The sequence below is a fragment of the Eretmochelys imbricata genome, chromosome 7 (genome assembly GCF_965152235.1).
Source record: "Eretmochelys imbricata isolate rEreImb1 chromosome 7, rEreImb1.hap1, whole genome shotgun sequence".
Classification (NCBI taxonomy): Eukaryota; Metazoa; Chordata; order Testudines; family Cheloniidae; genus Eretmochelys; species Eretmochelys imbricata.
In genome coordinates, this window is record NC_135578.1 from 34,323,346 (window position 1) to 34,611,703 (window position 288,358).

At 42.1% G+C, this 288,358-nt stretch overlaps 1 protein-coding gene across 1 annotated transcript; it reads left to right on the plus strand.

Moving 5' to 3' along the window:
• The first annotated feature begins 32,068 nt into the window (after positions 1-32,068).
• On the plus strand, positions 32,069-175,580 carry PHF2 (PHD finger protein 2). The gene is made up of 22 exons (XM_077821126.1): positions 32,069-32,555; positions 106,406-106,491; positions 111,440-111,554; positions 118,635-118,795; positions 123,132-123,273; positions 130,675-130,861; positions 131,470-131,632; positions 135,405-135,492; positions 136,664-136,770; positions 138,109-138,200; positions 141,476-141,565; positions 143,291-143,644; positions 144,152-144,271; positions 146,263-146,381; positions 148,010-148,188; positions 148,428-148,501; positions 150,980-151,137; positions 161,148-161,422; positions 166,614-166,709; positions 167,802-167,911; positions 170,093-170,354; positions 174,189-175,580. Exons 1-22 carry the CDS (start codon positions 32,458-32,460, stop codon positions 174,275-174,277), a joined length of 3,165 nt encoding a protein of 1,054 aa, XP_077677252.1. The 5' UTR covers positions 32,069-32,457; the 3' UTR covers positions 174,278-175,580.
• The last annotated feature ends 112,778 nt before the right edge of the window (positions 175,581-288,358 follow it).

Genomic DNA, 288,358 nt, shown 5'->3' on the forward strand with positions numbered 1-288,358 from the left:
AGTTGCAAGTGTTCAACTTAACTTTTGAGGGCTGCTACAAAATATAATTGGTCTGAAATTTGAGTGGGGGAAGGTATATTTTTTCTGAAATATGACATAAGTTAGTCACCAAAGCCTCCAATTCAAGGCCCTGCTGGCAGAGAGAATTAAAAATGCAGTAAATAGCAAATTGAGAAGCAAAATAATTATTGTTGTGGTTACTTCAGAAACTACCGTATTTTTGTATTAGCAAAAATGGATGAAACACTGAAAAGCAGAATTTCAGAAGCTAAGATGCTAGAATCTTCCTAAGGAGAAGCTTTTATTCCCAAAAGAAATGGTACCCTGTGCCCTGTTCTGGTTCTCTGCAAATTGAACAAATAACCAAGGAAAAACAAATTAATGTGGCTTCTCTGGCACACATAATCCCTTCTCTCAGTCCTCAGAACAGATTCTGGGTTTCTTGACCTTTAGGATGCCTCACTAGCTGTGGTTTTTGCCTTATGGAGAGGCTCACGATGAGCAGCAGCCACTGCCAAGCCAATGTTAGGGTGAAAGCACTACCCTGGATATTCGCCAAGTGCTTGTTAGGGCTTGCCTACACAGGAAATGTTTCCAGTTACGTGGTATAGTTATACCACTATAACTCCCTGTGCAGGTACTTATATTCCAGAATGAGAGGCTCTTCTTGGTTTAGCTTAACCCCCTGACTAAGCAACATAAACTAACCCAAAAAAGGCACCCTAATTCTGGAATAAGAACATCTACATGGGCTTACACTGGTATAACCATAAACTGACGCCTTAACTTATACCACGAAAATTTTCCAGCATAGACAAACCCTTAGTGGCTGCTGCTTTTGTCCAAAACATATCTATTGTTTTATTGTCTTATATGAGCGCTTAGAGGCCCTGATAGAGCTCCATACACATTGTAGGTGACAGGCCCTGCCTTGAGTTCACAGTCTGAATAGACAACACTTTTATGCAGGGTGAGAGAAGGGAAGTATTCCCCCAGGTTTAGAGGTGACCATGCCTAGCTTACACACACATAGGTGTTAAATCCAGTCTTAAAACTAAGGCTATGTCTACACTACGGACCTTGTAGCGGCACAGCTGTACTGCTGCAGCTGCACCGCTGTAAGGTCTCCCGTGTAGCCGCTCTCCTGGCCGGAGAGCTCTCTTCTGCCAGGCATAATTCAACCATCCCCAATGAGCGGCGGTAGCGATGTCGACAGGAGAGCATCTCCCGCCAACATAGGGCTGTCCACACCGGTGCTTCTGTCAATGAAACATGTTGGTTGGCGGTGTGGGTTTTTTTCACACCCCCGACAGACAAATTTTGCCAGCAGAAGTGCTCATGTAGACAAAGCCTAAGTGATGTTTTTAAACTATGTTAATTAAAGCACTTAGCTAACAGTTTTAAAATGTCAGCCATTTTCCTAGCCTAGACAGGGTCTATATCAGACCTGGAACTGTATCATAGGCATGTTGTGCCGTATCCGTACTACCGCAAACAACTCTTCCCAGCAGCTCTGCTCTGAGCTCAAGTACTGACTGTTGGATTTTATTGGCAATCCTCCCTTCTCCATTGTCCTGTCCCTCCTTATTTCTCTCTGCTGGCAATCTGTACTGCAACCAGAATACTGCACCCTGGGTAAAGGTGCGCTATCTTAGCCAAAAATATAGGCCACCCTGTGTCTCAGAGTAAAGGGGCTGAAGCCAGCTCCTTGCCATGTGTGGCTGTCATTGGTGAGTAACCAGTCAAGTCCCAGCAGAGAGCAGAAAAAAAACAATGGGAATGTGTCCATGGACAATGGAAGGGCTTGTGGGGTGTGTGGTCAGGCTGGAGATTTTCTTTCTTCTCCATGGTGAGTGGTGAGATTAGGAAGATGAAGGCTGTCCCTGTCCAAAAGCAGGAATAGATGTTGTTCTTTAGTGTGTGTGTGTGCTCTGTCTGTGTAACCCATCTTGTTTTTATGGGCAAAATTAAGACATTATCCCCCTTCAGAATGGGAGTCAAAGTGAGAGAGTTCTAGGCTGTGTCTTTCCTGCACAACAGTGTGATTTATACACAGAGATTTATACACAGAGATAACTGTCCTGAGTTAGCTCTCCCAATGCACAATCCTAGTGGAGACAAGGCACACGTAGCTTCTACCTTGAAAGAGCTGGTTGAGGTGAACCCCCTGTAATTCCTGCCTGGGGTTGACTTCAACGGCAAAGTTGAGGAAGAAACTACAGATTATACGCTCATGTAGCTAACTCCATTTTTAAAACACACCTTTGATTTTATTCTTTCAGTAAGGTCAGAGCCCTAACGACTCTACTTTTCAAGCAACTAACGTAAAATGAGACAAGGTGGGTGAGGTAATACCTGTTATTAGAACAACTGTGGGTGAAAGAGACAAGCTTTGGAGCTAGAGAGAGCTCTTCTTCAGGTCACTTTGTCTTGTTCAACAGAAGTTGGTCCTAATATCCTGGGATCACCATGGCTGCAACAACACTACTGCTAGCATGTAAAATGTTTCTTTTGGAAGTGTTAAGCTGTAGCAAGTGATGGAGCCTGTCTATAAGAAGCAATAAAGCAACAGGGGTCCTTAAATGACTGGAATGAACTTTGTTGCCTTAGCTGCCCCTCTGTCTGTCTGTTCTTTATTTGTAGAATTAGTTGCTAATCATTTTAACTGTGATGTTAATTTTCTAATAATGATCTGTCCAGGTTCCGGTTAATGCATTGTTTTATCCAATGTTTCATGAGCCACGTGGATAATTACTGACAATCGGGCAGATTTAAGGCCTTCTGTAAACTGCGTTGTGTACTGAAGGGCTCAGAGGCTTAAATGGGTGAGTTTGCGGGAGTCACAAATTTGTAGAGAGAGCTGATTCAGGAAGGATAATACTGATACCTACCACTTGTATATCATGGCAGTTTTCATCCATAGAGCTCGTACAGTACAAGGTAAGCTTTATTATTTCCATTTTACAGATGGCAAAACTCAGGAACAGAGAGGCTAAGTGACTTGGCACGTGATGCAGAGAGTGAGTGGCAGAGCTGTGAGTAGTCTCTACCCCATCTGACTCCCAGTCTAATGCACTAGGGTATTCAGGAAAATCCTCTCTTTTCTCCCACTGCTCATAGTTGTGTTTTAAATTACATCATTTGATTAGATTATGAAGATATTAGCTTGTCTCAGCCTTAGCTATATTGTACTACTGCCCCTGCCCCCTTATAATAAAAGTGGATTTCTGTAATGGTTTGCAATACATTATAGGGTCGTTGTAGTGCTAATGCAGAGATCGGCTTGGGGGATGCTTCCGTTATCAGTTCATCAGATAACACTCTGCAACTGTTCCTAGAATTCTGTCGGCAGAGAGCCCTTGGCTGTAGAACATACTTTCCCTGGTGGGCAGGGTTTGTTCGCTCTCCAAGGTCGTAGTAAAGAGTCTCATGGGTGTATTTTAGTTTCATTTAATATGTGCGATGTGGGTGATAAACTTTTTGGAGAAGCAGGGAAGTCTTGCTGCTGTAGTGATGGGCACTGTTTTACACATACCTGTATGTATAGCCATATGGCCTTCTTGATAAGTACAGTGAGAAAATTGTATGCAAGTTTTTCCACTGCTAGCGATCATGGTTACTAAGGCATAAGCTAAATCCCAGCTCTTGGGGTAAAAGGAGTTGATAGTACTTCATGATGCATTTGCTGTGACAGAACCCTTGAGCTCCACTGCTGGTGCTTTGCTGATGGAAGACGGAGAGGAGCAAGGTGTAGGGAACCGGTCCCTGGACTGGGAATCGGGAGGCCCGCGGTGAAATCTTGGCCCTATTGAAGTCAATGGGCATTTTGCTATTGATTTCAGTAAGGCCCTGGATTCTGTTCCGGACTCTGTCACTGACCTGCTGTGTGAGCTAGGGCAAGCCTCTTCCCCTCTTGGTGCCTGTCTCTCCCTTCTGACCTTTGTCTGTTTTGTGCATGTAGATTGTCAGATTGTGACAGGGACTGCCTCATTCCATGTTTTTGTACAGCAGCTAGTGTAATGGGACCCCAGTTGTGGCTGTGGCCTCTAGGTGCTACTGTAATGTGAATTAATAATTAGAGAAAGGAAGAGCTTTTTGCATTAAATGTGCACTATACATCCTTAAAAGACAGTTCCTCAAATAATAGATATTGGTTAAGTCTGCCTGGTGCCTTTGATATGCTCACTGGTAACTATTGGTTTCAGAGTAGCAGCCGTGTTAGTCTGTATTCCCAAAAAGAAAAGGAGTACTTGTGGCACCTTAGGGACTAACAAATTTATTTGAGCATAAGCTCAGAAGTAGGCTGTAGCTCACGAAAGCTTATGCTCAAATAAATTTGTTAGTCCCTAAGGTGCCACAAGTACTCCTTTTCTTTTTACTGGTAACTATGTTTGCTTAATTCTTTTTCTTGGCTTTTTTATTGTGTGCGTTGCTCTTCTCCCTTCTGGATGCAGTGTTGCTCGCAAGAGGTTTCTATGCCCCCGCCCCCTTTTTTTGTCCTCCTTATCTGATACATGATGCTACTTAATCTGTTCTGAGGGCTAAATCCTTATTAAAGCAGTGTGGCGATGTATAGTTGCAGAAGGTACGACAGCTGGAAGGGAAGTTAAAGAAAAAAGTTGACAGGAGAGTTTAATGAGACGGAAGGGAAAGAGAGAACTTTTCTACCAGAGGCAGCCTTTTGTTCCCATCAGCAAGGAAACATTCTGCCCATGGAGTCCACAGAACCCACTTCCCTCTTTGCTGCCTTGTCGTCCTGAAATCGGAGCATCTTTGTTTTGATCTTAAGAACCTCACAGGAAGAAACCTTCTTGTTTGATTACTGTGGAGATGTCACTTTGTTACTGAGTTCAGCTGAAACCTAGCAGCAAAGCCGTTTGCTTCACCAACCTGAGAACACGACGACAGTAAAACCTCTTGGGTGGATAGATTGCCCTGCTCTCCATCCATGTTGGACACAGATGTGTCTAGCTAACTCTGAAACACTGGGGCAGTGAAAATGTGGCTTAAACAGGAAAGAAACAAAAGGATCAAGCTTTACTAACTGGTGCTTCATGGAAGACCTCTGACAGATTACAGTGCATCAGAAGTAGAGAGATTCTGCTAGAACAGGACTTGGGCAGCCTATATTGGCTGACTGTCCAGGAACTAGAGGGATGATGGAATGAAGTTTGGCACAAGAGGAGAGGGGGTGTCTGAAGATAATGAGAGAGATGACTGGTGCAGAGGAACTGCTTCCCATGCTGACAGTAGTGTGACAGCCTAGCTTAGGTTAGATGTCGGGAGCAGAAGGAATAAGTACATGTCAGTAGGTTTCACTGGATAGTATATTTCAGTTGCCACTTTTCACTGAACAGAGGCACCCTTTATTGATTTTTAACTTTAAAACCCCTCTCTCTGCAAAGAAATAAATTATTTCTGACTACTTCACAGGAGAGAATTTACAATGAAGTGGAGAGGGTGGAATCAACCACTCTATGGCAAACTGAGAAGGCACATTGGATGGATACACAAGAGGTAAGCATTTTTGTTGTTGTTAACAGACATGTGCAGATAGAGAGGTTTGTTTTGAAGTCTTCTTTAATGCCAGTTCACTGGGGATTTCTATAGTCCTGATAAGGAAAAGAGTAAGTGACGAGCAAAGGTGCCTGGTTCTGAAGATAATACTACAGGATGTTAACCAGCAAGATCAGAAATCGTTTTGGGCTTGTTTCTAGAGACCCAGCTAAATCCTGTATAAGATGATAAAGGTGGTGAATGTGTAGGCCCACTTGTCATATGAAATGCTTACAGTACATGTGGGGTTTTGCAGCCCAGTTCAGGAGTGGTGAAAGAATGACACAACGGTTAAGCAAAGGTCAGTGAATATACTGTAGAAAACGGACATATTAAACTGTCAACACTTTAATTATGTCATTGTATAGATATTTTATGATAAAAATCTGACTCCTTAAGGCACTAAATAGATGCCATCAAAGTCTGCCTTGCAATCTGGTAGATGGAGAGCCCTTACATGGGCTTCTGTGCAGAATTTCTGAATGGCCACGTGTCCTTTGCCCCTTCATTCACTGCCAGTGTGAAAAAGCTAAAGGGGGCAAAAGGATGGGTCTGTGTCTCTGGGACGCTGCAGGATGGAATGTTAGAGTCCAGAGTCTCAGTGACATGGGGAAAGAATTCAGATGAGATAAGGGTGCAGGCTGAGGAGGGAAGGGGATTGAGACACTTCTGTGCTGAACTCAGCACATGGAGTTCATTTCGTTTTTGCTTTTCCATAGGTGAGCCTGACCCCAGAGAACCCAGAACCAGCAGTGCTTTGGCTGAGTCATGTGGCAGAAATGAGAGGAGAGTGGAGGGGAGGGTGAGTGCTGGCTGGCTTGTAGGGGTAACTCAGCAACACTCCCACAAGGTTGCCTACGCCAAGTGAACTTTGTACTCTAGAAGAGTGTCTTTGAGGAGGGCGGTGGCTGCAGAGATGGGAGGTGGATCTGATCAGATCCCCTAATTCCAGCCCTCTTGGTGTTCTTCTGTCGCTAGTCAGTGGTTGTGAATGTGGTAGGTTGTCCGTGCCGTTTGCAGTGATGAAGCCTCTTTACATCCTGATGCAGTGTATGGGGGTACAGACTGAAAGGCACGGTAGCTTTCTGGAGGATGGGATTCAGAACAACTTGGAAACCATCTCTGTTCTGGGGACTGAAGAGTTATTTCAGACATTCATAGAACTGCCTAAAATCCATTAAACGGCTCCCACAGATCCCCAAGGCCTAGCAGCCTGCAGACCCCAGCACGCTGGGAGAAGGTTGTTGCTGGGGAGTAAATGTTGGTCCCTTCCCTGTTCGGACAGACTTGCCTGAGATGCACAGAAGGTCAGGACCCATCTGGGCTGCCATTGTGTAACAAGCCGCAGTGCCTGTATGTGTATATGGGCACAGCCAGCTTACGTGCTCCGCAGTGAAGCAGCAGATTAGCCGGGATGGTGTCTGTGCATTTATTACTCTCTCACAGGTTTAGCACCGCAGCAGTAGGTGGCTTCATTCAAATTTCAGATGATTCACTGGCTCCTCTTGTGGCATGCCCCACACTTGCCCCCGTCCAGGAAATAGCTCTGGGGTTAGAGGAATTGGTGGGAACATCCTGGGACCTGAACCACGTAGCCCCACTACAGTCATGGCAGGCAATGACCCAACCTCTCTATGATTATCCTGAAGGACAGAGCTCGCCCTCCAGACCATCCTGCCTGCCCTGCTTGCCTGTCCCTGGGACCCAACCTTGCATACCAAAGAGGAGTTTCTCCTGCAGATCTCTGTGGAGAGGGAGTGATAATCTTGGCCTTCTTCCAGGACAGCTCTGTAAAAACAGAGGCAACTCCCAAGAGGTTGCACTGATGTCCAGGCATAGGAAATGATTGGCTTAGGCAGGGGCGATGGCCTTGGGCTAAAGTCTCACTCACACCCTTAAGCATTATGCCAATATTTGGCCCCTTTGTGCTAGCCCTGCCTCCCGTGCCTTCTGCAGTGATCTCTGCAGTCCTAAGGGTTGTGGGAGGCTTCATGATGATTCTGTTCCCCACAGTGAGTAGACCCTGGCTAGAGGATTTGCTGCCTTGGGTAACTCCACTGATCAAAACTGGCACTGAATGACATACAGCAGTTCAGCCATCAGCTCCGTTGCAGTCAACTGTTCAAGTGTAGCAAAAACCTGTTGGAGGAATAACAGATTCATAACCTACATGTTAGTTGTCAATGTTCCCATTTGTTTAGGTGGGCATTGCTATTTTAGGGGAATAGATTTGGGCATAGAAAAAATATATTTCTAGAACAGATCTTTTTTCTTTGCCCTACAAGGGGTCCTTTAAGTTCCTTTTGGAAGTCCCCCAGAGGATTCTGCCACCACTTTCCCATTTATATGTTATTTCCTCTGGGGCAACCATCTTTCCAGCTGAGGATAGATGGATTCCCCTCACCTCTCCCACTGGACTAAGTAGAGTGCCTCTGGAACTTGCCTAGCTCATGCCAGCCAGGATTGGAGGAGAGTTAAGGCTTCAGACTTGCATTTCCACCTAATTATACATGCAAGTCTCTTTTCAAGGAAATCTCCTTAAATGACAGTCACTCCTAAGTTTCAGAGTAACAGCCGTGTTAGTCTGTATTCGCAAAAAGAAAAGGAGTACTTGTGGCACCTTAGAGACTAACCAATTTATTTGAGCATGAGCTTTCGTGAGCTACAGCTCACTGCTCATGCTCAAATAAATTGGTTAGTCTCTAAGGTGCCAAAAGTACTCCTTTTCTTTTCACTCCTAAGTCTTTCCGACTGTCCAGACAACCTGCTGGATCTCACTGAAGAAGTTTAGGTTACTTAGCATTGAAATCTAGATGGCCTTAATAGACTGAGGAACAACAAATATGGAACGTCTCCCCCCACTCCCGTGACGTTGCATTGGTGCCATTTCTCAGACAGAAAATATCATATTGCCTCTTTATAAATCCATGGTATGCCCACATCTTGAATACTGCATGCAGGTGTGGTCGCCCCATCTCAAAAACCATATATTGGAATTGAAAAAGGTTCAGAAAAGGCCCACAAAAATTATTAGGGGTATAGAACAGCTTCCGTATGAGGAGAGATTAATAAGACTGGGACTTTTCAGCTTGGAAAAGAGACGACTAAGAGGGATATGATTGCGGTCTATGAAATCATGACTGGTGTGGAGAAAGTAAATAAGGAAGTGTTATTTACTCCTCATAACACAAGAACTAGGGGGTACCAAAGGAAATTAATGGGCAGCAGGTTTAAAACAAAAGGAAGTATCTTTTTCACACAACGCACAGTCAATCTGTGGAACTCTTTGCCAGAGGATGTTGTGAAGGCCAAGACTATAACGGTTCAAAAAAGAGCTAGTTAAATTCATGGAGGATAGGTCCATCAATGGCGTCCCTAACCTCTGTTTGCCAGAAGCTGGGAATGGGTGACACAGGATGGATCACTTGATGATGACCTGTTCTAGTCATTCCCTCTGGGACACATGGCATTGGCGACTGTCGGAAGACAGGACACTGGGCTAAATGGACCTTTGGTCTGACTCATTATGGCTGTTCTTATGTTCTTATGCCTCTTACTCCAGATCGCCTTTAAAATGGAAGGGGAGCAGCTATGGCTGTCTAAATACATTTGTAAAGTGGTGCCACCTTCGACGGGTTTGTGCGTAGGAGGTGATCCTGCTCCCACTAAGCGTCTCTGCTGCTAGGGCTGACTTTTCTTGATTTGTGAAAGTGGACAAACACCTTATTCCAAATTAAGAGTGTCAGGAGAGGCAGCCTGATCCAGTGGATAGAGCCCTGGAAAGGGACTCAGGAGGCCTGCGTTCAGTGCCTCACGCTGCAAATGACCTGCTGGGTGACCTCACCTCAGTGTCTGAAATAGAGCTAGACAGGAGCTCCTGGTTCCCACTCCCCTGTTCAGACCACTTGACTAAGCATGGTGTCGGGGGGTGGCACAAACCTAGTTTCCCAATAGGTCGGCGTCCTTCGCAGGTTTACCTTGTGTATCAAGGTGAAATCCTGATTCCATCAGCATCAATCAGTGGGAGATTTGCCATTGATTTCAGTGGAGCCAGGATTCCCCCCCCAGCAGTTCGTACCTTTTTCTTTTAACAGGTATATCCCTATATCCTGTTCCTGTAAATAGTGATTTAAGTGGGGGAAGGGGAGGGGTGTTGTTTTGCTTTGGTGTACAAACCAGTATTCATTTAGCAATCCTGTATGTAAGTTGTGTGCACTCAGCAAAGAGGAAAACAAACACGTTATAATAGTGGAACTTCCAATACTTTGAAACCTCTTCAAGGTGAACTTCTGGCTTCCTTTGCTTTGTAGGGAAGGAGCCTCTCATTGCTTCACAGGAACCCCTAATAAAAACAGGAGGAGGTTAAATGAATACCAGTTAGACTAATGGCAGAGGCTGACTCCCACCCTCTTTCTGCCTCCTCCCCCATTGTTAAGTTGCAAGCGACAAGGAATGTAAAGGATCCTGGTCCCAGTTCAGTTCATTTTCAGAATAACCCATCTGACGTGTTTAGGAAGTTCTGATTTGTTTCTTGTAATCTAGCCATTAGATTAAGTCTAGCGTTCCACTTTTTACCCAGCTAGCTAGATTTGTTACTTCACGCCTGCTTGGGGGAGACAGTTACTGATAAGACCTATGAAACAGCAGTTACTCCAGTTCCATCAGGATTCTTGTGATATTTTGGTGTTCAAAGCCCCAGTTCCTACAGTCATGTTGTTATGCAAAAATGTTCCCTTTTATAAGGAAAGCCCCGTTTCTAGCCCTCATGGCTGCCGAGAAGAGCTTGAAAATGTGAACCTGAAAAGATCCAAAACCAATGGAGGAAAAAAGAACCCCAAGGCTCAAAATGTTACACTTTTGCCAATCTCATTTTTGGTAGCCGTGACTTGTGTTTTTTAAACACTTGGAATTGGCCATATTGGTTATTGCATTAGATAAATGGGGTGAATTGCTAACCCCGGCTGAAGTACTTTTCTGAGGCCCAAGGAGGTCCTGGAAAGATTCGTTTCTGGAGTTGCATTGCTACCTTACTTGGTTGGGTTGTTTCACAAGCTAATGCAGACAGGAAGGAAACAGATTTCCTTTCGGTTTCGCTTTCAGAATGCCTTGAGGCAGCCTTTGTAGTTCTGCCCTTGGTTTTTACTGGGCGCTCTAGTAGAGCCGGGACAGCATGGTTGTTACCAGCTGGCTCCACTGGAAAAATTAATAGTTTAGTGGGAATGGAGCTTCTCCTTTTACCTATGAGTTTAGTGTTACCATCTGGCACCTTTCATGAGCGTGGAAAATCCATGTCTTGTGATTCTTCCCCTTGCCCTGTTGCATTATATTCTCAGAGAATAGTGTATATGGGAACGTGGTAGGCATGAATAGCACTGGAAACAGAAGTCGTCTGTTTATCCAAAGACCAGGTACAGCAACAGTAGCAGCGAAGACATCCCCGCCACTGCCTCTCCAATGCAGCTCAGTCCTGATCCTGACAAGCATCTCCATGGCTGGGAGGGTAGTTTCATTTCTATGGCCATTCACTACTTGGCGTCTTTGCATAAGGCAAGAATGTCACTAAGGCTGCCAGCTTGTGTTCGTGATGTTTCTCTTCTTCTCTGCACCCTCCATTTAGATTTGTTTCTTTGCAAAGACAGATTATGTAACAAAACCATCTTGTTCTCCCAGCTTTCTGAAAAGCCTTACAAGCTCTGGTGAGGCAATGCAGACATGTTTCAGAGATACGGGAAGTGCTTTCCTGAGGAGGTTGTCCTCGTGGTGCCTTATATTTCTGGGTAGCAGAGAAGGTTGTGATCTGAATGAGGCTAGCGTGCTGTCATCTAACAAATAAACAGATGTATGGATCTACCAGTAAACCTGGATCGTCATCTGTGCAGAATAGTTCCAGCAGAAGGCAATGGCTTCTCAGAAAATGGACACATCCTGTCTACTCCATGTGAGCTGTCCCAAGTGGTTGGGCTTTACAAAGAGAGGTGAAAAATACCGAAGCAAAGCATAGAAAAATAGCTTCAGTTCTTCAACTGTGATCTCCCTGCTAATGTTCCTGAAGGGAACAGACAGGAAGCTCTTATTGCACTGTGCTTTTAGCAAAAATGAAGCCCTGGGACTGCTATGTTAGGAAATGCAGTTTGCTAATGGTTTAAAATGCCATTTATAGAAACGGCTTTCCACAAATTCCACTCTGTCTATGCTGATTGCGCAAGCCTTTTAATGGGAATCATTTTTAAAAAAGCATTTTCCTGAACGGTTCCCTGCCATGGCCATCTCTGGGGTGCAGAGAGAGCCTTAATGGCCAAACCAAGATGGAGACTCGCATGTTGAGGTAGCCATCAGACAAAGCATATGCCAGAGGAAATCCGTCTGTGTGCTGTTGAGGGCAGCGCAGTCTGGAAGTGGGACAGATTCTCACTGGAAACATAAGATTCTGGAAAATAACCTTTTGGGATTATGGTTTCCTTTCCAGAAATGGGATTGAGTCCAGAAGCTTCTGTACTCACTAGTTCCTGCTCCAGTACATCTCAGGAGAGGTTTCCTTCTCTATCACTTCTGCAGTTCAGCAGCTACCGAGCTCATGATGAGTGGAATAGGCAGATTCTATCCTTGTGGTTCCAGGATCAACAACAGCAACAACAGAAGGTTATTGAGGAGAAGTGTATTTCTCCACTCAATTCTCCTTTCCTTGTGCACATAATTGATGGTTTCTACCTGTGTCATTCTCCTGGATATTTGTTCAGTAATAGTGGGCTTGTTCTATTTTTCAAACTGCATTTACGCTTTCCTCTATTTAGGTCATTGTTCACCAGGCTCATGAATGACTGTAGATGTGGCTAGGGGATGGCATTGCCCTGTACTGTGTAGCAGATCATGTGAGATCTTTGTGGGAAAGGAGATGAAAGAGGAGAACGGATTTCTCTCTTTCATCTAGCAGATTAATTCTGAGGGAGGTCCTCTGGTTTGTGCTGTTTCCACCTCTATGTAGGTGGCAACCCTAACTGTATTTCACTGGCTATTGTTGTTTGAGGGAATGCTGCAGCTTTCCTCGCTTCGCTTCGTGTGAGCTCACTCACGGTTGTAGGGGAGGTCATTATGTTTTCCCAAGGGGGTTATTGTATCTGCTAATCTGGACTCTCAGATGTTATGTGTCTTTTGTCTGGGCTGGCTGTTGCTATAGAAGATAGAACCCCAGTCTGATGGGCACTTACCAAAAGAGGTGATGCATGAGGTCGGGGAAGGAGGAAAGAGAAGGGATATGCTGGAATGTTGAGCCTTAGGTTTTAATATTCAAAGCAAAGTGAATCTTGAAAAACGGTCCTTTAGATGTTACATTTGCTTGCAAAGCCTGAAGAGGGCTGCCTAGCACAACTGGATTGTTTTACAAGGACGCGTTATTGGCATTAATGCTGACAAAGAGAATCTCGGTGACGAAGAAACTATTGCGGAAAAGGGATCACGCAGACAAACCCTTCGTTCCACCACAACTGTAGCTGCTCTTAGGAGCATTTCCCAAGCACGGGAGCTATTTTAATAAGAGTCAGACTCAGACGTTGAATATGTTATATGAGTGGCATGATGCAGTTGTTATGAAATGACACAACTACCCACTTTGAGACTGTTTATGGTAACTGTGGTATGTGAACACTTCACATTGCCTGGGAAAGGGGTGCATAGGATATAGATGAAGCAAAGGAACTATGCTTTTGTGAACGTGATTCTCATGATTGCTTATGGTATGACTGACTGTTTCCCACTTGATGACAATTACTTCAGTCAGTTAATAGTAACGCAGCCTGGAAACGGGTTGTAAAAAGGCCAGGCCTAAAAGATAGGAAAGAAGGAACTCAGCATGGTTATACCTTCTGCGCAAGCTTAACTCTGTGATGACCCCTCTTGTAAATTATGGGGGCCTCCACTAGGCAGGTCCCCTTCCCTCCAAATCATGAGCACATAACATCCTTGTGGGGCCTACAGTAATTACTGTCCTATTATCATTTTTCCATCTGAGCATTTAGGGTATTTTTTTGCTTCCAGCGAAATTTGCAGCTGGAAACCGTCCATTGAGATCAGTGGTCCACAAACTGTGGAGTGCTCCCGCTTAGTGGGGCACCAAGCAACGTTCCAGGGGTGCGCAGTGGGGCCTAGACCAGCACCCACAGGGAGCGGGGAAGGAGCACCCCACTCTGCCCCAGACCAGCTCTGCCCCCAGCTCCACTCCACCCCCTGCTCTGTCCCCAGCCAAGCCCCACTCCACCCCCAGCTCAGCTCTGCCCTCATTCCCTCTCTGCCCCAAGTTCCTCCCCATCCCCAGTTCTGCCCCCAGCTCCACTTTCAGCCTAAACTCCTCTGCTGAGCCAAATGTGCAGTATGGAGGAAGGAGGGGCATGGACAAATTCCATTACTGGTAAGGGGAGGTGTGGCAGGAAAAGTTTGGTCACCACTGGCTTAGATACTTCTCTGGTCCCCATCGCTCTAGCATTGGAGTCCCTTCCAAGTATTTAAAAATGAATATAACAATCTCTCTGTCTTCCTAGGAGAAGTAACTTGATTAGTTTGTAGGTTGCCTGCTTGCTTGTCTGTGTGAGAGTGAGTTGTGTGGGTTGGGTGTCTGTGCAAAGGAACGTTGAGGGAAAGCTAAGCCAAACTGATGGATTTTTAACTTTAGTTCTGATGGTTGTGAGGTCCCTGGTCCCTTTTTGTCTCTTTCGGGCACGAGTTCCAGAGTCTAGGTCCACCTCCGGTGAAAGTCCTGTCTCCTTCATTCCTGAGCCTGCCCCTGGGGCCGACCGTTGTATTACTCCAGTGGAACACAGCTATTGTGGTAGGTCAAGTATACAGAGAGAGAAGTGATCTCAGGCAGGTAGGGTCAATGCATGAAGGAAACCAGCACTGTGTGACCAACCACCCATCCGTGGACGATCAACACGTTGGCCCATGCACTACCAGAAATTCATGGAGAGCACTGTGGGAGCCACTGACAAGGCATCTGTGGAGATTAATAGCTTTTCATGGGAGACTGAAATCCAGCTATGTTAACCAGCCTCTGACATGGCTGCTGTTCACTTTCACCTTTCAAATAGCATGAAAATAAACAGTTTTTTAGCATGTAGAAATATGTTTCTAACTGGAGGATGAGAATTCTGTAAAGGAAATCTAGTCTTGCACTGGGGTAGCTGTTGTGTGTATTTCTGAAAATTCCCAGATGCCATCAGGGCAACCTGCACAGTCAGAATCTGGTGGCTGGAAAAACCTGTTGTAGGTGTTTACATTTTCCAGGGTAAAGGTCATGTCTCCGAAGCCCTCTCAATCCTAAATAGCATGCTACAAGACTAGACCCTAGTCTGTCTGTCTCCTGCACGCACTGGATTTCTTTATGTAATCTCCTCAAGGTAGAGGAAATCTGATACAAAATGATTCACATAATCTAACAAAAACAATGGGTTAAATACACACATAGAAAAGGAAAGGTGAGCCAGGCTTGAAAGAATATCATAATCGTCATGAGAGAGCCCTGTAAGAACACACCCTGAATCATTTGCTTCAGTATACAAGAATACTGAACTAAACTTATACGGAGTTGTAATGATATGTTCTGAGCTAAAATTAACTACGGTTTTCTTCCATTATATGCATTGAGAACTGGAGGTGCTATCCCTTTGTAGCCTGAACATTCAAACCAGCAGCCTCCCGTGCTATTCACATCCTAGCCTGAACGGCTCTAAGTACCCAGACCTTTAGACCACTCAGCAGAAAGCCTGGGTCTTGGCTTTAGTTGGAGTGGAAGCAATCACCCAGATCCCCCAGCCCCACCCTGGGCAGAAAATCTGGATTCTGCATTTCAGTTTCCTTTGAGATCTAGAATATATGTGGGTTGCCTTGGCAAATGGCATGCAGCCAGCATGATATTCTCCACAAAACAATAATCTGGAACTATTTCTACTGCTGAAATAAATGTCATTGCACCTAGGACAATTCAGCCATGATTCTTCTTCGAGTGATTGCTCATGTCCATTCAACCTACGTGTGTGTGCTCGCCACATGCACCGGTGCCGGAAGTTTTTCCCTCAGCAGTATCCATAGGAGACCGGCTCTGGCACCCCCTGGAATGGCACATGTATGCCACAGCATATAGGGTGCCGCCGGCCCCCTCCACCCTCAGTTCCTTCTTGCCGCAGTGACAGTGCATGGAACTGGTGCTGCTTCAGCTAGAGCTGTTGCTTTTTGTTTGTTCAAACTCATTTGCCTCTTGCAAATATTACTGTATATAGTTTCCCTCTAGTTTAGTTCAACCTCTTTGTTAAGTTAGAGACTTAGTCGGTCCCTAAAGGGACTTTGCCTTGGGATGGGGCATGCCCCAGTCCCCAGGCTTTAAATCCTTCAATCGGTGTGAAAGGCCCATGCCCATTAGCGATCCACATAATAGTTGTTTACGGTGCTTGGGGGAAGGTCACATTAGTGATAAGTGCAAAATCTGTAAGTCCTTCAAGCCCAGGACAAAGAAGGAATGTGACTGTCAGGGTTCCCTCCCCACTCTGAACTTTAGGGTACAGATGTGGGGACCCACATGAAAGACCCCCTAAGATTATTTCTACCATCTTAGGTTAAACCTTCCCCAAGGCACAAATTCTCCCTTGTACTGTGGATTAGGTAAACGCTGCCACCACCAAGTGATTTAACAAAGAATCAGGGAAGGGACCACTTGGAGTCCTATTCCCCCAAAATATCCCCCCAAGCCCTACACCCCCCTTTCCTGGGGAGGCTTGAGAATAAACAAGATGAGCACAGACCAGCCTTGGGATTTTTAGGACACTAAAAAAAACAATCAGATTCTTAAAAAACCCAGAACTTTATTAGAAAGAAAAACAGTAAAAGAAGCACCTCTGTGAAATTAGAATGGGAGATAATCTCACAGGGCAATTAGATTCAAAACACAGAGAATTTCCCTCTAGGCAAAACCTTAAAGCTACAAAAAGAAAAAACAGGAATACACCTTCCTCTCAGCACAGAGAAAATCACAAGCCAAAACAATGGATAATCTAACACATTTCCTTGCTAAATACTTACTAAGGAATTGGAGTGCTTGCTTTCTTGTTCTGTCTCTGGCAAAAGCCACACAGAACAGAGAAAACCTTCCCCGCCCAGCCCCCAGGCTGGATTTGAAAGTATCTTGTCCCCTTAGTGGTCCTTTTGGTCAGGTGCCAGCCAGGTTACTTGAGCTTCTTAACCTTTCACAGGTAAGAGATTTTTGTGCCTCTGGCCAGGAGGGATTTTATAGTACTGTATACAGACAAGTGGTTACCCTCCCCTTTATTTTTATGACAGTGACATTCATTTGAAGGCACTCCTGATGGAGTCTGCCCTTACTCCGATGCCGGATTAGTGCTCCGATTTGGCTCCTAGCATCGTGACCTCAGTGCACAGTGCCCCAACGGTACCGTCCACAAGCTGGCACCGGTTTCCTTCCATGGCTCCAGCCAAGAAGCCTAGGAAGATGTGGTGAGGAAGGTCTCCAGCTTCCCACAAGGGAAAGGACAAGTCTCGGGCGCCACTTCACTCCCTTCAGGATCCTGGGCCCCAGCTCCGGTCGAGCGGTGTAGCCCAGCCCACTCCCTGCCGGCTACCCATGCTAGAGGCCCTCCAAGTGGTGCAAGACATTATGTCTCTCCTGGTGCCACCCACTTCGGCCCCTGCGGGGTCCCAGTCCAAGGGCAAACCCGCATTGGGACCCCACAGTCTCCATCTTTCTGGCAGCGCTCCCTGTCACGGGGGACGTCCCACCAACAATCACCCTCTTGCAGCCGATGCGTCTGACCATGATAGGCAGAAGCTTCATGGCCCCATTCAATCTCGGGACCTGGGATAAGAGCAGAAAGGCTCGAGGCGCAGCTCACCCGTAACTGGGCGCAGACCTCTGGATGCACACACCTTCTTCCCCCTCCCTCTGCCCCCCCCCCCCCCAAGCAGGAGTTTCAGAGTCAGCACCTGGAATCTCCATGGCACCTGTACTGGTCCAGGGACAGGTCAAGGGACCCACAGTACTGATTCCCCAGGGTGGCGTCACTGCATGCAGTTACATCTTCATGATGCCAAGCCCGTTCTAGTGACCAATCCCACTCCATGTCCTGGTACCGCTCGTTAAGCGTGAGGCGTAGATCGCTGGCCTGGGGCTGTTGTGGATCCGCTGAGCATCACTGGTCGCCAAGGCTCTGAGCCAGATGCTGGTCGAGGTCAGCCAGATCCAACTCCAGGCGGGGTGACCGGTACCAGCTGGGACAGAGCCACCAATCAGCCCCATCTTGGTCACAGGGGAGCGACTGCTCGGGCTTTGGCTCAGGTTTGGAGCAAGGTTCCCAGCGGCAGATCAGGTTCTATGGTGCAGACTATGTTGGCAGCACTGCAGCTGGGCCCGTGGCCTCAGACTCCGTGGTTGGCACAGTGGTACCCATGGAACCCATGGGGGTTCACTCAGGCCTCTCAGGCTGCCCACTTGCTATCCAGAATTTCCGAGAGACCGGCTAATGCCCTCTCCCACCCCACTCCAGCCCAAGAGGCCTCAACTGCAGGCACCCCGCAGGCATAGGAGGAAGTGGGCAAGCAAGCCGCCAGATCACCTATGGTGGCGGAGGATGCCTTGGTACCGGCTTCCTCCTTCTCGTTGCCAGATGAGGCCATAGTGGGGCTGTGACGTTGCACTCCATATCTTTATGGAAATATGCTTCTGAGTGTAAATATAATGTAACTGGAATATGCTTTATGCAAAAGGTTTCCTGTAAGGTATTGTTTCAAAGCTTATAATCTACTGAGTGTGTTCATCCTATTTGTATGAATGTATCATTCTTGTATCTGAAGCTAGAAATATGAAGTATTACTCTGAAGTCCTATTGTAACTATGCAAAGTGTGGGCCATTAACTAGGACAATTGGTGGTAAATGGCTCTGTTTACTTGTAAGCCTTCCTGTATACATGGGTGCCAGCCAGTGAGTAATGAAGTCTTAAAGGATATGTGATTATGTCACCTGGTACTGGAATCCATTTTAAACCCGGTGCTTTTCCATTTAGAAGGAGGGGTGGAGACCCAGAGAGGCAAAAGATTCATGCCTTGTGCCAAAGCTATAAAAGGGGGTGGAACAGAACAAAGGGGGCTGCAGTCATGAGAAATCCCCTAGTTACCACCTGAGCTGGAACTAACAAGAACTGTACCGGGGAAAGGATTGGGCCCAGACTAAGAGTCTAGTCTGTAAAAGCTTATTGGAACATCTCTGAGGGTGAGATTTACCTATATTGAGTTTCTTAAATGTATTAGGCTTAGACTTGCGAGTTGTTTTATTTTGCTTGGTAACTTACTTTGTTCTGTCTGTTATTACTTGAAACCATTTAAGTCCTTTTATACTTAATAAAATCACTTTTGTTTGTTAGTAAACCCAGAGTAAGTAAGTAATACCTGGGGGAGCAAACAGCTGTGCATCTCTCTCTATCAGTGTTATAGAGAGAGGACAATTTATGAGTTTACCCTGTATAAGCTTTATACAGAGTAAAACAGATTTATTTGGTGTTTGGATCCCATTGGGAGCTGGGTGTCTGGGTGCTGGAGATAGGTAACTTGCTGAGTGGTTTTCAGTTAAAGCCTGCAGCTTTGGGGGTGAGGTTCAGACCTGGGTCTGTGTTGCAGCAGACTAGCGTTGTCTGGCTCACAAGGTTCTGGAGTCCCAAGTCATCAGGGAAGATGGGCTCAGAGGAAGTTTCAGCACATCAGGTGAGAGTCCCAAGGGGGTCTCTGTGACCGAACCCGTCCACCAGTGCCCCAGGATAATGCTAAGGTGCATCAGGAGCTGTTAAAGAGGGTTGCCACCAACCTGGGCCTCCAGGCAGAGGAGTTAGAGGAATCCGCAGACTCCCTCTTTAATGTTCTCTGCCCTGTGGCCCCAGCCGTGGTAGCTTTGCCCCTACAGGAGGGGGTTGCTAAAATTACAAATGCCCTCTGGCACAGCGCCCACCCCATTGCCTCAGATCTCCAAGAGGGCAGCGCCCAAGTACTTTGTGCCATCCAAGGGCCACGAGTACCTTTATACCCACCCAGTTCCCAATTCCTTAGTGGTAGAGGTGGTCAACCACAGGGAGAGACAGGGTCAACCGGGGGGCTACCCCTACGAATAAAGACTCAAGGAGACTAGACTCGTTTGGGCATAAAGTTTATTAGCCCTCCAGTCTACAGTTGCGGGCGGCCAACCATCAGGCCTTAGTAGGCCGCTATGATTTTAACATGTGGCAGGCCACAACCAAGTTCAAGAGCGCCCTTCCTGAGGCTTCTAGGAAGGTTTTCCGGGTAATCCTGGTAGAGGGCTTGGCTGCAGCCAGAGCAGCTCTCCAGGCGGCATCAAACGTTGCTGATACTGCCGCCCATACCATGGCATCGGACATCTCATTGCGCAGGGCTTAATGGCTGCTCCTTTCTGGTCTTGGAGGCTCAGCAGTCAACGCAAGACCTCTCTTTCGGCAGGCATGCCCTGCTCGCAGAACAGACGGACATTAAGCTCTATGGCCTGAAAGATTACTGCACGACCATAAAAACGCTGGGCCTGTACGTCCCTGGCCCTGCCTGCAAGCAGTTTAAGGCACAGTAGCCTCAGAGTCAGGGGAGACACCCTCACCAGGAGCCTCCCCACAAAAGATCCAGGGGCTACAAGAGGTGCTGTGGCCCCCAACCCCTGTCTATATCCGAGGCAGGACTCGACCCACAGTAAGGAGATGGGCAAGCGCCCGTTTTGAGGGTATGCTCGAGGGTGACCTACCGGACTGTTCCCCTGACCACAGCCTGGGTTTGCCTACACATACTAGGTCACATGGCAGCGTGTACATGTGTGGTGTGCCATGCCAGGCTCCAGATGCGACCACTGCAGCAACGGCTAGCGACGATCCACTCCCAGTCCAGGGACCACCTGGAGAAGGTCATCAGAATCCCTGCAATGGTGGCCCCGGGTAAGTCCTGGAAGGAGTTCCTTTTGTCAGCACTCCTCAATCAATTGAGTTGGTTTCAGATGCCTCGGCTGCAGGGTGCACCTCAGCACCTTCCAGACCCAAGGTATGTGGTCTCCAAAGGAATTGACGCTACACATAAATGTCAAAGAGCTCAGGGTGGTATGCAGAGCATGCACGGTCTTCCTACCTCACCTGTTGGGCAGATCAGGTAGAGTCCTCATGGACAACACAGCCTCGATGTTCCACATGAACAGGCAATGCGGAGCGCGATCCTCGGCCCTTTGCCAGGAGGCAGTCCATCTCTGGGACTTCTGCATCAACTACGGAATCCATCTAGAAGCGTGTCACCTTCCAGGTGCCAAGAACATGCTAGCAGATCACCTAACCAGGGACTTCTCCCCTCACCATGAGTGGTGCTCCACCCTGAGGTAGCCGGCATGATCTTCCAGAAGTGGGGAACTCCCCAAGTGGATTTGTTCACCACCAGGCAGAACGGGAGGTGCCACAGGTTTTGCTCCAGACAGGGTCTGGGCAAGAGCTCCCTCTCCGACGCCTTCCTTCTGCCATGGGCAGGAAGCCTGATGTATGCATTCCCTCGGACTCCACTCATCAGCAAGGTCCTAGCGAAAATCAAGAGGGACAAGGCGCAGGTATTACTATCGCCCCAGCGTGGCCTCACCAGCACGGGTTTGGGATGTTATCAAGCTTGTCAGCGATCCCTCCCTGGCCCCTGCTGAACCTAGTGGACCTGCTGTCACAGGATCACGGCTGACTGTTGCACCCCAACCTCATGTCTCCACCTCATGGCATGGATGTGGCATGGCTGACTCTGGATGAACAGGCCTGTTTGGATGGGATCCAGAAGGTCCTCCTCGAGAGTAGAAAGCCCTTGATAAGGCAGACCTACCTGGCAAAGTGGACGAGGTTCTCCCGCTGGATGGCCGAATGGGGCATCTCCCCTTTGCATTCTTCAGTGCAATCGATCTTGGACTACCTGCTTCATTTAAGGAACCAGGGCCTGGCGAACTCCTCTATCAGGGTGCACCTGGCAGCCATTTCAGCCTTTCATCCACCAATCCAGAGGCAGACTGTGTTCTCCCATGACAGGATGGTCAGATTCCTTAGAGGCCTCGAGAGGCTCTTTCCACAAGTCCAGTCCCCGGCCCTTCAGTGGGATCTCAACATGGTTCTGGACAGGCTCACGGGCCCACCCTTTGAGCCTTTGGCCTTGTGCTCCCTGTCTCACTTATCATGGAAGGTAGATTTCCTGGTGGCGGTGACGTTGGCGAGGCTAGTCTCCGAGCCGTGAGCCCTGACCTCAGAGCCGCTGTACGCAGCCTTCTATACGAACAAGGTCCAGCTCCGACCCCACCTGGCTTTCCTTCCTAAGTTGGTGTCTACTTTCCACATAAGCCAGGACATCTTCCTTCCGGTCTTCTGCCCTAAGCCCCATGAGACTAGTGAAGAGAGGCGCCTTCACACTTTGGATGTAAGAAGGGCTCTGGCTTTCTACCTAGATCGGACAAAACTTTTCCGTAAGTCGACTCAGCTTTTCATCTCTACAGCTGATAAGATGAAGGGCCTCTGTGTCCACACAAAGGATTTCTAACTGGATCACCTCTTGCATTTGGACCTGCTACGGGTTAGTGGGAGTCCCTCTGCCATCGATCATCAGAGTCCACTTGACTGGAACGCAGGCATCCTCAGCGGACTTCCTGGCACACGTTCCAATCCAGGACATCTGTAAAGCTGTGACATGGTCCTCGGTGCACACGTTCACGGCCAACCTGGGTTCAGCAGAGCTGTCCTGCAATTTACATGTCCATGAACTTCTTACTCGCCTCCAGGGGTACTGCTGGGAGTCACCTAAGTTGAATGGATTTGAGCAATCACTCGAAGAAGAAAAGACAGTTACCTTTTTCCGTAACTGATGTTCTTTGAGAAGTGTTGCTCATGTCCATTCCACAACCTGCCCTTCTTCCCCACTGTCGGAGTTTCTGGCAAGAAGAAACTGAGAGTGGGGGGAGCCAGTGGCGCCCTATATGCCGCGGCATACTTGTGCCACTCCAGGGGGCGCCAGAGCTGATCCCCTACGGTTACTGCTGAGGGAAACACTTCTGGCACCAGTGCATGTGGCAAGCGCACACACCTAAGTTGAATGGACATGAGCAGCACATCTCGAAGAACACCAGTTACGGAAAAAGGTAACTCTCTTTTCTCATTAGAGCCTCTACGTGCTGCTGTAATACAAATCATAAAGAGTCACTGCAGCCAGAGTTTTATTCTGAACATTATTCAGTGCATTATTTTTCTACTAATAAATATATACTTTAATTGCACAACCCCAGTTGTATATGACCCTTGTACCTTTGGAACTGGCCTCTCTAGGCCAAGATGGACATACGCTGGCTGGGTGGCGGGAGGAAGCTTGTTCTGCTACTGTCTGTGCCATATCATAACAAAGTCCTTCATTCTCCCGGGCTGCCAGTCCAGCCTCTTTCATCAGCACTAGAGTTCATACACATACAGCACAAAAGAAATGCACCTATTTTGACAAAACGCATGGGTTTCAATAATTGGAAAATAAGGCTCTTTCTTTGTGCAGTAAATACCCTGCAGCTTTTCAGGAGTAGAAATTGACTGAGTTATTGGAGGAAAGGGATTCTCATTATGTATTTGATACTCCAGATCAATAGGATGGATTTCAACAGGCTGACGTCATATGGCCAGCTGTGCTGTAGTCAGCTGAAACAGGTGAACTGAAAACAGCTTTAAACAACAATAAAACTTTCCATTAGGACCTGCCCCTACTCCAGCAAAACTCCCATTGATGTCAGCAGGATTTTTACCTGTGGAGACTGCCAGACAAACAAATACTTGGGAGACAGCAGGGATCTTGTTGTTAGATGTGGCTGGAATGTGTTGAGCACGCTGTTGGTGCCATACAAATTAATATTAAGGGGATGTGCTGTATAGGATATAACCAAGCTCCCAAAACTTTTAATACAGAAGTTCTTAATCACCCACTCTGGGGTGGTGCAAACAATGCATTAAACATTTGCAATACTGAAAAAAGAAAAATGGTATAAATATAAGCTGACCAGTGCGTGCACTTATCTAAATTGTGCATTTATCTACACCAGAGTTGGGAGGAGTAACAGACCATTTGCCTGGATGTAGATATGATGGCACACCAGTGAGTCTTCTACTGCTTCAAGAATGTAGTATGGCATTTGCTTGGGCCCACTGTCTTTGTTGAAAGAAAGTCCTCTGGTTTTCTGCATAGCAATACAGGGATTGAAGGGACCTCAAGAGATCACCTAGTCCAGCAGCCTGTGCTGAGGCAGGATTAACTGTACCTAGACCGTCCCTGACAGATGTTTGTCTAACCTGTACTTAAAAAACTTCAAAGACTGGCCACAGAGGTGGAGCCAGACCATTGGAATATTTCCCCCCCACCAACACATACTAAAAAAGCGAATAGGGGGCCCCTTTGAGTTGTTCGGGGCCCTCAGCAATTGCTTAGTCTGCTTACGCCTAGCACCGGCTCTGACTGGGAATCTACAACCTCTCTGTCCCCAAATAGAGAAATGTGTAGTGACAAAAAGGCACACCCTGGAAAGAGATCGGAATATTAACTGAGAGCAGCTCATTAGCTGCAAGGTTTTTGGCGTGTTTGCTACCATTGACAGTTGTCATGGCTCAAATCCATTAAAGAGAACTGGTAATGTTGCCCTCAAAGGGAGGGAATGTAACAGTGACTTCTTGGGCTTTCCTTTACCCCTTTCCACTTCACTGTAGTCCGTGTGCCAAACGCCTCAGAATTTTCTGTGCTCCAGCTTCCCAAAAATCAGCTTTCTCTCTAACGGAAGCCATATTATTTCCCTCCCCTCTGCTCACTGCACAGCACCGGAGGTACTCCATAGAGAGGAACAATGGAGGACCATAAGAATTGTACTAAATGGCCAAGGTTTTGTTCAAAAATGCAGCTGAACAGCTGGAGTCTAATAAGAGAGACTAGAGATCTTCTAGTGATTCCTAACATGAAGGTCAAAGTCCAAATTTGGTATATTCTCTCCCCCAGCCCCCCGCCCCCTTGTTGTTATTGATTGTTTGCGAGGCACTTGGATTGCTGTCTTAGGCCCTATTCAGGAGAGCATCCCTGTTCAGGAAGGGTGCTTCACAGTATGTGCTTTAGTCCCCTGGACAGTTAAGCATGTGTGTTACAGGCTGGCCCTTTAAGGGGAGTTGGGTGCAGCCTTGCCTTTGAGGTAGCAGTTATCCCCCAGCTGATCCTGATCTGGTGACTTAATTACAACTAGTGATCCCAGGTGTAAAAGGGTTAAAGCAGCCTGCATAGGGAGAGAGGAGAATTCTCTTCAGGGTGCCCCCCCGAGGGAGGAGCAAGGGTAGTTCCCACTCTCTGGAAAGAACCTACAGGCGGCAGCATAGGCTCCTGAGGGAAGCCCTGAAGTAGGGCTGGAAGAAGCAAGGAAGTCCCTGGGAGAAGCTGCCAGCATTCCTGGGGAGGGGAGGCAGTGCGGAAACCTGCTGGGAAAAAGAGGCTCTAGGGAGAAAGCCCTGGGAAGCAGTGCTCTGCTTAGAGCACCTTTGAGAGCTTTGCAAGGCCTGGGATAGGCTCAAAACCCTCAGAACTTCAGCATAGCCCAAGAAGGGCAGAAAAGCTGTTTGCTTAGATGCTTATTTAGATTTTCAGCTGGACTTTTGTGACCCCAGAAGGGGGTTGAACTTAAAAGGTGACCTGGCTGGAGGACTGGGCTATGGAAGATGTAGACAGAGACAGGACATTGCAGCACCAAAAAAGTGGTCAACATGGGGTACTAGAGGTGAAGCTCCCTGCAATGCCAGGTCCTGACACCTGGGGGTGCTTTTGAGGTGAGTGGAACCCCTTAAAACCTGCCTAAACCTAAGTGCTTTCCTGAATCAATCACCTTAATGCTGTGGGGATGTTCTAAACTCAAATGTCTCCCTGCTTCCCTGTTATCTCATTCATCCATCTATTTCCCTAGTGTGCTTCTCCCTGTCTTGAGGCCTGATGATCCTAGGAGATGAACATAGGCATTTCCCAGCATCTCTGCTGCTCTGTTGTGAACTGCTCAAATACTTATTTAAAAACTAAACATAACATGATGTTTTGTGCCAGAGCTGGTGCCTTATACTCAAAAGCTAACTGTAACCAGGGAATCTGGTGTCTGCTATTCAGAGGGGAAAACTGGAAAAGAAGTATCCTGCCACCAACGAACTCTGATTTTGTTTAAGTTCTTGAGACTAAGGGTTGCCTCTCTGTTTCCTATAGTTTTCTTAAAGAGCAGGCAGAGATGAAGAAAAAGGATAAAGAAAGGTTCTTCTTAATGTTAAAAAACCCAAACAGGGTAAGTGTGTACAAAGAGATAAGAAGTTTATAGGAGTATATTTATATACATACCCAAACAGAGAGAAAACACTATGCATCTAGAGGAAAAATGCTCCAAAAATGGCATTTAAAAGCCTCCCAGAAAACTCCCCAAATGATTACTAGTTCTTATCTGCATATCTGTGGCTGATGCTCATCTGTGGGGACTGAACCTGGCTCTAAAAGCATGAGACTCTCCTGCTTGAGCTAACAGTCTAGGTGTAGGATTTTCAGAAGTGCCCAAATAGCAGTGTGATTTATGCTCCTAGATCACTTTGGCATATTTGAAAACTGCATCCGTGTCCATGAGCTCAAAGACAGAAGCGGACTTGAAGACCTTAACACATGGTGTAGGTAGTAGTGTGGGACAAAGAGCCACACTGTTAGCTTGGGTTACTATTATCCACCCACAGAGACTCAAATCACCCTGAAGATGTTACTTGAATATAGGTTCTGATTTTTTTTCTGCTAAGTTTTCAATACTTACCCTTTGCTCCAGAAGAAACAGGAAGAAGCTGAACTCAGTGCTCCAATCTGCATCATGCCACTTAGGACATCACAACTGAACCCTGCCACTCCTTCCCCATTAATGAGAGCAGTCTCTTGCTGTATCTGGTAGGTCTAAATGCCAATGAGAGCGTTAGAACAACTAGATGACCTGGCAAACTGTAGGATATTGGGTACACGTGGCTAAGGGTGGCTCAGATTCCTAGCAAAGAGCTCTAACTTATCTTTGTTGTTGCTGCCAGAGTCCCCTCAATATTAAAAGGGCCTAGCTCCCCAGTGTCAGACAGTGCTTTGGAAATAGGGCTGCTTACCTGGAGCTGCTGGTGGAAATGAAAGAAAGGATGATAGTAGGGATGCAAGGATACAGATTTTCCCAAATCATGTGGGTGTCTCTCAAGCAGTCCCTGAAGCAGTTGGGAGCTGGTGCAAAGCACAGAACGTAATGTGATGAGCTCCTATGGTTGCGAGTGCAACCACACAACCTGGGAAATGTTTGTATTTTTTTTAAATTAAAATACTGATTTTATAAATGCAGAAATGAACTCCATAATGCACATGTATCAGTCAATATACACATGCTTTCCGTGTGCAGATTCAAAGCCCATTTCTTCAGTCCTTTCTCATACCAAACTGCAGTAGAGTCGGTGAATGTTTTGCCTGAATATGTCCATACAGGATTTAGGCCTGGTCATGAGTGGTTGCTTTTAAGGCCCATCCCCTACAATTTTACAGTGTAACTGCAGTCCAGTGTATACGTTTACAAAACCCCTCTTTTCATTTCATCCAACCTGGAGGGTGCATCATCCATGTCTTGGTTTATGGTGGGAGCTTTAAGGTGTGGCTGAGACTGCTTTGGATGTGACCCCATCTAGAGAAAACTGGTAGACTGAAGAAGCATCTGGGGAATCTGGAAACGATTATATCTGCCCCTCAGACTGAGGGTGTATTTTCTGCTCAGTGTCAGTTTGTGGCTTGTAGATGTTGTTAGACTCCCAGCTGCTGTTAGATAATCATAGCAGCAGAGACTAGGATGGTTTTATTCAATCTGCAATGGGTCACAATTTTGTGATCCTTCATCTTGGTTGCAGACCACACTCCCATCATCCAGGCCTTTGTTGCTTCAAGACTGGACTTATCTTTGGTTATAACTTATCAATTATCTTTGGTTGTGTCTATACTTTAAATCAGTTTGGAAACTGAAGGTAGTGCAGAATATGGTGGTTTGCTCCTTAAACAAGAACCTGTTACCATGAGCATGTGGCTCCAGTGCTCTGTGATCTACACAGGCTGCTTATTGATATTGGGGAGACTTTAAGGATTTATTTTTTTCCTATAAAACTCTAAATAGCCTGGTATCACCTTCCTGAGACCTCTTCTTTCTCTTTCTCCTACAGCTATAGCTGAGATCAGTGGAGGTGTTTGAGCTGGTGCTCCTTTGGTGTAAACAAGAGGGAGCCATGTGGAGTGGCCTCTTTTAGTGCAGTGGAAGGCAGTTGGTTTGTTACGATGTTTGTGTCTTTGTTGGACTGTGTGTGTAATTAGTTGTCAAGAGGGTCCAGAGCCTGCATAGGAATTGTTTTGTATGCAGAAATCAAACCTAAGGAACAGAATAAAGAAATGTATGAAATGTGAATTTAGGGTACATCTTGTGTTATACATCATCTTTTGTGACCCAGGAGCAAATTATAAATGTCTCTGTATGACAGGATGTATACAGTGAGATATATTGTAATACCTAGCTCTTATGTAGCACTTGTCATCAGTAGATCTCAAAGTGCTTTACAGAGGAGGGCAGAATCTTTATCACCATTTTATAGACAGGGAAACTGAGGCACGGGACACAACCTGCCCAAGGTCACCCTGCAGCTCAAGGCCTGAGCTGGGAATAGTACACCGCTCTCCTGAGTTCCAGTCCAGTGCTCTACCCACTGGGCACCACTACCTCCTTACTATTTTTTTCCACTTAAAAAAACTTTACTACGTCTTTCCTCAGACCCACATTGCTAAAATCTACAGCCCAGCCATTGAGCACGAGTGAAATAATGAATTGAAGTAATCCCCATGGTTACATCAAACAGCTGAGCTTTCCTTTTTATCTTTGTTCTGAAATGAGTACACAGAGAGAGTAATAGACTCCACATTCCTGGAGCAAATTCAAATGCAACAATACACATGGTGACATTATTCATTGGGTCCTTTGTGATGATATTAAACTGGAACAGAGTTGTCTTTTAATCAGATACTGGTTAAACACATGATATATACCAGATTAGATGAGGGCTAAATATGATCTCATTTAAAAAGGAAATATATTGTTTTATTTTAAAAGCAATTAACTTTCTTGCCCTAGATTGTCCAGGTAAATGTCTGAAAGTGACTGATGTAGTGTTGTCGTCTTGACTCAGCAAGCAGACTGAAGTGATAGTTCTGACAGATGTGAACTGCTCCATTCATTTCAAACTCTAAAGCCTACTGACTCCAGTGTAAATGTTGACTTCGTTAACATGAAATCCTGTTTAATGGAAACATCCAGCTTCTCTGGGATTGTGGGAGTACTGCTTCATTTCATCCCTACAGGGCTCCTAGCTAAAGTGCTAGAGCTACCCACTTGACTCCCAGGAGGGGTGGACTCTTCGGCCTCCTTAAACTTTTTGGGCTCAGTCCTACTCCCATGAAAATCAATAGGAAATTGCCTTCAATGGCAGCAGGCTCCATAGAATAAGAGGACTATTGCTTGGCATGTGATCAGATACCTGCATTTCACACTATACCTATCCTGTAATGATCACAGTCAGATTTTATTACTCTGCTTTTCAGCAAATTGAAAACTTTGTTTTGGAAGGGCACTAAAAATTAGGTTTCCATGTTCAAAGGAAAACAAAATGGCACCTGCAGAGCGGTTCCTTCATATACATTTCATCTTGAGACCAAAGCCAGGTAAGATCACTTGCTTCTATTTTTTTCCCCCTTCCCTTACTAAGATTCACAGTAGCCTTGTGGTGGAGGGAATTCCCTTGTATTACATTTTGGCAAGAGTGCTGAATGCTTTACTAGACCTTTCCCCTGCTGCTTTACTCTCCTAGACCCGGTCTCCTGTTTTTCTGGCTGGAGCACTATAGGTTTTGTCTCCTTTTAATTTTCAAAAGTGACGAATGATTTTGGGTGTCCATCTTGAGACATCCGAAAAGGGACCTGTGTCTTAGCAGGTACTCAGCACTGTCTTCAAGGTGACTCAACTTGGCACTCAAAAAATTGGAGGGTCCCAAAGACTTTATCCACTTTTGAAAATGCAGGCCTATATTAGTAATCCTGGTAGACTGCATCGTTAGTAATCTGAGTTTGTGGTGTGCATACAATACTGTGCAATACTTTGACCTCAGCCTTATGGGGAAAATTTGAAACCCTACACTGTTTACAAAGGAAAGCCATCATAAAATATTTAACAATCATTTCAAGGTCATCTATTACCAAACAATCCCAGGAGAAGTGGATGGCTCAGTATATTGATTATGGGATAGAGACTTTCACTTCTAACACTGCAGCCAGCATGGGAGGGACTAAAAGTCACTGCTGTCTCAGTCAGTGGCCTACATAAAATGACTAGTCAGTCTCACTCCAGTCTTGGTGGGCAGGTCCCACTGATACAAATATTAACCTTGTTGGTAATCCCAGCAGAGAGGCCTAGAACTAACCTTATGTGGAAATGAGAATCTCCTCTCTTGTCCATTACACAAGCTACCATGATCCTTGCCTCTTTACCAGCTTGGCAGAGCTTTGGTTCTTACACTGCTGCTGTTGCTCACTCTTCTCTTTGTGGATGATGATTGCTGTTTTGGGCTGTATAGTATTTTACTCATGAGCTGCCTTTAGCAACATGTCCCCAATACCCTACGGCATTGATTTGGCACTTCATAGGGCCAGTACATTTACTTTCATCTTTTAAGGGTTACAGGCCTAGTCACTCGATTTCTAATTTAAGGGTGGATGGGCTGGCTTAGGTAGGCTTATGTGGCTTTTAAGGAAATTAAATATTGCAAAATACCTCCATCAAATACAAGTTTTCCCTTCAAAATACATACGTCTTTCATGTATCCCTCCCCTACCTTGCTTAGACCCCTGCTAATAATTCTCTAAAGCTTTTGTTTCTTTAGGCATCACGGTGCAATTATTGAGTTAAAATCATGTTATTTCAAAGTTTAACCATCTCTGTTTTGGATATAGAGTTGGTTGTCATCAAAATAAAGTTTTTGGGTTTAGAGCTACATGCTGTACTTATGTTTATGGGTGTATGCATATACACCTAAATTATCCATGTTAAACTTCAAATGATGTGTATATGTGGGTGTGTGCACACACATCATGTATAGTAAGTTTGGCAACAGCTGTAAGTGTACTTTACAAACTGCTGCTTTTGAGGGTGCTGGAGAATATGTTAATAGCTCTGGGGGAAGGTTTATGACCATTTGAATCAATCAAATGACTAAAGTTAGGAATCACCATGAGAAAAAGGGACAAGTGACATTTTACAAAAGTTTGAACGGGCGGCTGGAATTCAATGGACAAGGCATATTGGAAACAACGCTGTGCAAGTGTCACATCCGGTGCAAACAGAAACTGATCATAAAAGACATGTTTTATGCTTCTCGTTTGCAAACAGGATCGCAGAAAAGAAGCGCCACAGAACGCAAGGGACCAGCTGGTCCGTGCGGAAAGCTTTATTATTTTCCTTCAACGCGCTGTCGGCGATGGGCACCGCAAACAAAACAAGCCTGTTCCAAAAAGTGTTGCCTGGAAGCTGTGTGTCTTCAGAAGCGTTTTCCTGCAGCCCCCCCTTCTCAGCGTTGGGAAGGCTGCTCTCTCGGACGCCTCCCTGGTGCAGAATCCTTTCCCAAGGGAATATAGATCTGGCGGTGTGGGTTCCTTGTTTGAATTCACTCCCGATTCCCGTCTCTGCAGGGAGCACAGCTTCTTGGCCGCCCTGCGCTGTGTGCAGCATGGAACGAAATAACTTTTTAAAGCCCTTACTTATGTCTCTTTAAAAGCGGAGTCGGTGCCCCGCTTTTAGGACCCTTTTTGGACATTCCCGCGCTCAGACCTGTTATATTAACAGCTAAATTCATTTAATCCCCCCATCTCCTTTATTCGGCCCTGCTGGCAGGTGTCACTCGTTTTGCAGGTGTGTAGTCTGGCGGGGGGGGGCACACACACACACACTGTCCCTCTCGAATCTGGAGACCGATTTTTGTTTTTAAGGCCAGTTTTTTTAAAGTCTCTCCTTGCAGTGCGGAACGATTGCGAGATCTTGGCATTCCGAGCAGCCCATCTCCACTCGTCGTTTATTTCTTTTAAATCTCCCTCCTTTTACTCGTCCCCGTTTTTACACCCAGCCCTGTTTGTTTTTCTCAGCAAGGTGGGTTACCTCCCCTCCCAGCCCCGTCCCCCCCCCCGCGCTAGTATTTTGCCCGGTGCCAAGCTTTGAGTTTTCAGATTCGCCTCCCCTTCTGCAGCCTCCCTCCCCAGCCCCATCGGAGGAAATATTACAATGTTGCAAGCTGACGTAAGGACATTACAAGGAAAGGGCTACATTTCGGAGTGTTTATGAAAAGCCGCGGTACTGTACTGTCACCAGGGGGCACGCAATATAATGCATTTCGCCAAACATTTTGGATAATAATCATTTACCAACAACAACACACAAAAAAGCCCCAGCTTGCCTGGAGCTTGCAGAGCCAGAGAGGAGCCATGCAGCCAAAGTTTGGGAAGCCCTTTATTATTTTTCTGACATTGCGAGCTCGCCCTTGAGGAGCTGTAATTGCATTATCTGATTTTTTTTTCCACCCTTCTTCTCTCCCCCCCCCCCTTCCCCTCCCCACTCCGTCTCTCGACATTGCAATTTTTTGCTTGCGTTTTGGAAGGAGAAACCGCCAGCTACCGAGCGGCAGGAGCCGCCGCCAGCCCTGCTCGCTTGCCTGGGAGTCCAGTGTTGTTTTGAAGGGAGCTCAGCTAACATGGCGACGGTGCCCGTCTATTGCATCTGCAGGCTGCCCTACGACGTAACCCGCTTCATGATCGAGTGCGATGCCTGCAAGGACTGGTTCCACGGCAGGTAACACAAAGGGCTCCGGCCTGCTGTTCCCCCCCCTTCCTCCCCCGCACCCCGCTCGGGCTGCGATCGCCCCTTCTCGCCCTTCGCCGCCTTGTCTCTCCGGGGCAGAGGGAGGCAGGCGGCGGAGCTGCCGCCGCTGCTGTTGCTGTGTGCAGTTTTCCAACAGGCCTTTTTGGAGAGGAGGAGGAGGAGCCTCGCTGCCCCCGGCCCTCGCTGCTGGGGCTTTTTTCTTTTGGGGGGGGGGGGGTTGTTTTGTAAATGTTCGGTTCTCAGCACAGTGCCTAACCCCCCCCCCCGGTCATGGGGGGCTATTGTCCTGGCGGGGGCGGGGGCGGCTCTGGCTCACGCCTGCTTTCCGGACCATTGCACCGCTGCCTGGTGGGCTCGTTGTGCGGGGCCCGGGGAAGCGGCTGCACAGCGGGGCTGGCTGGCTGCCGGCCGGGGGCTTGCAGCAGCGGACGCAGAGCTTGCGGTGGCCGGGCTCGCGGGAGCTTGTCCCGGGGAGGCGGCGGCCGCTGGGCCGGGCTCCGCTGTGGCGCGCGGGCGGCTCGGCTCCCGTGTGACAGGGGCACAATGGCCGGAGCAGCCTGAGCCGAGCGCCGGGCAGGGCCCGCCCGGCCCGCGGCACATGGGCGGGGGAAGGGGGCTCGGAGACAGGCGAGCGCGGGCCCCGCAGCGGCAAGGCGGGCTGCGAGCAAGACCCCGAGAGGCGGGTAGGGGCCGGGCTGGGAGCCCCCGGCCGCTGCGGTGGGAGCCGGCTTGCCCCGGGAGCAGGGGCGCCGCTGGGCGCGCTTCGCGCCCGGCGGGGTGGGGGGGAAGACCCCGCTAGCTCACAGCCCGCCCCTGCCACGGCAGGGCCTCTCGGGGGCTGCACCGAGCCACGCCAGTGTGCCCAGGGACGTGGGGGGCGAGACCCCCGAGCAGCCCCCAGACCTCCCACTGCCTAACAGCCCCCCATGACTGACCCCCCCACCTCCTAGCTACCCTTTGACCTCCCACCACATAGCAGCCCCCTGTGACTGAGCCCCCCACGCCCCAGAGCAGCCCCCTGTGACTGTCACCCCACGGTTTTCAAGCGGTGCCTAGAGCAAAGGGAGGGGACTTCGGAGCCCATTGACAATTAGCAGCGTGTTAACAATTTAACAGCAAAACTAACCTATTGCAGTCGTTTAACCCTGAGGTCAGTGACACTCAGCAGAATGGGTGCCGCCGCCCCTGCCCTCTCTCATTGTATCGCTACTGGGGGAGCGTGGGTTCGGAATACGTTGCTTTGCCCCTTTGTCATGTAACCACTACATTGCATTATCGCTGAGTCAACAGCATTGCTATGATCTTGGTGTCACAACAGTAAGTTTCTGGGATCACAGGGATTGCCCGAACAAAACAGAGCCCCCAGGTGACTTACAGCTAGTCAGCTATGAAGTGACTGAACTTCATATCTCCACAACTTTCGTGAGGAGGGGGGAAATGATGTTTGGGAGAGTTTGTTCAGGAGCAGACAAAGGGAGAGGCTTCTCTTTTTTTATTTATTTCATATTAAACCATGGTATAGAATGTATGGTTGAGGTTTTATGTAAGTGACAATATTGGACCAATTTCTGTTGTTGAGAGAGACAAGCTTTGGAGCTTAAACAGAGCTCTTCTAGGGTGGGGGTGTTATTTAGAGGAACAAATACTGTGAAACTGAACTTCAAGAACCTTTCTTTTTCTTTTAGGAATGGGGAAGTTAATTAAAAATAATGTAAAGAAAGTTAAGGGGATTAAAACTCAGAGAATCACCTTGAGGATTGTTTAAAAATAAACTTATTAGAGTCATACAAGACTTGGGTACTCCAGATCAACAAAAATTAAAATCAAGGGAAACATAGAGGGGGGTTGAACAGCAAGGTACCAGAGGTTTAGAATTAAAATGGTGTCCTTTTAAAAATTGACTCAAATTATACTAATAGAATGGAAAACATCTCCAGTAGTTATTTGAAAAACCAAGAGGAAACTTGAGGAGTAAGTAGCCAGAAGTATACAAAATAATAAGATATTCTTCTAAGTTTATTTAGAGTACTGTTGGAAGCCATCAGGAAGGTCAGTGTGACTGCGAGTCCCTCAGGATGGAAAGGTGGACATAAAAAGCAATTCTTTATAAGTAGTAAAGGTCAGATACTGTGACAGATCGAAGTATCAAAAAAGAAGTGAAATTAAAATAGAGTCAATCACCAGGGCCAAAGATGTAATTTATCTCTTAGTTCTAAAAGAATTCAAGAACGAAGTAGCTTAGTTAAAAACTATTGGAAAAATAATAGGGAAATCATTTAAAGAGTGTGTTAAGCTCCTAAACTGAGTGCACATCGTGTGATAGGTATTCTGTAAGGGTAAATTGTGACTCTCTCCTGTTAACTCTTTTGAAGAGTTCTCACAGAATACCAGATAAAGGAGATAGGTTAAGGGCTTGTTTTCACTGTCACTGATGTCAGTGGGTACTGGAGCAGGCCCGAAACCAACTAATGGAGACTGAGCTGGAGATAGTTTATAGAGGTATTACAAAAGGAATTTGATAAACTTCCTTCCAAGAGGCTATTATAGAAACTTGTTAACTGTGGGGGGAGAGGTAAAGTCTCATCATGGATTTAAAAAGTGGTTCAGAAATGTGAAGCAAAGTGTGTGAATTAATGGCCAGTTCTTGTAGGTGAAAATGTTAGTAGTGGGGTGCTCTAGGGTTATGAACTAGACAAATTTCCAAAGTGGTGTGCAGTATCTCATGTTTGTTAAGGATTTGGAAGAGAGGGGTGACAGAGAGGTGATAAAAATTAAATAGCCAAGACTAAAGAGGATTGTGAGAACTCAAGTAGGACCTAAAATCTCAGGGTTTTAAGACCGAATGGTGGCACAGTAAAGTCAACATAGACAAGTAAGTAAGAAGGGACTAGTTAAGATACTTGTATACACTGATGGGTTTTGAAGGGAAATGCTCAGGAAAATGATCTCTGCATGTCTGTGGACAGCTCAATGAAGACAAAGCTCAGTGATAGTGAAATAGGATGTTCTACGTGGTATTAGAAGGGAAAGAACATAATAGCAAACGGTTGGTGTATCTTCACCTTGCGAACTGTGTTCAGTTTTAATGATCTTAAATAGAAATAGCAGCAAACATAAAGGTTCAGAGGTGGACTCTAAAAATAACTAGGGACTTTGAGAAAGATGGGGCTTCCACACAAGGAGAGATTAAAAAGACTTGGTATTTACCTTGAAGAAGAGACGCAGAAGAAGTGGTATGATAGAAGAGAAAGGCCATTTGGATGCCCCTATTTGCCTTTTTTCATAATATAAGCACAAAGAGGTAATCAATAGAAAAAACATACCTGGTGGTTTAGTTTTTTTAAAAAATCATGGGTGTCTTTTAGAGACCTCAATCTTGCAAGTTTGTATGTGTGTGTATATTTTACACTACCACCAAAAACTATTATTTTTAAAATAATGTAATTTTTTTCAATAAAATATACATAACAATCTTAAACTCATGTCACACATTCTGTGCACTTATGATAGTCACAAAAAAGTTCATTTTATTTCTGAATTATTTGCAAGCTTAATACATTGTCTTAATATTCAAACTAATCAATGTACAAAGAAGCTCATCAAAATTAGTAATTTTTGAAGGGGGAGAACTTTATTGATTTCTTCAAGTACCGTGGTAGGCTGTGGGATTTCTTAAAAATTCCATAATCCCTATTTTGTTTTTGTGGAAATGGCTCAGGTGTTTTCCTGATTCCTCTGTGATGGGGCTTTCCAAACGTTTTCGTAGCGTGCACCAATTCTTAATAGAGATATTTCATGGGCTACTTCACATCACATTCCTAATGTCTCCTCTCATTTGACATTGAATAACATCCCCGTGGCAACTGCAACAATTGCTTATATAGGAAATTAATATTAGAAAAGTATTAAATTTATTTTAGGCTTTCATTTAATGTACTTTAGCATCTGGAAATAAGAATGAGGAGCAAGTGCTAACTGACTAGCCAGCTCTCTGCAGACCACCAGGAAGTGCTCTGCAGATCTCTAGTGGTCCATGGACACCAGTTTGGACATCATTACTCCATGATATTATCTGACAAAATTACCTGAGAGAGATCCAGGTTTCTCATGCCTGGTGAAAGCCAGTCAGAAGCTTTTTGGGTTTGTTACCTTCTCTTGGGAGGACAAGATACCAAACATCCTTAAAGAAACAATGGTTAGACCTTTCTCAAGAAGCCATCTCTTAATGTTAATTATCTCTCCAGTTGCCAGTTATTACCATGTTTCAAACTTTTCATTTTTGGGGAAGATTACACTTCAGTAGGCATCTTTTTATTTTCTGGATTCCTATCATTTTGGTTTCAGGATTGGGTATGTTATAGTGATTACATTCATATCGTTGGTTGATGAACTCCTGGCCCTAGACAAAAGTCAAGAGTCTGATGATTTTGTAAGAACTAGAGCTTTTCATATTGTTGCCCAGGTGGTGGTCCTGATATGTTGGCAGGGTGTAAAAGGGGTGAGTGGAACTGTTCTTCACTGGTTCTGCTCTTTCCTTTTGGAATAGTTTCAGAGGGTCTGTGAAGCTCTTCTCATCTGTGGTTCCATACTGCTGTCCCTTCCGTGCAACATGCACAAGGCCCTTTGAGAGTGTTTGTGTTAATGTTTGGGGCTACAGTGTCACCAATAGGAAGATGACCTCCTTGTTTGTGCTTCTCATTAGATTGAGACTGAATAATTTCCTTGTTCTGTCCAGGCCCTTCGAAAACAAGTTGGCTGAAGCTCAATCCACAAATGATGGAGGTGATGCATGTTGGCTAGGGAAAACAACCTGAGGAGTTGCCGATAGGAGTTTAGCTGCTCTGTTTGTTAATGGAGAATGTCCGTCCTTTCCCAAAGAGATTCACTCTCTTGGGATACTTTTAGATTCCCAGCTGCTCTTGGCTTCCCAGGTAGCAGTGGTAGCTCATGGTGCTGTCTTTCATCTGTGGTGATTTACGAGGTTACCGCCTTTCTTTAAAGTGACGCTGTCACCTCCAGGTTTGACTACTGCAGTGTGCTCTACCTCGGCTACCTTTAGCAACCACTTGGAATGTTTAGCTAATGTAGAATGCAGTGGACCTCCAACTTGGTGGAGTGGTTTGGTGGCTCTGTGAACTGCACAGGCTTCTCATCTGCTTCCAGGAGCAATGGAGAGTGTGGGTTCTAATATATAAAACCATGTATGGTATGGTACCTGCCTGCCTTAGGGAGAGCCTCCCTTCTTTTGAACCCACGCTGCAGCTGAAATCAGCTAAGGTGCTTTGACTCTTCTTAGCTTATGCGCATCTGTGCCTCAGATAGCGCATGACCAGGATTCATCACCAAATTTGGATTTCTGGTTAGATCATTAGCTGGCCCAGGCTGGGTCCTGACAGGGAGTGTGACGTAAATGCTGATCCGTGCCTCCCAGGGTTCTTTGACTGACAGCCTATGAATGCAAACCCCTTGAAGGCTGGAGGGAGACCTGTTCAGTGGCAAGACCCAGCTATCATACTTGCTCATTCTGGAAGTGTGCCAGAATCTAAAGTTTTCTGAACTTTAGAGCAGAGCAAGGCAAGGCTTTTTGTTCAAGTATTTCCTTAACTATGGAACAATATTGGCTTATTTATTAAGGTTGATAGGTACAGGACGGTAAGTTATTTATCCTCTTAGCTGTGGGAGTTTAACATGGTGTTTCATTAATTTGTATCAGGCACCCAGATGCCATAGGAGGGGTACATACAATCATTCACTAAATAGAAAGAAGAAAGGGAAATACTTTTTTTTTTTTTTTTTTGCACCACATATATTTAAGCCATGGAACCCTCTGCCACAAGAAATCATCATGGTAAATAACTTAGTAAGATTAAAAAATGATTAGCTATTTAGAATGACAAGGGTAACACCCACAGTTCCCACAGGTAGAATAAAACTGAGTGTGCTAAACCTGATGCATTGATACTTAAGATGAATACCAGCTGGAGTATTGACCATTATTGGGAAATAGCTCTCTTTTGGTATGGAAATTCTAAGTTCCTATCAATGTTCTATCTAGTCTAGTATCTTATGTCTGACAGCGGCCAATTCTGGATGCTTGGATTAAGGTATAAACTCCTCATAATGCACTTTGGTTTGCAATACCATACAATGGAAGATTGTAACTATAGATTCAACTCCTGTTTGTATAAATATAAATCCTGTTTTGAATCTTACTGACTAGTTTCCCTCAATATTATCAAGTGTCAATGTGTTTTGCAGATTTACACTGTACAAACAGTGTTTCATTTAGTACAGGGAATTAAAAATATGAAAAAAAGTTGCATATGTTTAGTTGTTTAATTTTATATCTTAAAGATTTTAGGTGTTTCAGAGTACCCTAAAGGAATAATCCGCATTAAGGGCTGGTCTATAAAGGGAAACTTACTTGAATAGCTGTTGTGGAATAAATTGTTCCACAAAGCACACTAATTATTTTGGAACAGAGTATTCACACGCAGAGCTATTCTGGAGTAGTTATTCCAGTCATTTTCCCCATGTAGACAAGCCCTTAGTGGGAATTGTCTGCTTTTTAAAAAAACTAACTTGTTTGTTTGAAACCTGGTGCAACAGTGTTTGAAACTAATATAAAAATACATTTTAAGCCTGCTTCCATTGAAGTCAATGTTTGTTTTATCATTTATTTCAATGGGAGTAGGATCAGGAACAACATAAGAACATAAGAAAGGCCATACTGGGTCAGATCAAAGGTCCATCTAGCCCAGTATCCTGTCTTCTGACAGTGCCTAATACCGGGTGCCCCAGAGGGAATGAACAGAACAGGTAATCATCAAGTGATCCATCCCCTGTCGCCCATTCCCAGCTTCTGGCAAACAGAGGCTAGGGATGCTATCCCTGCCCATCCTGGCTAATAGCCATTGATGGACCTATCCTCTATGAATGTATCTAGTTCTTTTTTGAACCCTGTTATAGTCTTGGCCTTCACAACATCCTCTGGCAAAAAGAATTCCACAGGTTACCTGTGTGCTGTGTGAAGAAATACTTCCTTTTGTTTGTTTTACACCTGCTGCCTATTAATTTCACTTAGTGACCCCTAGTTCTGATATGATGAGGAGTAAATAACACTCTCCACATCAGTCATGATTTTAGAGGCCTCAATCATGTCCCCCTTTAGTCGTCTCTTTTCCAAGCTGAAAAGTCCCAGTCTTATTAATCTCTCCTCATGCGGAAGCCGTTCCATACCCCTAGTAATTTTTGTTGGCCTTTTCTGAACCTTTTCCAATTCCAATATATCTTTTTTGAGATGGGGCGACCACATCTGCATGCAGTATTCAAGATGTGGGCATACCATGGATTTATATAGACTCGGGCAACATGCTATTCTCTGTCTTATTATCTGTTCGCTTTTTTTCACTGCCGCTGCACATTGAATGGATGTTTTCAGAGAACTAGCCACACTGACTCCAAGATCTCTTTCTTGAATGGTAACAGCTAAATTAGACCCCATCATTTTATATATATAGTTGGGATTATGTTTTCCAGTGTGCATCACTTTGCATTTATCAACATTGAATTTCATCTGCCATTTTGTTGCCCAGTCACACAGTTTTGAGAGATCTTTTTGTAGCTCTTTGAGTCTGCCTGGGACTTAACTATCTTGAGTAGTTTTGTGACATCTGCAAATTTTGCCACCTCACTGTTTACCCCTTTTTCCAGATCATTTATGAATATGTTGAATAGGCTGTATCCCAGTACATACCCCAGGGGGACACCACTATTTACCTCTCTCCATTCTGAAAACTGACCATTTATTCCTATCCTTTGTTTCCTATCTTTTAACCAGTTGCCAATCCATGTGAGGACCTTCTCTCTTATCCCATGACAGCTTACTTTGCTTAAGAGGGACCTTGTCAAAGGCTTTCTGAAAATCTAAGTACAGTAACACCTCACTTAAAGTCCTCTCGGTTAATGTTGTTTCATTGCTGATCAATTAGGGAACATGCTCCTTTAAAGTTGCGCAGTGCTCCATTATAACATTGTTTGGCAGCTACCTGCTTTGTCCACTACCTGCAGGAAGAGCAGCCCGTTGGAGCTAGCTGGTGGGGGTTTGGAACCAGGGTGGGCCGGCAGACCCCCATCAGCTCCCCGCTCCCCTAAGTTCCCTGTGTGGCAGCCACCCAGCAGGCTATCAATTGCCGGGCAGTTCAGCTGTCCCTCCCCCCACTGCCATGTGCTGCTCCTGCCCTCCCGGGAGCCTCTTGCTTGCTGTGCAGGGGTGGGGGACAGGGGTGTTAATGTCAGGGTGTCCCCCTCCCCCTTCTCCTGCCCTCCACTCCTTTACCCCATCTCCACCGGGGCGGGGGGGTGGGACGGACAGAACACGGCTCAGGACGGAGGGAGCTTGCTGGCAGCAGCTGCTGTCTCAACTTGCTGATCTACTTAAAAAGGCAGTGTACTTAGAGTGGGGTCAGCGTACTTAAAGGGGCAATGCATGTCTCTCTCTAGCATGGTGTCTCCCCTCCCTCTGTTTGTGCTGTCTTGTAGAGTGTGAGGCTACATTAACAACAATGTATTAACCCTTGAGGGCTCAGCCAAATGCTAGTTCATCATTTAGCAGTAAGGCATTCCTTGGGAAATATCCCACCGTCTTCCACCCTCTGACTTTACCACCTCAATCAGACTTCACAATCATCATTGCTGTGTACAGTATTAAATTATTTGTTTAAAACTTATGCTGTGTATATATGTGTGTGTGTATAACAGTCTTTTGTCTGGTGAAAAAAATTTCCCTGGAACCTAATCCCCCCTATTTACATTAATTCTTATGGGGAAATTGGATTCACTTAACATCGTTTCGCTTAAAGTAGCATTTTTCAGGAACATAACTACAACGTTAAGCGAGGTGTTGCTGTACACTATATCCACTGGATCGCCCTAGTCCACATGCCTGTTGACCCCCTCAAAGAATTCTAGTAGATTGGTGAGGTCTGATTTTCCCTTTACAAAAACCGTGTTGACTCTTCCCCAACAAATTATATTCATCTCTATGTTTATGTCTATAGTTTCAACCAGTTTGCCTGGTACTGAAGTCAGGCTTACCGGCCTGTAATTGCCGGGATTGCCTCTGGAGCCCTTTTTAAAAATTGGCGTCACTTTAGCTATCCGAGGCCTTTACATTATTCTGGAAGTTTAAAAAGAGTTTAAAGAATTTAAAGTACCACTTAACATTCAAATCCATGTGGAGTCTCTGTACTTCCTTTTGTTGCAGTCTTTTAAGGGGAGAGCAAATTTTCATTGGCTTTCTAATCAGATCAGGAACTCCACTCTTAGCCTTCCTTCATAAATATGGGATTCAGAATTAAGTTCCCATGCTAATTATCAAAACATAGTTTTCAGCTGCAAATGAACTCTGACCAGCAGGTAAAGCAAAACAATATTGTGAAGCCCGTCAGTGTTGAGTTCTTGATCCCATAGAATGACCCACAGATAATTGTTTCACCACTTTTCTTGTTTTGAGATACATAACTATGGAAAGAGATTTACAGTGGAAACTAAACAATCTTAACATGCCGTAGGATACTTCTGATTGATACTCCAGTATCTCCAGAGACCTTGTGATGTCAGTCATAATATCAAGACTGCTTTGCATGCATTTATTAATAAAAACAGAGAATATTCTCCATATACACTGTGGATTGTCAAATTATTAATAATGCATCCTGTTTTATTTTCTGGAAAAAAACTGCCAAAGGGCCAAAACTTGGTGTGAATGGAAAAAGGTTGAATTACACAGCCCTAAAAATAAAAAGTTTACAATGGAAACTGCAAGTTGACCTTAACTCTGAGGTGCCAGAATTCTAATACTGACAACCCCAGGCAAAGCACTTCAGTAGTTACACAGCACTTTATTTCTAAAGTACGGGCTCCTTGTTCAGATATGCATGCAAGGAGAAAGTGGATTAGCTTCCTCAGAATAGTCAGTTCTTTTATCTTTGGGTTTTCTGTTCCCTTTTGGAACACTGCCCAGGTATCAAACTAGTATTCCGTAGCTGTTAGCATGATATCTAGCGCTGTAATGCTGACTTTCGAGCTGAGTGGGCTTTTCACTCCTGAACAGTGCTTTGTTTTAGGACTCAGTTTGACTATTGATTAGAAAGCTCACAGGTTTTCAGTGCCTGGGTGCTTGAGGCTCAGGCACTATAGCATGGTGAAAAAGAGTGGTCCTTATTGATAGGTGTGGGACTGGAAATATAAAGTCTTGTATTTAAACCTGTTTGTTAGAATATATAATGGCCCAAATTTGCAAAAGGGTCCAACATGAGACAGTTTGAGCCTCATTTTCAGAGTGCTGAGTACCCAATTTTTATTCATAGCAAATAGGATAACGAACGCTTAGCAGTTCTCTCAAAGGCAGCCTGTAGTCTCTCAGTTTAGGAGCTCAAAAGTCAAGGAACCCCAAATTAGTGGATATTTTAGAAAATATGGATCTAAATGATAGTAACTGTAGACACTTCTATGATAGGAACAGGCCTGCAAGTGTGTTACTGAGATACTAGCATCTGACAGCAAGTAATAGACTTGTCCAGTTGCACTTCTAGTATGTGTGAAAGTCCTTTAAAGATAAAAGGATTTTACAACGGAAAGTATAATAATGTTATGAATATTAGACACAATTCAGGTTTAATTAAAAAAAATCTAGCAGAAGGCTCCAGTGCCCACCATGAACCAAAAACCTGTTGCTGAACCACATTTGGGGCCCAATTCAAGGACAAAATGTCTGTTAACTTCAATGAGTGCAAGATTGGACCCTTAAGCAGCTGGCAGTTTTTAGCCAGAAAGGTTCAAACAGCATCATTTTCCAGGTATAGTTAGTAAAGGGAAATAAATTCTGCCAGTGAGCAAGGAGGAGGTAGATTAGCAGACCCACTGTTTGTAACCTGAATATGTCTGTGGTGGGGGAGAGTAGAGATTTTGTTTAATATTTCTGCAGAACCAGTTAAAACAATTTAACCATATATGAGGAAAAAATTGTTGCTGGACAGAGAAACTTTGTCACGATTATTGTAACTCTTTAAAAATGATTTCCCTTTATTTTTGACAGCTATCTCAACCCGTTCCTTCTCTCCCTAATAGGCAGACTCTTCCATTAACATTGTCACCATTTGTTGATCTGTTTGAACCTGTGTAATGTGAATGGAACTATTATGGTTCTTCCATGGTTCTCATGATTATTCCAGTTTTTACATAGGGGGCTAGATGGCTTGGGAGATTGGCAATGACTGTGTAGTGCCTTTTACCACCAGGTTATTTTTTTGGTTCTGGTTAAAGTTGGCAGAGAGCCGATGTTATTACCACCTCATGGCTGTTCAGTGACCTTTGTGAAATGAGTTGGTGGGCTCCATTTTTTACCTAGGTGATAGATAGATAGGAAACACATGACAAAACCCACCCTGGGCAAAATTCTGAAGTCAGTGAGTGTTTTGCTATTTAGGTCAGTAGAGTCAGGATTTCACCCTGTATCTGTTGGCAACATTTTGAAAGCCCCAGTGGAGAGGCCAAGATTTGGATGAGCAATGACACCCCTAATGGCACTCCCCCTATCAGGATACCAGATGTAGAGGGGGGTCAGTGGGGAAACTGGAAAAGGTTCACTCTCAGTCTTTGCTGCCTGCCAGTGTTCTGAGCATGGACAACTTCATTCTCCAGTGCTGTTAATCTTTGTGCCTTGCATGAGCACTGCATGCGTGTCAGTTTTAAAAGTGAATGATCTTTTTGCTGGAACTTTTATGAGCAAAATTATATTACACTTTAATTATATTACACATTCAAATTCTGCGTGAAATCTCAGCAAATATAAACTTGTACTAGTCGTGTAATACTCTGATAATCCCAATTAATACAACTACCAGTCAGCCAAAGGGCAATAATTTTCCCTGATGTAATAACTTCCTTTCCTGTTAATCAGAAACTGAGTTTATTCAAAATGTTTTGCATCTACTCTCTACATTTAGATAAACATGGTTGAATGGTATTAAAAAATCTGGTATAATCATGCATTGTAATGACTCCAGAGACTTCGCTGCAATGTAAGTATCCTAAGTTTTGTTTAAATTGACCAGATTTTTCACAGTAGCCATTTTATGCATCTAATCTGTGGCATGGAACACAATGTGCATGTATTAAAAATTCTTAGACCTCACTATTTTACATATAAAGTATCTCCTCTCTCAACTTAAAAAACCCTCAGTTATTTCTAAATTAGTATTTGAAAACAGTAGAAGTGTATCATCTGTTTCAGGTATGTTATTTTCATATTGCTGTTCATCTCCATAGTGTCTGAGTACCTTCCACACAGGGTATGTCTACAGTTGGAGCTAGAGGTGTGATTCCCATCTCGAATCATACTTGGGCTAGCTCCCATCGAGCTAGCATCCTAAAAATAGAATGTGGCCATTGCAGTGTTATCTGAGACCTTCAGCATGTAATCGGGGTGCTACCTGTCCCACTGCTGCAGCTGCATTCTGTTTTTAGCGCACTAGCTCAGTGAGAGCTACCATGAGTATGTCTCTTCGAACTGGGAATCACACCCCTAGCTCAAAGTGTAGGCACACCCTTAGGACAGATTGGCAGTAGCTAGCTCCCTAGTAGACTTCATGCAATCTCTGACTCTTCTTCCTTTTCAGGCCACAAAAAAGAGATTTATTAGTTTATTTAAATGACTTCAAAATTTTATTTGTAAAGGTGTAATTGTTAAATGTGCAGAAAGTGTGGTAGATATTTTACAATCTAATCCATTATAGATCAATCATGTTAACACTTTTTAAACAATGCATTCCTAGGCTGAGAATATATGCATTAAGTGTCAGTGCAGTATGATTTGGAAAGGCCAAGTAATAAGCCCCTGTGCACACAGAGCTAAATTCATCCGAGAAAACAGTGACATTATCCCAGCAAAGTGTTTAACCTGTGGGGTTTATAACACAATTGCTGCTATATCTGTATCTATGATGATACTGTTAAAATAGCAGGCTATGTAAAAAGTTTACCTGGCTACTGTAACTGAAATCATCATTATCTCTTTTGAAGAAGGCAATTTACCTACCACTACAAAGAATGAAGTAGTCCAGCCACTTCTGAAGTAACCCACACTGGACACCATCATCACCTTGTCTCCTAGCTCCCTTAACTAGACAAACTCATTAAGAAAGTGGTGATGACCAAACTCCAATGGTTTCTCACCTTTGCTGATATCCTCTACTCTTTGGAGTCAGGCTTCTGGGAGGGATATGGCACAGTTTGCTGATGGATGATTTTCTCTTGGCCTTGGATATCAAACCAGCCTTCATGATTACACTGTTTGGTCTCTCAGCAGTCTTCAGTACTGTTGACTGTGCAGGACTGGATTTAGGGGTGGGCGACCCATGCAACCGCATGGAGTGCCGGGCTTGGGGGGTGCCGGGCTTGGGGGGTGCCGGGCTTGGGGGGTGCCGGGCTTGGGGGGTGCCGGGCTTGGGGGGTGCCGGGCTTGGGGTGCTGTAAGGTATTGAAAAGTTTAACAAATGGGGGAGAGGCGCTGAAGGCACTCTTCAGCTGGAGTGCCATTTGATCTAGGGCCGGCCCTGGCTGTAAGGGGCTGAAGAAATGCCTAAGAGACCTAGGAGAAGTAAATGTGGTAGCTCTTCACTGTCTCAGACAGGCTCCCCAAAACCTAGCTAGAGTGACCAGATGTCCTGATTTTACAGGGACAGTCCTGATTTTTGGGGCTTTTTCTTATATAGGCACCTATTATACCCCACCCCATCCCGATTTTTCAAACTTGCTATCTGGTCACTCTACTAGACATGCTGTGTACGTGGTCCCAGTCCAGCAGAGCACCTCTTTCACTTCAAGCGTGTGAGTAGCCTATTGAAATTAATGGAGCTATTCACATAATGGAAGCTGGGCACATGTTTAAGTGCATTACTGGATCCGGTCTAAGGCCTGTCACATGGAATCCAGCAGGATTCTGTGCTTTTGTCCATCATTTTCAATATCAGTGGCTAGGGCTGGGCAAAAACTAACAGGAAATATGCTCCAGTGAAAAGCAGATCTTTTTTTCAATGAAAACATTTGTAGAAGATTCCCCCCCCTCCCCATTTTTCAACCTGTTTTCATATGTATTAAAGCTAGCACATGTAGCAACACTTATAGTTAAGGTTACCTAAATGTTTCCATTATAAAATATCATTTGTAGTTGCTTATAACTTTCTCAACATTTTAGCATTTCAGCAAAAATAGGTATTCTTGCTCCCAGATAAGGAGCACATTTTTCCCCCTAAAATTTTCATCAAACATATTTCAAAGATATAAGGATTGAAAAAATTCAGATTTTCTGCTAAGAAACAATTGTTGTGACTTTTTTTAGCACCTCAATGGAAGGTGTTGGAAACTTGAAATTTGATAAAGAGGTAGTCCATATGTCATACCAGCCTTACATTGGTCTGGAAAAGAAGCCCATATTTAATGCATGTTCACTGTTAAAACATTTAATACTAATAATCTCCCAGTGTTCCACTGGCACAGTAGATATGTGTTATGTGTATACAGAATGAGAATTTCCATGAATAGATATCATCTCTGGATTTCATTGGATTTGCACGTGTGTTTGTCAAAGTGTGCAAAAACTGAATGAGCACTTTACTTTGCACCATATATGTTCTTTGCCTGGAGCTTTTTGTATGAAATATTTATATATACATATAAGATTATTGGGAGACCATGCATACCATGGACATGCACTAATACTTCTCAAATGATGCAGCTTCCTTCATTTCAGTGCTGGAAAGAAATAAACGGATGAAAATTATTTGGTTCAATCATAATTTAGAGAATGCAGAAGTGATAAAGGTAGGAAGTAGCACTGTCAAACGATTAAAAAAAATCACAATTGTGAGATTAATTGCAGTTTTAATCAGACTGTTAAATTTAAATTGGTAATATTATTATTATAAATATTTTGGACTTTTTTCTACATTTTCAAATATATTGATTTCAGTTATAACACAGAATACAAATATTTGTACAGGGCTCAGTTTGTATTTGATTACAAATATTTGCATTGTAAAAAGATAAACAAAAGCAATAGTATTTTTCAATTCACCTTGTACAAGTACTGTAGTGCAATCTCTTTATTGTGAAAGTGCAACTTACAAATGTAGATTTTTAAAATATATACAACTGCAGTCAAAAACAAAACAATGTGTAAAATTTTAGAGCCTACAAATCCACTCAGTCCTACTTCTAGTTCAGCCAATCTTTCAGACAAACGAGTTTGTTTACATTTACAGGAGATAATGCTGCCTCCTTTTTATTTACAATGTCACATGAAAATGAGAACAGACATTCACATGGCACTGTTGTAATATAAAGTGAGCACTGTACACTTTGTATTCTGTTGTAATTGAAATCAGTAAAGAAAAACATTCAAAAGTATTTATAATTTTAAATTGGTATTCTATTATTGTTTAACAGTGCAATTACAACTGTGATTAATTGCCACTATTTTTTTAAATCTGGTTAATTTGTTTTCTGTTAATTGCATGAATTAGCTGCAATTGATAGCCCTAGTAGGAAGAATAAAGCACTTGCAGAAGCTGGCTAAGGTACCAACCCCATCAATGCATCTGACCACATAAGTTCCCTCTAAGCTGCATGGCTGTGCAGCTGCCTGTTAAGCCCCACACAGGGGCTCAGGGCTGGGGGGGGGAGTTGCCTCTCCCCCAGCATGGACCTGCTGCGGCGGGGAGAGGTGCCCCTCCCTCGGCCTGGCCCAGCCCAGCCAGAACTGCTGCACCTGGGGAGCGGCACCTCTCCCCCAGCCCCGAGCTGCTATGGCGAGAGAGGACTGGGGGGAGTCTTCTTTCCCACCGCAGCGCTCAGGCAGCCTGCACCCCAAACCTCTCATCCCTTGTCCTACCCCAGAGCCTGCACCCCCCACACCCCAAACCTCTGCCCCAGCCCTGAACCCCTCATCCCCAGCCCCACCCCAGAGCCTGCACCCCAAGTCAGAGCCCTCATTCCCCTACACCCCAACCCTCTGCCCCAGCCCTGAGCCCTCTCCTGGACCCTGAACCCCTCATCCCCAGCCCCACCCCAGAGCCTGCACCCCAAGTCAGAGCCATCATTCCCCTACACCCCAACCCTCTGCCCCAGCCCTGAGCCCTCTCCTGGACCCTGAACCCCTCATCCCCAGCCACACCCCAGACCCCGCATCCCCAACCAGAGCCCACATCCCAACCCTCTGCCCCAGCTCTGAGCCCCCTCCCACACTCCAAACCCCTCGGCGTCACCCCCACCACATGAATTTTGTTACGTGCACCAATATGGAGGTGATGTGTGACATTTCACCTCCATATTGGTGCACATAACAAAATTCATTCCGCACATGGATGTAAAAAATTAGAGGGAACGCTACTGACCACCATTCTTCAAAGTAGTGCATAGGTTTGGGGTTATGTTGAACTCCTCATAGCACCTAGATACACAGATTGCAGCAGTGACAGGGAACACTTTCCACCTCTCTGATCAGTTGAAGACCTAAGCACTGTGACCCATGCGTTCATCACCTGCAGGTTAGGCTACTGGAGCTGTCAGTATCAGGAGCTGAATGTAACTGCCCTATGGTAACTACAACTCATACAGCATGCACCAGTTTGCCCATTAAGGTAGCAAGACTGGTGTGAACATACCACACTTGTGCTTTGCATACACCACTGCTTTCCTGTCCATTTCTGCACAAAGTTCAAAATTCTAGTCTTACTCTACAAGATGCCCAATGAGTTAGGATCTCACTAGCCAACATGCACCAACACAACTGCTCTCCATATGGATGCTACATCTAGGGAAGCCTAGAATAAGAGTCTCATGCATTATCCCAGAGATTTCTTGGTGGCAGACACCCTGTTTGAATAATTCCTTACCAGAGGAGACCAATTTATTTTACAATGGCCTCTCTCAACACTGAGGAGGGACAACAAAGACAGAAGGATCGACTGATTTCTGGGGCAAAATACAAACAAGAGAGGGGGTCAAAGGCTCACAATGAGAGATCCAGAAGGGGATATTGAGCAGAGATCTCTGGACAGAACCCAATGCTCCAAAAAGGAGCCAAGCGAGGATGTGCTCTAACAAGTGTTTGGAAGAAGATGTCACATCCACAGAGAGCCTCCCTGTCCAGCTTCTTCTTCCTGGGTTGACAAATGGATATTTTAGCCAATGCCAGGAGTAGGTTACCAGGGGTGATCAGACTGACCCCAAGGCCTAATCATCTACAGATAAAAATGCAAGAGCCACTGTATGCTGGCTTACTTTTCCTCCATCAGGTCTGGCCACCTCTTTGGTTTCCCTCTTGCTGACTGGGTAGTTAGTCTGAGTCCTTCCAGGGAAACAAAAGTCCAGCCTTTCTGATGGGTTTAGAGATGGGTGTTGAAGAAGTTCAGGGTAGTGTCATTATGGCCAGTTTGGGAAGGACATCCCAGGCGTCCAAGGGGCAGGATGGAGAAAAGTACAAAGGGGCTTATGGGAGAAACAGACAAACAGATGAAGGATGCTGACACCATTAGATGAGAGAGGGAGAACTTGATGTGATGGAAGAGCAGGGACTCATAGGTAGAGTTGGTGGGACACTATTGGAATGATAGGCCAGGCAGGTGATTTTAACAGCAACATTTTGAATGGGCCTGAGTGGAGAAAGGTAGCAAGAAGGTCAGAGAGGAGAAGGTTGCAATAGTTAAGATGGGAGATAATAAGAACCTGGATGATAGTTTGAGCAGTGTGGACAGATAGAAAGGGCTTAATCTTGGCGAAGGTTCAGAGAAAGAAGTGGCCAGATATGGAATTAGAGTATTTTAGCAGAGTGACTCTTTAAAACCAATTGCCTAGCTAATATTATACCTTACAAAAGGCTTTGAAAATGTCCCTCCTAATAAAGTCAGTTGAGTAAAACTGCTGTTTGTTGTATTAGAATTTAAATCACAGGCAAGGGAGAAGAGGGTAAATACTATAGGGGATGTATTATGTTAGAAGCTACTAAATGAGAGTAGAATGTGTTCCTGTATGTACTTGTGTACTCAATAAATGTGAGTCATGTGATTAAATCCTACAGATTTATTCTTTCAGTTCAAGTCATCATCAGTATTAAAATAACGTAAAACAGTATCTCATTTTAAAGTTCTAACAGTCAGTACAGCAGTCTTCAACATTCTGATGCCAGATACAACAATGAATGCAAATGTTTTTCATTATGTTTTTTGGATGAATAGAGGATAACGTGGGAGTGCATCAAACAGTGAGCGAGCATCCAGAATCCAGACAATATTTAGTTCCTTCTCATTGAACACGTCACCAGAGCCTCTATTCCAGGGACTCTCAAACTTTTTCATAGTATGGACTGTGTTTTAATGCTGAGAATGTCTCGTGGATCACTATCCCTCCATTTGTGATTCTATAGTCCACTTTCTCTCCTGTTCATGATCACTAACTATCCCTCGGGCAACTACAACACTTACAATACTCTTCAATGTATTTTTTAGGGCTTTTAATGTAGTTTGGCAGCTGAAAATAAGAGGGAGTCGGTACCTCTTGAGCAGCCAGCTCTCTGCAGACCATCAACATGCATTGCATGGGGCCCATTTGGAATTGTGTTTCCTGTGGAATTATAAAATACTGTTGTGGTGAGGGATCCTGCTGAGTATCAGACCAAATCCCAATTGAGACTAGAACAGAAGCATGTAGGTCCATAAATTCCCTTTGCCTTTGTCACACCAAGCCAAGTCTCAGAAATCCCATGAAAAAACCATAAAACAACCAAATAAGCCAAGGTTATGTTCCCACAGCGGCTGACCTAAGTAGAATAGAGGGCCACAGTGGAGTTTGGTGCCCTCCAGTCCTAAACAATCCTGGCTGACTCATATCTACTATGGAAAGTGTAGAGTCTCTCTTATCACTCCAATATTTTCTTGGTCTGCTGTGGATGAATTTTTAAAACCTGTTTTCTTCTGTGAGAGGATCTGTATGTCCCACACGCAGCTGGAGAGTGAATGGATTCAGTCATGGGAATGGCTGCTTTGGAGTGAATGCCTATCAGTTAGGGATTGTTAATAGGCAGTCATAAAGGGGGGTGGGTTTGTTGGGAGGGGCCTTCTGGATGAAGGGGTTTTGTTTCCTTCCAGCTGAGCAGAGAGGACAGATGACTTTGTGCCCTGGCAGCAGTGGTCTCTTACTTGCTTAGATGCCTCAAAGGGGTACTTGAATTGTTGAGTTCCATTCCTCTGAAAAGAGGACCTGACAGATTTTACGGCCACAAGGGGACCAGTACGGTCCCCTACTCTGACCTCCTGCATAGAATTTCACTCAAAAATTTCTGTATCAAGACCATAATTTCTGGATGAACTAGTGCACATCTAGAAAGATATCCAGTCTTGAGGAGAATCCACCAAATTCCTTGGCAAGTGGTCCCAATGGTTAATTACCCTCACTGTTAAAACTTTGCACCCTATTGCCTGACTGAATTTGTCTAGATTCAATTTCCACCCCCTGGATTTTATTTTGACTCTGTCTGATAGATTAAACGGTTCTCTGCTATTGGAAATCTCTTCCCCATATAGGTTCTTACTTATACATTTGTTTGTTTAAGAAGGGAGAGCCATGAAGGCTCTGTCTGACTGCAGCAAACAGGGAATCCCTTTGTTTTTCTCTCTAAATGCAAGAAGTTAAAATTGTTTGTTTTGGGCCCTGGAGAGGAGGAAATTGGCCAACCGATGACTCCCCAGGAAAGAATATATTGATTTTTTAGACTCTTGTATTCCCCTCCCCTTCACAGAGTGAGAAACCCATTAGTTTCTAGGATGTGACAGTGACCATTTTCCTGTGTCTTCCACTGAACAGTAACTTGTCCCCACTTGAATTCACGCTGTACCCTCAATTACTAACATGCTGTCAAGGTTCTTCCCCCACTCTGAACTCTAGGGTACAGATATGGGGACCTGCATGAAAAACCTCCTAAGCTTATCTTTACCAGCTTAGGTCAAAACTTCCCAAGGTACAAAATATTCCACCCGTTGTCCTTGGACTGGCCGCTACCACCACCAAACTAATACTGGTTACTGGGGAAGAGCTGTTTGGACGCGTCCTTCCCCCCCAAAATACTTCCCAAAACCTTGCACCCCACTTCCTGGACAAGGTTTGGTAAAAAGCCTCACCAATTTGCCTAGGTGACTACAGACCCAGACCCTTGGATCTTAAGAACAATGAACAATCCTCCCAACACTTGCACCCCCCTTTTCCTGGGAAATGTTGGATAAAAAGCCTCACCAATTTGCATAGGTGACCACAGTCCCAAACCCTTGGATCTGAGAACAATGAAAAAGCATTCAGTTTTTTACAAGAAGACTTTTAATAAAAAATAGAAGTAAATAGAAATAAAGAAATCCCCCCTGTAAAATCAGGATGGTAGATATCTTACAGGGTAATTAGATTCAAAAACATAGAGAACCCCTCTAGGCAAAACCTTAAGTTACAAAAAAGATACACAGACAGAAATAGTTATTCTATTCAGCACAATTCTTTTCTCAGCCATTTAAAGAAATCATAATCTAATACATACCTAGCTAGATTACTTACTAAAAGTTCTAAGACTCCATTCCTGGTCTATCCCCGGCAAAGACCCAGCATACAGACAGACACAGACCCTTTGTTTCTCTCCCTCCTCCCAGCTTTTGAAAGTATCTTGTCTCCTCATTGGTCATTTTGGTCAGGTGCCAGCGAGGTTACCTTTAGCTTCTTAACCCTTTACAGGTGAGAGGAGCTTTCCCCTGGCCAGGAGGGATTTCAAAGGGGTTTACCCTTCCCTTTATATTTATGACACATGCTCATTAAATCAAACCATGGACCTTTTTTCATGCTTATATATCACCACAACAGCCAAAGGGATTTTTACCCCTTATTTTCAAAACACCTCCGGACCAAAATGCCTTTTGGTATGGTGTCAATATGGTAGGGGTAAAGTATATTCTGCACTTGTATAGGGATAAACTCTGTGATCCCGTGGGGGTGTTTTCCATCTGCAGTACTATGAACTTGCATTAATAAATGTCAATCCAAAGAGTATAATTACTGAAGAAAGTTGAAATCACTTGAAAATATAGGCTCATAATGGATTTAATCACAATTGTACTGTCACTGTAACACAGCCCAAACTAATAACTTCCAACAAAAGACAGCTATGGGAGCAAATTATGTAATGAGCACCACAAAGTATTTTAAATTTCTCTGTCAAATTGGAATGGTCGTCATGATTTTCTGCAGCCATCCTCCACCTCTCAGGAACTGTCTGCCTCTTTTAAAATATAAAATATTGTGGTGGTTTGGGAATATATTTATTGGCATAATGGTTCTTATAATCTAGGGTATTTGTCAGAAATCAGAACTTGATGCTTAAGAGGAAGGGAAAAAATGTGCATAAAAACTTTGTAATGCATAAGTCTATGAAACAAGGTGTAGGAGAAAAAATCCTTCCTGACCATTCAAAGAGATCTGCAGTGCCTCGAAGCATGAGCGAGGATTGTTCCTGGGACATTTTCTTAGCTTTTAAGAGTTCCGTGCAGGAAATTCTCTTGATGGCTTTCTTGGGAAAAATATGTGCTGTAGAGGGAAATGAAATTAATTTTCCCAGAGTACCTGCTATATTTATTGAGAAAATAATACTTCGGTCTCCCGTATCTCTATGCCTTCATCAATCCCATCTAACGTGATACTACTCCTCCCTGAGCTCGTCCACAAGGTCATCAAATTGATTTTTCAATACTTTGCACTCCTTACAGTTATCAGAAATAACAGCATTTTGCCCGTCTGTTGTTGCCTTCAATTTTCTTCTGAGTCTCCTGCAGTTTTATTCCAACATCTTCAAGCTTCCTATCTGTGGCAGCCCTAGTGGCCTAAATTACATCCTAGTTTGCATTGTAACTCACACAGTCTTTTCATACTGCCTCAATCTGTGGCCTTAAGGAGTACTTGGATGGGGGATCCACAAGGTAAATCCAGTGTGCTTCTGGAAGTGGTACTGGGGATTCTGGAAGTGACATGCTGCCTTTTGAGTCAGTGTTGAACCAAGGCCCCCATGTCTTGCTAACAGGAACTATACCATTGGAGATGGTGTCCTCTGAGTTAAACACAAAGCCAGCATTCTGACTGCTTGTGATCGTCAGACCACTTTTTGCAAGAATGGGGGTGTTAGGCCAGGTGATGTGAGCATGAGATAGTTGGGGGTTATTACATTCTGCCTGTCTAAATTCCACAAACAGCTTCTATTGGACAAGATATTTTTCTCTTCCTGTTTGTGTTGTGTGGTATCTCCCCCACCACTAAAATGCAGCAATGTCTGTGTTGAAATGCACACCTTCTTTAACAATGCACTGGAGCTCTGTACAAATTTTGGTGCACATATGTGTTCTTAAATTTTGTAAACCTTGTAGAGTGGTGGATGAATGGATTATAGGTTCTGCATAAATTACTATGTTCAAGTCTCTGTATTGAACACTTCAGCCTTATTAATATGGTTATCTTTATTAGGTATATTGGTTAAACACAGAGGTTAACGCAGAGGACAGGGAGATGGGACTCTTGGAGTCTGCTGTTGGTACAGCCTCTGCGTCATTGGGAGACATGGGGGAAAGCAGGTAAACTCTCTGTGCTTCAGTTTAATCATCTCTAAAATGGATACAATACTGACCTGTTTTACAAGTGTGTTGTGAGACTCAATTAATGCTTAGGAAATACTCTGAGATTTTGGGATTAAAAAGTGATTTTCACTTTTCATTTGTAATTTCACTGTAAGTAAGATTAGACAAAGTGGGGAAAGCTAATTGTTTACACCTGGGAAAAACGGTGGAGTGAGGACTGCTCTGTCAAAAGGACAGAACTTGCAAGATGTTATAAAGACCTATTTTACTAGTGTCTTCCTAGACTTCTCCTGGATTCCATTTTAACCTGGCTGGCTGCACACCAGGATCACACTTGCTTCTGAATTATGCAACTGTCATTGCAGCCAACTTTATAGAATGTCTCCTCCTTTGCACTGAGTTGTACTAGGAGTCTGGTATGTGTTCTTGTTCTTTGCAGGTTTTAAATGAATTTGCTTCTGGTGGCAGCCTTGCAAGTTTGTAATGCAACGGACTCTTTTACTTGTTGCTGCAGATGGAATGTATATTAAATATCTTAAGAAAATGATTTCTTTAAGGCGGGGTATGTGCCCTTTGAATGTACTGTGCTTCAGTGCAGCGTGGCAGTGATATGGCATAGCAGATAAGTGACAACCTACTGTGATTTTCTGAATGCGTGTCAGAATATTTAGTTCTAGTTATACATTCTATTTGAATCAACAAATCTGTGTACATTTTTCAGCTTCTGGAATGCTGCTGTCATAATCTTAGGTAATGTTATTTGCTCGCCCTTTGCTATTTTGTATTTCAGGAGTCTTCCAACCCAACATTTTTTATTTTTCTTTCATTTTTTAAAAATTCAGCTCAAGGATTTGGAACTGATCATCTTTTTCTTCTTCTTACCATATTTTTAATATTCACCCCAATTCAAAAATAGGTGCCAGATCCTCAGCTGCTGTAAACTGGTTTAGCTCTGTTGATTGCAGTGGAACTATGCCAGTTTACACCAGCTGAGAATTGAGCTCCGGGTTCTCATTGTGCATTTTCGGCACAATTCTGATGGAAGTCTTTGTGCCAAATTCATCTTGGACGCAAATGGTTTTGCAAGTTACACTCAGTGGTAAGTGGGTAAGGAAGCAGGTGTCAACAGAACGGTTGTGTAACTTGCACCAGTTTGACATCTGTTGGGGCCAGATTCTCAGTTGTGGTACACAGAGCAGGTTGGAGGAGGTGGTGTAAAACTCACCTTTGCACTTCCCTGATTTTGTGCCAGTTGTGCTCCAGTCTGGTTTCCTGTGTAAATTAGAGCTGCTCCAAATCATCCTCATCAATTTGTGGCAAACCCCAAAGGGATATGGCCACCTTATAGATTAAGTGTCACCTGGATTGATCTCTGGCTAGGTTCTTAAGCTGGTCTGGCTGGACATTGAGTTTATGTCCATCACGGCAATCTTATCACTCCACTGAAGTTTTGGTGCCCAATTATGCCAATCCGAGGGGCAGGAAGAGAAGGCGTAGCTGGACAAACAACAAAGAGAGAGTGTGAGATAAAGCAGTTACATTGACAGTATAACTAGGTTGTTAGATAGCCTGCTCACCAATACATAGGCTTTACAACACAGTTGTATCTTGCATGTAATTACATCACTGCTGAATTTGTCCCAGTTTGTTGTAACTAGATAATACATGTATTGGTATTGCTGAAGTAAAACTGCTTTGATGATATTTGAAATCAGATAAAGAGTAAAAAATGTACAAAGTTATTAATAAGCAGCAATGTTCATTGTCTCTTTATACTTTAAAGCTAGAAATAATGAAGAAAGGGATGGATGGGAAAAGAGAAGTGCATAACCAATGTAGACATATCATTTATGTTAAGGGATAGTGACCACTCTTTGTAAACACACACAGGCCAGATTTTGCAGTTCTCACTCAGGTAAAGCTGGCATTGGCTTTAAAATGAGGCTTTCCCTAAGTATGGACTGACAGCCAAAATCCTTCTCCCTTCGGTCACCAATGGGAATACTCCTGCTGAAGACAGTAAATTGGTAGGGTGAGCAGGATTTGGACCTTATTTTCTCCATCAGCCAGAAACCATTCTTTTAAAGAAGCCAGTTTGCAAAGGTTGCCATTGCAGGCATTGATGTCAGGAACTGTTGGTGATTTCCAGTTTGTTAATATTAGCTTTGTCGCCATAAGTGGTACTTGAAGTAGTTGGCTATTTCCCAGGAGTCTGATATTTGAGGGAGAGAGAGTAGTCAAGTCACATTAGACAAAGAAGTGTGGGTCTCAAGGAGGCAGTGATGTTCAGAGTGCACTCCTGCATAGCTATTAATTTGAATTCAGAAGCAAACAAAGATGTATTTTGGTTTTGTCTTCCCCCTCTGACTGTTTACAAGCAAAAGACTTAAAATCATGTTGAAAGTAGTCCTTGTCTTGTGCTGTTTTCTTAATGGTACTTTTCCGTTGCATTCTCAAATTCTGTGCAAAGCAGAACTGTTTATCCTAAGTATGAAACACAGCTGAAGGCACTTGCTGCACGAAAGGTTCAGCTCCATTGGCCCCATTCCTATTCCCACGGAAGTCAGAGGCAAAATGCACGCTAACTGGAACTGGGCCAAATTCAGTCTCCCTCATGCTGCAGTTCTTCAAGGGGTTAGGAACAGCCAGAATTAGAGACCAGTGAACAAGGGTCAATGTCTGCCTGCTGATGCTAAATAATAAGGCTAAAGAGGATCTTAGGGATAATGGTAGCATGACAAATGGGAATGAGGATATGGAGGTAGATATTACCATATCTGAGGTAGAAGCGAAACTCGAACAGCTTAAAGGGACTAAATCGGGGGGCCCCAGATAATCTTCATCCAAGAATATTAAAGGAATTGGCACATGAAATTGCAAGCCCATTAGCAAGAATTTTTAATGAAACTGTAAACTCAGGGGTTGTACCGTATGATTGGAGAATTGCTAACATAGTTCCTATTTTTTAAGAAAGGAAAAAAAGTGATCCGGGTAACTACAGGCCTGTTAGTTTGACATCTGTAGTATGCAAGGTCTTGGAAAAAATTTTGAAGGAGAAAGTAGTTAAGGACATTGAGGGTCAATGGTAAATGGGACAAAATACAACATGGTTTTACAAAAGATAGATCGTGCCAAACCAACCTGATCTCCTTCTTTGAGAAAGTAACAGATTTTTTAGACAAAGGAAATGCGGTGGATCTAATTTACCTAGATTTCAGTAAGGCGTTTGATACCGTGCCACATAGGGAATTATTAGTTAAATTGGAAAAGATGGGGATCAATATGAAAATTTAAAGGTGGTATAAGGAATTGGTTAACAGGGAGACTACAGTGGGTTCTACTGAAAGGTGAACTGTCAGGTTGGAGGGAAGTTACCAGTGGAGTTCCTTAGGGATCAGTTTTGGGACCAATCTTATTTATTCTTTTTATTACTGACCTCGGCACAAAAAGTGGGAGTGTGCTAATAAAGTTTGCGGGATGATACAAAGCCTGGGAGGTATTGCCAAGTTAGAGAAGGACGGGAAATCACATACAGGACGATTGGATGACCTTGTAAACCAGGGTAATAGTAATAGGATGAAATTTAATAGTGAGAAGTGTAAGGTTATGCATTTAGGGATTAATAACCAGAATTTTAGTTATAAGCTGGGTACGCATCAATTAGAAGTAACAGAGGAGGAGAAGGACCTCGGAGTATTGGTTGATCATAGGCATGACTATGAGCCGCCCAATGTGATATGGCCATTAAAAAAGCTAATGTGGTCTTGGGATGCATCAGGCAAGGTATTTCCAGGAGAGAGAAGGAGGTTTTAGTACCGTTATACAAGGCACTGGTGAGACCTCACCTGGAATACTGTGCATAGTTCTGGTCTCCTATGTTTAAGAAGGATGAATTCAAACTGGAACAGGTACAGAGAAGGGCTACTAGGATGATCCGAGGAATGGAAAACCTGTCTTATGAAAGAGACTCAACGAGCGTGGCTTGTTTAGCCTAACTAAAAGAAGATTGAGGGGAGATATGATTGCTCTCTATAAATATATCAGAGGGATAAATACCAGAGAGGGAGAGGAATTATTTAAGCTCAGTACCAATGTGGACACAAGAACAAATGGATATAAACTGGTCATTGGGAAGTTTAGACTTGAAATTAGACAAAGGTTTCTAACCATCAGAGGAGTGAAGTTTTGGAATAGCCTTCCAAGGGAAGCAGTGGGGGCAAAAGACCTATTTGGCTTTAAGATTAAACTCGATAAGTTTAGGAGGAGATGGTATGATGGGATAACATGATTTTGGTAATAAATTGATCTTTAACTATTCATGGTAAATAGGCCCAATGGCCTGTGATGGGATGTTAGATGGGGTGGGATCTGAGTTACTACAGAAAATTCTTTCCTGGGTATCTGGCTGTGAATCTTGCCCATATGGTCAGGGTTTAGCTGATCGCCATATTTGGGGTCGGGAAGGAATTTAAACCTTGAGGACTTCAATAGCTCAGACATAGGTGAGAGGTTTCTCGCAGGAGTGGGTGAGATTCTGTGGCTTGCGTTGTGCAGGACTAGATGATCATAATGGTCCCTTCTGACCTAGTATCTATGAATCTGTGATTCCCTTGGAAACTTCTGAGAGCTGCATATGCACTTGAGCAGAATTTTGGCCCTAAATGAAACTTTCCTACTATCTGTGTAGTGCTGTGCAGTTGTCTGCCAGTGCTCAGAAAAGTGCAAGAGTGCAAAAGGCTAGGCTGTTCAACAAGAGTTTTTCGTTTATAAAATGAGATGTGTGATTTCAAATAAATGCTGCGAGTAAAACTCCAGAGTTAAAGTAGCTCTTAACTGTCAGTACCCACCACTGCTGAACATAGGTGCTGGAACTGAGGGTGTTGGGGGTGCTGCTGCACCCCCTCGCTTGAAGTGGTTTCCATTGTATACAGGGTTTATAGTTTGGTTCAATGGTTCTCAGCACCCCCACTATAAAAATTGTTCCAGCAACCCTGCTGCTGAAGGAGTTTGTCACTCCACAGACTGATTGTGTATTACAAGTCCACAAGTTCCCTCATGTTAAAAAACGGTAAGGGAAGCATACACCTTAATCCCCAGTATGGAAGCACATGCTTGAGTATTTTCTCTTGATGAACTATATATAGTTCCGAGGAACACAAAGTTCTGTGTGTGTGTGTCCCAGGATGGAACTGAATCTATATTCTTGACAGCTGTGTGTACATCATCCCTTCCCCTAACTAAGGGCTTGAGTCTGCACTTAGGCTTCACTGAGCATTTTGCCTGCGAAAGGAGAGAAAGATTGGCTCATAATCTTATATTGATTAGTATAATTTTTCTACATTAGGCTAAATAAACTTTGTCTTGTTCTGTGTGTAAGACTGCATTACAATGGACTTAAGAAATAAGAGGGGAATTTATTACTTCCCACGTGATAATTTAGCAGCTTTGTGAATTTGATGTCTTTGGTAATATTATTTTCTTCCTCCTACAGTTTTCAGAAATACTGTATCAACAAGTAAGCATGCCCTTTTAGAACTCGGGCACTCATAACTTTGAAACATAAATAGAACACAAGCACTGCTCACACATAAAAACAAGAGGAAAATGTTTCATCTAAAGGCTGTAGGAAACCCCCCCACAGTTTCAGTTAGAAATGGTAAGGAGGATTGTAGTTTGAAAAAAACAGAGATTCCAGGTGTGTGAACAATCAAAGCCTTCAATGTGTTTATTGAGACATTTAATCCATGTCTCAAAATGTAACATGATTACATTTTTTACAATTCTTTGGTAAATGGAAATCTGCTTCATAAATTGAGTGCAGTAAGTGTTTGTCAATTTGCAGACATCTGAATCAGGAGAAGCAAATAGCAATTTACTACTGCAAGGACCAACATACATAACAATGTGCAATCTCAAGGGCATCCTTCAGTTACTAATGACAATGTATGTTACTAGGTATTTTAAGTCCTATTTACTTGAATATGCTGCTCTGCAATTCAAAGTAATGTTTCATTAAAAAATATTTAGGGGTTTTCATGCCCCCTTGAAGGAAATAAGCTTCATAGATGTTAGAGTAGCAAATTCTAAAGCATAGAATAATTTGTAAACAGGTTAAGAATTACAGGAGGTAACCACATGCATAGTTCATGGCAAAAGGAAGTTAATATTCTTTTTCTTTGGTAAAACCAAAGGAGAGCTTAATGTTTTTTTTTTCAAAAAATTAATCAAAATTTACTGCCGGCTACCGGATGAAATCCTGGCCCCACTGACTTCAGAGAGGCTAGGAATTGTCTTTTACTAATGACCTCGCTTTTCCTAGAGAAATGAGAGAATTGATCCTTTTGCTGAAGAGATTGTATCTTGTCTCGAGCATTAGTGCCACTGAGGGTATGTCTACACTGCCATTGGAAGTGTGGTTTGGAGCTCGTGTAGACATACCTGCTGTAGCTTTAATCTTGCTAAAAAATAGCAGTGAAGGTGCGATGACATAGGCTCCAGCATCAGCTAGCAGTGTGAGTCCGTACCCGGGGTCCTGGGTGGGCTTGTACAGCCTCTGCGGCCAGGCCTGTACTGCAATTTTTAGCTGTGCTAGCTGGATTAAAACTAGCACCGCTATGTCTACATGAGCTGCAAACGCCTCCTCCAATTGTACCGTCGACATATCCTAGGACTTGTCTTCACTGCAGTGTCAGTTTGAGGAATATAACTCTAGTGTTGCCCCTAACCTGAGTCCCAAGCACCCACAACAGTCACTAGGCTGAGTTAAATGGTGCTTTAAACTTGAGCTAGCTGGTCCGTCAGGGGCTGGGGGGGTTGAAGTGTGAGTGCTGCTCATGCTGAAGCTTGCAGTGCAGCAGGAAGTCAGCTATTCTGTGCTGCTGATCCAGGTGAGCAATAGTACTGCATTGTCCCACTAGTTTTAATCAGGTAGATTGCACGGTCTAGAGGCTAGAATGCTGGACTGGGACTCAGGAGACCTGGTTCTGTTCCCAGCTTTGTCATTGGCTTGCTGAATGAGAAGTTACTTCCTGTTCTGTGCCTCAGTTTCTCCATCTGTAAAATGGGGATAATGATGCTGACCTCCTCTGTAAAGCACTTTGAGATGGACTGATGGCAAGTGCTATCTAAGGATTAGGTGGTGGTGGTAAGAACTGCTTCAGTGGAGACTTATGCTTGTACTTAACTTCATGCACATTGAGGAGACCTGAGTCCATCAGAACCAGGGCCCAAGTCAGGAAAGGAAAGAATTCAAAATAACAAAGATAACAGTATGTGTAAAGTTTTCTGGAAACAGATAAGGTTTTATCCAGCAGTAAATTTAACTTAGGAAATGAAGCAACCCTTTTAAGAGGAGGAGTTGTGAGAAATGGATAGTTTTTTCCCGGACATCTTAATTTTTCAGTCACATACATTGTTTGTTACTGTTGATTGCTACAGTGTTCACAGTAATATGGATTTGGGGTTATGTTGCCAGGGACTTGGTTTAGTGTGATGCATACTGCCAGACAAAACTTTTGTTAACTGTTATCAAATACATGCACAAAGAGAGAGGAAAAATAGTAAAATAATTACAGCGGAAAAATAGAGTAGCTGTGTATTTCTACAAAGTTTTAAATTTTTTATAAAGTATAAGAGTTTTCAAGTATAAGAGTTTCCTTCAGTGAAAGTTTTAAAATGGCATTCAGTGCTTTTGTTGGAAAAAAGAGAATGAATCAGTTTTAAGTAGGGGCTAAAGTTCAGTTCCAGGTTTGTGTTTTTTGTAAAGAAACCAGATAAACTCACCCAAGAGGAATGATGAGGGAAGAGAGGAAAGAACAGCAAAAGATAGGTGTCACGGTTACAGGGTGATCTGCCCTTTAGGGTCCCTTCCAGTCCCCCTCATTCAATCCTTGAGTGAAGGGCCTGGCTTCTTCCACCTCACTCTGGGTGGAACCATGTGGTCCAACCACTCTTTGCCTGGATCTCTGGGCTACTGGCCCCTGTTTACCAACTCTGCCAACCTGACAGGCACAACTGTGTTTGGCACCTGTAAGCCCTTTTCTTCTGGGCATCTGAGACCAGCGAGCTGATTCTAGTGAATCCAAAGCAGCTTCTTCAAAACAAAGCATGATTTATTCTTTCACCCAAAGATACAGTACAAAGGGATAAAGCAAAAAGGCCTATGTGCATATTTTCCCCTACCTACCCCTTAATCTTTTCTTGCAAGCTTTAGTGAGCTCCATTCAGCTCAGTTACCTCCATGTGTGGGTTGGACAAAGCAGACTGCATTGTTGCAACCTGTGAGTCTGTGTTAGAGATTCCCCTCTAGCTGCTGCTGACAGCTCATTCAACTCCCCCCTCCCCGGTCAGCGTCTTTAAGGTTTTAACATCAGCCTAAGAAAAGTAAACTTTGTCAGCCTGGCAAAGGGGCAGCTATCTTGTTCTATCAAAATCCTCAGATTTAAGCACATTTTTGACAGCAAATATATGGCTACGCTCTTTCATATATTTTCAGAAGATTTTAGTTTAATTTTTGTAACTGTACCAAAAGTCTTGCGAACTAGCTCTTGTGGCTGTTTACGTTCTTTTAGTTGTTGAAGGAAATTTACTTTAAATAATGTTTTTACTTTAGTTTGAAGGGGTTTGTTTAAATAACAAGCTTCCACAATGTATGGAATTTTCAAAAAGCGCTCAGTTTTGCCCCCACTCTGCTCCCTCAGCAGTCAGTGAGGAAACGCCCCTTGGTGTTCGTAAGAGCAGAATTAGCTGCATTTCATGTTGAGCAGTTTTGAAAATGCCACCAAATATGTCTATAGGTGAAAATGACAGCTAGCCACTTTTTACTCACTCTGAACAATTTGAGACCCTAGCCCTGCAATGAGTTCTACATTAAGTCATGTTTCTCATGTGAGCAGTCCCTATTGACTTCAGAGGACTACTCACATGAGTAATAATACATGTATAAGGATTTTCAGGACAGGGCCATACAACTATGCAAGGGTTGGGTATGCCGAACATAGTTCTGTAAAGCATAATGCATGATTGGTTTGAAAACAAGCATATCCTAGCAGTTATTTTATATAGCATCTGTGAGCTCACGCTGCTGCTGTATATAATATTCTATTTCTCTCTTTGCAAAGCATCATGCCGTTGTCTGTGTTGAAATTCTGGGAGCTGTAATGAATAACTTGTCAGAATGTACAAGAAGAGAGTGTGAGAATGTCTGTCTGCTCTGTAAGATTTGGTAGATAACAGTCATGCAAGGCAAGAGAGATACAGCATGGTTAGATATGTGAGGTGTTCAGCCATGATGTTTAAATGCTTTTGGACCTGATCCTGCAAGCAGAACTTCTGTTGAAGTCCATGGGAGCTCTGTACTCAGAGGGGTTGTAGGATTGAAACTTTTAGTTTTAAGTGTCCATGTGTGTTTTACTAGTAATGCTACATTGAACCAGCTGTGTTGTCAACTGAATATCACCAGTAGGACCAGAGGCAATGATCTTTAGCTGCAGATGTGTATTTGTCATGTATTAGATTACATCATTTTCACCATCTGCTTGTAGAGGAGAAAATAACTTTTCACAATGTTTTAATACACATTGCCATCATGAAAATGCTTTCTGTATTTACACCCATGGTGACATTGATCTTAAGCTCCACTGTCTTTCTTTAAATCCATTATCGTCAACTTGCTAGTTTTTGCCATATGTAAAAGTTAAATATTTTCATTGCAGCATAGGGTAGAGACCAGTTAATCAAGGAAGAGACTGTATTAAGGGCTAGAGTCTTGGTTGGAGTAAATCAGCGCAGCTTCATTTAAATCAACAGAGCTACATCAGTTTATGCCTGCTGACAGTCAAGCCATCAGTCATAAGTGCCTGATATAGCGCAAATCACTGGCTTTGTGCCATGGGGAAGTGCAAATAGCAGCAGCACAGTTTCCCTTCTTAATTTTCTCTCTCTGCCACCTGATCTCTGTCAGACATGAAAAGACTCCTTGTGACACATCCCATCCGACGCAGTGGAGGAGACAATTAGCTGCCTCCTGCAGCAGATGCCTGCACTGATCCGTTTAGTAAGGAGGATGTTGTGTGAGCAGAGCAGCCGCACGCTGCCTTACAAATAAGTAGCTTCTGAGTTCAGTCTGTCAAGGATGCAGAAAATGATGAATGAAAGACACGCACATACAGTGATGGATAAAGCCAGTCCTCTATCTTGAAATACTGTAGTAAACAAAGACTGTACATCTGTAATCACTTCTTTTTGACTGAATATTAATTTTCCATTTCTAAAACATCAGTATTTTTCTGGGCCATTGTATCTGACATGATGATGATGACACTATGATGATAACGTCCCATATATGCAGAAAAATTAAATTATCTTCTGATTTAAGTTTTTGCTTAATATTGTCTCCTTGAACCTAATCACAAATAATTAACCTGCCAGTCCATAAAGAAAAAATAGCTTTGCATTAGGATATGTAATTACATATCACACATTCATACCTGAATGAAAAGAGAATATGAGGATTTCCAGTTTTTCTCTTAATTGGACCTGGAAAGGAATTAGTACATTTATTTGGTGATATTTACTACATCCAACAGATCGAGGTATCAGTTTAGGATCTAAAAGCGCCTCATCATAATGATAATTGCATAAGAATAGCAACTTTGCTCATAATTTCTTTCCGATACTTCTGTGCCAAATTAATTCTAGTGTAATCGGTGGTGTTCTTGGATACATAGAGCTCTGTTGTTGAAAGGGGTAAAAGTTGGTATTTCTACTAAGCATGACGTGAAGGGGTGGTGAAAAGAAGACTGTGTGTGTGGAAAGATTTGAAAATGTGTCAGCTCTGTGGATTAAAGATAAAATGTAAGTGCAAATAAGGAGCTGGTTGCAAAATCAAATGTAGGGAAAACAAGAGAAGTGGTGTCAGATTTGCTGATCCTTATGACTGTTCTGCCTGGTGAATGGAGAGAGGCCACCAGAAGAAAACTGGAATAGTCTGTGAAGAATATACACGCTTTAGGGCACATCTACACTTAAACTGCCGCAGTGGTGCAGCTGCACTGTTCTAGCCCTTTAATAAAGATGCTCTAAGCTGATGGGAGAGAGCTCTCCTGTTAGCACAGTTAATCCACCTCCCCGAGAGGTGGGAGCTATGTCGGTGGGACATCGCGCTATCTACATAGGAAGGTGGGGGTTAGGTTGATATAACTACGTTGCTCAGGGGTGTGGATATTTCATGATGTAGTTCTACCAACCACCGATATAGGTAGTTATACCGGTTTAGGTCTGTAGTGTAGACCAGATCTTCGCAAACACACAACCGCTTTGATTGTGCAGTTAGGATGGCGATGCAGAAGAAGTTTAGTACTAATAGGCGTGACTTGGCATCTGCTAGCACCCTTGCTCCTTGTGTCTGCCCCTTCTGTACACAAGCATCAAATGCAGAGGGTAGAACTATGGTATCACCAGTAGAGGGGTTCTGGAATTTTTTGCAGTGGCAACGTTCAGGATCACACAGGCAGAAGGGCCAGTGGTCACCCATGCTGGGGCTACCCTGTGGCAGACAGGCAGCTGGCACTAGACTATATTAGGGCCCTTTGTTTTTTCTTTTAATTTTATTTAATTTTCCCTGGGGATTTATCAGTGTTTATTATTACAACAACAAAAAGAGGTGAAAATCAGTGGAAAAAAACAATAATTTTTTCTGGGTAAATATTGGGGTTTATTTTGGTGGACGGAAGGACAGGGGAAAAAGTATTCAGTAGATGAATGCTTTGATAAGGGAATTCACTGCGGTTTTCTGCAGAACTAAAACAGAACTCAAAATACAATGCCATCTCTGAGTTTAAGAAAACAATATCTCTGATCCCCAAATAAAACTTTTCAATTGAATAAACAGTTTACTGTTCTAGACTTGGAACTATTAGACTATAAATATTTACATTTAATAATTGGGCCACACATTTGCAGAGCATACACTCAACTTCATCCTTCTCCTTTTTTGTTTTTTTTTAAAACTTTTGAATACTTCCTTGTGTTCTGAAATGTACTCGGCTACAGATTTTCATTTTCTTCCCATTTTAGTATGTCAAACCTTTAAACTGTTATCTGCTAACAGCTTGAAATGCGTACATGCTGGGTGTGAGATTCATCTATACGTTCAGATGCGCATGGCGCTTCAGAGCTTGCGTGTGTGCCTGTTTGTTTATTGTGTGTATCTTCTAGACCAGGCCTCTAGTTCTCCAAACTTTTTTGAATCGCACACCCCCAGGGCCAGAAGCAAAAAAAAAAAAAGAAGAGAGACCTGCCGCTGGCGTGTCGCCGGCGACGGAGCGGGGAGAGCCGAGCTGCTGCCGGCGTGCCGCCAAAGAATCAAAGGTCCAGGAGCGCTGCTGCCACCATGCCGGCGGTGCTTCTTCGGCGGTGCTCCTCCTGCCACGCACCTCCACGGATGCTCGGGGGTGCGCACACCCCACTTTGGAGACCACTGTTCTAGACTAATACATAGCCTTACTTCAACAGACAGGTTTGCATATACACACAGACTAATGTATTACCGTAATACACATATCTCATGTAATATGTTGTATTTCCTAACCAAACAAGTTATTTTTATATATTTGAATGATACAAAGTAGGATGAAAATTGGGGAAAAAACAAATAATACTTTTTTAATGCAATTTTTATGGTATAAATCAGTTTAAACTGAAAATGAAGGGGTTTAACTATATTGCAACAGTATGAAAAAGGATCTTGAAGTAATGATGGATACCCATATAAACACATCTCTACAGCCTGTAGAGGCAGTTTAATAAGGCCAATTCAAGGCTCAGCTGGAGCAGGAAAATAGATGCTGAAGAATTGTGATGAGATGATATTTAAGTTCTCTGATTATTTCCAGGTTGGGATCAAATATTCAGTTTTTGCCACTACATTTTAAAAAGATGTTGCACCCCTTTGAAAAATACCCAGAGAAGGGCACAAAAGGGATGCTGAGTACCGATAGTGATATGCTACAAGATTAGGCTACACCATGAAGAAGAGAAATATCCAAGAATGGCTATGGGAGTTATTTGAATAATTTATACAAAAGGACATTGCCAAGATTGTTCTTAATGTTCTAAAATAATTGTTATTATTATAACCACCCTTTAGTGAAAAATGGAAGAGAAAATGATTTCCTTACTAAATACCTTCCTGGCTGCCCCTCTTTTTGCATACCATTATTATTATTATTGGGGTTTCCAGTGTGTGGGTTTTAACCTATTTTAAAACAAAAAAGAGCCTGCAGACCGTGAAAAGCAATTGCATAGGCTATACAAATCATGTAACAAAAAAAGCGCAAGGTACTGTGGGTAAAATCTGGAGCCAACCAAACATTGCAGTGTTTTTTCAAGTAAAATTTTAAGTGGATAATGCCTTTCCATATTTTGATGGTTAGTGCATAGGGTGGTGTAAACGGGCATTGGAATGAAGGCAAACCAGAGGTACATAATCTCAGAAAACCCTCACTTGGAGAAACACCCACTCCCAATCTGTTTTGTTTGTAAACTCACCTCTTTTGGAATGTTTATGATATGTAGAATGTCAGGAAGGTACATTTTCCCCAGTGCGTTGCATTGAAGAATTATGTGTATTATGCTTTTCTTTTCCACCTTCCAAAGTAGTGTCAAGTTTTACCAAGGGCTGGTGGCAGAATACTTGATTTGATGGATTGGTGGTCTTGAGCTAGTGCAGCAGATCTTGTGTTCCTAAAAGAATGGCTCTCTGTGCAAATTACAGCCTGCAGAAGCTGTTGAACAAATTGCAGCTTTCTTAAAAAAAGATTGGCTGGGGGAATCTACCAGCAGCGCCATGCAATCCCACACTGGGGATCTGTGGTTGTGGCCAAAGTGGTGTGGAAGTAGCACGCTGGTCTCGGTGGGGAGAGAACGCCTTATGAATTTGTTGAACAAATTCTTCTGCTCGATGCGCAGAGCTGCACTGACAATCTCCACTCTGATGCAGAGCATTTGAAGGAGACAGTTTATCCTACCTGAATATCGATTGATTTCCATTAATCTGTCTCTGTATTTGTGTGGCAGTGATAACTAAGGTATGCAAGCATTTATGCTTAAGTGGGAAATGTGGGAGATCCTCATGGATCCCTGTCTCCTAAAATACATCTTAAAAAGAAGGTGTGGTCAGCCATATTTGCTTTATCCATTCCCCTGCTCCAAGCACGCTAAAGCTTCCAGGCTTGAGTATTTTATATTTTTCCCTGTAACAAAATCAGGGTTTTTAAACCTCGATCTGAACACTTTTTAAAGCTGAATTTCCGGCGAGTATGAAGACGGAAGGGATTCTTTGGGGCTCTAAGAGTATCTTTCAATTGCTTTTTCATCTTTACCTTGAGAACAGTTACTGTTGTGCAAAATTTTAAATGCACACTGTTCCCAGTTGTGTTGTTTGTTTGCTACTACAATTCTCAGTGTGCTTTTCCCTATATATTTTTAAGTGCAATGAGAGTCAAAGAGTAAGCCTTCATATATCCTTAGAGTATTAGGAAGATAAACTCCTAAAAAAAGTATAGGAAATGCAAAAAATTAGGTTAGAATAGGGCTAAGATTTTACACGCACAAATGTCTGGAAATGTAAAGTGCAATTAACAATTGCACATTCAAACAAACTTGTGTTTGACTGTGTGATCAATAGATTACACAGTCGCTTAAAAACCTGAGCACTCCCTAAGGCTCTGATTCAGCAGTCCATTCCTGTTCCATAGAGCCAGCCTAACCTTAAAGAAATACTTCAGTTGCTTTACTGAATAGGGATGGACTTAAGTATGGACTTAAATGCTGGGCTGAACCGAGGCCTATGCATTTGCTCTACTCTGTAGAACGTATAACGTGAAATTTGTGATGCCAAGGTCCTGAAGAAAAGGCCTGCTACCGATTTTAAAATAGGAGGAGACTCTGCAGGGTTAGAATAGCTTGTTAGGAAGGGTGATGGGTCCGGACTCAGAGCTTCAAGAGCTGTGTGCAGGTGGTTGTGTATAGGTGCATATTAGCATGTGGATGTATCTAGATATCTTCCCTCAATGGCAAATCCTGTACCCTCCTTGCGTGGCTGTGAGGGACATCCAGGTAACAGAACCGGATGATGTGCACATAGGAAGGCAGAGCAAGATCTGAGTAGCTGATGCAGGAGACACCCCATGTGTGCCACAGAACTTTTCAGGGTTATGCCATGAGTGCCTGGAACTGTTGGGTTCTGAAGGGGGGCAGGGTGGCTCAGGTCAGGACTGGGGTAGGACAGGATTGCTGTCATGCAGATCCACTAGACATAGCTTCCCACAGAGTGGAGATGCAGGGACAACAGGGATTACTGTGGCCCTAGCGCTGCTGAATGGCTTGGTGGAAGGATTTCTTCTTCTCCATTCACTGAGGGTTTACACACACAGGGAAACTGACCAGCATAGTAGTAATGGTGTAATTATACCCGTGTAACTCCCCATGCAGACACTCTTATTCTGGAATAAGGGGAATTATGTTGGTATAACCACAGCAATATGTGTATACGGGTAAATTTTTCCATGTAGACAAGCCCTCAAATTGGTACTCAGGATTGTTGTGAAAGGGATAGAGGGAGGGGCATTACTTAGCCCTCTGCACCCACTTAAAGTAACATCTGGTACATGCATGGTGTGCTATTTCCACTCACCTGCAGCTTGGTTAATTCTTAACTTTCCTTTTTCAAACATACCCAATATCCTCCTCCGCTGCAGATCTCAGACAGGCCAAGCCTGAAGTTTAAAATCGAAACCGGTTTTGTTAAGTGTGCACCAAAAAGGCATCTGAGCACTGTTTTAGCATTGGGAAAATACCAGTTGTTCTCATGCAGAAAACAAGAATCGCCTCCCAGATGGAAACAAGAGTAAGAAATGTCAGCCCCTGGCAAAGTTGTAAGCTACGGAAAATGTGGGTGTTAGTCACAGATAGGCTTGGTAATTTGTCACAAAGCAAGATTCACTGGCAAATAACTTGTATTCTGGCAGTGCCTATAATGCACTCAGACACACAACATGTACAGGAAGATCTGGTCCCAGCCACAAAGAGGTCACAATCCAAGAAGTGCAAGATGTTTTAAAATTGTGGTAAATACATTTTTCCTATACAGCTAGAGGTTAAATCACGACTCTCCATGTGGTCTGTCTAGGGGAGACAGCTGTTTGTTTTACACAAGAGCACATCTTACTGCCAGCCAAGGAGAAGCATTTCTGTAAGCTTCGGAAGCAGCTGTTTGCCCATTTCTGAGCCAAGGAAATGAAGCTGAAGGGGTGTAAGTGCATGCAGTGGGTACTGTGGATAGGAAGTGAAATGGGAGAATGGTTAAAGCCATGGGGCAAATCCTCCATGAGTGTAAATTGCCATAGCTGACTTCAGTGGAGCTATGCCAGTTTATACCAGCTTGAGATGTGACTCGTTCGTCTTTAAAATGAAACAGGTATTTAGAGAAGAGCAGGAACATAAGGTTGTCAGTGAAAGCAACTGCATTTCTTTAGCAGGCAGACCTGCCATTGAATGGCTATTGGTTTAGCTGGCTTTTGTTGAGACCATTCTCTCTTTTTGCAGCTCTATCTGAAGAGCTAATCAAGTAAGAAAGGGTGAAAGAGCATAGGGTTATTATGTGAGTGAGAGCACAAAATGATGATGGTGCTTTGCAGGTTATAGGTGGTCACTGCCAAAAAGGTAAAGGTAGAAAATAACTTTTGCATGTAGCAATGATCCTAGCACTAATAATTCCAGCTTTCTTGACTTGGGCAAGGTATATTATTTTATACAAATAGTACCGCAGAATGGTGCAGCAGTTTAGACTGGAATGTATCTTAATGTACACTTTCCTACTTCTGTTTTGAGCTATCTGGAATTTCCCTTAAAATATTTGCCAGCCTTCTAATGGCTAGGCAGAGCTGAAAAACTGCACATTTCCTGCCATTTACCAAAGGTAGTAAGTTACTTGTAGGCTCAGCAGAGGGGACTTCTTTCATGACCGATGGAAGCAATACAGACCCTGTGATTTGCTCATCCCCCACCAGGGGCTAATGCCTGTTTATAGCTGAGAACAGAAACAAATGTTAACTTGCTCACTAGTGAAACCGATACCTCCAAGAGTAGACAGGCCAGTGTGTACCTACTATCATTACTCTGTTGAACCACATCATAGTAGTTCTGCGTGATTTAGAGCATATGTTGCAACAATTAAAGGGAACAGTGTTACGCTGTGCAGTGTTACTGTTAAAGGGTATATTATAAAATGAAAACCACTGGGGAATCTATCAAAATTGCAGTTGCAGATGTATAATATTCCTACATCATGGACAGTTTTATAATAAGTCATGGGCTTTGTGTGACTGTGTTTACTCGATGGTTTTACCTGGCAAAGTGAGCCTGTTGCAGTGATGCTGACCATATGTTTTTGTGACATGCTGGTTTTGAATGAAGAAGCAAGGTGTAAAGGGACTACTGACATTGTACCTAATCTTTTCCCTTCCTATTTGCAAAGCTTATGTAATGCACTTACCTGCTTGTTTTAATTTATTTCATTTAAAGTTAGTCTCAGCAGTTTCACAGACACAGTGATGGAAATGCACAGCTGCACCGTAAATGTTACACACTGTGGGTTTGCTCTGTTTAAGGTGCATGGCATTGTAGCACTGTATTAGAGGGACAACATGAGCTCAGTCTCCTGTACCCAGTAAGCACTGGTGCAGCTCCTATTTGTCACGCCCTGGCCATAGAACCAGTTCTGTGCCATCCTTGTCCCTGGTGTAATTTAGACCAGCCTCAGGACTGTTCTAGGCCAGTGATTCTCAGCCAAGGGTATATGTACCCCTGGGGTGCACAGAGGACTTCCAAGGGGTACATCAACTCATCTAGATATTTGCCTAGTTTTACAACAGACTATATAAAAAGCACTAGCGAAGTCAGTACAAACTAAAATTTCATAGAGACAATGACGTGTTTATACTGCTCTACATACTCTACACTGAAAAGTAAGTACAATATTTATATTCCAATGGATTTATTTTATAATTATATGGTAAAAATATAAAAGTCAGCAATTTCTCAGTAACAGTGAGCTGTGACGCTTTTGTATTTTTATGTCTGATTTTGTAACTAGTTTTAAGTGAGGTAACACTTGGGGGTACACAAGACAAACCAGACTCCTGAAAGGGGTACAGTAGTCTGGAAAGGTTGAGAGCCACTGTTTTAGGCTAGACCGGGGTGAAATCCTGGCCCCAGTGAAGCCAATGACAAAACTCCAATTGACTCTATTGGAGCCATGATTTCACCCCATATAACTATGGTCCAAGGGGCCAGGTCTTTGATCGGGGATTACAGGAGCATAGTAGCGTGCTAATCACACCCCATTTCTCCCAACCCCATCCCCAGCACACGGGGCTTGGAGAGAGGAGGTATAGGAGGCAGTGCTTCAAATTGTGTCTTCTTTCATGCATCTCACTGCTTACATATTAAGTAACCTCCCTTATTTCAATCAAATACAGCACTCTTGCAAATCCTTCAAACACAGAATACATCTGAAGTCCTTTCCATTTAAACTCCTATCCATTTGTATTTGTATAAGTTAGGCTTTAAATTTTGGAGAGCAGTGACCTTGTATTTTGGTCGATAAAAATCCTCACATTCATTTATAATACTTCAGAAATACACCGGACCCTCACTAGATCGCGGGGTTCGGGATCCATGCAGGGTACCACGTTAATGTGGGATCGCATTATAGCAGGAGCCGCGTTACCATGGGTCCCAATTTAAATATTTAAATTTGGGATCCATCGCCATGACTGCACAATATGTGAATCCTCGCTCTAGCGAGGGTCCACTGTAATACATAACACACCTAGAAAGACTTGATTGGACCAAAACTTTTATTTAAAATAATTCGTGCAGATTCATTAAGCTTTTTCGCTTCTTCCTTCAGTGTGGCCTTACCTGTATTTTCATGGCTTACAATTCGGGCATGGTAGAAACTATGAAACAACATCCATGCCATAGTTTCTTTCTGCTGGCATCTTACCGCAATACCAATCACATCATTCAAGCTCAACAAACACAGTCGGCCTTGAGAAACTAAATACACTTTGATGAAAGTGGTCTTTTCTATATTGTTCTGCAAAAGCAACAAAAACTTGATTAAAGTAAAACATTCTTCCTGGGTGAGAACAGTAAAAGATACTACATGTCTTTGTATAGAGATGGGAGGAATCCTTCAATCATTAAGCCAGCTGATTTCTTTTTTTTTTGGGTGGGGGAGGTTAAATGAATTGGACAGGATACAGTATATAATACATATCACATGGGGTCATATAATAGCACATGAAAGGGGGGAGGGATAGCTCAGTGGTTTGAGCATTGGCTTGCTAAACCCAGGGTTGTGAGTTCATTCCTTGATGGGGCCATTTAGGGTTCTGGGGCAAAAATTGGGGATTGGTCCTGCTTTGAGCAGGGGGTTCGACTAGATGACCTCCTGAGGTCCCTTCCAACCCTGATATTCTATGATTCTATGATTCTATGAAATGGCTCCTGTGCCAGCCAGGCATTTTCCTGCTCTGGGGAAATTCCCAGCTGGCCAGCTATGCTGGCTTTCCAGCCCCTTTGCATCCCTGGAATGGTGTACAAAGATTGGTGTGGCGCCGAGGATTTGGGCCCATATGTATCAGTCACTCATGTTGTGCCGCTTACTTAGCCAGAACTCTCACTTAAATCGATTGCTTTAGTCAATGAGAGCTTTGCCCGTGTAAGGACAAAGCACTGGCATCATCTCCACTAGAACCAGTTTTACATCAAGAGGGCATGGTCTAGCCCAAAGTAAGGTTTGCAGGAAATGGCCCATCCTCAATAAAGCCTTTGCCAATGATTATCTTGGGTGACAGGTCAATTCTTATGGTTATACATAATGAAAACTAAAACATTACATGACCGAATAAACCAGTCCTTCAGAGCTGTGCCCTTCTGCTGCAGGGAATCAAGAAACAGACCATTGCTGTTATTGCTGATTTTGAGTGTCTGACTTTTGGCTCTGGGAAATAAACTTGTCTCTGGAGTAAACCAGGTCTAAGCAGGGCACTTAGCAGTATGAAATTTTTGATGGTGTAGTAACTTTAAACTGCTGTGGATTTTGCAGCCTTACATATTTCTTTCTGCCTGATTTTCATTTTTTCAGACTATGTAATATTTCATTTATGAAGCAAAACCATTTTTGTTTCTGCTGAGGAACTAAAGGCCACTTGCTGCATATATAGAACACTTCTCTCCAGTAGTTCTGAGCTGTGCTCAGTCAAAAAGTGCTATTTTGAGGCAAACAAATGGAAGCTGAATCACAATCGTCCTTCCTATCCTTCACGGTAAAGAATCGTGTGTGTTATTTTTGTAACAAATTTGTAATGCAAGAATATCTCGCAGAGCATCCTTCATACAAACTTGCTTTCTAAAGCATCTGATCGAGTAATTGAAAAATAACAGAATTGAAAAGTTAAATAATAGCAAATTGGAAGATGTATTGATAGCTGAAGGGAAAGGAAAAATAATACATCTTCCTCCGAGTTTCAGAACGAGTTGCAAAGCTGATCCGGCCGCGGCAGACAGGGAGACTGGTCCAGATGACAGGAGTTGTGGAGGAGAAGATTCAAGCACCAGCAGGGCTTTTTATATAAGTATTCGTGTTACTTTTCTATTGATTTTGGGATGTGGTGTTACCTATTTCTTTTAAAACATCCACTAGAAATCCAATGTAAAATACTGTAGTGTGCTAGGTCTCAGAAGGCAGCGTCCAGCCTTGTTTACTGACCAAGCTTCTGTCAGGCAGCCTGCAGCATTCTAGTGGAGGGATGTGGGCTGGCCACAGGGAGGGTGACAGAGCAAGTCTGTCCAGGCGAGGTGGGATGAGCTGGGATGCATTGGGGGCATACTTAGGCAGGCTTTGCTTCCTGCTGCTCCCAAAGGGAGCAGTTGAGCTCCTGGAGCCATCTTCACACCACAGCATAATTGCGGGGCTCATTTGCCAGCAGGCCACACACCTGTAGAACCAGCGTGCATTGGGTAGGTTCATAAGCCAAGCCTCACTCCGACTGCCCTTTTGAGTGTCAGGCAGGAATCGTGCCTTACTGCTGCCCATTGAAAACCCCATTCATGCCCTCACCCAACACGGGGCAGAATTTGGCCCAGGGATTTTCAGCAGGTAGATGGGAATGAGCATTTGTTTAATACTTTTAGCCAACTCTTAACCAGTTCTAAATACCCAGCACTTTTTGATTTACAGACATACTTCATCACTTAACTATTGGAAATACTGACTCCTCTGGATTAATCCATCGCTATAGTACACTTAAAAGTCTTGCAGTGTGTGTATGCAGACACATGCCCAGGGTTGTGGGATCACCTGACAGCTGCTCAAGCACTCATGTGGGAAGTAGGAAGCCATGGGCAAGAAGGCAGGGAAGATTTTTTATAACATTCAGAAACCAGTTGGAGAACACTTCAACCTCTCTGGACACTCAATTACAGACCTAAAAACCAAAAAACCCTTCAAAAACAGACTCCAACGAGAAACAGCAGAACTGGAATTAATCTGCAAACTGGACACCATTAAATTAGGCTTGAATAAAGACGGGAGTGGATGAGTCATTACACTAACTAAAAACTATTTCCCCATGCTGATTTTCCCCCTGCTGTTACTCACACCTTCTTGTCAACTGTTTGAAATGGGCCATCCTGATTATCACTACAAAAGTTTTTTTTCTCCTGCTGATAACAGCCCACCTTAATTGATTGGTCTCGTTAGAGCTGGTATGGCAACCCCCATTTTTTCATGTTCTCTGTGTGTGTATGTATATATCTTCCTACTGTATTTTCCACTACATGCATCTCGTGAAGTGGGCTTTAGCCCAGGAAAGCTTATGCTCAAATAAATTTGTTAGTTTCAAAGGTGCCACAAGTACTCATCCTTCTTTCTGCTGATACAGACTAACACGGCTAACACTCTGAAACCTTTGTGCATAATGCCACTTTTGTAAATTCAGGCCAAGTCCGAAGGTCATTACTCAGCTTTCAGTCGTCCCTCACTGAAGCAAAACTCTCAATGGACCTCAGTGGGAGTTTTACATGGAGAATGACGACTCCAGGATTTGCCCTGTTTGTGGTTCAGATCTCAGTGATGGGAGAGTGTACTGCTCTGAAGGACAGTTACATGGATTATGTTCCTATGCCACCTAAATTCCTTTTCTACAGTGCTCTGAGGTGTTGCCTTTAGCAGCCATGAAAGTTCGTATATTTCAATTACTTCACTGACTTTTTGTTTATGGATCAAGACACCATAGGTCTTTGGCCGTCTCCTCCTCTTGGTGAGTCCAAGTCTGTTTTAGGTAGGGAAATGAGCACTGCTATAATGATATCTGATATTGGTGTTCTGAGAGGTACTTTATGTAGGAAAGGAAAAACCACTGACAGAAACCTTTATTAAGAGCATCTGGAACTCTGCAGGTACCCGGAGTTTGCCCTTTCCATCAATATCGAGAGGGGCTTATAGTCCAACCTCGAAGTGATCTGCTTTTTGTGCGTTTGGTCTTGAAAGATGGACAAAGGGCTGTGACTAGTGGAGACTGATGGTGTCTGACAGTGAGTGGGCAAAGCTGACTTGTGAAGACATCGACACAGAGCCAGCAAGGAAAGAAATGTGACTCCAAACATGGTAGGCAAAGCCTCTTCTGCTTATACTGAGGAGCCTTTACTAGCTGTCATGGACAAAGCTTGTGAGTGTAGAGCATCCTGCACTCACAAGCTGATTGCAAGAGTAGAACTGGGTAGTAAACTGCTAACTAGATTCCAAAGTGCATACTGGCTTAAACACTTCAAGGTGCTGAATTGGTCAGAATTAAATCCTGTGGGTAAACAGACATTCCACCCAGCTGTTACTAGATGAACTGACCCTTCCTTGAAATAGACTCAGCCTCTTTCCCATTTTACAGTTTAGAAAACAGCTTCCTCAGTAGCACATTTCCAGATTCCAGGAAAGAGACTCTACATTGAGCATATTTACCAGTTCAAGAGTATCTTCTGCAGTGACTTCCCTTGCTACTTGGTGCTGTGCCATCTTTAGACGATGAATTGCGTTTGCTCAGTCAAACTCAAAAGCAGCAGCAATGTCCAGTTGAAAGTCATATATTGGAAAGGTCTCTACAGTTTCAGAGATCTGCCTATGTGTGCTCAGGAACAAATAAATTAAGGAGAGAGAAGTGAATCTGTGGTAAAATGCAAGTTGTTAAATAGCTTTTTAAGAGCTTCCAAATCTGTACCACTTGTTTACATTCCATCTCATTATTCTTTATACATTATTGTAACAGGGTGCTGTGCCCCTTTAAAAGGTGGGGGAGCTGGGGAGCAGCCAGCCAGCCCTGTTCTGGAGAGGAGCTTGGCAGGCAAGTGCCGGGAATCATCCAATCCACTTGGACAACATCTGGTGATTGGGTCTGATGATTACCAGGCAGGATTTATAGAAGAGGGCCCCAGCTCCCTGAGGGAGCCTAGGAGCTGGAGAGAGCTGAGAGTACACTCTCCTGTGACTGTAGCAGAGGATTGCGAGGGAGTGAGAGGCCCTCTGGATCCCACCAATCTGGGAAAGGTCTTGACCATTAAGCTGCCAGAGGCCAGGGGGCCCCACAATCTAGGTTGAGAACAGGACTGTAGCATCATGTCATTCCATGTTTCCTTTTTTTTTTTTTTCCGTTTTGGAGAATAAACAGAGGCCAGGGCTGCAAACTGAAATGGGCATGGCTGATTATTTCCCCCAGGCTGGTGGTCGAGTCCACCAGCCTACAGGTATATTACAGTTGCACCTAGAGGCCCCACCTGAGATTGGGCCCCATTGTGTTACGTGCTGTACATGCATATAATAAAAGACAGTCCCTGTCCAAAGTGCTTATAGCCTACATATATGGAATAGACCTAAGGTAGAAGAAAGAAAGTAGTATCCCCTTTTTATGAATGGGGGTTTGAGGAACAAGAGATGAAGTGATTTACCCCAGTAACATAGGAACCCAGGAGTTGAACCCACATCTCCTTAGTCCCAGTCCAGAGTCTTAACTACAAGACCATTCTTCCTCTCTGTAGTGTGCTTATCATGAGTGTTCCTCTTTCTGTGCTTCTCCAAATAGCAGATGAACCACAGATGCAAAAAAGAAAACACACAGTGAACGTTTAAGAGGAAAAGAAAGCTAAAAATATTTTGCTTCTCTAGATATTCAGACGTCCTCTACAACTGGATTCAAACGGTGGGTGTAGTGTTGTGTGTAAACAAACAAGCTAGGCTCATTTTGGAAGAATTCTCTGGGAGCTAGAGCAGTTGCCACTCACAACAGATGCAGTGTTGTAACCCACACAGAAACACTTACAGACATTCCAGGCTTGCTGAGGGTCTCAGGTATACTAATGACCAGGCACTTAGCTCTCTTACCTGAACAAAACAGGAACATGTTTCACAGGTATGGTGGGGTTTTATATCCCAGAGTCCAGCTCATTCTTGGTTCAGTCCTTGGCTTTGCAGTGTTCTGGGGGCCTATCCTCCAGAACCTTGACCAGGACTTTAGGGGAACAACCTAAGGAGTGAGGATCCACCCCAGAGTTACCCTGAGCCTTGTGCATGCTGGGAAAAGAGTTTGGAACCTTAGTCAGTGCTGTGTAAATGCAGATATGATTAATGAAGCTCACAGTATATGGACTTCTCTATCCAGTCTCAGTTCCTTGATTTGAGGAGCTCCCCAGTAACCTGGACTGTAACAAGAATCACCATTAGCCTTTTCAGGATACTCCAGGCTCCTTCATTTTACACTCTCTCTCTCTCTCTCTCTCTCTCTCTGTATATATATATATATTTTGTTTCCTAGGTGATATGAAAAGAGGTCTTCATTTTAACAAGTGGTCTAAGATGAATATGTTAGCTCTTGGTTTTAATCTCAGGGATCTGATCTAGCACCCATTGAAGCCAGTGGAAAGATTCCCATTGATTTCAGTGGCCTTGGATCAGGCCCCATTTACAGTCTTTGAATTAGTACAGATTTTCTTCTATGGTTTAGGATAATTTTAATGCCGCAGTGACTATATTGTTGTTGCAGGTAGCAACAAGGCTACTTGGCATTAGCATGTGGCACTGATCCATCACGTAGGGGGAATTCCATGTTTCTTTCTTCCTTATTGCGTCTTACAGTTTGTAAAATGGTAACGCTGGGCAAAAGCAGCTGAAGGATCTAAAAGTTCTGCACCAAGACCCTTAAAGTGCTCCTTTTCTGTTGAGTAGTGTTGCAAATTGAAGGCTTTATCCTGTATCCCATTGACACGAGAACCACTTCAAGTCATATGAAAATGCCACTTCTCCAAACCCTTCTGAGGGGGTTGTAAGGAAAGATAAGACTAGGATAGTCCACGTGTGGGAACTTCAACCAGATCTCTGTGCCTTGCTCAACACAGACTTGTATCATTATGTAGCTTTCAGGGCGGTGACCCACAGCTCCATGTAGAAAGAAAAGGAGTACTTGTGGCACCTCAGAGACTATCCGTTAGTCTCTAAGGTGCCACAAGTCCTCCTTTCCTTTTTGAGGATACAGACTAACACGGCTGCTACTCTGAACGCTCCATGTAGGTGTCTGCTCCCTTGCGATGCCCTGGCACTATTAATCTGGAAAGTACAGAAGCAAATGTGATCGTGTCTCATCTCCCCAGCCCAGCTCCGCCTCTATACTTATGTGGTGCCACTGAAGTACAAAGGCTATTTTGAATATTGCTGACTCTGTTCAATGTTAGCTACATTTCACAGCATAAGAACATAACAATCATCCTACCACGCCGGACCATTAGTCCGTTTTGTCTGATGTCTTGCCTCAGTGATATTGGCCAGTCCCTGGTGCTTCAGTAGAAGATGAAACAGAAAATTGAGTGCAGTGCACTTAAGGCCACTACAGAGCGTGCACCCCTGTGTGTGTGAATTCTTTCTTGACACTTGTAGGCTCTCAGCTCACACCTTAACGCATTACTCTTGTCAAAGTTTCATCTTGCATAGCTTAGATATGATGCAATGTTGTTAAGGTTTATGTAATAGCGTAGTCCTCTAGCTCTAGCCAACACATTTCTCTCTCTGACCTTCTGCGGCAATGAATTCCACAGGGTGATGAGGGGTATTTCTGCACTTTCCAGCATTTACTTTACACCAAGACAGCTCACCTAAATGGAAGCAATTTTCGAACTATATGAGGCCAGATTCTTCCCTGGAGCAACTCCACTTTCATTAATGGAGTTGCGTCAGCAGTGACTTTTGCAGACAGATGTTTTTTGCTTTTTTGAATTCTGCTTTATTTTACACTCTTAGTTAAATATACTTTTTTGCTCTTTGAAGGAACACAGGATGATTTGTTTTTAATTTGTCATAACTTCAATGATTTGTTGCCTAAGGTTTGAATGTTCCTGCTTTTCCCTTCTGTTTCCTCATTCTTCTCCTGCTTGGCTTATTTTCCTGTGTGTTTCTGGACAACCCAGAAAGGAAAAGGGGCAGAACAAGAACCAGCAAAACTGTAAGTGCATAAGCAAAGGGGAGTTGATAAACTTGTCTGACACAGTATCCAGACCACAGTTTATAGCCGTGAGTCTTTGGAATGCTTCCATGTTTGGCCACACCTCCCTCTAAACAGGTGTCTGCACTGACAGCAGATACCATTCATGGCTCAGTAGTATCTGGCTGAGTGTTTGCTTCAGACTAAAGCTGGCAGAAAGTCAAGGACAAACCTCTTAATTGTTGAGTGGTCTTGCATACTGAAACTTAGAGGCCCTGATTCTGATCCCTGGTACACTGGTGTGACTTCATTCAGTTCAAAACTGGCAGTTCTGACATATTCACCCGTGTGAGTGTGAGAACCAAAGCAGGCCCTGAGTTGCCACAAGATGATGATGAACGGAGGGCACAGATAATAATAGGTTATTGTTAAACCAAATGCAGAAACATTTTGACCCGGCGTTGTCTTTATTAAGAGTGACCGTTTTTAAAGCATGAGTCAATGTTTTAGCCAGATGACTGCCGTTACAATCAATGGGGATTGTATGGCTCGCAGCCAGTGCAAATCTGTGAAAACTTAAGCTTTGATTACTTTAAACGAATCATAACTGTGTAAAATTAAGCAGGATTTTGAAGGGAATTAAAACGACGAGTGAAAAACTGCATCACATCCTGTGGCCCTGTTGTGCTCAGACATAGAACAGCTGGTCGAAATGGGGCTCAGTCCCTGGGGCACACAACTTGCTGCTGTGAGTGGAAGCACTGAGAAGCAGTGGCATAGGAAGACCTTTCAGCCAGAGCACTAGAATGTCTGAGGGTTGCAAGGAAACAGACTTTTTTTCATCCTTTCCTTTGACAGTGGAAGTAGTGAAATACTCTGACGTTTTTTCTTTTATTTTTATCTGATTTTTGCACTATTTTTTTTTAAATCATGAGCAAATAAAAATACAGCACCAAATCCTGCCCCGTGTTTATAGGCCAATGTGGAGCCCTTTGCGAGGTCTGGTGTGCAGGGAGAGGGGATCTGGCACACGTGGGGCAAAGGGGATCTGGCACACGTGGGGCAAAGGGGATCTGGCACACGTGGGGCAAAGGGGATCTGGCACACGTGGGGCAGGAGCTGCGGTGCTACTCTGGTGGAACTGTCATGCGTTTGAGCTTCTTGATTCCCATGCAAAGTGGCAGTGGTACAGATTATGGCTCTCTCTCATCTCTGCCCTCCCTGCATTGGCACCAGAGACGGGACGGGAGAAGGAGAAAAGGTCAGAGATGTGGTTCCAGTCTGCCAGCTGATGTTATGGGCTTTGGGCGATGTCCTGAGTGGTTAGGGGCATGGAGCCTAATTAATGGATGTATATCTCTTGGAGACCTCTAGAGGAAACATCGTATGGAAGTGAGATGTTTGATTAGTTATTTTGATCCTTTCCCTGGCTAGCAATATCTGAATGCTATCCAGGACTAAGGAGAACTGGGCTCAATTTCCAACTCAGCCAGAGACTCTGTGTGTGTGACTTCGGGCAAATCACTTCCTTGTGCATCCATTCCCTATCCGTAAAATGGGTGTAATAGTACTGCCCTACCTCACAGGGGTTTTGTGAGGGTAAATACATGAATGGTTGTGAGGCGCATAGATACGAGAGTATTGAGGACCATATACACAGGGGGAAGTCAGAATGTAATGCAATGCCCTAGATGCTGCCTGATTCTCTGTAAGTCTTTTTGAATATAAAGAGTCTGCACCACCTGGCAACATCTCTCCTGGACAATACAGGTGCTTCAATTGTTGGCCTACAATATGTGTTAAAGTGATGCTGCCAATATGCCCCTAATACATACATGTAACTTTAAATGCAGAGAGTCAGGCCTTAAATACAGACAGACACAGCTGGCAAGATTCATCCCTGGAGTAACTCAGTGCAGTTTACCCCACGGATGAATTCAACCCTTTTCATGTAGCGGTAAAGGCCAAGGTATACTTATTCTTTCTCATTGTCATTAAGACCTTTTGAGGGCACTCTAGTCCAAAAAAGTGTTTCCTCAATTAGTTTGTGCCCTTCGTGAAATAGAGTAAACTACAACAGCTCTAAACCGGGGAATGTCTCATCAAATTGCCATCTTGTTCTCTTTTCCTAAATAATCATCCTTTAGTTATACCCAACCCACGGTTGTGTTTTTTCTTTGTTTTACTTCATTTACTGTCACCCGCCCCAGAAAATTACACATGCATTGTGCTCTGCATGGCCTCCTAAGTATTAATATGATAGCTAAGGAGAAGCTTTTCACTACAATGAATTTGTAAAATAGCAGGAACTAGTCAGCGTGTGCTGTATTGCTTCAGCCCGTACATTGCATAAATGAACTTCTTCTTCTTTCTTTTTATTTTTTGTGGGGAGGGGGGAAAAATCCATCTTAAATTAAGGAGTAAGTCTTCCTTCAAATTACTTCTTAATAAGAAAGGGAACATCTTGGATAGTCTTTGATTCAGATGTACTGTATTTTAAATGTGTCCTAATTTTAGCGCTCATTGCTTAACATTAATTTAATGAACATCCTCGTTTAAAAGGACAAGGTTGGCAAATAGAAATTAGTGCTGTTAAAACCACAAATCTCCTAAAGGGGAAAAAGAAATCCAAAGCTCTGTGAAGAGACTTTAACCTTATTATTGAAAACAAGGAGAAATACAAATTCACCAGCTGTACATTTTTATAAGTGGCACAGGGGCATTGAGCATATGCAGTTTCCAACCCACGAACATCAAGCTGTTTACAGACAGTGATGTGAGGTGCTGGTCTCAGTCCAGTTCCTAGCTGTCAGGTGTTTGCGTCACAGAAAACACTATCACATTTGACACTAATTGGCAACCTTGTTAGTAGCTCAGCATAGGGGCTAAAGACCAAATGGAGAATGAACCCTAGAGGGAGTTTCTCTAATCAAGGTGGAGATAAATTAGCTTCTGCTGTTTGTACTGTACCTGTTCTGTGGACAGAGGACATTTGTCGTAAGGGCTGTCAATCCAGTATCATTTATAAGCACTAAAATTATCATGTAGATATAATCAAATATGGCTAAATGACACACATGCTCTGTGTTACTGTGCTGCACCTCTGAATTATGGTTCTTGCATGTGGGGGTACCCCAATATCTAAGTGGGTTTCTCTATTTTACATGAAATGTCATAGGTGTGCATGGGACTTTACAAGGAAATAAAACACAAGAGGCCAAATTCTGTTTGTAACAACTCTGCTGTAAGTTTAACGGGCTCAAAGTCCCTGTTCTGAGCAATTTGGAATTTAAGGTCCTGATCTGGCAGTTGGTTCCCTGTGGGTGAATTCTTAGGCCCATAGGTTCCTGTGCAGGCTCAGGGTTCACCTCTCTGGATCCAATACCAAGATAAAGGGCTTAGACTAAATAAACGACTCAAGAAATGACAACAAATGATGGTACAAAAGGGCACAACAGGAAAATACTGAAAGAACCCACCATTGTTTTATGGTGCATTTCTTTGCTTTTATCATTTGATTGCTTACTGCTGACAGAACAACTGAATTTTAAGAAACAAAACCTATCTGAAACTTGGTCCTGTCATCATTCTTTTCCTTCTTTTTTCCCTCCCACAAAGTGTTTGATTTTATGACATAAAAATTGGCAACATGCTCATTACAAGCCGTTTGCATCCAGGTTTCATTAATCTAGGGCTCAGATCCAGTGTCCATGAATCTGGGGCTCAGTTCCACTGAAGTTAGAGGAAGACAAATGAAGTTAATGAGTGTTTTGCCTAAGTAAGGTGGAGTAAATTCTAAGGGCTAGATTGTGCTAACAGCACAGCGCCCATAATAAAGTGGCAGTGCAGAGCCATGTACCCCAAGCAAGCAGCAGAAGGCATTCTGCTTCAGGGACTTGGAGGGGTCACTCTGTGACCCCCGTTATGGGCTGCAATATATTACCCACTTGGGGTTGCCTAGTGCACAGCGGGGTGGAACAATTGTTGTACCTACTCCCACCCCCCTCCTTCGGGGAGTTACTCTGTACCACCCAAGGCAGTTCTGGGGCCTCTCTTATATGGGCCATGCAAAGGTGAAGGGGAGCTGCTTCCTTCCTTCCCCAGCCCGCACTACACAGACATGTAAAGCTGTGGGGGCACAGTTGGACCCTAAATAAAGATTTCAGGGTTTGGCCCCCGGAGAATACCACCTCCTATGCAAGGGGATTCAATAGGAAAATGCTGTAATTTAGGACCCAAAGCCTATAAACTGTCAAACAAAGCTCTCACTGAAGTCCAGTGTGAAGTCAATGGGAGAGCTATGTACTGTGGGATGGCAGGACTTGGGACTCTGCTTAACAATAGCTGACTTTTATGATGCTTTATTCTTGGAGCTCTGATGCCTTCCACTTTAAACCGATCAGTTGATTCTTTCTGCCATTTTGCACAAACTCTGTCAATTTGAAAATTCGAACTGGCAAATTTCACTAACTCTTTTAAATCTTGCATAATGACAGGTTTCAGAGTAGCAGCCGTGTTAGTCTCCCCACTATATTTTCCACTGTATGCATCCGATGAAGTGAGCTGTAGCTCATGAAAGCTTATGCTCTAATAAATTTGTTAGTCTCTAAGGTGCCACAAGTACTCCTTTTCTTTTAAATCTGTAATGCATTAGGCAGTGGTACTAGCTGCTCCAAACTGAAAGTTGCAGCTGAATTGCAATTAAAAGCCGGATTTTTCACTCCTCTTTTAAAATACACAAATATAGGTCTCAATTTTGGGCGTAAGGTGGAATTTTTTTTACCAAATGTTACATGAATTGGACAAAGGGGATCATGAATTTATAATATCCTAAAAATAGAGTGCTTGAGAATCTAAAAAAACAATCTGTCACTTTATAGCAAAAAAGTAAAAATAAAAGAGGGGGAGAGAAAAGACACAGTTTACTGGAGTCGTCTGGATGAGATGGTCCAATGAGATGCTTGCATCGATTTTTATTGTTTTCACTATTTTTATTTTATAATTCACTCTTTTAACTGAATGTTCATACTTTCCAGTGTTTTAGTTTCTTGTAAGTTTACCTCTCAATTATCTGCTTGCTTAAAAGTAGTTTCTTTAGCTCCAAAGTTCTTGTAAGAATATAGCCTTGAATTTACAGCCATGCACCCTTCGCTTCACTTTATCAAAGAATTTTCCATTTGTTGAGGCACTTACAAGACTAAAGCAAAAATATCTGTAATTAGGACCATCTGTTTGGTCTGTGTTTGTACAGCACCTTGCACAATGGGACCTTGGTCCATGACTAGGGCACCCAGGGGCTATGGAAAGTCTAATAATAATAATTTACTTTTCAGTGTTACATGGCTTCTCTGTCATTTTGCAGCGATCCTCCCTTCTCACCAGTTGCTCTGAACTTGGCATGAATCATTCATGTTTCAGAGCTTTCTGGAGAACTTAAACTACCATGCCAGGTAGATAAACTCTGGCTTTTCCCACAAATAACTCTGAGCATGGTTATGGAGTGATATTTTTCTGATTTCTTGTATATACAGTGTTGTTTGCTTTCAGATAGAGACAAACTCAATACAAGATTTGCTTTTGAACGTATGTGGCTAAATGTTTATTTTAAACCAAGGCCCAACTGACAGAACTGGGGTAATGCAGCATAGTTGTTACTTTGTTCTTAATCTGATGCCAGTGACGAAGTTTGATTCTGCTGCGATACTGCACTGTGGTGTTTGAAATGTGTGGTTTCATTTGCCAGAGACAATAATCAAAAACAGTTACGGCACCTATTGCTTTGTTGTAAACTCTGCTGAAGCCACCTGTTTTGCTTCCCTTTTCTAGCCCACTCTGCTCTGCTGCCCCTTCCACACTTCTCTTCTCGACTTACCCCTTCTCAGCTGCCGTTCTCCCCTCCTTTCTCCACTGCCCCCTCCCCTTGTTCTGCTGGCATCCCCTTTCTCCACTGCAGCACCATGCTGAATCTCCTCCTCCCCCCCCACCCAGACTCTCTGCAGTGCTCCGATGCCCCCCATGAAGGGAACACTAAGGCCTGAAGGAGGGGTATTGGAGCACTTGAGGAGCAGCCAGTGGGGAGAAATCCCTGCATTGTGTACATGAATCCACTTAGCTTCATTGTCTCCCACTCTGTTATTTTAGCTAGGATGTAGCCAAAAAGTGTAAGAAGATTTTTTTCTTTGATTGTGTCTTGATTTACAAACAGCTTGTCCCGTTAACTACAATTTCCACTGAAGAACTTTCCTAGGAATTGGGTTATGTTTTGAGATTTTTAAGGAAAAGGGCAAAAGACTCAGGATTTGGGTTATTTTTGGGTTTTTTTTTTTGCAATGAAAACTTACTTCTCCAGCAGTCATTTGATGCCCTTGTTTAAACTTGTCAGAAAAAACGGGTCATTTTGTCACTACTGCTTAAAAGCTTAATAACTTAAAAAAAATTAGAGTTTAATCAGCGAATCGTGGGTCCTGGGCTCTAGACCTAGAGGCCAATCCAATGCATAGTGAGGTCAGTGAGGGTCTTTCCGTTGGACCAGGCCCTAGATAAATTGCAGTAAACCGTTTAATCCATCTATCTAAATCTCAGGCTTTTACACTGCCACCCATCATCATGATATCTGAGCGCCTTCCATGTAAAATGAGTAACAATAGTGAAGTGCCGAGCGGACTTCAATGAGTCTCTGGCATTTCTTCCTATTGATGGTTAAAACTCTGCTTGCGACTAAGGGTGTTTTTGTTTGTTTTGTGGAGGTTTAGGGCTATGAGGGGTTAATCTTTTTTTTAATCATCTTTGCTATAATGTGGGGCCAGATCAGATATTTGACAGAGTCTGCCATTGTCTTCTTCACCATGCACAGAATATGGCCCATGATGTTGTGTCCCGTGAACTGAGGGTGCCTTACAATGAAATTGAAAAGAAAAAAAAATGGTTCCACTGAATCAGGGGCTAAATTCAAGAGAGAATGTTTAGATTTATAGTCCCTTTAATTAAGGGTGGAGACAGAACGGTCTCTTGACACCTGAGAGGGAAAAAAGATTTCAGAAGGAATAATGTGTCTGATGATGAGGAGAAGTGGGATAGGTCTGTTGATATTTGAGATGTACTCCAATATGACGTAAGAAGTTCTTTTAACCAGTCTCAGAATAGGATTTTTTCTTTTAATTTCATTATTCATATTTAAGTCCCTTTAATTAATAAGATACAAATCGTTCCAAATTCCTCTCTCAGATCCATGGAGGGGTTTCCTTTGAAGTCAGTACATCTGAAAGCAGAAATTGGTCCAGAGTATTGCATTTTCTTTGTGAATTTACATTCTGCAATGCATTATAACACTACTTTTCCACCACTTCAGAAGCTGAAAATTGTATTGTTTCTATTGTACCATAGCAACTCCTGCATCACGATAGGTATTCGGCCTCTGAAAAACAGAGCACTTTAAGAAACACATACCTCAGAGTGTAATGTGAATTGCTATGGTTTTTACGCTGCTGTGAGAGGACCCACTATTGTAGAATGAACATGTTTTCCCCAATTTGTTTATGCAAATTTTTAAGAATATTTTTTTCTGCTTGTGTTTTCTGTTTCTTTGGTGTCATTTTTTTCCTTTTCAGAAAGTGATACGTTTCATTTAAAGGAAAGGGTAAGAGAGAGATTACATCTGTTGTTCTCCTGACCTATTTACTGCTGTCTTGAAAAAAAGCAGAACTGTATATCTTTGTTTGCATGGAATAAGAAATTGCTGTAATATCCAGACATTAAACATGCAGGTACAACTGCTGAAGTCCTTATACATCATTTTTATTCACTTCCTTACTCAGGAAAAATAACTTTGAAGCTGGTTTCAAGAGAAACTTTGCCTGAATTAAAATCTGAATCAGGACTTTAGTAACTGTAGGAGCTATTGAGTGAAATGGTTTATTAGGATGCATTGCTAGATAAGACCATCTGTCCCTGTGCCAGACCTGGTTTTTGAGAATTTTTTGTCCTTCTGATTGGAATGGCTGTTTGGAGGAACATAGGAGGCTACAGCAGTGAAGAATCAGTGGCCACTAACATGTTGAAATGAGGAGGAAGACACCTGTGTCCCAGGCAGTTCTGTGGATGTGTACTATCAGCATTTCCGCTTTTGAATTAGACACTGAACTCTCCCCGTTGAATGGAGGATGGCTTTCTGCAGTGCCCATGAAAGAAGTTGTTTTTCTCATAGAGCTTCAGAATGCCTGTGTTTGTGTCCAATAAAAATACCAGACATTGATCTTTACAATACTCTTTTTCTGGTTAAAGACTAGAACTTTGGGTGCACAGCAGGAGGGGAGTCAATTCAATCTTTAATGTAGGAAGGGTGAAAGAGATTCACGTCACAGAAGAGTACTAGTTTCTGTGTTCTGCATAGATGTTGTGAGTTGTTAATGAGTGGGCAGCACTGGTGTTCTTAGAGGTAGAGCTGAACAAATAATTCATATCAAATAACTTAGATGAATTTAGCCTCTGTTACTGTTTGCAGGTTTTTTGTGAACAGTTTATCATTTTCTTAGATTTATTCATTATTAAAAATTATTTGCAGAATAATTTCTGGGACTAAATCCTGATCTGTTCTTTGTTTGCAAATACTAGTTCCGGGATAGTCATAGTTCAAGGTACACTGGTTAGTTTGATCAGACACATTTTGCTGGTCATATAGTATGTTTGTGAACTGTGATTGCATGGATGTGCTTTGTGTCAGGCTTCTTGTGCAAAAACTCAAATCTAAAAATTTGCTTTCCAGGGACATTGTCTAATATTCATCTAAAGTGAACTGTTTCACTGAATTTTCCTGCTACTAAACTCATTTGCTAGAACGTTCACAGGAATTAAACATAGAGGGAGGGTGTTAACACATTATCTGCAAAATCATATTTTTATGCAAGTAAATATTTACTCTGCTCTTCTTAAGAGAGACTTTGTGCTAACTGGGTAAGAACAGCGATATTGACTGGCTCCTGTAGTGAAAAGGGAGTAGGGTTATAAAGGAGAAATAACAGGCTCAACTGGAATGTGTGGACCATGTGTTGATTGGTATTCAAGTCTGAGGCAGCTGCAGCAATGGAGAAATAATCTTGAGATGACTGAGGAGAAAAAAACCTACAAAACAAAATCAGTAAATACAATTATGAACCTGCAGCCTGGATGTTTTGTTATAATGGGGAAAAACCATCTTAAATTTAAATGTAAACACTGACTTTTAAAGTTTAACTTGTTAACGGGAAGTCCAGTTTTCAATCTTGAGGACAAATCTTTCATTTTGGCAGTCAAATTGGCACTGAAAGCTGGCATTTGGGGACCTTAGTGCCAACGTGAGCATCCAGATCAAGGATTTGAGGCCCTAGCATTTCAGTCATCTAGACTGAAAATAAAGGCCCCCATCCTTGTCTGCACTGAAGCCAGTTTATATTGCATTGTGTGTGCAAATTAGATCAAAAGCCAGGTTAGCCCATTATAGAAGAATCACAAAGCATACATCTAGTGGTGTAACAGCTGTGCAGCCAGTAGAGGGGGCATCACCAGGGAAAATGGAGAGTATCTGGGGTTTCTTTGGGCTTTAGTTATTCCCAGTTGCTGCTGTTCCCCGCTGGGGCTATTGGCAATCAGTGTAATTTAGATCAACTTTCAGGTTGCTCTAACTTAGCCAGAAGACTGGCCAAGTGAACAGCGAGCCCATGTTCAGAGGAGCGTAGAGGTTGGTTTGAGCCACTTCTGCATCCCCTCCTGAGTTGCATTGTGCACTTCTCGTCCATATCCAAGTGCTGGGACCAGTGAATCTAGTAATTACATTAATTAACAATTGTACTGATTGAAATGGATAATTTTTTTTTATAACAGCCCACAAGGGCTCTGGTCTTCTTATCTGTACATTAAATATGTAAAGGGGATGATTCGCAGCAGTTCACCAGCTGCAAGAACTATGCATTTGTTCAAGATGGGTAAATTAAATTAATCTTGCTTTTGAGATCTTTTTGAGATATATTATTCTTATTACTTGTTATGGAGCCTGGTTCTGTGCCAGCCTGGAATTCCCCAGTTAGGGCAATTTTCCAATCCCTTTGTGCCATTGGAGCAGCCCAAAGGGGCCAGCACAGGAGCCAGAATCCGGCTCATACGTTAAATTACTAATTGTTCATTCAAAAATGAAAAATTAAAGCAAACCAGTGCTATGCTTTATTAAGTATCAAGGCCCCTAGTCTGTAAACTATGAATTACATTAGTAATCTTTACTCATGGGAGTAGTGCCTAATCCATGGAACAGCATCCATAAGGAGAGATTTGTAGTATCAGGGCCTGAGAAACTTCTGCTGTTAAGACGTTAGGAAATTTACCAACTAAGCTCTTCATTAGGATCAGAATACCGTATATACTTGATCATAAGCCAGTTCGTTTACAAGCCGACCCACCCAAGATGGGTAAGTAAAAATGGAAAATTTTTATGACCCATTCATAAGCCGACCCTATAATTCCGGAGTCGGCAAACTTTGGCTCCCGGGCCATCAGGATAAGCAGCTGGCAGGCCGAGATGGTTTGTTTACTTCGAGTGTCCGCAGGCACAGAGGTAAATCTAAGTAAACAAAGTGTCCTGGCCCACCAGCTGCTTACCCTGATTGGCTGGGACAGTAACTGTTGGGGAAATTTGCCGGGGGGGGGAGGGGGGAGAAGCTGGGAGTCAGGGGAGTAACCCCTGTGACCACCCCTCCACATGACCCCACCCCTAGCCTGGGACCCCCACACTCTCCCCATCCCATCCCTTCCCACCTTAGCTGGGGCGGGCCAGGGGAGGATGTCTCTGGCCTGGCCAGAGCTGCTCTAGCGGGCCAGAGCAGGTGGCGTGGCCGCAGCATGTTCCGGCGGGCGGGGCTGAGCGGCATGGCCGCAGCGTGCTTCGCAAGGCCAGGTGGCACAACTGCAGCTTGCCAGCCCCAGAGCTGCAGCTGCTTCGGAGGCTGGGGGGAGAGCAGCCTGGCTAGAAGAGGAGAGACTCTGGCCCTGCCTCTTCCCTTTTAGCTCTGCTGGCTGTGCTGCCTCCCCTTGCCCCCTCTGTTGGGGCGAGGGGCTTTGTCTCACCTCTCCCTCTTTATACCCGTTCATAAGCCGACCCCCTTCTCTGATGCTTCCCTTTTTTACTAAAAAAATTCAGCTTATGAACGAGTATATACGGTAAGTCCTTTTCATTTCACTCCATTCCAAAAGACATAATAGGAGGGATGGAAGCTACTAGGTTAAAGAGGCCTGACCTGTACAGCACCTTGGCTTTACAAAACAGCTAGAAGGGTTAGGATTGTCTCTTTGCACAGCCTTAAGCAGAGAGCTCCATCACTGAGTCTCCTGTGAGAACATTTATGCCACAAACGGCCTTTTGCAGGGGAGCTTATATTAGATGGAAACAATACAATACATTGTAAAAAGAAAAACCTAATAAAGATGTCTTTATAAACTGGAATTTTCTCCCTGTCTCATAACACAAGAACAAGGGAGTGTTCTTTGAAATTGAATGGTGGCAAATTCAAAACCGATCAAAGGAAACACTTTTTGCACAGTGTTGCAATTAGCCTGTGTGACTCATTGCCACAGGATGGCATTGATGTCAAGAATCAAACAGCTTTTGGATATTTATATAGATAACAAGAATATTGAGAGGATAATATTGAGTTTATGTCAATGGGATTTAGGCTGCTAAGTTCCCATGAACTGCTGAAGATGGGAAGTAGGTTCCTAAATCATTTTCATGCTTTTGAAAATTTTACTCTTTTTCATTTAACTTGGAGAGAAAACTGTCACTGAACCATCTTCCATGTATATTTATCGCCCATTTTCAGCTTTCCTGGGGGAGGAGGGAAGAGAGGATGTTTTTATTCTAATATCTTCTTTTCAGAGGCAAAAAATATAAGTAGTGGAAAACATAAAGCATTTTAAATTCCCATCCAGCAAACAGACGATTCAGAAGAATCTAAGTCACTTATGGCATATTGAGCCTAAGTCACTTCTGAAGCCCTCTTTCAAAAAGGACTAGATCAAAGCACAGACGCGTCAGCAGGGGCCATCCAGCAGGCTCATGTGGGTAGAGTCATACCCCTGCTGACCGAGAACTAAATGTGTAGACAAGACATTAGGCTCCTAAGTCACTTAGGGCCTGTCACAGGGTAGACTTGGCAGTTTGAGAGGGAACAGGTCCAGCCCAACTGTGCCTCATTAACAACCTCTCCATGAGGCCTAATGCAGGTCAGCTGGTCTCTGTGAAGAGCCAGAAGGAAGCAGGAAAAGGAAGCTGCTTCAGAGAGCAGGTGGGTCCTGTGGAGACCTTTGACCGGAGGGCTTGGGTCTGGAGGGCCACTTGGACACTGTGAGCCAGTGGCAGAATCCAGGTAGGAAGGTCTGGGAAGTCCTGCTGAGAGCAAGAGCAGGGAAAGACTCCTGGTCAGGGAGGCCTGGGAAGGAGCAGGGAGCAACCCAAAGGAGTCCAGGAGGGCTGAGGGGAGAGATGGGAAAGGGCTGAAAGCTGCGTTCATAGGTTGAGTAGAAGAGTCCTTGAATTAGAAGAGGGGAGACAGACCCCTTGGGAAAAGGGGCTGGGCCCGGTTTGAAATGCGTGCTAAGACTTTATTTGCTGTGGACCTTTATAAGCTGGAAGCGGTGGACTTTTTTTTTAGCTGGTTTTATGATTCAGGTTTGAACAACATAGATGTTGTTGACTACATAAAACATGAAATTCAAGGGCTTGTTGGCGTCAGTGTTTTGATCCTGTATCCGCTGTTATTTTAACTCTCCTCGTGGCTTGTATCGCTCCTGCTGAGAAACACTCAACCCATGTTTTTCAAAATTATTATTGTGATTTTTGCTGTAGACACTGCTTCTCGTGGGTTATCATTTTTAGAAAATCAGTAAGAGCAGCTGGGTGTTCTTTCAAGCTGTTTGGCATTTCAGATCACTGGGTCTCAGGAGCTTAATATTTAGATCTTCCTTGGTATGTCTTTATTCAGGATACACGGATAGATACAGAGTGTATTTTAGTGCCTGCATACTGTAGTTTATGAGGTCTGTACCAATGCCACAGATAGATCAGTTTAGATAATGTGATTTGTTAGATCCCATTTTGCAATTTTAAAATAATTCTTCAAATAGCTTAACTTGGTTGTAACATTTGTTTTTCAGGAAGGTCCTGATTTCACCTAGTCTCGCAAATAGTTTTATAGAGGTCAAGTGAATCATGCTGCCTCCCAAAGGGCTAATTCTCTGTCACATGCCACAATTATGAGCAAGTTTTTTTTTTAAAAAAGGTGGTACAGTCATCCAAAGAATAAAGTATATCCAAGATAGGACAACTTGTACAACTGGCTAAAAGGAATATGTCTAGGAAGAAGCCGCGCAAGCAGCTCCTCACTGTCATTCACGCCAGCTTCCATTTCTGTACAGAACTGTGATATGGCTTTTTGGTAAGTTACTTTTCTAAAATGAAAAGGGGAAGTTATCTTATACTTCAGGCATCTCTGACAGTCAGCTTAAAGCACAGTTGCAAACATAAAAGAAAGATGGCAGCAACCCTGTAATGCATAACAAAATCCCCAGTAAAAACAACCAGGAGTACTTGTGGCACCTTAGAGACTAGCAAATTTATTTGGGCATAAGCTTTCGTGGACTAAAACCCACTTCATCAGCTGCATGGAGTGGAAAATACAGTAGGAATATATATGTATATATATATAGTATATGTATACATGATGTACTCTGTATATATATATCTTCCTACTGTATTTTCCACTCCATGCAGCTGATGAAGTGGGTTTTAGCCCACGAAAGCTTATGCCCAAATAAATTTGTTAGTCTCTAAGGTGCCACAAGTACTCTTCGTTGTTTTTGCTGAGACAGACTAACACGGCTACCACTCAAAATCCCCAGTGAATCACAGAGTGCAGATAAAATAAAAATGAATCAATATCCCTATTCCCCCACCTCTGTTAAACATTCCCCCATGGCCAGCATTTCCTTCCCCAACAGCTCCCTCCAAAATGAGTCTTACAGGGTGCTTGAAGAGTCAACAGAAGGGGGAGCATATGCCAAAGGAAAAGCTCCCCCCTGCTCAATCAGCTTTGGTTGTATGTCACAGGGAGAGAGGCGGTCTCTCCCATGAGTAAGTCCCAGGCTGTTGAGGGCTTGGTAGGTCAACGCCAGCACCTTAAATTCCACTCGGAAACCTGCAGGCAGCCAGTGCAGCTTACAAAGCACCACTTGAATGTTCTCACGCTGCGATGCTCCATTTACCAAGCAGGCTGCTGCATTCTGACTAGCTTTACTTTCTGAATATGTTTTGTAACACACACCTGTATTTACCAGGAGCAAACTGCAGTAGCAATAACGTTGTGCCTCTTTATGCAAACAATACGTGCCTACCTTCTAGAGCGTGTGCTAGAGACAAGGAGTACTTTTTAACGGTACACCTACAATTCCCATTGACTTCAGTGACTTTAATGGTGCTTGGTACCTCCCAGGATTTGGACCATGGCTGTTTAGCTCAAAAACATATTCCTTGTGTAGGAAATATGCCAGCAAGGTAGATGGGACATGCTTTTAACCACCATTTTGCTTAGACTTGCTTTCAGCAGGTTTAACTAAAATGGAGGTAAAAGCAGGTCCGGCTGCCAGAGCCCTGTCTCCATCATGCTTCCTGCTTGTGCTAACACTGGCTCACCTGGATCACTCTATACATTGGTGGGAATTTTTCTGGAAATGTCCACAGCGCAGACCCGGTCTGAGGTTGATACGCCTTAATGTATACTCCCTTAGACACTGCATAGCAACAAATAATCCACGTTAGTTATATATTGTGCTGTTTTTCCCTCCAGCCCCTTTACTATATTATAAAATTCTCCGCTCAAAGAGGCATAGTCAAAGTTTTTAAAACAGAAAAATGAACTGCCTGAAAGATCTTATAATCTGATTTGGGGGAAATCCTCCGAGTTCTAAATACTGAATATGTATGTTTTAAAGTTGCTATTATTGCTGAGACTACAGAAAATAAACAGCTATTAAAAAAGCAACGTTTGCTTCTCTCTCTGCTGGCTATACAGTAACATATACCTGGTTAACACAGACTGATGCTGACATCATTTGATGGGTCCAATGAGCAATGAAGGAGGCTCTGTCCCTACATGAACCAAGGGCCAGATCATGCAGCTGCTGGAAATCTTCTGAAAATCTGAGGATTTGTGCAATAGAAAAGGACAAAATGTTTTATTTACAAACTCCTACAAGAGTATTCCAAACAATGGAGCCCACACACTAAAGAAAAGCAATTAAAAGAGCACTATTCAGTTGCACCACTGAGCATTTACCTAGAGCTTCTCCTCAAAGCCCTACACAAATATTAATGAATTAATCTGCACAGTGCCCTTTGAGGCAGGCAGGCAAGTACCATTGTTTTGTTGATGGGGAAGCTGAGTCAAAGAGGTTAAGTAATTTGCTTGGGACCACGCGGGGGAGTTGCTGTAAAACAGGGTAGAAACTCCTGGCTCCTAATCCCGTACTCAGTACTATGAAATAGTTTATTTTTATCTCCACACCTCCTGGTCCGGGTTCTCTGGGTTTGCTGATGTGCTGCCATGATCCCATTGATGGTCCATTGAAAGTAACAGGATATCAGGGTGACCCTGGATGCATTCTGTTCTCCCCTGGAATGTTCGCCAAACCAGTCCAAGGACTGCTGCCCTGTCAGGTGCAAGGGACGGGGAGTGCATGGTCAGAGTTCAGCACTTGGTGCAAAAAGACGAAGCAGCAGATGGCAATGGCATTAGAATCTTAAAAATATCAGACTGTAGAGGGCACCTGGACATTGAACCTAATATGCTAACTCTTGGAAATCCTGCCTGTCAGTTTTGGTTTTGATTAGCACGTAGGAGACTTGGATATTACAGATTTTATGTGCTTTACATGGCTCTGTTCTAGCAGGTCGTTGAAGCAGCTGTCTAGCACAAACATTGATAGGTGGATTCAGGGGATAGAGTTTGTTTTGAAATGAGGGAGTTGCTGAAATCTGTACCTCCAAATGTATTTTCTCCCTACACTGGCTCATCTGTTCCGTGTATACCCCTTCCAATTAAATGGAATATTGATTACTTGGTATATTCAGAGTTCGCTCTTATTTAGGCCTGATTCAGCAAAGCAGTTAAGTCAATGGGCTTGCTTATGCACTTAAAATTAACATGTGCTTAAATAGTCTGCTGAATTGGGCCATAGTTTGGATTTTCTATTCTCCCATCCTCATTCTTCATTCCATTCTATAACATCACTTGCCTCCGTTATGGTATTTGACATATGGTTAAAGCACTTGCAGATGTCATCATTTGGTCACGTGAGAATCAGTGTGTCAACCTGTCTGGTAAACTGGATAAAAAAGCAAGCCCTTCTGAAAAAGTTCTGCATCTGAGCAAGTTAGAGCTTTCCCTAGGCTGACTAGGCATTCAAGTAAATGCTTCAGTTTTGCTGAAATTGCATACAGTGTCAGATCTGATCAAAAAGTAATAAAAGTTTGATCAAGTAGATGTGGCAGTGCTGGATAACCATAAAACATGGGAGGATAAATCATGATTCTTTCTACTTCTGAGAAATCCTGATTTCTCTCCACTCTTATTATAGCTCAGGTGGAGGCTTCTGAAATTGGGATAGGTGTGGTGTTCCAACAAAGCCCTACCTTTGTTGGCAAGAGTATCCTACCTTTCACATTAGCTACATGCGAAAGGAAGAACACTGTTGCCCAGTGAATGATAAATGTCTTGCAGGGACATTGTGCCTTTAGATCCTGTGTTGTTATTAGATAGGAGGGGAGTTCAGGTGAATTATGGATCACCACCTTTACTAGGAATAAAAATACCACACGTGTCTGTTTTGCTATCACTTTTCTAAACCATGTGGTGAGAAGCTGTGTCCTCAGCTCTCAGGCATGCATCATACAGGGCTCAGTCTCTGCTGCTCAGAATGGCCCCGTAGCCCTCCCGCTGCTAGGGAGCCAGCACCAGGCCCTGAGCAGCCTACCCATGTGTGCTGCCTTCACTACCATATAAACTAGCCAGGCCTGAGAACAGTGCCTCCTGCTGCAGCAGACGGGAAAATGGGTCTCAATCTGCTGACTCTGGGCAAATACACCTCTAGGTGCCCTCCCTAGCTCCCCCAAGGTAAGAGTAGGGCAGAGAGAGGGAATGGGGCACTGAAAGAGGGAGAGGAAGTGAGTGGAGGATGAATGAAGAGTTTGAAGGAGAAATCCAGAATGATGCTGGAGAGGGAGTCAGTGAATGGGAGAGGAAAGGTCGAATGGAGCTAAGGGGGTGAGTCGGAGAGAGGATGAGGGGGAGGGCAGAGGGTGGGAAAAGCTGCATTCAGAGGTTTTAAACTTGACTCTGGCAGTCATTTGTTCCACACACAGTTTAAAAAGAAAAAAAAAAAAGTAAGCTGGAACGTTGTCTGACACCACCACCTTTCCATCTCCTGGGTTTTCTGGGAATCCAGACTCCGTGAGCGCACACTTGCGGCTTTGTCACTGATTTTTATTAACGTTGATGGCAGAACTGGGGCCTTGCTTTGTACTGTTGCGTCTTTGTGTCTCAGTTTCCCTGTCCATAAGCTGAGGGTAATACATACCTAACCAGGATGTGGCTGTGAGGATTGATTGATGTTCGTAGAGCAACTCTGAAATCTTGGATGAAAGCTGCTATTGAACTGCAAAGTATTATTGTGTTACTACCCACCAGTGTCGTGCTGGGTTATTCCCAAGGTCTGAGGCTGGAGCACCCTCAGTGTTACTACTTGGGGGTGGGAGCTGAGTCAGTGTGAGAACAAGACACACAAATTTTTTGAGTTCTGTGAAATACAAGAGTGAAGTGCCTGCTCTAGGGCAGCGTTAAAAGTCTCTAGGCCTTTTGTCCTATTTTGGTAAAGCAGAAAAGAGTTAAAAATAAGTTTTTAATTAAATTAGCAGAATACAGACCCAGGAGGCTTGTATTGATTTATACATCTTATGCTAGTCAAATTAAAAAATCGTGAACACTTTATTCAACAAGTGATGCAGTGAATACTGCCTGATCATCTTATAGAGCTAGTTAAATAATATACGTGACAAAAAATCCCCCCCAAATTGTCAAATAAACTATTTGACAAATATTGGTACCAGGGAATACTAGAGTGTAATAGAATACTTATCAGAAGAGACTGATCACATCTGAAAGTGAACAGGTGAAAATGACACATGTAAGTGTGTTCTGAATATCCGGTTCAAAAGTGAGCTGTGAGCGTCCTAAGAAGTCGCACTATTTCTTTACTAGATTGCTTTATTAGAATGGGGGTGAGGTAATAAGACTACTTTAAAGGCCCCGCTTCTGTGCTAAAAGCTCTAAAATGTAATGTAGCTTTGCAGGTTTTGTTACCAAGAATTGTCCTAAGGGTGAATAAAAATATGAATTTGTTTAAAAAAAATCAGGGTTTTTTATTTAAATATTTTTTAAATTCAGACTTTTTATTTATGTTGCTAAAATTGCTAACATTTTTTACTTGTGTCTATATTTCTGAATTCTAGTAGAATATAAGATTTTACATAGGTTTTTTTTATTAAGTTTCACATTTAAAATGCTACCATGCTGAAAAAGACCTGTCCACAGCTTGTGCAAACACCACAAACTCAAAAAATTGACAAGCAAATCACTCATGCTATATTTGCAACCAGCATCACCTTCCAGTACATTGAGCTTCCTCGAGTCAGGAAAGCTGAAATGCTTTGGCTAGACTATACTCTTCTGATGGGGTTGCAGTTTGAAGTCAATGGGATTTGTGCTTCTAAATCACTTAAGTGCTTTTGAAAATCCCATGCGTAGGTGCCTAAATATGGGTTTAGAAGCCTAACTTTCGGCTAATATTTTTGAAAAATTTGGGTCTGTATAAAAAAGTTCACAATAGTTTTGTTAGTGCGTTGAAAGTCTAATAACTTTTTGTTGTTAACACTGAAGCAATTTTGTTTTGAGGTGACTAAGATTTTGTACCATTAAGAGAGAAATTTTTAATTAAAATACAATTTCAGCCCATGATCCTGCAACACTTCTGCATCTGCTTAACTTTAAGCATGTTATGTACCTGCTTAAATGGTTGCAGGATCAGGGCCTTAATTTTCTTGGTTTTATTTTTTGACTACAGCAGTTTTGTACAATTCAAAGAAGATACCCTGCCTATAACATCATTTAAATTTTAATTGAAAGATGCAGTAGCACAAATTTCAAACAAGTTTTACAAGGTGCCAATATGGTTTAAAACTTTAAACATACATTTTTAAATCAAGTGATTTAAGTCACTTATTTAAATTGCCTTGATTAAAATCACCACAGTCTGGTTGTCCTTCATGCTAAAGGAGACTGGTTTAACAAGAAACTGTTTTGGACACATAGATGGTTAATGTCCTTTTCCATCTTTGCAGGCTTTTCTACAAGTTGGGCAAGAAAATGGAATAGCATTTTTAGCTGAATTTATAAGATTCTCTCTCTCTGCTTGGGAAGAACCCTGTTGTCTTGTTGCCTGACTAGCATGCCTTGCATCATCATAACTTTCTGCACCAGATGTTTCCTTGGTCCCCAACTGACATGTTTACTGCTGTAGCATCTCACATGTTAATATCAATATCACAATGAATGAGGTTCTTTTTCAGGACATCGCAGGAGCATTTATTTCCCTCCTCTTGATCCTTCACCAATTAAAAGTTCACTCTCTCTGCATTTGCCTGGGGAACCTGGTGCCTTCCAAAAGGAGGACATGTCCAGTCCTGCAAATCTTCATAATTGTCACTATGTCAAAAATGTAGCAAGGGACAGCTCATAAGCCAGAGAAATGGGGACTGCCTGGGGAATCTACCAATACCTTATTAGGGCATGCACTCATGGTGTTTGTGTGCACAATTGTAGTAGGTGCCTAATTGCACACACAAGTGGCTGTGTGTGTGATAATTAGGTGGACCCTAGGTGTCCTTGCATTGCAAACAGTACCACACTTGTAAAGGCCTCTTTCAGAAGGGTAATCTGCATGGTACTCTGTGTGTGATTTGGGAGTTGAGAGAATCCTGCTGAGAAGTGAACATATTGTTCCATAGCATCTATAGGCTTTTAAAAACTGATTCTCAGACCACTAACCCAAATGAGTCAAATAAATCTGCTGTTGCTCAGAGTGCTGCTTCCCAGCTCCACCTCCTGCTGTTGCACCCTCTGTTGCTTCTTGTTCCCTTAAAGGAACAGCACCTCAGAGACTGCTTTGTCCCTTCCTTCCCTCCCCAAACCTGGGAAACAGCAGTGCTCTGCTCTCTTACTCTCATCTACCTTCTTGTGAGGCTACTCTGCTGTCTGCGCCCTCCCTGAATCCTTTTTGAAAACCAGCTCCTGGACTTCAGCTGCAAGCATCCCAAGCAGTTAAAGGAGCGGAACTGCACAGAGTAAGGAGAAGCCAGCTTGTGGCCCCCTTGCAGTCATAGCCTCTGGAAGTGGGGAACAGACAGTGAGGAGGCTGGCAGCTGCTGCGATCGCAGGATATTGGCTAGGATTCGAGTTCCCTGTGCTGTTTTCAGCATTGGCTGCGTTTTTATAACTATTGTTTCAGTGCCGGATTTGCAGTTGCTTTGCAGAACCTCTCATGTATGATTTGTTTGCATCTCTTCATATGCATAATAGGTCAAGGGTGCCACTGTTCTTTGTGTTGGTGCTATCATGTCCAGGTTCCATAGCAATAGACTGATGTGGAAATCACTATAGCATGGCCTTTGGCTGTAGTCTGCTACCATACCACACTTGTTACATCTGATCTCACTTTGTTTAACTTTGAACCCACTTGATCGCTGTATGTGTGGGGTCAAATGTTTGACCCAAGCACTGCGAAATGTGTTTTCCTCTTAAGAGAGTTGGGGGAGGGGGAGAAGCATGACAAACAAATACAAAGAGACTGTGCAAAAAGACTCAGGGGGGTAAAGAAAAGACGCTCATGAAAAAATAAATACAGTGCACAGCAGGCACTCATGCCGTCCACATTTTAGGGGGACTCTTCTACAGAGCAGAGGGTTTCTTTTAGCTAGAAAACCACTTTTTTTAAAGAATGACATGGCTCTTGAGAAAAATAAGGTGTTAAAAGGGAAAGCAGTTAATGAACCCATATTAATTTTGCAAAACTTTTTGAAATTTACCTGGGTTTCCCATCCCTACAGTCAAGTTCTTTAGCCAAAATGAGGTTACATGGGGTAAGTCAGTGCAGCTGAATTGCTGGCAGCACTGGAGGGAACCGTTTTTAACTAACCTTCTATAGTGTAGACGAGGTTTTAGGGAGTGGTGGTGTCTACATGTCTTGAATGGAAGGCTTTGTTCATATGGAATAGTACCTTCCCCCATGAATAATTCCGTTGATGTCAATAGGATTATTTGTGGAGTAAGGCACTATTCAGTGAGAGGAAGGGGCTCCGAAAGTAGCCCAGAGTTTGGATAAAGGTTGTCTGAATCGTTGCAGCAAGGCACTCTGGGACTTTAGGGCCAGATTCTGCCCTCTTACTCATTAGTGGAACTACTCTTGGATGAATGTGGCAGAGTCTGAGCCTTAGTAAATATAAATATGCACACCTTGTGCAGAAACTATACCCTACGCAGGATGACTACATGTCCCAATATTCAGGGCTTTGTCTTATATAGGCGCCTATTACCTCCCCACCCCCTGCTGATTTTTCACACTTGCTGTCTGGTCACCCTAACTCTAGGTGAATCAGTTGAACTGATTAGCCCCTTTGTGAGGCAACATGACTGAAAGGTCATCAGATACCCTGTTTATCTAGGGTCAGTGTGAGAGTGAAGCCTGATCCTGTTTGCTGTACATTATTCTTATTTTCCTATTTGATTCTCCTTAAATAACTTTTGTTGCCATAAGAGCAACAGGTCCCTCCATACACTCAAGCCCTCAAGCCTTAGCCTCATTATTAGTAGCTTTTCATACCTCTTCATAAAGCAAGGTAAGTAGCTTCCCCTGTTCTGGGCTGCTTAACGTAGCTAAATATAGACTTTTCAAAGCACCACTTTAGAGCCTAATCCATACCTTTACTAAGCTTGACAAGTTGAAAGCAGTGGCATAAGCAGCTGATGCAGCTTCTTGGAGATATGAATCCTACAATTTTGTTTTACTTATGCTCATTTATGAGGTTTGTTTAAATTCTCTGATGGCTAATCTGGCATTTTTCTGCCTGCCCAAATAAATTTGTTAGTCTCCAAAGTGCCACAGGGACTCCTCGTTTTTTTTTGTAAAATCCTTGACCCTAATGATCTGGATTGTTGTGATAATTTTCCTGTCCTTAATTTTTTTCTGTAGGTTTCCAAGTGAACAATTTAGAGAGATAGTTTCTTTTGTATTTGTTGAAGTATTAGAGCAATGCCAACAGCTACAGCCATATCTATATTTTTACACAGGAGTCAAAAAATTTTTATCGCCATACCGACCAGATAATGCTAGCAATACAACTCAGCAACTGGACCTTCAAACAAATGGGTTAATGTGGTAGAACTTGTTTTGCACGGATCCACTTCTCCTCTCCCTTACACTATTATAACTTTTAGCATTCACATTATTTAGGGTTCTTTCAGGAGAAAAGCATGTTTTGTATTATTTTGGTTGCAGGGCTTAGATGAACATATACAGTTCAACTCCGAATGAGCCTGGGGTACTGTCCACATAGCGAGTCACATTTTGTTAGTGCAAATGTTGAAAAACAGTCAAGAAGATTTCTGGCAGAAATTGGGACAGTGTTTTTTGAGATGGTAGTCAATAACCATACTAGAGGAAGCCATGCTATAGACCACCTCCTGGTGTGGATGTTTTTAATGTGGTGGTCACAGGGTTTGTAATCATGTTAGATATAGATGCGAGTTGTGTTAAACTGGGTTTCAAAAATGGTTTCAGGCACACTTTTGCAAACACTAGTGTGGTCAGGGCTTTAGTGCATTTCAGGAGTCAAATATTTCTCCATCCATGTTTTAGTAAAACTCTCCACCTTCCCCAGATATTACAAGGAGATGGCCCATGCTGGTACTGCTGTAGTTGAGTGACTTGGGAGAGCATAATTTTATTGGCAGAAGTGGCGCTGTGACAAACCCCTATTGCCTGTCTCTGTGAAAGTGAAGTTCACTCATTTTTATAGTGGGGGAATGCACTCAGCTTTACCAATAGTCAGTTAAAGATTGTGGATCAGATTCTGAACCACAATATGTCCCCTTTGCACGCTGGAGCTCTACAGTTAGGAGTTTCCTGGATCTAGCCCATCCTCCTTCCTCTGGCATAGGGGACATACCCCGCAGAAGGGTTACAGTTAGGGCACTCTGGCAATCCCTGGCTAGTGTAACAGCCCTTTGAAGCTGTTGTAACTAGTGTACGTTAGAGCAATCCTGAGACTGTCTAATTTATGTTGGGGACTGAACTAGTCCCTGGCAGCCCAGGGGATCAAGGCAAAGATGGTATAGATCTACCTTTTTCTCTCCCCCAGCCTTGGGTCCTGAGCGCAGCTTCTATGGAAGAAGGAATGGGGGGCTGTATCCTTAGGATTCCAGCCTGATTCATGGAGGACTGAAGTTCTCTTTTCTGTGCTTCAGATTTGCCTTACATAGTCTGGGCTGTTTTAGGCAGAACAAGCATGAAAAAAATCCTGTTTGCCTTTGCTCCTTGTGGAGTTTGATTATTTGTCTGGCTGCTCTCCACTTTGACTGTACAACAACTTCTTATCTCGAGTACTTCATTCCTTTGTAATGTACTTTTGTTTTCCTCCTAGTGCTCTGGTTTGCCATTGAATTGCATTCACACAGCGTGCCCGCGGGCTGCACTGTATTGTTACATATGTTGTGACATCCAAAATAATCTCAGTGGGTGTTCCGAGCAGCTGCCACAATACAACCTATTTTGGCAGCCAAAAGTGCAGTGAGCTTTGTGTGTCACCCTTTCCTTCTCTTCTTCATGACATTGTAACAGAGATGGAATCTACTTATGTTGTGCATGTTGTATATTATTGTGTCCCTATCACTTGCCAGCATTGCCATACTGTCTAACAACTGTCCGTAGGTATTTTGCAAAAGGGTTTGTGTTTTGTTTATTGCCTTTGGGGTGGATTGAATTTCCAGAACTGTGTGTAGATGGGAATATTATTTTGTCCCAGCCAGCTAAAGTGGTCTTTGTGAATGGAGCAAAGAAATTTTAGTCAGAGTCTCTACCACTCTGTAAGGGAGGCCCATATTGAACTGGCACACAAGTGTCTGGGAGACACCTCTTTCAGCACTCACCCAGTCGTGTAGACTGCAGTGGCATTTGACCTGACATTATGCAAACAAAAGGGGTTCATCACATTTTTCCTTGATATACCCTTAATGATTAACATGGCTGCATATTAATTGCAAAGTAAAATTTTTGATCACTTTGTGTATTTGCACCTTTAGAGCCAGACTGAGGATGGTCTATTTTTTTTTTAATATTCCAGTTGTGTTGGCGTAGAAGAAGAGGAGGCACCAGATATTGATATCTATCATTGTCCGAACTGTGAGAAAACCCATGGAAAGTCTACTTGTAAGTATACATGCTTGATTCCTGTGCCATCTCAAGTTTAAGCAATGGCTAGTTTCTCAATTTTTGGTTATAAAAAGATATATTTTAATTTAAGTGTGTTTCTTACTGTTATATATGGCAGTCCTGCTACAGTGGGATTCAAAACACAGTAAGGGTAACAAAGATGGGGCACTTGGACTGGGACTAGGGAGATGTGAATTCATTTCCTTGCTTAGCCTAGCCCAGTCATTGTATGTAATCTAGGGCAAATCATTCCATCTACCCTGTGCTCAGTCCCACATCTGTAAAATGAAGATAACACTTCCCTACCTCACCGAGGTGTTGAGGATAAAATCCATTAACGAGGCACTTAGGTACAGGCTGTAATAGTTCCTGGATAGGTAGATAGATCTGATGCAGTCACTTATAGTAATTATACTATGGCTTTTGTCGTCTGATAACAAGAATAAAAAACACTGTATTATGTCTGGCATGCACATGTGGGTTAAATGGCAATTTGGGTTAAAATTTTAGGGTACATTGGGGGAGCTGGTTCTTTCTCAGGCAAAACTCCCACCTGTATGAAAAGATTGCTGATGTGAGTGCGGGTTTTACCTAATAAAGAACTGCAGGGTGTTTTTGCTTTGATCAAATGAATTAAAGAATTCTGTTTACTATACAAGAATATCCTTTCCCCAATCATTGTGAAAAACTAAATGCTTAATTTAAAAGCATTTTATTATAAATATGCTACCAATTGGCAGAGATTGTCGCTGTTATGAAACAAACTACAATTAAGACCACGTAGAGGAAAAATATTACCCTAATTTTCCTCTAGGTGGGTTTGAAAGCATCACCCTGCCTATTTTTCAAATTTGTAGTGACATACATACATCAGGAATAGGTCAAACAAATAACTACAAGTCATCCTCAGAGTGAATCATTTAGCAATAAAATGGCTTGTCTGGAAAAGAAGTGGTATGACTGAAGATTCGCAGAGTCAATCATTGCCTCAATGTGGGAGATAAAGCATGATTTTTCTAGATTCCGAGTGAAATTCTTGGGTTATGTTAAAATCTATTTGCTGCTTTTCTTGCTTCCATTTGGCTGTAAATTATGAATGACGGAAGACACCTAGTCTTCAATGTGGAAAAAAAATCAGACAGAAGAAGCATAAGTTTGTAGTCAGGAATTAAATTTTAATTACATAAGAAAACATGGGTGTGTAATCTTAGAATTCAACCACTGGCTGCTTCAGTAAGAAGATATACAAGAGTAATATACCAATTATGACAAGTAGAGCTGAAATAACAGCTAACTTCTAATTCTTGGCTTTCCATTCCTTAACAAAATCTGCCTTTGGCAAAATGTCTCCCACAGTCAGTATTGCACAATATGGTAGATATAAAGGTGCTGTATCAAAAACACTGCGACTGCAACAGTCTTATAAACATATGTGGTTGCAGCTGTGGCAGAAGTAGAGTGTCATAATACAACAACAACAACGCAATGAGAGTGTTTTTCACTGTTTTATCTAAGATACCGTATCATGACATCACAAAATAAGTCATTAGAGTGGAATAGTGTAAAGACCTGCAACGTTAGTACTGAAATCTTAGTTTATTGCTGGAATATCACAAACTGATTTGCTTGCTGTGTATGTTTATAGTTTCTCAAAATGAACAGCAATTTTCCAGACCATTTAAAAAAAACCCCAATTATGTAGGTTCTTATAGCCATAAAATAAAAGGGGTATAAGTCACGCTGCAAAAATGAAATGTCAGCGTGTGATCCTTCCACCATTTCATGTGGTGTGTGTAACTGCAACAGACTGGAAAAATTAGGGACCAGTCTTGAAGTGGAAGCAGGAACAGGCCCTATGTTAAGTTATTCTGTCATACAGTTGTGTGCAGCGTGTTCCCGGACTTGTATGAGATTATGAATTTCATTTGTGGTTAACTGTTACAATCAGTGTTCCTTCTAATTTTTGACAGGCCGTGTGTGCAAAAAAATTCTTCTCTGCAAATTGTTATGCTTCTGTGCAAATTTTTGTGCGCGCGGTGTTTTGCCATGTGCGCGGGGTTTAGCATCTGTGTGCGTGCGCACAGCTTAGAGGGAACAGTGGTTACAATATATGTGTAAACTAGCTGGGTTATTTTGCAGTATCAATTTTGTATTAAATGAGTAGGTGTTTGTCCAGATATGATATTTCACTGCCAAGAATTAATTATTGCAAGGCTTGCAAAGAGAAGCACATATTCACTAATTGTCTCTGTTATGTAACTTGCATGGATTTTAAATATATTTATACTTCTGGTGAATGCGTTCCATGATGTATGCTCTCCAGATGTCAAATTTAAAAATCATTTTCCTTTTCTTACATTATCCTCTTTAGCAATGTCACTTGGTGACTACTATTTCCGAAAATTGCTTGTGATATTTAAAGTCATTTTGATTTAATGAAATTTGGCGATACTTCTGTTTGGAGAAAAAAAATATACATGTTCACAAATACATTTCTGATGTTATTTAAATTTAAGTGCTCTATTTAGATAAACTTAGTTCATTTTCATAACACCGGGGAAAACATTTGGCCTGATTTCCTTCACACCCGTGAAAATCAGGAGAAATTCCACTGAAATCAATGAAGTTACAGTGATATAAATAAAAGGGGAATCAGGCTCAAATGTTTGAAATAGTGTCAATTAAAAGATAACAAAATGAGCTTATAGATGTCCTTTGGTTCTAAATACATTTATGTACGTTTAAGTATACATCTGAATTCATGTGGTATATTCAGCTTGAGACAGAAGTTGGAGAATATAGTTATTAGAGCTGGTTGAAAAATCTGATATGTTCATGACAATTTTTTTCACAAAGTTTTCTCAAAAAAAAAAAAAAAAAAAAGCTTTTGCCAGCCAACTTTTAGTGTTATGGAAATTTTTAATAAATTCAAAATTTTGATGGACAAGTTTTGCAAAAATATTTCTGCATTTTTTGCTAAAACCCCCCACAACTCTGCATTTTTTTTTTGGCCAGCTCTGGGAGTTGTTTATCATTTTAAATTATATATTACATTTCTGCTGTAGTTGTTCCCAGAGGCCCAAATCAAATATTCCTCACTGTGGTACGCATTCTACAAACATGTAGTAAAGAAATTGGCTGATACTGGTTGTGTAATCCCTGATAGAATGCTGTACTACATGATGCAGCCTCTAAGAGGGAGATTTCAAATGGGAATTAGGAATCTATAGATTTTTCAATAGGAAAAATGCCCTTTGTGAAAATATCGCCCTAAATTGCAATGTTATTTGAGTGTGCTGATTGAAAAGAGTTGCAACGAGTATTTATTATAATCTACAGCTTCTTAACTTTGTCTAGATATGTAGGCAATTTTGAGGAAAAATAAAAGAAGGGGTATTATAGAATCCTTTTAATGACCCGCCTGGTTAGCTGGGCCAGTTGATATGGAACAGAACCAGGATGTGGGGAGATGGGTGGGGGTTCATGGGAAGGGAAAGTGGGAGGGAGGGAGTGGTGTACATATTGAGGTTGATTCCTATGTTACTGGGAGTATTGAACTAATACACTAAGCCTGAGGGCCATTAAGATAAAGAACTAGCAGCTTTAATGACTATATCCAGCTAGGCTGGAAAGCAGCATGGAACTAATAAAACCAGCGTGTGTTGTAAAAACCTGGGAAGGATTCTTTGGTAGATGTCTCTACTTCCAAAGTCCTGGCCACCCTACAGAGGTGACTTTTCCAGGTCTCAGGATGTTATAGTTTGGGCCTCCCAGCTCCTTTGGTAGTCAAAGAGTAAGTGTGGGGGGAGGGGGAGGGCTGTGGAAGGGCACATGTCCAGTCATGGTGATAGAAGCAGGTGGCTTTCTTCCACAAAACTAGTTTGAACATAAGAAAAGTTTGGGTTTGCTTTGAGGTTTTGTGGAGTCTCAGGTTTCATATTTTATCCTAACCAGCTTGCCCACCTTTAGGTACAATATGAACCCAGGGTACAAAAAGAAAGTGAAAACTCTGAGGGCAGAAAGGTTAAAATAAGGGGAGACTGCATTTCTGATGTCAGTAATTTCCTACCACAATAAACACCCCATGTCAGTCTAAAAGCAGGAGCAGCTGAGAGATTTAATGCTGATAATTGGTAAAAACTGGAATGGTTCTTCTTGGCCAGTGTTAAGTGACTGTTGAAAAGAAAAGTCAGAAGCAAGTTGATATGTGACTTGATTTGACTGTGCATATTTCAGCTGATCCCATTTCCCTGATCAGCTTGCCTAAATGTCTGTGATTCATTAAGAGCATGAGCCAGGGGCATTCTGCTCTGCCCCATCAACATAGTATGAGTCTGGCTTGCATTTTGAAGCATGGTAATGAAAGGCGCTCCAAAAACTGGATTGGATGTGAACTTGTGTCTTTTTATACTGAACATGGATACTAGATTTTCTTGCCAGAATGAGGTATTTTGTATTTAGGGCCTGATCCAAAGCCACTTGAATTCAATGACAAGACTTCCACTGACTTTGGCTCAGGCCCTTGGAAAGGTGTGGCAAAGAAAGAGCATGTTCATAATGATCTATGCTACAAATTGAGAGAGCAGAAGAGAAGATTTTCTGGGAGGTTTACAATAAAGATTAAGTGTGTAGTCTGGCAAGTACAAAATGTTATCCGGAGCCTGCATTTGCTTAATGCTTGTGATAGCCGTAGAGCTCAGCAATTATCCGTCTGGTTTTCCTTATGTTACAAACGAACATGGTTCAGTATGTAATAGATCTTCAGGCTACAGTGTAATTGTCTAATGGTGGATCAGAACACAATGTTAAAATTAACAGTGCTGCATAGTGGGCTTCTCTTTTCTTGGCTTGCATAGAAAGTACTACTAAGAACTTTCTCTCACAGAATGTCTTAATAAAGACCCCCTACTTAGCATATGGTGCTGTCCAATTCACTCTCTTTCAGTGAAAAAGAAAAGAAATTGGCATAAACACGATACCGGGCAGTCAACAGAGGTCAAACCCGTACAGAATGGGAGTCAAGTCTTCATAAAGGAACTTCGAAGTCGAACTTTTCCGAGGTAGGTTATTCAGCTATGTAGGTAAAAGTGCGATTACTGTGATGCACGTGGCCAATTATAATTTGTGCTCAAGTGGAGGAGGAACTGTGGTGAATGTTGTTTGCTTAGTTTATATACAGCATAGGGAGAGGAGTGAATGAAAGAGAATTCCCCATGTGAACGTTTGCCATGTAAAGACCTAGTTTTAAGCTAATTTCACAGACTTTAAGTCTTTAGTGATTGTCATTATGTGTAATGGCTCGAAGTCTCCTCTCAGTTACATTGGTGCAGCACTATTAAAACAGGTGCTTTCCCCAGTTAGCTGGGTCCTGTTCCCTACTAACACCTGTAAAACGGGCGCTGGAGGGGTCCTGGGAAAAAGTAGCATCTAGAAGGAATCCTGTTACTATATCTTTAAGGACTGGAGCCTTGCAGAGAGAGGGGTGGGGGCTCCACTCTCACCCAGCCAATAAAGAATGAGCTGGGAGAAGGGCCAGCATAAATGCTGCCTCCTTCATAGCAGGGCAGACGCCTGTGGATACGGCAGGGAGTAAGAAGGCTCCTCCAGGGTCCTGAGTTATCAGGGAGAAAACAGCTGCGGAGGAAGTTCTGCCTGCTGAACTCTCCTTGCCTGAGGGTGGAAGGGCTGACTGGGAAGAGGGCCAGGTGGAAGAGCAGCTGCCTAAGGCTCTACAGTTGGCCTAAAGTACAACTCCAGCTCCAAGGAGGAATTGCTAGGAGGCTCCTGTCTTAAGGAGAGGGACACAGGGTTTGTCCAAAGTACAGCCCAGCTCTGGGACGAGGGCTGGGACCTCATGAACAGGGGAGGTAATTGAACGAGACTCTTGCATGGACCCAGAGAGGGCATGGACTTGAGCAGCTAAATAAGTTAGTTGCTCTCTGTAGAAGGAATGAATAAATCAGACCCCACAAAGAGTGGTTGAACTAATCTGGTGTGAACTAATCGCTGAGTGCAACGAGCCTTCAGGGCCATGACAGGCTGCAAGCATGCATGCTGGAGCGTCACGCCCTACGACATTGCCACACAGTAATACTTAGGTGAGAAACCTGATGAATTACGTTCCGTGCTCAAGCATAGTGCAGAGTTTTCTGAAGTTCATCTCAGCTTGATCAGAAAAGTAGCCACATCCTTAGTTGCTACAGTAACAAAAACTTGTGTGGGGTATTGATAGTGGGCATTTTACACATTTATTTTGTAACTCTGTACCTCTATTCATCAGAATGGTTATTTTTTCTGGTTCTTATAAGTGGATCTAAGTAACAATTGAGACTATTTCACAATCATGTTTGGAGGCAGGTAGAGTGTACTCGGTAAATACAAAAGTTCTATAATTTATGGAGAAGATTGCCTTAATTTAAAATATCTGCCCCCAAATCATTACTCTATGGGGAATCAGCTGCAAATTTATTTGCTAAAGCTTCTTTTTTGTGAACATTGTGTATAGGTGTATTTTTCACTTAACTTAATGCTTAACAATTTTACTTGTATGATTTTAGACCTTTGAACGCTTTGGTTTTCAGCTTAGCCGTTTTTGGACTGGCCACTTAAAACTATGTTTACCAAATCTTGCAGCTATATTAATAGATTTTAAGGCCAGAAACGACCATTATGATAATCTAGTCTGACCTCCTGCTTAACACAGGCCACAGAATTTAACCAAAGTGGTTCTTGCAATTACTAGGTGAAACACAATAGAATATGTAACAGATTTAAAATATCAAGTGGCCACATTTAAACTGCTTAGCTGGAGCAAATTGACAAATTCCTTCTCAAACGTTTTTTTTTTTTTTTTGGGGGGCGGGGGGGATGATTTTTGCTGGATCTCTTCAACTGCCAGTCACTCCAGTGGGAGGTGAAGGCACTTGACACCTTAAAAGGAGGTGATCAACAGCTTGAGGGATCTGGCACTGATTTATTCAAATCAAGAGTCTGACTTTCACCTGGTCCATGTTCATGTGCATTCACGTGTGTGCTCCCAAATCAGGGAGGTTCGCATGCAGTTGTAGGTCTTGCATTTGCATCTTTCTTGGCTTTGAGTCATTCTGCAGCTTCTGTAAATTTGGCCCTCAGTTTGTTTTCACCATTTTCTGCTCAAGATGGATTGTGCACAAAAGAGAATCCCCAGTGCTGAAGCAGAGGTTCCAAGGAGGAGTTTGCAAACAGTTCATCACAGGATTTATCCCTCAGCCATTTACAGTTGTGATGTTAGTAAAACAAAAAACTTTTGGGCCCTTTGCTATTTTAAGACTGACTTAATAATGAAAATAGTTGGTGCAGTTGAAACCTGCAGACGTTCACAGACCAAAACCCACACTAACTGTCCAGATCTCTCAAACCCACAAAGGGGCTTTTTTTAAATTTTTAAGTTGAAACCTCTTGCCTGTGTCATAGCACAAAGCTGAGGTGAAATTGTGTTACTGAAACGCACCGAAAGCCATAAACCTTGTGGTCAAGGAATCCAAGGACCGACTGAGATCAGAGGAAATAGGGAGGGGAGAGCCAAAAAAGAAAGTGGGACAAAAATGGAACTCTGCCTTGTGACAATGTGCTCATTTCATTTCCTGTGTTCCAGGCCTAAAGAAAGTTAACTTTGTCAGCTTGATTTTACACTTTTATTTTGTGTCTTTACCGATTTCTTCACCTCCCCCACAAACAACAAATCAGTATCTGCCAAGGGCCTTAAATTCAATACATTAAACAAAACCAGTAAAACACTTTAAAAAAATTACATTTAAAATCAGCCTGCTGGTCCCAAAGTACACATCAAAATATCACGTCAGGCAGTGAGGTTGGCTATCTAGAGCGGAGCCGCTCTAGAATTTGGAGATCAGTTTGGAGGCAGGGCTGGTAGCAGGGAGAGATAAATGATGCATTTGAGATGCTTGGACCCATATTTTGGCACTCAGTGGGGTATTCAGGGGAAAGGGGGGTAAGAGATTATTCCACCAGGGCTCAGTAATACATATTGTGACTGGCTTATCATGGCTGACTGGGATTCAGCTCCTACATTATTAATACCAAAGTAGCATTAAAATGAAAACATGTAAATCCCACAATTTTCAGGTGCCTCAACCTAGTTGATAAGGTCTCTGTTTCTGAATAACAGCTGCCAACTGCTCTGGTGGATTCAGAGCTCCTTTCATTGAGCTCCTTCCTATCTGTGAGCTTCTGTGGACTCTTACGGGACCAAATTCGTTGGTGACTTAGACATGCGAGTTACGTGTGGGGTGTTCCTGGGCTGTGATGCAAGCATAAGGGTTTAAGTGATAAACCAATGTAATGTGAACCAGCTGGGCATTCACTGGCTGAATAACCTGAATGTAATTTCTATGCTGAGTGGCAGAGAATGTATAGCAGAAAAGTGACAGGAGAATTTAAAAGAAGAAGAATATAAAGCATCCAACCCATACTTTATCTGGCAGTTTCCTGTTAGTTACTGTTCCTGCTACATCTCTCCCATTTGCACCTCCTTAACATGTGTAGATTACCTTAATTTTGCATTCCCAAACTGGTGCAAGTTGCACAACTTATGTCTCTTATACTCCTTTTATGTCCCATTTACGCTCACAGTGTAACTTGCATCACCAATGAATTTGTCAGAGGACCTTTTATGGGATCTGCACCTGTTTACACCAGTGACAGGTGAATTTGGCTCATTCCATTTAACACTCTCCTGTAATTTAATGGCTCCACCCTTTGCTTCTTGTTCCTAGTTAAATAGCTCCTCTTCAAGTTCACAGATTGCATAGAGTTTAGGTGGAGCTCATCTTTAGCTAAGTATCTTTTACCTCAAGAGGTATCCTTGTTCCTTAAAGCATAAAACCCTCCATGAGCTAATACCACCTCTTCTGCATCTTGAGGCACCAGATATCCATCTAGGACTAAGAGCACTTAATTTCTCAGAAGGCCATCTCTGGGGATCTGCTCCTTGACTTACTAGATTCATAGACTTTAAGGTCAGAACGGACCATTATGATTGTCTAGTCTGACCTCCTGCACAGCTACTTTGGTCCTTAGATCAGATTCTCAAGGCTCACTCTTTGCACCTTAATGGCATCTAGGTGCATGAAAAGCACTGTCCTTACTAGCCCTGGCTTAAACTGTATCTACCAAGGAAGTAATATCTGCTACATAAACACATGCCTGGCAACATACCATATGGATCTGTTATCATCAGAATGCTGGCTTTTATATGTGTGGTTTCTGAAAAAATTCTCTTCCAGAGCCCTTACCCGTCTGTACACTGAGTATCTGAAATATTCCCAATAGGAATTATTCAGTTTACCTCTCGATCATCTTCCACTAATTTACACAGTGTTTGGAACTCGTTATAAGGCTCCAGAAACAGCCTGGCCCCTTAGAGTGGTTACCACTGTCTTCATCTTTTTCCTATTTGTATCTAGTCCTCTTGTTCTCCAAGCGTCCCCTCCTCTGGACAGTTGGCATGGTCATCTGGCTAAAGAATCTATCAATAAACTTCTCACTTTCTCCAGTGTGAGGCTTTCAATTGGGTTCATGAATCCTGGGGACAGTTAAGAATTCCAGAACGTCATTCAGAAATTCACCCATCTGACACTGAGTGCACTTTCTCCTGCTTCCAACTGGCACTAAGCTATCCTCAATAGAGCTCGATCTCAAAATCTACTCACCCATGCACAAAAAGCCCCAGATCCTGGTACTCAAACAGCTGCATCATTTGAACTTCGGAATCCCATTACGCGTGTCTGGATTAGAGCGACAAAGAAAGGGACTTTCCTAACCGCTTGCCTTTATTCAAAACAAACCCACCTTTCAGCAAAGAACTCCAGTCAGGACTATGCCGTAGTTGTATCTTATGCACTGACACACTGAGAAGCTACAGGTTTCGGAGTAGCAGCCGTGTTAGTCTGTATTTGCAAAAAGAAAAGGAGGACTTGTGGCACCTTAGAGTCTAACAAATCTATTTGAGCATAAGCTTTTGTGAGCTACGGCTCACGAATGCATCCGATGAAGTGAGCTGTAGCTCACGAAAGCTTATGCACAAATAAATTGGTTAGTCTCTAAGGTGCCACAAGTCCTACTGTTCACTTCACCATGGCAGTATGAGTGTTTGTATACCTGCTTTAGCTGTTACTAACTCAGGCAGCTGCAGTTCAGAACTAACACAGAAGAGGGCAGTCCAACATTAGTCTTAAGTGTTTCTGGAGTTGTACTGAAGGGTCTATTATCACCCCCTTGGTGCAAGTATGAATTTGTGTTATGGCTGTTGGTGCCTGTGTGCCCACTGTGTATGGGAGAATAGATCTCTCGGTATACACAGTGGTGCACTATTAAAAATATCTTCACGAGCTTAAAGAAACTTCATACTTGTCCAAGTAACTAATTTCCCCATATGCCTAGGTAGACTCAGAGGAGAAAATAGCATTTGTTAGAGCTTTTCCTAGAGGACTGTTACTATATGGGGACTTGTAGTCATGGAATCATTAATCATTTTCACAGCCATCGTGCCTTTGAAAATGTTTGTTAAAATATTTTAGTAGTGAGAAGCTCCAGAGGTTGGATTTCTGAAACTTCTGAGTTTAGTTTATCTATATTTGGTAAAACCGTTGCATTGTATCAGTGTTTGTTAATTACTGTAAGACTTTAGTGTTTGACTATGAGTTTTAAAGAGTTTAAGTGAATAATTTTCCTTAACGTTACATAACATTTTGAATGTTGGCTTCTTTAAATTGGAATATTTAACACTGTTGATGTGTCTGCATTTTGCACTGCTAACTGTTCTCCACACCCATTGAAATTGGTTCATTAACACAAAGTGTTATCTTTGATGTTTTCAGTAGTTTAGGCACATGAATTTATTCCGGAATATTTAATCATGCTTCACATATTTTGCAATAAATTGATTCATGATTTCAGTCTCATGCATATAATTGGAGTGTTGCAATCAAATGTGAACCTGAATAGAGTTCAGTGGAATGCAGTTAGCTATCTAGTCACAAAGAGGCCTGATTCTTCACTACCTTGCGCCTTGTATAGTCACTTAAATCTATTCAACGTTGGTGTAAAATGCTATGCATTTAACACACTGCTTGCAAAGGTGTGAATGACTACACAAAGTGCTAGGAGTGGAGATCAAGGCTTCCAATTTCTAGCTGTTATGAATTAATTTCCAAAAGACTTCAAGATTTATTAATATTCCTGGTTTGGGCTCCTCTTCTTATAGATCCAGGTTTTTGGCCTGACTCTCAGATGCCCTGAGCACTTACAACTCTCATTCAAGACAGTGGGATTTTGGGGTACTTGGGAACTTTCCATATCATGCCCTTAAAAAGAAAAGAAATGTAATAATTTTAGTGGCAACATGCAAAGTCTTACCTTTTGTGACCAGTGAATAGCTGACTACAATTATTGGGCAGAATTATACCCTCGCCTGGAACTGAAAGAAGAATTTGTCTACTAAATTTATCAGAGAAAAGTTGTAAATTAGAATTGTTGGATAAACAAAACAAGTAAATGTGTGTGTGAGAGAGAGACAGAGATAGATAGATAGATAGATAAAAAACACACACACAGGTACTTGCTGTTGAAAGAATGTGCTTTTGACTGTTTTTGAATACATGTACTTATATATAATGGGATGAGGTATTAAACTGCTGGTCATAAGATCCAGCATACAAAATTCATATTCAGTTTTATTTGACACACTGACTTCAGTAGAACCATGACTTCTTTCCTATTGTTTATAATTTCCAATAGCAAAATTCACATTACAGTATTAAAGGTGCCTAAGGGAGTTAGGTGTTCAGTTTGCATTGAGTTTCAATGGGATTTGGGCACCTAACTACCATATGCTCTTTTGAAAATCCCAGCATTTCGTCAATAGAAGTAGAAGCCAAGGACATTGTTTTGGATTGTTTCAAAAATATCAAGCTACCTGATTAAACAAAGCATGAGGTACTTGGGATAAGTTATCACTGGCATCTTATGGCTTAGAATGACTTGTATATAATTGTGTGCTTATCCTTTCAGTAAAGAAATCAAAAAGATGCTGAATTTGGATGTGAAATATCTTAGCACGGTAACTGTGTTTGTGTTTCTAGTGCTGAAGATGTGGTAGTCAAAGTGACCGGAAGCCAGCTAACAACAGAATACTTGGAAGAAAATGGATTCACAGAGCCTATCCTGGTTCCAAAGAAGGATGGCTTGGGCTTAGCAGTACCCGCACCTACATTCTACGTCAGTGATGTTGAAAACTACGTCGGTATGTATTTGTCTAGAGAGTGGCGTAATATTTGTTTGCTGCTGCTTTCAGTCATGCCATTTCAGCCTCACCCTGTCACGTGTAAGACTAGAGTAAACCAGCAGGGAATCAGGCCTCTTTGGTTTTTGATACTTATTTAAATCAAGCTCCTGACAAATGCTTGGGAGAAGAACTCTTTGAGCGATTTCCCTCTCCCCCTCTCCACTCTCATCGTCTGCTTCTTTGAGGGAAGGTGAGATTTGATGGGCCAGATCCTCGGCAGGAGTAAAACAGTGTCAGTGGAGCTAATCCCATTTATGCCAATTGAGGATTAGGCCCATAATATCACTGGCATTAATCAGTAAAAAGCAAGTGGGGGGAAAATGATGATAAAATAATTTCAGACCTTCTTAAACATCATCAGGAAGGAAAAAGGGGACAAACACAGGTCCCTTTTAAAAATCAAGATCTCGTCTGGCCTGCATAGACATGCCGGCCCTGATGTTCAGGTCTGGCCAAGCTAGGTTTGGTGCATGACCCTGTGGGGGGCGGGAGGGGCAATGGTGTCTGTGTGGGCACCTTTGTACTCCTCAGATTCCCAGGGCCCTGGGATCCCAGTTTGGCCTTTTTGCATAAGCTAGAGCAACTCCTGAAGGCTTCTCTGTCTTCCTGCAACCTATAGTGGCCCAAATGGCTGTTGCAGTAGCTGAGGATTGCTGGAATGCAGCAAACTCTGGTCACGCCCTGCTCAACACACTGCACACCCCCTTCCCCTAGGGATCCCCCAGCTGCACAATTAGGCCAACTTTAAGGCTGCTTTGTGCTACTGGAGTAGTGAAAAGGATGCTCAGGTAGGGTCAAGGTTCTGTCCTTAAGGGCCTGATTCTACATTGCTTTACCCCTTGTGCAGTAGTTCATACCCGTGCAAAGTGGGTGTGAAATACTTCCATTGGGATTGGATAGTATTTTACCACCACTTTGTGCAGGTGAAGTGACCTCACAAGGTGCGAGGAGGCTGGCCCTAGAGATTCTGTGGCACTTTCTGTACAATTATGGGAAGAGATTGCTCAGTGAATTTCTCTTCCCACTGTGGTGCAGTTCTCTGTGCTGGTTGGCTGCCAGTCTCCATCCAGAATTGGCTGTGTTTAAATGGTGTGTTAGTTTGCAAAACATTTTGTCTTAAAATTAGAACTGCGCCAAATGTAAAATGTTGCTGTCATCCCTCATACTGCAGGGCTCCCAAACTTCATTACACAGTGGTAGCTTTTAATTACTAGTTAAACCACAATTGTTTAGTGGGCAAATCCTGTGTGTTCGGGAGAGTGAGAGCAAGGCTTTTCTGTTGCACTGCAGAGCACTCTGTTCCAAGAAGCAGTCGTCATGGTGTTGAGAAATTGGTTCTCCAAACCATGTCCTAACTAGGGCTTTCAATTAATCGCAGTTGACTCATGTGATTAACTCAAAACAAATTAACTAGATTAAAAAAATGAATTGCGATTAATTGCAGTTTTAATCGCACTGTTAAACAATACCAATTTAAATTTATTATAAATATTTTTGGATGTTTTTCTACATTTTCAAATATAGTGATTTCAGTTACAATGCAGAATACAAAGTGTACAGTGCTCACTTTATATTATTATTTTTTATTACAAATATTTGCACTGTAAAAAAATAAACAAAAGAAATAGTATTTTTCAGTTCACCTAATGCAAGTACTGTAGTGCAATCTCTATCATGAAAGTGCAATTTACAAATGTAGAATTATTTTTTTACATAACTGCACTCAAAAACTAAACAATGTAAAACTTTAGCGCCTATAAGTCCATTCAGTCCTACTTCTTGTTCAGTCAATCGCTAAGACAAACAAGTTTGTTTACATTTACGGGAGATAATGCTGCCCACTTCTTATTGACGATGTCATCTGAAAGTGAGAACAGGCTTTCGCATGGCACTGTTGTAGCCGGTGTTCAAGGTATTCACGTGCCAGATACATTAAACATTCGTATGCCCCTTCATGCTTTGACTTGTAGATTGTACTATCTTTTGTTTATCTTTTTTACAGTGCAAATATTTGTAATAAAAATAATAACACAATATGAGCAGTGTACACTTTGTAGTCTGTGTTGTACTTGAAATCAATATATTTGAAACTGTAGAAAAACACCCAAAATATTTATAATGAATTTAAATATTGTATTATTGTTTAACAGTGCAATTAAAATGGCGATTAATTTTTTTAATCATTTGACAGCCCTAGTCCTGGCTGACTTCTACCATCTCACCATGTATCAGACATACAGCTAGACTGAGGCCCATACGAGGCAATCCAGTTTGCTCAGTTTAGCTTTATAGCAGTAGGTATTGTTAGGCGTTTTGTGGTTTCTATTGCTAATGATCGTTTGCATTACTTTGGTGATATTCTCCTGCTGTATCACTTTCCCGATCATCTGGTTGACTTCCTCAAGTTCTCTGCAGACTCCAGCCTGTTCAGACCTCTTCAGCACACACCTCAGAGTGATCACTTGGAGCCGTCCTGAAGGAGCTCTGAAACCACTGCAAAATTTGTTCTCCTTGCCTTCAAAGCCCTCATTCCTCCATCTGCCTCCAGACTCTTGTCTGCCCTTCCACCTCACCCAGTCCCTCTGCTACCCCACTTGCTTCCTTTCCCTCCTCTCCTCTGCCATGACTCTGCAGCTCCATCCTGTCTTATAAATACGGCAAAATCTGCCCCTTCTCCACTATAATCAATTAGCTGCCAACTACTGTATTAATGTATATTGTTACCAGCCCTCGGTGTTTCTCCGAGTATGCTGTCCCTCCCCAGCCTCATACCCTCGTCCCGTAACATGTCCATAGTTGTAATGGTTGTGTGCAGTGAGATAGTTGCACAAACAACAGTGTATTAAAATAGCCTTTAATTTACTGTAATTTCCATCCTCTCTAGTCTACTGGAAGCATAATTTTGCTTGTCTATCTGCTGTCCTTAGCAGATTGTATTGTTTGACCCGAGTGCTCCTTAGCATCTGCTGGCTTTCCCCCAGTCTCTAGCTAAAACAATCCACCCTCCCTACATACAAAAAGCTCTCTAATAAACAGCCAAAGAGAAGAGCAATACAGGCTGTGCAAGCTGGAACTGGTTTCTATAGAGAATGGGACAAAACAAATTTCTGGTGTAACATTAGTGTAATTTGGCTTTGATGGGGTTATATCAGGGAGGAATTTAGCCCATTGTTTCTAAGATTTTCCATAGGCCATAGAAGAGTCTATTTAAGAAGCAGCAGAGGAGAAAGTAATTTGTGCAAACTAAAGAGCCAGACAAGTTGTTACTGTGCTGACATTAGGCACTAAAAGCCGTGTTGTGACTAAATAACTGATTTATTCTGTATCTGCCAAAATGTGAAAGCTATAAACAGGGACATTGGGTGAGAAAATGAAGACTACACATTTAAATTCCACTGAAATATAAGTCAGTAGGGTCGCTTTTCAGGACAGCAGAATAGAGAAAATGTTAACTTGTTGGCTTAAAAATGGGCACTCATTAAGGATTGTTAGAGCTCCTGGGCCTGACTCTTCCCGCACTTACACCATTTGTACCCTGGTGCAGCTCCACCAGCTTCCGTCGCGTTACTCTTGGTTAGTGTTATCACTGGAGTTCTGAATCAGGTCCGATTTCTTTTAAATGAAATGCAGAATGAAGGTTCTGGTGACTTGTTTTCTGTGTTTGGGGAAAAGATGGATTTTTTGGGTAGTTTTAACAAAATGAACCAGAAAAAGTAAGACTCTTTTAGGTGCACCTGTTACTCAAAATGACTGTACTTTAGAAATGGGAACAATATTAGGGGGCTGATCTTTGTTGATAGCTAACATTTATTTCAGTTTGCCAACTTGAAAATTTATTAGAAAAATAATAGGAATAAGAAACAATTGGGAAATCAGTTGTGCTGTATAATATCCCTACTATCCTTGTATTATCCTTGTATGTTAGGAAAATATAAATGTTAGTTAATCGCATAGGGTTGGTTTAGCAGAGCTATTTCGCTGTGGATTTCCATAGGATTTTGATTAAGCTACTGTGGAAATTACACAATGAAATAAGTAGAGAGATTAAAACTAACTTAACACTCATCTTTTTCAGATAAAATCTTTTAAAATGAAAAGCTCAGAGGAGATAAGTACAAACACTATTGTTAATATAACCTTTAAGATTACACTGGTAAACATGAAACAGTTGGGAAATGCAGAAGTTAAGGTGCTTCTAGAAACTTTACTTCATCCACTCATTGTACATAATGGGTCCAGTCCTTCATTCCTAGTGATCTAAAACTCCCATTTTCTCTTGGCATTAATTCCTTAGGACCAGAAAGAAGTGTTGATGTCACTGATGTCACCAAACAGAAAGACTGCAAGATGAAGCTGAAGGAGTTTGTTGATTACTACTACAGTACCAACAGGAAAAGAGTTCTCAATGTAACTAACTTGGAATTTTCAGATACAAGGTAAGAGGGAATAATTGACCAGCCCACTCCACAGACCGTGGAACCATTCCCCCTGTAGAGTACGGTGTCCTAAAAGCTCTGTGAGATTTGCCTAGTGGAGTTTTGAGTCCCTTCTGGCCTCTCCTGCAGGTTTCTCTGCTGGAGGTGCTGTGACCTCAGCATACTGATTTCACAGTGGGTCTGATTCTCCACTGCCTTGCCCCTTGTGTGGTCAGTTAGGGCTTGTCAGCAGGGGAAAGTTTGACCTGTTATACCAATGAGATACAGTTATGCTGCTGTAACTCCCCATGTGGACACTCTTCTGGTATACTAGTGGCTTTTTTTTCAGTGTCACTTTAAACTCCTTCCCAAGTGACGTGAACTAAACTGAAAACGACCTGGGGAATTATACTGGTCTAATGATATCTTAAATTCACACCTTCAGTTATACCAATTTTTTTCCCCATGTAGACATGGATACTTATATGAAACAAGTCAAATATTGGCAGGAGGACAAAAGAAGAGATAAGGCAAAGGCATAATGAAACTGCAGAGAGATGTGTAGATTAACTAGGTCCTCCACATGAACTTCTCAAGGGATGTTGTGGGGAGGGAAGGTCTTATTTTCCAAGCTTGTTTCTGACACAATAGGAATCTTCTGTGATGTAAAAACTGTAATTGGAGAAAAGTTACAAATGTAAGATCTCTCCTGGACAAGGCTCTGTTTTTGTGTGGAGTATAGCACCAAGCGCATTATCAGTGCAAAATTAATAAACAACATTAGTGATTAGTGATAGTGCATCCCAACCTATCAGCCATGTGGATCCTCACAGGGAATTCTTCACTTCAAAAAAAGAGAGAGCAAATAAAGATCTTGTACTGTTGCTAAAGTGTTGAGCTGAAGTCTTTTTGCCTCTTGAATTGAGCTCACCACAATACTGAACCTGGCAGAAGCAAAATGCACTTTCAGGCTTTTTTTTTTTTTTTTTTAAATTAACAAAGCCAGAATAAAAAGGGGCGAATGGTCTTTGGAAATCTGCTGTAAGATAAAATTATCCGTAGCACCTGAGGTCCGTGGAACTTGGACTCCTTAGTCATGTTGGCACTTCTGAAAATGTTACCCTCAGTCTGTTTTCCTTGATTATATTTTTGTATGTGTCCCCAAGAGCACAGTACTAAAATGGTGAGTAGGCAAGCCCTTGATAGATATTTGGTAAAGCCATCCTAGGCACCTGTAGACACTGGACTAGATTCTGATTTCAGTACACTGGTACAAATTCAGTGCAACTCTACGCGGATTAAAAAATATACAGTGGAGTTATTCTGGTTTAATTTAGTTCAGGGTTTAATGAGAGCAGGGTTAAAGTGAATATAGTCTGGGGATTTTGTGGAGGGTGTGGATGCCTCTGGTTCAGTGTTTGCAGGTAATCTGTTATCTCTTTGACTCCAGGTCCGTCCTGATGTTGACCTTATGTGACAGTGACACTGACTTGAGCACAGGTGTTTAGTTGTCCCCGAATATGTATCCCTGCTACAGCACTGATTTGAAGCTAGCTGCAAAATTTAGTGTTTGAATGAATTTCAGTTTTAGAAACCTCAGAGGTGGGGAATCTCCCATTCTGCACTGTTTCATGTTGTGTTTTAGGCTCTTAACAGTCCCCTCTATATCTGAAAGTACAAATTACTGTTTTTTGGTTTATACAACCATATTCAGGACTTTGAGTGAGATTATACCCAGGAGTAGCTTCAGTGGGGGAGTTGAATTTATGTTATCCTGAACCTTATGCAGCCGCATGAATCCTTTAGATTTGCCTTGTACTCCTTCTGGGTAATCTAGACATGTATAAAGAAAATGTCACCAGGGAAAAGGACCCTTTATAAAGACCACATCACTACAGAGAAAATGTGATGAGCTCCAGCAGAAAAATAAACAGTTATGATTTTAGAAGAACATTCCATCTTGCTGAAAAGAAAGAAACAACAACAATAATTAACACAGACTAGAAAAAGGTGGAAAGATAATTGCATGTTCATTTCTTTTAATATCCAGAGATTTCTTGCCTGTGCTCTCTTGTATTTATTGTTTTAGCCCTGGTTTACACTACGAGTTTAGGTCGAATTTAGCAGCATTAGATTGATTTAACCCTGCACCCGTCCACACAATGAAGCCATTTTTATCGACTTATTGGGTTCTTAAAATCGATTTCTGTACTCCTCCCCGACGAGGGGATTAGCGCTGAAATCGACATCGCCAGGTCGAATTTGGATTAGTGTGGACGCAATTCGATGGTATTGTCCTTCGGGAGCTATCCCACAGTGCTCTCGTGTGACCATTCTGGACAGCACTCTTGGCTTGGATGCACTGGCCAGGTAGACAGGAAAAGCCCTGGGAATTTTTGAATTTCATTTCCTGTTTGGCTGGCGTGGCAAGCTGATCAGCACAGGTGACCGTGCAGATCTCATCAGCAGAGCTGACCATGGAGTCCCAGAATCTCAAAAGAGCTCCAGCATGGACCCAACGGGAAGTACTGGATCTGATCGCTGTATGGGGAGACGAATCAGAACTCCGTTCCAAAAGACGAAATGCCAAAATATTTGAAAAAATCTCCAAGGGCATGAAGGACAGAGGCTATCACAGGTACCTGCAGCAGTGCCGCGTGAAACTTAAGGAGCTCAGGCAAGCCTACCAAAAAACCCAAGAGGCAAACGCCCACTCGGGGTCAGAGTCCCAAACATGCTGCTTCTATGATGAGCTGCATGCCATTCTAGGGGGTGCCCCTACAACTACCCCACACCTGTACATGGACTCCTGCAAGGGAGTCTCATGCAACAGGGATGAGGATTTTGGGGACGAGGAAGATGAGGAGGAGGGGGAGGTTGAAGATCGCGCACACTAGGCAAGTGGAGAAACCATTCTCCCCCGACAGCCAGGAACTGTTTATCACCCTGGAGACAGTACCCTCCCAACCCAGGTTCCCGGAACTTGAATGCAGAGAAGCACCTCTGGTGAGTGTACCTTTGTAAATATAATACACGGTTTAAAAGCAAGCGTGTTTAATGATTAATTTGCCCTGAAGACTTAGGATGCATTCGCGGCCAGTACAGCTACTGGAAAAGTCTGTTAACGTGTCTGGGAATGGAGCAGAAATCCTCCAGGGACATCTCAATGAAGCTGTCCTGGAGGTGCTCCCAAAGCCTTTGCAAAAGGTTTCCGAAGAGTGCAGCACTTTACCATGGCAGGCCAATAGCACGTAGTCTGGAATCATTGCATAAGAAAGCATGGCAGCGTGTGGTCCTGGTATTTGCTGGCATTCAAGCAACATCTGTTCTTTATCTCTCTGAGTTATCCTCAGGAGAGTGATATCATTCATGGTCACCTGGTTGAAATAGGGGAATTTTATTAAGGGGACATTCAGGGGTGGCTGTTCCTGGTGGGCTGTTTGCCTGTGGCTGAAAAGAAATCATCCTTGCTGTTAGCCACGCAGCGAGGGGAGGGGTGAAGCAATCATCCCAGAGAATTGGGTGTGTGTGTGGGGGTTAATTGGGTTTGTGCTGCACGTTAACCTGAAAACATCAGCCCCTCCTTTTAAATGGCCAGTGTGTCTTTTTCAGTTTTACTCTCCCTTTTTTTCCTCCCGCAGCTGCAAATATTCAATGCTCTGACTAGCATCTCCGTCCCAGAGGCTAGTGCAGATAAGAAGGCAAGAAAACCGCACTCACCATGAAATGTTCTCTGAGCTCATGCAGTCCACCCAAACTGAAAGAGCCCAGCAGAATGTGTGGAGGCAGACAATGGCAGAGTTCAGGAAAGCACAAAATGAACTCAAGGACAGATGGCGGGAGCAACAGGAGAGGTGGTGGGATCAAGAGGAAAGGTGGCGGCAGCATGATGAGAGGTGGCAGGATGCAATGCTGAGGCTACTGGAGGATCAAACTGATATGCTCCGGCGTATGGTTGAAGTGCAGGAAAGGCACAGACCACCACTGCAGCCCCTGTGTAACCAACCGCCCTTCTCCCCAAGTTCCATAGCCTCCTCACCCAGATGCCCAAGAACGTGGTGGAGGGGGGGCCCTCTGGGCACCCAACCACTCCACCCGAGAGGACTGCCCAAGCAACAGAAGTCTGGCATTCAATAAGTTTTGAAGTGCAGTGTGGCCTTGTCCTTACCTCCTCCTCCACCCCTCTTGGGCTGCCTTGGCAGTTATCCCATTTGTGTGACGAATTAATAAAGAATGCATGAATCTGAAACAACAATGATTTGATTGCCTCTGCAAGTGGTGATCGAAGGGGGGAGGGGAAGGCAGTTGGCTTACAGGGAAGTAGAGTGAACCAAGGGGGCGGGTTTTCATCGAGGAGAAACAAACAGAATTGTCACACCGTAGACCTGGTCAGCCATGAAACTGGTTTTCAAAGCTTCTCTGATGCACAGCGTGCCCTGCTATGTTCTTCTAACCACCCTGGTGTCTGGCTGCACGTAATCAGTGGCCACGCCATTTGCCTCAACTTCCCACCCTGCCATAAACATCTCCCCCTTACTCTCACAGATATTGTGGAGCACACAGCAAGCAGTAATAACAATGGGAATATTGGTTTCACTGAGGTCTAACCAAGTCAGTAAACTGCGCCAGTGCTCTTTTAAACGTCCAAATGCACATTCTACCACCATTCTGCACTTGCTCAGCCTATAGTTGAACAGCTCCTGACTACTGTCCAGGGTGCCTGTGTGTGGCTTCATGAGCCATGGCATTAAGGGGTAGGCTGGGTCCCCAAGGATAACTATAGGCATTTCAACATCCCCAATGGTTATTTTCTGGTCTGGAAAGTAAGTTCCTTGCTGCAGCTGTTCATACAGACCAGAGTTCCTGAAGATGCAAGCGTCATGTACCTTTCCTGGCCATCCCACGTTGATGTTGGTGAAACGTCCCTTGTGATCCACCAGTGGTTGCAGCACCATTGAAAAGTACCCCTTTTGGTTTATGTACTGGCTGCCTTGGTCCCAAGATAGGGATATGTGTTCCGTCTATCGCCCCACCACAGTTAGGGAATCCCATTGCAGCAAAGCCATCCACTATGACCTGCACATTTCCCAGAGTCACTACCCTTGATAGCAGCAGCTCAGTGATTGCATTGGCTACTTGGATCACAGCAGCCCCCACAGTAGATTTGCCCACTCCAAATTGATTCCTGACTGACCGGTAGCTGTCTGGCGTTGCAAGCTTCCAGAGGGCTATCGCCACTCACTTGTGAACTGTGAGGGTTGCTCTCATCTTGGTATTCTTGCACTTCAGGACAGGGGAAAGCAAGTCACAAAGTTCCGTGGAAGTGCCCTTACGCTTGCGAAAGTTTCGCAGCCACTGGGAATCATCCCAGACCTGCAACACTATGTGGTCCCACCAGTCTGTTCTTGTTTCCCGGGCCCAAAATCGGCATTCCATGGCATGAGCCTGCCCTGTTGCCACCAGGATGGCCAAATTACCGGGGCCTGTACTTTGAGAGAAGTCTGTGTCCATGTCCTCATCCCTCTCATCACCGCGTTGCCGTCGCCTCCTCGCCTGCTTTTGCAGGTTCTGGTTCTGCATATACTGCATGATAATGCGTGAGGTGTTTACAATGCTCATAACTGCTGCGGTGATCTGAGCGGGCTCCATGCTTGTCGTGGTATGATGTATGTAGGAGAGCAGAGTTGCGGGGGAAGCGGTGGTTGGATGACCAGTTTTGAAGACCTACTGCACTGTCTGCTGCCAGGACACAACAGCTGAGTGGGTTGCACACTTGCCGTGGTATGGCGAGACAAGGGCAGCCGAGCAGAGTTGCAACGGAAGCGGCCCTGCGAGACCACCAGGAGAGCAGAGTGCCAGCGGAAGCGGTGGATGATGACAGTCATATAGAGGACCTGCAAGGTGGATTCATAGCATCAGGAGAGCATAGTGGCAGCGGAAGCGGTGGATGACGATGACGGTTAGCAGTCCTAATGCACCGTCTGCTGAAAGCAGTATGGCACCCGCATGGAAAAAAGGTGCAAAACGATTGTCTGCTGTTGCTTTCACAGAGGGAGGGGCGACTGACGACCAAAAACCACCTGTAACAATGTTTTTGCCCCATCAGGCATTGGGAGCTTAACCCAGAATTCCAATGGGTGGTGGAGTCTGCGGGAACTGTGGGATAGCTACCCACAGTGCAATGCTCTGAAAGTCGACGCTAACCTCGGTACTGTGGACACACTCCGCCGACTTAATGCGCTTAGTGCATTAGTGTGGGGACACACACAATCGACTGTATAAAATTGCTTTCTAAAAAATCGACTTCTATAAATTTGACCTAATTTCGTAGTGGAGACATACCCTTAGTGATTTAAGCTTGTTTCCACATAAAGAATCTAAAGTAATTTCAGAGTTCAATGATTATAAGTATTTTCAATAGGGATTTTACAGCTTTTCACTTTTAGGAGACAACAATGATGGGAGGTCTTTTATTCTCAGGATTGCTGGAGCCATCACTCATATGCTGCTGATTTAGACATCAACTACCAAATATTTTATTTCTTAACAAAGACCGTGACATTTTAATTGAATCTCACACTCCATCTTTCCCTGCCATTTTAACTGGAACAATGTTATCAGGCTCTGGCGGTGAGCATAAATGATATATGCCTGTCAAACGGGAGCATATAATTTTAGATTGATGTTCAGATGCTCTCATTTAAGTGACATTTTAAAGTGCCCTGTGTTGGAGAAACAAATATTTGTTCTAAGTATTGACCTGGTTTAAGTAAAAGGTTAATTTAGTTCGAGCGCTACATAGTCACTTTTTCAGTTCTTCATGTCAACTTGTGATTGAATGTGCTTGAATGATCTCCCTGAATAACACTTTCTCCTCATTTGAAGTTTTTGAGAAATCACTGAGACCAGAAGTGGCTCAAGCCCTCATTAATTGTATTAAGAATGGCCAGCTCACTTTGCCAAGAAAAGGAGTAATTTCTCAGCCCACCTGGACTCCTCCTATCCGTGACATCAAAATGTAACATGCCTACTGTATGCCACCATACAGTCACTAAACCTAAACATCACAATATTGACACTGTAAACCGTGAGCTAATTAAACAACATTAATAATGCCAGCAGCATAAGTCCACAGACCAGTAAAGGATCAGCATGTTTCATGAAGAGATTTAAATCCTGCCAACTTCTGCTTGTGAACATTTTTCAGCTTATTGTAAAAGTATAGTTTCCTTATGCCTGAAATATTCCAGATCAGGTTCTGATCTTAATTACTTTGCTCTAAATTCAGAATAACTCCATTGACAGGTATGGAGTTACTCCAGATTCAGATTGATGTAAAAGATCAGAATCCAGCCCTTTCCTTTCTGTACATGATGGTTATTTTGATCATTATTAAAAAGGTTTTTTATCCCCTCTGTTAAGAATGTCCAGTTTTGTAGAACCACCAGACATCGTTAAAAAGCTGTCTTGGGTGGAGAATTATTGGCCTGATGATGCTCTGCTGGCAAAACCAAAAGTGACCAAGTACTGCCTGATATGTGTGAAGGACAGCTACACAGATTTTCACATAGACTCTGGAGGGGCATCGGCTTGGTACCACGTGCTGAAAGTAAGGAGTTACATTTTACTTCCATTTAATAACCAATTTAATTCTTAGACCATCATGAAACACTTCGGAGCTCTTTGGCTAAGGTAAAGTGTAACCAGGTCCTCAACTGTTGTAACTCAGTGTAGCGCCATTAATTGGTGCTATGCCAGTTTACACCAAGGATATGGCCCATAATGTATAAATTGTCTAAATCTTCTCTTTCAGAGCACTCTAATTTAAGGATTAATTAGTTAATGTTTGTGCAGTACTTTCTAAATTTAAATCTCTCTATAAAGTTTAAATGTTATTAGTATTATTCTGTTCTGCTGTTACTCTGATACAGTAGGTCTTTTCCATCTGTCACTAATATGATCCCAAAGTCTGAGCAATTATCTACTAATAATGAACTTTGTACATGTTTGTATATAAACACATGATCCTTTTTTAAAAAACTTCTTAGACTGTATGTGATTCCGTTTTCTGTCATGTTACTATACTGGGATTCTATTCAAAATCGTCTAGCAAACCTTATTTAAAGTGTGTTAAAATATGCAGTCCAACAGCCATTCTGTTGCAGTTTCATTTGGTTTGGATGTTTGTTGCTAGCTGCATTTTTTTTTTCAATTCAGGGAGAAAAGATATTTTATCTCATCAAACCGGCCTCTGCAAACATTTCCCTGTATGAACGCTGGCAGTCAGCAGCAAATCACAGTGAGATGTTCTTTGCAGACCAAGTGGATAAATGTTATAAATGCACAGTTAAGCAAGGACAAACGCTCTTTATCCCATCAGGTGAGTAGGTTGCTAAAGGTGTTCTGTGTAGAGTATTCCCTGGAATATTAAGAACAAGTGCTGCTTTGTGCGTGCAAGCTTTGCCTAATTATAAATTATTCTCTTCTCTGGGGAAAAATGGTATTTCGTGTGCTTACTCGGTTGGCCTCATCAGATGAAGCACAGATTCTGTGTGCCTTGCTTTATTGTCATTTACATGGTGCATACTGAACAGCAGATATTATCGTAATTTAAACCAGAGATCCTTATTACTTGTCTGTCATTTCAATGATGTTCAGCGAGTATTCTGCTCTAACCGAGCTCCATGTTCCTCTCTGCCTTCCATGTCAAAAGGATGGGGTGGGAAGAAAAATTAACAGAGGTCTCAGTGCAGGAAGTCTGTCTATTTTAGGTATTTGTGTGGCCCCCTTTACCATAGGGTCTGACCACCTCATGCTCTATAGAGTATTTATCCTCACAACACCCCTGTGAGGTAGGAAAGTATTTTCCCAATAAGGAACTGAGACATAGCGGCTGCATGACTCTCCCAAGGTCACACACATGGAGTTTGTGGCAGGGCTGGAAATTGAACCTGGGTCTCCCAAATCCATGGCTAGCACTCGAACCACTGGGCCACCTGGGAAAGCGCACTCATTCAAGGCAGCAGTTCTGCATGCTTTTCTGAATCAGGAGTGCAGGTCGAGAAGCAGAACCTCCATGGTGCATGCAGTCCCCCTGAGAAATTTGAAAAATGTTGACCACTTCTATAGTGCTGACTTCCCTAGTGCTGTGGAGATGCAAAGGAAGGCAGACTCTGGCCAAAGAATATTGTACTGTACCAATATTTAAAAGGAGTAAACTCCCGGGAGAGAGAGAGAGGAATTATTTAGGATGATCTAGGAGTAATTGGGTTGAGTTAAGCAAAGGAGTGTTTTGTCTGAACATCATGAACATTTTATAAGGGTGAAATCTATTCATCTGTTGAAAAGCCTCCCAAAGGCAGTGACGGAAGACATTTAAAACGGGACTGGACAAAGCATTAGAAAATATACCTCAGGGGACAATCCTGCACTGTTACAGGGATGGACTAAGTGATCTATTAAGTTTCTTCCATCACTAATTTGGACCGTTCTGTGAAACAGAAATATTCAGATTGAACAGAGATATTTAGAGGCCTTAATTTCATTAATAAGAATTTCTATAAAACCACCTAGCAGCTCTGAAGAAAATTTTTTAATATAATATATATAATGTTAATATTTGTATTACACATTTGAGACATCCTAAAACGAGTTGCATGGCATTCTGTCATGAATTAAGACACCAGAACTGATTCAAGAGAATAGTAATAGATTCAGAGAGTTTATGAAGGCCAGAAGGGAACATCAGATCATCCAGGCTGACCTTCTGTATAGCACAGACAGTTACATTTCCCCCAGTCACCTCTGTATTGAGCCCAGTCATGTGTTCGGCTAAAGTATGTCTTCCAGAAAGGCGCCAAGTCTTGACATGAAGATATGAAAAAATGCAAAATCCCTCCCTTCCCTTTGTAGAATGTTCCAGCAGATGATCACCCTCACTATTAAAAATTGGTGCCTTATTTCTAATTTGAATTGGTCTGGCTTCTGTGTCCAGCCCCTGGTTTTTGTTCCACCATTCTGCACTAGAGTAAAGAACCCTTTAGTACCTTGTGTTTTCTCCCTGTGCAAGTACTTAGTTATATACTGTCATCAAGTCACCTGTCCATCTTCTTTTTGAGAAGCGAAACAGATCGCATGCTGGAAGTCCTTCACTGCAAGGCCCTTTCTCCAGCCCTCAAATGATTTTGGGGGCTCTTTTCTGCACCATCTCCAATTGTTCAACGTCCTTTGTAATGTGGACACTGAACTGTACTCAGTATTCCAATATTGGTCTCACCAACGCTGTCTACAGAGGTAAAATCGCCTCTGTACTCCTCCTCACTACCCCCCTGTTTATACATCCCGGGGTCCCATAAGCCCTTGTTGGCATTGTATTTGGGAGCTCATGCTGAGTTGCTTGGCCACTGGGGTATGTCTGCATTGCAGTAAAAACCCTGTGGCACCGAGTCTCAGAGCCTGAGTCTGCTGTCTTGGCGTTGCGGGGCTAAGAATTGCAATGCAGACTTTCAGGCTTGGGCTGGAGCCACAGGCGCCAACTTTACAATGTGTTGACCCGTGGCTCTGCCCCAGGCCCCACCCCCACTTCACCCCTCCCCCAAGGTCCCACCCTGCCTCTTCCTGCCCCCGCTCCACGCCTCTCCCCGCCCAATTCCGCCCCCTCCCCCGAGGTGCTAATTGGTGGGACACCGGCAGGCAGGAGGTGTTGTGGGAAGTTCTGACAGGGGGGCTGCCAGTGGGTGCTCTGCACCCACCATTTTCTCCCCATGGGTGCTCCAGCCCTGGCCTATGGCTAGAGCCCTGGTTCTGAGACCTAGTCCCCTCGTGGGGTCTCAGAGGCCAGGTGCCAGCCTAAGCATGAATGTCTACACTGCAATTTTAAGCCCTGTGAGCCTGAGTCAGCCACCATTGCCGTCGGTCTCTTATGGCAGTGTAGACACACCCTTAGACTCCTAAGTCCTTTTCAGAGTCTTTGTTTTCCTATGATACTGGGGAGCTAAGGGTCTGTGTCTCTGGCCATTGTTCCACTCCAGCCCATAGACTGGAGAAGCAGTTGCCTGAATGCTGCACTATACATTCAAACCCTAGCTGCAGATTGTGGATGGTAGATTTTGCTTTTTCAACCCCCATATTCTCAGCACCGGCATCTTTATAGAGATGCAGCCTGATGAGAAGTAGCATGGTCCAGTGGATGGGACACTGCACTGGGTTTCATGAGATCTGGATTCTACTCATGGTTCTACCTCAGACCTGCTTGTGCCTCTTTCCCTCCCCATGCCTCAGTTTCCCCTCCACCCCTTTAGACAGTCAGCTCTTTGGGGCAGGGATTCTCTCTCTCTGTTTATACAGTGCCTCGAACAATGGGGCTCCTATTTGAGTTGGCATGTCTCGGTGCTGCAGTAAGACAAACAATTATTAATAATATTTATCCTGGTACTCATGCTTTACAGGCAGCATCCAGAGCACCCATTTCTTTCTCTGTGTGTAGTCAGAATTAATTACGCACTTGAATTTTTTTGCTTTGACCATAAAAAAGTAGAAAGTAGGTGTTTTCCTGATGACCATATGTGAAACTGTCTGGCGGAGTAAACACTGAGCAGTTTACAGGATCCCTATGTGAGGGGGTTCAATTGGGAGCAGCTTTTTGGTATGAAAATAAAATATTTGGAAAACACCTGTTCATAGCACCACGCTTGAAGCCCTTATCAGGAGTTGTCAACACTTGGGGTTTTTTACACTTGATGGTCTGAAAACAGGTACTGTTCTGTTCCTGCTGTTTTTCAGAGTAACAGTAAAACAGTCGCTCTCTGACTGATCTGTGCAACATCTTCTCTCTCTCTCTCTGATCTTGCTGCAAGTGAATTAGCAAGACTCCCCTGGGAGATGAAGGTGCTCCGCATGTTACAGGATCAGGCCCTTATGTACAATGTAAACAGCGGGGGCTAATTCAGCCCTGATTTAAGCACGTGCAACTCTATTTACTACAACAGAATAACCCTTGCTTACTAAAAGGGCTGGAATGGGCCCATGATCTGGATGGCCACACAGGAAGTAAGATACTACATGGACTGCAGCAGCATGCTGTTACAAGTTACCAGTGATAACAATTCCAGGTTTTACTCAAAGTGTCTCTTTTATTTCTCTGTCTTTCACAGGTTGGATTTATGCAACTCTCACACCTGTAGACTGCCTAGCATTTGCGGGACATTTTCTACATAGCCTAAGTGTTGAAATGCAGATGAGGTACTTTGTCTGTGTTTTCAGCTTTTCCTTATCAATTTTATCTGTACTTTGATTTCAGATTGAGGTTCTGTATTTGGAATCACTTGTTGATTTGGAGTCTGAAATTTTGGTTCAGGGCTAATTTTAGTTGTAAGGAACTTAAGATTTCCTTTACAGGTCAAACAGACCATGAATTGAGCAATACTCTCTTTTAAGAATTAGCTTGAATATTTAATATTTATGTCCCCATGTATGTTATGGGCCAAATTAGAAGCAATGCAAAAGTTAGACCCTTCCGCTTTCTTAAACTCATTCATACTTAGACTCCTCAAGACATTATTTACCCTCAATCTAATTAAATGCAAGGGTATCTAAGGGTGTGTCTGCACTTTAATTGTTGGGTGAATTGCAGCATGTGTAGACACATCCAGGGTAGCTCCAATCTGGCTCAGTGGTGTATTGGTAAAAAAAGAAGTGGGTGAATTAACCTAAACTAAACTCCATGTTCCCCAAACAAGAAGTAAGTGGGTAAACTCTCTTTAGCCATATTTACCCTCAACTATGCTACCGATCTAGCTAGTTCACATTCCAATAGTGATGAGGCCACCACATCATGGACTTCAATGTGGGCTAGCTGCCCGAGTAATTACCCAGGGCTCCAAGTGGGCTTGTCACAGCCTGCTGTGAAGTGTGTGCTGCCATGGCTTCACTGTTATCAGTTTATGAGCTAGCTAGGTATGTCTATACATGCTGCATACATACTCCTTGGTTGCAGTGTAGACATACAGTACGTTGTTTTAATTTACGCACGAGGGCACCAGAAGAAAAGAGATATGTTACATTACTGTGGGAGATGTACCTTACAACACACTGTGCACCCTTCTGAATATGGCCTTCTAACTGCCCAGCTGGAGACCTTACCAAGTGTAAAGTAAAGGTCTGTTCTGAGGTCAGACAAATCGTGCAATGAGACCATTTTCCATCCTTAATTTACTGTTTCTTTTTACTTGTGTTATTTTAATGTTGTGTTTTAGGATTGATTCCAGCCTAGTTGATTAAAAAATACAAATCTGGGAAATAAATCCATAAGACGTTTGCATTCTAATGTGTCAATGAGCTATACGTTTCTTTTCACTTGTAATGCTGCTTGCAGTCCATTACACTTAAAGTGCATTCTTGCTTTGTATCACAGAGCGTACGAAGTGGAAAGGCGGTTGAAAATTGTCAGCCTAACCCAGTTTCCAAACTTTGAAACAGCATGTTGGTATATGGGAAAGCATCTGCTGGAGACATTCAAAGGTAGAACACTGTTCCATGCACTCTGTTTTCTCAGCTGTGGTTATGTGAGGATAGAGTTATCATTATTTTCCGTTGATGTGCAAGCCAAAAGATGGACAGAGGCCAAAATCACCAGTTCTTGATCTAGCAGAATCAAGTCTTTGCATTTTACCTAAGATACCAACAGAAGGTAAAGATAAATGTGCTTAGCTGGTGTGTAGGCTAAAAGAACATATACAAATTCGGAAAGTACTGACCTACTAGTACAGCCATGTCAGGTCACCATCTTCTAATACAGTAATTTCCCCCCAAATCATTTAAAGGGATTATTACATTTTGTAGTGCAGAGAGGAGCCTCTCTCTGTCTCTTATCTATGCTAAAGCCCCTAAACAGTTTAGCAGAGTTGAAGACAGAGCTGAGTTGTATCACAGGGCAACGGCATTGTAAGGTAGTATCGCTTTTCCAGAGAGTCTGAGTGCCAGATTTGCAGTCATGCCCTATGCTCTGCCAAATTCTGCCGACCTTAGATTGAGTAGTGACTCATTTCTCAAGTGCTCCATTGATTTTAACAGAACTACTTCTACAACAAGTTGCTAATTACCTGGTTGTAAGGGCAGCAGAATCCGGTCACTTGGTAATGTCAATGTGACCTTCACAGATGCTGAAAAGTAAAGTTTTCTGGGAGCACAAGAGCTGCTGAACTGGATTGCTTCAAAGTTAACAGACACATTATATACATAGATACCACACACACGTTTTATTTACTGTAATTATTTTGCTCTTCATCTTAATTTCTTGCCACAGCATCATCTGGCGAGAGAGAAACACAGAGATTTTTTTAAATAAATAAAATAAATGGATATAATTTAAATAAGTAAGACCAAAGTTTCATTTGCATGTGGGCTTCAACGGGGTCTCCTTTTGACTTAGCTATGAACAAAACTATAATGAGCAGAATTATTTGGGGTACCTTATATCTCCAAAACAACAGATAAATTGTTTGCCTGATGAAAGCAGTGTGTTATGTTATAGGCATCTAATCTGTGGCAGCCCTCTTTAATGAAGTATTTTAGATACCAGTTTTTTTATTCAGAGTGACCAGTATCATTTAATTCTAGCAGAAATAAAAGAGAGCAGCAGATATACAAAGTAAGGGCCTGATTTAAAGTCCGCCAAAGTCAATGAGAGTCTGAGCACTAAGGTAAACCACAAACATTTGTGTCCTAAGACCAGTGTTTGTGGCTCCAAATACCTCCTCACCTCCCACCTCAGTGCACAGCTAGACATTTTTAGTAAAGAATTTTAAATAGAAAATTGGCCACCATGGTTGAATATTATTGAATATTTCCTTTGCTTAGGTTTGCACAAAGCTGGGCAGCAGCCTCCTTCTCATTTAGTCCAAGGGGCAAAAATTCTTAATGGTGCTTTCAGGTCGTGGACTAAAAAACAGGTAGGAAAATGTCTTTTTTTTTTTTTAATATCCTGTTTCATTGCTTTGTGTTGTAGCAAGAACAAAGAATAGGACAGAAGAACAAAAATAGCGTCCATGTAGCAAAATCAGTAATCCTAGTTTCTTGGAGAGAGAGAGAGATAGGGGCTTATATTATTAGTGGCGCAGCTGGTAGCCTGAGATACTAAAAGTCAGGCAGATAATTATGTGCATAAAAGTGTCCCTGCTTCTTGAAAACCAAGATGAATTGACAACAAGCTGCACACCTTGGAGCTAGAGAAGACTTCAAAAGATTGGAGACCTTGCAGGCCCGAATTTCCTCTCAAATACACCAGTTGTAGCTCAACTGGCCTCTGTGAAGTTACTCTTGATTTACACCCGTGTTAAGTGAGAGGACAGGAGCTTTAGCGAGGAGGCAGAACTCCGCTGTTCAATCACAAAACAGGATCAATAGAAACACTAGCCCTGCAAGTTTCCTCAAATGGTATGGTCTGCTCATCCAGTGTAGCTCAGCCCTAATTGAGTGGAACCATTTGCAGAGGTACAAGGCTAGTTGGGTCTCCATACTCAGTCAGTCCTTGGCTTTTCTGATGAGTCTGCCAACTGTGCGTCACTTGTGCTGATGGTGTTGTGATGAAGTCTGCTGAGCAGAACTAACACCACCAGTCATTGCTCACAGGCCACCCAACAAACGTCAAATGGACATAACTTTCATAAACTACTGACCTGGTATATAGTTGAACCATATATAGAAGAAAAAGGCATCATATTCCATCACCAATCCTCTGACCTTTAGTTTCTAAGAGACACCGTGTTTAAAGGGGAGCCCCATTATGAGTGATCCCAGTAATCACTGTTTTCTTCTTTTAATCAGTCTAATTCCTTTTGGTTTTTAATTTTATGCATTTTTTTCCTTGATGTAACTCTTGAGGATAGGGTCAGAAATACATCGATGTAAACACTACTCGACACTTTCTGACATCTTTTCTTGGTTGCCGTAAATCAGAGCAGCTCCATTGAAGTCAATGGTGATACTCCCATTTACACCAGATAAACATCTGGCCTGGTACCTTCTTTTAGTGTAGGAGTTAAAGATATCTGCCATGCTGAAAACTTGTCAGGAGGAGAGTTTATGAGCGAGTGGTGCCTACAACCAATATACAGACTTGTACTGCAGTTACAAATGTCTCGGAAGAGGCTACTACAAATGATCCTGTCTGTCTGTGGAAGTCGTCTCAACAGGTGGGAACTTCAAGGGGAAGGGCACACCTCTTCTGAGAGAGATAAGGCTGTGCACACATTCTGGTGGTCCCCACAAGGACAAACGTTTAGAGAGATGCAAACTGAAAAGAAGAAGGGAGCGGGTCAATCCAGAGAAAAATGGAATTTCTAGCTCCAGTCAGTTTTTGCTTTCTTCTGCTTTGGCTTCTTGCTTCTAACTAAGAAAAGCAACAGGAATTGTAATCAGGAATGCATATTGTCAGAGCAACTCCGCCTCACTTATATTGCTGCAACTCATTAAAGTTCAGTTATGATTTCATGGGTCACACCTAATATTGTTTCCATCTATAAATAGTTTATAAAGGGTTAATGAATGATTAATTGATGTCATAAGCATGTCACAGCCATGAGTAGTATGTTCGTATAGGTGATTATAAGCATATCAATAGATGTTATTAATGGTTTTAAGCCAGAGTAATAAGCCACCCTTTGATCTGTTGGATTCTGTAATAATTCATTAACTTATGAAGCTGTCATTTACTCATTGATTTATCCTTTATGAGCTATTTGGAACCTTAATATAAAGTGTGACTGTTTCATAATTGTTCCTACATAGAATTGATTTACTTGTTCCATGTCTCTTAAGATTAGCTGCTGAATTTCCAAGTACATCACAGCATACCTGTAGGGTCACAATTAGGGAACCTGCAGCAGGGATTGACAGATGTAGGGTCAGATTTTCAGACACTGGGCTCTGTTCTGGCAGGGCGTGAGCAACGGAGGGCTCAAGTTTGTACATAGAATTTAGATCAGTTAGATGTCTGTGCCTTATTTGCATCCAATCAGCCCACAGCAATGGAAGACTGGTTAATGCCGAGCTCAAACTTTGGTCCTTAGTAACCTGCAGTCCATGTCCTCTGGGTGTCAGAGCGGACTCTGGTTTGGAAGTTCTCTCCTCACTGTCAACCTATTTACTTGTCTACCAAAGTGGCTCTCAATCTTTCCAGACTACTGTACCCCTTTCAGGAATCTGATTTGTCTTGCGTACCCGCAGGTTTCACCTCACTTAAAAACTACTTGCTTACAAAATCAGACATAAAAATACAGAAGTGTCACAGCACGCTATTACTGAGAAATTGCTGACTTTCTCGTTTTTTACTGTATAAGTATAAAATAAATCAATTGGAATATAAATATTGTACTTACATTTCAGCGTGAGACCTGGGCCTGGTTTTCACTTGCCAGCTTTGTCTGAAACCTGAGCCCCGGGCGGCAGGGCTGAAGCTTGCAACTTAGCTTTGTGGGGTCCCTGTGGTGCAGGGTCCTGGGAATTGACCTGCTCGCCACCCCCTAATGTCAGCCCTGCACTTGTGATCCCTCTAAACCTGTCCCATGACCCCCCAGGAACTGCAACCCCCAGGTTGAGAAACACTGATCTAGATGAGTTGAGTACCCCTGGAAGACCTCTGAGTACCCTCAGGGGTATGTGTACCCCTGGTTGAGAACCACTGGTCAACCTGGTAAGCAGATATGAAATAGTGGGATAAAAAAAGTGCAAACAAGTAATAATTTATAGGGGTCTGGTGCAGTTATTGACATCAGAGCTTGGGATGTTATAACATGGCATGCGAGTACAAATTTCATTAGCTCCCAACCCACTCCGGCAGCAAGGGATTCACCTATTATCCTCAATTAAGATACTCTTCTGAGATGTTCTCTACCCAGTCTTCTGGGTGAAGCTGTAGGAAATGAACTTATCAAAAGAAGGCACAGAGGGAGGAAAGAAAGGAAGTGCTCCAGTTGTAAAATCACACATGCTATCTGAAAAGAACTATTGATTTTATAAGTACTTATCCATAGGGAGCAGAAGTAACACACTGACAGGGTAACAACATATTTGTCTCTTAGTTGAACTGAATCATCTAATGTTGTTTGTGTTACTTGAGCTGAACAAATAGAAAAAATATAGATGGGTCAGTTGACAAGTCTTTTGATTGTGTGTGAGAATAATATTAAGGGCGTGAAAACAGCACAGTGGCTGTGTTTTGTTTTAGGCTCTAGCCGACCATGAAGATGAACTCCCGGAACATTTTAAACCAGCACAACTTATCAAGGACCTTGCCAAAGAAATAAGATTAAGTGAGGTTTGTGTTCTTTCCATAATATTAACTACATCATGCATTTTTCGTAAACTGCAGCATAAAATAGAGGATTATTGAAATAAGTGAATTGCTTTCTCATTACATTCCTATCAGGAAAATTAATGGGAAATTTAGGAACAGTGATGTTAAGGCATTCTCTCTCCTGTGCTGATTGGCTGTTTGCTCCGAACCCCCTTTTACCTTGCCTCACAGTCTCTTCCTCAGCCTCAATCCACATCTGCTCCTCCTTATTCTCCTCTTTCCTCCCCTTTCTCTTCGCATCTGCTCTGTTCTGTTCACCCATCTCACTTCACGTTCTCTTTAGCTAATCCCCACCTAACTCAATCCACAAAAAAATCATGGCACTAACATGACGTTTGCCAAGATCCTATTGATCACTTTGCTCGTGTGTTACACCCCTTCCCTACCATACCATCTGCGCTCTCTGTTGAGATTGTAAGTTCTTCGAGGCAGGGCCTGTCTACTGCTACTCTGTTTGTACAGTGCCTAGCTCAACTGCTTCCTAGCCACTACTGGAATAAATATGATTAATAATAATAATAATTAATAACGTGGCACCTAAACCTGTAGGCCATATACAGTACGCCTCTTAATACACATGCACACGACTCATTGATATTGGTGGGAGTCCTATAGTGGATCTAGAGTAATAGATGGCCCCGTATATTTAATGACATGCACTATAAAGCTCTCTCTTGTGTTTTGAGACTGACATTTAGTTTTGGTCCATCTCTTTCCTACCCATGCCTTAATCACTGACATTGAAATCTATCTCTTCCTTTTATGCCTTTTTACGTAAAATCAGAATGGCAACTTAAGCAGAAAATAATTTCTTTTTAATTAGTCAGAAGCTGTTAATTTTAACTGTGCAGCTTTTTACTGCTTATTTTACCTGGGGGTGTGAAACATGGTTCTGCTGCATTTATCACATCTGAATTAATTTGAAATGTATTCTGTTATGTCTGATTTGCATTTTAAACACAAGACCATCTAATTTCACAAGTTTTTTTTTTTCCATATTGGAATTCTCTGGATAAAAGAAAAGGACAAATAAAATCCAGAGACCAAACTAAGGAAATATAAATAAATATCTGCATCTTAAAGTGTAGTCAATTAATATTAGCTGCTTTGATATGAAACCAGCCGTTCTGCTTATGGAAGTATAGCTTATGTGACTGGTCTTGTTTGGAACAAGCATCCCGATACTTTAGAAAATCAAATGCAGCTTTACAAATAAGCCTGATAATTAGTATGTTTATCCAGAGTGGCTGTGGATCACCCTACCGGAGTCCCTAGTGTGGTGCATTTTTTTTAATGGCACCCTTGTGCTACCATTCCTGAGTCCCCTGAGCACCAGTCCAGCCTCTGGTGAAGATCTAAGCACCTGTCATCTGTGCTGGCTGTCAGCAGCTCCCAGGGATTGTCCTGGGATGTGGGGATCAGCTGGTTGTAAGGGAACCCCAGCCTCATCCCTTTTACCTGGCCTCTGCACTGGCAGCTGGGAGGGAACAGTGCAGGAGCATGCTGGAAAGCTGTAGGCTCCCTGAGGATTCCCCTATGTTTCCTGTCCAGCCTGGGCATGAGCATCCTTATCTTTAGAAGAAGGTGTTAGGGTTTTATTTCCCATGAGGGAAGGGAGATGCTGCAGAATAACTAATGGTCTTGAAGTTGGAACTGAATATGTTTCCATGTTCTGCCAAACTACAGAATGCTTTCAAAGTCAACAAAACAGAAGTCAGTGCCAATGTGAAAGTAGAGGAAATCTGTCCTGTGGAGAAGCAGGAAGTGCCCTCGCCTGTACCAGAGACTCCCCCTCCGCCTCCCGTAGAAAAAGTTCCGAAAAAAAAGACTCCAAAAGCTGTGAAAACCCCCAAGCCTCCTAAACCGCCCAAGCCCCCCAAACCTCCCAAACCGCCCAAAACTCCAAAAGTCAAGGGAGAAGGGAAGAAGAAAGGAAAGAAAGTGAAGGAAAGCCCGCCACCCGCCATTCCAAATCTGGACCTGCTGGAGGCGCACACGAAAGAGGCTTTGACAAAAATTGAAACGCCAAAGAAGGGGAAGGTGCGTTACATTGTTCTAACTGCTCTCAATGGTTTTTAAGTAGCATGGAGTAAGGCTTATGTTCAGGTGTCTCATGCAGGAAAAATTAAAATGCTGGCTCCATTGACATAATGAGAGTTTTGCAATGGAACCCGGTTGCCCTTTACTTCACTTGATTGTTTAAATTTGGTCTACAAGAAATAATATTAAGGCTTTTAAAAAGTAGTTTGTATGCAGTTTGTGAAACATGCCTCTGAAGCAACAGATAGGAGATCAAAGCATTCTTTATAGTGACCTTGGCAAGGGAGAAACAAAAAAAATTTTCTAATTTCTCTGAGCATTAATATTTGATTGAAACTCCAGCTATTATGTCAAAAAGAATCAGTGTCAGTGTGATTTTTTCTTGGCGTAAAATATTTCTTTCTTCCAGCCGATTCAGATATATGTTTATAAAGGGGGGGTAATTAACTTGGGAAAACTGGAGCTCATCTCCTTCCTGTTTAGGAGTATGTGGTGATTTTTTTACAGGCTGCAAAGAATGTTTTAAGTGTTCCCAATAAGGAAGTTGTTAATAAGCAAAATGAGGTGGAGAAATTTGAAATTCGAGAGCACAATAAGAGCAAAACGGAAGCCAAATGGAAATATAAGGTAAAGTCTGTTGTTAACTTGTGCTGCCACACTGAAGTACAGTAGCACACAGCAATGGGAGACACTAGAAATTGGGGAATAAGCAGTGTATCTTCTAGCAGAGTATAGTACAAACACTGCAAATATAGGGCCTAATCCCAGACTTGCTCACTGGTTTCACAAAGTGTTACTCCATTGAGTGCTTTGGTGTTACTCTTGATTTACAGAGGTGTAAGCACACAGAGAATCAGGCCCCCCAGAATTATGGAAAGATGTTAGAATAATTATGGAAAATTAAAGAAAGATTTTCAGTCAGGAAATAATTGTAGACAGCTCTGAATAATCTTACCCCTACTCTGTAGTCATGATTCTGATCTGAATTACATCGGTTTAAATCTGCGGTAACTCCAGTGAAATCAGTTGACTCACAATGGTGTCAAACCAGAGTGAGCGAGATCCAAATCAGGCCCTATATATTTAAAAGTTTGCCTCATTGAGACAGGCTCCTGAGATACATAATGTAGGTTGAATTCAGTCCTGGAGTGCAGTAATCTTACTCCAGACCATTTTGGAGCAATACAAAGAATGTAGTCCATAACATTCATTCTGTAATAGCTGTAATAGTCTTAATTTCAGAGCATTCTACGGGCTGCTTATGAGAAAGGATTCATCATTCCTTAAAATGAAACAAAACTGTTGTTTCCTTACCCCCCATCCCTAACACACACACCCCTGCCAAAAATACATAAAAAAGCGAGAACGACTGTATCTTCCTGTTATTAGCAAAGAAGCTATTCTCATTGAGCCAGATCACCAGATGATGACTGGTGGTGGTAATGTATTTTAATATACACCAGTTGAGGATAGTGCCTATACAGTTTAGAAGAAAGCAAGGGCTGTATTTAAAAAACAAAACAAAACTCTAACTGATTTGATGTTAAATCCAAAAATATAAAACACGTAATGTAATAGTTATCATTGCTTCTACTGTAGATTAAGGGGCAAATTCTGAAGCTTCCCTTCCAGAGGGAAAAGAAAGAATTATCGTATCCCATCCTTTTAAAAAAGGGTGCCTGTAACTGCCAAGTTGTTAGATATGTGATGTGAAAGCACAGTCTCTAAGTGAGCAGGTCTCGGAGAGAGACTTGCAGCTTGAGGGAGCCAAAATAAAGATTGTTCCTTGTTGCTTTTGACTCCCTGGATCCAGGCAGATCCCAGTTTCCAAGTTTCTTCCATGTAACAAGTTCAAAATATTGATAATGGAGGGAGGTGTATCCCCCTTTTAAACTGTATTTGAAAACAGTTTATGACAAATATCATTCTGCTACAAAGACAGCTTCTGCCAGTGGGTAACCCCAAGGAACTGTTTGGATTAATAGAACTGGTGCAATGAAATTAACTTGATTGTGATGTCTTTGATTCCTTAACATCCTCTATTGCTATTAGTCTGGAAAATATTAGTAAGGGGTAACAAATACATACTTTGAATTTTTCACATGTCAAGGTGTGGTTAAAACCACTTCTCAAAAAATGAAACTAAGGAAATATTGTTGAAAATATTCTTCTTTGCAAGATCATGGACCCAATGCTTAGTTTTGCCCTTAGTTGTATGGGTACAGTTCTGATGGACTTGGTTGGGAAGAGCACCTGGGTAAAGGCCTGATTCAGTAATACACTTAAGCTCATGCTTAAAACCATCCCCATTTAGAATAACACTTAAGCACATGCTCATCTTTAGGCATGTGCTTAACAACCATTGTCTTAAAAGGGACTTAAGCATATGTTTAAAGTTAAGTGTGTGCTTAAGTGCTATCCTCAGCGGGGATGCTTTCCTGAATTGGGCCTAACTGAAGTGAAAACTAAACTAAACATTTCTGTGTGTGAGCGTGCGCGTACGCATATACATTCTGTATATCCTAATTATTTAGTAATAAATACCAGAATTGGCTTAGAAATCTAAAAATATTGGTAACATATTAACCTAATTTTGTTGCTGTTTTCATGATTTGCAGAACAGTAAACCAGATTCATTATTAAAAATGGAAGAGGAACACAAATTGGAAAAGACACCTTTATCAGGAAATAAGGACAATAAATTTACATTTTCTTTCTCTAACAAGAAATTGCTTGGGTAAGTAAAAATATGGCAATACGCTTTGAATTATAAAGAATAATTGTACTATATGGTTGGGAGGTTTTTAGACAGGGAAGTGACAAACTTGGCCTTATGTTCAAAAGTAAAAATTGTGCTTACGTTTTTATTATTTTTAAGTAAGTAAATTCTATTTACAATATGCTTAAAATATTTCTTAGTTATGAAATCAGATCCCTATTAGTGGTTTTACAGAGATAATAGCAGTTCAGATTATTTTGTATGTTTATCGTTTTACATTGGTTCTCCAGTTAGAATGTGTCAATTATAAATCTCTATTACCAGTAGTTTATATCTTGGCTGTAAAAACTTGCCCTAGGCTAAAACATCAGTATTTTTTCATTCACCCTTTATTTAATTTCACTTTTCTCAGTAATAAAAGAAAAAATCCCCTATTTTCTGGCATGGTTCTAATATTTACCTGGATTAAACAAGACCTGGATCACTGAATAAATAATACACATTTTAAAAAAAATATTTGAACTGGTAGTCTGTGCAGCATTTCACTGGAGCTGTTCCAGCCTTCGGGGCGTGTATCCTTATAGAGACACATTCTGCCTGATTCTGCACTGTGATCTATCCCTGTGTGCCATTTGTTGTTGACCGGGCGCAGCTGGGGTGCCCTTGTCTCTTCTTCTTTCCTCTCGCTTTGTCCTCCTCGTCTCCCTTTCTCTTCCTTTTTTGTCTCGTCCTCCTCCACAGTTCATTTTATTGCAGGCCTATTGGTTGAAATGAGAATGAGTCAGTGGTAGGTGTGGTTGGGACACTCCACCAGGTGTACTGGCTGCTACTGTTCTATTGGGGAAAATTTCCACTGTGGTCAATCCTGAGCAGTCCTGGCCACCAGCAATTCCCACTGGCTCTATCAACATTTATCGATTATGAGGAAGTGCTTGTGTTGCTCCTGCCCTAAAGACCGCCCCCTCCATCTCAACAGCTGAGAGCAACTGGCACGCCTGCTAATGGAAACCACATCTGAGTGCTTGTTAGTTGCTCTATTCCCAATCCAGGGAGAGCACGCTCATCTCTAGAATTTGATCTGACAAAGTCCAGATTTATTGGCCATAATGGCAATTTGAAAGGTTTATCTGTTCATTCTGGCAGATGCTTGAGGATGGTGCCTTAACTGGACTAAGCTTTAATTGCAGCTGGAGGGATATTTTTCTGAGTTGACTTCTTGTCAGTTTGAGTTTTTATTTTATACTGTATCTACGTATCCCCGGAGACTAGGCTGGGCACATTCTACATAAATCAACTGAAAATGGAATACATGGATTTCATGTAGTGTGTGTGTATTACATATGTATTGATTGTATTATGACCTAGATCCTCGGAAGGTACAAACCAATTGAAGTCAACGTAGTGCTCATTTGAAGTCAGTGGAACAACTCCGATTCGCACTAGTTGAGGATCTGGTCCTGTGAAACCCGTGCAAAACAATACACATGCAAACCAATGTGAACTGGCACTCTATCTTTAAAACTACCAAGCTCTGATTCCCTACATTTATAAGAAATGTTACCTTGATATGTGGCTGAGTGTCTCCTTGATACGCTTTCCGTGTGAAAATGTTATCATTTCAGATTTTATAATATTTGTCTCTATAGTTCCAAGGGAGTCAAATCCCAGTTGAATCCTGGTGTGTTTGGGTCACTGCAAAATTTTAAAGAAGATAAAACAAAACCTGTGCGAGATGAATATGAGTATGTGTCAGATGATGGCGAACTGAAAATTGACGAATTTCCAATTAGAAGAAAGAAAAACACTACAAAGAGAGATTTACCTTGTAAGACTGCATCCTGTTTTGTCTATATCTGTGCAATTAAATTGTATCCAGTTCTTCAAAACTACTTTTTAAAGTTATTATAAGTTTTACAATAAATAAAGAACATGTACATATTACTTGCAGCACAAGATTTAAAATAAATACAATGGACTCAAATTGTATTCTGAGGCCGTACAGGTTGTTTCTGGAGTTAGTGAAAGGTCTGTCTCAACTTTAACAGGTTTTTGTTTTTTTTTCAGTTTTATCAGATAAAAAAGAAACGCTACAGCACACACCAGTTAAGAAGCCAAAGGTGGAGTCAGTATTGTATAAGGTATTCTATTATTATTGTACCTTTCCCTGTTGTATCTGTGTGCCATTCCACACATTTAGAAATACATTAAGGGCTTGATCCTATGGGGTGCTAAGTCCTCTGACCTTGATCCACTTAAACACATGTGAGCACTGAGTAGGCTCAATGAAATAGTCATTGAATTACGTTTGCAACCACCCTAAAGCCACTTCATGGTGCCAGAAAGGTGTAAAAGGGCCTTACTGTAAATGAGAATCAGACCCTTAATGTACTAAAGACTTTGTCGATTTATTTGTATCCAACTGTAATGTCTTTTCATTTAGTTAACTAGAGGTGACCTGCCATGTTTGCAGTGGATTGCATTAATATATTGTAGCAGATCGGGGTTAGTTGTTACCATGGCTTGATTGCTCATATATTGTCCTCTGCCATAGTGAATGTAAATGGAGTCTAGGACCTGTCAAGCATTCTGCAGAATTTTATTGTTAGACACCTCTCCACCCAAATGAGTTGTATGGCTCAATTCTCTTGCCACAGGACACCAGGAACTCCCAGTGGTGGCAGGGTTGGGCACCTCATGATAGGCTGGCACAGCTGTTGCGGATGTATGCTCGGTCTGTGTGGGGAAGGAAGATGGCACGTGTCACTCACAGCAATTCCTCTTGACAATTAAGAAGCAGAGTTAGTGGACTGCAAGGATAGTCCTGTCCATTCTTCCTTATCCAGACTGATGGTATCTGTACTGCGGGAAATGAAGACTGGAGTAAAATAAGGGGACTGGAAGGTTTTCAGGGAGTTTAGGGGCAGGGCTGGTTGGGGAGAAGAAAAGACAACGAAATGAACAGGAAATAGTTTTACAGGAACAAAATGTTGTCACTTTCCTTCCCTTTCACTGGGAAAAGGGAAGTAATACAAAACAGAGACATGGCCAGGAATGATGGACAACTTTGTAAGCAGGTAACAACGAGAGAAGGAGACAGAACATGAAGGCTCACGTCCTCCTCTGGAGGGTGAGTGTGACCCGCTCGGCAGTGCTCACACCCGCACTGCATTGCTGGCTCTGTTCCAGGCCTGTGGCAGTAAATGAGCTTCTTCATTTTCTTTGGGCACTGGTCAGCACTAATCCATTTCTACACAGTACGTTCAACAAGTTACTCTTAAAGTAATGTGAGCAGTGTGTTAGCATAGTTGGTGTTTTATATTACAGGATGCCCATGATTCCTATTACATGGTAATTAAAGGCTTTATTTACTGACTACATAAGAGGAACTGTCTTTCCTTATAGTCTCTCTCACATCTATAATGCCCCCAATTCAGCAAGACACTTAGGTTCATACTTAATGTTAAAACACTTGAGCACTCTCACTGACTGCCGTGGGACTGTTTATGGTCGGAGTTCAGGAAAGCTCTTCAGCACATGCATTGGTCCATTCCTATTCAGGATAACGTTTAAGCACATGTTTAGCGTTAAATAGGGGACAATTTGCATGCATATTATATGATTTGAATCACTTGCAACAAGCAAGGTAGACGGTTGACATAAACTGTATATATCCAAGACATTCAGATTTCATGAATAGTGTAGACTTCTTAAACTGTGTTTGGGGAGACATGATGGCTCAAGGATATTTAAGGGCAATCAGAACTTCTCACCTGTACATTCATTCATGGTTACAGTCTAGTAGTGACTCAACATTGTTACCATTAGAGCTGAGCGAGTAATTGATTTTTTTGGTTCAGTGTTTGAACTGGAAGAAAATTGTTTAATTTCAAACCAAAACTGAATTTTTTCAAAATGAAATGTCAAAATGAACCATTTTGTCTTTAAAAAAAAAAATCCTAATTTTTTATTTTCCCAAAACCATCGGCCGAATTCAGCTTGAATTCATGAACAGTTTCAGTTGCCCCAAAACTTCATTTTTTGGCAAATTTACTATTTGACTGAAAAAAATTCTCCAAGCTCTCATTCCCATCTGATGTGTCTGCCTGACTGATGTGAAATGAGGTGACGGTTGGTCTCAGTGCAGATGCTAGAGCACAAATGTTCATAATACATAACCAGCACCATAATTGGTAGAAATTGGTATCCTTTCTTGGTGGTCTTAGCAGTGACACAAAGGACTGGATAGGCCTGAGGAAAGAACCCTCTCTAACTTGGGGGCAGGGATGCCATCAGAAGAAGAGTGAGGCACATTGGAAAGATAGCGTGGGAAGCTTGAAGTGGTGTTGCTTAGATGATAGATAAATAGGGGACTTCCATAGATCTGGCACTCCTCAGAAGTATTAAATTGACTCTGCAAAGATAATATAACAACAAAGCTGTAAAGAGACCCATTCAAACTGTGCCCCTAACTTTTATGGGGAAAGCAAAGTAACAGTTCTGTTCTCAAGTTTTGGGGGAACAAAAAGACTAGCGTCATGCTGCAAAACTATTTGACAGCTTGCTGACTAATGTAGCTTGTTTCAGTTTTTTTTTGAGCTTTTACCTTGCTTTGACAGAGTGATGAGTCATCAGATGAAGATTCGCTTCACATTGACACAGAGGCAAAGCCAGGCCGCAACTCCAAAGTGAAGAAAGAGAGTGGAAGTTCGGCAGGAATTCTAGATCTTTTGCAGGCGAGCAAGGAAGTTGGGGGTTTAGAGTACAACACCAACAGGTAGGCACACCTGGCTGATGATCCCTCTCTTAAAGCAAAATAATGCTCTGTTTCATGTGTGCAGCTAACACAGGATTTTGCAATTTAGTAATAACTTTTTTTCCAGTAAACTAGCTCCTTCTATGTCCCAGGTCCTGGAGGTGAGCAGGTGGAAAAGGTCCTGGTGGTATAATTATAAAATTAGAGGCATTCCCAGGTGTAAATGCTGAAAATCCACCAAAGCAATAACAATAAAGTTGATGATTCATTCAAAAGGAGACAGCTCAGTTAATGCAGCTTGAGGACAACATTAATTTATGCACCAAACAACTTGCATTCATTTTATAATGCTTGGTACGGTCCACACAATCCGGATTATTGGGTGTTTGGAAAAAGAAAAAATTCAGGAAGCAACAAATGGCTGTAAGAAGTAATTTCTCTAGAGGACATTAAGCATAAAATGGGTCTTCATGGATCAGTTTGGGGCCTTGCTCATCTACAATGCTGTATGTGTGCTGGAAATGTTTTAGCGGAGGCTATTATAAGTGGGATATCACATGTGATGCCAAAATCGTTGAGGTCTGGCTAATAGTGAGAAATGCTGGGAGGTTTTTTACACTAGTGTTAAGCCCCAAACTGGAAACTATTAACGGGAAAGGAAAATATTTTACAAATTAGAGCTGCAAAATGTGGCTCCAAATCACAAACACCCCAGACTTACGGGCTGTTTGGACCTGGGACTTTAGTTCAGGCCCATCTCAATTAAAACATACATATTAAATATCCCAAATCAATGCAAGGCAAAATTGATCCATCCCCTGGTCCAGCAAGGTATCTAAATGCATGCCTAATCTCAGCATGTGAGTAATCCTATTTAAATTAATGGGACTGCTCACATACTTAATACCTGCTGGATCTGGTCCACTGTGAGCTCAGCCCAAGGAACATCTCTCAGGATAGTGCCTTACAGGAGAGCCACAACTACTAGTGATTTTGGGGTGAAGTAGCAGATGCAAAGTGCTGTGCCTGCTCCCCAGTGAATCCATGGTCCTGGACAGGCTGTATTTCTCCTCTAATGGAAACCACAGAAATTCACCATGGTGATCTTCTCTGACACAGACTGTCTGTGTCCTACCTTTGTGGGGCCTCCCTGCTTTGGCTCCCCTGCAGAGCAGCCCTGTTCATCAGCTTTCGGCCCCAGTGAGCCTGCTTGAGCAGATACAGGCTCTGGGTCTCCAGCCCATTGAGATCAGGAGGAGGCCCATCTCTTCACTCTACCCTGGTACGGTCCACTTCCTCATGTCCTTTAAAAAGAGCAAAACAAATACCTCCCATGTACATGTCAGAACAATTTCCCCTTCTTGCTTTCTCTTCTCTCCCATCATCTGTATGATCATCCATCTAATTGGGGTCCAGCCTTACTTGTCTTACTCACAATTGCAGTCCCACTGAGTAAAGAAACCAAAATCTGGCCCTTCATTTCTAACCTCTTTTTCAGCAAAGGCTATGTCTGTAAAAGGCCATGCTGTCTAGGGCCTACAACCTAGGTGAAGGACCTGGGGTGCTGTACAAATAAAAAAAAAATCCGTGAATGCCTAGCACCTTGCAGGAATATGTTCTGTTTAGCTGGTACTGACATCATCTTACGTTTTCAGCAGAGAAACAGAAACTTGGACTCACATCTTGTTACGGACATAAAGAGAGAACAGCTTTACTAGTGTTTTATTTAAAAATGACCATGTATTTGTAATTATTAACCAAACCACTGTACTGTGATAGTGATTTGGAGTCTTGCACGCATTTTTAAAAATAATTCTGTAAAAGGCTTAATAGTTCTTTTTTTATAGGCCCTGGACTGGAACTGAGGTGACCTGGTTTCAGTGCCTGGCTCTGTCACGGACTCCCATTGTGACTTTGGTCAAGTCATTCAATTTCTCTGTGCCTCCATTTGCCATCTGTAAAATAGGGATGATGATGATTACTTTCTCCTGTCCTTTATCTGTCTTGTCTGCTTAGACTAGGGTGACCAGACAGCAAGTGTGAAAAATCGGGACGGGGTGGGGAGTAATAGGAGCCTATATAAGACAAAGCCCCAAATATCAGGACTGTCCCTATCAAATTGAGACATCTGATCACCCTAGCTTAGACTGTAAGGTCTTCAGGGCAATGGCTGTCTATTAACATGTGTTTGTGCAGTGCCTAGCACAATGGAGCTCTGGGGCATCTAGGTTCTACGGTAACACAAATAATAATGACAATGTAAATAAATGTAAAAGTGCAATTCTGGGAGAATGTACCAAAAACAAGGAGTGCATGATAAATGGAGTTCTTTCCTGTAAAAGCCTTAAGGGGGTTAGAGAACAGTCCTGCACAACTTATTCAGGCAATGTCTGCTGAAATCAGCGTGAGTTTATGCCTGCTTAAAAGGAGTGTACAATCTGATCTTAGTATGGGAGAATCCAGGAAGCTATTATCCCAGATGGCTTCCTTCAGTAAACAGGATTTACTGACCCCGGGAAAGAAAGCAAATCAAAATAAGTAGTTAGGATTCAAGGATGCTTAACAGTTGTAATTAACAGGGATACAGGGACTACGCAGAAAAAACCCCTGAACACTGTCATTCAAGGCAGACTTGATGATGATGATGTAATTAATAGAGTGAAACCCGGTCTAGAGGCCACCTTTGGTAGGCAACCTCCAGTCTTAAGAGACCACTCCAATGTGTATTGCAGACTGTATTGAGTATCCTTTGCTTCACGTCTACTAGAGGACCAATTTATCAGTAACCCTTAGGAGCAGCAGATCTCGATGTGCTTTACAAAGGAGCGCAGTATCATTAGCCCCATTTTACAGATTAAGCAATGAATTTTTGTCAGCTATTCAAAACAAGTTTCACCCTCTTCACAATTCACAAAGCTTATTCGTTGTGTGTGACAGACGCTAACCACAGTATTCTGTAAGCACAAAGCACAAAGGTTGGAAATGTCAGCTGTGAGGCTGGATCATTGGGAAGCCCTCCGGCTGTATCATTGTCGGTCTGCAGCAGCCATTCTCTTTCCAGCCCTCCCGCCAATTCCATGCTGTCTCAGGATCCATGATGGAGTAATTATGGTTGAACATGACATGGGGCTTTTGGGAGAGCTGGGTGGGAGTGTGGAGCTCAGAAGGTGCAGGTGATCGGTGCTGTCACGGTTACCCTCTCCTTCCTTCCACTGGGCGTTTCATTTTTCTTGACACAGTTGCTAAACTGCAGCTTGCAGTTATGACAGGGCCTTGGTAGAGTGGAATGAGCTCTTTCCCTGGGAGGTTCCAAAGAAGAAGAAGAAACTATCTATCCATTAAGAAACTCTGGAAATTAAGAGCAATGCAGAGAATTCCAACAGAGGTGCTTCACACCCAGTAGTGAACGTTGCCAAGTGAAACTGTAGCAGCAAATAGTATCAGTGAGATTAAAAGAGAACTGGTTTGCTTTGTGATGAGACAGGATTGAAGTGTAGAGTGCCAAGAAAGGCAGTAGAGGTGCAGATAAACCTGAAGGAGGGAGACTTGCAGAGCTAAAGGAGTTTTTACCCTTCAGGGATTCATTATGTGACTGCTTACTCTGCCATTCATTCAGACAGCTGTGTGAGATATAGGAAATGAACTCTGATACAGAAGAGCTCTTTGGAAATTACTCTTGCTGTGATATGTGTATCATGTAAACTCCTTTGACATCTTTTCAGTGTTTTGGGGGAAACCTTGTCACTTGACTGACCCGAACGAAATTTGCAGACTCTCATCTTAACACTTCAACATCAATGCAGCTCCAGGGATGCTGGCAGTGGTGGGCTACTACTGTAGACAAGGCTCAGAGCAAGGCTACATAGCTGTAAAAATGCCAGAACCGTGTGTATACAAGGTCTGTTTTTTCAGTGGGGGGCGGGGGAAGAAGAGGATGTTAAGGGGAAGAGGAAGGGAGCCTAGATTAGAGGAGGCTGGTATCTCTTAGAGAACAGACCTAGCCTTAGCTAATTGCTGCTTTTGCCTAGGTGGAGGCAATTATTGCTTACCATCTGCTAAAGACTGTTTTTGCAGAGTTGAGTAACAACCTTTTAAAAGACATGTCTTAAGAGATGGACCTGAGTCACAGAGTTTGGATCTGATTCCTGATCTGCACTTTTCCAGAGTTTGGTTTGGACCCATCTCTAATTCCTTTACAATTAGTAATAAATATACACCTTTTAACCTATAACTTCTTTTCTTCTTGCTCTTCCCCTCAAAGCCATCTCATATCTAAATGCTACATCAGAATTCATCATCAGATTAGAGAACAACTTTTGTTAATTCCATTTTCACCTAACACCCTGATGTAGTTTAGTCGTCTTTTCATATTTACATTTAAGTTTCTCAAAATTATTAAATGCATTCTACTGAGAGGGGGGCATAACGTTACAAGACTTGCTTACAGCTGTGTTTGCAGTGGGATGTGACAACAGAATAGCGTCTATAAAACATAAGAATTATTAAAATTTGGTTCAGCCATTTTTGTTACATTGGGTGTATGACAGATAATGAGGCTGGCTGCTTGTTTGCAATGTATCAAACAGAAACGTTTGTGAAAGTTACAATAATCCTCAAAGACTCTGGCATTGATGCTATTCCATTGACTTCAATGGGTCACAAAGCCGTTCAATAACAGAATAGGAGTTAGCCCTCTCATTTTTCCTCCCCTTTTACCAGGCACTGTATCCAGTGCATTCATAGCCTTTATGGCTTCTGAAATCTAAGTCTAAAATGCAGTAATAACTAAATTCTGCATGAATTACTATACTGTGTGTTGTAACTTCGTGGGAACATGTCGTATCACTTTTGGCTCTTATATAAACAATTGGGTTTTGGTAGTGTGGGTGTAAGCTTGAGTGAAAAAAGCTCCTGCCTAATGAAATTATTATATTTCATTTCATAATCACTCATTTTTTATTAAATATATATAAACATGCTTTTTTTTTAATAAGAAAAACTCCTGAATATACACACATACTACAATGCTGCACAATGCAAATGTGGTACTGTTTGGTTTTTCCTACCATGTGTTAATAATTCCCATCTTTCTATGGTTTGGTTTTTCTTCCTCTCAAATCAGCTAACGTGGAAAAGTTTTTCTTGGACGCTCCACAAACCATTACTTAGTCAAGCTGGTCTTGATCCACTGATCCAGTGGGAGTTAGATCAGACCGTGGGCCACAGCTGTGCCCACAGTAGGTTGGGCTAACTGTAACTTAAAATCTCTTATTCGGTGTGAGAATTCCCCCATCTATATCGTTTTAATGAGCTGTGATGTTACACCTACTGTATTGATGCTCTTTTGTCCGTTTGAACGTTTCCTTTGCCTATGGAGTGTGCAATGGCTGAACCAAGTTTTACTAAATTTTACTATGTTTTACAGATCAAGATTCTGTGTGAGCTGACAGTTTTCAGTGCAGTACCTCTTTCGGTTGCTGAGATGTAAGCAGCTGAAAATCACCAGATGCTTACTACACAGTGAACAATTATTGAAGTAAGCTAATTCCCCCTCTGCTCTCAAGGGTGACAACTTTCCAAGCACTAGTAAACTATCTTTTAAAGGGGGAAAGAAAAAAAATACAGCAGAGGAAGTTACAAAAATGCAAAACCACGTGCAAAAAGGCATGAATTTAATCCAGTAAATTGCACAATAATATCCTTTTCTCTAACCCTCCCCAAATCCTCTCCTTTAATGCAAGTGAAACAAAAAGTGAACAGGATATGCTCAGTGACAAAGCAGCAACTAGTTCTGCACATTGCTGCATATTTTAGTTGCTCCATCCAGTGTGGGGGCCTGTACTATTGTCTATGAGGTTCTCTGTTCCCATTTTCAAGGTGGGTGTCTTCATGGTTTTTAACTAACAGAAAGTTTACTTTTATACATGGTATTTAAAAAAAAATAATTTCTAAGGTTATAGAAAGGGGATATGGCTTTCCAGAGGTTAATAATTGCTTTCTGTTTCTTCTACATTTTCTGGCTTAGAAAGCAGAACAAAATGACTTAATGCAAATCTGCAAGAACATGGCCTAATGAGAAACACTTTGACTTATATGTAACTGTCTGTCTCTTTAAGAGGTTTTTACACACACGTTGAGTTTGTGGTTTGACTTTCAGAACTGCTGGTTTTGATCAGATTCCACAATTTATTTGTTAAAGCTTGTATTGCTTTAGGCAATTCCTCTCTAATTCTCCCATTTTTGATGGTCTGTTTCCACTGTTTTGAGAGTCTAGTGTTTGAGACAAACTGCGAAGAAAATAAGTTAATTTTTTGTAGATTTTGTGTACAATATGAATGCAACAGACAGAAAACGAAGGTGTTTGACATGATAATGGGAGGATTAAAGTGTACTTCACCAAATAAATGTCTTGATGTCCTTTTTCATTGATTCACTAGCTGTTAGAACTGGCTTAACTCATTTTTAGGATTCTTTATGACTGTGACTAGTTTCAAGAAACTTGCTGAATGTATTCATGTTACTATATCTGGAATCCTAAAAAACTTTAAAGGGGATTAAGTTAGCATTGAATAAGAGAATGTGACATGTTGTTGCTAATTTGCCCAGGAAATGTTTGGTATTAGTGGTTTCTATTGAATAGTGATTTAAAAGAAACCACACACATCTTCATTTTGTCAGTGGTTTTTGCACTTTATTGTTTTCCTGAGCGCTAAAGAATTGTAAGTATTGAGTTCACAGAATCTGCCTTTTCAGAAATTGCTTTCTTGTACTGTCTGAAGAGATTAATTTTCTTCTGCATTCTAGTGAACCTGTTTTTCTTCCCTCATTAAACCTATGTGCTATGTAGAACACTTCCTTTTTAGCTTACCACTTTTCTAGAATTTTTACATACCCTTTGACATCAACCTACCACTGCAGGAATAAAACTTTTATAAAAGTAAATTTTTCGGGTGAAATATTAATCATCTTGTTTAATATCACTCTGAGCCTGATAGCATTTTTGACAGCTATGATTATCTGTCAGGGCTAGTGTAGGTCTACATTTTCTAAAATTCCTTTGCAGGTTATATTCATCAGTCTATATATACTGATGCATAACTGTTCCTGGCTATTCTGTCCATCAGACACCAGTAGTAATGCAAAACCAGTAATAAATGCATAACTCTAGTCATATTCCCACTTTCTTGAATCTTTCTTCCTCCTCTCAACTTATCCTATTCTTTGTCTCTGTTGGGGTAAGACACAAGGTCTAGCAGCTTATTCTGTTTCCTGAAGTTCTGTTCTTCTGATTGGGCCACAAGGAAGAGAGTAAAAGATGTGAAAGGGCGTCTCATACAGTAGCACTAAAAGTTAGGCTTCTTTTGACCTTGCTATAAAATTCCTCCAATTTATGGAGTTGAGATAGTCTTTACATCTTTAAGCAGTTTCTGTTCCTCTCTGGGGAAGGAGAGGGTCTAGTCCTCTCTAAATATAGGGGTATAACTAACTCCCTTTGATGCTAATGAGGGATTCAATATGGATGGAGAATAGATCCTTGTGTGACTGCAATTTACTTGCAAAGGTGTAGTGAAAGGGATTTTAGGCCAACAGAGTCAGAGGACAAGGAAATTCGCTGCTTAGTCCTGTGAGCACTCAGAGTTAATATTCCATCACTTTCCCCCCTAACTGAAACATCTCATTTTACCCTCTGTCTGGAAGTACTTAGATCCCACCTTATTCTCACTTCAGCTCTCTTCCAAGCAGCTCTGACCTCCTGATATAGCAGTCCTTTCAGCCGGTACTCTAGCACAAGGAAGGCCTTCCTTCCTCTTCCTTTTCAGTAGATCCTGACTTCCGTTCCAGGAGCATATGTTGGGACTGGGGGAAGTAAGAAGTCCATTGTAGTCTACAGAAAGCAGCAATTCTGAATCCCTGTTCTTGCCTATTGAGAATAACAGAAATTGGAGCTGGAAAAGGTCATCTAGGCTGTCCCAGCCTGTGCTGGATTTGTCAGTACTGTTTGTGAACGGCAGCAAAAAGGGTTAGCATTGATCTTTTAATAAATGTATTTAAATTTCTCGTTTATGGTAGAAATCTATAAAAAGCCCTTTACATTGGGTGTTACCTGTGTAATTTTAAGGTGATGTGTTTTGTCGTGATCCATACCTAACTGTATCATTGCACGGTGTAGTTTGAACAGTACCCTGAGCACCCTTAAGGGTGGTGGTCAGGGAGAAGGGCTGTTTACAAATATTATGTTATAAAAACCCAAGCCAGTGCAGTTATCCAAGAATAGATTTTTATTCAACCAAACACCCCAAATACCTGAAATGTACAAGTTCTGCAGTGATGGAAATCATGTTAATATGCTTAACTATCTTGCTGGCTCAAGGCCTAGGAACTCATTTCAAGGAGTGTGGGGCTTTTAGATTGGACCAATATTTTATTTAATTTTAAAAAAGCAATTTCAAACACCACCAATAACAAATTTTACTCCTAAAAAAGAACCAGAATGTCTAACAAACACACACCACAAATGAGAAGCCATGTGTTATGTTCTAGTGCGAAATGTCATCTCTGAACATATGATCCAAGCCTTACAGCGTAGAACAGAATTTTCACTGTGTTCATAGAGCTGCAGCTGCATGGTCCCCTGAACCCTGTCATACTGCACTTGTGACCTTCAGGATCTAGCAGTGGTCGAGCCTTGCATGTGACAGTTGTGTAGGAGATGCTTGGAACGCTATTGTAACTCAATTCTTCAATTGGATAGATTCAGATGCTTAGGTTTCCTTTCTTTGGTGGGGTGGTAGTGAATGAAAATGAAAGATGGTTGCCCAGCAGTGATGGGCAAACTCTTTTTGTTATCTTGTTTGAGATTAAGGGTGAAATTTTCAAAAGCATGTCAGTGATTTAGGAGCCCACTGAATCCCATTGACTTTCCCTGGGCATAGACTCATAAGTCACTTTTGAAAATAGGACTTGGGCTCTCAAGTCACTGAGGCCGCTTCTGAATATTTTACCCTAATTTTTTTGTCCCCCTACTCTGCTCCACTTATAGAAGAGGAAGTAAAATACATGCCATTAGTTTACTTGTGATGAATTTGGCAAATTTGCAAAACTCTAAGCAAACACTGAACATAAGAACAGCCATTCTGGGTCAGACCAAAGGTCCATGTAGCCCAGTATCTTGTCTTCTGACAGTGGCCAGTGCCAGGTGCCCCAGAGGGAATGAACAGAACAGGTAATCATCAAGTGATCTACCTCCTGTCACACATTCCCAGCTTCTGGAAAACAGAGGCTAGGGAGACCATCCCTGCCTATCCTGGCTAATAGTCACTGATGGACCTATCCTCCATGAGTGGACACAGTGTTCAAGTGGTCACAGGGATGGCCATTTAATCACAGTGAAAGACATCAGTGAGTCAGTTCAGAATAAGAACAGAGTGCCATATCCTCAGATAGTAAAACGGGCATAAGGCCTTTGACTTCAGTAGACCTACTCTGATTTTCAGCACCTGAGGATCTAGCCAAGAAAGATTTTGTAGAAAGTCTCCTGTTTATTTCTTTTGACTACTAAATGCTGCCCCTCATTTACTGTTGAGTCTTGGCCGACCCAGCTTGGAGGTTGGCCCATCCAATCCACAGGTTAATATGTAACTCATGATCATTCTCTTCTAAAATGGGTACTGGAGACATAATTTTGTTGATTATATTGTCCTTGGGTTACCAGCTTTTTGTTGTGGGGAGAGTCACTTGGTTACTCTCCTCACTTGCCCAAAATATGTCTTGTGATAAAGTATTCACGTAACTAAATTTTGGAAGATTTCCTGATTTTTTTATCTCAAATCTCTGTTTGCCCGTCTAACCTTCTATGCTTGATGGGTCTATACTTGGTATAACTTGATTTCCCGTACTAAACACCTACACAGTGGTGAGGCCATTAATCCAGAAATCAAATTGAGCTGTATTTACAGTGAATACTGTTTGTTTCATGTTGTTGATTTGGTAATTAGCTTAAAGCTCTTTATTTTGTTAATGTTTTCCCTCAGTCAGCCACCTGCATCTCCCAGCACACAGGAAGCAATCCAAGGAATGTTATCAATGGCAAATCTCCAGTCTTCTGACTCCTGCCTGCAGACTTCATGGAGTGCCAACCAAGCTAAAAATAACACTATCTCAGCCCAAAACTCAAAAAAACCTGGGAGCAGTAACAACAAAAATGCAGGCAAGCACTTACTGAAGAAGAGCACAAAAAACAGCATTGACATTGAAGACTATGACGACCAGGACCACTTAGATGCCTGTTTTAAAGATTCTGATTACGGTGAGAGAAAACAAATTAATCTCTATGGCTATGGCCCTATTTCTGAAAGTATTTATGCATGTGCTTAATTAGACACTTATAGTTAGTCCCATTGAAATCAAGGGGACTGCTCTGGTACATACAGTTATTCAGTGTTTGCATGCTTGGGGGGCCTATATTGCTAGATTAGTCTGTATCAAGTAGGCAAGATTAAAGAGAGAGTTTAGATTAGATAGACAAGGGTGAAGAGATAGATTAGAACAAACACATTAGACAGTTGAGATTAGATAAATAGATTAAACTGATATTTTATTACAATTGAACCCAAACAAACATATTACACTTTTATGTAGTATAGGGAAAAGATTTTAATAAGCACAGCAGCGCAGTTGAAACCACTATTAGCCAAATCCTAAATCATATATATTTAATTTAAAAATAGAACTTTATGCAGTGAACCCTGAAACTGTGATACTTATATGTCAGTGAGGTAGAATGAAATGACTATCAGAGAAGCTGTCAGTAAAGAACCCCTGAATTAGATATGATGAGGTCATGATCTTAAGTTTTAATGCCAAGAATGCTAAACTTTGCAGTGAAAGGAAAAGAGGGATTTTTGAGACCACTACATTAAGTTTACTATATTCGGAAAGCGAGTTTTTTAATAATATGAAAAAACAGCCTCTATAGGTGTGTGTGACAGAGAGCAGGTAAAAATACTAACACTCATAGAAAAATAAAACCACATAGTCATGAAGGGCTCAAGAAGGGTATGCAGCTCTTTAGCAACAAAATAAAGATGTTACTTTAAAATGCTGCTGCTGACTGTGACCCTTAAAAACATCCTTGAAATCTGCTCTCTCTATTAGATACACATATATTAAAGTTCAAATTGAAATACTCAGAAGTTTTATGAAAACACCACATTTTGAAAATATTGTACATGTTTAAAAGAAGTTAAGTGCATGTTGCTGGTTTGCAGTTACAGCACCTTGTGGGCGTATCAGTCAGGATAAATTACATGACAAATTTTGTGAAAGTGTAATTTATAGACATGATCTACATGTGACAATGGGAAAATAGACGGTGATATTTTAAACCCCAATTTTCTTGCTAATTATATATTTGCTACTATTTAATGCGTTTTCTTTGTTGTAAGCAGTCTGAGTTTATAAAGACTCCATTTGTACTGCATCTGGTCAGCAGATTTTCAGTTCAGGGGCTAAATTAAGCAGTAACATTATAACCATACATTGCTTTAACAGACAAACTCTGAAATCAAAATTAAATGCACATTTAAAAAAAACCCCTCTATCAAGGAGTCTGAGTGTGTATATATATATAGAGAGAGAGAGAGAGGATTGAATAAAACTCAAATGATATTGTTACCATTCACCCAAAAGAACTGTAACTGTTCATGGAGAGAACAGTTCAGGAGGCATGTGGCTGTAGAGAAAACCATTTTCAAGGTTTTTATAAAACCACCTGCCCTCTCTCCCTCAGTCCATTTATCTCACTGCCACTGAGCTATTTGTAGAGCGAATTGAAGGGTTTGATGTTATACAAGGTAACGCTGATGACATTTAGCATGTTGATAGCACCTAATAAGTTCTCTTGCCCTTCCCCTCATGTGGGTTGGTCAATAATTATCCACCTTTTACTGAAGGGGAAATGGAAACACAGAAGGGTTAAGTAACTTGCTCCAGGCCACACCCTGAATGAGTGGCAAAGCAAGCCAGCAGTCCCAGGTTCCCAGTCCCATTCTCCGCCCACTAGATCCCGCTGCCTCTGAAGGCTCTTCAACTGCATCTATTTGTGAGCAAAACCCAATGAAATTTAGTGAAAGTGAAAGGCAGAGATGTTGAGTGTTTCTGAATGTCTCACAGAACCCTAATATTTGCTGACACTGCTGGTTCAGGCAAACGTGAGCCAGGATTTTCTTCATATATTTAACAATATATCTGACTCTTCAAGCATGATTTAATGAATGACTGGGGAAAAAAACCAAACCAAAACAAATCTGAAGTATTTTTTTGTGGGGGGCGGGGAGGGGAATGAAGACAATCTGGGACTTTAGGCATACCACAACACATGTCACCATGCCCCCAACTCCTGTGGCCCTGTCTGACCTCCGCCCCCATCTCCACACACGCACAGAGTGGCAGAGGTTCCCTGTCCCCGCTCAGACCGACAAGGGCGGTAGCATGGGATCACTTTCTGTATCTTAGGAATGGCAATTCCCCCTTCTTGGGAGCAGCAGGGCTTTGCGCTCTCCCTTAGAAAGGCAGAGTTGACAGAGAGGGGCACCTCAGGACTTACCCCAGTAGCTGCTTGGATGGGTAGGTTGGCCAGGCCTGCTGCACTCCTCCCCTCCAGTATATGCAGTTGTTTGCCGCATTGTGTTGCTGGGACTCTCCAGAATGGCTCGTAAGAGTTAATAACCTGTTCACCCCTCTCAGAGCTATTGTTTCAGGCTGCCTGCAGGCTCAGGCAAGCATCACTGCATCGGTTACATGTGGGTCATATTTTCAAACTGTTTTCACAATTATGGAGGCTTAGAACTTACCTTTTTTAAAATGAAAGTTGAGATTCTGATGTGATCACATCAGTCCGGGAGCAGGGGTCCTCGGCATTGGCCTGCAGTGAGGCTGTGCTTTAATCCAGCCCTGTTTTTTCCCCTCCCTGCCAAAGAATCAGTCAGATTTAATCTTTTGAAAACAAACAAATCCCAAATGGGGAGGAAAAGCCCCCAAACATAAAGAAGAAGGCAAAAGTTCTCGTACAGCATTCCCTCTCCTGACTCCCAAGACTTTCCATGCTAGGGCTCCCAGGTTGGGGAGCTATGGATCCAGAAGGTGGAAGGAGCTGGGAATAGATCTGTGTGCCTTGGGACTGGATGGGAGCAGGAACCAATGAGAACCAGTACTGATAGCCAGGGTCCTGAGATCTACCCTGAACCTGGGACACTAATGAGCAAAGGGGTGATGAACTCCCTTCTCATTAATGGATGGACAACCCTCTTCCCTCTGACAGGAGCCTCGTGAGTGAAAACTCACTGTGTCTTCTGTTTCCTAAATTAGTTTTTCCACAAGTGGGGACAATTTGACCCTTTATTTTGAGTCACTCAGTAAGACGTGTGGTTTACAATGAGCAGAGAGAGGGAAAGAGGTCTTGAGGGAGCGAGCTGTGTCAGTGCCATCTCAGTGTTGTTTGACAGAGCGACATTTTATTGAGTACCGTGTGGGTTTTATGGAGTAATAATTTTAATGACTAATAATCTGAGAATAGCTTTGTGTTTTGGCCAAGAGCCTCTGTCTGTGTCTTAACTGGACCAAATTCCACATGCACCACACAAGGCCCATTAAAATCAGAAGGAGTTTTTCCTAAAGACGAACATTAGCACTGAGCCCATGTAAGGCAGAGTCCAGCACTCTGTTTACTCCGAGAAAGGTCTAAGAAGTGGCATTAATCACATACCTCTCACCCAACCAGTGTAGTCAAAATAGTGCTATTCAGCAAACTGGCAAACAGCCGCCTCTTGTGGGGGTATCCAATGGCCTCACTTTTATCCTGATATTAGAATCATAGAACTGGAAGGGACCTCAAGAGGTCATCTAGTCCAGTCCCCTGCACTCAAGGCAGGACTAAGTATTATCTAGGTTTCAGAGTAACAGCCATGTTAGTCTGTATTCGCAAAAAGAAAAGGAGTACTTGTGGCACCTTAGAGACTAACCAATTTATTTGAGCATAAGCTTTCGTGAGCTACAGCTACAGTATGCATCCGATGAAGTGAGCTGTAGCTCACGAAAGCTTATGCTCAAATAAATTGGTTAGTCTCTAAGGTGCCACAAGTACTCCTTTTTAAGTATTATCTAGACCATCCCTGACAAGTGTTTGTCCAACCTGCTCTTAAAAATCCCCAATGATGGAGATTCCAGTGCTTAACCACTCTGACAGTTAGGAAGTTTTTCCTAATGTCCAACCTAAACCGCCCTTGCTGCAGTTTAAACCCATTGCTTCTTGTCCTATCCTCACAGGTACAGAAGAAAAAATTTTCTCCCTCTTCCTTGTAACAACCTTTTATGTATTTGAAAACTGTTATGTCCCCTCTCAGTCTTCTCTTCTCCAGACTAAACAAATCCAGTTTTTTCAATCTTCCCTCATAGGTCATATTTTCTTGGCCTTTAATCTTTTTGTTGCTCTTCTCTGGACTTTCTCCAATTTGTCCACATCTTTCCTGAAATGTGATGCTCAGAACTGGATACAATACTCCAGTTGAAGCCTAATCAGCGCAGAGTAGAGCGGAAGAATTATTTCTCATGTCTTGCTTACAGTACTCCTGCTAATACATCCTAGAATATGTTTGCTTTTTTTGCAACAGCATTACTCATATTTAGCTTGTTAAACACCTTCTTCTCCTAAGGGTACCACACTCTGCCTGTGTTTTAGACGTGTAGGAAATTTTGTTTCACACCATGTGAGGGTCACCAAATGTCCATGGAGATAACCTATGTGCTGACCTATCTGATCAGGCAGTAACATCCCCCCCATGCACCTGATAGTGACAGGTATTCCAAATAGGCCCAGCTGTATGTGAGGGGAGGACTGGCTTTTCCAAGCCAAGAATAACATCATGCGCTGTGAACAAAAAACTGTATTATTATTTTCATTACAATAGCACCTAGAGGCCTCCAACCGAGATTAGGGACTCCATGGTGATAGGTAGTGTATAAACGCAGAGTAAGAGCCAGTCTTTGTCCCTAAGAGATTGCAATCTAAACAGACAAGACAGGCAAGTGGGGGGGGAGAGAAAACAGAGGCACAGTGAGGTGAAGTGACTTGCCCATGGTCACACAGCAAGTCAGTGGCATTGCTGGGAACAGAGCCCATCTCCCCGGATTCCTGGTCTAATGCCCTATCCCCAGGGCACCAGTGCCTTTCGGGCATTTCACTCTGCGTGCTACCCTTGGCCGCTCATGAAAGCTCATGCTCAAATAAATTGGTTAGTCTCTAAGGTGCCACAAGGACTCCTTTTCTTTTTGCGAATACAGACTAACATGGCTGTTACTCTGAAACCAGTGTATTACATAGATACTCTAGGCTTGATTCACCACTGTGCTAGTCCAGTTCTACACTGATGGGTGATTCATACTTACCTCAAACTCCTGTTTAATACTGCTGCAATAAAAGCTATTTTTTGTTCCTGGTTTAGTTTACCCATCTTTGGAATCCGATGAAGATAATCCAGTATTCAAATCACGATCAAAGAAAAGAAAAAGTTCTGATGATGCTCCCTACAGCCCGACAGGTAAGTCCATGATGTCTTGGATGTTCAGACTCAGGGAGGATATTTCAAATTGAAAACCTAGAAAAGAACAATGGGATTTATTATTTTTACCATAAATATTGTGCTCGTCTAGATCTCTCAGTTGAGAGGCTATTTTTTTTTTAAATAGTTCCACTGTAGTGAACGCTAAATTGAATCTAACACATTCTGGACAACGTTTCTCTTCAGCTACCTTTTAAAAATAAAAAGTAATCTCCTGTAGGTTGTAGGTATCTTTCACATCCTGCCAGTGAAGGTGATGATGTATTGCTAGTATTATGATGATGTAGTGGAGAAATCTAGCAGTTCTGAGGCAGCCCACACCTTATATATAAAAAGCATTAAAAAAGAAAATAGAGAATATAAACTATTCCCACTGTTTTCATCAAAAGCTCAGTAAAACTGAATAACTGCCAGGGACAGTTTCTGTGCTGTGCCTTACAGGAAGTGCCACCTTTTACAGTGCCCAGATTGTGGGCCAGCTGGGGGCCAGTACAGCTCCTGGTGTATATTCGAGAGCTCTAATTTCTAATGTTCTAATTTCCAGCAGCCTGACCCGGGCTGTCTGTTGAGCAGCCCAGAATATCTATAGTGTTCAGTGCTACCTGCTGCACTAGTGGGGCTAGGAAGGACAGGGTTAGGGTTGCTTATGGGAGCCTTGTATAGCACCTGCCCTGGAAGAATTCTCCCTTGGCCAAGTGGGGTGGGAAGAGATTGTGAAAATCCCTGTGAAGCATTTTGCCTGTTCATTTGGGATAAATTCACATTCCATGAATGTTTGATTTTTCATTAAATGTGGTCAGTTTTGGAAAATCTGGAGGAGAATATGGGTTTCCTTCCAAAAGCTACATAGTTTAAGTGGAGTCCTGAGCTCTGTTTCCACATCTGCCACTCAACAGCCTTACTAACGCTTGGCACTTATAGACGTTTGCCCCACTGAAGTAGAATGTCCATTTAAAAATAAGCTCTGTCTTGCCCTTGTCACCCCCCTTGGCCTTCATTCTGTAGGAATGCAGTGCTCCCCCTACACAGAGTAGCTGTTATACGGTATTTTCATTTTGTTCTTACATTTAGCAAGAGTTGGCCCCTCAGTACCTCGACAAAACAGACCTGTCCGAGAGGGTACAAGAGTTGCCTCCATTGAAACTGGACTGGCAGCAGCAGCGGCCAAATTATCCCAGCAGGTGAGTTTGCATACTAGGTAGCTTTTCCTTAGAAAATAAGTTTATTTTCAAATGGAGCCATAGCACTTCCCCATCTTCTCCTGTTGCTTGTTGAATATTAACTATGTTGTTGTAACAGCTCATGTTTAATTACTGTACACGTCCAATTCTGTACTCAGTGACAAAAATCCCAGTGGCCTCAATAGAAACAGGATCAGGTCCTAAATTACACGTTCAGATTTCCAACGACACTGCAGATTAGAGGTTTCTAGTTCAATTAGGTGCTTTAAGCACACTGAAAAAATTATCAGTTGGGCAGATCAGGTAAACAAAGAAGTATTTGGGGGAAAGCTTCAGTGTAAGCACCTTTTACTTTAATAAGATTAGAGTAAATTTACAAGTGTGCTTATGTGATTTAGGAATCTAAGTCTTATTTTCAAAATTACCTTAGGTATTTGGTGCCAGATTTTCAAAGGTATTTAGGCCCTTAAAGATGCTCATAGGCACCTAGTGGGATTTTCAAAAGTTCCTGAGCAGGTTAGGCACCTAAGTCCCTTTCAAAAATGGGACTCGGACACCTAGGTCTTGTAAGTGTTTTTAAAAATGTTATCTAAGTAATTCAAAATTGAGAATTATGCCAGATTTTCATCATCTTTTTTAATTTAATTTCTTTTTTATGTTAAATTCTGAAAGTTGCGATAAAGCTTTTTTTTATCCTGTAAACTTACATTCAGTTATGAAAATGGATGTTTGTATACAAACATGCTGAACTTAAGGATGCTTACGGAAAATCCTCATAGGAAGTAGGGCCAAATGCAGTACCCCATGTTCAAAACTACATTGCCTCAACACGATAATCTTTAAATCCTTTTTAAAGTACCAAAAGACACTAGACAGCTGTGTCAACACACAGCCTAGAACTCAGCTACTTTTTCAGTTTAGTAATCCCATTTTTAACAGGTTACTAAAGCTTTTTCCAATATCAGCCTATCGTCCTTATGGAGTTTAAATTGTTCCTTCATTGTGAGTGAAATTCACAACGATACAGAGAGCCTATGTACATAGGGTTGCGCTCTACATTGACATTACTCCCAGCTAACTTCTGCACAGATGTTAATTTTTCCCCATGAGATGAAAAATATTGAGTCTGATTCTCAATTACTCTGTTCCTATACTTGGATCAGGAATGGACGAGGGAAAGGTGGCTTTAAGCCATCTTTGTGCTCCCATATACTGGGGCTGCACAGGGACCTACCCAGCCCTCAGTGTATGTTAGAGCAACCACAGGTCTACTCCAATTTATCTTCTGTCTTCCAAAGCCCATTGGGCATGTCTACATTACGCGCTAGATCGACGGGCAGCGATCGATCCAGCGGGGGTCAATTTATCGCATCTTGTCTAGATGTGATAAATCGACCGCCGAGCGCTCTCCCGTCGACTCCGGTACTCCACCGGAGTGAGAAGCGTAGGCGGAGTCGACGGGGGAGCGTCAGCCGTCGACTTACCACGGTAAGTAGATCTAAGTACCTCGACTTCAGCTATGTTATTCATGTAGCTGAAGTTTCGTAACTTAGATCAGTCTCCCCCTGGTGTAGACCAGGCCTCTGTGTACCTTGGGAAACAGAATAGCCATAGAGCAGTGCACCCAGACCACTACCCTGACAGGCAGCCCACACAGAGAGAGCTGAGGAAGAGCCAGTTTATATCTTTACACCAGCTCTCTACTGGCTGGGTGCCAGACCACCTGCACTAGGAGAGTCCTCAGGGGGCCAATTTTGCCCACTCTAATGCCTTGTTATACTACCAGAGTGACATAAAGGGGCCTTAGTGTAATTGAAAATCAGGCCTATTATATTTATCTTGTATCATTATTATTTGTATTACTAAAGCACCTAGGGGCCTGAGACATGTATCAAGGTCCCATTGTGCTAGGTGCTGTACAAACACAATGCAATGACAGTCCCTGCCCCTAAGAGCTCACAGTTTACGACAAGATACAGCAGGTGGATGCAACTAACAGACAAGGAAACAATGCTGCTGTGATCAGTTCTCACTTTGAGTTTCTAGCAACCCTGTTCGCTCTGTGTCTTTATCCAGTTCTGACAATATTCCCATTCTTGACGTGATACGCAGTGTAACAATGTTAACAAATGCCACTGGTTGTCACAGTAGCTGAATGGGGATTCTATGCTTTATTGAAAGGAGGAACAAAAAGGCAAGAAGAAGAAGAATACCAAAAAGAAGTTGTCCCCCAACAACACAAATAAACTCTCTCAGGAAGGCAGCTCTCCTGAACCCAAATTGGAGTCCCATGCCAGCAGCCTAGCAGATCATGAATACACTGCCGGGGCAAGCACGTTTGGGGTCGCCCAAGTAAACAGAGGCTCTCAACCTATGGCACCTGGAGTTTTCCTCACCCAGAGGAGACCCTCATCATCATCACAGAATAATGCAGCTGCCAAAGGTACTGTAAATATTCACAGAGGAAATGTCCATCTCCATGACAGGGCAAGCTTGTTCCCTACAGTGTAGTCCTGCATCCCTTCTCCATTATGTCCTTGTACTCTTTCAGTGGAGCTAGGCTTATTTACACCAGTTGGGGATCTGGCTATGAGCACTGAGTTGGGTTAGGATTGTTGGCCTATGTGTTCCACTGTGTGTGGGTGTCTTATGGAGGAAACAATCCCTAATACTTGCCAAAGCGAACTCAATAGGTCATCTTCCCTGTTTTAAAGCAATTCATCTCAATATGACAGTCCAGTTCCTCCAGTATCTAAAAAACTATTCACAACAGAGCCTGTCACCTTTTCCCCTTTGCTTGTTCAGAAACTCCGTGTTTTTCCACTTTCTTCTATATATTTCTTCTGCCATTGACTCAGTGGGGTCAGGATTTCAACTGTAAATCTTAGTACAGATAAAATCCCAATGCACCTATTCTGTGTGTGTGCATACACAGAATATTTTAAGTCACCTTTCTTACATTGGAATGCTTCTTGAATTTCAACAGTGCAAATATTTAAACTACTTTTAGGAATTATTGTGCTTAACGAAACAAAACCATTAAAAACCTCACGCATATCAACTTGTTTTTCAATATTTTTGTTTACTCTCTGTAATTGGAATTTTATTTTTACACTGAGGAATAGCTGGAATCTTGTTTGAGTCAAATGTTTCCCCTCCTGTCTTCCGCTATCCCTCTCTGAGCCCACATGAAAGTCATAAGTCAAGAAAAAGGTGGAGGGGAGTGTGTGTGTGTGAGAGAGAGAGAGAGAGAGAGAGAGATCGGTCAAAGTTGAGCAATGATGCAATTTATGATAAGTTAAGTGACTATATTTCCTATGGTTTTATAACTGTATGAATACAGTGGAGATAGCATGAGATTTCACATAGTCCTGTATACTATGTGCTTAACTTGAAAACATCTGTATCACTAAATGTGCTGTCAGTAACATTTTCTTAACAAGATGTTATTTATTGCAAACTCTGGATCCAGAAAACAAAGCCAACTAAAAGTTAGAAAAAAACACAGGAATTTTTTTAATGCTTGTGGCCGTTGGCACAAACAGCAGCAAAATGAAACGTTTCATTCAATTTACCTCTTAACGTGTTCACATTCTGCCATATGTTAATCTGTTGAAATGAACCGGGTTATAAGGTGAAATCAGAAATAACGCAAAATACAGCAGGCAAGGTGTCCAAGCCTGTTCAAGCTTTGTGCTCGGATGCAGAGCCCGGGGGTCAGACAAGGACTCGTGACCCTTACTCCCTGACTGAGTGATCGATCAGTCTGCCAAATAAGCAAATTCTTTACCTCTCTGCGGAAGGAAAGTGAATGAACGGCTCTTTCTGACATCCCTGGGTGCCTGTTTAATAGAAGGAGGCTTTAGGATGCCTTTGTAAGATAGCCACGTGGTGGTTGGTAAAACAGGGCCTAGAAGGCTGAATTTAATGGGGATTTAAGGGCAGTCCAAAGGAGGCAGCAGTGTTGGGCCATCACTGCTTGCTGGAGGTGTCAGAGAGAGCTCAATCCAGTCCAGTGCTGGAGAGAGAAAATATTTTTAAAACAGCAGCATGATTTCCCCTCCCCCTTTCTTTTAAACCACAAAGAAGCTTTTCACCTTCAGTTAAACTCAGTAAAAACAGTACACTCAGGGTCACTGCCTACCTTGAGGCCTTATCCAAAGCCACTGAAATCAATGGAAAGACCCCCATTTATTTTAATGGGCTTGGGTCAGGCCCTTCATGGAGAAATGTGTATAACTATGTGCAAACAGACACAGCTATGCTCCCTTATTTGAGCGTGTATGTATGTTATATACACAAAAATAAGAGAGCATAGTTTGCATATATCTTTGTGTGTGCGCACGCGCATCAAGGGCCTGATCCAGATGACACACACATTATGAAAAGTAAAGGTAAGTGCATTTACTAATGTACTTTTCTGACCAGAAAGTATACAGTTCTTGGCTAGACATGCAACTAAGATCTTGGTTACATTTTTACTGTGGTTTCTTGAGGCAGCAGAAGATGTGTCTAGAGAAAAAAATACTGGGGGCATAAAAACAGCACCTGCAACTTTATACATGAATAGGTTTTAACTGTAACTTCTAACACATGATTTCCATAACCTGACTTCTCGGTGTTGTTTACTTCGATAGCATTTTAAGTGTTCAGAATGCAGATTTGTTCACACCCTGTCAGAGCTATTGTGAAACAGTATAGGATGATTACGTAGGAGAGCACTGTGTCAAGGATACATTTGTACCCACCAACTGCTTTCTCTCCCAGCTGGGTGAACACAAAGGTGACCAAGTTGCAGTAGTTTCACTGCTGAAATAGAACAACAGGGTGAGCTAATATTATGCTTATGTACATTTATGAAAGGCAGCAGTATGGTCTGGTGGATCACGTGCTGGACTGGGAGTCAGGGGACGTGACTTGATCTGTCTTCAACTCTACTTCTGGCTCATTGTGGATTTGAGCAAGTCATAATTTATTTGTTCCTCACTTTCCCCATTTGTCAACGTGGAAAATGATATATTTCTGGTTCCAAAACTGCCCAGAAGAAAGGCACAACTATATCCATATTATTAAAGTGTGGAAATACATGGAGATGGTTGAGCCTGATACTGCAGTCTTTGCACAGCTGAATCTCATTCACTTGAGTAAGAGTAAGATCAGAAGCTAGGCTCAGCATAAGCCTGCCTGCCATTTTGCTCGTTCAGAATCACACTACCAAGGCAAGAGTGGATGACCTGGACATAGTACCTGCATTAGTGCATTCTTGTCTGATTGTACATGGATTAAAAAATCCATTTTTGTGTCACTTATATGACAGCCCATAGGGAAGTAGGTTACACAGAAGTGCAAGCAAAATACAAGTACATGACAGTGTGGTGGGCCCTGTATAAAATCATGGATGAAGTTGCTATATTTCCTAGATGTGTCAGAGTGAAGATGATGAATGTCACAATATGGTCACAGATGAAAAGGGAACAAGTTATACCAATGCTGCTAGCTATTATAGAATTTAATCAAAGCCTTGTAAAACAGAATATATTCTTAAAGAATAAATACAATTAAAATGAACCTCAGTCTTTGAAACTGCACAGTTTTTTTTCTTTAAACTAATGCAGCAAGAGATACAATTACAACCTTTGCAGCTTTTGAACAGTTAAACTGTCTAATCTAGATGATTGATTTTTTTAAAAGCTTCTTTCGTGTGAATGTCTCCATTCCACCACACAAGGGTTGAACACAGTGCTTGGGAACCATCTTAAATTCATTTAAGCCTGGCGAGTGAGTTAGTAAGATTAGTGCAATCTGGCACTGAGTTTTAGACACTTGAAGAGAGCCCCCTATAGAATAAATACATGCATGCTTTCAAATGCATCTCTTGGGTACTTTGGTTCACGAACACAGTTAAACAGGGAATGGTACTTTCAGGATTTTTGTGCTAGCTCGGTTTCATTCTTAATGAAACTTGGTTAAAATCCATAGTAAGACAATATAGCGTAGGTTGGGATACGCAGCACAGATTGCAATGTATGGCAATGCTTGGTTTTCTTCCGATCATTCTGAGGGATGGGTCTCACGCACACACCCCATGTTAACTTGAGAATTTGTAGTATACATATCCAAAATGTAGTGACTTCAGGTGGAAATCAGACATCAGTGTGATTGCACCACCTCTGAAGTTAGTGCTTCTGTTTTTGTACCCAGTGAGCCTGCTTTGCTGTTTCTACACAGCTGTGGCTGCTGTTACTTAACATGTTCATTTTTTTTTTTCAATTTTCAGGAAAACGTACAAAAAAGGGCATGGCTACCGCAAAACAGAGGCTTGGGAAGATTTTGAAAATCCATCGGAATGGGAAACTTCTCCTTTAATATTTTGAAAACTGGGACTTGATCAAAGCTCAGTAATTCCTGAGCCAACACTAACTCTTCAGCTCTTGAAGGACTTCAGTAGTATTGTGCATCATCTTAGGGACAATACCAGTTAACTTTTTGCCACCACTTTAATAATTGTTTTTAACTTTCAGCAGTTAAAGTGTACAGAATACTGCTATAAATATTTTTTAATATAGATGTCCTTTCTCAAATTGCTGAGAGTGACTAGTTCGCAAAAAGTTAATGATAATCCAAGAAATTGAGGATCATTCCAATTTTAGGAAAGTATCCCTTTAACTTGTTCATAAGTGGAAACCCGTTGTTTTAACAGAATGAACATCCATTTCAGTTACATTTCACTTAAGAAAAAAAGAGTACTATCTTTAAAGAGGTATCTGGTCAAAGAGCAGGAGATTAAATTTAAAAATTCTGCATTTGTCTAACAATATTAAAAAGGTGGGGGACCTTAAATTTGATTGCTGGAGACATTTCCCCATGCTATAGCGAATGCAGAAGGTAGTCTGCATAATGTGAAACTTCATTATCTCACCCTGATCATGATCTAGATGTGTTGGAGGAGCCATTATTGCACTTGAGCACTACTCCATGCCTCTCAGATAGCTGCTGGTTGGACAACACTGGGTGCACGAGGCAGCATTTGTTATGCACAGTGGGAGCTGGTTTACTGCTTGGTTCATAACTGGTTGGAAATTTTAGCTCTATGCCCGAGGGCCAGTTTTTGTAGCTAACTGACACACACGATGGTACAATAGCTTGTGTCAGTGTAGAAATCAAAGCACACAAAGATGTGTTGCAGATCTTGCAGTCACTAACTGCAGTACATGAGGTCAAGCTCTGCTTCTTCACATGCAGTTTTTGACGTTTATATCAAAGCACTTCTTATCAGATACACTTACTTTGGGAAGGAGGGCTGCATGCATCCAGGTGTCAGAAAGTGGGAAAGTTTAGCTTATTGACAATTTGACTGGATACTTTTTTGTCTTTTAACTCTTTTAGTGTTTGGTGTAGAGTGCATTATTTTACATTAAACTGCTTGTCTGCATATAAACACTTGAGGGGTTAAATTTGTTTCTCAGGCAATCCCGTATTTTAATTTTTAGATGTGTTTACTAAGGCATATTTTTCATAGAATGTAGCTTGTACATAGCTTTTTAAATAACTTTTTTTATAAAAGTAAAGTATCTTTAGACATTTCTTTCTATAGACTACTTCATTAACATTTATACAAGTCATTGCTGAGTATTATCAGTTGTATTTTAGTTTGGTTTTAAAAGGGTTGGGTGGGGTTTTTTGTTTTTGTTTCACTTTCCGGGGGGGGGGGGGGGGGAGGGGCTAGGATTTGGGCGTTGCCTGGAAAACAAGTAAAACTTTGTGCAGCCTTATAAAATGTCTTATACAGAATCAAATAGTACAAAATAATCTATTTAAGACACATTTTGAAGAATAATCTTCAACTTTAATACCAGCTGTTTGTTTTAATTCTTGTATTATGAGGGGATACAGTTATTTTACTAGCACCTTGTGAAGTGTTTGTGTTTTGTGATGATGTAATTTATTAATGTTTGTAGCTTTTTATATTTGTACATTTCTTATGAGCTTTGTTTATATACACACATTACCTGGATGTGATGTCCACGGGAGGGGGGGAAAAAAAAAAGCAGCTACAGGAAACAACTGAGGCCTTATTAACTAACCTTTATACTATTACAGTGAGACATAGATTCTGAATGCTAGGAGTCTGAGAAAGTTAGTTGAATAGGGCCCCAGATTTATGCAGAGCAGGGTTTTTAAGCTTCCTTAGTATACTGTTCTTGTTGAGCATTTATAGAATATAACCCAGACATCATGCTGTTTTTTTATTATTATTTTCGCAACATGTACATTTCTAACAAAGTTTATTGTGGCTATCTATTACAGTGTTTTATTTACTGATTCATATCAAATGCTCTTGTATTAAGTCCATGAAATCTGAGTAAACTTAGATCAAAGTTTAAAAAAAAGTAAAATATTTCAGGTTTTGTACAGAATCGTGTTTGGTTAATTTATTACGTATTAATTGTTAGGGGCCCAATGATGCGATGTTATACACATGCCATCTTACTGAAATCAATAAGATAGGATGGGACGGATACTACAGAGCAGAATATGGTTCTTTGTTTCATTCTGTTAAGCTATGGTGGCTCCTCATGGGTTAGAGAAGGCAGCCATGACTGGGGTGGAGATAGTCTGAGGAAGGTTCAGAGTACTGTAGTGATGAAGAATTTCATAAGGTTGGGAATTCTGCTATCTACAGAAGGCCTCCATCATGCAGACTGCTCCACATGGCTACCCCTCCTCCCCCATGTCTAGCTGGAGCTATATTGAAGTCGGTGGGGTTACATGCTGACACGGAGACTCACTGGCGAGTTCTTATTGCAGGATTGGGATCTACATCTGCAAAATTGGGTTGAAAAATCTCCTTGGACTAGGCTCTCGCCGTACCCAGCCAAGTCTAGGAAGTGCTGACAGTTTGGAAATCAGGGGCTGTTATTTTTCCTGAACCAGTTTACCCATCCCTGCTTGAATCCCTGAACTGAAAATACATTTGGTATTTTTAGTTCAACACTGGTATAAACAACCGGAGGCCGAGGTTAAAAAATAATAAATAGAAACATTAAACATTCAATATCTTCATAAATGATCTGGAGAATGGTGTAGAGTGCACTCTCAGCAAATTTGCGGATGATACTAAACTGGGAGGAGTGGTAGATACGCTGGAGGGGAGGGATAGGATACAGAAGGACCTAGACAAATTGGAGGATTGGGCCAAAAGAAATCTGATGAGGTTCAATAAGGATAAGTGCAGGGTCCAGCACTTAGGACGGAAGAATCCAATGCACCGCTACAGACTAGGGGCCGAATGGCTAGGCAGCAGTTCTGCGGAAAAGGACCTAGGGGTGACAGTGGACGAGAAGCTGGATATGAGTCAGCAGTGTGCCCTTGTTGCCAAGAAGGCCAATGGCATTTTGGGATGTATAAGTAGGGGCATAGTGAGCAGATCGAGGGACGTGATCGTTCCCCTCTATTCGGCATTGGTGAGGCCTCATCTGGAGTCCTGTGTCCAGTTTTGGGCCCCACACTACAAGAAGGATGTGGATAAATTGGAGAGAGTCCAGCGACGGGCAACAAAAATGATTAGGGGTCTAGAACACATGACTTATGAGGAGAGGCTGAGGGAGCTGGGGTTGTTTAGTCTGCAGAAGAGAAGAATGAGGGGGGATTTGATAGCTGCTTTCAACTACCTGAAAGGGGGTTCCAAAGAGGATGGCTCTAGACTGTTCTCAATGGTAGCAGATGACAGAACGAGGAGTAATGGTCTCAAGGTACAGTGGGGGAGGTTTAGATTGGATATTAGGAAAAACTTTTTCACTATGAGGGTGGTGAAACACTGGAATGCGTTACCTAGGGAGGTGGTAGAATCTCCTTCCTTAGAGGTTTTTAAGGTCAGGCTTGACAAAGCCCTGGCTGGGATGATTTAACTGGGAATTGGTCCTGCTTCGAGCAGGGGGTTGGACTAGATGACCTTCTGGGGTCCCTTCCAACCCTGATATTCTATGATTCTAGGACAGCTTGGGTGCTCTAACCTCCCGCACAAAATACACGAGATTTGCTTCCAGCAGAGAAATAACTCCATGGAGGATGAGGCAAGGCTGAAAGCAGTGACACAGCAAAGCAGGAAAGCCTTATTTTTCCAATACGTTTATACCAGGTCTAACAAGCCATCTCCCAGCTTCAACTCATGCCGTTTTCTAGCCAGTCTTTTCTGAAGTAGTAATTGGAATCTGTCACCGAGCTCAGTATCATATCCTGTCCCTAGCTGTGTAACCTCCCCCCTTGCCTTCCCTACCTTGCACAAGCTGCTATGTCCTGGTCTTGTGGACTGGGTTAGGAAGCAAGAGTGGGAGAAGAGCTGGTTGCATCAGGTGTACAGACCAGGGGATGGAGGATGGTTTACAGTGGCAGGGAAGAGAGTGGGAATCTTGGATTAAGAAAATTCTCCATTCTGCATTGCCTTTAAGCCTCTCTCACTTCCGTTAGCAGCTCCCTCTAGCAATACCTTAGATATAATCACAGCCACAATATAATTCCTAAATGTTACAGAAAGATTAGCATTTCCATAATTGAATTCATTGTTTTTGCAGTGTTACGAGCCCCATCTGCTGGAGGTGTCAGTGATGTGATTGAGTTGGGTGCAGCTTCTCCATTACAGTTCATTTTTTTTAACAGCATGCCGGCAAAACAAAAAACCCTGCACCTTGACAAATCCAAAATGTGGCACCTCTCAAAAGGTTAAACTACTAACCTACTTTACAATTAAAACAGTAAAGAAAACTCTGCACAATTTATACAGGATTTTCACATATGGGCCAAGAGCACTTTCTAAGACTCCATGCCTGAAAAACTAATACTGATGAAAAGGGAGGGCCCTTTGCTCCTTTGACAGGTGCAGCTAGCACTGGGTTAAAAAATACAGCACGCCAGTGGCTGGAAACAGAAGAGAAGGCGGTGCAGAAGGGAAGGGTGGCATCACGCACGTTACATAATGTGCTGCAAAAAGATACAGAAATAGTTTGACCTGAATTTTTGTCCCTGATTCATCAAGGTACTAAAGCATGTTTGACATGCAGCATGTGAGGAGTCCCACTAAAGTCACCAGCACCACTCAAGCTGTGTTTATGTACCTTGATGAATCAAGCCCTAAATCAGCACATGTTGAAGCACATTGCCATTTACTTTAATATGCGGTAGGATAATTTGGAGGCAGCCCTTGAAATTAATATAACATTTTAAAGGCTACAAATAGCCCCTGCTTCTTCAGAGTCAGAAACCTCAATTCCACTGAATGCCATAAAATAGCTTTTTTGGGGGGGAGGGGGGTGATGTATTAGTGAGTTTGTTTTGCCATAATGCCTTCATCACCTTCCTATTCAGAGGTGTAAACTACACATAAATTCATCCCATTGACTTCAGTGGCGCTTTATCAGAGAGAAAGTTGGGCCCATGTGTTTTGATGTCAGCGTAGTATATCTTTTAACTTACACATTGGAAGAGCTGTCTTGCTTTAGTAAGTGTTGCACCAAAGTCTTCAAGCACTTTGCTCACATTGATTAAGTGTCACAGTGTAACACCAACAGACCCTGGTTGGGGGCGGGCAGGATCAAACCTGGGACCTCTGGAGCTAAATGCATGAGCCTCTACTGCATGAGCTAAAAGCCATATGGCCCTTAGCTAATGCTGTAGAGCAAACTCATTAATCTCTCTAAGTGGTCTCGCTGCTACTAGCTGGGACAGAACACCACACGCAGGAGGTGTGTGGGTTACACCAGCACTTCTAGGACAGCAGCATTAGTCCCAATTAACAGCTAGGAAAACTGAGCCTCAGTGGTGGTGTATGATTTTCGAGCACATCCCTCTTAGAGCTGGGACTAGGGCCCCCCCCCACACACACACACACCTCCCTACTCTGTTCTCTCTGAACCCTACTTTCATGCCCAGTGGATTTTGATGAGCTGTGTCTCAATTGCTTTGCGCAGATGTGTTCAGTGTTTGAGGCTAGTAATAAAGCAGAATATTTGCATCAAAGAATTAAATCATTGGAGAACATGGCCTTTGAGCCATCAAGTCCCCCCGTCCCCATTTAAAGTTTTATAACTTGTTTATTTAGTAAAAAGAACAGGAGTACTTGTGGCACCTTAGAGACTAACAAATTTATTTGAGCATAAGCTTTCGTGAGCTACAGCTCACGAATGCATCCAATGAAGTGAGCGTTAGCTCACGAAAACTTATGCTCAAATAAATTTGTTAGTCTCTAAGGTGCCACAAGTACTCCTGTTCTTTCTGCGAATACAGATTAACACAGCTGCTACTTTGAAACCTGTTTATTTAGTCTCGCTTTCAAAGTGTAAATGAAATTGTGCAAGCTATGCCTAGTGGAAATGGCTGTGGGACCACTCCAAAGTTATGAAATGTGTGTATGTAAATTTACCATGTCACACACATCTCACACCATAGTTCAAGTTCAGAAAACTGACCTTGTTCATAGGACAGGTGGTTTTAAAGCAAGAGCTGCTGTAAGCATGCATGTTTAGTGTTTGTTAAACCAAGGACTGTAACTAGCCACTAGATGGCACCCTACTTCTTCATTAGAAGGACCGCTTGACTTAGAGTGACCCATTTGATTTAGTATACAAAACCCTGACATGATATTATCATGGTTTAACCTTTTCCAAAACAGGCAGGTGAACATAAAAGGGGGCAGGGGGAGGGAACATATCCCAAACTAGGTATTCCAGCACCAGTGTCCTTATACAACTCTGGCATTGAGTGCACTAATTCCAATGTAAGAGACTCACAGCCACACTCAGCCGGATTCCTTACAGGGACTTGAGCCCAGGTCTCCTATCAGCCTGGTGAGTGCCCAAGTTGTTCAGCTACCACATAGTTTGGGGCAGAGCGCTCGCTCAGTTTCCCCAATAGAAGCCGTGATTTAACTATTGGAGTAGGCCCTTGACTCTGAGTCTCCTAGCATTTAGGAGACTGTCATAACCACTGGCCTATAGAGTCAGGCTAGCAACAAAGAGCGCATAATGAATATTGAAGTAGTTCTTATAGCATGAAACAGCTTCAACTGGAGAGCTTGAGAAAAAGCCCCATCCCAGACTAGAGTGCTGCCAGGGATGCCCAGAGACCTGGGGGCAAATCCGTTCTCTAATCAGGCAGCCTGGGATGATCTAATTACTGGGGAGAGGGAAGGGTGTCACTAACAGCACCTGCTCCTTCATTATTAATGAAAAAAGATGACCCTTGCTTTGGTGCCTACGAGCAGGAGAAGCTTCATGGCTGAGCATTCCCAGGAGAGGGAGGTGTTGCCATCCAGCCCAAAGTTAGGTGCCTAACTGCCTTTAAAGGCAAGGTTTAAGCTACAACTCTCTCCTCAGCATTTCTTGTTAGCAGGATTAGGCATCGCTCCACTCAGCATGCTGGGGGTGTGACTCTCCCTGTGCCATATATAGGGCACCTTCACAGCTGCCTGTGGCTTCCACAAGGAGGAAGCATGCCTAGCACTAGGCAGTGCAACAACTGAGCTGAAGTTCCCTTTGTGGATCTAGCCCTGGGTGCTCATTTTAAGCTGAACAGAGCTGGAGCTCTCAAATACAACCAGGGTTTCTCAGAGAGAAGGAACTAGAGCTGAAAACACCTAAATTTTAGGGATGGCCAGTTCTGCTCCAAATCGCTAGTTTCACATAAGATTCTTGATACTTATTGACGCCAGCTTGGCAGGAAATAGGGCAAGACCCAGCTTTTTTTTTTTTTTTTTTTAAGTACTTGGGGCCTGGCAGAGACCAAGATGTCCAAAGGAATGTGACCATTTTGAAAAACCAACAAGTTCTACAACGATGAAAAAATTTAATTTTTCCACTGGGGAAAAGATTAAATTGGGTCTTTATATGGACTGATGCATTCATCCCTGTTCTTAATTCAAATACCACTCCATGGGCTTGACACAGCTTACAATAAAGGAATGAGCAGGGCAGAAATCAAGGGCCATGCGTATGCAGAAGGTCCTGCAGAAATGGAACCTCTACAACCAACACAAACTCCATGGAAGCCATCAAAGGAGTAGATTAAATAAATCAACATGTGGCGATTCAGCAAGGAATTTATTGCATAGTACAAGGAAATGTAAAACCAAAATGATGATAGAGTGGGAGAAATGACAAAATGTGCCAATCAGTTTGACTAAAAGTATTCTATAACTTGGAACATGTGCGCACCTTAAATCCCGGCAGGAACAGCAAAAGGCTTGTTGGCAAGTGTAAAGCCCATTCAGAGAGAAGAATTCGTAGGGAAAAATACTAGACAAAAACACTAGACCACCCGTTATCACCCGTGACGGCTCAATTAGGCTGTGATTCAGCCACATACTTCAGACCGTGTTAAACTATAAGCAGCTAAGACCATGGACTTCAATGGGACTACTCAGGAACTTAAATGTAAGCACATGCTGAAGTGCGTCACCAGCTCGAGGCTCTACAAGAAATTGCCACAGGAGGTTCATGCTAGTCTCATGGTAATACAGATCCTGACTCCAAGGGCACACAACCTAAACTTGTGACGAACAAAGATTGCTAAAGCATTGCCCAGATAACAGCCCCTTCCCTCCTACCTTCTCCCAACTTGGAGTACAAAGTACATGCCACAACTGGAATGAAGTCAAGAGTGAAGTATGTCAACTACGACCAGGGGGTGAAAGTAATATTAAATTCTTACCGGTACGTGGGCCAGCTGCAGCCCCCGGAAGGGGCAGGGCCTCGGGTGGAAGGGGTGGGTCAGCCTCCCCCAGCCAGCCCATCCACGCCGCATGGTCCCTGGCAGCGATTTAAAAGGGCCCGGGGCTCCCGGCCGCCCAGGGGCAGCTGCCCATTTTGCCCCCCCGTCGGTGGCCTGGGGGAGGCAAAAGGGGCAATGATGTTAAAGTGCTTCGGCAGCGCTTTAACATGGGCTGAGTATAGGCCGGTACCGGCTTCCTACCGGTACCCCGTACCCACCCGTACCGGCCCACTTTCACTCCTGACTACAACGCACTGGATCTGGCCCATCTGCATGTGGAATGGAACAGCAAGAAGTACCAGCCTTCCCTTCCACGCACCTCCGGGAAGTAGGCTATCCCACAGAGGCCTATATTTCTCTCTGAGAAGAGCCAGATGGAGAAACTACTACTGCATAAGGCAAAAATTGCTACATCTGCCAGTTGGGCGTGTGCACCTCCCTTTACTATTCTGCTTCACATGGCAGCATTGGCCAAAACCAACCTCTTAATGGTTTTCCTAACCCTTGTGGCCAAGCCTGGTCAAAAGTTAAGTACTACACCTGCTCTTTGTGGTTTCTAGGGGTGAATCCCTTTATTTGTTTGATGCAGTATCCTTAGCCATGGCCCCTTGGGCCACTAAGTTTGCAAGAAACAGCCCTCGTTCTAACTAACAGTATAAGCCATGCATAGAATTTGTCTGTGGTTTTCACCAGTATACATAAATTGGACTATGACACAGCAGTCAGATGAAGTGCTAGGATCTCAGCATGGTACAACAGCCTTTAATTGTGACAATTAGACTAGGAGTAAGTGAGCACATGCCTTTACCTTGGCACAATGTGTGAAAGAGAACGCATCTCCCCGAGCCAGGGCATGGTTAGAATGCATTGGCTAGGTTTCCTTTCAGAAATTCACATAAGCGTGAGCCCAAAGGGGCCTCCCTGCGCTGCAGGCATGTGCAGAATGTACAGGAGGGTTCTCTTGGCTCTGTGGAGATAGACTGAATTTATTTTTACAAACATTAAGGGTTAGCTTCATTTATGTGCTGCCAGCAGGCTTGGCGTAGGATCTGAGCATTGCTTCAAGACTTATTTGCTTACTTAGATTAGCCTAAATGAGTGATCTTCATCTTCTCCAGGGAATCCTATTCAACGGTCTCCTAGTCAATAGAAGTGACTAGTTCTATATTGAAAGCTACAATGTTTTCCCCCGCATTCACTGTAGCCAAGAGTCATTACAACTTAGTGTTGGAAGCTGTTCATTCTGAGGGCTGGTGCACACTGAAAACTGACACTGGCATAATGTTGTCGCTCAGGGGTGTGAAAAATCTACACCCCCTACGAGACGTAGCCATGTCGACCTAGCCCCCAGGTAGACAGTGCTAGGTTGACGGGAGAATTATTCTTTTGACCTAGCTACTGCTGCTCAGGCAGATGGATTAACTACAGTGACAGGAGCAGGGAGTGTCTACACTGCAGCATTTTCAGGACGGATATACCCTGAGTTTCAAATGCTAGAAGCTGCAAAGTCCCAACTCTCATTTCTGCATGGTGCCTTCCGAATGACTGAGAGCCGTCAAATGGGGAGGTTAGGGCTCTGAGCGCCGTCAAATGGGTAGTGTGATGGGGTTGGGACTCACCACCGCAGCGCCTCCTGTTGGTACCTCTGGGAATTAGCTCAGTCCATGTGGAGCACCCTCCGCTGGTGGTGTCCCATCCGTCTCTCGCCCTGCTGGCATCTGGACCAGCGTTGCTCCCAGCTCACGGCGTGCTCTTCAGGACACTGCCCTGTGGCAGTGCCCCCAAGTCCATATTCGCCCCCTTCCAGGGGGGCAGGGGGGCAGCTAACAGCAGTCTTTCCAGTTCGCTCCTGCTGCAGTGGCCAGCCACAACCCCTTGAGTTTAACCCCTCTGTTCAAGGGCTGGTTGCAGTCTGTCACAGCCACTCTTCCACAGCCAGGTGCTGTACAAGGAGGAAAGGGGGGACCCAGGCCCGCCCACTACTCTGGGTCCCCACCCAGGGACCCTCTAGTGGCAGCCTCCCTGCTCTCCTTCTCTCCCCTTTGTCTAACTGTTCCTGGGCCATTTCCTCTCTGGGCCCTTTCTATCAGGGCCCGCAGTCTGGCAAGTATTGGGCCAGAACCCTTCTATGCTCCCCCGAGCCTGCCCAGCACTGCTCTGTCTGAGGTGCTTGTTTCCAGCTCAGGAAACAGACCCCCCCACCCCCCCCCCCCCACTGAAGGTCTGGGACAGACTGCCTGCTCCCTTCCTGGGCAGCCTTTATATAGGGCCTAGTCCAGCCCTGATTGACTGGCTGTAATACTGGCCCTGATTGGCTCTCTAACAGGCCCTCAAATGGGGAGGTTAAGGCTTCGAGTACATCTCAGGACTGGGCCACAATTAAGTATTTTGGCTGCAGTTTTCAAAAATGACCAAGGCCCAATCCCAGACTTCAGTGAGTGCTTAAATACCTTTGAGGATCTGGGCCTAAGCGATCTTGGGTGCTTCAAGGTGCCCATCTGAAGCCATATTAACTGATTTCCAGCAAGTGCTGAGCTCCTGCCCTCTGAAAATGAAGACCCTCGATGGTGGCTCAGATTAGGCACCAAATTATTACTTTTGCCACTTCTGAAAGTTTAGACCTTTGCATTTTTGCTTAGTCACTGTGCTACAGGTAGGAAAGAATGAAGCAATTGGAATAAATCGAGACCCACACACAAACCTTCAGTTAGATCTAGAAAGGAACCAGAACTGAAACTTCCCTGAAGTTTTAAAAAAGTTGAATCAACTCCCCCCCACACCCTTTATGTTATTTTTACTGGGCTATTCTGCACTTCAGGGTTTGGCCCAGATGCAAAGCTATGAGCAAGGTTGTTCCATCAGCATTTCCAGGCCAACTAGAAACAGGAAGGATCAGAAATCTTACCAGATTCACAGTCTTGTTCTGGGAAAAGGTCACATAAGGAACTGATTTTTGGATGCTTATCTAAATCGAACCTCCGAACCCTCTCAGTGCTTCCCCATCACTTTTTATTGTGTAGGCGGCTTTCTAGATTTCACAGTTAGAATAAAAATGTCATTTACTGAAAAACTGACCAATGTACATACAGGTATTTTACTTCTGCCACATTTTCGTTCTAGGTTTAGGCTCTTGTTCCAGGATTTAGGCTGCATTATTAGTAGGTGAGAAGGATGGGCCGGTGCCCTAGCCTAGATCAGAGATCTTGGTTCAATTCCCTGCACTGCCACAGACTTCCTGTGTGACCTTGGGCAAGTCATGTAGGGCATATCTATGCTGAGTTTTAAAACCCACAGCAGTGAGTCTCAGAGCCCAGGTCTACAGACTTGGTCTGTGGTGCTAAAAACAGCTGTGTGGACATTGTGGCTCGGGCTCTGAAGGCCTACATGGCTGGTTTTGATGCTGTAATATGAGCCCGAGTCTCTGGACCCGGCTCTGAGGCTTGCTGCTGTGGGTTTTAAAATGCAGTGTAGACATACCCTTTGCCTCTCTGTGCCTCAGTTCCCTGCCTATAAAACAAGGCTAATAATACTTCCTTCAAATGCAGGGGGGTTGTGAGGATAAATCCATTAAAGATTGTGACACGCTTTGAGATCTACTGATAAAAGCGCTATATAAAAGCTAGATATTATTATCATGGATTTTTAAAAAAAAACTTTTTATTAAGGCAAAGTTACAAGAAAACATCATACTACCTCGTATATTATTTATCACCACTTATTTTGGATCAGGTTAATATTCAAAGAACCTGGTTGGGGAGCCCTCCCCCAAATACATTAAAAAGGGTGACCATATTTCTAAATAGTGATCCTGGTTTTTGGTGCTTCTCTTGTGTACATGTAACCCACACACCTCCTGGGTGCGGTGTTCTGTCCCATCTAGTGGCACCGAGACCACTTAGAGAGAGAGATTAATGAGTTTGCTCTACAGCGTTCACTACCAGCCAGTTGACTTTTAGCTCATGCACTAAGTTCCAGAGGTCCCAGGTTCGATCCCGCTCACCAACAACCAGGGTCGGTCAGCGTTACATACACGCTTGGTGTGAAAGCTCTTACTTTACCAAGACAGTCCATATTAATTTTTCATTCTGGATAGGATTTATTTGTAGACAAAATATCAGTGAGACAACACATGGCCTGGAAACACCTATTTGTTTCATTAGTTCACATTGCAAAATGTACCTGCTAATGGGTCAAACCTGCAAATGGACCAAAAGCAATTTACAAGCTGCAGCTCTGTAGCAGTGGGACAAAGACAGCAAGAGACCCTGCGCATGGGAACGCCACACAGACCAGGCAGTGCGTCTGCAGAGGGAGACTTCGGCAGGTTGGGCCACATCAGTGACGTGGGGGATGGTCCTAATCACAGCAAGGAACCACTCAGCCACAAATCTAAGGGCACTGCACCCACTACCCATACCCACCAGTAACTGGATACAGCCCAATTGAGTTTCTGCCGTGGCCCTCTTTCTAGTTAAGAGTTATAATTAATTCTCCCTCACTGACTCCCTTTTTGTTCAGAAGGCCAAAGCCTTTTTACTTGGGCTTTACTCACAGTCTTGGTACTGGGCCCATTATTAATTCACTTCCATATAGTTAGCTGCCGTTTCACCAGTGTGTCTCTAAAACATACCAAGTTGGTGCCATGCAAGCCGTCTGTCATAAAACGGCCTGTTTGCTGTCATTATGTGCGTAGCTTTGTTGCTGATTCAGAAGTTACTGCTACTATTTCCTCTGAAGAGCAGAGATTAGCATGTAGTCAAAAAAACCGACAACCACCCCACCACAAAAACAACCCACCAACTGCTGTAGATCCTACACTAAAAACAGGAAATTGAAGGAATGTTCTCATCTTGCTAGATGGAGATTTGAGCCTGCAACACCCCTGGGTGTTCAAGGTGATGCCATCAAAGCTTGTAGGCCAGAATTTTGTCTGCTTTGGTTTGGTGGCATGTGCTTTTCATGCCTTGCTCTTCAGCCCATGTGCTCTGTTCGCTGAAGGCAGAACTCTTGTACATGCACGAAACCTGCCCACATTCGAGGAAGCACAACACATGTGCTTGTGTATAAACCTTCCACCCTGGAATTGTTATTGTAGGGTCCCTCAGCAGACTGATTTGTTTACTTATTTATAGGGCAACCCTAGTTTGGCAAAAAATTTCATGAGGTGAGAATTTTAATTTTTTATTTATTTATTTATTTTAAGACAGCAAGTTAAATTTTGGACCTTTCAAACTTAATAAGTCCCCTTTAAAAGGAGTTTCACACAAAATATAAGAACATATGTGCAGAAGTTCCTGAATAATGAGATGAGACTGCAGCGCTTCTCATTTTAAAAAGTAAGTTGTAAGTTGTGTAGGTTCTGGATAATCTCTTGTTTGTGAATGATCATTTTAAATGTTTACAAATAGTTTCATTTAGGGGAAATTAATGAAGCAATCTTATCAGGTTGTAAAAAGCAAGAGAAGATATAGTGCCATATTGTCAGCTGAAGTCAGGAAGAGGCCAAGTATGGCTCCCTCAAGAGCTCGTTAGGGACCTGAAAATCAAAAAGTACTCCCACAAAAAGTGGAAACATGGATGAATTGCTAAGGCACAAAATGAGTTACACCTAGCAAGGGACATAAGAGGCAATAGGAAGAGGTTCTTTAAATATATTAGGAGCAAGAGAATAACACTGGACATGATTAGTTTTGAGACAAGAAGACTGAGGAAGACCTGATAGTCTTCAAATATGTTAAGGATGTTAGAAAGAGGACAGTGATTAATTAGTTCTCTATGTCCACTGAAGGGAGGTGAAAAAGTAATGGGCTTAATCTGCAGCAAGGGAGATTTAGATTAGACACAAGGAAAATCTTTCTGACTCTAAGGGGAGCTCAGCTCTGGAACAGACTTCCAAGGGAGGCTGTGGAATTCCCGTCCTTGGAGATTTTTAAGAACAGGTTGGACAAACACTTGTCAGGGATGGTCTAGGTATGCTTGGTCCTGCCTCAGTGCAGGAAGCTGGACTTGACCACCTCTTGAGGTCCCTTCCACACCTACATTTCTATGAACTGGTGTGGTTCCACTGAAGTCAATGCTGCTACACTGATTCACATCAGCTGAGAATTGGCTAATGCTCTCTGTGTATATGTACTAATGCTCTTGAGCAATTTACAGAGGTCACTGAGGTTCACAGAAGTCCTGCCTTTACTGCACATCTGAAGCAATAACAGTCCTGAAATGATAATGCAGATTAGATGTCACACATTGCTCCATTCTGTTTCAAGAAAACAGGTAGCTTCTCTGCATGATAGCTAAGATTCCAGTGTGATACTGGACAGAAATAATTATATGCACGCTACTGACGATGATGACGATATACTTAGGCTCACAACAGAACAGTTGCTATCTGTTTACCAATATTCAGAAAAGAAAAGCTCTGGGTTCATTCTAGAAAAGCAGAGCATTACCTCTGGCAGTAGATATCTGTCATGGAGTTACCATAGAAGAAAGGGATTGGAGAGTGTACTAGACTGTACAGTACTTATTTATAGAGACAAAGATTCACAGTCCTTCATCAGTGAAAATTCTCCTTGTCATTAGAAGTTTTTCCTGCTTAAAGACTGCAGGACTTTGAAGATCTCAGGTGAAAAAGAATAAGCAACAAGAAATCCAATATCACAGAAGAAAAAGCACACACAAAATTCTAAGTGAGTGTACGAGCTACACAGAGAGGCCATCTAGTCTGCACAAGAGCTAAATACCAAACTGTCCACATTCCAGGAGTCTTCCCCTATCCCATACACACTGTACCTGCCTGTAGCCTGTCATGTGAGGACTTTTCCCAACAGGGGAGTTATGGGATTTAGGACCTGATGCAGCATGGTGCTGTGCCCCTTCAAGTCTGTGGGTGTTCAGAATGTGCAGCATCTCTCAGGAAATGTGCAGCATCTTGCAGGATTGGGCCTCTTACTGACTCTCTCAGTCATATGATATTAAAGCAATAATATCAGGTAGGAGACACAGGGGAATAATAAAACAAAGTGGCAGGTCAGTTAATGGAGATTATTCGTCCATTTTTTCCTTTTTGGCAGCACTTAAAGCATTGTGTAAATGTTAACTAATTCTCCTCTCTGATTGGAACAATAAATCTCTCTTGCATATTCTGTCTGTATAGTTCTCTTGAATGGAACTCCCAATAAGGTCAATATACAGTTTCTGTGTATATATAATTTTCATATATAACCATATATATAAATAAATATTGACAGAGAGAGAGAGAGAGAGGCAGCCACAGATAGCACCTGATTTAGGGACAGCTGAGTTTCAAATTTCATAGTATACCACATGACCTTTTTAAGTTGCTCAAACTAATTCATTTCAGGGTAAAATTTTGCATGTTTGGCCAAATCCTAAAGGTGATAAAAAAAAAGCAAAAGCACAATGCTTTGCACAATATGGGTTGAATCATTTATGCAAGCAGATCAGATGAACATTTCCTTTCCCATGTTCCATTCAAACATTTTACATTAAGCTATTACATATAAATGCCTGAAAGATAGAAATTTCAAGTTTGGCTTGTTTTAGACTTCAAGCCAAGTTTGAAGACCATCATTTCAGTATTTTTAAAGTTCTGAATATATGAATTAACTATTTTTCTGAAAACATTTGAATTTTTCCATTTTAAATTAAGGACGACTCTGGTACTGGCAATGTGACACTTCTAATAGCAAGAACCAAAGCTGTTTGGCTAGGACCTATGATATAAAGAAAAAAGAAAATATAGAAAGGTTGGGGGAAGAGACCCAGAAGAAATGAACAAAGAAATGCAAAAGGTTATTCATCAAGAGGAGCTTACAAACTCTGCTAGCTTTGGCCTGGAGGTATCTGAAAGTCATTAGGCTTCACAAATTGGTTAGTCTCTAAGGTGCCACAAGTACTCCTTTTCTTTTAACTTTACCACTGAGACAATACTACAGTATTTTAGCTAGAGCTATCTACTCTAAGATCTGCAGCAGTGGGTCTGTAGAAGATATGCACAGGAGAGGGCTGCTACAGAATAGGCATGATGGTGACCTAGCACTGCAGTATAGCATAGCTGAATATTTCTGGTTCAAGACATTTATACAAACTCCACTGGCAAAGCTAGTAGGCCTTATCAGAGCCTCAAGTTAAATGCTTCTATTTGTCCTTTTTTTTTCTCCTTCATAAAAAACAGTGTGGAAATGTAATGCAAAAGTCTTATTTACTTAAGGCTGGCAAATTTAGGGATGAAAAATGAAGCAACCAAAAGTCAGAAAATTCCTGGAGTTAAAATTGTTCCCAAAGCATCGGCACGTTGCAGATATATATTAATTCTGAATCCTGTTTTACTGAAGGCAAAATAGCATTATTGTTGGGTGCAGCCTGGACTTTTTAAGTGTTTGATTTTTCAACCTCAGAGAGAAACACACAAAAGAACTAGAGGCCTATTTATTTGCACTGTATTCAAATATTAGTCAAATCCATTGAAACCCTTCTGCCAGGTGGAGCCAGCAGCAACAAGGGCTGGGTTGAGTATCTAGGGGTTCCTTTTCAACAAGACATCACAAAAGCAGCTCGAGCCCCACCCAGTGACCTGGGACAATTACACACCACTCCCTGGGCACCTCTAAGAGGCAATATTTCCCCTCTCACAAGCACAGAGGCTGAATGCAGCAAAAACTTTTAATAAAAGGAGGGAAGTAACTCAGCATTAATTTGGGAAAACACCACAACTAGGGTTCATAAACATAAACCATGAGCAACAGACCCACCCCCAAGTAAGTTGGGCAGTGTCCTTTTCCCCTCAGGGTCTTAAGTCCAGGAACCCAAAAGTCCCTTTAACGTGCCCATCCCTTCTCTGCACCCCACTCACAGTTGCTGTCCTTGGCAAGTACAGCCCCAGAGTTCAGAGGTTTAGCCACAGAGTTCACCACCTACCCTGTGTGGAAGGTTGTGTGTGTGTGTGTGGGGGGGGGACAGTAAGAAGGCACCTTACATATTCCTCTGCTCAGGCACTCACGTGTCGCCCCTATGGCTGATAGTTGCGCTTCTCAGCAGGGCTCTGCTCTGGCCCTCTCCACCAGCCAACCTGCTGGCTGCTTGCCATGCCTCTCTGCCAACTTACCAAGATGTCTTCAGGGCCCCCCACTTAACAGAGCTTTCAGTGATTTCAGCTGCCAGTAAGGAAGCCTCACTTCTGTTCTATGCTAGGCAACCTCTTACATAGAGACACTGTCACAAAGTAGGTCTAATGATTAAACCTAGGTATCAGGGATTTCAGCTCTGCTGCATATATCAATGGAGAGAAGAAGAGTCAAATAATGTCTAGAACCCTAAAACATTGCCCATACCACTAGGCACAAACATCTACCTCCACCCTCTCTCAACTCATTGGGCTTTGGAACCCATGTCCCCTGCCTAGCAAGTGCCATTCAGTTGAGGATGAGTCCCTCCACTGGGGTATGCCAGATACAGTTCTGCTGCCCTCGGTTCACACAACAAGGATAACAACACTTTATTACTACTGCCCCAATAACAAGGAGATTGGGGATCCAACACCAACCACAAGTGATCATTTGGGAAAGCAATCCCAACATGCTGAGCACGTAGGCAGGGTGGGTGTGTCCATGCAAACGAGATCAACTCCTGAAGTCTTTTTCCACAGCTCATCACTAGATGTCAGGGGAGAGTTCATTCAGACTCTGCTTACACCATGAACATACATTTACAGCAAATATAACAGTTCTTGCTCTTTGCCCCTCTGGGAGGTCACATCACCAGGTACCAGCAGCCCTCCTGCTCAGGGCATGACCAAGATGGTAATGGCACTTCTCCCCATAGCAGAGGCATGAGAATAAACAGGAGCAAAGATATGGCCAGTCTCTGTCACATGGAATTAACTCATGTTACAGTGCAGGTAAGTGAATCAGCTCCCAGCGTTTCCATAACCCTTGGAGGTCGGAGAGTGTCACCTCCTGTATCCAAGAGGTGTGAGAAAGACAGTGCACAGCCAAGCTATCCTGGCACGATCAGCACATGACGGGAGGCAGCCTGCCTGCCAAGAAGCACATAAGCACTTTCATTTATATTTCGGATCTTCATTTATATGTTTCACTTAAAAAAATATGCATCTTAATCATTCACATTTGTGATTTGTTTTGAGCACAGAATATTGTGTGTTGTGTTTGTTTTATTTGTCCACGAGGCACTCAGGGCAAACGAAAGGCTCCTCAAAAGGATATTCAATTTCTCTCTGCATCAGCCAATCTTCATTAAATGGTCTATAATGTGAGAAATACGCATGCTCATTCCTGTGACGGACTGAATGCCAATACTTAAAACCAAAAGTAGGAATGGTAAGAGTGCATTGATGCTGAAAGACAAAGTAAAATACAGTATTATCCTGTAGAGGAGACCACTCTTATTAAGCAACCACCACTTTTGTGGGATCACACTGCTCTCTTTACCCAGTGATTTTGGTCAGTTCCTTGAATAGTCAAACTTTTTCCACATGAAAAATTCTCATTAGAAAAAGCGGTTTTGTTGACATTGACTTTTTTTCTGCATGAATATGTCAATTTCAACTAAAACATTTTTTTGTTTCAGAGCAACATTTTGAAAGTAAATTTTTTTGTTTCATATTGATGGAAAATGTCATCCTTCCCCCAGTTTTTGGAAATCAAAAGTTTTCAGTTTTCTACTTTTGATTTTTGGAGTCCCCCCTCCCACTTTCTCCCTTCTTTATCCCCCCCTTTTTTCCAGTGATCAGATGAGGTGGTAGTATGAAAGTGTGCAAAAGTGGAAAAAAGATGTTGCACACTTTTTATGGTTTTCTAATTAGAAAAAGTTGGAAAACACTAAGAGTGTGAGAAAGTGTGGACGAAAAAAACTGTTTCACACACTTTCTTGTTGTCTCGCTGTTCTTACTGTCCAATAATTGACTAGGAGAATCCTGGGTTCCCTTTCAACTAACAGGAAGGCTCACATTGTGAATTAGGCCTAGATCGCAATGCACCTCAGCCAACCCAGCTGCAAATCTGGGTCAGAAGCAAGACCCTTCAAGTCAATGGGACTGCTATGGGTACCCGCATGGCCCCAAAGTATGCCAACATTTTTATGGCTGATTTAGAACAACGCTTCCTCAGCTCTCGTCCCCTAACGCCCCTGCTCTACTTGCACTACATTGATGACATCATCATCATCTAGACCCATGGGAAGGAGGCCCTTGAGCAATTCCACCAGAATTTCACCATCAACCTCAGCCTGGACCAGTCCACACAAGAGAGCCACTTCCTGGACACTACGGTGCTAATAAGCGATGTCACATAAACACCACCCTGTACTGGAAACGTACCGACCACGATACTTACCTACATGCCTCCCGCTTTCATCCAGACCACACCACACGATCCATTGTCTACAGCCAAGCTCTAAGATACAACCGCATTTGCTCCAATCCCTCGTTCAGAGACAAACACCTACAGGAGCTCTATCAAGCATTCTTAAAACTACAGTACCCACCTGGTGAAGTTAAGAAACGGATTGACAGAGCCAGAAGGGTACCCAGAAGTCACCTACTACAACACAGGCCCAACAAAGAAAGTAACAGAATGCCACTAGCCGTCACCTACAGCCCCCAACTAAAACACCTCCAGCACATCATCAAGGATCTACAACCTAGCCTGAAGGATGATCCCTTATTCTCACAGACCTTGAAAGACAGGCCAGTCCTCGCTTACAGACAGCCCCCCGAACCTGAAACAAATGCTCACCAGCAACTACACACCACACAACAAAAACACTAAACCAGGAACCAAACCCTGCAACAAACTTCGGTGCCAACTCTGTCTGCATATCTAGTCAAGGGACACCTTATAGCACCTAACCACATCAGCCACACCATCAGGGGCTCATTCACCTGCACATCTACCAATGTGATATATGCCATCATGTGCCAGCAATGCCCCTCTGCCATGTACATTGGCCAAACTGGACAGTCTCTACGCAAAAGAATAAATGGACACAAATCTGACATCAGGAATTACAACATTCAAAAACCAGTAGGAGAACACTTCAACCTCCCTGGTTACTCAACAGACTTAAAAGTGGCAACTCTTCAACAAAAAAACTTCAAAAACAGACTCCAACGTGAAACTGCAGAACTGGAATTAATTGCAAACTGGACACCATCAAATTAGGCCTGAATAAAGACTGGGAGTGGATGAGTCATTACAAAACCTAATTTGACCACACTAATTTCCCCCTACTGTTACTCAGACCTTCTTGTCAACTGTTTGAAATGGGCCACCCTCATTACCACTACAAAAGTGATTTTTCCTCACTTGGTATTCTACTGTTAATTGAATTGTCTCGTTAGACTGACCCCCCACCTGGTAAGGCAACTCCCATCTTTTCATGTACTATGTATAAATATACCTGCTACTGTATTTTCCACTCCATGCATCTGATGAAGTGGGTTCTAGCCCACAAAAGCGTATGCCCAAATAAATTTGTTAGTCTCTAAGGTGCCACAAGGACTCCTTGTTGTTTTTGCTGATACAGACTAACACGGCTACCACTCTGAAATCAGTGAACACCAGATGTCTTATCTGAGCTGGGATTCTCTAAGTAAATAAAGATACATTAAACCTTTAAATCCTCTGTGTAATGTAGAGGAAGAAATCTTTAGGGGGGCTCCTGCTCTGAGATCTCGCCATATTGCCCTGTCGGGGGTCAGTGTACCCTGCCATTAAAAAGGTTTCAAGACCTACCCAAGCCTCACAGGCCGCCAGGGTTCCATACAAATGCCAGAGGAGCCACAGAAGACCAGGGACATTTGCATGGAGATTTTGTGTCTCCTCTCTGGCTATGGTCCCCATCAACCCTTCCCTCCAGCTTTGAAGCATCCTGACTCCAGGGGGTGAGCTTAGTGGAAATGAAAATGCAGCTGGGGCTTTGCTTATCCTGTTCTCTTTCAAATCTGCATTGGGCAGAAGGCTGGATGGTATGCAGCCTTGGGCCCCAACAGCCCTGCTCTCTCCTTTTACCAATGCAGCCAGTCTCTGCCCTCTACCCAAGGGTGGATCCCAATCCCACAGTGAAGCCCACAGGTGCCCTGATGGCTGCTGATGCGGCACAAGGAGGACAATCCAGACCAATGGATGGAAGGCCTACTGGATGATCTGCTCCCTTAGCAAAAACAGGAAGCTGCCTATCAAATGTACCAGGCATGAATTTTTACACCATAATTCAAATGCTGATGTGCCTTGTTGCTTATTGAATGAGGGCTTAGAGTCTCCTGCACTATGATTAAAGCAAATAAACAAAAGTCACTGATTGTGTATATACAATATGGTACAATAAGAAATGCAGTCACAAAACAAAATTGTACATATAAAAACATCCTACCCTTCCATCAAATACTTGCATGGCATATATTCCTGTGGGTCCTGGCTTTTATATGAATTAAATTGTTTTCCTGGGTTTAATAAAGCTCATATACCAGTCATTGTAGTGTGAGAGCTGAAAGACCAAATCAGTATGCAATTTGCCTCCCAAGGTCTTTATCCCGTTTTATTATAACTGACAGCACGGCAAGAGCACATTGAGATAGCAAACGCACACGTGTTTGGCACACGTTTTCCTAATCGACTGCTGCAGGATTTTCCTAAAAGTGATGACAGATGGCACTAATATCTCCTGGCCAAGATACATCATATCTGCCCTAGTGGTCACCCAATAACACAGTGAAATTCAAAGAGAGGCTCATAATCTACTAATAACTGAAATGAGAAGGGAAGTGTCATCTCAGAAGAACCTGACTTCTGATGTACTGAACAGGTCAGTAGGATCTCACTGCCCTATCTCCATATCAGGACCTCACTGCCCTATCTCCATATCAGGACAGGCATATATTAGCCAGAGGAAAAGGTTAATGTGATTTTTGTATAAAACTAGAAAATACAAACTATTAAAATAAGAAAATACCTTTAAAAAGCCAACCACACAGCCCAACAGTTACAACCAGACAATATCAACATGATCTGGCACAATGACAAACCCAGTCAGCATCAGCAAGTCACCAAGGCCCACTGAAATCAATGTGAGTTAGGTGCCGGGCCCTACTCACCATCCAAAAGGGATAAACTCCCCACTGGCACAAAGAAAGGAGGGAAAGTGCATAGCAAGAACAAAAGTGCAAGGAAGAAGACTCCAAAATGGTCAGGACTAAAGGGTGCATCATAAAGACAGCCAATGATCACATCAGGGAGCTCCTCCACTGAGCAGTGCTGTTACCATTCCAGTTCTGACTGAATACAGGGGAGAAGAGCAGAATCATCCCAACAAACCATGATTACTACAGAACGCATTTTACTGCAGATTGCCTGGAATGTAGTAATATTGCTATTCTCTATGAGTAAACTCTTGTCCATGCATTTCTCTCTCTCTCTGCTTTCTTTCTTTTTTATTCTTCTAAAGCAAGAGATGAGCCTGAGCAATGACATTTGGATTCAAACTTTTCTGAAATTCAAGTGATTTGGCGTTTGATATTTCAGTTTGAGCTCTTCCCTAATTTCTTTGCATTCTTTCACCTGTGTTCATCCTTAATCTCTTAGGGTCAGATTGTGGAGTGTCTTTCTGCCACTGGTGAGCAAGTTCCCACACAAGTGGTACAGTTGACTTTGCTGAAACTACTCATGTGAGAAACTGCTCATCAATGTAAGTAAGGAGCTCACAATCTGGCCCTTAGAGAACAAGCAGGAACATTTGCTGCAGAGTGAAAAAAAGGTGACTTTTTTCATTTGTGTTTTCTTTAAAGCATCTTACAGCCCATTACTAATGGCATAAATTAAGCTACTTGGGACCACACAGTTAACTTCTTACTTCCGCTGTTGAATGGTCACTCACCAGCCCACTTGAACTGTATTCAGGATCTCAAATGACTTGAATGGGATATAAGTAACAAAGGGCAGAATTTGTCTCTGCACACTTAGGCCTGGTATACATTTAAAATTTTGGTTGACATAGCTAAATTGTTTAGAGGTGTGAAAAATCCACACCCCTAAGTGCAATAGCTATACTGACCTAACTGCCAATGTACACGAAGCTAGATTGACAGAAGAATGCTAGTATAGACGTGGTTTTAGAAGCAACAATATGGAGAAATATATGCTATATCCTTCTAGGAAACACAGTCCCATATTTACAAAATCGTTACATTTAGGTTGTACTAGAGCATATTCTTGAAGATGTGCAAAGTTTGGGATCACAGTCAAACATGGATCTGGAGTGAGCAGAAAATCAGCTCTTTGTACTTTAAAAACTTTCTCCCTCTAAGTAAGCTGATTTTTAATTTTTAAGAACATCTTTATTAAAACAACCTTGGGAAATAAGACAGTTCGTTGTAATTGCAGATGGTAGCCAGCTGAGGGAGTTCTCAATTAAAAAAAAAATCAACGCAGAAAAGATATGAAACATAGTAATGAAAATATTAACAACATGAAAAGACAGTGCAGATTCAGATTTCTGGCTTCACATGATGATCTGCCATAGTCTAAACAGAATAACATGCTATGTTTTAATGGGATTGAAGTTTGCAGTTGTGGAGACACCTCTAATTTTTCAAAACACAGAGCCACCCCCGCTCCCAAATTAAAAAAAAAATAAAAAAAGGAACCTTTGCAGAACAGTATGTTTAATCAGACGTAAAAGGCAGACAGACCTAAGATGGAGCACAGCTTAGCAGCTATGGTCCATGGTCACTAGCTTATTTTAATCACGTAAAACATGCCATATCGCGTACCTAATAACTGTAGGTAAATAGGATTCAGAGTGGTAGCCGGGTCAGTCTGTATCAGCAAAAACAACGAGGCGTCCTTGTGGCACCTTAGAGACTAACAAATTTATTTGGGCATAAGCTTTGGTGGGCTAAAACCCACTTCATGTGAGCTCTAAATTCAGCTAAAGTTAGTGCTGGATGAGGTGCTGTGGGAGTTCTTCATTAATGTTCACTGAAAATCCCCCAAGAATAGCCTAACTTTCACAAGGTTTGTTTTGGACAAGGAAGAAACCACAGATAATAAAGTAAAATCAATAAGGAACAATTAGAATTACAGAAGGCTTTGATCTGGCATAGCCAAGAAATGCAGATTTTCCTGGAGGCTATTTGCAGACAGTGAAAATGCAACAATAATGGAACAAACCAACCAAGGGCAACTACTCTATGTTGGATTCTTCCCAGAGACACTAATCATTCTATAGGTTTCAGAGTAGCAGCCGTGTTAGTCTGTATTCACAAAAGGAAAATGTAGCTCACAAAAGCTTATGCTCAAATAAATTGGTTAGTCTCTAAGGTGCCACACGTCCTCCTTTTTTTTTTAATCATTCCATAGCAATAGAACTTCATGGAAACAACAAAAAAATGGAACACCTTTAATTATCAGATAGGTGGAGGTTCCAGGTGGAACTAAGTGGGTGAATGTCAAAACTGGTCAATTTGAAAGTCTCTTTATAATTTCAAAAGCTCTTCTTATCTTCCTTTGTCTGTAGCCACTTGTAGGATTTCAACACAGGCATTACAAATGTCCATTACATGGCTTTCATCAGATAATTATGCAATGACACTTTTGATGAAGCAAGCTAGTTGTCCTGCTGTGGTGCTAAAGGGCTGACTGATGTTCTTGTAATCTTTTATCTTATGCCTTTCTGTCTCTGCCGCCCTTTCCATTGTGCTACAAGATCACAAGATTCCAGCTTGCTACCAGCAACTAATCTTTCTTTTTTCTTTCTGAACAGTCAGTGGTTTTAACAAAGATGCAAATATCCCATTTGACAATCACTGTGAAACTGTTCCCCTGAACAGCAGTAGTAACTCTGAAAATCTTTGTTTTAGGTTTTTTTTTTTGGTCTTATAATTTTGGCCCCCATATGTTGCTAAATGTTACATTTCTTGGTATTGTATATTTAAACAGTAGTTGGCAGCATGAAATTCAGTTCTGGTATTCATTCCCAAGGCCTCTGACTGGGGTGGCAGAAAATCTTCATCTCAGCAGACTGATAATTGTAACTGTGCTATTAAAACCATCTCTAGGTGGTTACTTTTATATATGTTTTTCCCTGCCATCAGCAAGCAAACTTCATAAGGAAAAAGGGCTTTTTAAACAAATGAGATCCTGCTGATGGGGTAGCAATGGCACCTGAGTCCCAAAGGCAGTTCCGCTGTGCAGCCAGACATGCACCTATCCACCTAACACCCACACACAGACAATGGAGATAAGGAATGGAGGGGGCAAGACGGACCTCTCTCCTACTACCTGTGAGGCTGTAAACTGGGCCTCTGGAGGAGCAGAACCACCCCTGGGTGCTAGTGGCTGAGGACGTTAATTATTTAATAACTAGTTTGGTTCCACAATCTCCAGAGTCAAATCCTGGTTGTCACAGCAATAGCCACACATCGCCCAGCCTTCCTGTGTCCTGACAGCTGTGGCTAGCAATCGCCTTAACAAGCCCAGTCTCAGGGGGGTTGTACAATAGTCCATGAACTACAGATACATTCTCAGCAACCTCCTCAAAACCAAATGCAATGACAATAGTTTCAATGATAACTCTACAGACTTAAATTATCCAAACACTTTCAACTGAACAGCCACTCTTTGCTGACAAGGCCTGCAGTTATGTTCTAAGTATCTATCTTGGGGGAGCTGGGGGGAAGAGGGAAAAATAAAAGTTGTCCAGTAACATCTATATCACTGGAGAACTATTCATACATGTCCTGTGAATGGATACTTGGAATACGAACAATTTAAACAAAAAAAGAACAACCGTGTCATGCATGCGAGACCTCCAAATAGAATAATGGTTTTAAGACAGCAAAAGACGAGACAGATTTACTGAAAAAGACAGGAAAGTCTGTGCTATCACAGGCTCTTGCAGTGATGCATATTTTGAAGACAGAAAGGTCAGTTAATGCAAGATTAAAAAAACATTGATCATCCCCGTTCCACAGCAGGCTAAGCGGAGTATATCTGCTTTTGACAAACATGTCATCAAACCATTATCAAGAACAGTCTGTTGACTTGAGCACATTCCTCTTTATAACATTAGCTGTGCACTTAATAGAGATGGGAACAATAGTTTTATTCACTTCCATTTTGAAAACATGGTGGACAATCCACCGGAAGATATAGCCTTTCTATAGCGAGAGCTATTATAACAAAGAAAATGGAGTCATCATACGAGCCAATCAGTTTGGCTTTCCTGCAAGAAATATCATGTTAGAAAACTGAGAAATTAACCAATCAACTTCCAGTTCCAGTGGACTTAACTCATGATAAAGTCTTGCTGGAACAAGATGATCAGCTCACGATTACACCAGAAAGACAGCTGCTGGCCTTTCATGAAATGACTCCTCCAGTTCCTCCCACTTTATAACTTACTAGGAACCTGAAATATCTTTACAGAGACACTGACAGTAATTTCACTCAATTCTAGATTGCCTTTGGGTTCTTACTGAGACACAGTCCCTTTCTATACGAGGGTTCATATCACCTTGGCAAACGTCATGTTTCAAAACAGTTCTTGCTGGCCAGCAGGTGCTACCACAGATGTAACACAGATTTTTTAGCTCATGTACTGCTCTGGTTCAAACCTGTCAACACAGGCCAGGAAAAACATATGTCAACATGGTTCTGAGTTGCAAGTCTTCATTATGGCACTCTTACTCACACGGAGCAGCACCTTGCTTCACAAGTAGTCCCATTGGTTTCAGTGTGAGTTAGCGTAACAGAATCTGGCCCATGGTTGGAACACTAGTATAGCTGGCATGTATAGTTACAGAAGGACTCAAGACGCAGATTCCAGCTTCCCCAAGGGTAGGGGTGGGATGTCAGATGTGGGGTTCTGGTTTGGTCTATTATAGGGAGAAGGACCATGTGTAAAGTTCAGCTCTCGATCTGCAACGTCTCCCAAAGTTTTGGACCTGAGATTCTTGTCTGGGCATGTCTCTATTTATGATACTTAGATTAGCATCTATTTGGCAGTGAGCTAATATAATGATTAATCATGCTTATGATTGCTTGTTGGACCAGAAGCAACACTGAACTGCATTGACCACAATGCTTACCCAGTTTTAAGCTATAGAAATAGCCGTAAGAGCAAAATTATGTTAACTGTCTCTGTTGCAGAACCATCATTTGCCCAGCCTAAAGCATTCAATATTCTAGTGTGGTTATGATTCAGATAATGGAAAGTATTAATTTGGCCTTTAGATAGCCAGAGAAATAAATATTCATTAATTATATGCTAATATGGAACGTGCTGTATTGGGGGAAAATAAGTGCACTTTACAATCTACTTTTATGGTTACCAGCAACTGGAAACACTTCATAAATCCACTGCTTTATCAACAAAGGATGCCATTACTGAGGAGGTAATTTCTATAAGGATTATATGTGGTGAAGCTGTCACTTGCTCCTGATAAATGATCACTAATAAAATTTTTGTTTCTACTGTTTCTCTATTTAAACCAATGAGAGCCTTTCCAAAACTGACACTTGGCACAGTCCCACATAAATCTTGCAGACATTACATTCATCTCAAGTCATTGCACAGTCCAACTGAATTAGAGAAAGCATGTTTGTTATTTAAAACAATGGCATGTTGCCACCTTGACATAAAAATGATGTTATTTCCATTAACATCTGACATGGATTTGTAGTACCAAAACAGCAGAATTCACAGCATTTGTGTAAACAGTTTGAAGTTGTTTTCTGTACATTATGAGATAGTCTGCTTCTCTTCTGCTCTTAAAAGTATGATAATTATAATTAATTAGATTGCCTTCTGTTTTTAATATACTTCAAAGAGGTGGTGTTGGGCCAATTTTTAGGCCAATGTTATTTCAAACTTTAAATAATTCTTTCCCCCAGCTAACTGTATTTACTAAACATTTAAATCCATTGTGCACTTTTCTGATAAGGGCATGTAGAAATCTTAATAACAAATGAAAGTTGGCTATAATTTCCTTTTAAACTACTGTATTTTGTGGACATAAACAGATCATATGTAAAGAGTAGTTTAAAAAAGGACTGAAGACATCTTTTCATACTAAGCTATCAAATTCATATGAAGCTCTCACTTTATGTGACAAGAATACACATTTTAAAAGATCTTATGTTTATGTTAGTCCTTCATGGACAGTTTGAAATGCCTTATCTGGCGGCCTGAAGAAAAGACGATTCAACCTTTTCATTGTGAAGTCAAATAGGAAGCATTTTGCTCATTACTCTCGTTCAGTCCACGCAAATGGTCTGAAGAGCGGACCTTAGGAAATGCTGAGCACTCATGATTCCAAGTGCTTGGTGTTGGCACTCAGTATCTCTCAGGATCAGGCCTTTAGTGTTGTTAATACACTTCTGTTACAGTCAACAATTTTAAATCAACATGGAGCCCTGCATTTACTTCAATAAGTGTTTGAACTTGCACAGAAGAGTTCAACAGAGACAAGGCAGTTGCTTTAGGGCATGTCTTCATTGCAGAGTTAACTCAGGCTCTTACTCAGGTGTTGTACCTAACTGTCCACACACAGAAACCTCTACCATGAGTTCGATAGCGCTTTCAGCTGGGGCTAACTGGCATGGCTGGGAACATAGGCTAGAGCTTGGGTGCCGCTTTTGCTAGCACAGGTAACCCTCCCACTTCACAATAGAATGCAATACTGATAATCCTCCACGTTTACCTCCATTGGCCCAGAAGGACAAGCAAGTTCTCCCACAGTTCACTGGGAAAGAATCATAGAGCAGCTCAGCTTACTGTAGCACAAAGAATAGCGGGATATGCCCCCAGAAGTCCTAGCAACACACAGAGGTTAGTCCAACACCAGCAAGGATGCAGTAACTTGGGTTGGGCTATGAAAGGTGGCCACTCATATCTAGGCTAGGTCAACCTGGCTGCTCAGACTTGGGTGATTAGCACCCATGTTAACTCTGCAGTGAAGACATACCCCTAGGGAAGTGTCTGAATTGCTACCTTTTGGATGATTAAGTGTTAGGATAAGAATACACACTGAGGTTTGAAGAGATGGAGTCTGCTATGATGAGATAGCTACATCCCCCAGCTTTCCTTTGACATTATGTTTTTATCAACAAATCTAGGGTCATCATTTTCAAACTTGATTCCTAAAGCCAGGCATGTGAATTCAGCAGCTGCAGGCAATCAGAACTTTCTGGAAATCAGAACAATTTTATGTACGTGCCCAAATCACACTATTATTACAGAAACAAAAGGCCAATTATTATGAATGGCAGGATCATTCAACTATGACTCTCCATCCATCCACTCTTCATCTCAATTTCATTTCCCTTGGACTCTCTTGAACCAGCTTACATAGGAGATGGAGTTTCTTCCCTAAATTTGGGGTGTGTGATAAACTCTTTCCCCACAGTCGATAAGCCCTTTTTTTCATTGCACTACAGATGGGTCTGCACTAAGGCCCCAGACTTCAATCTGTTTCTGTCCTAGACTGGATTCACCTTTACCATTTATCTTTTATATATATTTTCTGATGAAGTAACATGGCTCTATCATTAGACAGACATATCCACCCATTGTTTATAGGCAGCATCCTAGCAAATTGTCGTATGAAGTATATAGTCTTTGTATAGGAATATAAACATAGGAAATTATTCCTAAGAGATTGGGGATAAATTCATAAGAACGACAGCTTTCAGATCAACCTCTAACCAGGAATTAAAGGCCATTTTCCAGTGGTGCCTAACCAAATAAGAAACACCTATCTTGGACTCAGACTCTGTATTTCCTGCATCCTAGGAGTTTTATTTCAAAGCCTCCAGAAATCAATTTAGCTCCTTTGAAGCGAACAAAAAGACAAAAATAGAAGTTTATTTTCATCTGATGCTTTTTACCTCCTTGATGACTCAAAAATGACTTTGGTCTTCAAATTTAACAATTTGTTCAAGGTATCAGTTTTGTCCATTATACTTTTTAATACACACCTCTGTATTATCATAGTGTAATGTTCCATACTGTTGTATGGCATGATCAGATACTCAATTTATACAATAGTCAGAGCTCCTTTAAGGCTTCATCTAAAGTTTATTAAATTCAATGGAAGTGTTCCACTGACTTCAGTAATCTTTGGATCCAGCTCTTAGAACATGGATTCTACCAGGGAAACTGCAAGTATACTACACACTGGTTATTTACAGCTTTTCAACGCAAACACTCATTTTTATAGTTGTCTATCTGCACAATTGCAACTGGCACCATTTTGGCTGACAAACTGGGCAACTAGACTGGAGACCTCCAGAGCTAAAAACATGAGTTGCTATGAATTGAGGTAAAGAGTCCAGGCTCCCTAGGTGGGTCTATAGCAGACTCATATCTTCTAGGGATAGGGCAGCGGTGTGGTGGCGGGGGGAAACTATAACACACACTCACCAGAGGTGACGTACTGACACTCTTTAAATGACAGATTGGGGGAGCTCCCAAGATCTCTTGCACGAATGCTTATATTCCTGCAGGAAATTAAATTACAAACTAGAATGTTCAAACAATGTTAAGGACTGATTTTTCAAAAATAGAGTCTAAATGTGTTCCTGCAGTTTGGTGGATGTGCAAACAGCAGAATTTACTTTCAAGCCCATTCAGGGGCACCACACAAGACTTGCGCTTCACACGTATATCCCACCTAAATCTTCAAAAGAAGGCTTCAGTAGGAATTATGTGGTACACAGGCCTTGCAAGGGGCCCTCTGCAGAGAGCTGATCTGCATCCTGTCAGGTTTGCAGCCAGTCAAGTAGCTAGATGGCTAAGTTCCACTACTGACTTTAGGGAGCAACTGTGCGTGCAAATAATTGCACACACAAAAAATGTCATGCGCAAATGTAGACCCCAATCTCTTTTTAACATGCTCTTTGTTTACCAAAATGACAAGCCAAAAGAGATTCCTTAACACTGATGAAAGGACTCAAAGGAGGATATTATTCATGCACTGTCTGCACTTTTACTTATCTGTGTTATACACTCTGAAAGACAATGGATCTAAATCATCCCTGGTGTAGCTCCAGTGACTAATGCCATTATACCAGGGATGAGCTGGCTTCATATGCTTGTACAAAACACTGAAAACCAGACACTGCATCCTGCAGCATTAAGCAGTTAGTGACTGATTAAAAGAAACAAAAGCTAAACTGGCCACATGCTTTGATATGTAGATCAAAACTATACAAACACCAGATTAATGAGAGTCATTAGGCAATACTAACGTTAACATGAATGATGACTTTAGAATAAATAAATGCTTTAGATGACATCATGGAGGGCCTGTTCTTTCAAACACAAACACACACACAAATAACTTTGCATATGTGAGTAGTATCATTAAAGTCAATGGGACAACTTGTATGAATAAAGTTACTCACGCATATAGGTATCTACAGGATTGGGGCCTGAATTTGTAAACAGATCATGTTTATTTTGCATGCTTATGTCAAGTTACTGAAAAAATAAATTTCACCCTAAGTGTTCCAGTTGCCATAACATAAGGGGCTAATGTAATCCAGTGATGCATTAGAAGGAGGTGATTCCATCAAAAGATCCTGGTGATATCATGAACCATGAGAGTGAAACAAGCGGTATATCAATGTCACTGGTGCCATTCCATGGATTAAATGCCTCTCTCTGCACAACAGCGGCATGTTTTATTTTTAAATTAAACATGGTAAGCTCAGAGGTAAACTATTTGATAAATATTGATTAAACAGATGTAATCATTTGTCTTAATATACCTGCAGCCTTTTAGATCTTGTACAAATAATTCTCTCCCTGCCCTACCAGCTGGCTCCTAAGAGAGTTCAACTAGGACCTAAGTAGCAAGTTAAGAAGCCATTTCCTGAAGATGTCGGGTGGGGAGGAAAATGAGTAAGAGCAGTGGGGATGGGGGCAGCATGGCTTAGTGGATAGAGAACTACACTGGAAGTCACAAGGTCTGGATTCTATTCCTGGCTTTGGCACTGACCTTCCATGTGACCTTGGACAACTCACTTCGCAGCTCTGTGCCTTTGTTTCCCCTCCTGCCCTTTGCTGGGAGTAGGGAGCCTGACCCTCTTCTGACAAGGGGCTATATTTTGGGAGGGCACAAGCATTTGATTCATGACAGCTCCAGCAGCGAGAAACATTCCCTGCAGCTCTAGTTGATGTGGGGATAAGACCAGTTACCAACCCAGAAAGATCTCCCATTGGATTGGCAGGGTGATGGCTTGACCCGGCAGCCCACACCTAAAGAGAGAGCAGTGGAAGGAGGAGTGAATAGCTGATGTCCCCTTAGGGTGCCCAGGAAAGGTTTCGCAAAAAGAAAAGGAGTACTTGTGGCACCTTAGAGATGCATCCAATGAAGTGAGCTGTAGCTCACGAAAGCTTATGCTCAAATAAATTTGTTAGTCTCTAAGATGCCACAAGTCCTCCTTTTCTTTTTGCGAATACAGACTAACACGGCTGCTACTCTGAAACCAGGAAAGGTTTGGAATTCCAAGGGCCCTTATCTCAGAGGACAGCAACATTGAACAGGGATCCCGGGGGAAGGAAGTGTGCCAGTGGGGAGGTAGCAGGAATTAAATGAGAACAATAGGCACTATATTAATGGTACAATAATACATTTTGGATAGGATGTCAATTTTAGACCCAGGCTGCTATTGGAATTTAGATAAAAACCTCAAACCTTTAATTTTAAGCCTGGTAGCACATGGATCCAGACACTGCTGGATTAGCTCATCTCTGCAAGTTTTTTTTTAGCATTTCTACTGTACTCATCCCAAATACTACAATGTGTACTGAATTGGTGCTGCTGCATTCTTGTTTGTCATACATTAAATTCCATGGCATGGCAGGACCATTCGGTATTGTATATATCCAATACAACCACTGAGTCAGAGCAACTGTTTAAAGCTATGTTTTAGAGAACTGTCTTATGCCTGTCATATTAATCATATAGCAAACAAAGTTATTCACTTAGAAAAACTCTCCCACATTCAGAAACATTTTGCATAATGCTTAATGCCCAAATATTTTATGGATAAACATCAGGTTACTCTTGACAACGTCTGTAGCAGATAGAACTATTACCATCGCATTTGGAAAGCCCAAATTCTACTGAAGCATTCAATACACCTCAAGTTCTGTAGGCCAATAGGACCATGAAATCACAAAGCAATTCCATTTCACTAATGCTAATGCTTTGAACCTACAGCCACAGAAAGAACAGTTTGATCCTTTCCTCAGCTGCTTCTTCCCTAGACACTCCTAGCTTGAATGTCTGAAATGTAACATTATTTAGCTACCTGCAGGAAAACAGTGATCTCGCTCATTACTCTGCTGTGATTTTCTTGTTACGATGACAAATACTGAATGACTATGTGGATATACAGCACAGCATCCAGCTTCTGTAAGCCTATCACAGACTTCCCACGTATAATAAAGCTATTTGCCACAGAGGGAAACTGACCTGTCAAACAGTTTTATCTAGACTCCTCGCACTGATGGTGGCAGTGTAAACATTTTCCCTCTGTCCAATTTTTAACAGCACTTGCTGAACTCAGCTGTTCTAACCACAGAGCCACTTTGTTTTATTGCTGTCATAAAATATATTCAGTGGGTTTTGGGTAGAAAACAAACTCCTCAACAGAATATGAAATATGACACGCCCCAGTCAAGAGGGGTTGGAAAGGGAAGAGGTGTGCATGAATATATCTCAGCAGCAGTTACCTTACATTGGACTAACTAATAAAATAAGACATTGACCAAGATATAAAACAAAACACTTTAATACAGCATGCTTTACTTGTCCCTCAACCCAGGTTAAAGAACATACCAGCACCCTTTGACATAATTTATTAATACAATCACACGAGTCCAGTTATTTTCCTTAAAATGTGCAAATCTTTAACTTATCTCAAGGGGTTACTTGAAACTTGTGATGGGAATCAAGTATTAATTGGAGAAAAGAATCTTACTGTAAGCTTCACCACTGTGTGGCCTCTATGAAGCAAGAAACAACCTAGACATTTTCCAGAACTAAAGTGCTCCCATTGTATAGGACCTTTGTTCATTGAATTCCATTGATTCTCCCCTGTCACATCTGATAATGGCTCTTGATTCCAGTGAAAGAAAACTGTCATGGCTAAATGTACCTTGCCCACTTAAAGAAAGTATAAGCTATTAACAGGCTTGTTATCCTCAAGACGTTTTTAACTGAAATTGTTCCCTGTCCACTCTTCAGCATAAGCAGCGATGAAAACTTCTCAACAGATGCTGGCAAAAAAAATAAGAAAAAAGTTGCTGTGGCTTCAGACCATCTGCACGGATTAAACCTTCATCGGATGAAGGAACTTTTCTGCACTTGAGACAAAGGAAAGGTTTCTTTCTCTATATCTAAAAACATTAAATTTACCAAGATACCATTTCATTCCCAGCTGTTTTCATCATATCTTGTCTGTCAGAGAGTCATTTGAAAGCCATTGCTAATTTATTATTTTTTTAACAAACCCCTCTAGATGAAATCGATGCGATGATTCTAGTTTACAAAAAAAAAAAGAAAAAAAAAAGAATCGTTTGACAGAATTTCCTGCCTGCTTTTCCAGAACTGCCTTCTCTCAACTGGCGAGGGTGGGAAGGTTCGATAGCTGACTAACCCCCTCTTTCAGTGGCCAGAAAGGGCCCAAGGAACTATGACCAGATTCTATAGGATTCTCATGTCATGTTATGGTGTACACAATATACTATGAGCAGCCACGTGGTAACTTTTATTTTGACACCTCTCACAAGCATTACCTGGGGCTTTGCCACATGTCCTACGTTAGGGACAGCACATAGTTGCGCTGCTTCAGGAACAGACCTGGAACCAAACTGTCACTCAAAGAAATGAGAAGTGGGAAGTGGAGCTCGAGGCATCCCGATCTGCAGCTCCAGCACACTAACTTGCAGTAAGAAAAGTGAGTTGTTTAAAGGGACAGTGACAGATTTATCTTTCAAAGAGATGTCCGTTTGAATGAGTTAATTGACAAGAGGTAAATAAAACCAAGATTACCTTGACAGCATCCTTTCAAAAAGGAATACACATTGGGGACTGCCCAGAGGCAAAGACGTTAAGAAAACCTGTGGGCTGGGGCAGGAATTCAAAGCAAAGTGGGAGAGTTCATTTCAGGGTGTGAAGGCAGAGTTTTTGAGTCATTTAACAGGGTAACTCCCCAGAGAAGAAATCAGCCACTGAGTTTTCCAAGTGTATCCCAAGTGCTTCATCTTAAGTACAGAGACTGAATTTCAAGGGCTTACCTTCTCAACAGGTGCCTAACAAATGCCTGCTTCAAATACAGCATCTTGGAGGTATGGCATCTACTCAAGAGACTCTTGATGGGAATGAGAGTAGCAGCCGTGTTAGTCTGTATTCGCAAAAAGAAAAGGAGTACTTGTGGCACCTTAGAATTTGTTAGTCTCTAAGGTACCACAAGTACTCCTTTCCTTTTGATGGGAATGACACCCTCAGACTCAACTCTTGTCTGAGTTCAACTGACTAATTTGATCCAGGCCCAGAAGGTTGTTTCATAATTTATACTTGATTCACTGATCTGCGGTGTATGCTAGTAATGCAATGTGGGGAGCCCTGGATTGGCTTCAGAAAATCAGGCATGCACTGCAATATCAGCCACTACCCTGAAGTTTTTAACTGAGTGGTTTTACTTTGCTTTGAAGACACTCAGGGTCAATTCCAGCTCTGTTGATGTCAATGGAAAAACTTAAACGGGAGTTGGATTGGGCCATAAGCACCTCTTCATTTGACAGATTTATACCTGCTGAATGCTGTAAGATCTTTGAGTTCTTAAGGCTTTCAGCTTCTCATAGCCTGAGGAGTTGAGTTATGTGAAAAGCACCACAGTTTACTCAAGAAATACGAAGGAAAAACTTATCCACCTCACTGGTGCATTAAAAATATGCACAGTTACCACAGTGGCATTCATAAGATGCTGGGCTTTTTGCTATTGAAGTGTGTTATACGGTACATTATGATTAACTATTACACACGCAATGTCATAAAAACAATTAGAGGTAAAGAAAGGAGAATTTTCTATAACAAAGGTGTAACTGGGGATAAATTGTTTGACAATCAAAACTGCATTGCTCAGAAAATAAAAGCCATCCGAGCACAGCAATTTGCTTCAGTAAGTGTTAGCTGTGTGCAGTAACATCTGAACAGGAAATAACATCAGATGGATCCTGTTTATATGGTGGTTTATCTCATGAAAATGGCTTGGCCCTAACATCTGACCCTTCTCTGAGAAATCTGGCTTTTTCCTTTTTTCCTAAAAGAAACCAATCCTATTCTGGAAGATTCAAAGTGGGATTATCACAGAGTGCTGGGTTGCATTTCTTTTAAAAAACATTGCTGGATATTTTTAAAGAGGGAATGCAGTGTGGTTAAACTGATTCCTCCTGATTTAAACCATCTAACTAATGAGCACTTGCAGGAAGTATAATCACAACCTTTAAACATTTGCATGTTGTTACTGGCCAAAACATAAACCCCGTTTGGAAGCGCTGGACAAGTGCTTCCCATTTATATGAGGAAGTGCTCATTCAAGGTGAGGAATGACAGTCCTGCTGAACTCTTCCACATCCAGACAGTTACTGTGCTCTCCTCAAGTTTATTCATAGTGCAAAAATACTACAAAGTTATGCTCTATACTATTGCCCTGTCACTGCAAATGCAAACAGGCTTCACTGATCTGGAGTGTCTATGGTGCGTGTCCAGCACTCTCCCAGAAGTGGAAGTACATAATTAATCGTTCCCTCTTTAAGGGAGGAGGATAGAGGAAAGGGATGCAGTCACCCTAACTACAAGACCGCTCAAGCTGGAGAGCAAGATTTAATAGGCTACAATACACATACTTCTTCCAAACATATTTACAACTGCGGCATACACATGTATTGATTACGTGGTTATTAATGTGAAATGTGGCCTTAATGGTCAGTTGTTGTTTTACTGATGATCATGGTAGTAATTCAAACCAAAAGAGAAAGAGAGCTCTGCTATCACAGTTGGTTTTGAGCAGACCTGCAAAACAATTTTGTCACTGGCTCCAAAGCAACCCCAATTCATAGTAATCACTGTTACACCACCCGCACAATGCCAATCTCAGGATTTTGGGAAGAGAAGATTTTTCTGTGAGATACACCACAGAATTAATGTAGACTCATTTATACAGGAAATATTTAAGTTCCCCCTGGTTTCCTGCTGCAGGATGGGAGACTGGCTGCTTCTTAAAACAACTGGTTTATGAGCTGAGGTAATATTCCCAAGAAAAAGGGCTAGAAACTTAGGGCCTGCTTCAAAGTCTGTTGAAGTCCATGGAAAACCTCCCATTGATTTCAGTGGGCTTTAGGGTCAGGCGCTTAGTATTTATAAAACAAAAGGGAAGATTACAATCTTTACAATCTCAGGTCTCTTTTATGAGGCTGCAGGATTCATGGGATCCATAGGCCAGCTCTGGTTACGGTAATTATCTCTACAGAACAACCTGTCCCAAGTCTGTAGACCTTGCAGCTCAGCAGAAGAATCCCTGGAGTGAATCTGGCCCAATACCTCTAATGGCTGTTACCAAGGCAGTGATTATCCTTGTGGATAAAGCAGGCTTGAGTTCAAATCCTGGCATCATTTTTATATAATTTCCTGTAACCTGTCTCTACTGAGGCGAGTCTAAGGCTACAAAAACTGAAGTGCTATTTGATCCACTACCATCAGCTTGTCGAAAAATATTAAAATAAAAATTGTGCAACCATACAAGAAACTATTAGGGGTCTTTCTCCTCCCCAGTGCAGACCTACCTTTGGTTGAATTATGAATCATAGGGGGGCAGGGGGAATGGTTGGAAGAGCAAGCCCAGAAGATCAATTAAATGCTCTTGTGACAGACCCTCAACGAGCACTATGAAAGGAGACAAGCATTTGAAGTACTTTGAAATGGCCTTGACTATTGTGATGAATTAGGGTCTGTTTCTGTCAAGGACTGAGCAGCTCCTGTGAGGTTCTAAGTACCTTTAGCTCCTAGTTGAAATCAATGGGAGTGGAAAGCACAATATCTACCCCAAAGGGTTCAGAGTAGAGCCTCTTGCAATGAATATTCTTTATCAGTTCTTCTGACAGGTCTACGCTGTCAAACAAAAATGTCTTGAGGATGGAAAGAGTGATGGGAAGAAGGCCACGCTCAGTTTGCAAAGAAACTGAAGACTTTAGGCGTTTGCTTTCTTTAAAAGAAATGTAGTGTTTGCTTAACTGTTACTGTCGTTGAATGGGGATAACTCCCAAACCTTAAACAGATCTTTCTGCGATCCACTGAATGACTGCAGCACTTTAGGAATCAGAATGTTGTTGACACAGACCATGTTTCAACTTCTTTCCCAGGGGCTGGATAACCTGCAAACTCATGACACTGGATATAAAAACAGCTATACCCTAGCTACAATATTTTTGACCTTGCTTGTTGATCTTGCCTATTAGGCAGTAACAACAACACAGTCTTTACTCAACAAGCACTGCATAAAATGTTTATCTTTATTTTAACAACCTTGGGCCACTGAATGGGGAGGCAGGGGGAACAAAATAAATCTGTCACAAAAATGCACGCAAAGTGGTTTTTTTATTCATGCTCAACTAGCAATGAAGAAAGGGCTTATGAACTGTTACCTTCAGCAATGTTAGTACACCTCTTTCTGTTTGTTCAAATGGATCTCCTTAGGCATCTGAGCATTGACAATGAGCCAAAAATCATTTGCTTCAGATTCTTTCTGACAGGGCTCATTGTCCTGATAATGGCAGAGTGTGATAATAAAACTTTACCTTTTCACCTTAGGAGTAACTTCCTTATTGCAAGGAGTGTTGTGTTTTGAATGGCAGATTTATGAACAAAAAGGGATGCCGGGGCTTAGTCCCAAAAATGTCCCACTAACATACACATTTGTCTCTTGCAAATACGACCTTGGAAGTTTGTAAAGTGCTGCACAGAAATGGTGCCAGCAGCACCCCGGCCAGCCCACTTACAGCCTTGGGAGCTCCATAAGTGCCAGTTCGTTTGTGGGGTTGGAAGAATGACTCTTAGGTGGGAGAGATGTGGCAAGATATGGAGTAGCTGAACAGGGGTTTGGATAAAAGGCAGCTTTGCCACAAGCCCATGTGTACAACATGTGTACTTCTTAGCAGATGAACAGACATTCTGCCTGCTTACACCTGAACCCAGCAGGGCCCCACTAGAGAGAGCAGAGAGCATGTGGGATTCTGGTGATCTCCCAGCCACACAAGGGGCAGGGATGCCAGGGAAAAGGGGAAGGAGCCTGTCCTTTGAGGTAGCTGTGAAAGAGTTTATCTTCATTTGTTAAAGGCAATAATGCTAAGAAGAAAGGCTGATGGGGACAGTTCCAGAGAAGGGAAAGGCAAACAAAACACATAAATGAAATAATACAAACAATACACAGTGAGCCCAGGGGCCCTTTTTCTAGGACGGGAAGGGATGTTAAAGGAGCACCAAGTTGCCTGTGCTGTTAGTCTATGGAGCCACATTATGTTATCCATGGTCCCCTTTTCCTTCCTACGGCTCATGACATTTGCTTGTTGCTTTTTCTCTTTAACTAGACAGCAGGCTCTTTGGAGAGGGGATGGCATCTTCCCGAGGATGTGTGCAGCTCCTAGCATGGTGGGCCCCAATCCTGATGGAGGCAGGGGGGAGAGGAGAGCCTTTGGGGAGTACATGATAGCAATAATTTATTGTTATTGCTGATTTCCTAGGTTACTTACTGTGCTTATGCTAAATGCCTGGGGTGGCTGTTGCTTTGCATATGCTCCCTCTGCAATAGGTGCACTACTGCCTACTGTCACTTAGCAATGGAATTACATAGATCTGCTAGCAGAAGGACTGATCCTGTAAATGCTAACTCACATAAGTAGACCTTGCCCCACTGATGTCAATGGCACTATTTACACGAGTAGGGGCTAGTTGTGGAGTAAGGTTTTGCGGAACCGGCCCCCAATCCATAGGCCTGACTTCTTACACCACACATGAGATGTTCAAAGACAGACTTCCAATCAGTCAGTCATCTTTATTCAGAGGCATCTCATGCACCATCACCATTAGGTGACACTACAGAGTAATACACATCATTGCATCCTCTCAGAATGTAATTTCCTCCCAGTTTATGAAAATGCATTATTGTGATCTCTGCTTTAGCTACATTGGTAATAGGCACCTTAGAAATACTTGAAGACATTCTGAAGTACCGAAAAATAATTATACATGCATAACATATGCACACAGTTAAACACATGTCAGTTAATGCTAATAAAAACTCCCTGACCCAAACCACCACTCCCGGCAAGTCTGTGTAAATGGATAAGCCTTCCAACATCCCCTGTACTTCAACAAATAAACATTCCAATCTTGAATTCACTGCAGTTCTTAAACAAGTTATTGTTTGCCAGAAGTACGCATCCCTCCTTAATTAATAAATCTTTCCATATATCCTAACTTCTGCTTAAAATAGACTAGAACAGTTTTGAATACAACAGAACTCAGGGGATTAGGAGGTGGGATCAGACGTAAGCCACCTGTCAGACAGGCTCAGAATTTAAGGATTCCCCCTCCCACCCCTTTTCCTTGGATTTAACCAGTCACTTAAAAAAAAATTCATATGCTGTAATGTTCCCTGTATAGTCTTGTTTTCGAGCATGTATACAAAGAAAGGTGGCCTCATGGCTTAACGGCACATTTTCAGAGTTATTATCTTCCCTCTTAGCTCCAGCCAATAATGAGAAGGGTCCTTACTCAACTACAGTTCATTTTTTTCAGCAGTGATTTATTTATATGGGGAAGCCAGAGAAATCCCCCCCCTCTAATTTCCCCTTCTATACATTCTCTGGGGTTGACATTATCTTTTGCTAAATGTATGGTACTATGGACTTGTGAATGCATACTCCCCTCCTCTCAGTCTGTGGCTCTGAATTAATGTGTGGCTTTCCCCATCTATGGAGTTCAGACAGCACTCCTAGTTAGTGAGATGATCCTTGGCCTTATTCAGCTTTGAAGGCTAGATTGTGACTTGGACTATATATCAGTGCAGGATGGGTACCTACTGCTAAGGTCTGGGCGAATAGGAACAGGATAGAGGTCTATAAAATCATGAATGGTGTGGAAAAAATGAATAGAGAAGTGTTGTTTACCCTTTCCCACAATACAAAAACCAGGGGTCACCAGATGAAATTAATAGACAGCAGGTTTAATTCAAACAAGAGGAAGTACTTTTTCACAGACTGCACAATTAACCTATGGAACTCATTGCCACAGGATTCTGTGAAGGCCAAACGTATATCTGGGTTCAAAAACAAATTAGATAAGCTCAGGGAGGGCAGGACTATCAATGACGATTAGCCAAGACTGTCAGGGATGTGACCCCATGCTGGGGGCAACCCTAAATCTCTGAGTGTCAGTAGCTGGGAGGAAAAGATAGTGGTGGATCACTCCAAAATTGCCCTGTTCTGTACACTCGCCCTGAAGTTCTGACGCTGGTCACTGGTGGAGACAGGATATGGGGCTAGATGGACCATTGGACTGACCCAGTATGATTGTTCTTATGTTCTTAAGCACCTGCTTATCTCAACAGCACAGCCCCAGGGGCATCATTTGCTGTGGGACTAGAGAGGCCGTTGTCCCCATTGTAACAATTGGGCCTACAAATTCACTCTAATTGTGAGCTCACATGTAAAAAGTAGGTACAAGTTCATAAGATGTCACCATAACCTATAACAGCTAATGCTCCTGGGGAAAGGTATGAAAGGGAGACAGACTGAATTAGTCCAAACAACAAGGTCTCCTGGTAAAACTCAAGGGCAACATTAAGATCATACCTGGCAAACAAGAGAAGTGTGGAACCAGAAGTCAGTGAACTAAAATTGGTGTGTCAGAAACTAGGCCTAATTAGTGGACAAAATAATGAGGCGATGGGCTATTATGTCCACCATTCCCTTTGTGAGCTTTAAAGAAAGAGACTTTTGGGAGAAAAATTGGCTACTGTGGTTCGGGACTATTTAGATAAGCTGGACGAGCACAAGTCCATGGGGCCAGATGTGCTGCATCCGAGAGTGCTAAAGGAGCTGGCGGATGTGATTGCAGAGCCATTGGCCATTATCTTTGAAAACTCATGGCGATCCGGGGAAGTCCCGGACGACTGGAAAAAGGCTAATGTAGTGCCCATCTTTAAAAAAGGGAAGGAGGAAGATCCAGGGAACTACAGGCCAGTCAGCCTCACCTCAGTCCCTGGAAAAATCATGGAGCAGGTCCTCAAGGAATCAATTCTGAAGCACTTAGAGGAGAGGAAAGTGATCAGGAACAGTCAGCATGGATTCACCAAGGGCAAGTCATGCCTGACTAATCTAATTGCCTTCTGTGACGAGATAACTGGCTCTGGAGATGAGGGGAAAGCGGTGGAAGTGTTGTTGTTCCTTGACTTTAGCAAAGCTTTTGACACTGTCTCCCACAGTATTCTTGCCAGCAAGTTAAAGAAGTATGGGCTGGATGAATGGACTATAAGGTGGATAGAAAGTTGGCTAGATTGTCAGGCTCAAAGGGAAGTGATCAATGGCTCCATGTCTAGTTGGCAGCCAGTATCATGTGGAGTGCCCCAAGGGTCGGTCCTTGGGCAGGTTTTGTTCAATATCTTCATAAATGATCTGGAGGATGGTGTGGATTGCACCCTCAGCAAGTTTGCAGATGACACTAAACTGGGAGGAGAGGTAGATATGCTGGAGGGTAGGGATAGGATACAGAGGGACCTAGACAAATTGGAGGATAGGGCCAAAAGAAATCTGATGAGGTTCAACAAGGACAAGTGCAGAGTCCTGCACTTAGGACGGAAGAACCTCATGCACCGCTACAGACTAGGGACCGAATGGCTCGGCAGCAGTTCTGCAGAAAAGGACCTAAGAGTTACAGTGGACAAGAAGCTGGATATGAGTCAACAGTGTGCCCTTGTTGCCAAGAAGGCCAATGGCATTTCGGGATGTATACGTAGGGGCATTGCCAGCTGATGGAGAGATGTGATCGTTCCCCTCTATTCAACATTGGTGAGGTCTCATCTGGAGTACTGTGTCCAGTTTTGGGCCCCACACTTTAAGAAGGATGTGGAAAAATTGGAAAACGTCCAGCAGAGGGCAACAAAAATGATTAGGGGACTGGAACACATGACTTATGAGAAGAAGCTGAGGGAACTGGGATTGTTTAGTCTGCGGAACAGAAGAATGAGGGGGGATTTGATAGCTGCTTTCAACTACCTGAAAGGGGGTTCCAAAGAGGATGGATCTAGACTGTTCTCAGTGGTAGCTGATGACAGAATGAGGAGTAATGGTCTCAAGTTGCAGTGGGGGAGGTTTAGGTTGGATATTAGGAAAAACTTTTTCACTAGGAGGGTGGTGAAACACTGGAATGCGTTACCTAGGGAGGTGGCGGAATCTCCTTCCTTAGATATTTTTAAGGTCAGGCTTGACAAAGCCCTGGCTGGGATGATTTAGTTGGGGATTGGTCCTGCTTTGAGCAGGGGGTTGGACTAGATGACCTCCTGAGGTCCCTTCCAACCCTGATATTCTATGATTCTATGATACTGGAGTGAGCTTCGCTATCCTGGCTGCCACCCTCACCATCTCCTGGGACCCTGGACCTTCTTCATCCTACTCCTGAGAGCTGTCCTGACCAGACCAGCCAAGGAGAGAGATCCAGATGATATTGCTACCTCTACTGAATCCCAACCACCACTGGGGATGTGCCTTTTTCACACCTGCCTCACCCTCCTTCTGTGTCCGCCATCTTATTTCTTCTCTCTCCTACCCTCTCCTTTTTTCTTCTGTTTAAAAGAGCCAGGCTTAGTTGGCCAAGACTGCATATTTTGCAACACTCCTGTAAGCCTGTGACCAGAAAGAGTCAGCTAAAAGCACTGCCTTACGTAGCCTGGTCCTGGTATGAGTTTACCAGGTCTCGGAGTGGCTGATAAGAATGTGTGCTCTGCCTGTGTTTTTCCAGCAGTGAGATTGCAGGTGAGAGAAGCTGCATTTTCTCTTTGTGGTTTTTGTGAGTGTTTGTCTTATTTTGTCTGCTCAGGAAATGGGATCAGACTTTAACAACAGCAACGACAACAGCTCCAACCCATCTCAACTCACTTCTGTCTTCCCCAAAAGGACAGTTATTAGCATCTTTAATATCACCTAAGAGACTGTCAGACAGGGTATTTTCCATCTAAAACCTCTCTCCAGCTAAAGGGAACAAGAGATTTTTCTGTATCTTTAATAAAAGGTTGAAAGGATTTTCAATGGTGTGTTTGCCATGGCACTAAGCAAGCTGAGGCCTCTGTACACCAAACCTCAAACCTGGTTTAACATTGTTTAACCTCGGAGAGTGACTGAGTTATGTTAACACCTTTGGCCCATTTATTCCAACTAAATTAATAAAACACTCCTCAACGTTGGTCTGCACCCCTGCCCCTGATTTTCTAAATGCTCCATTAGGTCTTCCACTCTTTGCCCCACATTTGGACACGGTTATTAAGAAAGCAAACTTTGCCACACAGGGAAGGAAGCATTTACCCCCATTAAGTTCATGAGCTGTGATGTGTTTTGTTTCTTTAGAGGAGCAAGTGAACGTTATTATTTCTCCAAGTGTTCCAGGAGAGAGCGGGACACTTCATGGTGGATGGTTTGGGGAAATTCAGGACTGGGAGTGTGGTGGGAATCACCCCTGCATAAGGTAACTGGGTGATAGAGACTAGAATGGGGCTGTCATGTTGTAGGCAGGCTGCTGGGGTCAGAGCGCTGAATTGGGGCTGCATAGCACACAAACACTCAAGGAGCTGCATGCTTGTCTGCTTGCTGTTGGTGTCCAGGCTGTGAGTCATATGCACAGAGCAGTTAAAGCACCCAGAGTTACCAGGCAGGTGATGACAATTCCTCACTGGTCTGGATTTCACCTCAGAGTGTGACTTTCCCTCTTTAGTAAAACTTGCCACATCTCTGATTTCAGTTAGTGCTGTTGTGACTGAACAGCCTTATGCATGATTGGATACTGCAGCAAGACTGTTAAACATATCTTGGAGCACGTCTCGAGGGTGTGAATTCCAAGACAACCAGGACTAAATTCTGGTTACCGATTGACAATGTACATTATAATAGTTTGTTTTCAAAACATTTCTAGTAATATTAGGATGAAAAATCTTGAAGAGTTAATTTTTATTGGGAAAGACATAATTTGCTCTAGAGTATAGTCCCTATAATTTTCTTAAAATACAAACTAATCTGAGACATAACAATAACCAAAAGCCATAGTTCAAATTGTTGCTCATTGTTATTGCTATTAAACTGCTGTTATTGACTGTATAAACCTACAATGTTTTGAACCCTATCTTCTTTTGTAGTGTGCAATGCTCCAAACAGCTGTTAAATAGAACAAAAGCATAATCCATCAGCATCAGTCTGAATAACTATAAACATCCCATTTCCTTGAAGACAAACGTGGCATAGAATATGATCTGGAGTTGCCTAAATTTAACATCGGAATTATATAGTTCCTATATTTTTTAAAAAAGCAGCATTGAAAAGTTTGAATTTTATCCAAACTTCAAAGATGGCATTTGACACAGCTGTGTTGTTTTCTGGCTTGGTGGATACCAAATGTGGAAGATTTAAAATTCGTATTTCTTGCATTGATGCTGGTTAAATAATCACCCCCAGGTTATGCATGTATTCTGATGCTGGAGGCTCAGAAAGATGAGAATCTCTGCTATTCATAGACTGATTCCTGCTGGCAGATTTAAGGCCCAGTTCCTGGGGAGATAACAGAAGAGTTAGCTGGTTTTATTTAATATTTATATTATTATATCACTGGGAGGCCTTGAACAAGATCAGCGACCCAACGTGCAAGGTGCTGTGCAAATGCAGCCTGTCTAGAAGAGCACTCCATGACTACAGATGCAAAAATAGCATTAAAAGCCTTCAAGAGAGGAAGAGAGAAAGCCCTGCAATGGCTAGCTGGAAAACCTAACTTCAATCCTCAATAAAATGAGGGGACAGGCAGAAAAATCAGTGATAATCTAAAGCAGGAGCTCCCCAACTTTTTCACTGCCTGGATCACATCTTAATAGAGTGTCTCTTGGACAACTTCCCTTTCCATTGACAGTTGAGTAACGTCCTGCGGCAGCTACAGCAATTGTTTGTGTGGCAAAATAACAAGGCTATTTAAAAATTAATTGCTCAGTTTAAAGGCTTTTGTAAAAGGGCGAGACTGGCAGTTTTCGCCCACCACAGAGGAATGGCTACAATAGATGGCACCACCCCTGGGGGAGGTATGTTGCCTCCAGAAGCCAGAATGCTTCCTAGAACCCCCAGGCATACACAGGCTGCACAGCCACTACTAAAACCTCTCCCTTCAGCATGCCAGTCCCATATATCAAGGACCACTGTGGACAAGGGATGCCTGTACGTGGCCCGGCCTTCTCCCTGCCTCTTAGGGTACCGTACACTCACCGTGGCTCAGGGACTGCAATGTTGCTTGGCCTTTATAAGGGAAAGGATCCTTATGTCCTGTCTTCAGGTTCACCTACACAAAGTTCAGGAGGAATTAGACCCCAGATGATTTAATTGGTACTTTTCTGAAGATTGACAAGAAAGGTGCCATTTAGGAAAAGAAAAAACAAGTGATTGGCATGAGGTTTTTAGGATGGCCGCATTGAGTTCCTCCTCCCGCCCCCTCTGCATAGTACAAGTCCTTGCTAGTGTTCTTTTGGCACTTTGAAAGTGACAAACACTGGAGGGAGGGGAAGATCAGAGAAGTCTGGTCGTAGGAAACAAAAATGCTTTCTCTGATTGGATTCAAGACTTTTAAACCTGAACCTAACCAAAAAAATGTTTTTCCTTTTCGAAAAGCCAGGCTATTTTGAGCACATTCATATTTCTGTGACTCTCAGTTAGTTTCAAACAGTAATGGATGGCCGCAAATCATTCCATTCAAGGACAACCAGGAAGGTGGATTGGGATCAGATGTGACAAGACCTGGACTGTAATGCTGATCCCCTGATGTTTTTCCACACTCCATTCACTTTCAGTGTGCACTACTTCCTTGTTTTAGATCAAGGGAAACAGCAACAAGAAAAAACAAAAGTAAAATATCCATGGGGTGTACATATCTCGTTTGTAACTGGCTACAGGAATTCTGAGAGCAAAATGGCTGCTATCTCTAGACAGGACTTGAAAAAACTACTCACTCAGAAATTTTCCCCAGGCAAGTGGGCTAACATAGGCAAAGGAGCCATTGTTCCCTCGTGATAGGTACTGCAGCACCGTTGCAAAAGAGAAGCAGAGAGATAATGGCACAGGTGCCCTTGCTCCTTTCACAGGAGGGCAGGCAGGAACCCTGAAAACAGATCCATGTGGAGAAAAGCTGCTAATACAGACAGTTTCCTACACATCCTGCAGCCCTGTAGCCCCAGAAGAGTCCAGTATTTGTTTATTTATGGGAGGTAGGAAGACCAGAATTAGTTATTGGGAATGAGGGAACCAGTCATTAGTTAAATACAGTGGTGGAGGATCAAAATTCCAGTTTTGACTAGTGAGGGCAGACGGAGAGTCATGTATCTAACTTGAAACAAATGCAAAATAACACATCTGGGAAATAATATTTATCTCATGCTTGAGCTAAAAGATTATCTTCATTACATGTCATTAGTCATTGCATTTCATAGCTTCATAGAATTTAAGGCCAGAAGAAACCATCAGATCATCTAGTCTGACCTCGTTTGTATAACAGGCCATTAGTTTTCACTCATACACTCCTATATTAAGCCCAAAGACTTTAGTTAGACTAGAATCATAGAATCATAGAATATCAGGGTTGGAAGGGACCTCAGGAGGTCATCTAGTCCAACCCCCTGCTCAAAAGCAGGACCAATTCCCAATTAAATCATCCCAGCCAGGGCTTTGTCAAGCCTGATCTTAAAAACTTCTAAGAAAGGAGATTCTACCACCTCCCTAGGTAATGCATTCCAGTGTTTCACCACCCTCCTAGTGAAAAAGTTTTTCCTAATATCCAACCTAAACCTCCCCCACTGCAACTTGAGACCATTACTCCTTGTCCTGTCCTCTTCTACCACTGAGAATAGTCTAGAACCATCCTCTCTGGAACCACCTCTCAGGTAGCTGAAAGCAGCTGTCAATTCCCCCCTCATTCTTCTCTTCTGCAGACTAAACAATCCCAGTTCCCTCAGCCTCTCCTCATAAGTCATGTGTTCCAGACCCCTAATCATTTTTGTTGCCCTTCTCTGGACTCTCTCCAATTTATCCACATCCTTCTTGTAGTGTGGGGCCCAAAACTGGACACAGGACTCCAGATGAGGCCTCACCAATGTCGAATAGAGGGGGACGATTACGTCCCTCGATCTGCTCGCAATGCCCCTACTTATACATCCCAAAATGCCATTAGCCTTCTTGGCAACAAGGGCACACTGCTGACTCATATCCAGCTTCTTGTCCACTGTCACCCCTAGGTCCTTTTCCGCAGAACTGCTGCCTAGCCATTCGGTCCCTAGTCTGTAGCTGTGCATTGGGTTCTTCCGTCCTAAGTGCAGGACCCTGCACTTATCCTTATTGAACCTCATCAGATTTCTTTTGGCCCAATCCTCCAATTTGTCTAGGTCCCTCTGTATCCTATCCCTGCCCTCCAGCATATCTACCACTCCTCCCAGTTTAGTATCATCCGCAAATTTGCTGAGAGTGCGATCCACACCATCCTCCAGATCATTTATGAAGATATTGAACAAAACCGGCCTCAGGACCGACCCCTGGGGCACTCCACTTGACACCGGCTGCCAACTAGACATGGAGCCATTGTTGAGCCCGACAATCTAGCCAACTTTCTACCCACCTTATAGTGCATTCATCCGGCCCATACTTCTTTAACTTGCTGACAAGAATACTGTGGGAGACCGTGTCAAAAGCTTTGCTAAAGTCAAGAAACAATACATCTATTGCTTTCCCTTCATCCACAGAACCAGTAATCTCATCATAGAAGGCGATTAGATTAGTCAGGCATGACCTTCCCTTGGTGAATCCATGCTGACTGTTCCTGATCACTTTCCTCTCATGTAAGTGCTTCAGGATTGATTCTTTGAGGACCTGCTCCATGATTTTTCCAGGGATTAATGCATTTCAGTCCTCAGGAGACTAAACTGTGTCACAGGGAGAGACCAAAATGCCACCAACATCCATGGCCCCTGGAGTGGCAGGGAATTGATTAGGTGAGATATCTCCAGATGTTCATTGAAATGCTCTCCAAGCCATTAGTCACTGATGGGCAAGACCATCAGGTATTTTCTCCAGGCCTATTTTGCCTATAGAAATGAATGCACAAACAAAAATGCTGCTCTGGCACAGTGTATACTTGGCATACACACTGCTCCATCGTATGTCTACTTAGCTAAATCATATTTCCCTACAAGAGTTTCAGATCATGATGTGGATGGCAAATATACGTAATCCATCCCTTCTGGGACATGAACCTTGGATCCAGTTGAGTGCTAACAGGAGTAGCACTGACTGATACTACCTGTGGCAGTACAGGTACCCATCCAAAAGACATCATATCTGATATACAATGAAATATTGTCATTTTAAAACTTGGACTACAGGAGTTTTAATTTATCTAATCATTTGGGCCAGTTCAGTAAATCACCCCAGAAGAAGAAAAATGATCAATCAGTGGACTTTATTCTAATCCAGTGGCATGCAAAATGTTTATATGCCTTTACCTAACATCAGGTCAGGCTTGAAGAGTCCCATTCTAACATGATGTGCTATGTGAGTGGTAATTTGAAAAATATGGCCACTTATTCCAAAAAAAGGTCAGTTTGCATTAAATATATAATGGCATCTTGTGCCAGCAGAACCAACCTGCAAAATCTTATGCCAGTTTCCTGAAATGGAGAAATAACATTGTATATGCATAATAATACCCGCCTAAACGGACAACACTGGATGTACACTCTAAAAATGAAAGGAGTCAAAAGAGTCTCACCCAAGAAGGAGATATGGAGGAGTGACGGAAAGGGCAGCAGGGATGGAGAAAGCTGAATCTCTGAGTCTGGGAGAGCTTCCATGTCAGAGAAGAAATGACTCACCTTCTGAGTTGCTAGGAAACAGAGCTAGGAAAAACACAGGAGCTCTGGAGTGAGAGTTAACTGACACTACAACACTGCCGAGTGAGTGAGATGGTTGCCAATCTTTAGACTAGATACATATCTAGACACATACTATTGATTTTTCTCTCAGCTTTCTTAGAGGCACTGCTTACTTTAAGGTACTTTTGGAATTAGGCAGTTATTGTGCAGTTACTGTGGGCTATTCTTGAAAACAGGAAAAATAAATGTCTGACCTCTGGCTAGAGGTGGAGGGGGTGGATTTACCTGACCTGCACTCTTGTTCACAGGTGTACAACAGAAGGGTGTCCAGTCTCAAAGGTGCTTCCAGATGCTGAGAGTCTGGGGACAGCCTGGTTATTGAGGGGGATGGCAGGAATTCAGGTTACAGATATCTTCTAATGGACATCTAGCTGGTGAAGGGCAAGGCCATCCCAATGTTTTCAGCTAGAAGTCTGTAGTTTACCAATATGCTGGTTGTTAGACAATAGAAATGTAGATTGTGAAACTAAAAGGAAGGCTAAAATAAAGCACACTATAGTATCAAGAGACTATATTCTGCTCTCGAGTTGGAATAGACTCAGTAATTTACTGGGTCTGTTCCATTTTTAATTACTATGGTCTGGTGAGAAGAGTAAGCAGCAGGTCATGACAGAATAAATTGGATTAAAATCTCCTTATATCCTTTCTAACACTGATCCTTTACCTTTAGGATTTAAATCTGACTGTAAATGAGTTAAATGGAACATTCATAATACCTGTAAATCAACTTGTCCCCTGAATCTCTAAAGGAATAATCATATTTGTATTTATATAATATGGCACTTTACAGGTTTGTTAGGACTCAGGAGTTCCTGACTTCCAAACCTATGCTTATTTCCCTAGACTTACTGCCTCATCAAATAATGGGAAATACTAACCTTTACATAAATGTTCAAACTATTTAATGCAATGCTACTGTCATGCACCTGATTGGCCAAGTTTTCAAACAGGCACATGTAAAATTGTATGCATATTTCTTGTATACAGTTTAAGCATGCAGATACCCCAGTGAGCATGTGCAAATCAGGTTTTCTACACACGCATTTATGTCAAAACCCCAACCTGTGCATGCACATAAGAATATCTGGATAGAAGAATTTTGCAAGCATGCACTGCTAAAAATGTGGCTATCAAAATAACCTCTGATAGGTGATTAAATTGTGTTCTAATTCTAGTTGTTTACTTTCAATGGCTATGCACTGTTTTTTCAAATACTGGTATGGTGAGCTGTACTTACTCAAAACCAGAGGTGCACCGCATTTAACAACACAGGGTGCATCCTGTTTTCAGTACAAAAGAATTAGCCAATCCCTGTTTGTTTATGCGATGATTTTAGCTGGTCTACCGCTGTAATGGGAGTGCAAAGATTACAGTTTTAGTTTGCAATGTGTTAACCTTGTTTGTTTTGAGGCTAAATTATCAGACCTTCTTGTTAAAGAAAAAGAGAACCATTCTTAATGGGCCCTTTGTAATAGGACACTAAAAGTTAGACCTGTCCTTCAAACATATCTTGAAGCAAGGCTAGCGACAAGTGTTACACTTGAAAGGAAGTTTGAAGAGGCCACTGAAAAGAAAGCTAGTATGACAAAAGAGAGTAACTTAAGTTTTAATTAAATATCTAGTGACACCACTTAATGCCAAAGCAATGCCCTTGCACAATTTCTCTCTCTCTCTCTCTCTCTCTCTGTGTCTTAGGAGAAACAACTGCCCTCGATTCAGTGTTTGGAATGGAGAATGTACTGTGGCAAATTGCTGGCACGATTATGATGGGTCTCACGCTTCTTCTTCTTGTGTGTGTGTGTGTGGGTTTCAGGGCCCAGTTTCCTGCCCATGAACTAGAGTATCGACTGTCCCACTAGTAACCCAGAGAAGGGTAGTGGAGAGGGAGGGACCCAGGTCTGCCCTCTACTCCCGGTCTCAGCCCAGGGGCCCTAGGGACAGTGGCAAAGCACTTGAACTAGTGCTTCCTTCCCCTGGGCTACTTCCTCTCCTGCTCTTCAGCTTGTGCGGCTTCCTGCCCTCTCTCTGCACAAGCCAGGTGTCTCTTTACCTAGGGTCTTGGTCTTCTAAGCAGCCATGGCACATCTCCAAACTCTCCTCTACTTCAGCTCCCCCAAACTGCACTCTGTTCCAACTCCTTCAGACTGCTCTCTGCTCTAACTCCAAACCACTCTGTTCCAACTCCTTCAAACTGCTCTATGCTCCAACTCCAAACCACTCTGCTTCTGCTCCAACTCTTTCCCCTGGCTGATTGGGGCAGGGGGGTTTTATCAGGTGACTGGCTTCAGGTTCTCTAATTGGCTTCAGGTGCTTTTAAGTGATCTATAGAAACCCTTCTTTCCTCTACAGGGAATAAGGCTTCTCCTCATCCTGGGACTTACATATCTGTCCTATATCACTCTCCTGCTGCCTTCTGGCCATGCTATAGCACAGTATATAGTCTTTAATTTCACAGTGGCAAGATGACATTTTAGAATTATACGGTTATGGTAAAGTACAGCAGTAATAGAATACCATGGCCATGCTCAAGTACATATAACTAAATGAAAGCAAAGCTCTTCCACCCTTCAAAAATCAGCAGAGGGAACATGCTCTTGAGCCTCCATTCTAGATTTGCTGCTTCACAGGAGCAGATCCTTACTCTTGATTTCGAAAGGGCCCCTTAAACTCAATGGGACTTGTAGCATAAAGGATGACTGTGAGTAAAGGGTAGAAGAATCTCTGCTTGAAATGCACGTTTGAGCAGCAATAATAAAACGAGCACTAACAAAGCTAGGTGCCAGATTCAGTTGGCGTAAATCAGCACAGTTCCAATGGCCCTAACCTTTAAAAAAACAGTGGCGGGGATTTGTTTCAAAGAGGACTGAATTCAAAATGGCAGCCCCTCAAGAATCTGTAGTTTGTCCTGAGGGAATCCTACGTTAAAGCAACACCATATGAATCCTCATGAAGGGATTCGGGAGGGTTAATGGAGGGAAAAAGTGGAATATATAATCTTCAAAGGAAAAAAGTTGTGCATTTAATATAATGGCTTCACAATGCATAATGTTTAGAAACTTGAATCCAACAGAGTCAGTAGGGTTTTTTTTAATTAGGACTGTAGAGTTTTATTATTTAAAAGGTTTTATAAAAGTGTTCTAAATAGACCATGGAATTGCTATAGCAAATTTTTTCTGTTGGAAATTACTCAGCCATTTGGTTTTTATTTTTGCAAAAAAGTACAAGCCTTTTGAACACGCATTTGATATGCTTGTTGATGCATCACAAAAAGGAGATATGCTTTGAATTCTCCTTAAAAACACCATGTAAACACATGGCTTATGTATAATTGGAACAAAATACCATCTCCATATAGAGTGCTTTCACATGTAATTTCCTCTCTGACTACTGCATGTAAACATAGTTATTGTATTTGGGGAAACTCCCAGGCCTTAAGTAGTGCAACTGGGATCAATATCTTAACAAATGCAAATTATATTTAAAATGTCCCTGTTTTGCAACAAGATGCCTGGATGGTAACAGAAAAAGAAACAGTAACAAATGCACTCTCTAATATAGGAAGGTTCAGAGGTATTTGGCTGATGGTTCCACTCCCCACTGTCTTGTGTCACAGAATTTCTCCACGTGTGGCAGATGTATTTTCCAGATTAAAAAGGAGAAAAAGAAAGATTTCTATTCCAAAGAACATAACCTTGGCAACAGGAGCACAGAACTTAAAGGTCATAAAAATGTTCAATATACATCAGGCTTTAAAGATGACAGGCATGTGTCAAGGTTCCTTCCCCACTCTGAACTCTAGGGTACAGATGTGGGGACCTGCATGAAAGACTCCCTAAGCTTATTCTTACCAGTTTAGGTTAAAACTTCCCCAAGGTACAAACTTTGCGTTGTCCTTGAACAGTATGCTGCCACCACCAAGCGTTTTAAACAAAGAACAGGGAAAGAGACCACCTGGAGACGTCTTCCCCCAAAATATCCCCCCAAGCCCTACACCCCCTTTCCAGGGGAAGGCTTGATAATAATTCTCACCAATTGGTACAGGTGAACACAGACCCAAACCCTTGGATGTTAAGAACAATGAAAAATCAATCAGGTTATTAAAAGAAGAATTTTAATTAAAGAAAAGGTAAAAGAATCACCTCTGTAAAATCAGGATGGTAAATACCTTACAGGGTAATCAGATTCAAAACATAGAGAATCCCTCTAGGCAAAACCTTAAGTTACAAAAAGACACAAAAACAGGAATATATGACAGCATGTAAGGCAAATTTGACAGAGTTCCATTTAGTTCATTTTGACTGACCATATACACAGCATCTATGAAAGTTTCACTAGGTCAAAGCTTTCCGGGTACAATTACTGGCATAATTTAGCTGATGCTCTGAAGCAACATGAAAAGTCACCTGGCCATTTTACAGCCTACTCCAAATGGATGAAGTCGAGGCTCAAGCTGAATAAATGCAATAATGCAAAAAACCCGCACATTATTAATGTAGAAATCTAGTATTGGAGGAACTGGCTCAAGCATCTAATCTCAATTACCCTCTTCCTTGCAAAGAGCAATTTGGCTTTCTGATGCTCGTCAGATTAGTTGTTCACTGAATGTAAGGGTAATTTCCTTGGTTTGGTAGAGCTTCTTGGGAAATACGACGATGTCATGAGAGACCACCTATGTCAAGTAGTTCGTAAAGAAGCTATGGGCCATTAGTGCAGCAAAACAATTCAAATTGATTGACCTTATGGCAAGGAAGATGCTTGATAACATATTGATGTGGCTCAGCAAAGCAAAGTACTATGCTGTAATAATGGACTGCATTCCTAACATTAGTCACAGTGAATATATGTCATTTACAACAAGATTTGTATCCAAGTAAAGGTATAGGCGCCGAGTTTCTAATCTGCTGGGGGGTGCTCCCCCTGCAGCTGCCCACAGCCCCTACTCCATCCCCACCCTGCTTCTTCCCACCCCCATCCCGTCTCTTCCCCACCTCTTCCTGCCCTCATCCTGCCCCCTTCCCGCCCAGTTCCACCCCCTCCCCTGAGCGCACTGTGCCTTCGCTCCTCCCCCCGAGCCTCCTGATGTGGCGAAACAGGTGATCTGTGGGCGGTAGGAGGGAGGGGGAGGCGCTGATTGGTGGTGCCCGCCGGTGGGCAGGAGGCGCTGAGGGGAGGGGAAGGTTCTGATAGGGGGCTGCCAGTGGGTGCTCAGCACCCACCATTTTTTCCTGTGGGTGCTCCAGCCCCGGAGCACCCACAGAATAGGCGCCTATGAGTAAAGGAACACTATCATTTCCGCTCTGTGGATGACACTACTGGAAAAGGCCTAACAGAACTATTTATGAACATTTTAAATGAGAATAAAATAAAGCGTCAGGACTGCTGCGGCCACGGCCATGACAACGGTGTGAATATGAAGGGAAGAAACAGTGGCATCCAGGCAAGGACCCTTGCACTGAATCCAAGAGCTTTCTTCATGCCTTGTGGCTGCCATTCCCTCAGCCTGGTTGTGTCAGATGCAACATCATCTTCTTTAGATTCAGTATCTCTCTTTGGAGTCCTGCAAAGGAGATATGTCCTGTTTTCAGCATGAGCTATCAGGTGGAAGATCCTCATGGATAATGTTACAAAACTGACTGTGAAGCTGCTAAGTGACACTTGCTGGGAAAGCTACATTAACAGCGTAAGGCCAGAGAGGTACCAAGTGACTGAGGTTTACAATGCCCTGATGGAACTGGTGCAGTCAAGTAAAGCTGAGGCTGGAATCTGACACGAGGCACAAAGCCTGGCAAACCAGATCACTTAACCTCAAATTTCTGGTCTCAATTGTGGTTTGTCTGTTCCAAGTGATCGTTGTAAGCAAGGCGAGACAAACTCAATCGATGGACATCACGACTACTACTACTTTGATGAGAAGCTGCCTTGATTTTGTTATGGCCTACAGAGAAAGCGGATTTGTATATACCATCACCGCTGCCAAAGAAATGGCGGAAAACTTAGGAGTTGAGCCTGTCTTCAAGGAAACTCGTATTCATCAGAAGAAGAGAGTTTGATTACAAGGGCAGAGATGAGGTGATGAGAAACTCGGAAGAAAAATTCAAGACGGAGTTTTTTTGCTCACTTATTGACACTGCTTGAGTGTCCACTGAAGAAAATTTTGGACAAATGAAGCACCACAAAGAGACCTGGGTAAGCTGCTTAGTAAGCAGCTGGTGGAGAGGAAAACACTCTTGAACAATTGTATGGACCTTCACCAGACGCTGACACATGGGGAATGTTCGGACATCAATGATAAAGACCTCTGTGTTGAATAAATATGTTGCATGAATTTACAGATTTACAGATCCTAGCGTGCAAATCTATCATCTTATATGACAGGGATAAATACTGCATGCAAATCGTGCACCAAAGTCATGAAATGGGCTACAAATGCAATAAAAAAAAGGCATTCAAGAGTTTAACAAACGAAGGTGGGGGGTTGCCAAAGATGCTCCTCATCTGGGGCGCCATTTGGTCTAGGGCCGGCTCTGAAAGCAATAGCTATGGTTACATCTACAGAATGGTACCTATTGACCCACTGAGAAAGAAGTTGCACAGTGATGTGATACAAAAAGATAAATTTCATTGAAGGCTTGAAGGAAACAAGCAGTGTAAGGGCAGCATTTTTTAAAGCCCGGAAGAATCCTTGTGTTCAGGTGCTAAGTGAAGGGGATTTCAGTAACTCTAAATTCGTTCCTGTCCTTATAACACAGCAAGGACCCATAGTTCCTGTTTGGAAACTATTTTCGCCTGTTTTACATAAAAAGATGAAAGCTGAATTTTTGTTGAACCACAAATGATTTAAATAATTTAAAATGTGCACACATGCTGCAAAGCTGCTTTGAGAAAAGCACTCAGGGGGACATCAAAAAATGACAAGCCAGCTTGCATTTGATATTCCAAACTTTGTGATAGGATGCAAAAAAGCTTAATTCCACGATTTGTTTTTGTGTCACAAAAAACAACATACTACCATTCACCAGGTCAAATTCTGCTGCCTCATATAAGCCTAAAATAGGTTTAGAACCAACTAGTAGCTGATGCTGTTCCCCGTCAAGTTCCTCACACTGTCTGCAGAGAAGGCCTCTTCCACTCTATGTGCTCTACAAGACTAACTGACCTCTCTCTAACTGGCTGAATTCAAGCAGCTGAGTGAGGGGAGGGACTTGCTGGTAGCCACAAACTCCCTGGTTTCCTTATCACAGAACTCCTTCAAGCCACCAGCCCTTCCTGACATTTGTCCTAAGAGAAACAACAAAGATAAAATTAAAGAAGAAACATGACAAAAAGATTAGTTCAGAATTATAGCATGAAAAGAAGCTAATCATCTTGCATACTGTACAGACAGTGACTTTTTCTGTAGAAATATTCTGATACTTTTCTTTTCCTTTCTGCAACAAGTATCCAGCATGTCTTAGACTATTTCCATTTTCTTATCTTCAATACTTCTTGGAAGACCTTCAAGGAATTTTCAGGTTATTACTTAAACCACTCCCATGCCCCCTTTTTTATAAGCTTGAGGGTCCAGCTCTCATTCAAGCACATAAAATTATCTGAGAGGTTCTGATATTCAATATTCTCTTCTTTTCTTCAATGTAATCTTGTGTAACAACCATATATTTGTGAGGGAATGGGAATTAACATTTTGTTCCTGCGGCTTAATAAACGAATAACCAAAAGAGCCATGCTTTATTTTTGTACGAGTATAAATTGCATGATCGGACCCTCCCATTATTCAGCATTGCTGGGGCTTCTGTAAAATTTGCAGTCTAAATTCTTTTGGTTTCTAGAATAACAGTTGTAAAACCCATTAGATTACATAGGAATTTTCAAGGACATAACGTGGTTCTGAACAGGGGAGGGAGGAAGTGAAGGAGAAACCTTTGACCTAGTGAAACTTAGAAATTTAGTGATTTCTAGGGCAATTGTTTTGGAGCTAGAGTCCAAGTGGCAATGTGGAAGAATTCTGGTCAATACTGTAATGATCATTTCTGAGTTAGAGCATCGGCATGTGCTCATGTTTCATTATCTGCACGATGGCTGATAGTCTTACACTGAAATATCAGAGGCCACCTTGCTACATGCAACACCCCAAATACACTTGCTGCCACAAACGTCCCTCTGTTGGTGAACCTTCAAGGGAATAGGGCAACCCAAAATATGGGCAGCAGTGGTCTGGAAGGGCATGGGATTCCCTAGTTTAGTGCATCACCTAAACATTCTCTACTGGCAAAGTTCCTAGAGGTCCCTGACTGCTACTTAAAGTTCTTTCTCCTAGTAGAAACCCCATAGGAGGACAGGTGGCAGGAACACCACCTGCTCTCTCTTAGCTTGAACCCCACCCCCTTGAGGCTGCAGGGGTATCAGCTGACACAGAGAGGCATAATTTATACCATCCTGTACAGACCTGGTGAGTCTATCTCCTGGTTTAATTCAGTATGAGGATTTAAATTGTCTCTTAGTATACAGAGTCACCATTCAAAGTTTATGAGCCAAACGTGGAGTAACTCCACTGATCTCACTGGTGACTGGTGTAAATAAGAACAGAAATGGCCCTGTTTCTTTCAGTACACAAGAATGACTTCCCAGCTAGCACGATGAATTTGGGATTTCGAATTCTGGAAACATGTACAATATACATACCATAAAGAACCCTCATGGCCAAGTGTGACTAAAAGTGTTAGGCTGCAATTATTTAAGAAGATAAAAAATGATGGTTGCTGGTGAAATAAAATAGTTATGTCAATAAACTGGACTGATTAACAAAAGGCTAAAAATATGGTTTGGTTTAAACTGATAAAAGAAACAAATACTTGGACACCAAGAAAATTAGTAGCTGTTTATCCATGCCCCAGTACATTAGAAATACCTTGACCCCTCCCCCCCAAGTTTCTATTCTCTTTCTACTTATTTAGTACTTTTTACTTTTTAAGTGATCCCTTAAAGTTTAAAGAAAGGGATTAATTTAATTAGCTGGCCAAACAATGACTGCTGGATAATTATGTCTGCCTCCAAACAAAAATAACTTGCCCTTCTATTCGATTTGAGAGGTAAGACATCATTTACAGGAGCTTTTCCTGTCTGGTCCCAAAACACAAACTTAAATAAAGGTTGGTTTCAGAGTAACAGCCGTGTTAGTCTGTATTCGCAAAAAGAAAAGGAGTACTTGTGGCACCTTAGAGACTAACCAGTTTATTTGAGCATGAGCTTTCGTGAGCTACAGCTCACTTCATCAGATACATACCGTGGAAACTGCAGCAGACTTTATATATACACAGAGAATATGAAACAATACCTCCTCCCACCCCACTGTCCTGCTGGTGATAGCTTATCTAAAGTAATCCTCAGGTTAGGCCATTTCCAGCACAAATCCAGGTTTTCTCACCCTCCACCCCCCCACACAAATTCACTCTCCTGCTGGTGATAGCCCATCCAAAGTGACAACTCTTTACACAATGTGCATGATAATGAAGTTAGGCCATTTCCTGCACAAATCCAGGTTCTCTCACTCCCTCACCCCCCTCCAAAAACCCACCCCCATACACACACAGAATCACTCTCCTGCTGGTAATAGCTCGTCCAAACTGACCACTCTCCAAGTTTAAATCCAAGTTAAACCAGAACATCGGGGGGGGGGGGGAGGAAAAAACAAGAGGAAATAGGCTACCTTGCATAATGACTTAGCCACTCCCAGTCTCTATTTAAGCCTAAATTAATAGTATCCAATTTGCAAATGAATTCCAATTCAGCAGTTTCTCGCTGGAGTCTGGATTTGAAGTTTTTTTGTTTTAAGATAGCGACCTTCATGTCTGTGATTGCGTGACCAGAGAGATTGAAGTGTTCTCCGACTGGTTTATGAATGTTATAATTCTTGACATCTGATTTGTGTCCATTTATTCTTTTACGTAGAGACTGTCCAGTTTGACCAATGTACATGGCAGAGGGGCATTGCTGGCACATGATGGCATAAATCACATTGGTGGATGTGCAGGTGAACGAGCCTCTGATAGTGTGGCTGATGTTATTAGGCCCTGTGATGGTGTCCCCTGAATAGATATGTGGGCACAATTGGCAACGGGCTTTGTTGCAAGGATAAGTTCCTGGGTTAGTGGTTCTGTTGTGTGGTATGTGGTTGTTGGTGAGTATTTGCTTCAGGTTGCGGGGCTGTCTGTAGGCAAGGACTGGCCTGTCTCCCAAGATTTGTGAGAGTGTTGGGTCATCCTTTAGGATAGGTTGTAGATCCTTAATAATGCGTTGGAGGGGTTTTAGTTGGGGGCTGAAGGTGACGGCTAGTGGCGTTCTGTTATTTTCTTTGTTAGGCCTGTCCTGTAGTAGGTAACTTCTGGGAACTCTTCTGGCTCTATCAATCTGTTTCTTTACTTCCGCAGGTGGGTATTGTAGTTGTAAGAAAGCTTGACAGAGATCTTGTAGGTGTTTCGTCTCTGTCTGAGGGGTTGGAGCAAATGCGGTTGTATCGCAGAGCTTGGCTGTAGACGATGGATCGTGTGGTGTGGTCAGGGTGAAAGCTGGAGGCATGCAGGTAGGAATAGCGGTCAGTAGGTTTCCGGTATAGGGTGGTGTTTATGTGACCATTGTTTATTAGCACTGTAGTGTCCAGGAAGTGGATCTCTTGTGTGGACTGGACCAGGCTGAGGTTGATGGTGGGATGGAAATTGTTGAAATCATGGTGGAATTCCTCAAGGGCTTCTTTTCCATGGGTCCAGATGATGAAGATGTCATCAATATAGCGCAAGTAGAGTAGGGGCTTTAGGGGACGAGAGCTGAGGAAGCGTTGTTCTAAATCAGCCATAAAAATGTTGGCATACTGTGGGGCCATGCGGGTACCCATAGCAGTGCCGCTGATCTGAGGGTATACATTGTCCCCAAATGTGAAATAGTTATGGGTAAGGACAAAGTCACAAAGTTCAGCCACCAGGTTAGCCGTGACATTATCGGGGATAGTGTTCCTGACGGCTTGTAGTCCATCTTTGTGTGGAATGTTGGTGTAGAGGGCTTCTACATCCATAGTGGCCAGGATGGTGTTATCAGGAAGATCACCGATGGATTGAAGTTTCCTCAGGAAGTCAGTGGTGTCTCGAAGGTAGCTGGGAGTGCTGGTAGCGTAGGGCCTGAGGAGGGAGTCTACATAGCCAGACAATCCTGCTGTCAGGGTGCCAATGCCTGAAATGATGGGGCACCCAGGAGTTCCAGGTTTATGGATCTTGGGTAGTAGATAGAATATCCCAGGTCGGGGTTCCAGGGGTGTGTCTGTGCGGATTTGATCTTGTGCTTTTTCAGGAAGTTTCTTGAGCATATGCTGTAGTTGCTTTTGGTAACTCTCAGTGGGATCATAGGGTAATGGCTTGTAGAAACTCGTGTTGGAGAGCTGCCGAGCAGCCTCTTGTTCATATTCCGACCTATTCATGATGACAACAGCACCTCCTTTGTCAGCCTTTTTGATTATGATGTCAGAGTTGTTTCTGAGGCTGTGGATGGCATTGCGTTCCGCATGGCTGAGGTTATGGGGCAAGTGATGCTGCTTTTCCACAATTTCAGCCCGTGCACGTCGGCGGAAGCACTCTATGTAGAAGTCCAGTCTGCTGTTTCGACCTTCAGGAGGAGTCCACCTAGAATCCTTCTTTCTGTAGTGTTGGTAGGGAGACCTCTGTGGATTAGTATGTTGTTCAGAGGTATTTTGGAAATATTCCTTGAGTCGGAGACGTCGAAAATAGGATTCTAGGTCACCACAGAACTGTATCATGTTCATGGGGGTGGAGGGGCAGAAGGAGAGGCCCCGAGATAGAACAGCTGCTTCTGCTGGGCTGAGAGTATAGTTGGATAGGTTAACAATATTGCTAGGTGGGTTGAGGGAACCATTGCTGTGGCCCCTTGTAGCATGTAGTAGTTTAGAAAGTTTAGTGTCCTTTTTCTTTTGTAGAGAAGCAAAGTTTGATAAATTAAATTTGAAGAGTATAACTACAGTCTTCAGCTGGTAGATTTTATTCTGGAATTTAAACCAGTGACACAGTTGTTTATAGCCCACATTAGCCTAATACTGGTTCCTACGTCTAAAAATTCGCCCAGTTCCCATATATCAAACTACTTTGCTCTCCTTGCAGACCTGGCAATCCAAGGGTTATAAGCAGCCATAAGTTTATATGTTAGCTTTCTTCATATACCTTTGCACACATGATGAGTTGTTACATAGCTAAACAGCTACCTGTCTAGCTATATTAAAGAAAAATGTCATGAATGACAAGACAGAAACCAAATTGCTCCTTTTCCTCCAACTATACACATATTTTTGTTTTCAAAATTTGTTTCTACTAGGCCCCAATTCATCAAAGCACTTTAGCATGTTAAAGTCCCATTGCAGTTAAATTTAAGCACATGCTTAAAGGCTTTGATGAATCAGAGCCATAAAGAAGAAATGATCAGCTTTCCAAATCAAAGGTTGCAATACACTAAGTGCTAGCAACTTGTACTTTACATGATCACGACTGTGTCATTCATACTACTCCCTCTCCCTGTTCTCCCACCTGAAAGAAGAAGAGGAGAAGGGCGTGAAGCGGAATTAAACATACAAAGATGTAAAAATGGAGATAAATACACACTGTCTGATTCCTAGGAGCGATAAGGACGAGAAGAGCTACATCGCTTCTTATTAGAGATGGATCAAACCAACACTCAGAATTATACACCTCAAATTTTGGCAGAGCCCAGATCCAGTTCAGGAGTCTTTTCTCTAGCTTTTCACAAGCCCTATTTAAATGTAGCTAAAAAAAAAAAATTGCCTATAAGTATATATTATTATTTATTTGTGAGAGTAGAAGGAGTTTAAATGAAGGCTACTGGATGTCTTATATCTTTAGGTGTATTTTAATAAGAACTAAAGTAATAGTGCATGAGTAGAACTCCCATGGAACATGCATATAATGTTTTCTTTGCTAGCCTTTGCCAGCCTCCCTTCCTTTCTATTTGACACTTTCCCCTCTGATATTCTTCATTGGAACAATAATATTTTAACAGTCACAGCTTTTAAAATGCTTGATTCTGATCAAACATTTCTCCCAGGCAATTGCATATTGACAGAAGGGAAAAATTAAACTTCTCAGGAATGAGGTTATTTAGGGCATAAAATGCAAGGAAATAGGTATTTAGGCAACTGTGGGCATGGTTTTTATTTTCCCTAATTTTCAGATTACTTTCGATTAGGTCTCTTCAGAGTGGAAACTTCTTGATGTGAAATAGATACTATCTAAATCATTACAGCTCATTCATTGCCATGTGCCACCTTTTAGGGCAATTAAACCTGACCTCAGGGTTACCTAGCTGAACACTTGCTGACCTAGGGCATTTCCTCTGAATATGAATAAGCTTGTAATACAAATACAGTCAGAAAACAGAATAGCTCCTGGCACAGATAATGCCCTTCTTAAACAGAACTGAAAGTCTGGTTTGAACCTCATACACTGTTAGAATATAGAGTCTATTGATTCAGAGCATTCTCTGTTGGGATCAGCTTGGAATTTTTTTTCCAGCTGACATCTGGAGTTTATCCCTTCTAAACTCCCCTCAGCCCCAAATCCAAAAAGAAAACAGAAAAGAAAAAAAATTGTGCCAGCAAATTTTTTGGCATTAATATTTTGTCAGTCACTAACATTTGCCAAACAAAACTCAAAGTAGTCTCAAAAATATGTCATCAAGTGAGTTCTTCTTACTTTCAAATGTTAGGTAGTTGTTCCTGTAGTTAAAATGTGCAGCACCTGTGCACCAGATTTATAGCTCTTTGATCACAATATATTCACTAGGCAATTAATTCCCAATGTGGTGCGGGTGACTGGCTTCCCGCGAAATAAGTGGAAGACCAGCTCCTCATCCTCATTTCAGTGGCTTCTTGATTTGGAAGAACAAATGTGGTAGCTGCTTGTACTTACATTAAACAAAATAGGAGATGCTGGTAAACAATTAAGTGAGGCTGTGTTTATGGAAAATCTTTTCAAAAGCTGCCAAAATATGTAAAATAACAACTTGTCAATTTCTCTTCAAATGGCAGAAAAGCTGCATTGCACTATACAAAAATAATTATTGCTAGTGTTTGTTCACAAACTGTGTAGTACAATTACCGTTATTTCCCTCTCCAAACCCTCAACAGTTCTGAAAAATTCCAAGAGATGTTTCTGACAGTTTTCATAAAGCATTAAGTAGGAAAGAAGTGACACATGGAATTCTTTAGCATGGCAAAGCAACTAGTCATTAAGATGTTGACCTGAAATACAATCTCCCTGGTGACCTACATGAGAAATGCCTGGGACCCACCTGTGATGTAAAAGCCTTCTTCTGAGAAATATTGCAAGATTGCTGATATCAGATGCTTTGCAATTTGTCTTTAGGAACATGTGTAAATTAGCATCTAGTTGTGTTTGTCTGCAGATGGGATGCCAAAGGGAACATTTTGCATGCCAATGACCTATCAGGGTATCTTATTTCTATTTTCCATTATATTTGACAATGGCTGCCATGCTTAAAATTATTATTTGATGTGTAATGGAAAAGTTTGCACTGGCATAATTCTATGCAGTGCTTACTTCAATCCCAGATCCATTGCCTAACCTGAAGGTGATTTACATGTCTGCATGAACTGCAAATGAGATTTCAATAGTGTTGGTTTCATTTCAGGCAAAGTATAGAGCAAGCGGTTAGAAAGAAGCACAAATAAAATCTTCCATCAAAGAGAGATTATTTCTTTTTTATTATTATTAAAAATGACTAGTGGAGAAAGAATTTGAACTTTTTATGCTTTATCTGTAAAAAAACAGGGCAATTATGTCTCTATTAAACTTAGATATAAAACCAGATTTGGAGGACTAGCAATGGAATGTGAAACTTCTCCTCTCTGGTTGTTAAGTGGCTTCTGAAATGAATTGATGACCTCAGTCCAGTTACTAGTGGACATATGTCCACATCACAAAAAAGTCTATCATCGCACCTGGCACCTTCAACATCCCAAGGCCTGGATGGGCACAAAGGGTGAACTGTGCTCTGACCATTACAGGCAGTCCCTCCAGTAATCAACTGAGTTGGGGACATAAGAAGGAAGGAGGTGGGGAAAGACTGTCCAATGGATAGGGCACTAGCCTAGGACTTGGGAGACCTTGATTCATTTCCCTGTTCTGCAACACACTTACTGTGTGACCTTAGACAAGTCATCTAGCCTCTCTGTGCCTCAGTTCCTTCTTGGTAAAATGGGGATAAGAGCACTGTGCTGACTCACAGGGCAGGGGGATAAATACATTAAACAGTGTGAGGCACCCAGGTACTATGCTGATGGGGCTATAAGTACCCCAGAGACAGACAGACTTTGGGTAAGACTGAACTGCAACTGCCTGAGGTGTGTGTGCTTTGAGGACAGAGCCAGGCAGTGTTGTCAATCAGGAGCACTCATTCAATAACAATTAGTAATTCACACAGAAATCTGCTCTCCAGCCCAAAACAACAGCTTTTCCCATTCAATTTAGCATCACAACACTGAGTGGACACTAGGAAAGGTAAATATCCAGAACCACACAGGCTTAGCATACCTTTGTCAGCTTCTTAAGGCTTCTCTACACAGCCCTGCAGTGTGTGAGAGTTGGAATGTGCAAAGAAGTATTACTGCCTGGTGTAGACCCTGCTAGCGTGAACAAAACGGTACCTAGTTCATGTTAACATAGCCCCATTTGAAATTTACGTACCTTTTAGTCTGCACTAGCAAGATATGCACAGGATAGTTACAGCACAGCACGTCACTGCACACAGCAATTCAGGCTCCGGTAGTCCACACTGCGGGGCCATGTAGACAAACCCTCACGTGCGGTATGCAGTTGTGAGCAGTTAAGAGCAATAGCACGTAGACAAGGAGACAGTAGAGTGCGAAGGCCAACGGGTATAAGGAGCTGCAAGCGGCAATAGTTTCTGAGGGTATGTCTATATTGCAATCACAGGGTAGTTTGAACAGACATTCCCAAACTAGCTTTCATCGAGCTAGCGTGGGTACGAGAGCAGTGAGGTTGCAGCAGCACAAGCTAGCCCAGCGTTCAAGGTGAGCTTGTACAGCCCGGGCTGAAGTGTATGCTGCCACAGATTCGTTACTCGGTAACTGAGATAGCTAGATTACCGCTAGCTTGAGTACATCTACATAAACTGCAGCCACACCTCATGATGGCAGTACAGACGTACTCTGGGTGGGGTGTTGAGAGGGAATCTAAAGAGAAGCTCCAGTCCTGCCATTGGGTACACACAGGTGGGCTGTTTCACCAGTGCAGAGTCCCATTCTCTTTAGAGGCTCTTCACAGAGGTAAAGGCTGGCCCAGGTAGATCTGATGGCAGGAATAAGGTAATAAATTGTATGTGTGCTTGAAGCTAAAACTCCCTATGAAGTTTGTGATAGTACAACATTGCAGGTTACCTAAATAAATATGGTAAGACTGGCAGCTTGTCAGTGTTTGCCTATGTCAGAAAAGCAAGCCATGTGCATCGCCACTGCTTATGCCTGCTGTGTCTTGGTTTTGTCCTATTTAAAAATCTCACTCAAATCACACAAAATATACAGCTTGACAGAATCAAAGTCCCATCACTTTTGAGGCTACAGTCAGGCTGTGGGGGCAAAGTGCTGATTCAGCAGTGGGAATGGACAGATATTGCACGATTCATTCGTAATGCAACGTAAAATGTCATTTTCTTATTAACAAATCAAATCACTCATTCTCCTCTTTTCAGATACAGAAAAATTTAAACCATTTCCAAACAAAGAAATAAAATACTACCCCATACAATTATGACAAAATTACTCAACCAGTTTAGATAAAATGAGAACCAAACCAAACTTTTCAAAATTCAAACCAAACCCAGCACATTTTTTTTTGAGGTTTAAATAGGTGCTACAAAGCTATTCAAGTTTTTACGTCACTGTAACTGCACTGAAGGCAATGGACTTTCACCAACACAAAACCAAGTAATAGAGTGGCGAATCAGGCCCATTGTTTTCATTTTCTTGTGCTTCTACACTGCAAAGTTTCAACTGGGCATAGAAGCAGAAGAAACAAATAATGACGAGAAATGCTATCCTTGTTTGCTTGTAGCCTTATGATTCCAGAAATAGCACAAGAATACCCGTTCTTCCAAGACTGCCAGACTTAGGAAGTTCAGAGTGGATTCAGAAAAGCACTCCAACTTGTGATTATTTAGCAAACCTCCAAGTCATGTCAAGTCATTAGTTCTTAAGACGCTGCTACAGTATGCAACTCTTATATCCAAAGAAAGCTGCAAGAAGGTAAACGAATTCATGTTATGTTCATTTAGCTAGATCACCCGATATTTTAATGAAATCCACCAGGAATTGTTATTGACCAGATGTACTTAATTGTTGTATTTTGCAGTTGTAATGGTGCTTGACATACATCTTTAACCAATGATTTTATTGTATTATACAACAGTAATAACTGAGTGATTGTTACAAGATTGTTTGCCTGAAGGCTGGAACTCTTATATGTTGACCTATCTGATTAGGACCATTTTGTTTTTCTATTCTTTTTAATTGTGTATGTTAATATAAATACCGTGTACTGTGCAGTGGGAGATTTCCTTAATCTATATTTGTACTGTAGTATAGCTGAATTAAAATAGTGAAGGCACCAAGCATACCAAATTGTTCCTTATCCTCTTGCTCTGGCTCTTACCCAGATGCTGTATGGACTCAATGATTGGACTATTGCCTTTTGAAATCCAGTCTGCATTAAAATCATCTGCATGGTCAGGTCAATGGCATTTCCAATAAGGAGGCAAAACAAAGTGAAAGATACTCTGATAGAGAAATAAGGCCAGCAATTTCCATAGCTCTAAATGCCAAAGTAATTGTGATTTCCAGATGGAAAATTATCATTGGGCCTGATATAATAAAGACAAAACAATCACAATTCCAGATGGAAATCTTGCCAAATAATCCAACTGAAAATGTATTTTCCAACTGGAGTGGTTGCTAATTCCTGGGGAATTGCAGTAGTAATTTTGGGATTCAGACTGTACCATATATATGAATGTATAAAGAGTCAAAATATGGACTCCTAATCAATTGGAAATGTATGTTGCCCTAAATTTTGAATAAGATCTTGGATCTAGTGTGTGACCTTCATGTCATAATAATCTGGAAATTTTAGTACATGAACAGTTGCTTTGGACCACAAACTATTTGAAGGTGAGGGTCCTGCCTAATATAATTTGTGAAGTAATTTTCACTAGAGTCGCAATAAAGTCTTTGATCTATAATCCTGATGCCTTAATAAGTCTGTCGTTCTTACTGAGAGATGTATATAAGCCACCAAGTTTGGATATGAATGTAGACCTCTGCTCCCTTAAAGTTTATGCATGTTCTGCTCTGGGTTTGGTTCACGCTGATACCACTAGTTCAACACATACAGATTAAATGAAACTTCCCATTCCTACCTTAACCCAATTTGGTGTAAAGCCAGCCACATAATAAACTCTGATAGTAACTACTCACACACAAGGAGATTTTGTACTAGCATACTGTTTGTTATGAACTATTCAAAGAACAGATTGAAAATCCTCCGGCTGTTTCCTATAATAAAATACCCGAGAAAATAGAATCATTATGGGAGAATGAAAGAGTTGTGACTAAATAGATTCCAGGGGAATGCTCCATACCTGGCTTGAGCAATGCTCCATTCACACTGTCTGTTAGCAAGATTAACATGCAACGCAGGAATCAAACAGAATCACTACATACATTAGCTAACTCAGCACTGAGAGTTGTAAAATCAGCTCATTCTCTTAAATTCCACCTCAACACAATTTAACACAACTTGGAAGAAACTTGCGGGCCAATACTCTTTCTTCTTCTGTAAAATTTATATTTGAAAAGAACCAACCAGATTGTACTGTACTCAATACAATACAATGTCATCCAGATAGGGATTTCTAAATTAGGCTAAGAGAGAAAGAGATGAGTGTCATTGTACTTGGATGGCCAATGAGGTTCAAAAAACACTGATGATGGAATTTTCAGGCTGTATGTAACTATTCTACTTGATCACTTGCTTCTATGTATGCCATGGCAAAGGCTGATTAACAAAATGTAAAGTTACACTTTTCACATTGAATGCAATAATAAAATGGGAAATCTGTCATTTTAAAGCAGCAAGTACTTTGCAAAATTTCAAGTTGTGCAACAGATAAACTGATTATGGGTATGAAAGAGGTTGACGCTTCATATCCAAACCATATCAATAACGACACTTAATGAACTACTGGAAGGCACTGAGATACCACAGTGATGGGCACGGCATACAAACCCATCTGTTTCCAAAGCAAACGATGGAATCAAGAGAAAACTACACTTGCTATTCAGCTCTTTCTGCCATATCTATGGCTTTGCTCCAGAAACTCAGTGTCAGGCAAATTGCATGAAGTAAACAAAGTGCCTTCCCAGTAAGAAATCAGCAGGATGTGTCTGTTATGTACAACATCAACCCTAGCACTAAGTAACTAGATGATCAAGTTGGGAACAAGAGAGAATCAATAAATACATGCAGTAATATAGTCAGATTTTTTTACTTGCTCTTCCCTTAGATCAAATAAAAAGTGGAATTGCACTTTATATAAAAGTTAAAGAACTGGAAGCTTTTGCACACTGCGGGCCAGACACAAAGCCAATTAAAGTCAATTGGGGTCATACCATTTATTTCAGTGGGTTGTGGATCAGGCCTTGCAGTCACACAAATATCAGAATCAAAATCGCAGCCCATTTATCTCAGTTATCAAAAATAAAAGGGAAAAACATCTGTTGAAATATTCATTTTCTTTGGACTCAAAATAGGATCCAGTGGGGGATGAGACTCCAGACAGGGGAGAGGTTTTCAGACTTGGCCTTGTAATTATTTAAACAAACGGACCAGCTTTGAGAGGGCTAACTTTTTTTTTTTAAAGTGTTGCCATTATATTAGTGAAAAAATACTTATATGTAATCAGTGCCGCTTAATCCTATTCACTCCCATCTGTGTCTCTTTGTAGCCTGACACCTCTCCTGTCCTGGGGCCATGGAAAGTGAGCATTATTATTAGTGTAGCAGGACTCTGCAGTTCAAGGCCTCTGGGGAGCAGCTGTCCCCAATCATCCTGCCCAATGCCCTTTCATTCCACAGATTACATCTTGTACCAACAGTTTGTGTGTGGGAAAAATCAAAGATGTCAACGGCCCCTCCCTGGATTGTGCACTCTAGGTAAAGTGCCCAATCACAGAGATCTGTGCTTTTGACCTTTGAACTTGTTAAGCATAATTAATTGGGGGCCAGTTTTAGGAAAATCACTGCCTCCAGCGGGTACCTGCTGTCATTATTCTGTCTCCATCAAGGCTCTGCATTAGAATAATCACTGACATGCCAAAGCAATGAAAGAAATCTGTTGTTAACAGGCTGAATTGGTTTGTTCCAAGCCTCAAGACTTCCTAATTTCTGGCATGTTACTTAATGGTACAATTTCTGTCTTTAAAGAAAAAAAATCCTGGCTAAAAGATAGTAGCATTTCTCCCCCTCTCCCCCCCTCTCTTGTCCAACAGTTCAAGAATGGTTTACAGAAAATCCAAGAATGAAATTCCAGAACAGCGTGACACATGGGAATGTAACCATATACAATAATGAAAGTTAAATGCCGGAATAAATCCTAATAGACTAGAAAGATTTGATAATGAAAAGAATTCCTTTAATATTAGTTCTTCCTCCAAACAGATCACAATAAACCTATCAAATTGCCTGCATTCAGTGCCCGAGGAATGCATCTCAGCTTTTGGTTATGGCTGCTGATGAGTAGCATTTATGGTCTGATATTTTTAACATCTTTTGTGGGTGCAACTTTGTACACATAATTAATTGCAGACACAAAGGTAGGTATTTAGGAGTCTAGCTATTTCACTGTACCTGCAAAACAGAAGTTGAAACCCTCTGAAAATTTGACCATTAACGTTCTAGTCATGTTAAAGAACTGATTCCTGAAGCGGCAGCACTGTCGTTCAGTAGCATCAACACACTCCAGTCGAATGACGTACTCTGCGAACCATTGATTCGTACTGCCAGTCCTGATAGCTACTGCGTCCATTTCAGCTTTTCTGTCTCCCCTGATTTTGTGACACTTGTTCATTAACGTTCCTTACTGGCTTTTGCTCAAAAATGCATTATTTATATAGCTTATTCATGGGCCCCGGGATACCTGCCTTCCCATCAATATATCCAGGACAGTAATGGGGCACTGACAGAAATTTCTCCTCATGGCTCTGCAAGTCTGTGCAAAAATTGTGGCTGATCAGACTTTAGAGACAAGGGCCAGAACTTTTTGTGTCACAGACTCTATTCACCATTTAATCTGCTGTTACCAGGTCACTACAACTAGGAGAATGATAGTTTTCTTTATTTGAAATCTGGTGAAATTAAGTGTTCAGGAAAGCATAATAGCACTGGGCTAGATCCAAATAAAGTTCTGGCAGGCTTTCTGCAAACTTCTCCAGATAATTGCTAAAATACAGAACCTATTCCACTTTGGGGCCTTTCCTGGATTTTTTTTTCTTAGGGCCGGATATGGTTGTCATCATCACAGTATATGAGCACCTCAGCAATGTTCATTGATTTAACCTCACAACATACCTGTGAGTTAGGAAAGAATTTTCCTCATTTTACAGATGGTGAACTGAGGCAAATGGTAGATTAAGTGACTTGCCCAAGGTCACACAGCAAGTCTGTGACTGAGCTGGGAAATGAATCCGCACCTCTTGACTCCCAGTCCTGTACCACATTCATTACACCATCCTTCCTACCCTGAACAATGACAAGCAATGGAGACTAACTATATAATAGCTTTAAATAGGGACAAATGGGGACACAGATGAGACAACCAAACTCATTTTAATGGGACATCAGTCCAGTTTGACCATGTCTTCAGAAGTATAAATTTATCTCACCAATGCTAGCTATTTGTTCTCTTTTTCCATAGCTTAATTTTGTATGAGGGTGTTAAAGAGGATTCTGATCCAATTCTCTTTAAAGTCACCGTGTGTCTCTCCCTTGATTTCCACGGAAGTTGGAGTGGGGCCTATATGAATAGCAGTCACGTACTTCTCATGCCGTTCTTGGTACAGTAGTTTTTAAACTGAGCTTCCTTTCAAACTCCAGCTGAATCATTTTCTTCCTTTCTATTGTTACTCCAATTCTGAGCTAAACCCTTATTAAATTATATATAGCTCTCTAAATAACAACCTGTACTTGCAGGCGAGACAGGGGTTTTAGTAACATAGCAAATATTCAGATGTGGTTAAAAGTTCAGAAGAGACAGCATGAGAGTATCAAGTCAGATTGTTATTAATGCCTCCAATAATTATATATTCAACTGCACATAAAAGCCTGGTCCCCCCACCCACACTATTTTTTTTAAATGTAGAGACACCGTTGTTGAAGACCTCAGACATAGTACTAGATAAACCTGCCAAAATCAGGTACTAATTTAAGAATGATTTAACCACTTTGTTCCAGTTTTAAACAAAGGCTTCTTTTACAGTTTGGCTAGTAAAATGCCACTTACTGCCTAGGTCATGTAAAAAATAAATTTATTGTGCTTTTATGAACAGAATGTTGCGATGCTATCAGTCGATCAACGTTTCAGCAGCTTCCTGTTACTGACTTGTTAGCAGGTATTTTGAAAGATTTAATGGCTCGATGTTATCAAATTGCAATACCGAACTCTGCATGTTGTGACTGATTTGATTTACCGAAGCACTGTATCCTGGTTTCAGTGCTGAGAGAAATAATCTTCATTTTTCATGCAGCAAACTAAAAGAAGTTGTCAAGCTAGAATGAACAATGAAAATAGATATTTTGAAAGGGAAATTTAAGTTTTTGCCCCTTTGTTTTGTCTAATATTATTAATGTTTTGTCTATCGTATTGTAGGTCTCCTAAAACAAGAATAAAATATACTTGGCTATTGTAACCTGCCTGTTGAACAGTCAAAAGATTTATCTCACAACAGCAATAGTTAACTGTTACTATTTTGAAACTACATTACTCTTACTTAGCTAGAAGGTCTTCTGTTCTGTCTAGCCGGGGTGCTTGTTTTGGAGTCTTTGCACAGGCTGCCAGAAAACTATTGAATTGATTTACTTCTGACACAGAGCTCTTCATAGTGTGAGCTCCTCCTCCATGTCTGTAGTCTGATCCACGAGACCAACATCTGCCAAGAGAGAGCAGGAATCATCAGGCCTTTGTGGCACAAGAAAGTAGCCATGGCATGAAGCAGACGCCCTCTGGGAATGTGGGGTCAAGGAGGGCAGGGGCCAAAAGTCAGTAAGGGAACCTATAAGCAGCGGATTTGTGAGTTGAAATGGGCACGTGCATTATAAATAGATGAAAATTGAATTAACTAAGATTGCTAGTAGACATTAGATCAAGGAAGGTGATAGTTTACGAAAACCTACATTAAATAAAACTTGAGCACTAAACAAAGATAGATAAATATTCAAATATCCTCACCGTTCAAACAATTGCTAATAAATGTACACATGTAAAAAAATCCCACATTCCAAGAACAACCTTAACTTTCACTTTAGATCCCTGTCCAACCTCAATTTATAGAACAGAGACCCTCTTTACAGCCACCCAAATTGGATTACAAATAAGGGCTTCAGACTTATTACTAACAACCCACTATACATATGACAAAGGCCATATTTCAGTTTACCCATCCATTATGGACTAGAAGCACCAATATTTCACCTTTTACCCTCATAATGACCAGAGATTCAGCTCTTTCCCAAACACTATTCCAGTTTGAGGTTCAAAGCACAATCTGCCCCATCTACCCTCCCTCTACAGATTGGAAATTCTACTACATCTTCCCTGTTTACCCACTGAATGCAAATTAGAGACCCTGACCTTCCGGATACAGATCACTGAAATGTATCCGTTTTTACTTAATCCACTGTATACATATAAGCCACAGATTTCTGAGCACTCTATACATTAATAGAGGCTAGTTCATTATTTATTTACTGAGGAAGACAGAAAAGCAGTGAAGTTTGGGGGTAAAATCCTGGCTCCACTGAATTCAATGGCAAAACTCCCATTGTCTTCAATAGGGCCTGAATTTCACTCTGGTTCTTTTGGTCCAAAGAGGAAGAGAATTTTGGAATCAAGAGCCCCTCAGCGGGGACGGTCTCTATCAGTCCCTTGCTCCTTAAACCGGAGAATTGTTAGCTTGAGGGCCTCAGCTGAACTCCAAATGTGGTGATATATACGTAAGCAAGTTAAATAGTTTATATGGGTATCTCCAGTATCGGTTACAAAGTTGCTAATCCTCAACAGCTTTTAATAATCACTTAGTATTTAGTGAATATGCTGTACTATAAATGTCTTATTAAATCTAAATTAAATGCAGATTTGGAACATAAATGTGTTACTGAAATTTATGAGGGATCTTGGCAGAGAATACAAAAAAAAAGACATTACTGTGAAGCCTACAGAATATTGATTTAAAAAATAGTATAAAATACTTTGTGTCAGCTGTGAATTGTTTGAGGATAGGTCTGTGGACGTGTACCTCTTTTTGGACCCGCCTCCCAAAAAACATTAATTTGACAACTTTGATTTCCAGGTCCATAGATAGAACCAGAACAGGAGTGTGGCTCTGTATCACTGCAGTGCCCTGTCATCCTGGAAATCCAGACCAAGGCTTTAGGCTGGTAGACCTCCGGCTTTGTATGAACAGAGATTGGCTCAAGCTGCAAAATTCAGATCCAGGTTATATACATCCCAATGTCTGAGCCCTCTGATCTGAGGTGCTGGTTCAGACCATCACAAAGGCAAGGTCCATTTGCAAGATTTGGATTTTAAAGAACCCTGCATTCCAGGGAGTCAAAATCCAGGGGTTTGTTCTTAATTCTGTGAAATGATGTATGGAGATTCTAGAGAAGAATGAGGCATATTGAATCTGTAGTTTGTTGCCTCTCACTATTTCCTTGCTTAGCTGTTTAAGCATTAAAGCCCTGAACCAACAAAGCGTTTAAGCACATGATTAATTTTAACCCCTGAATAGACCCACTGAAATCATATGCTTAAAGTTAAGCTTGTGTTTAAGTGCTTTTCTGGATCAGGGCCCAAGTCAGTTTTTTTACAATCAATCAATCATAGCTTTAACATTTCTGATAACTTTAAAGAACCTTTTAAATGCTAAAAATATAATGTATGTTAAATCAGTTAATTAGCTGGTCAGGTGGCCTCACAACTTTACTTTCAGTCCTCACAGAGAGAGAGGAGGGAGGGGGAATGGGGACTGCAAAGTTGAAGGGAGAACAAAGCAAAGATGCACAGCCCATGTCAATTACTCTCACACTCTGACAGTTGACTGTGGCATCTGCTAAGAAATAGAGGCCTCATAATGTGTCTAAGCATGGGTGGTTGTGATTAAAGGAATTGTGTCAGCCATGTTAAAGTTAAGCAGAGATGAAGAGATTTGCGGAAAGAACTATTTCCTCACAGTTATTGGGGTACAAGTCTAAAATTTCAAATAACTGTTAAATTGGTTTACATGGGATCCTGAATACTATGTACATTATATACACTATATTGTATATATTTTATATCTCTCTCTCACACAACATATAATCAGGAGATAGTATTATGTATGTGTAAAGGACATTGTTAGAAATTATGTTAGCCATATTTCACAGATAATTTAAGATTCCTAATTAAAAAACAAACACAGGTAAATTTCAACAGCCTTACAAAGAAAGCTCGTAACAAGCTTACTGCCAGAACTTTTCCAAATACAGGCCTTGTCTTTCTTTTGCACGCTTTCCTGAGTTTAATCAAGCACACGTCTCAGGGCATGCGGCAAGTTAAATGGTACTAGTTTTAGATGTTCACACCCGAAGAAAAAAAATGAGAGAAATAAAGCCTAAAACCAGCATACTGTTTTTACCATCAACACAGAACTGAATATGAGATTTTGCTACTGATGTGGTCAATAGTTCTACATAATAAGCAATTTCTGTGCTGGTAATTGTGTTTGTCATAGACTCTCCTCTTCTCCCATCCTACTAAACAAGATACTAGACAGCAAATGTTACACATCCACCAATCAGGAAACCAAAAGCAAAAAAACCTGTTCTCAATAATTCACTCAGGTCTTCATAACTCAGGAGTAATCCCAAATTCATGCCAATAAACTTTATACCACAGTCTCTTGAACTCCTTGTGTGGCCTATATATTACAGAAAAACTATATTTTAGGAACGTTTTAGAGATAAAATAAATCTCTAAAATTAATTTAAAAATAATTAATTATTGAGATTTAAAAAAAAATCCTTCTACCTCTAAAGCAATGTGCTGTTGCTCCATGAGAGCTCAGAAAGGAATAAAAACATCTAAGACTGACCTGAAATAGCTTTTCAATGCATAAAATTGGCACAATTTTAAAATGCAACGTCTTGGGGCTTCCCCAAGAAATGGGTGCTGGTAATTTTCCCCTTTCCACAGATATAACAATGTACTAGCTCTGCAGGGTGACAAGACTTTGGACTTTAAAGTCAAAGTCCACCTTGTGTTTGGCTGTGGCACTCTAAGCATATTACCGAGACCCGAAGAAGAGAGCCCTGTAGCTCGAAAGCTTGTCTCTCTCACCAGCAGAAGTTGGTTCAATAAAAGATATGACCTCACCCATCTTGCCACTCTAAAGCCATGAATTTTTATGTACAGTAAAGCTGTCACTGGCTTAGGTTCGAATACTACCTATGCTGCCTGAGCTACCCAAATACTAATTTGGGCCTTGGGCAGGTGTAATGTGGGAATGGAAGAAGGAAATATTTCTCTGGCAGGTTGATTAAAACAAACAAAAAATTGTACGTGCGTCTGAAATTGCTCATGAGTTTGGAGTGTTAGAATAAATCCCAGAGAAGATAGATTCGTGCAGCATTTCTCAATGACCAGTCCGTGGACCAGCACAGGTCCCTGACATCTCCCTGACACAGTTTAGGAAAGCATCAAGCTGGTCCCTCGTATCAAAAAGGTTGAGAAACACTAAATTAGTGGGTATATCCCAGGTTCATGATAATATTGTTATAGGGCTCTTCAGTTTATTGGATGATTCTGCATCTAATTACATGACTATGCAAGGTATCACACAGATATCATCTCCACACATAAGATATGAAAGAGACAGAATCTACCCCTCAGTAAAAGGCAAGTTAAAATCTCAACAGAATAGAGACTATATAAATGTGTGTGGAAAAGGATGGATAATACAGACAAAAGGAAAAGGACGAGGAAGGATGATAAAAGCAATGACTGAATCCACAATTTCCCCTAGTTGTTCATCGCCCCATTCTCCCCTCCTACAAAACAAGATTCCATACTGCAAGCTGAAGTGGGAAGAAATTGAAATAAGGGCACAGACTTCTTTAAGTGGCTGTGTGGGTGGGGATCTCCCTAACCACTCTAGGAAAGTGGTCATATTGTCTCAATATTTTCTATGATGAAATCAGTTTGATTACCTATTTCCCATCAATTATGAGGTTGATACAGCTACAATTTCTACTTCCAGCCATGTTTTTGATTAAAGAAAAGTGCATGTCCTAAGCAGTGACGTTCTACAGAATGCCTATGTTATAAAAAAAAACAAACAATAAATGAACTGTCAAAATGTTGGATCAGGATTTAGGAATTTACTAGCATAGGAAGATTAAAATTATTCTAGTTCAAATAAGTACCATGTTTCTCTAATTGGTAGCAGATATAGCATAGAAACTGAATGTGTTGCTTTGAAAATGTAGCATGATTTTATTGTACAGTCGGTAGGTTTCTCGGTTAAATGTAGCTGAAAAATTAATGGTCAGATCCTCAGCTAGTGTAAAACTGCCCCATTACATTGATGTAATTGGAAGCTACACCTATTTATACCAGCTGAGGATCAGACCCAGTGAGTGTCTTTTTTAAGACCAGAAGCTCAAGCCTCCTCTCATTTACCCTGGAGTAAACCAGGTAGTAACTGTACTGAAGTCAGTGGAGTTCTACCTAGGGTAAACAAGTATATGTCAGATGAGAATCAGGCCCTTGGCCTTTAAACCACTGAGCTAAATCATTTAGTTAATAATTGGAATGTTCTGTATGCCACCAAAAGCCAAGCATGAAAAACAGAACAGTATTTTAAAATGTAAAGAAATTGGTACAAAGCATCTAGGGCTAAATTCAGAGGTGAGTATTCAAGCTGGTGTATACCTTCTTCCAGCCCCCTCAACCTGCATATTACATGATCTTAGAACACACCGTGTGTGCATTATATCTTTAGACTCTCAGCCATTTCTCAACAAATAACTTACTCCTTTCTATATATCATCTCTGAGCTTAGGCTTGGCTAGGCTCAGCAGGCCAAGGGAGCCTAACATGAGGTAACCGGCAGGCCAAGGGGCTGAGATAAAAGTTTATGTAGAAAAAGCAAGTTACTCACAGTATATTTAAATTGAAGTAGGCCATTTCCTACTTTAATATTTGCTTTTGTCCAGCTCATTAATATGTAAAATCAACTTAGTCTTACGTTTGGACTCTGATCCCTTAGACTCAGACACCCTTACAACTACTTACTGAAGTGTAACATGCATCCTCGGAATCTGGCCTAAAACATCAAGCAAAAAGCCAAACCTTGTTTATGTGGGCAAGATATACCAGTATAAACTACAGTGTGAGTTTAAACCAATAAGTTGTACCAGTATAACCTCTGGGAGGGCATTCTTGTCTTGGTATAACAAAGCCTTTTTCAGTTTAGCTTATGTCACCTGGGAATGGACTCAAACTAACCTGAAAAAGGCACCCTTATACCAGGATAAGAGTGTCCACATGGTGAGTTATACCAATATCACTATACACCAGTATAACTAGTAAAACCTTCCCCTGCAGACAAGGCCTCAGTTCAACCACTTTTCCTCCCACAAACCCACCTCACAGAATCTTTTGCATTAGATCCCACAACATTTGAAGAAAAGTGGCAATTTCCTTAGCATTTCAAAGGATTCCTGGCTGTGTGGTGGTGGTGAGGGCGGGCGGGATGGGGGGAGATCTCATGTCGTCAGATCTCACTCTCTGTCCAGTCTAGCTGCCTAGACTAGGCTGAGAACTGCTGTCTCTTGTTCCTCTTGAATCCAGGCTAGCTAGCGTATGATGGGGAGCATCCCTACCTCTGTTCCTAGACAACACTCTCTTCCTCCTGGTTGCTAGAAAAGTGGTGTTCTCTTTCTCTTCCTCTCTACAGGTTCCTGGGAAACAGAAACCATGCTACACTTTCTTCCATCTGTCACAGCTGATAGGAAAGGAAGCTCATTTGCAGTGAGTTTCTCTTCTCCCACTTCAAGGGGTCTTCTCCCACTTCAAGGTGGGTGGTTACTGGGCTCTGGGAAGATAGGAACTGCAGGTCTGTCTACAAACACATTAGAGCAGCATTCCACTTTCTCTGGCTAAGATCAGGCAGAGAGCAGATCAGCAGGTCTAGGAGTGACCTTGCGACTCCAAGGAAACTTGTTAGTTATTCAACTTCTGGTCACCAGGTTCAGAACCTCTGCGTATAAAAGATCTGCATGTTACATTTGTGTGTGTGTATAGGAGCTGTCAATGTATGGTCACAAACAGGTGTCAGAAGGACAACCATCCTGCCCTTCCCATATTGCTGAATGGAAAGGGTGTCCCAGCTATATCCCAAGTAGATGGGAGAGGGGTCCTAGTATGGAAGAGAGCCCTAGTATGGAAAAGGTTAGAAAGTACTGCTGTATCCATAAGACATACTGTCTTATGTCTGTCCTTCTATTCTAAGAGACAGTTTGGATTGACACAAATTATGGGGTTTAGGGCCAGATTGTGACTCTTGTACTTTCATTGGTGAGCTGTCACTTACAAGAATAGTTCCATTGACTTCAGGGGGACCACATGTGAAAATAATTGCTCATCAATGGGACAAAGGGGTGCTGGCTCTCACACAGACAGCAAAAGGCAACAGGAGAATCTTGGCTCTTCATTCCAGCTGAGTCACAGACCCAACATATAACCTCATGTCACTCGGTCTCCTTATGTCTCAATCAGCTCAGCTAAATTAAAAATTAGCAATGCACTGAAAACCAGATGCTGTATGTGAGCCAAGCTTTCCTGGGTAAATATACTGCAAATAATACAAATCATATTATTTCAAACTTTCCAAGAATGTGTATATATTAAAATATATACAACATTCCGCCTATATTTCCTGACAATTGGATCATGGTCCAGAAGAAAAGAAATCCAGCAGACAGAAATTAATAATGCATTAGAACAAACACAAGTGCATTGTTTTCCATGCAAGACACCGACCCGATATAAAAAACCTCTTGCTCAGACTCTGTGATTTAAAGAAGAATCATTCTTAACTGGGATAATGAATGATACTTTCAGAAAAAGAGCAAATACAAAGTTGCCTTCAAAGGGAAACCTCAAGAATTAGTCATAAATTCTGATGCACATAGTAATTAGTACTGAAGCTGCCAATTTATGAAAAGCATATTAAATAGATATGGACTTAAATTAATTCTCTGGGTCTTAACACCCCCTGAATTTTGGGAAATTTCTGATCCAGATCAGTATGATGCAGCTTGAGGCCATTTGTACTATGAACACTTTTTCAAAGGGACTGTTTTTTTCAAAGGACCATAATTCTGCTTTTTGCATACATGCAAACGACCACATGTGCCAGAAAGAGAGAGAATTTGTGCAGACAAATATCTCTCTCTTTCAGCGACACAAGGTGGGTGAGAATAATATCTTTTATTGGACCAAGTTCTGTTGATGACAGAGACAAGCTTCTGAGCCACACAGGGTATGTGTGCACAGCAAAAGAAAAACCCACAACTGGCCTGTCCTGGAGCCAAGCTCTGGGACCCTCCCACCCCACAGCCTGCACCTGGAAATCTACACAGCAATGAAACAACCCCTCAGCCCGAGCCCTGTGAGCTTGAGTTAACTAGTTTGGGCCAGCTGTGGGTTTTTCTTTGCTGTGTAGACATACCCACAGAGCTCTTCTTCCGATTGGGGAAAGCTACTCCAGCATCACAGCAAAATACAAAGTGGAACAGATTGTTTAGCATAAGTAGTTAGCACATATTGGAAGGGACTGGGACATTATCCAGGGTACAATCTGGACTGTTCGACAGCTGTGTCCCCTCAATTCTCCAGCCTGGAGTACCTTTTACACTGCTTCGCTGTGAGAGTAACCACACCTGGCCTGTTCACACCTAGCCTCCAGCAAGTAAATTAGCTATACCGTATATGTGCTATGGCCAGTCACTCTTGAATTCCACTTCAGAGCAATGCCAGCAAATTCCCAATCCCAGTCTTTCCCTCTGAAATATGCATCTTGTTATGCCCAGCCCTCTCCTGGACAACACAAGCTCATATAATATCCGTCATTTTATTAATAGAAAATGATATGCACAAATCTTGTTATTTCAAATGGAGTTTCCCAAACACTTCAGTCCAAGCACACTGGTTTAGATAAAAGAATAAAACAAAAAGAAAAGGAGTACTTGTGGCACCTTAGAGACTAACTATTTTATTTGAGCATAAGCTTTATTTGAGCATAAGCTTTCGTGAGCTACAGCTCACTTCATCGGATGAAGTGAGCTGTAGCTCACGAAAGCTTATGCACAAATAAATTGGTGAGTCTCTAAGATGCCACAAGTACTCCTTTTCTTTTTGCAAATACAGACTAACACGGCTGTTACTCTGAAACCTGTCAGAATAAACAAGTTTATTAACCACAGAAAGCAAGAATTTAAGTGACTACAAGTAATGAGACATAAAAGTCATAACTGGTTACCAAGAAATAAAAGGTAAAATGCAACTCATATCTAACTTAACAAACTAAGTGAATTCAAAGCAAAAGTCTCTCTCTCCACATGTTCTAGCAGTTTTACTGATTGAATCTTTCAGTCAGGATCCGTCCCTCAGTCCAAAGCTGTTTCTTTGTTCCTCAGGTGTTGTGGCTGCCACAGGTAGAGAGAAAGGGAGGAATATTTTGGGGCATCAGTTCCCCATTCTTATACTTTTTCCTCTTCTTTGAGAATCATCTCCAGCTGGGACTCAGGAGATAGAAAGTCCGTGGGGGCGGGAACCTCCAGCTGTTTCTTTGCCAAGCTGTGAATTTCTCCCTCACAACCTTTTCCCTGCCACAGAATGGCCACTTAACCAAGGGATGGGTCCATATGATTTCATTGACACCTGTCTGAGGAGTCAATTTGCCTTTTGTCTTTGAGGAACTGGTTTGTGGCTGCTTCCCCAGATTTGGAATATGTCTTAACAACATCATAAAGTAGAATCTTATAACTTTACATACGATGTTACCACACATATTTTACCAGGACAATAATGATCAGCAAGTCATGAATTTTCAGATGATACCGTACAAGGCATAGTTTATACAAAATTTATCATAATCATGAAAAGGGATGGACATACAGATATGGACAGTCACAGGGACCATTCAAGGCAGAGTGGCCCATTAACACCTCTGCAGTCATCGGTCAAATCCAGTGTCTGTGTTCAGTCCATGATTTTTAGTGTCCAGCAGAGTAATGAATTTATGCTCCCAGGCTCATCTTTTGAAAGCATTGTGCAGATTTCCTTTGAGGATGATGACTGATAGGTCAGCTATAGAGCAATCGCAGGTGATGTGGTGTTTGTGTCTTTTATCATTTTCCGATGTGAGTTTATTCGAGAGCGTAGTGATTGTGTAGTTTCACCCACATAGATGTTATTGGGGCATTTAGTGCACTGGATGAGGTTTATCATTATGATAGGCATGTGCAGGATCCATGGATCTTGAAAGGTGTACTGTGGAGTTTTGCATCTGTTTTTCTGGCAAGGTCTGGTGCCGCTGGGAGTTGGTGTGTCCTGGTCAGTGAGAAGCTTGCTTTTGATGATGAGCCTGGAGAGGCTGGGGGGCTGTTTGAAGGCCAGAAGTGTGGGTTCAGGAAAGATTTATTTCAGGATGGGGATGCCATCGAGTATGGGTTGTAGTTGTGTGATGATACCCAGCATGGGTTCCAGTGTGGGGTGGTAGGTTGACAACAAGGGGTGTACACTCAGAGTGGGGTTTATTTTTGTATTGAAGCAGGTTCTCTTGTGGTATTCAGATGGCCTCTTCCCTTATGCAATCTACTTCTCTGGTGGAACATCCTTGTTTGGTGAAGGCAGTTTTGAGTGTGTTAAATTGTACATCCCAGACTTCCTCCTTGAAGCATATTCTGTGGTATCTGAGTTTCTGGCAGTAGAGAACAGATTTCTCCTTGTGTTAGGGGTGGTTACTGGATCTATGAAGGTAGGTGTGGTGATCTGTGTGTTTCTTGAATATGCTTGTCTGTAGGGTTCCATTCTTGAAGCTGGTTGTGGTCTCTCTCTTTCACACACACACACACACACACACACACACTCACTCACATTGGCTTTTACAGGATGCAGAGAGTGTGTGAAACTATTAGTGAAAATTCTGAGGCTGTTATTAAAAGTTTGGCTCAAAGAGTCAACAAGTATCTAAAAAGGTGAAAAATTAGAGATAGAGCCCATGCCTTAGAGTTTGGATCTAGGTCCAAACCTTTCCCACATTTGGACCTAGGGATTTGGCTTTTAAGTTTGAATTTTTACCCAAACTCCCCCTAAATTTACAGACTTTGGGTCACATACTTGCAGAATGCTGAATCAGGGTCTAGGAGCCCTGGCCAATACCCAGTTATGTTTGTTCCTTAAGGATTTGGCTAGATATTTGCAAAGTGCTTATCACTATAGCTGTGAGAATAACTATATTTGTTTTTTTCTTTGTTTGCTGGCAGTTAAAGAAAAAGGGTCAAATGAAACATTTTATTTGATCTGAAATGAAACATTTTGTTTCAATTTCAAGCTTTTTTTAATTTTTGAAAATAAAAATAAAGGAAAATTTGAAACTAAAAGTTTTAAATTGAACCTTTTCGTTAAGAAAACATTGAAACACAACATTTTGATTGCTTCAGAACTTTAAAAAAAAATAATTTTTTTAAACCAAAACAATGTGGTGAAGTTGACATGAATTTGGGAAATGTTTCGGTCAACTTCAATCTGCATCTGGAAATTCCTCCCCTTCCTCCACTATACTGTGTACTGAGCTCTCAAAAATCTGACCGCAACTGTACACACTGAATACCTTTGAAATCTGGCCTTCTATGCCTGCCTCAGGCATAGTATTTCTGAGATACGCTAGGATTTGGGCCTCCGTAGATGCCCCGTTTCATGCAGGGGCTCATACATCACAATCTAACCCTCAGAAAGATTCATTCAGTATATAAAAATGTGAGGATAATCACCTGACATCACAGTGAATCTATACACAGTATAGCTCAGTGAAAAACTGCCGGATTATTTGCCCAAGAATGAGATGCTGCTTTAGAATTTATCAGTCTGCAACCCAACATTCAATTACTGATAAATACCATTAAGGTGGTGAATCATCTTTGTTCTAAGCCACTAGCACACCCCTATGGAATCAGCACAGTTCCTGAATGTTTAGATTCACCAATCAATGTGTAACAATTACTGCAGCTTCTCACATTTCCTTGAATAACTCAGAGAAACATTGGAGGGAAAAACTGTGCAAAGTATTTTAAAATGTTAAAATCTGAAAGTTAAACAGACTGCTTTAATTACTATGTGTACAACCCTGCAAGTGTTTGTGATGCTTTACTGTCTAATATAAAGACAAGGTCCTTGTCTCCCAGGGTTTATAATCCCATGAAGAGCAAGAGGAAAAAGCTGGTAGATTTCTAGTTTGATTTTATTTTAAATTATGACATTTATAAGCCAGACCACTTTATGACAAAGTTAACTGTAGCACACGTAGCATTTGGAATGAATGAGAAAAAGAACAGATCATAAAATATTTTCCTTTGCTTATATTCATGGTTCATGAACACAACTGTTTCATGAATAAATTATTCTAAGCAGAAGACATTTTATTAGCGCAGAGTACAGAAAACTGCTGTTATGTCCAACTTAACTTTGCTACACTTAAACAATTTATTTCCTTTTTATGTGTGAGAAAAACTATAAAATGATGCAATCACCCTCTGGTATTTTAGCTAGTATAAATGCTGATGCTTTACAAAAGTCATTTATCTTTCATAGGAACTTTCTGTTAGGCAGCAAGTCAGGTTTAAAAGTGTTTAAAGGGTCTTAGCTAATTGATCCTTTTAGAGATGATTTAAACACAGGTGAAACACCGACAAAGACTTTTAAAGTAAGCTTTCTTAATGGACGAAAAACTATCCATCATACTGCTTACTACTTGCCCTCCGTTCCTCATCATCCTGTTAAATCTAATAAGCTCTATTAAAATGGTTAACATATGATGTCCGTTAATGGAAAGTGTATAATACACAAAGAATGAAGGGGACCTGAAGCCCCACAGAAGTACAGGTTTAGCAAAGAAATATGAACTCTAGTCATTTAGGAGGTCAATACAACAACAAGGCCAAGGTTGCAGCTCTTACTTGGGCCAAATTCTCATTTAAAGTTTTGGTTGTGTAAGGAGAGATGGGTTAGGTTCTGCCAATGTACTAAGTTAGGGCTCATATATTTCAAAACAAAAGTTAGAGGCTGAAGAAAAAGATATTTACTCCTGGCTTGGGAAGAGAATGTGACGTATGACAAGTCTGGATCTCTTTTTGATAGTTCTAAATTATCGAGATTAAGTTTAATGATTCATGAAGAAACAGCAATCCTGAAACCTGTATGGCAAAGGCTGTAATATGGTGCTTGGAATGTCTGCTGGTAGCTGATTACAGACATCTTGAAAGAATTGCTCAAGCAGGCCTTCTTGCAAGTCTGAAGTTAGCCTTCTGTCATTTGGGTGCTGCTTCAGAACTAATGCATTCATGCTAGAAAGTGGTTGATTGGAAGCCTTAAGGACCCGGGGGTAATCAAAAGCTTTGAACTTTTTGTAGCTTGTGGAACTGCTTTACTTGTTGCTATGGGGACTATCAGAACATATTATAATGACCAAAACCAGTCTATGTAGTAACAGCTGTGAGTGTAATCCATAAATTAGCTCATTAATTCAAAAGAAAATATTTTCTGCTTGTCTTTCAGATTGTCATTACAGATAATGTGTCTACTAGTTAATGAAATCTATAACTTTTATTGGAATACTATGCAAGTTAATGTTTTTAAATAATGTATGTGTGTGTGTGTGTGTGGGGGGGGGGGTTGTGCCTTAGTGGGACTCCTGTTAAATTTATTCTCTAAAATCTATTTATCAGAAGAAATTAAGAAATGATTATGCTGAACATAAATGGAACACTTGGAGTAAGACTTCAAGCTACCAGTCCACTCCCTGATCCAGAGGGTAATTTGAACCTGAAATCAGTTTTGTTGATAACTTTTTTTCTGCCCTACTTGACCTTTCTAATTCTTGGCAAAACATTCATAAATTAGAAAGACCTCTTGATGTTATCTGTTAGTAATCATCTACTATACTCAGAATCCTAAATTTGAACTAAAGCTGAAACAGCCAGAGAGTTGAAGAGCTGTTATGGAGCTGTGAGCATAGTAGAACCGTGAAACTTATCCTGGCCCTACTGTGATAACAGACACAACTTTATTTATTATTACTGTATTATTATTATTATTATTATTATTTGTATTGTGGCAGTGCCTAGTAGTCATGAACAATGGCCCCATTGTGGTAGGCACTGTACAAACACAACAAAAACATGGTCCCTGCCCTAAAGTGTTTGCAATCTAAGTCGATTATCAAATATATTACAGGGACATTGTCCAGTAGCTTGGGCTGACAAGAGCCAGTCTTTAGAGTTCTGGGTGGCCCAGAGGAATGCATTCTGTGCCCTAGCCCAAAACAAGAATGCTTTATGGTCTCCACAAATTAAAATTCCCTTTTAAAATAAAAATAGAAGGTGGGAGGGTGGAATGTTGGGGCCACAGACAACTTCCTCTCCTGCAGTGGAAGTGGACCCAGCTGTTTGTGCTGGGGTCCAGGCAATGTCCTCAGGGTTTTAAAATAGCCTTCAAAGAACAGTTCACTAAATAAGGCAGAGGGGTCTGGGGGGTCACTAGGCACCCATGGCCCCAGAGGGTACTGTTTGAATAAAGATAAGTCAGGGTCCCACTCCCACCTGCTCCCTCATTCACTGAGGGCCATCGCTCTACACCTCAACCTGCCTCTCAGTCCTGCCATTTCCTTGTCACAGGTTAGGGTACTTCTACAGCCCCCAATCCATCCCTTAGTTCCTGCTCCTGGGGGAAGCATAGTCCCAACCTACCTCTCTATCCTGTGGCAACCCCTTCACCCCACAAATGCTAAAATAACCTTTTAAGGGTCTCCCAGAGAGGGTCTGGAGTTCACCGAGCTCCACAAGCCCTCCTGAGCTCAGAACTGCTGGTCTGCCTGGGAAGCCTGCACGGGAAGGAGCTTGAGGGCTAGCCACGACAGTAGCAACTAGAATGGAACTACTTTGCACATCGTTACCTCTGTTTTATAACAGACTCATTAGCATGCTCTTTGTTCATACACAACACAGTTTTGCACATGATACAGTTCTGAAAACTAACAGTGGAGCTGTTAGACTCTTCAGTGCTTTCTGCTTACCCTTTAGCTACAGTCTGCTCACTACGAGATTCATCTCAGATATGACAATGTCGCTGCTATGATGAACATGCTGAGCAACACTGATGACTATGACAAGATTGATCTTCGAGACAATGGCCCCAGTTCAACAAAGCACTTATGCATGTGTTCAACTTTAAGCACTATTGAGCTTCCCACTGAAGTTAAAGCTCATGTGCTTTAAATATTTTGCTGAATTGATACCTGCAGTTATACAAAGAAACCAAGTAAGGCAACAAAGAGTTAAACAAAACTAAAGTTGTTTCAAGCACTTGGGTCCTGATATTCTGCTCCGTTACACTAGCTTAAATAAGGGGTATCTTCACTGAAAACAGTGGAGTTAATCTAATATCAGGAAGTGATGAATCAAGCCCTATATTTCTGTTTGGGTTGCATCTAATGCAATCATATCAGATGATAGATTTATAAGGAACACATATCTGCTATTTTAATTTTAAAACATGTTACTACATATTTATCTCCAATAAAACAAGCCAGATTAGTATTGCATAAACATAGTGAAATAGAAGCCAATAAATATTTGCAAACCAAAATAACGGGAATAATTGGCTTTAAGAAACACACGGTCAATATTTTCTTTGTTTTACAATTTAACATAAAAACACATTAAAGGCACAGCAGGTATATTTTGGAAAAACAACAAACTGAGAACAAATGCATTTAGATGATGAATTGCCAGCCTCCTGCAGAAGAGAGTTAGATTGTCACTGAAATAGAGTGTTTTAGTGAAATAGAGTGTTCATTAGAACAAATGGCACAACTGAGAAATGACTCTTCAAGGTAAATGTTTACATATTAGATACAACCCCCTCTCCCCCCATGGAAATTACCTCAGAAAATATTTTTTAAAAATTTCGTATAAATTAAGTTCTATAAGATGTAAACTTTTTCATAACATGCCAAATGATACTCTTTTCTCCCAAAAGGAGAAACTCATGAACCCCAATAATCACAGTAAGAAATACAAATAGCAGTAAGATGTAGGGCTGTTGATTAATTGCAGTTAACTCATGCGATTAATTCAAAAAATTGTGATTTAAAAAATTAATCATGATTAATCGCACTGTTAAACAATAGAATACCAATTGAAATTTATTACATATTTGTGGATGTTTTTCTACATTTTCAAATATATCAATTTCAATTACAACACAAAATACAAAGTGTACAGTGCTCACTTTATATTATTTTTGATTACAAATATTTGCACTGTAAAAATGATAAACAAAAGAAATAGTATTTTTCAATTCACCTCATACAAGTACTGTAGTGCAATCTTTATTATGAAAGTGCAGCTTGTGAATGTAGGTTTTTTTGTTACATAATTGCACTCAAAAACAAAACAATGTGAAACATTAGAGCCTACAAGTCCACTCAGTCCTACTTCTTGTTCAGCTAGTCTCTAAGAGAAACAAGTTTGTTTACATTTATTAGAGATAATGCTGCGCACGTCTTAATTACAATGTCACCTGAAAGTGAGAACAGGCGTTTGCATGGCACTGTTGTAGCTGGTGTCGCGAGATATTTATGTGCCAGATGCACTAAAGATTCATATGCCTCTTCATGCTTCGGCCATCGTTCCAGAGGACATGCTTCCATGCTGATGATGTTCGTTAAAAAATAATGCATTAATTAAATTTGTGACTGAACTCCTTGGGGGGAGACTTGTATGTTTCCTGTTCTGTTTTAACTGCATTCTGCCATATATTTCATGTTATAGCAGTCTCGGATGATGACCCAGCACATGCTCGTTTTAAGAACACTTTCACTGCAGATTTGACAAAACGCAAAGAAGATACCGATGTGAGATTTCTAAAAATAGTGACAGCACTCCACCCACGATTTAAGAATCTGAAGTGCCTTCCAAAATCTGAGAGGGATGGGGTGTGGAGCATGCTTTCAGAAGTCTTAAAAGAGCAACACTCTGATGCAGAAACTACAGAACCCAAATCACCAAAAAAGAAAATCAACCTTCTGCTGGTGGCACCTGACTCATGTTGAAAATGAACATGCATCAGTCCACATTGCTTCGGATCATTATTGAGCAGAACCTGTCATCAGCATGGACGAATTCATGGTGGTTGAAGCATGAAGAGACATATGAATCGTTAGCAGATCTGGCATGTAAATATCTTGCAACGCTGGCTACAACAGTGCAATGCAAATGCTTGCTCTCACTTTCAGGTGACATTATAAACCAGAAGCAGGCAGCATTTTCTCCTGCAAATGTAAACAAATTTGTTTGTCTGAGTGATTGGCTGAAGTAGGACTGAATGGACTTGTAGGTTCTAAAGTTTTACATTGTTTTATTTTTGAATGCAGGTTTTTTTTGTACATAATTCTACATTTTTAAGTTCAACTTTTATGCTAAAGAGATTGCATTACATTATTTGTATTAGATGAATTGAAAAATACTATTTCTTTTGTTTTTTACAGTGCAAATATTTGTAATCCAAAATAAATATAAAGTGAGCACTGCACACTTTGTATTCTGTGTTGTAACTGAAATCAATATATTTGAAAATGTAGAAAACATACAAAAATATTTAAATAAATGGTATTCTATTATTGTTTAACAGCGTGATTAATTGCGATTCATTTTTTTAATCATGCGATTAATCGTGATTAATTTTTTTAATTGCTTTCCAGCCCTAGTAAGATGCAGTCTGGTTGCCCTGTTCTGGCACTGGTGTAGCTGACAACATAGGAAACAAGTCACAGGTGTACCTAGTCATTTTAGTTTATACTCAGTAAAGGGGGTTTTATGCTTAGGGTTGTAGCCCCACCCCTCTTCAACACCATCCAGGGGTTTATGTTGGGGTCTAGCTGTGTGTCATCAGTATGTACAGAAAAGTAAAAGGAATACATTTAAGCTTGTAATCCACATGAAAGTGCAAGTGGGCCAGACTCCTTTAACCTGCCCCTGAATAATCACACATGTATTCATAAAAAGAACAGGAGTACTTGTGGCACCTTAGAGACTAACACATTTATTTGAGCATAAGCTTTCGTGGGCTACAGCCCACTTCATCAGATGCATGGAGTGGAAAATACAGTAGGACGATTTTATATACACATGCTGTATAAGCTTATGCTCAAATAAATGTGTTAGTCTCTAAGGTGCCACAAGTCCTCCTGTTCTTTTTGTGGATACAGACTAACACGGCTGCTACTCTGAAACCTGACATGTATTCATGCAACCATCTTGTTTCCATTGTAAACCCTCCCATTTAACACAGTGGGAGATTTAGGTGAGTGAGGAATGCAGGATCAGGCCCTCCAAAATCAGCGTAATGCTTAGTTCTGGTCCACAAAAATATACTCTTGAGCTTCAGCTGTTAAGGCTATACCAGCCACAGAATACAAAGCTGTTGATATCAATTAGCTGCATGGAAAGGTCTTTTCCCCTCGCTCTCCTGCTGGTAATAGCTCATCTTAAGTGACAGGTTTCAGAGTAGCAGCCGTGTTAGTCTGTATTTGCAAAAACAAAAGGAGTACTTGTGGCACCTTAGAGTTACTCTCTAAGGTGCCACAGGTACTCCTTTTCCTTTCACCTTAAGTGATCACTCTTGTTACAGTGTGTATGGTAACACCCATTGTTTCATGTTCTCTATGTATATAAATCTCCCCACTGTATTTTCCACTGAATGCATCCGATGAAGTGAGCCGTAGCTTACGAAAGCTTATGCTCAAATAAATTTGTTAGTCTCTAAGGTGCCACAAGTACTCCTTTTCTTTATCCCTTAAGTGCCATGGTTCTAGCACAGCATGCTCAGGACCACATATTCATTAGGCATTACAGACTTTTAACTAATGGAATGGCATGATGGATAACAACGTGTCTCTGGGTCCACAAGCTGCATGCTGCTGTAGATGTTATAAAATGATTTATAGGGGTGTGTGGGGGGAGGAAAGAAGTTTGTTAACATTAACATTAGAGTTGCATAGTTAAAAGGGAAATTGTCAGCTTGAAATTAGTTGATTAAAAAATGATTTAGCCAATGGGTCTGCAACTATGCCAACCCACTGACTGAAACACTCTAAGCATGGGAGGCCCACAGTGGGTACTTTTACAGCCATGAATTTCAGTAGTAGTCACATCCCCCCATGGAAGTCCCCTGTGAAAAGCCCACTTATTCAGGCTTTCTGTGGGTGAGGACGCTGGGACCAACATATGAGAGCACATCACATTACTCCCATGTTACATTTCTGCTCTATGAACCTTTCATGGATAGACCAGGAATGGACAACAAACATGGTAGGCCATTACTAATACTACACTTGACAGAGAAAGTTGGCCCTGAAGAATGAAATGATAGTAAATAACTAGCATTTATATTGTATGTTTTAATCAGAGATATCAAGGAGCTCTAGAAACTTTACAAACCGATTAGGAAGAACTCATTCTGCCCAGGACCGAAACAAAAACGTTGTATACCTCTCTAGACAGGGTAATGTCCATTACATATTCCACAGCAATACTGCAGAACATAGGGCAGAAGGCAAGAGATACGTTACACTACCCCAGGAAGCATGACATTGTCCATTTGGAATTTGGCAGTTTGATGGAAGAACAAGGTATGCGTGAGGAGTAGGTGTGCCGGGGTTCAGAAGAAGATGATTTGACAACGGCAAAGGGTTTGCAAGTTCCATGGAGAGAACCAAAGGAGCAGCATATATCCCAGGGGAAGAGTAGTTGTAGCTAAAGAAACAAAGGGTAGGGGACAGACCAGTTCGGTCAACACAGAGTAGACAGGGAGCCCATTAGTGGATTAATGGAGTGGCTCAGTAGGAGGCCAGGGTAGCATTGGAGCTACTTCCATATACACAAGAGGTGAAATCCTGCCTATATTAAAGTCATTGGGAAGAAACTCATTGACTTCAATGGGACCAGGATTTCACCGTAGGTATAAAGCTATGGAGAAAATATGGCTGGCAGGGCAAATCAATTAATATTTAGTTAAAAAACAACCTGAAAGCTAAATGTGGAGGAAAGAGGTGGAAAAAAGACTACTTATAAATAATAAAGAAGCTGTAAGGACCAATGCTGATTTTCAGTAATCCAGTTATCAGAATAGGAAGATATAAGCATAAAAATGGGATTATCATGTTTTGACAAAACTATTGCCCTGCACTTAGTGGTAGCACTTCTAATTGTTAATACTACACACTGGGTTGTTCTTTTATTTCCTACAGTGGTCTGCAGGAAAAGTTGCCACTGGAAAGTGTTAAAGTCTAAGTGGACTCTACTTCCACTCAGGCATTCTGCACAAGGGAAAGTGTAGACATGGCTATTCTGCCTTTTCAACCCCATTAGCTCAGTCCAGCTGCTTGGAACACCATCTCCCCCAAAAGAAAAGCACTTGTAGGAGCAGTGCTTTGTTTGCAATACATGTTGAGCCAACACTTGTGGGATTTTACTGCAACTTCTCATGATGAACAGGACAGTAATACTTATTGTTCAGCTTGGTTACACCAGCAGTGTTGCAGAAGCTGCACACTATACACTGCAATTAAGAAAAAGACTATATATTCATTAAAATGCTGTACGCTTACGGCAGAGTAAGCACTTCATCACCAGCTGAGCACTCTGGCCCTGATCCAGGAAAACACTTAGGCACATGCCTAACTTTAAGCATGTGAGTGGTCCTATTGACTCATGCCCTAAGGGGTTGAACATGAAAACACTCACTACAGAGTAGTAAACACTTTACTGACTACTAAGTAGTTAGAGGACTGGGCAGTATGGCCCTGATCCAGGAGACTGAGTAGCCAGAAAAATTTATAATTATTATTTAGTAGGAAAAAAATTGTTATTCACTGCTTGCTTCTGGATTCTTCACAGCAATTTGACTTCCATCTTGTAAAGCATGCAACATTAAAACTTGGGGACTATAGATGCTATTGCAATTTGATTCCCTTCTGCAAACTTCAGTTTCATCTTCTTAAGAAGCTGAGTCAATGGGAGCTTTTGGGAGTGAACCTCTTTTGAAAAATATTGGATAAATTGTCCTAGCTTCACTGACTTCCAACTGAGGATCTGTTCCATGGTGCTTAGTCTCTGCTTATTCATTTTAGAAAGTAAGCAAAAGCTTGACTCCAGTAACAAAATTTAATTCAAAGATAAAATGTAATACTGCAGGCCAACAATATTTACATTTAACAGATTGTAGCACTTTGGTTTTCAAAAGACTCCGTCCAAGGTAATTAAAACTTTGGTGGCCTTTCAATTTTAAAATTGCAAATAAAGGATAACAAAACCTAGAGAATTGGGGTCTTTCTCCAGCACATGTGGCATGAAAAGTCCATGCTGTCATGGTTTGACAGGTGTGTGCTGCTAGAACTGCTGTTGCAGAGAGTTACTCATGAAATCTGAGAGTGTTTGTAAACAGTCTGTACTTTCTCAAAAGTACCCCAGAGATTTGTTACAGGAAGTCAAATTGCTCAAATCTACATAATTTGGCACGATACGTTGAAAGCATGCTTGAGTGATCATAATTGCACTGGGACTGACTTCATTTAGCAATCTCTGGGCATACCTTTCCAACAACAACTGCAGGCGATATAAATTCAATCTCTTGTTTGTTTCTGAAAGTGATTAGCCTAAAAAATTTGGAATTTAAACACTCATAATTGCAAAGTGTTATTTATATTCAATTTTGATTTATTTAAAAAAAACTTGTGCCCCCTTTCTCTTCGGGATTCATTCAAGTTGCTTTGGAGAGTGAAAATATCAAACAGAAACATGATGAAGGGAGAAAGATAATTCTCACAGGTGGTGAACACTGTCCTTACAAAAGCACTCTCCCCTGAAAGGGTACACTGTAAGATGGCAGTTTGCAAAAACAGCATAAAAGTGGCTAATGTTGATCAAACATAGACATTATGCTATTAAATGTAAGAACTTCTGGTATACTGAACTAACATTAAGGGCTGCTTTAAACTGCCCAGAAACAAAGGCTAAGGCTGAGCTAGAACTCCAGTCTTAATTCATGGTGCAGTGTAACAAAAAGTACACACAGCATGGGCTAATGGAGTGTTACTTTAGTTCTGAACACAGTGACTACTGTTGCTTAACATCATGAATAGAGCTAGATGAATGCTGTTAAAAATTTTACATGGATATTAAAATTTTTAAACCAAACCACTTCATTTACGGTTGTCTCCTTTTTGAATTCACTTTCTTCAGATACTTTAGGGGTAAACATACAGAGTGGCAGGAATGTTCAGGGAAGCAGTGAATTTAAACTGAGTATTTGAAAATATTTGACTAAAGGGAATTTTTAATTCATAAACGCAAGCATATGCATAGGAAGTCTACTCTAAAAAAGAGTCATGCTCATCCAATCAAATAATAGAAATAATATCATGTGACTTCTGTATCAATAAAAACTGCTCAAATCTCAAATATAGAATACTCCCCATGAAAATAAATAAGTACATTCAAGGCATTTGTAGAGTGCTCACACAAAATCACAAAGACCGAGGCAAAATTCAATAAAAATGGTGTTTGCTAGAAATTCTTTGCCTAGTTCTAATCACGAACTATTGCATATTTAATTCCCTTGTTTGTTTTCATTAAAAGAGGAATTATATTGTAGGGTTTATTTTTCAAAGGCTATGAAATGTGTAATTATTTACAGAGCCAGACAAACCAGGGGTGCCTTTGAGATTGCAAAATCATATCAGTCAGGTATCTGGTTTGGGAAACAAGAACCAAGGATGTAAAGATGAACAGTTTTGGACAAAGTTCAATTTTTTGTTCAAAACCACACAGCTGTATCTGAGATGTTCCAGCCTTCAACTAAATCTATAGCCAAGGATTGATTCTGACCTTCTTGAAAAAGAACTTGAGAGTTGGAAGACTTAGGGGGCATCTCTCTTCAATGTAAGGACAGCTTACAGTAAACAGTGCTCTCTTTGTTTTGTACAGTCTGTGGATTCATATACAGCATTCCAGGGGCAATTCAGACCAGTGAGGGGCTGTGTCACCCCGGCAACCTTGGGTGCCTCACAATGCTTCACTGTTGTAGCTTCCACCTGGGCTGCTCACAAACAGCCTGCCAGTATGCAGGTCACACCGTGAGTGTCTGTGCATAGCTACAGCCTGCCAGCACACTCCAGTCACACTCTGGCTTCCACCAGCCTTGGTTACCACTTGCAGAGTGACCCCAACACATTTTCAGTCCTTGATTTTCCCCAAAATATGTGTTCTGCACTGTCCAGCCCTCTAAGGGGTCAGTATATAACAATTTGCCACTTTTAATGGAATTACCCACACAGTTCACAACACTGGATTAGTTTTGATTAAAGAATAAAACAAGTTTATTTAACTACTGTGAAAGTAGAATGAATTATATTGAAATTATAATTCATTAAAGAAATGCTGCTTGAAGGGTTTGTTGAAATATAGTTGTCAGGAAGAGAAACATTAAGGAGTGTGAGACAATGGGTCCTCAAACTAATTAACTTAGAGATCCTACTGAGCTAGGAGATTGGTAAACGTTAGTATGCAAATAAGATATGTATGTATATTTGTCAGTTTCTGCTTCCTTTTGTCTCTTATGTTAAATTGGCTTTCCCTTATCTGTTTAAATAAGTTAGCTTGAGGTTTTGCAGGAGGCTCACATATCTGGGTGCATTGGCAAAGCGCTTTGCTAATAAAAGCGTGGTCTGACAAATTTTGTGAGTCTTGAATCTGACTTTGACACTACAAAGAGATAGGTTTTAAGTGTGTACAAGTATTAAAGCATTAAAGTCAGAAATGGATACAAGAAAAATAACGATGCTTCCTAGTACTAATTTAACAAAGTAGACTTGGTTCAAGGTGAAATTCTTTCCACATTTCCAGTGCATTGCTGACCAAACTCTCAGGATCTGCTCCCAAGATCCAATGGCTATTTCTTTTGTCTTCTTAAGTGAAAAGAGAGAGATGGATAGGAAGAGATACCTTGGGGGTGTTTTTTCCCCTCGCTTTTCTAGTTCAGGTTTCAGAGTAACAGCCGTGTTAGTCTGTATTCGCAAAAAGAAAAGGAGTACTTGTGGCACCTTAGAGACTAACCAATTTATTTGAGCATGAGCTTTCGTGAGCTACAGCTCACTTCATCGGATGCATACCGTGGAAACTGCAGCAGACTTTATATATACACAGAGAATATGAAACAATACCTCCTCTCACCCCACTGTCCTGCTGGTAATAGCTTATCTAAAGTGATCATCAGGTTAGGAGAGTGAGTTTGTGTGTGTATGGGGGTGGGTTTTTGGAGGGGGGTGAGGGAGTGAGAGAACCTGGATTTGTGCAGGAAATGGCCTAACTTGATTATCATGCACATTGTGTAAAGAGTTGTCACTTTGGATGGGCTATCACCCGCAGGAGAGTGAATTTGTGTGGAGGGGTAGAGGGTGAGAAAACCTGGATTTGTGCTGGAAATGGCCTAACCTGATGATCACTTTAGATAAGCTATTACCAGCAGGACAGTGGGGTGGGAGGAGGTATTGTTTCATATTCTCTGTGTATATATAAAGTCTGCTGCAGTTTCCACGGTATGCATCTGATGAAGTGAGCTGTAGCTCACGAAAGCTCATGCTCAAATAAATTGGTTAGTCTCTAAGGTGCCACAAGTACTCCTTTTCTTTTTTCTAGTTCAGTCACCCTTTGAAATGCATTTTCCTGAGAGTGACCCCTACATAAAGTTCTTTCCAGCTGAGAGCAAGAAGGCATGGAGTCTGGTGGGGAAGAGGTGTTATTCTGTTGCTTTTCACAGCTGTTTGCTAAGATGCAGATCTATCTGTTTGTCTCTTACCTTTCCCCTCCTTCCATGCCAAAAATGGCCACTTGATAGGTGATGGCTCAGCAGCTTTGATGACACCTGGCTTTGGACATCAACTTATCCTTTGTCTTTGAAAAACAGGCTTATACACTTCCAAGACTTGTCTGGTAAACACACTTCAGTCATAATTTCAGCTTATGTCCATAACTTTGCATATAATGTTGCTCCATACATGTCACCATGACATTATTGACCAGCCAGTTATTAGTTTTCATAGGATATCTTTCAGGGCATATTTTGTACTAAAATTATTCCAATAGTGCATAGGGTGCAAATACAAGGGGTGCATTCAGTCACAGTATGTCAGACTGTGTATAAGGTTTCCATAGCTGTGCTTCTCATATACTGGATGAGCACTGTCCATATTTGTATCATCAATATGTGGGTTTTCACTCTGTAATGGGTGTCTCTCTCCAGCTGCCCAATCCAACATAATTTGGACTACCATATTAGGCCTCTCCCCACTCTGGTAAAATATGTTATTGCTTTATATCTGTAGATATAAAGATATCTACAGATATCTTTAACTGTACAGCACTTGAAAGGGTTTGTGCAGCTTCAGGTTGCATCATCTTACTTACTATAAAAACAACCCTTCCAGCTGTTCTTATAGATCAGGAAAGGGGCAGAAAACACTGCAGGTTACCTCAATTACCCCAGCATTGGTCTGTCGGCAAGGGCTAAGTTTCCCCCCAAAGAACAGGCTGAGGGGCCATTTCCCAAACACTATGGGTCCTGGGGGATCTGTAGGTGGTCAATACAGAATGTCTATGCCGCCTCACAGGCCCTGGGGCCCTGGCAGAAACAATCTGTCCTTAACCAAGCTAAGCCACCACTATAGTTAGTGAGCGCTTTGCCCAAGGCTGGAGCAGAGCATGTGGCTCAACCTCATTGTAGTGGGGTGGCTGCCCCACTCCTGGAGAACAGGGATTGAAAGCAGCCAAGCTAGGCTGATTGGGGAAGCAGCCACAGCTGTGGCCAGCTCAATCAGGGCCCAGCTGGCCCTTATAAGAGGGCTGGGGGCCAAGAGCTGGAGAAGTTTCACTCTAGCTCTGGAATGGGAAGGGTTAGCTGTCTGGGAGCAAGGTACGCTGGGCTGGGGAGCTCCAGCCTGGTAAACCCCCAGGCTGCAGACCTTGTTGAAGGCCAAAAGGTACTGGGGCTGCAGAGAGGCCGCCTGGGGATAGACAAAGGGAGCAGGTCCTAACCCCTTGCCAATGATGAGTGGCCATTACAGACTGCAGTGTGCCCCAGTGAGTGGGGGCTAGGTGAGGACTGGCAGTAGCCACTGAGGCAAGCTGGGGATAGAGGGTTGGGGTTCCCCGGGAGGGGAGACCCAGAGTGCGGGGGTACTGCTGGGGGCAGAACTCTGAGGTAAAGAGACACCGGGGTCCGGGAGGGACACGGGGGCAGCAGCAGGTGAGACACAGGCCTGCAGAGGGCGCTCCGTATGCTGGAAAAGAGCTAATTCCCAGATGACCAGCAGGAGGTGCTGCACCAGTGAGTCATCGCCTCGCAACACTCATCTCAGTGGTAATATGATTAGCATCATGTGATGAATACACATATCTTGAGTTGAACCCACAGAGTCCTGTCAGTACAGTCAGCATGTGGATGAGCAGGAAATACAGCATGCACATATATTAAATCTGTAGTTACTGTTCAAATCCCAGGTTACCTGTAGCCAATAATACTATGTACCTGGCCAGCAATGTGCAGTCAAGGTTGTGGCATTTCATGGTATATGGCCAGGCTCTCTGTAAAGCTGGAGGCATTTTACCTGACAACTGGCTTTCTTTCAGTGACATTCCACAGCTTACAGGTGACATGGCTCAGGAGAAACAATCCACCCCCACCCCCAAAGAGTATGTGACTTGCCCTTTACTACCTTGAGAGCACAGCACATGGTATTCCCATATCTTCTCACAGGCTGGATACACAATTTCCATTCAGCTGGGCTCTCTCAAAGAGGTGATTCTGGAACACTCAGATACGAGCAGGTCACAGGACCTGAGGACTCTTTGAGTCATCCTTTACTCAGATAGTAGAATATTGAATTCAAATGCACAACACTCTCTGCTAGCTCATGCTTGCAGGTGGACCTTGTTAGCGCCAACCAGGATAAAAGAGGGTTGTAGAATTTCTACAGGGTTAAGGGTGGAGGAGTCCTAGGAACAGCCAATCCTGAGGAGAAAATTGAAGGTGCAGTTCATTTTGTGGTTATTTAAATTACCAATAAAATCAAAACCCCAGGAAAAGGGTATGTTTGGACTACAAATGGTGTGTGAGATTCTGTTTAGAACAGGGTGGAAAGTTCACCTTCAGCTACCCAAATGAATACTTTGCTGCTATAATTATCCATGTTTCCTTCCCAGCAATGCCACCTTTTACCTGCAACGTGAGTTAGAGAGCTTCATTTATTTTTAAAATCACCAAACATATTTTATTCTTGGACTCGTGGCCAATGGCAGGAGTGGGGAGCCGTCCTGAATGTTCATCGTGGTTGTTTATAGTACATGAAGAACACTGCTGGATTACTGTTATAAACATTCTACATTTGGCTAAATATTGTTGGTATAAACAAGATTTTTTTACTTGTTATAATATGGTGCAGTGTAAGAAAATACTGATTTATCAAGAAGTAAATAAAGGCAGATACTATTTATAGCTATTTGTATCGTTTAGATGCTATAGTGTAAACCAGAGGTCTCCAAAGTGGGGTGCACAAAGCAATCCATTGGGGGGGGCGCGGCAGGAGGAGTGTCGCCGGGGGGAGGAGGGGGGAGAAAAAAAGGGCAGCGTGACAGGAGGAGCACCGCCGGGGGGGGGGGGGGAAGGGCAGCATGACAGGAGCAGCGTCGCTGGAGGGGGTGGGAAGAAAAAAAAGGACAGCCGCCCTAAGGTTGGCTGGAATGTCGCCCCTTACAGTGTGCCGCCCCAGTCACGTGCTTCCTACGCTGGTGCCTGGAGCCGGCCCTGCGAGGTATCCTGAGGGAAGAGTGGGAGTTCCACAACACAGAGGGGTTGACAGTGGCTCCCTCACTCGTTTGTTTGCTGTCAGCGTATTGCAGTTTACTTGTGCCCGGGTAAGTTACGGATTATATTATCTAGTTTTAAGTAAACTAACCCTCACAAAATGGACAAGTGGCTTAAAAAGATTCCTGCTAAGAAACCGCGGATTGAAGATAATACTAATAATGCGAGCACAAGCGAACAACAAGAAAAGGGCAGAGCTAACAGTTTTCCTACTCCTAATACGAGCTCTTCGTCAGCCACATTACGAAGTAAAAACAATGACGATCTAATCAGATCTGACAAGAAGTCGGCCAAAAAAAATTAGAAATGATCAAGAAGACTATTTGAAATATGGATTTACATCCACTATTGTTAACTATGAACCTCGCCCTAAGTGTATATTGTGCCTTGAGATATTAGTTAATGATAGTATGAAGCCACCACGATTAGCAAGACATTTAAAAACTAAGCATCCAGAACATGAAGACAAACCTCTACAATTTTTTCAGCGATGTTTAAAGTCATGCCATACTCAATCCAGTACTTTACGAAATTTCACTAAACTTAATGATAAATGTTTAGAAGCCTCTTTTGAGGTTTCTTACTTAATAGTGAAAGACAAAAAGCCACATACCATTGGGGAAACACTTGTTCTTCCTGCCGCGGTAAAAATGAATGAAATAATACACGGAAAACAATATGGCGACAAACTAAAATGCATTCCTTTGTCAGCAAATACTATTGGAAGATGCATAGGAGACATTGCTGAAGATTTGAAGAAACAAGTATTAGAACAAATTACGCAATATGGGAGGTTTGCTATACAGTTGGATGAAAGTACAGATGTATCTAATGTGTCAGCTTATGGTATTTGCTAGATTCTGTTTCAATAATGAAATACACGAAGAACTACTTTTTTGTGAGCCACTAAACGAAAGATGTACCGGAGAATATATATTCTCAACGGTAAATGACTTCTTTAATAAAAACAATGTTTTATGGAAAAACTGTGTAAGTGTAACCACTGATGGAGTGGCTGCTTTGACTGGAATAAAGAAAGGATTCTGGGGTAAGGTTACAGAGAGAGCACCACACGTGAAATTCATTCACTGTACCATGCATAGGCAAGCTATTGCAGCAAAGAAGTTGGAGCCAGGAGTGCACAAAGTGCTACAGGATGTCATCGATGTGGTTAATTTTATAAAAACAAGACCTTTAAATTGTAAAATCTTTACAATACTTCGTAATGAGATGGGGAGTGACCATGAAAATCTTCTGTACCACACAGAGGTTCGCTGGTTATCTCATGGCAAAGTGCTTAAAAGAGTTGTTGAACTTAAAGATGAGTTACACATTTTTCTTTTACAAAAAGACAAGTGTTCTAAATTTGCTGACCTTTTCTGTGACGACAAGTGGCTGTCAGTAGTATTCTACCTAGCAGATATTTTTGAAAAAATAAACACACTTAATCTGTCCCTTCAGGGTAAAGGTGATGTTTTAACAATGAGTGAGAAAGTAAATGCTTTTTGAAAGAAACTCATGCTATGGAGAGAGCATTTTGAAAACGGATGTTTGGAAATATTTCCTTCGTAATGTGATTTTGTTCCTGAAAACGATGTAAGTGTGTCACCTATAAAAACTCTCATATCTGCACACTTAAAAAACTTGGAAACAGAATTTTCTAACCTGTTTAAAAATCTTCCCAATGAAGAGTTTCAGTGGGTTTTGAATCTATTTGTTAAAAATATAAAAATGCAACACCTTCCGATTAGTTTGCAAGAACAACTGATTGACATCAGGGAAGATGGAACTATAGTAGCCGAATTTCAACAAAAACCTTTGCATAATTGGTGGATGGGATTGAAAAATGACTGTTGTGATTTAGTAAGCGCAGCCAACGATGCACTTCTTCCATTTGGATCTACTTATCTTTGTGAGGCACCTTTTTCAGCTATGACAGCCATTAAAACTAAGGTGCGAAATAAGCTGAACTTAGAACCAGACCTTCGAATCGCTGTCTTACAAAGTGTTAAACCAAGATTTTCAAAAATAATGAAACATATTCAATCACACTGCTCTCACTAAAAATATTATTATTAATAATAATTTTTTAGTGAGAGCAAAAAGGTTTTTTCGTACCATTAATAAAATAAAATAAAAATTTATTTAAAAATATTGTTTCATCTTTATCTCATCCTTTTTTAATTTCTATTTTTGTTTTATAATGTACATAATATATTAGTACAGTAGTACATGTATATAATTTATATGTAAATATACATATATTGGGGGTGCATGCTCAAAAATTTTTTACTGATAGGGGTGCATGATCCAAAAAGATTGGAGACCACTGGTGTAAACAATCCTTTCAGTTAAAATTAAATTACCACTAATCTTGTTGATCCCTATTATAATAATTATTAAATATACACCACATATGCAGCCATGATGTCCATATTCTATTGGAGTCAAGTTACCAAGGAATCCAGAGCTAACAACTGCCCTGGGACTTCAGGTGAAAGGGAATCTTCACAGAAATTATCTCAGGTTTGTTTAGAGTACTTTCATTTACATTGGAGTCCTTACTTGGATGTGAGTTGTTTTTTTGTGGGGGAGGGAGTTTAGAGGGGGCAGGAGTGAAAGATTCACATTCCTCCTAGCCTTCCCCACTACCCTCCAGCCCATCCCTTGCTCCTCCGAGATAAAAATTTCCATGTGAGAAAAAGATTAATGAGAGGGGTTGGTCTGGGTGAGTCAGAGAACAGGCTTTACAGAAAAGCATTTTTTAACATTGTCTCTGGGCCTGGACTTTGCATAACCTTTCTGCTTAGGGTGGGACATGGACTCAAATCAAATATATTCCAGATATAGAAAAGTCCAGATTCAGAAATCTCTCTCCTTCTAAATAATTCTTGGTTTCCAATCCATGTTTCCCAAATTCATATGTACTGGCTCAAATTCCAGGGTCTCACATAGGAACCTCAACGCAGGAGCGTTTTCTAACCCTGCTGCCTAGATAGTATGCTTTGATTAGAAAAGGTGATGAGTTCTAGCCTTGGCTTAGATGAAGATAAGGCTAGAGGAAGAGTGGAGAGCAAGAATTCCAATTTAGATCCTGTGAGAGAATATACAGATCCTGTGAGTGAGTATACAGAGTATACAGTAGTGATGTAATAACCAGTTCAACAGCTACCAGCATCTCAGATTTAACTACTATTTATTAAAAATGTACAGGAAAAATTGCCCGCCTTTCCTTTAATTAAACTAAAACCAATATCCCTTTACTTAGGAGTGGAACCCACATTTTCTCTCCCCTGTTTTAGGGAATCAATCCTGTGAGAAGCTGCCTCTCTTCAAATCATTGATGTGAGGAGGAGTTAGGGGGCGCCCCGCAGTTCACACTTCCAACCCCAGAGCTAGCTCGATTACTCATTCACAATGAGAGCCTTTGGGAATTCTACTTTACTGCAGAACTTTAAAGCAGGGAGAGATAAGGAAACCTAAAGGACTCTTCCTGTCCCTTAGCAGACAAATAGATTAGTGGTTAAGGCTCCAGCACTGGTTAAAGCGAAAGACTAATGCATTGATGAAATATGTCTTAAATCATTTTGATATATTTAAGAGTCACTCTAAAGAAGATCTAGAGAAAATGAAGTATCACTTAAGATATTGCAAGTAAAGGATTTAATTGGTAGCTTTAATTTCTTTCCCCCTCTCCATTTGGTCACTGTACTTTTCTTAGTGGTTGGAGATTCTTCCTTTTTTTTTTTTCTTTTTTTTTTACAAGAGCTTACACAGTTTCCTTAAGTGAACTCATTTTCATTTAACCAAATTAAATATTTTGTCCAATTTTAATACTCAATCTCCTTCTTCACCAGAATCTAGAAAAAATAGGTTTCATTTCTGACAGGGTGCATAGCAACTAAGAGGCTTCATCAATAGGTGCCCTATGTAATGTATAGAATTTCAGAGAAAACCTATACAGTAGTGACATGAACCAGTGTCTCAGCCTCCAGGGAGAGGTATGCATGCACTCTGAATTAGGGGGGAAGAAAACATTTCTACCCACAACCCAGCTTCCCATACAGCCTAAATGCCAAATAAAACATCACTCAGCAAAACACTGAAACTGTCCTGTTTGTCACTAAGCCTGAATAGCTTTGCAAATAAGGGCCATAGAACCATAGAAATATAGGGTTGGAAAGGACCTCAAGAGGTCATCTAGTCCATCCCCACACTAAGGCAGGATTAAGTATGCCTGTCATCTGGGGACTTGGGTCACAGAACTTAAAGAGGTTACAAAGCCTTTTTAAACAGTATGTATTTAGTAAAGGCTGAGGTGTAGTAGCTGTAGCCATTAAAAGGTGGGCAGTACTGACTGGTCGTCCTCTGTTTTAATTTCTCAGTGAACAGTGGGCACCATTTAAAATGTGGGCATTTACTGCGTCATGGGATTTGCAGTGTTCTTAGTAATTAGAATGGGGAAATGGTTGTAAATGTATCTGCGGTGAATGTTACATAACAAGCTTTTAATGGTGCCTATCGTACTTCTTTAGGGTGATATTTGACCTGCAGTACATGCATAGTTCTCACTGACTTCATATCTAAAGCCAGAGTAGGGCTGCTGATCTTTAGAATAGTTATAGTTTTACTCTGATGATAATATTATTAGGAGAAGTAGCATTCAGGTAACACCTAGAGGCCCCAACCAAGATTGTGATAGACACCGTATATACACATAGTAAGAAAATTCCGTGTCTGAGGAGCTTACAACTTAAACAGACGATTGACATTCCAAAGGGTAGGAAAACATGTATATTTATCCTTACTTTACAGATGAGCAACTGAGAAAAGCAGAGATTAAGTGTCTACAGGGACACTGAGTCACCCTAACTACACCGCAATAAGCCCTCCGCCTCTTCTGGAGGTGGAGTTGTGTCGGTGTAGTAAAGCATTTACATCAGCAGGAGCAAGGCTATAGTGTGTACACTGACATAATTAGGTCGACATAAGCTGCCTTATGTCAACCTAACTCTGTAGTCAGGTTTCAGAGCAGCAGCCATGTTAGTCTGTATCCGCAAAAAGAACAGGAGTACTTGTGGCACCTTAGAGACTAACACATTTATTTGAGCATAAGTTTATACAGTGCAAATTAATTCCAATTCAGCGGTCTCTCGTTGGAATCTGTTTTTGAAGTTTTTTTTGTTGTAATATTGCGACTTTTAGGTCTGTAATTGAGTGACCAGAAAGATTGAAGTGTTCTCTGACTGGTTTTTGAATGTTATAATTCTTGACGTCTGATTTGTATCCATTTATTCTTTTACGTAGAGACCAGTTTGGTCCGGTTTGAAGATGATGGCTAGTAGTGTTCTGTTACTTTCTTTGTTGGGTCTGTCCTGTAGTAGGTGACTTCTGGGTACCCTTCTGGCTCTGTCAATCTGTTTCTTCACTTCAGTAGGTGGATATTGTAGTTGTAAGAATGCTTGATAGAGATCTTGTAGGAGTTTGTCTCTGTCTGAGGGGTTGGAGCAAATGCGGTTGTATCGTAGAGCTTGGCTGTAGACAGTGGATCGTGTGGTGTGGTCTGGATGAAAGCTGGAGGCATGAAGGTAAGTATAGCGGTCAGTAGGTTTCGGGTATAGGGTGGTGTTTGTGACCATCGCTTATTAGCACCGTAGTGTCCAGGAAATGGCTCTCTTCGGTGGACTGGTCCAGGCTGAGGTTGATGGTGGGATGGAAATTGTTGAAATCATGGTGGAATTCCTTAAGGGCTTCTTTTTCATGGGTCCAGATGATGAAGATGTCATCCCCTAATGCCCCTACTTTACTTGTGCTACATTGATGACATCTTCATCATCTGGACCCACCTTCAGCCCCCAACTAAAACCTCTCCAGCGCATTATCAAGGATCTACAACCTATCCTGAAGGACGACCCATCACTCTCACAGATCTTGGGAGACAGGCCAGTCCTTGCTTACAGACAGCCCCCCAAGCTGAAGCAAATACTCACTAGCAACCACACACACCACACAACAGAAACACTAACCCAGGAACCTATCCTTGCAACAAAGCCCGTTGCCAACTGTGCCCACGTATATATTCAGGGGACACAATCATAGGGCCTAATCACATCAGCCACACTATCAGAGGCTCATTCACCTGCACATCTACCAATGTGATATATGCCATCATGTGCCAGCAATGTCCCTCTGCCATGTACATTGGCCAAACCAGACAGTCTCTATGTAAAAGAATAAATGGACACAAATCAGACTTCAAGAATTATAACATTCTTAAACCAGTTGGAGAACATTTCAATCTCTCTGGTCACTTGATTAGAGACCTAAAGGTCGCAATTCTTCAACAAAAAAACCTTCAAAACCAGACTCCAATGAGAGACTGCTGAATTGGAATTAATTTGCAAACTGGACACCATTAAATTAGGCTTGAATAAAGATTGGGAGTGGATTGTCATTACAAAAAGTAAAACTATTTCCCCATGTTTATTTTCCCCTCTACTATTCCTCACATGTTCTTGTCAACTGCTGGAAATGGTCCATCTTGATCATCACTACAAAAGGTGTTTTTTTTCTCTCCTGCTAGTAATAGCTCACCTTACCTGATCACTCTTGTTACAGTGTGTATGGTAATACCCATTCTTTCATGTTCTCTGTGTATATAAAATCTTCCTACTGTATTTTCCATTGCATGCATCAGATGAAGTGGGCTGTAGCTCATGAAAGTTTATGCTCAAATAAATTTTAGTCTCTAAGGTGCCACAAGTACTCCTGTTCTTCTAACTCTGTAGTGTAGACCAAGCCTAGGTGACTTTCCCCATAACACAGAAGAAGTCTGTGGCAGAACTGGGAATGGAACCCTGATCTTCTGGGTCCCAGCCTAATGCCTTAACCACAGATCATCATTCCTCTTCTACAGCCATTTTGGAGAGTCCCCATCCCTAACCATCATCTTCTTATAGGTAATGTATGTAATAAATGCCATCTAAGGTTTGCTTCTCACAGATGCAGAAATAAATCACAGATGGCACAACAGCTAAGGGACTAGAAGATGATGGAAAATTTCTTTTAGGAAACATCCATGAAAAGTGATATCTAACTCCTCAGGATGTGTTTCAAGTTCACACACATAGCTCAAGTGTTTGCTGCTCACGGTTATTCATTGCACTTCTGATAGGAAACCAAGCTTTGCACATTGTGGAAAATTTTCCACATTCATTCAAATAAAAGATGATTTATCCTGTAGAAAATGAGTAGATCCAGAGGCCCCATTGTTCCCACTCCATTCATAGTACTCATCTGTCAACAGCCCCATTTAGGTGGGCTGCACCCATTAAGGTGACTGCAGCTGTCATCAAAGTGAGTTAGGGGCTTATTTGACCATAGCTACCTTTCACATTCTGTCTGCAGTTCGGTGTCAGCCTAGCTCATTAGTGAACGGCATGATGGGAAAAGTGTGCACCAGCAGCTCAGCAACACACTTACTTTTACACTGAATACAGCTTGTGGGTTTGTTTTGTTTTTTTAAATCAGAAATGAAGTATTTTAACTGTTCATGGTCATTGTAAAGAAGAAAGAGACAATATCATGCACACCGTAAATCAATATCATGCACACCCTAAATTGCCAAAATAAAATTGCCAGTACTGCAGGACAGGATGGCCACTTGCCTACACTCTCAATTAAATGTGGGCCCAAACCTGAAGGTAAAATTAATAGCTATGAATTAACTATAATCTCACAAGCAGACGGCTAAACTGATTTAACAGCAACTGCAAATAAATGTGCCTCCAATTTTGTACCTACGTTTAAAAAAAAAAAGTCAGTAAGTGAGCACATAAAAACACCCGTGCAGGGTGATTATAAAATACAAATGTTTACTATGGAGCTGATTCTTCTCTCAGTGCACACTGGGAGGAAGGGAGGGAGGAGAAAAATTAGGAGTCATGTGAAAGAAGCCAGTGGAGTTTCCAGTGTTGTGGTTCTCTGCTCCTGTGAGCTGGTTAATATTAACCTCTGCCCCAGCATGAGTTAAAGCAGTCTAGGGACTAGAGGAACATACGCCACCACCAGGAGATGATTGGCAAAGCAGAGCCACTCTGCTTACAACATGCCCCCTTTGACGGGGTGAGGGTGGGACAGCTGGCACACAGGACTTCTTCTCTGCTAGGGAATTCTCTACTGGCAAGTTCTGGGCAGAATCTGGCCACTTGGAGGGATTTCAGTGGTGCAAAAAGGCTGGTCATAAACACAAATCTGGCCAACAGCGTCACACTGTAAATAGTTCTTTAGAACTTTAAATAAGCTTCTTAGAATCTGTTACTGCTCTGAGGGTTTGGAGGAAGTTTTGTGGGTGGTCGCTCTTTGTGTGTGCATTATCTGGCAACCTGGAATTGGCAACGGGTAGAGTATCTACTAAGAAATTGCCTGCAAGTGTGGGGTGATGAGAGAAAGAAGTGCCCAAAGAGCAAAGCTGTTCTTCTCTTTATGGTGGTCTGAGGATGCTGAGCTTCTCTGACCGTGTCCAAGTTTAACATCCTAGCGCCCAGCACAACCAGGATTATAAAGTACTGCCTGCATTCTGTCTGCACACTGCGTGGACAAGTATTTACCATGGCATCAATCACTTGCGCTTTGCTGCAGTGGAGTGATTCCACAGAGTCAATACATTTCCTTCCTTTAAAGGTGTGAGGCCATTCATCATTTTCAGAAGAGTACAAAACAGCACATATACTCCCCTGCCCTTCCCCCACCAAAAGGAGCCAAAAAGGAGGCTATCATGGAAGAAAGGTCTGGTCGCCCTTTTTTGTGCTGAAAATCCATACTGCACTCCCCCATCCTGAAAGGGAGAAATGTTCCTTTTAAAAACCATTGACTGTAGCACAAATGTTTTGACCCACTGCGCACAGAGCTGAAATTTCACTGAAATACTAGCTGTAACTGCGGTACTTCACATGCTGTATAATCAAAGCTTTACAGGATTCCTCGATTCCAAGGAAGAATTTCAATTTTTCAGAGTATTTTGTCTTTTCCATATCTTGAAGTCTCATCTAGCCCAGCTGGCTACAAATTAGTGGCCGAGCTCCATAGCAATCTCATATGGGAAGAAAAGAAAGGACAAACTTAGCTTCTATGGACCACGGAACCCAGGTTCTAGCCCATCAACCAGCCCTGAATTACCCATGCATGGTACCACTGTATACTTCTGCTGTTGTATCCAGTTCCACTGGACTTTTTGGGGGGAGCTGTAGTACAGTTAAGGAATACAGGCTAACCACTGTTCAGCCCCATCTATGCTACAAGCCTCAGCAGCATTGTAACTGTCTCCAGGGGCTCCAAGGTTGTAACCAGTTCCCGTAATATGGTAAGATTTACACTGTAAATGGGACCTAACAGGCAACACTTTTTAAATGGTAGTTTAACCAAACACTCATAGAAGAGGGAGGTCATGCAACGGACAGAATAGCTCCATTGTCACAAAGGTGACGTGTAACTGTTGATAGTGTGTGTGTGTGTGTGGGGGGGGGCACTATTTTGAACCCACTCCCTGAAAAAAAAAAAAATATATATAAACCCCCTGGCAGAAATCTGCATTGGAGTCTATGTAAACAACATAAATACATGCATTATATTCTCTATTGTATAAGTCCACAGCTACCTGTGTAATAAAGATGAATTTTCCGCAACAGGGTCTTCTTCAGAATCTCACTATTGCCAAGTTTCAGGGCTTGTGTTCACGTACAATGCTGCAGCTTGCTAGTGAAGATACTCTGATGCCAACGGGAGAGCTGATCTAGCGCTGTCAACGCGGGGGGTTAGGTTGGTGTAACTACATTGTGCCTAGGTGTGGGTTTCTCACACCTCTGAATGACATAGTTCTACCAATATAGGTCTGTACTGTAGACCTGGCCTCCGCATAAACGATCATGCAGTTTTAGGTTATCAGAGCATGAAAAGCACTATAACTAGTAATTTCCCACCCCCAGCCTTAATTCAAAACCCCCACCAAAATCATTATCCTCTGGCAGGGAGGGCTCATTTAAACAAACAGCAGCCAACCTTAGTAAGAGAGAGCATGTTGCCTGACGTTAATAAGGTGTTCTAGGCCTGAAAGACCATAAAGGGAAAATGTTAACTAGGTGTTATAACAAGGGAATATGAGGTGGCACAAGTTGTGTAAATGTCAGGTGCTCTCCAAGAGGTCTCTGCATTAAAAGTCTCTCTCATGCTCCCCTCTCTGTATGAAGCATCCCCCCCCACCCTTCCTTCATTTTAGAATATGTTGATATCAAGAGTGAAGCTGATCATTCTAACATTGCATACAATGGTGGTATGGTATGGTGACAGCTCAGACAGTACCAGTGAGAATGAGCCAATGACAAAAGCCAACAATTATTATAATAAAAGTTAATGTAGAGTGCCACAAATATATGCTTTGCAAACACAATATGAGACATTCCCTTCCATGAGCATTTACAATCTAAGGGCCCAATTCTACACAAGCATATGAATGTAGTTAACGTTATCTACATAAGCAGTTCAATGGAGCTAAATTTGTGGATAAGCATCTGCAGAACTTGGGTCTATGGGCCCAATCCTGAAACACCTTCCACTCGTTGTTACTCCCTGTGGCTGATCACAGAACTAAGCATGACCCTCAGCAGCGATTGCAGAATGAAGCCCTAGGGCAGACCAGGTGAACACAAGAGATGGGACAAAGGTTCAGGGGAGGAACATGATTGCTTAGTAAGTATTCCTGACCAAGGCGGTCTGATGGAGAAGAAATGGGTTTAAATAGTTTGGGACTCAGAAAGGGATCTGGCAGATGAGCTAATTCCAAATTTAAAATATGGGCCTAAGAAGTTGACTTCAGTCTTATTGTGGGTAGGGGCAGACTTTAAACCTTATTTTCAGACTGGATTTTTGGTAGTAGTTTATTATATACTATTTTAGTTGCTATTCCATGGCATTTCTTTCATGATGAGAAAGTTTTATTTTAAAGATTTTTAAAATGGAAAGAAGAAAAACAATGGAAGGAAGAAAAATGGAAAGAAGAAAAAGCATTTCAATGAACCTCACAAACCATTACCTCCATATGCCCTGATCCTGCAAGCACTACTGTGCATGGCTCCTCTGATGTGATGTCACATGCAGAATTGGGGCCATGGTTTTTATCTCAAAGACTAAAATATAACTGATGCCAGGACAGGGAGCTCAGTAACTAGCCAGTGTACATGTATATTAAGACTGCAAGCAACAAAGGTTTATGTCCATGTTTTACATCCAGTCTGCTATCTCTGCCTTGGACAGCCGTATGAATTGCTTCAAATAATGTTTTTTTCTTAATGAAAAGAGTGCACAGCTAAAGTGCTGTGCAGAGTATCCCCCAGGCTTTGACACTGTCATTATAGCTTGTGATAAATTAGGGCTGTGCTTGAACTCAGAGACCGGCAAATTAACAGTTAATTAGGAGTTGATAAATAGCAGAGTCACACAGGCCCTCTGATTTAGCTTGTTTTCAGCTGCTGCCCTTCTCTCATATCTTGAAACAGCAAGTGTTTATGTGCTTGTAACAAGTGCCTGAGTGGACTGTTATGTCTGCAGTTTGTCAAGAATTTGGATTGCTCTCATATGTTCCCCTCCCACTCCAGTTCTTTAGTACACTTACAGATCTCTAGTTGCCAGAGTAGTTTTATCAATATTTATCCTCAAGGTAAAGAGATGCAGTTGTGTCTTAAGGGAGGAATTATATTGCTGTGTCTGTAGGGAGGGGGATATTTTCTACTCAGCATCTTAGCAAAATTTCTACTGACTTCCGTTGAGGCAGGGTTGGCTCCAAGTTTCCTCTTCTTTGAGTTCAGGGACAATATCTTCATCAAAATACATCAGGTGAAATCCTGGCCTGATTATATTCAATGAGAGATTTGCCACAGAATTCAAAGGGACCAGAATTCCATCCACCCCCTGGATAAGGTCACTTTCTTGATACCAATCCTGCTCCTACTGAAGTCAGAGGAAAATGCTGAATGGGAGCAGAATCCAGCTCTTCTCCCCAGTACAGCAAAGCACTCAGGGCCAGATTTTTAAGGGTACTAGGGGAGGATGAAGCCGACATAAATGTCATACAGATTCAGTTGAAAGCGTTCTCCATATGCGTTCAGGGATCCCTTTTCCACAGTGAAGTAGCCTTGCAGTGAAATACGGCATTCCCTGATTGGTTTCATAGTAGCAGCCGTGTTAGTCTGTATTCGCAAAAAGAAAAGTGCTTGTGGCACCTTAGGGTATGTCTACACTATGAAATTAGGTCAAATTTATACAAGTCGGTTTTGTAGAAAGTGTTTTTATACAGTTGATTGTGTGTGTCCCCACACAAATGCTCTAAGTGCATGTAGTCGGTGAAGTGTGTCCACAGGACCGAGGCAACCATCGACTTCCGGAGCGTTGCACTGTGGGTGGCTATCCCACAGTTCCCACAGTCTCCGCCGCCCATTTGAATTCTGGGTAGAAATCCCAGTGCCTGATGGGGCTAAAACATTGTCGCGGGTGGTTCTGGGTACATATCGTCAGGCCCCCGTTCCCTCCCTCCCTCCATGAAAGCAAGGGCAGACAATCGTTTTGCGCCTTTTTTCTTGAGTTACCTGTGCAGATGCCATACCATGGCAAGCATGGAGCCCGCTCAGCTAACCATCACCGTATGTACCCTG

Coding starts and splice junctions, on each gene's coding strand:
- PHF2 (XM_077821126.1), top strand. CDS start 32,458: ATGGCGACGGTGCCCGTCTATTGCATCTGCAGGCTGCCCTACGACGTA. Junction 144,272..146,262: donor AAGCCAAATGGAAATATAAG/GTAAAGTCTGTT, acceptor CATGATTTGCAG/AACAGTAAACCAGATTCATT. Junction 148,502..150,979: donor TGGAGTCAGTATTGTATAAG/GTATTCTATTAT, acceptor TTGCTTTGACAG/AGTGATGAGTCATCAGATGA.